Source organism: Lithobates pipiens, unplaced genomic scaffold, assembly GCF_037356315.1.
Source record: "Lithobates pipiens isolate NorthernLeopardFrog02 unplaced genomic scaffold, aLitPip1_a1.2 Scaffold_8, whole genome shotgun sequence".
In the NCBI taxonomy this organism is placed as follows: Eukaryota; Metazoa; Chordata; class Amphibia; order Anura; family Ranidae; genus Lithobates; species Lithobates pipiens.
Window position 1 is genome coordinate 555,714,361 of NW_027507903.1, and position 228,853 is coordinate 555,943,213.

General features: G+C 43.4%; 2 protein-coding genes and 1 pseudogene across 2 annotated transcripts; 1 reads left to right on the forward strand and 2 right to left on the reverse strand.

Annotated features, from left to right (window-relative positions):
• Positions 1-3,200: 3,200 nt before the first annotated feature.
• ADAM9 (ADAM metallopeptidase domain 9) lies at positions 3,201-174,667 on the reverse strand. Its single transcript, XM_077469959.1, has 22 exons — positions 174,244-174,667; positions 118,320-118,414; positions 113,074-113,135; positions 93,502-93,580; positions 73,497-73,573; positions 71,832-72,018; positions 57,829-57,894; positions 51,844-51,915; positions 50,464-50,633; positions 44,960-45,041; positions 43,436-43,572; positions 40,829-41,000; positions 40,642-40,734; positions 39,255-39,450; positions 34,821-34,926; positions 32,900-33,083; positions 30,660-30,740; positions 29,808-29,913; positions 28,570-28,711; positions 16,418-16,706; positions 14,635-14,702; positions 3,201-12,595 (listed from the first exon to the last, which is right to left on the reverse strand). The coding sequence occupies exons 1-22, from the start codon at positions 174,302-174,304 to the stop codon at positions 12,520-12,522; spliced, it is 2,601 nt and encodes an 866-aa protein (XP_077326085.1). The 5' UTR covers positions 174,305-174,667; the 3' UTR covers positions 3,201-12,519.
• LOC143965343 (5S ribosomal RNA) lies at positions 22,164-22,282 on the reverse strand (annotated as a pseudogene).
• A 7,280-nt stretch (positions 174,668-181,947) lies between the features above and the next one.
• TM2D2 (TM2 domain containing 2) lies at positions 181,948-199,501 on the forward strand. The gene is made up of 4 exons (XM_077469960.1): positions 181,948-182,217; positions 187,813-187,900; positions 196,897-197,012; positions 199,080-199,501. The coding sequence occupies exons 1-4, from the start codon at positions 182,039-182,041 to the stop codon at positions 199,291-199,293; spliced, it is 597 nt and encodes a 198-aa protein (XP_077326086.1). The 5' UTR covers positions 181,948-182,038; the 3' UTR covers positions 199,294-199,501.
• The last annotated feature ends 29,352 nt before the right edge of the window (positions 199,502-228,853 follow it).

The following is a 228,853-nucleotide window of genomic DNA, read 5'->3' on the forward strand; positions in this document are numbered from 1 at the left end:
CAAAAATGTAATCGAATATTGAGTTTGTTCCCCCTTTACAGCTAAAATAGCCTTGACCTTTAAAGTCATGGATGTCACTAGACCTCTGAAGGTATGCCGTGCTTATCTGGCACCAAGCCATCATTAACAGATCACTACCTCCGCTGGTTTGCCTTTTTCTCACAGTGCATCCTGGTGGCACCTCTGCCCCAGGTAAACTACTGGCACCCACCCGATGTGTCATCCACATGATGTGGAAAAAAAAAACGTGGTTCATCAGACCAGTCCACCTTCTTCCATGGTTCAGTTCTGATGCTCACATGCCCATTGTAGGTGCTTTTGGTTGTGGACATGGGTCAGCATGGGCACCCCGACTGGTCTATGGCTATGCAGCCCCATGCGCAACAAACTGTAATGCACGGTGTGTTCTGACACAACTTCAGAGACAACATGTTCAGTTGTTTCCTAACATATTCTACCCACTTTCAGATGCCATTGTAACAAGACAATCAATGTTATTCACCTTACCTGTCAGCAATGGTATGGCTGATTGGTGTATGCTAAAGCTTACTAGTCTTTCGGTGTGGCAGCAACCTTTGTTTTCCCATTTTGGGCTTTTTTTTACCATGTGATCCAGCCAGTAACGCACTTCCTGTCCTAGGGCAAGACTACTCAGTCTCTACTGAATCTATGGAAAAACAATATTGTCACCCTAAGACAGGAAGCATGTTAGAACTGCAGAACATCTCCATCACGCTTCTTTTCTTCATAACTTAGGGGGGTCTTATTCTGCCGCCCTCAAAGTAAGCTGGGAAAAATGTTAACTGATAGGTGTAGCATAGTGCACAGGATTTTCAAGCTTATTTAATCCCAAAACAAAAAAAAAATGTATATAATGCAGCTTGGCATACCTTAGATGTGGTGGCTGCATTTGTTTTATTTTTTTTTCCATTTTTACCTGGTGATCCTGCAAAAAGCACACTTCAGCTACATTTAGGCATCGGTAAACTGCAATATAGTACATTGTACATATTGCAGCTTAACAGTCCTTAGAAGTGGTGACTGAATTTGTTTTCTTTTATCAAGCCAAGACCTTTTTTGTATAGAAAACACCAGAAATGCAGTGTCCTTGTCCCAAAAAAGAATGTACGTTTTGGCTTTTGGATTTAGATACTTTTCCAGATCACAAAAGCAGCTCTTGTTAATATTTTTAAGGCAGAGATTTGATGTCACTATGATGTCATGATTAGCAGGAAGGCCTTTGACCGGTATATTTTTATTGCACTATTGTGTCACTGGGCAGTAAAACAAAGGCAAGACACCGATGCAGCCAAAGCTCTCATCACACCTGATTGGCTCCTAGTACTGCCATTCCCTCTCCCAGTCTGTACTGATTTACAGGGGGTTTTGAGAGGCAGACATTAACACAAACTTTGTTACACTATTGGAATAAATAAAAAATAAAATTTTTGTACTCCCCATAAAATCATTTTCTTGAAGTCCACTGAGAGACACAGGAAGTTTAAACCTTTATTTTATACTGCCGCCTATTGGAGGAGCAGACACTAGCAAACAAAAAGATGGCAGCCTTTCAAATCTGAGAAACAGAGGCCTGAAGAGGTGCTCACTGTCCTAGTGGAGTTAGCCTTTACTAGATAAGGGGGGGGGGGGGCCCGCTGCTTAAGCTCATAAGCCTAAACATTGGGCTTTGTCAGCCACCTAGAGAATGTGGAACAAGAAGCAGAGGTGACAAAAAAAGAGATTAGTCTTCTTACAGGAAGCAGCGACTGAAGGATAGACTCACAAAGCCTTAACAGATCAAAACAACTTGTGATGGACAGAGGGACTAAATAATAATGTCCTATTGCTGGAAAGCTGAGACTTTATAAAGTCCTGGGCCTTAATACCACCTTATCCATGTGTAAGATCAAAAAGAGTTTTTGTAGGATAAAGCTGGCAGCTCAGACAGTCAACACAGCTCCCGTGATGGCCACAAGAATTACAATCTAGTGGGTCAGAGTAGAGGGAAGAATATCTCCAATAGGTTCAAATGGGAACTTCTTGAGAACCTAAAGGAAAGACATTTAAATCCCATACAGTTGAAAGGGATTAGACTGGGGGAACCACATGCAAGAGCCCCTGCACAAAAATGTTATTCAGAGAGTGGAGAGCCAACGGTCTATGAAACAGAATAGAAAGGGCAGATCTGTCATTTGATGGTCTCAATAGCCAAGTGTTGTCCCAGACCTGACTGAAAAAAAATGAAGATCCATCTCATGGAGATCCTCCTGAGGTGAAAGCCTGAATTCGAATTCCAAGCAAAGAAGCTGCATTGGTCGAAGCGACAGGCTGATCCACTAGCTTTAGAGTTGTGCGCACTGCATCAATATGGGCCAAAATGCTCTCCTTTAACCTTAGAATGATAGCAGAAAACTGTGACTCCTCAGGATAAAACTCATCAAAGAATCACATGACTCAATCTTACAAAATTCTCAATAGTCAATGGCTCAGCAGCTGCAGGCAAATCGGTCACAGAATAATTGGATAGCGGTCCTGTATCCTCCGCAATCTGAGACCGGGCAAGCGCTAAGGCAATGCCAGCGGTCTGGACCTGAAAACTGCTTTGCAGCTAACCAGAACTAGTCTAGATAGGGACCATGTGGGGCCCAGTGCCTGAGGGTGACTTCCAGGCTCATGCAAGCCCAGTCCAGGAGGTCAGGTGTAGTAGAGTCCAAAAGCCAGGCTAGGGACAACTGCATCGAATAGATGTAAGTCAGTGGGAAATACCAGCAGCAGTGTATGGAAGAATCTCGACTAAGGGTAAAAAAAAAAAAGTTGCTAGAAAAATCACAGGTTAGTCTTTAAAACAGCAGAGAGCTGAAAACCACATTCCTGGGACACTAGCAAAAAACTAAGACATACTGGTAGTATGAGGGATTGTAGCTGTACTACATTTTTTATTTTATTGTTTTGCCAATGTCAAGTCCCCCTGTAAGTACTATTTTAACCGAGATTTAAGACTTCCATGTCCTTCAAGATAAAAGAAGGAAATACATGTTTGTAATGTGTAAACAAGTGCATTTTAAGGCCTTCCTAGAATTCAGCTGTTTTAGTCATGGATCCACTTCATTACTTCTGCTTATGATCCTTTACGGTTTCTCATTTCAGCATTGATGTTACAGACATTTCTCATTACAATATTCAAGAAAACAGTATAGAACTTACTATAAAAACATTCTTTATTGATTACAGTGTCATTTATTTTTTACAGGTTTAATAAAAATCCTTCAATAAATTCAAACAGTACAAAAGAGTTGAAAGCTCAAACAAACATAGCATACATACTGTATGGGAAGGATGCTAAACATTTCCATTATTGAGAAACGAATCAATGGTCTTGGCAGAACTTTGCAGTTTTCTCTTATTGCAATGTACATGTATCTTGGCTCCAATGGAATTATTCGTTAAATAGAGTCACTTGCTAGAAAAATAAAGTAGTGCGTTTGGAAACATTAGTATTCCTACTTTGCTTCATAAGTGCGTGTCTGGAAATCTTCAAGGCTAAATACAACAGAAAAGTGTGTACTGTGTATGTGTTTGTCAGGCAACATGTTGGTCTAAATTTTACATGGAACATTCTAGTACCAAAAGTACTTTAAATGCTCTGGAGACTGACAGCAGATAACACCGGCAAGAGCATTCAGGTCCATGGGGACAGAAACTTAATTAAAAACACTGAAATCTTATTGTCTTTTTACCCGACAGAAAGATTAGTGATCATGGTGCCTATGAGGCAAGCAATATTCTAAAATAGAAATCAGGACTTTTAGTTTTCGGGCAGAGTGGGAAGGGGTTAAAACTTCTGCCATGCTTTTCTGTGTATTCTTTGGGGAGATTTTATCCCACTTCCTGTCTCCATAATCATTGTCCTACTTTACCTCACTACCTTAGCAGAAGTTTTAACCCCTTCCCACTCTGATGATCTATATGATCATTGCCCAACTCTACCACACTTCCTTTCCCCATAATCATTGCCCAACTCTACGACACTTCCTGTCCCCATGATCATTGCCCAACTCTACGACACTTCCTGTCCCCGTGATCATTGCCCAACTCTACCACACTTCCTGTCCCCGTGATCATTGCCCAACTCTACCACACTTCCTGTCCCCGTGATCATTGCCCAACTCTACCACACTTCCTGTCCCCATGATCACTCTTCATCACTAACAAAAAGATGTGCCAGGACGGGAAGTAAGGAGAATCCTGCCTATTTAAAAAACAGTACTAAGGACCTGCCTGAGGTTCTTGCCTTTCTATTTCCACGTTAAAGACCAAATAAAGTGATAAGAATAGATATGCAGTTAGATAGACACTGTACTAAGAGTATTAATTTCCAATTTTGTCTCCATGTACATAGGGTGTTTAAATATGATTGAGCAGTCCAATAGGCACTAAAAATTACCCAATCCAACACATGTAGACCTGGTCAGACATGCCCCACTGCCTTCTATGCCATGTGCTGAGGGGCGTGGCTGTAACTATGCTCTGCCAGTACAGAGCACTGCAGTATGAGGGCAGAAAGCAGCATTTTTACTCAGAGAAAAGGGTATTTTAAAGCATTTCCAAGCAGCAATCAGTAAAAAAACATACCACAGATTAAAAAGTGTGAGACTTCAGTTAGGCTTTAAGACAGGACTGCGTCTGTTGGGCACGAAAAAAAAAGGGATAAAAATATAGTTTCTCCTTCAATATCCAACAACGCATCAAATTCTGTGTTTCACTAGCTATTAGAAGGCACAGCATCACCGTAGCTCCAGTCAATAAAAAGACCCCCCCCCCCCAATCCACGACTGCAGACAGCAAAGAACTAATATGCTTTCACTTTCAGAAATAAGAACTAGTCTGTCTAAAACCGTCCTTCATGTTTAAGCCAACAGAAGATCTTCTGGCGGGACTTGATCATTACCTGTGCACCTGCAACACTTCTGCTGCAAATAATACAAAATCTTACTTTCCTGAAACACGTTCACCTGACAAAGCACTGGGCATTCTTTGTAAAAAATATCCTACAAAGCAGTGTTTTGTGGTATCCCGCAACCACATTCAAAAAAAAGTATCAAACCTTCTGAAACGAAACTATTTCTAAAAAAAATTACTCCAGCATTTGACGTTTACAGCTTTCCATACTCCTGCTCTCTCAGTGCTGCTTCCCTAAAGTTCTAGTCTTCACAGGAAAGGGTTAAAAGAGGACAGTGCAGTCTCAAGCCAGTGTGTAAACTTGGAGAATGGAGGAGCAATGGAGTTCTTTGCCATCCTAAGCTATTGGGTTGTGTTCTTCTATTGATGCCCACAGTCTGCATGCACGGGTGGCTCCATAGGATGCTTCAAGAGAAAGGAGCCACCCTGAAAGAGAAAGCCTGGGGAAGTGGTCATGTCACCAGCTTAAACTGGAACACAGGCAAGGTTTAAAAGATAAAGGAAGCTTTATACTCTTAGGGTTTCATTTCACTTTAACTAGATCTGCTACAATAAATTGACATTCAAGTTTCAGCTGCTATGAAAACTAGAATGTCATGAACCGCCCCGGAACAGAAAAGATTTTTGGACATGTTATTACTGTTGAGATAAAGAATAAATGACATCTTATATGTTTACATTGTATAATTGGCTGTCAGACATTACGCAGCAGTAGATATGACAGCAATTGTGTCCAAGTCAATACATACATTGCAAACGGAAAACTGCAAAAAGCTGTCGGTCATGTTATACATAACTGATTAAAATAAAAACGTAAAAGCAACAATGGTCTTATAATCAAAATCAATTCATTATTTCATTAAACAAAAAATCATCGCATTTCATAATGCTAAAGTTGCGAACAGCCGCATTACTCAGTCAGGTATGTTCTGATTGGTTACGATTTGTCCAAGAAACAAGTGATTGGATTAATGACAAAGGAGTCCATTTATAAAATGTTTTCACATAATAATTACACATTTTAAATTTAGTTTCAAAACGTGCGACTCTTGTGTTAAAACATTTAGGCTCCTTTCACACTGAGGCGCTTTACAGGCGCTATAGCTCTAAAAATAGCGCCTGCATAGTGCCTGTAAAGGGCCTCTCCTCTCACTCCAGTGTGAAAGCACGAGGGCAGCACCGCCGAACGGCCGCAATAGCGCCGCTGCAGCTGGTGGTTTTTACCAATGATTCTTATCTGTGCTTTGCAGGGCGCTAAAATACAGATCTCACAGATGTGTCAGGGTGCCATTCTAAATGAATGGCATCACAATGCAGTGCAGTTCATATATTTCCTTAAAGGCTATGTTCACCTTTAAGTTAAATATAATAAATGCATATATTTTTGCAGGTATAAAATGCACATTATAATTTTTTTTTTTTTACATAGGAGCTTGCAAAGTATTGCATCTGTGATCAGTAGATCGTGGGTGCAATGTCAGGCTCCTGCACACTCTCCCTCTGCCTCTGTACAGGCTTTTAGTTAGAAAGCTGGAGGAAGATTCCATGGACTACGAGCATGCTGATTGGCATACTTGTAATCCATTGAAAACAACAAGCTGGCTGCCGTGGTGGCAGATGGGACTTGTAATTTCTTCATTCACAGATCTCTCCCAGCATCACTACGCCAATTTTATATGTGACAGTGGTTTCCAGGAAGAGGAACCCCTGCCCCCTTTCACAAGGTGGGGGTGAGGTGTACTGAAACATGTTACACACTAAAAGGTGAACTTATCCTTTAATACAAATGAGGGTATCTTCACAATTCATTTATGAATAAATTGCTAGGTAAACTCTTTCTAGGTGAATTTTGTCCTTCAAAACTCCAGCTAGTTTTTAAGGAAAGTGCAATGAAGTCTGTTAACAGACCCTTGTGAAATGGAGATATCTCCTGTACATTCCTGTGCTAGGAAGATGAAGACTCATCAAGGAAAACAGTGGTGGCTCGATGGACACATTGGTTGACTTCATCCTAAGCTTCCGGAAATTGTCACTAATCTATTGGAAAAACAGGTTTGTACTATATTAAGAAACGAGAAGGAATAACCCTGTCCCTGTGCTTGGTAATCCCTATTATTTGCCCCGTGACATCATCACAAGGGCTACAAGAGATCTACGATAGCCAGGAGGAGGGGTCCACAGGGTGCCCTGTATTTTCTGTTAATATAGGGGTGTCCACATAAAAGCCTAATCTCCCCCACAGTCTGTAACCAGAGGGTGTGTCAGTGCAGAGAAAAAACAGGCAGATCTCGGTACTGCTCTCACAGCTCACTTTCCTGCAGGGCTGGACCAACGGAGGCGGGTGGTTCTAAGCTCAGAAGAGCAATAGAGGAAGGCTGGACTAGCGCAGGAGAGCAGTTCTGAGTAGAGCTGTGCAGAGCAGTAAAATGGAATAGTACAGGTGGGTGGTTGTGAGTAAAACGGAGCAATACAGGAAGACTGGACTAGTGCAGGAGGGTGGTTATGAGTTGAGCTGAGCAGTAGATGGGGATGGGCTAATGAAGGTGGGTGGTTCTGAGTTGAATGCAGCAATAGAAAAAGCCAAGACTAGTGGAGCAGCGTGGTTCTGAGTTGAGCTTAAGCAGCAGAGGGGCTGAATTAGTGGAATTGGGTGGTTCTAAGTTGTATGGAGCCATAGAGGAAAGCTGGAATAGTGGTGGATGGTGGATCTGAGTTCTGCTGAGCAGAAAAGGAAGGCTGGACTAGAGATGGAGGTCAGTTCTGCGTTGAGCAGTGCAGAGCAGTAGAGGGGGGCTGGACCAGTAGAATTGTGTGGTTCTAAGTTGTACGGAGCCATAGAGGAAAGCTGGACTAGTTTAGGAGGGCGATTCTGAGTTAGAAGCAGAATAGATAGAGCTAAGCAGAATAGATAGGCTTGACTAGTAGAGGAGGGCAGTTCTAAATCATGCTAAGCAGGAGAGGAAGGCTGGACTAGCAAAGGGGGGCAGTTCTGAGTTGAGCAGTGCAAAGCAGTAAAAGGGGGCTGGACTAGTGAAGGTGGGTGGTTCTGAGTTAAACTAAGTGGAGGAGGGTGGTTCTGATTTGAGCAGTACAAAGCGGGGGGGGGGGGGGGGGGAAACAGGACTAGTGGAGGTGGGTGGTTCTGAGTTGAACGAAGCAGTAGAGGAAGGCTAGACTGGTGGAGGTGGGCTAATGAGAGCTGTGTAGAGCATCAGTGGGAGCTGGACCAGCAAAGATGGGCAGTTCTGAGCAGGTATTGCCAAGGCTAGACTGCCTCTTTCAATACCATGCTCTCCCTAAATCAAGCAGCAACGCATAAAGCAGTGGTTGTGTATACAGGACTATACTCTGTAAGGTTGGCAATGCTGCTTTTGACTTGGGATTGCTGAAAACTGGGGCAAGCAGCAGAGGAAAGCCTCCAGAATCCTAGCATGGGGCTTTAATGGCTGCGTTGGAGGATACATTTGTTTGTGCCTGGAGTTCAGCTTTACATTTTGGATCTGGTTTAGATTTAACCTTAAAATATTTTTTTTTTTTTTTTAAGGAGCATGACCATGTTTTTTTGAGCAACCAAATAGATACTTTTATTTCTAACAAGCACTAGAAAACTACCAGATTAGGTTGCTATGGGCAATATGGCAATGGATCACTAGCTTTTTAGATGGGTCTCAATGTAGGCCCCGAGTACACACAAAACAGTATTTTTTGGGGTTGGCGAAGATTATGCAGATTATCAATTCCTTAATAGGGGAATAGTTCATCACGTGAACAGTAGGGCCAGCTACACCAGAATGGCCGTGTGCGCTATTTGAAAGTGCCGGCACACTTTCAGCACATACAGTGTAATTATTTCCAGCATTGTACATTGATACAGTGTACAACGTCACTGGGACTCACACCATGTAACTACTACATGGAATAGTATGATGGAGCATGATATAACGCACACTGTTACTAGGAACAAAGAGAATGTGTAAAATATAACTGGCCAGTTAGAAGTTATTATTCTATAGCTGGCAGCTAGTTCTGTACTTTTCAGTTGTCCAAGTACAAGGGCATGCTGGGAGTGGTAGTTCTTTATCAGATAGGTGTCTGTACATTGCCTAGCTTCTTGAAGTGCAGTCTCAAAGAGAGTTATTCTTTATATCATTCCTCTGACACCACAAAATGTATTTCATTGATTTTGTACACCCAAAACGTCTAGATACCTGACCTGTACCACGTATTAAAAAAAAAAAAAAAAATCCTCAATTCTCAATAAATCCTAATAAACCTAACGCTAAATTCAATCTTGTATCAATAAATATGTGCCATAGTAAAAGGTAAATATATTTTTTCTATATGTGGGATACCAAAAAATCTTTAGAGTGTAGAGCAAAATACCATTATACTCTGGACACTGTGGTATTTATGTTTACAAGCCACTCATAAAATGCTGGCCATGGTGTGCAGTCTGCAGTATTGCATGGAGTGGTCATTGCAGCCTAATTTGTGATTGGAGGAGAGGCTGGTCACAAACAACGGTTTGCCTTCAGATCAGTGAACTGTCATTTGCACAATGTGGGATACTGCCACCTTGTGGCCAAATTGCACAATGACAGTCATGCTTTTTGGCAGCAGGTCTGCATTCAATACTGTATATAGGATATCATCTCAACACATAATATTATTTAAATTTTACCTCAAAACTGCAGTTATTAGGCCATCAAAACTATGTACCATCAAAACAAATATGATTTCCTCACAACTGAAATTAAAAATAATTTCACAAACGAGAGAGATTCGAGCTGTTAAAGGGTTATGGGTGAATTTCAAACATACATTCTTCAAAAAAAAACAAAATTTTCATTTATGTGCTACTTCAAGTATATTATTGAAGAAAATAAGTCTCATAGAGTGTATAACAGAGCAGAGTAAAATACATCTGAAGTTTAAAATAGAGAAAACTCTGAATTATGTAAAATTTACTACATATTATTCTTACTACATTGTAAAATAATCTGATCAACCACAAGTTCTGAACCTCATTTTGCTTTCAAGAAATTCCACATGTAAAATACTGCAAAAAAAAAAAAAAAAAAAAAAAAGAAGAAGAATTATAGCCACAGTTTTTCAGGCTGAACCTTTTTCTAAAAAAAAAAAAGAAAAAAGAAAAAAGAAAAAAAAGTAGGTTGTAATGGGCAACAGACATATCGCTTATGATGCTTTTTATCCATTGTGCAAGTCCAAGGCCTTGCCAACATTAACAGAAAAAGGACTCTTGGCCTTTCCTTCAGATTGTGGTTCCTCTGATGAAATCATGCCTTCACAGACAGGACAGGAGCCCACCTCAATGGATGACAACCCCCTCCTGCTAAAAACTGCAGAATTTGGTGAAAGAGGAGGGGCCACAGCTAGAAACAAATCATACAATTATGGAAAAGTATAGCTAAATTATAATTATCAAGGAAAAAATAATGTATGTGCTTCCCAATCTCCTACGTATGAGGCCTCGCTCTTATGTTAAAACCCAAAGTCAGCCAATTTAGGATAGATTGGGAAAGAGTTAGAACATGTAAGGTAACTATTTTGCCTGCGGTCGAGCTATGGAGCTTTCCCTTCATTTCCTGGCCCTTCTCAATCAGACAGGAAGCAAGGGGAATCTCTCCAATGAGGAGATAGAAGCAACAAGGACACACCATTCCAGCATAGCCGAGAAGGGTTTCAACCCCAGGCAGGTTTTTGTTCCCGTGTCCCCATTGGAGATATCTTCCCTCACCCCCTGTTTTGGCGTGTGAGGCTACATTCACATCTCTACACTGTTCAAGAATTGCAACTGCAGGGCCTTTTGCCAGGAACACAATCAAAGATGCAGCATGTAGGATTTCTTTTTTGTAAAGGCATCACAGTAAAAGGTCAGAGGACTGAATGTCTTCACAAGGTGTCACCAGGACAAGAATCATGGAGAAATCTTTCCAACTAGAACACAAAACGCAATAAAAACCTGTCAAAGGTTTTAAACTTTCCTTCACTCTATCCAAAACTATAACAAATATCTGGAGTTCAAGTTTACAACACTGCGCAGGCACAGACCTTACATCTCAATGACAAAAGCTGATCTCTATGATCCACATAGGTGTCAATACTTAAGTTTTGCAAAAGTCTGCTTGTTTACTAAGAATTGCTCGTTGTGCTTACTAAAGTCATTGCGGTTTCTGTGTTGGAACACACACAAAGCCTAACGATCTTCATTTTAAATGAGATAAATACATTCTATGTACATCAAGACAAAGGATGTGCAAAGGCTTGTTTTTGTTTTTTGTTTTTCGTGAAAGCAGCAAAATCCTAAGTAGAAAACCACTAGCACGTTGCAGAGGAGGACCCTTGCTTTCTTGATAGACGTGGTCTCTCTGCAGAGATTCAACACACTCCCTGCTGAATAATAGCTAGAGTACTGCAATCAGCAGAGAGCATGAGCTATGCTAAATGCAGAATTATACCTCTGACTGAAAAATGGGTGTGTCGGAACCTCTGCAGAGAGACTAGTGCTTCCACATAGAGAGCAAGGGTCCTGCTCTGCAACATGCTGGCAGGAGATGGGCTTTGCTACTTAGGATGTGGCTGCTATTTAAAGAAAAAAAAACATTCATTTTGATGAACCTAGAACGTGTTCAGAAGATTTAAATTGAAAGTTCAATTAGGCTTTAAGATGAAGTACACACAAACAAGAAATGAGGCTTCCGTTAATACTGAAGTACAAGTCCTCAGAATGGTCAGATTTAACCAGTGTGAGCTCTGTGTTACAAACTGTTTAAAAGAGGAACGGTTCCCCATGTATATCAATCTTGTGCTGCCCGGAAATTCAGTGAAGGAATATATCTTACAGGACAGCTTTTTGCCAAGTACTGGAGAAACAAGAACAATAAAGTCTTCATAAGCCAGACATTCCTTAACATTTGTTAAGGAAAAATCATAAAGAAACATTGTTTACTCAGTGAATGACCTGGTGAAGTATTGATGGAGAAATCTCTCACAGTATAAAAAGGCTCCTCAAAGGTGAATGATTTGGCTCTGAATGCTTTCCAGTGATTGCTCTTGACTAAGCATTGCTAGAATTATAAATCTTTCCCTGTTATGTCCCAAAGAGGGGATTCTTAAGGTTTCGGAGGAATAACAGGAAACAAATGATTATGATTTCAAGTTCCATTAGATCACTCTTGATGTCATAAAATTTCCGTATCATGTATGGTATGGGCAGATTGGTAGTAGAGACCTGCACATGTAAAAAAGCTCCAAGGTTGCCTGCAAGCGTAGATTGTAAATTCTTTTCCATACGTTTGTTCATGAGCATTATTTGCCATTCGTCCTGACTGTGGCATCTTGCTCAGCACTGGCAAGGAGGTCTATGCTGAAGGAAGGGCACCACAAGCTGTGGATATTAAGATCAGTTCATACTTTTTGAAGACATTCTTTGTTATATTTTCTCAGTTGATAACGTCTGTGCCTTTCAGAAACACACGTGTACCTAGTCAGTTTAAAAAGTCACATGATAAAATGCTAACTGGAGTCATAGGACAGGCGTTATACTGGTGGGGCAGGGGGTGGGCGTGCTGGGGTGATGTTAAGTTGAGGTTCTCTTTGAGGTGGTGGTGGGGGCCTGTAAAGATAACAAAAGGAAAAACACATTACCAATTGGATAAAAACATAAACAGAGTTGGAAATATTAAGGCTTACCTGTAGGTCCAAGAAATATCTCCTAAACCTACATGGTTTAGGAGATATTTGCCGAAAGACAGGCACCGCTGTCTACGGTGCATGCGCCATAGACAGCGGCGTGCAGGCGCACTGAGCGCGCCGCTGTCAACGGCGATATGCCGCGAGTGGCAGCTCCCGTGCGCATGTGCGGGAGTGACGTCATCGCGGCTTCGCCGAATGACAGTGGCGGAGCAGCGAGACCCACCAAGAAGATGGACGCTCCGGACTACAGGGGACAGCGGTAACTTCGCTGGCTCGTGTGTCAGGTAAGTGACACATAATGGACTACTATGTGATGCATAGTAGTCCATTATGCTTTACCTTTGCAGGGAATCAAAGAGGAAGTAAACCCATCAGGGTTTACTTCCTCTTTAACTGTACCTTTCTGGGCAATTTGCCTACCTAAATCATTTTTAAGGTGGCATCAATACCGCTTGTCCACCTATAGAAGTCAATAGGAATACAAAAGGCACGTTGATGTAGCATAGAAGCAGGTCTACTGCAGGTCAAATTTACAATGGATTCTGAATGTTCTTTGGGTGGGAGCAGCTAGTTTTCCAATAGGCTACTTATGGTATTCTTAGCACTGGGCTATGGAATGTTAATATAGTAATTATGGATGTGTAGTAGATTTGGTGGACTAGAGCTTTCAAAAGCTGCCAAGCCTCCAACCATCTGACCCAGGGAAAACAATTGGTAGAAAGTCAAGCAATACCTCTACATAAACAAGAGCCACAATAATATTTTTAAAGATTCAGTTGCTCACCATTCAGTTAGCTGTCCATTCCATCTCACAATCAGAATGACCCTCCTGTGCTTAAACAGCCAAACACACTTTCTAATAACCTCATCACATGCCATGTGTACTGCAATCGCAGCCCAACTGATTCGAATTACAAAACTACTGCTTGTCACCTGGACAGATGCTTTAAGGTTTGCCTCTTATTTATTTAGGCTGGTGTTGGACTGGTTGGTTGGCATCTGCAGTGAAATGGTGGCGTCCTGGAGGAAACAAAGAAGGTAAGTTCTCTGTGACTTCCTGGCTGGTACGGATCTGATGGGAGGTTCTATTTCTAACTGTAGAATGGTAAATGGCCTGAGAACTTCTAAAAACACAACATCACAGCGGGGGCCTGCTGAAGGTTTCGCTGGACTTATCCAGCCCCAACAACCTGATAAAGCGCCTGAGGTGGTCACCTCTTCTCTTCAGCTTGGCCAACAAGAGATTAGGTAACTGATGCACAATCCAGCTTAATGCCAGACAGATCAGGAGATAAACAGGTTTATGAAAACACCAAGACCTATGCAAAAACTTCCTGTCTTAACAATTTTGGGAAGAAAAGATTGGTCTGGTTGGATTTGTTTTAGCCATTAGCTATCACTCTGAAGGATCAAGGTAATAGAACTAAGCCTGGACCCATCAGTTGGTCTCCTCACAATACCTTTGCAGGGGGTCTCTGCCAACTCTTGCTAATGTCAGACTACTAACATATTTCATATCAGACAGCAGCTGCCCGTTTCCATCTACCCTGATAAATGCTATGAGAAAACAGCTTTGCCTAGTTGTGAAAAACAAATGGAGAATGTCCATGCTGGTCACATCCAAGCACTAGAATGAGTAGGCAAACATCAGCGGTTTTCCACAGAGTGCAACAATTGTGTGAAACGCGTCAAGGCCATATTTGCCTAATGCTGGTGTGAGCCTACTGATTCTAATAAACCTTCTAAAGTTTGGATATGACCAGCGAAGACCTTCATCTATATTGCCGTTTATATTAGCCTATACTCTTGACCCTTGCATCAGCTATATGACACATGACCACATGAGATCTTACAAAAGCAACATTTTTATATGAATGCATTACCCTATGCAAAATAAAAATGTTACTTATGTCTTACCCCACTTTAATAATAATAAAAAACAACGTTGATCACACTTACCGGGATGGTGTGTGTTGAGGCTGTCTTCCCACATATGTAGGGACAGGATAGTTATTCTGTGGATATGACTACAAAGGAACAAAGCAAACATTTTTATTTAAGATTTATAAAGTTCTAGAGATGTTTCCTTATACATGCAGAGCTGCACTGACAAAACAGATTGGATTATCAGATAGAGCGGTGATGGCGAATCTTGGCACCCCAGATGTTTTGGAACTACATTTCCCATGAGGCTCATGCACTCTGCAGTGTAGTTGAGCATCATGTGAAATGTAGTTCCAAAACATCTGGGGTGCCAAAGTTCGCCATCACTGATAGAGCTTTAAAGCCCAGCTATGGCCAACACTTTGCATTTAGTTTTGCATACAACTGAGAAGGGTTAGAGCATCTGCCAGATATCGGTTACCAAATGAAAACAAAAGGGAAACAGGAATAGCACTATTATTGAACTGACCGTGTTCACTGTTTATCATATAGCAAGCGTAGGACTTTCCCTTTTGTTTTTATATTTTGTGATACCTTGGGGGTATCTGTTCAGATCTGAGCTACTCATTCAGCTTTTTAAAAAACCTTTAGGTACCCATTTTCATCTGTTTCTCTATATGACAGATTTTGTCTTACTTCCTGTCAGTATAGGAGAAGATGGGACATCTCAACAATGGAAAAAAAACAAAAAACACACAGTAAGAAAGGCTAGAATGTCTGTTATCATTCTACTTTAAAAGGTGACAGCCGCTACCCCCCCTGCATGCCTTTACAAGGCGACAACTGCACCCCCATTTCTTGAATGGTAGTCACAGGAAGAGGAAGGATGGACAAATCTCCTTCAAGGACAGAAATAAAAATGAACAGATATTTTAACGGTTTGCTACTCTATCCAAAACTAGAAAGAAAGAAATTAGGATATTTTTTTCTTGACCTTTGTAGAATTTAGAGATGTAATGAGAAAATATGACTGTATCTTTAAGATGTTAAAACAGTTTACAGATCAACTTAAAGTGGTTGTATTGCCTGAAGGTTTTTTACCTTAATGGATTCTCTGCATTAAAGCGTTTGTAAACCTCAGACATGAAATATGACCAAAGAATATCCCTCTATATTGTGTAGTTATCTCAATACAGCACACCAAGATAAAAAAGGTGACAGGGAAGGGACTTCCAGCTGATTGACAACCTCCGCTCTGTTCCTGTGTGAAGGGGGTGTGTCCTTTCCCTCCAATCAGCTGTTAGAGCTCTCCTCACTGAGCTCTGCAAAATATATTGCAACTCCCTTTTCTGCCCACTAAGACAAACTTTATAAACTCTGCACTTTGAACGGATGAGGAGAAGAGAAGACAGCTGATAAACAGGTACAACTTATGTAGGAGGATTTGTTTCAACTCTGTATCACCTGAGGCTAGTCACTTCACTGGGTACATGTAGGGGTTTACAACCACTTTAAGGTTGTAGATCGCTATCATATCTCCTCTCAAGCGGCTTTTCTTCAGCGAGAATAAATTTAGTGTTTGCAGCCATTATTCATAATTGAGGTCCTTCAGTCCCCTTATTAGTTTTGTTGCCCTTCTTTGGGCTTCTAAGGAGGACCTTAGAAGAGGAGGACTGGTGCTGCTCTGTGCAAAACCATTGCTGATTAAGATATGGCAGAACTTTTTTTTGTACTCAGATGCTGACATTCTGAAGGGAATCATCAATTAAGTAAAACAACCCTTTCCCTCAGGCTTATTAACCGAGTCGTAAAGGACTTAAATTAGAAATATCTGTCTCTCTCATATAAGGCCACTTACAGGTTCATGAGTTGGTTGGTGGATGTTTCTGTTGGGTCCCATGGGTGGCACATTTCTTGGAGGGGCGCTAGATGTTTGTCCACCACCTGGAGGAACATGTTGTTGATTCCTTGGGGGCCCAGACATTGGAGGTATCCTTGAAGGTTGTCCATGTGGAGGATTCCTTGTCTGGCCTGTTGGGGGACCATTCCCTCCATTTTTCTGTGGTGGGTTCCTTGGAGGACCAGTAGGAGGATCATTTCTACCAGGAGTCTTCCGTGGTGCTGATCTCTCTCCATCCAGTTTCGCGCTGAAAAAAATAACACCATTTTCAGAATTTGAAGTGCAACTTCAATCAAAACCTTTTTTCGTGTTGGATAGACTGGAGAAGTAACAGAACTTCTGTCCTGATTTGGACCCCATAGCCTCCTCTCATCTCCATTACATTAGGGATGAGGGAATTAGTTGTTTACAGAAGATAACTTGTAAAGATAAACAACGTTAACAATTTCAATTCAAAACAAGTTACAAACACATGGGAAGTTTGGCAAAAGCAACATGCATATTTTTGTACTTTCAGAAAAGTTCTTTGCTTGAAAAAGAAAACTAATGCAAACACCACATCTAGGGACTGGAAAGCTGCAATATAATAGGATGTTTTGTACTGACTATAAATGCCTTTTCTTGGCATCCAATGAGGGACACAGGAAGTTAACAAGTTAACCTTTGGGTTATACTGTCACCTACAGGAGGAACAGACACTAGCAAACAAAAACACTGTAGGCCAGCTAAGGATAACTTCAATCTCCCCCCCCCCCCTCACTACCAGCATGCCTCAGTCCTGTAGAACTGCTTTACTGAGAGCATGATCATAAACACAAAGGGATGGGACCTGTGTCCCTTAATAGTTTCCAAAATAAAGGGATATTACAGTGAATTCAAAGACCTTCTTTTAATTCTGGTCCATTAAGCGACACAGGAAGTCTTTAACCTTTGGGATGTCCGAAAACAGTCAAACTGAGAGGTGGGCAACACAGAAAACGAATGCATACAAGCCAGATTAAAACAGACCTCAGGACTGCCTGAAGGATCTTAGGCCTAAAGATAGAATTAAATGAGGCCTAAATGTTCACTTGGTAAAATTTAGTAGCATGAGAACAGAACAAGCGGCAGCTATGCAAATGTGAGAAACAGTTGAAAGGGTGGAAGATGATCTTTAAGAACACAATCTTGGACGGTGATCTATATCAAATAAATTATGTGCAGTGCTGAACCTATTAATATATAAAGCCCCATACAAAAGGTTTCTCAATAGAGCATTCTTAATTTAAGAGGAATGTAATGAATATACATCCTTCAGCATATATTACATATTACACATTTGCAAAACCATAAATATGTAAGGAGTAAATAAAAAAAAAATGGAGTTACGTACCGGTAACATCCTTTTCCAGGAGTCTTTCAGGACAGCCACCTTTGAGAGACACTGGCTCCTCCCCTCTTAGGAAACACCGCCTTCATTTTCATGATTTAAGCCTCCTCCTCCCTTTGTTCCTCAGTTCTTCCAGAGTACCTCCGGCCAACTGGGGAGACACAAGAACACGTCAAACAAATAAACTTTTAGTCTTACCTGACGGTCTCATGTGATGAGTTCCCGATGATCTGCAAAAAACCTGGGTGGGAACCGGTGCTGTCCTGAAAGACTCCTGGAAAAGGATGTTACCGGTACGTAACTCCATTTTTCCCCAATCGTCTTTCAGGACAGCCACCTTTGAGAGGATAAGCGAGTACCTTGTCTTAGGATGGGACCTACTGCTTGCAGCACCTTGTGACCAAAGGGCTTGGTCTTTGGCTGAGAGAAGATCCAATCTATAGCGCTTCACGAACGTAGAAAACTTGAACCACGTTGCGGCTCTACAGATCTGTTCAGGAGACGCACCAGCCCACTTTGTCTGCGGAGTTGCCGCTGTCCTGGCTGAGTGTGCTTTAATTCTAACTGGAGGCTTTAATACCCCAACCACGCAAGTCTGCCCAATGGCTGACCTTAACCATCTGGTTAGCGTACGTCTAAAGGCTTTGGAACCCTTCCTAGCCCTTGGAAGTAACACTAAAAGTAAATCAGACTTCCTGAACTGACTTTGTGCAACCAAAATAATGAAGGACACATCTTCTAACGTCCAATAAGATGTGTTCCTGTTCTCTCACTGGTTTTGAACGAAAAATAGGCAGCATAATCTCTCGGACTCTCTGAGGATTAGAGACTACCATTAGGTAAAAAGGCCAGAATGGTCTTAAAAACTGAATGGTCTGGAAAGGGAGTGCCCTAACAGAAAGGGTTTCGAGTTTACTCACTTTCCTTGCCGTAGTGATCGTCTCAAAAAGACAGTTTTGAGAGTAATCAACCATAACAAGCCAGATTCCAATTGCTGAAAAGGTTCTTTGTGAGAACCTGTAAAACTAATGAGCGACCCCGACTGGGGAGGGGACGACCAAAGGCTTGGTCTTTACCTACTTAAGGCTCTAAGAACCATACTATACCAAGGTCTGATATTAAATGCCCTTCCAGGAATACGCTAAAAGCGAAAACCTGACTCTTCAATGTTTATGGGGCTAAACCTTTATCTGCCCCTGACTGCAGGAACTCTAGAACGGCTACAAGGCTGTGCACATTGAAGGAGTTCTCTGAGCACCAGCTGTTGAACCGCCTCCATACCTTCAAGAAAATGGTCTGAGTTTCTATTTACCTGCAATTCAGAAGAGTGGCTATTAAACAGTCTGAGACCCCTTTGCCCTTCGGCAATTCCTTCTCAGTAGCCAAGCTGCAAGAATCCACCTGGGGACCGCAGATTGGACCCTGGGAAAGGAGACACTCTTAGACCGGGAAAACCCGGGGGGTTCCACTGACAGGCCCTTCAGAATGGAGAACCACGGCCTCCTGGGCCCAAGAGGTGTGATTAGAAAACAGGTAGTAATCTCCACCTGAAAACTTCCCTGACCCTGCAGGAATCAGAACGGGAGGGGAGAAAGCATAGCACTTAGAGAAACCCTAACTCTGTGCTTTAGTGTGTCTGCTCCCGACCTCCCCTCCTTTGCGTTTTCCCTTGAGAAAAAAAGAGGTCTATCCAAGGAATCCCCCAACTCTGGGTGATCCATTCGAAAAACCTCCTGCTTGAGAACCTGGTTGCTCTGAGGAAATCTAATATCAGAATTTGCTCTCCTTTCAAACAGATCACTGGAAAGACAGGATTTTAATATTCGGCCCATCTGAGGATGGCCTTCGCTAGGACCCATAAGGATCCGCTCCAGGAGTCCCCGTCCTGTCGACGTAAGCCACTGCCAAGGGATTGTTTCCATGACTCTTACATGAAGTCTCCAGAGAACTCTCTGAAAGGTCCTGAGAACCAGATCTACTGTTCTCAACTCCCTCCAATTTGAGGATCTCTTAGATTCCTTCCTCTCCCAGGTACCCTGTACCAAACAGGAGTCTAGGTGTGTACCCCAACCTAAGCCGTTCGTATCGGTTGTAACCACCCTGGATACTGGCAAACTCCATTCTAGGTCTTGTAACAAACGTGCTCCCTTTCCCAAAGGGACCTCTTTACCTGAGTTGGAACCGAAACCAAAAAGTCCCAAGACCCTTGACTGTGGTCCCAAACCTTCAAGATAAATAGTTTGCAGAGGACGGTAACATGACCCCGTCCACTGAACTGCTAGGAGCGTGGCTGTCAGTAAACTCAACCTGCCTGAGTTTTTTGACGGTTGCCCTGGAGAAACAACAGTGCTAGGTCTATCTTCTGGATCTTCTCCAAGGAGGGAAGACCTTTTGTTCTGTTGAGCCCAGCACCTACCCCAGGAAGGTGACCCCCTGGTAAGGAATTTAAGTTGGGTTTCTCTAGGTTCAGAGGCCAACCCAGGCTCACCAACAGGTCTTTTGTTACCTGTGGATCCCAAATAGACTGCGCCAGAGAAGGTACAAACAGGAGAAGATCGTCAAGACACACGATCACCGAGACTCCCCTGAGACGCAGGAATGCCAGAACTTCTACCATCACTTTGGTGAAGATACGAGGAGGAAAGGGATAGCCCAAAAGGGAAGTGTTTTGAACTGAAGGTGTAGCACCCCTACAGAAGTTATCACTGCCAGCCTAAGGAAACGCTGGTGGTTCTCTGCGATGGGAATATGCAGGTATGCATCCTTACTATCCATGCCCTGAAACAGTTTTGGTGGAAGAGGTGCCCTCACCCAGTAACCAAAACCAACGAAAGCCGTCTGTAGGTGACTAAGACACACAGACGCTTCAGGTTCAGGATGAGCCTGAACTTTTTCCAAAGGCTTGTGAACCACAAAAAAGTGAGAATAGGAGCCCTTCCTATCTATCCTGCTGGGACCTGTATTACCACTTCCTGTTCCTCTAACTCCTGAAGAGGAAAGAAGGGCACATTTTGGCAGCTCAGTGACAAGGAGTCTCAAACAGGGGGGAGTTCTGAAAACTCCCAACGGTAACCTCTTCTGATGATCCTCATCACAAACTAATTGGAGGTGATCATCTCCCACTGGGGGAGGAAGGCCCCTTTTTATATATTTCCTCTTAAGGGAAACGGCCTTTATCTTATCAGCCGTGCGATCTCGCACTGCTTCAAGACCTGGCCAAAAACAGCAGGTCTCCAGTAAAAAAGGATTACACAGAGCTTTTGCATTGGACGCCTTGACCCCCTGCCATGTCTTCAGCCTTAAGGCCCTCCAGGCTGAGTTGGTCAGAGCCGAAGATCTTGCATACATTCGCCTGGATTGAATCGAAGCAGCGTATGCCAACTCCTTAAGCAGCGTGGGAAAGGAGGATAGAAAGTCTCCTCTGCCGTCATTGCTTCATGCATTAATCTGGCTAAGCCGACACTTCATATTATGAGCCACCCCTGTGGCCGCTATGGCAGGCTTAGATATTTTCTTAAGAGAAAAAACCCATGCATCCTTCAGAAGTGAGTCCATCATTTCAAACCATAGGGTCTGAAAGTATTCCCATGTCCCCGAGGACAGGTCAGTATGCCTGGACATCTGAAGAAAGGTAGCCTCTAACCTGGGAGATTCTATTCCAGACAAGAGCTTCCTCTTCCGCCCAAGAAAAAAACCTTTGTTTTAATGCACCAGAAAAGAAAGGTTTTCCTTCGGGACCCCGCCATTTCTGATGGCATCGATCAAGACGTCATGAACCGGGAACACCCGCTTCCCCCAGGCCCTAGTACGTCTGATCGTGGGGTGACAATGCCTTCTTTTTCTCTTGTATGCCTAAAGTGGTATGAATAGCTCCCAAGAGCTTATCCACTTCATCCAGGGGGAAGTTTACATCGTGAGGTTCTTTTGGGTTCCCCACCCAAGCCCTCACCATCAGATTCCCCTGGGAGTCTGAGACGGCACTGTCAACTTCTTCCTCAACTTCCTCTCTGGAACCCTCTAGACTCTCCCTTAACCTGCAGGAGGAACATCCATCGGGTTAGGTGGAACACTCTGCTGTGCTGGTGAAAGAGTGCTCTGGAGCTGAGGCCACTGGAACTTTCACAGAAGCCGCCAGACATGCACCGTGTTCTGCTGCCTGTTTCCTGATGGCGCTCAAACAGGGACCTGAACCCTGAACCCTTAGGTTAAAGGTCTGACTGAGCTATCCGGTGCTTCAATACACTCTTAACCAAGTGCCCTGAACCAGGGATTCCCCCAAAGAGGCTCTATATGAAGGACGCTCCCTCCTAGAACCAAGGGGAGATTTGCTCATGTCCCCCATGGCACCTGGTATTCCCAGGCGGTCTCCCATCCAGGTACTAACCAGGCCCGACCCTGCTTAGCATCCGAGATCAGACGAGATCGAGCGCATTCAGGGTGATGTGGCCGTAGGCCTCTGAGACATAGAGATAAAAGAGCAGCATAAAATCCTAAAAAAAGAAACACCAGCACTACTTAAGAGGACCACCGGGAGTGCCCTCCCCTAGGATCAATCTCCATCTGGATCCCAGACGCACTGCCCTTTCCCCCGACCACCTAGGGGGAAAAAACACCAGTGGAGCTACTGGTTGTAAGGTAAGGGAACCCCTCGCCAGGGCTTTTACCTTTGAGTGGCTGGTGCCGTTACTCCTGGAGCTCCTGAAGCCACTGCTTCGGACATTCTCCTGTTGAGGAAGAGTGGTACGAACGTGCCTCCAAAGCTACCTGTGCAACTTAGAAGAGAGGCTGCACCAGCCGAACGCTTGGTCCTCCTTCCGTCCGCGTCCGGAACCGGAAGACGCGGGTTCAACGAAGACGTCCGCCCCCACCAGAACTGACTTTGCCCGTCATCTGGTCCGGCCTCCAGCTCCAAGCCGACTGCAAACACAGGGGGACCTAGGACGTCCTGTTGCAGCGCCCCACTGGGCGAAAACGAATGGATGGACCTCCCTAAAACTTCCTGCTTTCCCCAAGCGAAGATTAGAGTGCGTGTAAAAAAGGTCAGTACAAGAGTTCAGCTCCCCAGCCGACCGGACTGCCTATCCCGTTGAAGCACCCTCCTGCGGGCGAACGAAGGGATGAACCTCTAAAGACTTCCTGCTTTCCCCAAGCGAAGTTTAGAGTGTATGGACAGTACAAAAATTCAGCTCCCCAGCTGAAATTCAGCTTACCAGCTGGCCGGACTGCCGAAAGTAGACCGATAGACGATCGGACTGCCGAGTGGGGCCAGAGCTCCGCTCGGATAGTTTCAGTCTCTCCAACTGATTCAGCTAAGGTTCCTTAGCGGTGTCTCCCCACCGGAGGAAACACCATAACTGAGGAACGAAGGGAGGAGGAGGCTTAAATCATGAAAATGAAGGCGGTGATTCCTAAGAGGGGAGGAGCCAGTGTCTCTCAAAGGTGGCTGTCCTGAAAGACGATTGGGGAAAAAGAACAATATAAAACACATGTAAACTTTAAAATACTATTGAATACCACATTTAAAGTGCATTATGAAGTTCAATTAAGTGTAAATCTTAGTGCTTGATCAATGATAAACTTTTTCATCCAAGCCGTGTAGTATCTAAAAGCAGCCATCAATCATCCACCACAAATATAAATAAAGTGTGCTATAACCAGGATATTCCAGGTGCTTTTTAAATCCCTCCGTGCCCCCTTAGTTGGGACTGACTCACCAAATACAGAGGACCTTTATATCATAAAAGGTCTTACAGCACTTTTCCCAAAGGACAATATACACCTCCTTAGGCAAAATCTGTCCTACTTGAGGGGCTTTAAACATCCAGCAATCCACATTAGTGCATTAAACAGAGAAAAACAGAAGATATACTTCATAGTGTAAATGTTTACCTTTTTAATACATTAAAATAAGTTAAAACATTTACAGTCTTTTGGTGCTATTCCAGAACCAGCGCCTAGTTTTCTGTGCATGCTGATGTCACTTACTTTGTTCAATGTGTTTTATCACAGCAGATGTCATCAGGAGCTGTTCCTGATGAACTGTGTTGTAATGAAATGTGTCTGTGCCTGGACGGTACAAAAAGGCTGGAGTTTTGTCCAGGACCACAATGGATCTTTATTCACCCCTGATGACTGATGTACACCACGGCAATGACATTATACAATTGGAGAATTCACAAATCTGAGACCGGAGAGTCTGCAGTTTCTCCTGTGGAAGAACACTCTGATCTGAGCAGTGTCCAGGACTAAACCTAGATACTGCAAATTATGAGTCTGTTCCAGTGACTGACATTTTGCCCAACACTGCCTGCTCTGACTATTCCCTCAGTAGGTGGTGGTCCAAGTATCCAACAATGGAGCCACTATCGTGTAAGCAGGGATAATACTGGGACCAGTGCCTTGGTGAATACCCAAAGGTGCAAACGAGAGGTCAAAGAACAAGTCCATAAATTGGTTTTACAGGGGCCCCACAACACAGTGTAGGAATCTCTAGTGTGCTGTAGAGATCGGGGTAAGTATCCTTGATGTCTACAAAAGATAGAAAGCCTACCTGGTGAAAGGAAGCCAAAACAGATTCAGTGGATTCCATGTGGAATTTCTGGACCTGGATAAAGATATTTAGAAGTTTGAAATCCAAGATTGGGCAGAAACCACCTTTGGGTTTCGGAATGGTGCATAAAGTTGGAGTAAAACCCCTGAAACCATTCTGCCACTGGAAATGGGGCAATGACACTTTACGCCAGAAGACCCGAGTGGGCTTGATGGAGATCTTCTAATCTTTGTGGTAAGGTTGTAGATGAGAAACGAGAGGGGGTAAAAGAGTGAAACTCTAGTTCTTAGCCTTGGTATAGCACTTTCTGTTCCCAAGCTTCTGAGTTGCCAGTGTCCACAGGGGTTAACAGACATCCCCCACTCTGGAATGTGGGGGTACAACCTTCATGACAAGGGAAGCTTTTAGAAGGATTTGGCAGATTTTGAGTGCCAGACCTTGCAGGTTGATTGGAAACCAAGCTTTGGGGGGAAGGGGGGGTGGGTCTTAACAAGGAGATTTAGAAAATGTCCCTTCTCTTTTTTCACTCCTCCCAAGTCAAAAAGAGCGATAAGACTTTTGCCATCAGCTGCATCCTCGATAATAGTATCAGGAGCTAGTTAAAGAGATGTCCCTCAAAAACCATGCAGTACCCACAAACAACAGTAATGCCTTAGCATGTAATCCAGCATCAGGCGCTGATAGTACATGCACAATGAAAGTTACTGGTGCTCCTCTGGGTGTGAATGCATTGGAGACAGAAGGTATATCAGGGGCCATCAATTAAAGTTGTGGACCGCTATGCTGTGGATTGGTGGCTAACTGTGCTTCATGAACCTCTTATAATGTGGAGGTTAGATTTTGGTAAGGGCTCTGTGTTGGTGGTGAAAATCTCTCACTCAGAGGTGCAACAATCAAGGAATTGGTTTTCTTATGCCGACAGCAGTGGATGGACTCTTTCACTTGGTCATTCATGGACATTTAAATTTTTTTTTGCACGTTATATATTTTTTGGAACTTTAATATTTGTGACACTTTATGCAGTATACTGAAATTGAGGTTATTTGAATTCATATGCATATTTACACTTTATTTACGAATCGATGCCTATATGAATTAGCACACAGTAAACAGCTTATGGTTCTATGAATTGTGTTTGTTGTTTTCTGATCTTTTATATGAATTGAGCACTTTTAACACTTTCTGTGATGATTTCACGGGATAGAGCACATTTTATGTTTTGTAGTTTATTTGTATCCTGTATTCAGATAGAGGAGGTAGCTGCAGTCTTGCCCATAATTTGAACACCAAGCACAAGGTTTTTCTTGTTGCTTTGCAGTACATTATCCTGAGCTGGTCTAAAGATTTTTCGTTTGTCAGTACCCAAGCCTCCAGTAGGTGGCAATATATCCCAAAATGTTTAAGTTTGTCTTTGCACGCAACACCCCCCCCCCCCCCATGAACAAAAAGGAAATTACATTTGTGTTTTATAATACAAAAAAGTGAAGAGTTGATTGAACAATTTTAAGTAAAAATAAATAAACCAGTTGCGCTAAGAGTAATTTCTCTGTAATAGAGAAGAGGTCAACACCTTAGGACACTAGGACTGAAGAAGTGGGTTCAGGTTATAGGGGGACACCCAGGGGGCTTGTCTTCAAAAGCTTTGCCAGTGTGCAATCACCTGAAGGTATGAGCCTATAAACCCATGAAGAAACAAATCTTTGTTCTTAGGTTTATATACTTTAAAGCTTAACTCTGGGATAAGCAAATATTGAGGAAAATTAACAAAGTTGTGGGGAAGCACAAGCTTGCACTACTCTTCTAACCATACAAAACAGAGCAGATGCTGCTTCAATTTAACACAAGGGGTGCAAGCACCTTTGTTAATTAAGAGCGATTAGTACTTCTGCCGTGTCTGTGACAGGCAGCACAGATAAAATGAGAGCTGGAGCTACATGGTCCAATCTCTCTGCCATTACTACAATGAGGAGGGGGGTTGTTAAACCTTCAGGCTCAGTTTGTGTATTGTAATCTGTGCACAAACAGAGAGGGGGATGTGAGCTGTCTATTAACAGCTCACATCCCATACAACAGGTCACACCTGATGTGAATCTGTGGCTTTTTTTATATGTAAAATTAGGCACAGAACTTTGCTAGTTTCACTCAGGAATAGGTCAGTCTACTTAGCTAATGTGGCACATGCCACTCCTGACAGTTTCCTGCACCATTATAACGGTGCAGGAAGCTTAAAGCAGAACCTCATCCTAAAAAGGGAAGTTCCAATTTAGGCCCTCTTTCCCCCTCACCATCTGTTTTTGCCACTTTTTGGAGAGGTGGGGGGGAAGTGGGTACCTTGTTTAGACTTCTGGTGGGATCGCTGTGGGGGGGGAGTTCTCCCCCATCTCCTGCAGCCTTCTGGGAAACATCACAGGTCCCAGAAGGCTGCAGGGCCATTCACAAAGCACAGTGCAGGTTGCCCATGCACAGTGGGCAGCTGGCTGTGAAGCCACCAGCTATCACAGCTGGCTGCCCAAAATAAACACTCTGACAACGGGACTCAAAGTGAAAAAGCAGTTTGGGTGATCACAACGCTGGACCCCTGGATAGGGGAGTGTCCTTGTGTTAAAAGTATTTGTAGCTGCTGACTTATTATTTTTTTTAATAAGGCTGTAGAACCCCTTTAATTCCCAGGATTCTCTAAATACAAGAGGCATGGGTAATCTTAATTAATTTCTGATGTGCTTTGTATATTTTTTCCAGATGTGTGCAGTAATGTAGCTGTTCCTCTGTGCAGGAGTTTCCTGTAATAAAATCGATCATTGCTACTCTCTCTCTCCTGGTGAAGGGCAATTGGTCTTCTATCCACCCCTTTCTCTAGTTCTGTAGGCAGCCTGTAATGAATGGGCCTGTGGAGCCCCTTTCTTTTCTTTGTGCTGTTTATATCCTGTACAGAGAGCAGAACTGTGATGATATCACTGTAACTTTTAGAAGGTAATAATTGTGTTTGTTTGGTGCAAACAAAGTGGATTTACAGTGCCTTGAAAACAAATTCATACCCCTTGCAATTGTCCACATTTTGTCATGTTACAACCAAAAACGTAAATGTATTTTATTAGGAATTTATGTGATGGACCAGCACAACGTGGCACATAATTGTGAAGTGAAAGGAAAATGATAAATGGTTTTCAACATTTTTTACAAATAAATATCTGAAAAGTGTGGCGTGCATTTGTATTCAGCCCTCTTGGTTAGTTCAACAAGCCCCCTTAGTGAACCAACTGCATCATGAAGGCCAAGGAACACACCAGACAGGTCAGGGAAAAAGTTGTGGAGAAGTTTAAAGCAGGGTTAGGTTATAAAAAAAATATCCCAAGCTTTGAACATCTCACAGAGCACTGTTCAATCCATCATCTGAAAAAGGGAAAGAGTATGGCGCAACTGCAAACCTACCAAGACATGGCTGTCCACCTAAACTGACAGGTCGGGCATGGAGAGCATTAATCAGAGAAGCAGCCAAGAGGCCCATGGTAACTCTGGAGGAGGTGCAGAGATCCACAGCTCAGGTGGGAGAATCTGTCCACAGGACAACTATTAGTCCTGCACTTCACAAATCTGGCCTTTATGGAAGAGTGGCTAGAGGAAAGCCATTGTTGAAAGACAACGACCCTAAACATACATCCAGAGCTACAATGGAATGGTTTACATCAAAGCATATTCATGTGTTAGAATGGCCCAGTCAAAGTCCAGACCTAAATCCAATTGAGAATCTGTGGCAAGACTTTAAAATTCCTGTTTACAGATGCTCCCCATCCAATTTGACAGAGCTTGAGCTACTTTGCAAAGAAGAATGGACAAAAATGTCACACTCTAGATGTGCAAAGCTGGTAGAGACATCCCCAAAAAGACTTGCAGCTGTAACTACAGCGAAAGGGGGTTCTACAAAGTATTAAGTAGTAGGGGGGGATTGAATACAAATGCACGCCACATTTTTCACAAATTTATTTGTAAAAAAAATTGAAAAACATTTATCATTTTCCTTTCTGAGGTAGTTCGATAAGGCAGTGCAAAAGTCATGTAATTAGTGCAGTAATGTATCAGAATGAATCGGTTTGCAGAAGTGCTACAGGAAACTAGTATCTGACTGATGCCTTCGTATATTCGTACATAGGTTATTACACTTGTCTAACTGTATTAAGTCAGTATTTTACTTACTCATTCTCCTGAGATCTCTTCTTCCTGCAGAATCTCCGTTTAAGACTATTTCTTCTCAAAAATACAAAGGCTCCCAGCGCCAGAAGTGGGACGATCAGGAAGAAGAAAACCAGCAGGCCATCCCTTAGAGATGTGTCTTTATCTGTGACGAAAACACAAAAGAAGGCACTGTTGGGGACAAGGACTCCACGTGTGGTGAGTGTTCACCATCTATTTCCAGTGCATCACTTTTTAAAGTGCATTTTCATTTTTGCATTTATGTTTAAGACGCCCTACTATATGTCTGTTATGTGTTTCCATCAAACAGCATCCTTCTAGTTGTTTCTTTGGAACAGGTTAATACATAGGTCACTTGCAACGTGTTATGAACAATTTTAAAGTACAATTATAGGGACAAACTGAGTGACAGTTTATTTTAAGCACACAATGTACCACCCAAGCATGGAGGTCTTTAACCCTTTGTTAGGACAGACTGTGCGCAAATCTAATTTATAACAGATAATGAGGTCTGGTAGCACAGTACGGATAGGGTTAAAAGTGGTTCTAAAAGTACAATTTTTTTTTTCCTTGCTGCATTCTATTTGCCGGACTCTGCCCACACAGCCACATCAGTTTCCTGTGAATATATAAACTACAACTACCGTCATCCACTGCAGCAGATGTACTTGTAGTTTACGGCTCTGTTTCCACTATTGCAATCCCAAAGTCGCGTGATTTACAGTGCAACTTTGCAATGCAATGTCATGTGACCGGTGAAAACCATGTGAGAACAAATCGCAAAGTCGGGAATAAAGTAGTGCAAAAACCTTTTTTTGGAGCCGCTGCGACTTGAGTTGCACCAATCAGAAAAAGGACCATTGAAATACATGGGTTTTGACTTGTCATGTGACTTCAGATGTGTCAACTCATGTAACAACTTGCAGTAGTGGAAACCGAGCCTGATTGAACTGCGGTGCAATGATCAGCATGCCTGTAGTTCATTCACGCTGCCTACAGCTCTGCAATGACAGCCAGTATGGAGGTACAGGTAACAGAGCTGCAGGAGCCCGACATTGCACCCATGATCTCCTGATTATAGGTACAATGCTTTCTAGGCTCCTGTTTTAAAAAATAATAAATGTACATTTTTTTCACCTTCAAAAAAGACGTGCATTTATTATTTTTTATTGAAATATGAACTTAGCCTTTACGTTTTCCCATGAGATGGTCCTCAAACAGTAGAGTCAAAATTATCATACCATTATATGTAGGGCCGCTGTCGATACTTCCACCAAAGCCCTTCTTCTTGCAGTCAGGGTAGGCCCAGCCATCATTACAGTGGCAGTTCTTGTTGCTGTTACACACCTGAGAAAAGAAAAACATCCTTTGTTTTATTCAGACAGTTACTGGTAGTTAGTAGGTGGTTCTGTGCATGAGTGGTGGCGATTGCACCCCCTTTGGAGGTTTGGGCTGCTACCTTACTAGTAGGACAGGGCCATCATTTCAGCAAAACAGTGCTTGAATGGGGAGGGAGGAATGCCCCTTGTCCGGAAAGATGCATGCTTTTATACTTTCAAAGATTGTAATCTCATATCATTCTTTTATTCAGAGCAAAGTAACCGATTAAATAGTGTTATTGATAAAAAAAATTGTGTCACTCTTTCATTTTCACTTTCATAAAAGGGCACTGCATCTGGTACACTTTCTGTGGCCATTCTCTTAGTGATATGTAACTAATTTAGATATGACCAATCAGAAACAAGGGACTCAAAATCAATTAAAAAATATTCAACAAAGCAACACATACGATACTGGCTGAAAGCATGAGTTATCAGAAACAATAATTGAATCCATCTGGGTTACAATCTGTTGGCCAACACACATGCAGATATTTGTTTTATTAATCACGAACCGGTACTAAAACTCCAACAAGACCAATCTACTTGTCAGGGTCAACCCCCCCCCCCCCTGCAGTGCGAGAGAATCCCCCACTGCAAGAGTAGTTTTTCATTTTCCCCTTCAGCTTTAACAGAACAGCTAATATCTGTACACTGCAATGGTCTTGAAGGGAATACAGGGTAGGGCGTAGTTTGTGAATACAACATACTTACCCCGTTACCTCCACATTTCTCCTGCACATCACAGTCATACTTCAGTACTGACACATCAACACACTGGAAATTCTGGCAAATCTGAAAAAAAGCAAACAAAAAACAAAGATTAGAGAACCAGATCTGAGGCCTGGTTTACAACAGTGATTTCAGATGCCATTTGAGTTGCACAGAATCACATCACATTGGAAATCACACTCAAGGTGCCCGTTTACATCAATGAGGCAAAGAATGGTGGGATTTTGAGAAAAGGGTCACTCTGTACCACTTTGGTGGTATTCTAGGGCAATTTTGGCCCCAAATGCTTCAATCGGAATGCAGCAAAAATGCATGTACGGTAGAGCTGCACGATTCTGGCCAAAATTAGAATCACAATTTTTTTGCGCAGAATAAAAAGATCACGATTCTCACGGCGTAAAATCTTTCACATTATACAAAAGAAATTGAGCTAACTTTACTGGTTAGTTTTTTTTTTAATTCATTAAAAGTCAAATTTTTTCCCCAAAAATTGCATTTGAACGACTGCTGCGCAAATACAGCATGACATAAAATATTGCAACAACCACCATTTATTCTCTAGGATCTCTACTAAAATAATATATATATATATATATATATATATATATATATATATATATATATATATATATATATATATATATATATATATATATATATATATATATATATAGATATATATAAAAAATGTTTGAGGGTTTGAAGTCATTTTCTAGCAAAAAAAAAAGCAGAACCCACTTTTAGAACTTTTCTCAAAATGATTATTATACCATATAGATAAAGCATTGTAATTTTTTTTTTTGTCTCCTTACCCAAATACTTCTGTTTTGCATCCAGTTTCCGGCTTCTGAGACCCGCAGATATGTCCGTCATATCCGGTGGCGCACTGTCTCTTGGGAGTTTTGTGTCATAATTCCCAGGAGTCAGTGTGGATGGCAGCTGCTCGTGATCACGATATTTCGAAACTGGAAGTGACGTGATGACGACAGTTGCCATCACAACAGTGATGGGCACTTCCAACGACTGAGCCAGTTGTGACTGCAAAGTCAGAAGTTGATGACGCTGTGAGCCAAACACACTGTGCATGTGCAAGAACGGAGGTTGCATGCTGGTCGCTCAGCAGCAATGTATCCCGGAAGATAGTGCTTGTGGCCTTTATATGCCCACAAGCAAAATGGAACACGCCAGGAGACAAAAATAAAAGATATCTTTTGATTGCAAATCGCCAATCGAGCTGCGATAGATCATAAAAACGTGAGTTCTAATTCAAAGATATTAATCTTAAAAATAAAAATAATTTTTTTTATAAAATTGTATACAGTTGGAACTCCGCTTTAACTTGAAACCAACAAATGTCAGAAAAAGGTTTAGTGTTTAAGTGGTTAAACTTCCCTCATTTACACACCAAATTGTATTCCTTTGATCTAAAGGACAAATTGTTACAATGTTTACACTGAAGTTCCGGTTCTGCTAAAAAATGTTGCGATTCTTGGCAGACTGCAGTTTTTTTGTTTTGTTTTATTTTTCCTTTCTTTTGATGGCTGTCGGCTTTAGCAGAGCAGAGAGAATTCTCTGCATAGAAGAATCTGGAAATACTTTGTCAAGATCGCAATGGGGATAACAATTCTTAACGATTAATCATGCAGCTCTAATGTACAGCACCTTCCGGCATCCTAACAGCCAAGGACTCACCTCTGCTGTCAAACGGGTATTCCTGGCTAACAGCAGAGTGTAACAAAGGAGCCTGTCCATGAAAAGAAAAAAAATAATATTCTGTAGGGGTCCACACAATCTATACTAGGTCCTCTAGGTCTGGTATGGATTTTAAGGGGGGACCCCACACCAGAAAAAAGAAAAAGGTGTAGGGTCCCCCCTAAAAATCCATACAAGACCCTTTGAGTCTGGAATGGGTTTGAAGGGGGGCGCATCAACAATGCGTGAGAACATACGGTAATCAGATTGCACTGCATAATTACACTGAAAGCCAGATCAAATTGCAGGAGCACTAGTGTGAACCTAGCCTGAATGTACCCAGTGACTGCTTATATTTACAGAATAGTATTTATAGATATACAGAGAGATCACATCAGAAAAGAGCAGTACCACCGGTCAGGTCACATGTAACCGATATACTAAGAAATAAACAAGGCGTTCACAATCTACAGATTTGAAATAGAGAATTCAATAAACACATAGTGAGCAGATGTTGGTCCACTACTTACTTTGCCATTGTCACATTTGGTGCCCTCATTGACCATAGCAGGATCTGGGACATCGGTGCCCAGCTGGAAATCCACTCCCCAGCATACGGTGCCCTGGATGGTAGACTTGATAACTGCTGGTTCAATACCAAAGACAGGCATGGTGTCTACATTCTCACACTGCAGCTTCCCACACATAGCATTCCTATAGTACAGGTTAGCACAAAGAGTAATGACATACAGTAAGGGTCTGGGAAATATAGGCAGTACCCTTCCCTACAGAAATTTATTGAAGTCAATGCGTTAAAGTGGAACTAAGGGAACAATGACAAATATACTGCAATCTGTCCTGACAGCAGTTTGTTTTTTCTGAGTGCTCTCCTTAACATAGTTGTATTAACTGTCCAGCAGATTGAGTATGTTTCTACTTCCTTTAATAGGTCAAGTTGACCAGCAAAAGTTTCATTAACAGGGGTTGTAAGAAACCTTAAAACACGGATTTTGTGGTCAGAAAATTTTAGATCAAGCTCTCAAACTTTGTGTGTTGGAAATTCAGATGGAAAAAGTCCGATAGAGCCCACACACGATCGGATTTTCCAACAACACGATCCGATCGCACATTTTCCGTCGGAAATTCCGACTGTGTGTACAGGGCATAACAGGGGGGCTTAAAGTCAGCCCTGCAGATTTGTACTTGGCTCATTTGATGCCTGTGGTATCTGTGGTCAGATACTATGCTACCAGCAAGTAAAATCATTGTTTCCTAACCTTCCACAGATAGAACATTGCTCCCGCATGTCATCAATGTAAAGTGTGCCACAGATTCCCCTATCCACAGAAGGGAGGTGGATGGAGCAATCTGCACCGCTCCAGCTGCTGATCGAATTAAAAATTTTCAACATCCCGTTTGACAAAAGTGGAATATTAGATTGACTCCTGTGGAGCGGGAATGGCAATAGATAAATCGAAATTTGGCCAAACCACGCTGAACCAGCCGAATTTCAATCCATCTACAGCCAGCTTAAAGCAGAACGTCATTCTCTCAATCACCATTGACTGTTTTAAGTCCTTATGCTGCTAGCAATAGTAAACAGATAGGAAAGTATATATTTACTGGTTTTAAACTTTCTTTTTCGTCAGTTACTTCCTGGTTTCTCGTGTGGGTTGATGTCATACATCCCAGGATTTGACGAGGGGTTTTCTCAGCTAGGCACAAACTGCTGCCCGCATGCCTGAGCGAAGGGTAGATGGATTCCAGGAAGTAAATGCTCCATGAATCATCTGCCCTTACTCAAGATGACCATGGCCAGAAATGCTAGGGGTGTTTTTCAAAGTGATTTCTCAACAAAATAAAGCATGGAGACATGGATGGATGGGGGAGTTTGCTTTGAATATTAAAAATGAATAAATTGTGCTTTTGGTGCTCAGATGCAGTGTAGTTACACTTTAGGTCTATGATGCATTTTTTCGCAGGCAATCTGGCAATAAATCTCTTACAGGTCAAGGATGTTGTAAAAAAACGCATTTATGAGGGGAACTAACTGTATTGAGGAGGTTCTAGGGGTATTATTATGTAAAACTGAACTTATGCTATGCTTGGATTTTTCACTGGATCTGCAAAACCATAGGGGGAGGTTAGGTACCCTGTAAAAAAATTGTTTACCTAGGGTGGATAAAAATCAATGTAACCTGACAGCTTATTCCTCTAAATGGGAAACCTTCATTTTGTTTGCAAATATTAAAGATTCTAACTACCAGCAAGAATGAGTCCTTACATTTAAAGAGTACCTGTCATTTCAGGTACCTGAACAACAAATGCTCAAATTACTCCAGACAATTGATAAGTATATGCTCAGTGCTACAGTCCACAACCTGTTGTCCTTTACATGTTACATTACAGGCTTTGAAGCAATATTTTTCAGTTCCCAATACAGTTACTTGCCTGGCATCACATGATTTGTACACATTGCCATGTAAACCACAGTTCCCGAATCGGTCCCCTTTGGAGTTTACTTCTCGGAAACAAACAGGAGCAGCTGCCTTTGCCTCTACAAAAAAAAAAAGAAGGAACGATTAAATGAATAAGCCTTTACCATCTTGGCGAAAATCCAAACATATTCTATCAACAGAAACAAAAAATATATGTAGGTAGTAGTGTATTACATGTGCACATACCCACAACTGTCCTCAATAATACTTCAAAATTAAAAATAGGAAGGAAAGCACTCACGTTATCACATCCAAAAGTTTAGGGGGAACAGAGAAGAAGAGAGGATACTTGGTAGGTATGCTTTAGTCGGACTTTAAAGACATATGAAACAATTAGCAAGATATATAAAAATAATGTTTATTATGAACATACAATACATGTATAGAGCAATCAGGGGTTAAAAATATCAAATGAACAGAGTATACAATGAGTCCTTGTGTATTGACACGTTTCACCAATAGGCTTCTTCAGGACACAATCAAGGTATTCAAGGTAACAAAAAAAAAAAAAAGAGAACAAATCTCACTGTCTTGCAGGAGAAAGCCTCATATACAGGTGTCCAAGTAGTATAGATGAAAGACTACCAACAGGAGGGGTTATTTCCTGGTGTTAATATACAGACTATTGGAAATAGCCAAATCTGATAATCAAAAATAGTAACCAAATGGTTCGTAAACAGGGGCAGAGCACTGCCAAACAGAGTGATCCACGGCCGATAGCCACATCATAGGGTACTAGGGAAACAAAGCTGCGTCGATACACAAGGACTCGTATACTCTATCATTTTATATGATTTTTAACCTCCAATTGCTCTATGCATGTATTGTATGTTCATAATAAACATGGTTATTTTCCTATAGCTTGCTAATTGTTTTGTATGCTTTTAAAGTCTGACTAAAGGATACCTACCAAGTATCCTTCTCTTCTCTGTTCCCCAATACTTCAGCCTTGTGCAGCTAAGTGTGTCCAAGGCCCTGTGTGATCATGTTCCGCTGTGTGTGTGTCTATAAAACTTGTACTAAAAAAAAAAAAAGGACTTCTGTGTTAAAGCTCAACTCCAGGGAAAGTAAATGTGCTCCCTTGCAGTGAGACCCTCCCATTACAAGGGTTAAACGTTAATTTACAACTAGCAGAATATAACTTTGACTTAGCCGCTCCTCTGTTGTAAGACCCACAGCCTCTTCTCCCTTAATGTCCCTTCAGCTGCAGGATCTCTGACCTTATCAAGATAAATGCAGGATCCAAAGCCCTGCACTGTAATGCAGGGGAGAAGAGGAGAATGCCAGCTGCTGCAGGAATAGAGGATCAGATAAAACTGCTTTCCCCAAGATCTAAACAAGTATTTAACCTTTGCTATGCGGGGACACTTTTGTTTTCCCTGGAGTTGAACTTTAAAATGTGGTCAGTTGCTGCAATCTGCATTCTTTCTTAATAAAACTTTACTGAGCAATGCCCATGTACACTAAACCTAAAAAACAGTGTACAAATGCATGTATAAACAAAGGTATATATATATATATATATATATATATATATATATATATATATATATATATATATATATATATACACACACATACACACATACACACACACACACACACAGGCCACTTCATTAGATACATCTTGCTAGTACTGGTTTGGACCCCTTTTTGCGATCAAAGCGGTGTTAATTCTTCGTAGCACAGATTCACCAAGGTGTTGGAAACATTCCTCAGAGATTTTGGTCCATATTGACATGATAGCATCACGCAGTTCCTTCAGATTTGTCGGCTGCACATTCAGGATGCGAATGTCCCCTTCCTCCACACCCCAAATGTGCTCTATTGGATGAGATCTGGCGACTGTGGAGACCATTGGAGTACAGTGATCTCATCATCATGTTCAAGAAACCAATGGTGAGATAATTTGAGCTTTGTGACATGGTGCATTATCCTGCTGGAAGGAGCCATCAGAAGATGGGTACACTGTAGTCATAAAGGGATGGACATGGTCAGCAACAATACTCGGGTAGGCCGTGCCTTTAAACGATGCTCAATTGGTACTAAGGGGCCCACAGTGTGGCAAGAAAATATCCTCCACACCATTATACCACCATAACCAGCATGAATCGTTGATACAAGGCAGGAAGAATCTGCTATCGTGTTGTTTAGGCCAAATTATGACCTTACCATCTGAATGTCACAGCTGAAATCGAGACTCATCAGACCAGGCAACGTTTTTCCAATCTCTTATTGTCCAATTTTGGTGAGCCTGTGTGAATTGTAGCCTCAGTCTCCTGTTCTTGGCTGACAGGAATGGCACCCGTTGTGGTCTTCTGCAGCTGTAGCCCATCTGCATCAAGGTTCCATGTGTTGTGCATTCAGAGATGGTATTCTGCATACCTTGGTTGTAACGAGTGGTTATTTGAGTTACTGTTGCCTTTCTATCATCTCAAACCAGTCTGCCCATTCTCCTCTGACCTCAAAGTCACTTAAAACCCCATTCTTCCCAATTCTGATGCTCGGTTTGACTATCTGGAAAGTACTGGCTGTGTGGTACCATGTGACAACAATCGCCCATACTCTTCATATATGTCTGGGCTATGGGATAGAGCGGCAAGACATCCAAGCCCGGCTAAATTTTGCAAAAACACATCTGAAGTCTCCCAAAAGTATGTGGGAAAATGTATCATGAGCTGATGAATGAACTTTTTGGCCATAATTCCAACGATATGTTTGGCGCAAAAAACAACATTACACATCACCAAAATAACACCATACCCTCAGTGAAGCATGGTGGTGGCAGGATCATGTTTTGGGGCCATTTTCTTCAGCTGGAACCGAGGCCTTAGTCAAGGTAGAGGGAATTATGAACAGTTCCAAATACCAGTCAAACCAGACAAACCAGTCAATATTGACATAAAACCTTCAGGCATCTACTAGAAAGCTGAACATGAAGAGGAACTTCATCTTTCAGCATGACAACGACCCAAAGCATACATCCAAATCAACAAAGGAATGGCTTCAGCAGAAGAAGATTAAAGTTTTGCAATGGCCCAGCCAGAGCCCAGACTTAAACCGATTGAAAATCTGTGGGGTGATCTGAAGAGGGCTGTGCACAGGAGATGCCCTCGCAATTTACACAGATTTGGAGGGTTTTTGCAAAGGAGAGTGGGCAAATATTGCCAAGTCAAGATGTGCCATGCTGATAGAGTCATACCCAAAAAGACTGAGTGCTGTTCTAAAATCGAAAGGTGCTTCAACAAAGTATTAGTGTGCACAATTATGCATAACATGTATCTGATTGAATATTTCAATAAAAATTCCTTCTGTAAAAAAAAAAAAAAAAAAAGGGGGGGTGCACAATTATGCAACCATATTTTATTTTTTTATTTTTATTTTCCGCCACCTAAAAGATATCAGTGTGTTGTTCAACCGAGTTGTACAGTTTATAGGTCACAATAAAGGTGGAAAAAGTTCTGAAATTATTTATCTTTGTCTCCTTTTTTTTTTATTACAGAAACCTGACATTTTAACAGGAGTGCGTAGACTTTTTATATCCACTGTGTATATACAGTTGTGCTCATAAGTTTACATACCCTGGCAGAATTTATGATTTCTTGGCCATTTTTCATAGAATATGAATGAGAACACAAACTTTTTTCACTCATAGTTTGTGTCTGGCTGAAGCCATTTATTATCAATCAACTGTGTTTACTTTTTTTAATTTATAATGGCAACAGAAACTACCCAAATGACCCTGATCAAAAGTTTACATACCCCAGTTCTTAATACCGTGTATTGCTCCCTTTAACACTAATGACAGCTTGAAGTCTTCTGTGGTATTAATGAATAAGGCTCTTTATCTTCTCAGATGGTAAAGCTGCCCATTCCTCTTGGCAACAAGCCTCCAGCACTGGATGAAAGATGCAAGGGTCTGTCAGGAGTCCAGAAACTCATTGACCTTTTATACACACACTTATTACAAGCAAACGGATCACAGGTGAGGATAATTACCTTTAATAGCCATTCAAACCCCTTTGTGTCAACTTGTGTGCATGAAAGCAGGCCAAAATCACCAGGGTATATAAACTTTTGATCAGGTAATTTGGGCCATTTCTGTTGCCATTATGATTTAAAAAAAGTAAACACACTTGATTGATAGTAAATAGCTTCAGCCACACAGTAATCATGAGTGAAAGAAAAGTTTTTGTGTTATCATGCATATTCTCTGAAAAATGGCCAAGAAATGATCAAATCTGCCAGGGTATGTAAACTTATGAGCACAACTGTAATTATATATCATTTGAATAACAAGGTTTGACTAAAGTGTGCATACAGACTCAACACAAACAAGACATAGTACTGTATTTGGACATAATTTCTGGCAAGCAGGTCATCTTACTTGGTCCAAAAATTCCTTGGCACTGGCCATCGTAGTATTGGCATATGCCATTGTAGCAGTAGGCTTGGCTGTTCTGGCACAAATTCCCATTCTGAATGAATACGTCAGCCTGGCAGAATGGAGAAGAGCCATTGCAGTATTCTGGAAGATCGCATTCATTGGCCATGGCACGGCACACGGTACCACCGGGAGCAAACTGCACAGCGACACAAAATCAGTGATTAGTTCAGACAAAGAATAAAAAAAAAACAGTAAGATAGTAAAAGATAGAACAAACAAGAGAGTAGTGTTAGCCCACATACACATCAATGTTACTTTAGTCAAAAGCTGGGCATAGATGGATAGAAAGTCCCTGCTAAACCATCCAAATTTCCATCTATCTATGGCCACCCCTGCTCAAGAGAAGTCAATCAGATGATCGACTTCACTCAGACAGGACTGTTCGAAAACGGTCGGCTGCACTGCTGATCAATGTATTCTGACAGTGGAGGAGTCCCGCTGTCAGACTACAATGGCACAGTGGGAAGAATTCATCCATCTTTCTTGAGTGGCTGGGGGAATCTGTTTTTTCTTGATCAGCCCATGTATGGACATATTTACAAGCTATTATGTTTTTGCTATTTTTCATTTTGCCAATCTTCCTCCATGGTAATAAAATAAAGTCTAGGCAAAAAAAAAAAAAAGCAGCATGACACTGCGTGCCCAAAATATCCACAAAATGTTAACTTATATTCAGGTAAATATGAATGATTCATATTTACCAATTACAGCCAGCAGATGGTGAGCTCAAATCCAGAATAACAGCGTTCAGAGCTGGGGAGATCAGATTATACAGAATGCTGATCCCCCATTCTCCTAGCTGAGCTAAACTAGACTCGACCCATCCTATTCAGCTCAACACAGGCTTGTATATATGCAGTGCAAAGATTTCTTATGAGAAAGGTTTGCATACTTTGCAAACTGTTAATACACCCTATAAGAAATGTTTAATCAATATTTTACAGGAAGAATAAAAAAAAAAAAGCACCAAAATGACTATGCCTCCCCGTGTACAGACAGTGCTTTGCCCATTTTAATTCCCCCTCCCAAGCAACATATCCTCATCTTTTATTTCCTCACCCACCCTTGTGTTAGATGGATCAAAGAAAGTGCCCAGTATTTTCCATGTGACAGTATTGGGCCATTTAACAGGCACCAGCAAAGAGTCCCTAGCCCTGTTTAGGTTACCACTTTAGCAGTTCAAGTAGCTTACATGGGGTGGCCTCTCCTGCTACTGTCAACTAAAAGATTCACGTAAACTCAATCTTTCATAAGCTATACATACACAAGCATATATGATACTATACGACACACACACACGCATATAAGATACTTCTAAGTGACTAACCCGGCAGTTTTGGCAGCAGGATCCGTAGGCGCACTGAGCTCCTGAGCGCAGCTTGCAGGTCCCATGCTGGCAGCATGGATCCTTCTCACATTCCTGCCAGAGTATTTACAACAGTTATATTGATAATTGTAATATTTGGGTTATCTAACATTTATATGAAGGATTCCATGCTTATATTCAGTCTGACCTTTTCATTCCCACAGTCGCACTCCTCCCCCGGGTCCACCAGTTTGTTCCCACAGGAGGGCGCACTGTACGACTCGTCTGGACTGGGCACATTCAGGAGGCATCCTCCACCTTTGTTCAGTGTCAGCTTCTCAAAATCATCTTCACTGCAACTGCTGAAATTCTTAGAGCCCCTGCAGAACCAGAAATAATAAGAACTGTCATGAAAATGGACTACAATAAACGTATACAGTATTGTTTACTGAGCAATTCTCAGTGAAACCTTTACAATGCCTAAGATTAACCCCTTAGGGGTAAGTGCATAAGCAAACTGGAGATCACATGGAGCACAAGGTTTTCTTTTACATGCATGGTGTGATGTGTATTCTCTATGAGGATTCTCCTATCAACCTAAGGGCTTTTGGATCACTACACTCCTGTTTATGAACTTTTCATCCTTCGGACTTTTTATTTCACTTAAGTTTAGTGTATATGTTTTATGACACACACTTAATTTTAGAGCGCTGTTAATGCGCGAGTACTGTGCATAGTGTAATTTAGGACTGTATTTGTGCATATTTTCATTATGAAAAATAGGTTACAGGAGCACCAAGTAGTGGATGTGTATGGACAATTAAAAAAATAAAATAAGGATATTGTTTAGTGTCACCTTAATGACAGCCCAGGACAAGACATGACATTTCAATAAAAAAAGTGTTCAATGCAAAAACCCTCAATTACTTATGAATCTCCCATTCTTCTGACATGCATGTAGTAATATGCCCAAACCATTATTTTTTTTATATGCTTTGATATGTTCTGCCATTTCAGTATACAAGAAATCTTAAAACTATAAAAGAATGCTTTGAATGATGCTTGCACATATATATATATATATATATATATATATATATATATATATATATATATATATATATATATATATATATATATATATATATATATATAATTGTGGGTTGGTTTTTCCTTCTCTGTTCTGTAGGCCATTGGACAGGATGCATGACTTATGACTCATAACCAGATGGACTGTTGACTCTTGTAACCTCATGATAAATGTATCTTAGGGGTCATTGATTTGTATAACCATATATTTTATACCAATACATCATTTACTAACCACTCCCCCCTCCCCTCTTTCTATTGGCACGTTGAACCATATATAAGCTGTAACACACCCAATAAGCAAGATGCTGGAAGATATAACAGGTGATGTGTCCCAGGAGGTTGCGGGCGGGGGGGAGGGGGCATACTTCCATAATTTTCACCTGAGTGAGAAAGTGGGAGCGGGTACCTGTCAGGAAAAGGCACCTGCCACCAGAAAAAAATATCTTTTGAAAATGGTAGTAAAGAGAGCAGAGGAGGATGAGCTGAACTTTCACTTTTAAACCAAGTTCTGCTTTAAATAAGTTTTTCTGCCACTAGATGCTGAAGCTCAAGAAACGCTAAGTGGCTGTTCACACCAGCGTGACTTTGAAGCCGACATTCCTGCGCAACTTCCTTGTGGCTTGCATACGACCTCTTTACCAACAGCCAATGCAAGCCGTGATGAAGTTGCCCCAAAGGAGTGCGGGAACTTTTGAGTCGCACCGATTAGAAAAGTTCCATTGCCGTTAAAGTGACTTTGTCCCAAGTAGCCTAAAGTAGTGTGCATGGACACATAGGATAACACTATTTAACTTCCAGGAGCAGAAAAAAATGCTGATAACAGCTTCTAGGAGCTATTGTGTATGGAGCCTAAATGCAATCAGAGTAGATACAGGAATCCGTCCTGATATCAGCTTCTTGGAATCCATTGTATAAAAGGACGGGGGCAGTACCAAATTCCAAAATCCTTCACCGAGGTAAAGATGATGATGCAGAGCCGCTGCTCCAGTTAGTGTAGCGCTATGCAATTGCCGACTTAGCATCCACAGGGTGTAAGTCCAGCTTCACAGCTGTATTAGTTAAGCAAACAAGATCTGAGTCGCTGCACTCTTAAAAACAGCCCAACACAAGGAGGGATATAGAGCAAACAAGGTGGACGTGTTTCACACTACATGGAGAGCTTATTCATAACCACTTTATGAATAAGTGCTCCATAAGGCGTGAAATGCGTCAACTGTGTCTTGCTCTGCTCTCTCCCGCAACAGATTTTATGTCCCAGTAGGCTACAGGACCATTCACAAAGCATCACACAAGCTGCACATGTGCAGTAGAGACCCAGCTGTGGACCCTCAGGAAGTCACAGCCGACTTCCTGTATTTAAGATTGCAGCACCAGAGACCGGCAGTAAGAAGAACCAGCTGCAGGGAGACAATGCTGGATTCCACGCACTTGTAAGTACCTGATATTTTACAGTCATCGGCTGCAGTTTTTTTACAAAAAAATAAAAAATTAATTAAAAAACATGCTGAGAAAGGAGAAAATTACCTCATCAGACTTCTGCTGCTCTTTCACCAGCCAGACACAGGTTGAGGATGGGGAGGTAGCCTAACTATATAACTATATTGCTTAATTACAGCCTTGCTGTACTCTTAGCCGTTTGCCTGGAGTTCAGTTCTAATAGTAATTTTATTTGTAGCAGAGAGCGAAGCTCCGTTAGGATACCATGACAAAACTAAACACTTACGTGGCCCCGGAGTTCATGATACAACCCCCTGGTGTAGGACAGGAACAGCCTCGTCCATTATCATGATTCATTCCCAGGTTGTGTCCCAGTTCATGAGCAACAATAGAAGAAAATGATTGCACATTGTGATGTGAAAACTGTAAAATAATACAGAAGGGAGATAAAATTCATCATTCTACACATATAGACCTGTTTGAGTTCAACCAACTTATAAAAAAAATAAAAAAAAATTCAACTACCAGGATAAATATTCTACAATGTGTACCAATTCGTACAATAATAATAATAATTACATAATATAACAATTGTTAATAACATTAACAATATTCATTTATATTGTGTGCATTTAAAAATACATCTAGCACCTTTTGAAACAGTCTGCAGAGTCAACTAGAACCAGATCATGTGGAATGTGAACTATTTTACATCTCACACCTCTTACAGAAAAGAACCCTTTCTGTACGCAGAGCAAAAATTGCTTTTCCTTCAGTGCCATTGTATTATCAATAGATGTCACATTATTTTTCTCAACTGCACATAATATTTTAGATTTGTATTATTAAATGTCTAATTAAGGAAAATTATTTTCCAGAACTTATCATAGTTGCAGAGGACATACCAGCAAGAAGGAAAAAAAATACTTTAGGTTCTAGACAGTGCGACCATAAATCTTACCACTAAACAGATAACAATAAGTTGCCATTCTTGTACCACGTTTGTGATTTTGTCTTAACTAAATAATAAAAATATTGTAAAAGAAATTTTCCATGTGTGTTGGAAATATCTGCAACATAATATTTAAAATACAATTCCAGGATATCACTACCTAGTCTTATAGCTGCTCCCTCCTGCCTCTGAACACCTACACTATGCCCTCGTAGAAGAAAAACTTTTTTTTGGATGTCCCAGACCGAACATGTGATCGGCTCCCCTCTGTCAGCTATTATCGGCTTCAGGAGAGAGGAGGGAGCCTCAAATATGGATGGGCCATAATAAGCCTATAGGTGGCGCCACCGCTCAGACATTACAGCCGTTGTCGAGTGCTCTTTTTTCCCCTGCAGCCGGTGCTGGCTGACACATGGGAGCCGGATCATGTGACCAAACCTGAAAACGGACTGAGGAAAGGTAAGTTAGTATAAGTTTTAGGAGGGGGAAGGGAGCATTTTTAAGATTAGTTAGTAATACCCTGAAATTCTACTTTAAAGTGTTACTAAACCCACAACAGTAAAATAAGGCTGGGTGGGCTGGATGATGATGTACGTTCTCCAGCCTGGAAAATGATGTAGGCTTGCTACAACTTCCAAATGCACACTTTAGTGTAAGCAATTTCAGTACAAGAGAGGAGCCTGTACAGCAGTGCAAGACTGAAGGGAAGGCTGGAGCTCAGCTTTCATAACTTTGTACTAAGAATAAGTTATTGGCTAAATGTTCATAGCCTGCCCTCAGTTCTTACCCATCTCTATAGTACCATACTTTAACAACCAAAGGAACATTCTTTATATTGTTAAAACACATAGGACATACCACATTAATGCCACCAGCGTGACTCCTGGAACACACGGTGCCTACAAAAGCCATTCCTGCAGTGCCTCCAAATCCCTTCTTCCTGCAACAAAAAGTGTTAAAAATCAGAATATTGCCATTCCAGAGAAATAAAACAGAGCAGTACTTAAAAAAAAAGAAAAAAAAAGAGAAGCTGCCTTTGCCACCACCTGCACTGCACCGTTCATGCGTAATGAGAATTGTAGCTTTAGTGACTGCAACACGTTACATAGTTATATAGTAGGTGAGGTTGAAAAAAGACAAGTTAATCAAGTCCAACCTACGTGTGTGATTATATGTCAGCATTACATTGTATATCTCTGTATTTTGTGGCCGTTCAGGTGCTTATCGAATAGTTTTTTGAAACCACTGATGCTCCCCGCTGAGACCACCACCTGTGGAAGAGAATTCCACATCCTTGCCGCTCTTACAGTAAAAAACCCTCTACGCAGTTTAAGGTTAAACCTCTTTTCTTCTAATTTTAGTGAGTGGCCACGTGTCTTGTTAAACTCCCTTCCGCAAAAAAGTTTTATCCCTATTGTGGGGTCACCAGTAGGGTATTTGTATATTGAAATCATATCCCCTCTCAAGCGTCTCTTCTCCAGAGAGAATAAGTTCAGCGCTCGCAACCTTTCCTCATAACTAATATCCTCCAGACCCTTTATTAGCTTTGTTGCCCTTCTCTCTACTCGTTCCATTTCCAGTACATCCTTCCTGAGGACTGGTGCCCAGAACTGGACAGCATACTCTAGGTGCGGCCGGACCAGAGTATTGTAGATCGGGAGAATTATCGTTTTATCTCTGGAGTTGATCCCCTTCTTAATGCATGCCAATATTCTGTTTGCTTTGTTAGCAACAGCTTGGCATTGCATGCCATTGCTGAGCCTATCATCTACTAGGACCCCCAGGTCCTTTTCCATCCTGAGTTTCACCCAGAGGTTCTCCCCCCAGTGTATTGATTGCATTCATATTTTTTCCACCCAAATACATTATTTTGCATTTTTCTACATTAAACCTCATTTGCCATGTAGTTGCCCACCCCATTAATTTGTTCAGATCTTTTTGCAAGGTTTCTACATTCTGCGGAGATGTTATTGCCGTTTGTCGTTTATGGGGAACTGTGTCAAATGCTTTTGCAAAATCCAGATACACCACGTCTACGGCCTTCCTTTATTTAGATGGCAGCTCACCTCCTCATAGAAGGTTAATAGATGGTTCAGCAAGAACAATTCTTCATGAATCCATGCTGATTACGGCTAATGATACCGTTATCATTACTAAAATCTTGTATATAGTCCCTTATCATCCCCTCCAAGAACTTGCATACTATTGATGTTAGGCTAACTGGTCTAATTCCCAGGGATGTATTTTGGCCCTTATTTAAATATTGGTGCTACATTGGCTTTTTTCCATTCAGCTGGTACCATTCCAGTCAGTAGACTAAGTAAAAATTAGGAACAATGGTCTGGCAAATACCTGAGTTCCCCAAGTACCCTCGGATGCAAGCCCTCTGGTCCCGGTGATTTATTAATGTTAAGTTTCCCAAGTCTATTTCTAATTCTGTCTTCTGTTAGCCATGAGGGTGCATCCTGTGATGTGTGATGAGGACAAACACTGCAGTTTTGGTTACTGAAGCCCTCCCGGTTCCCTCGTGAAGACCGAGACTAAGGCCGCGTACACACGGGCGGATTGTCTGCCCAACTAAATTCGTCAGACAATCAGACAGACAGTCCGTTCAACTTTTGAATGAACGGACTTGACCACACACGATGAACAGACAGTCCGCTGAAAGCTTGCGCGATGACGTGTACAGCACGTACGACGGGACTAGAAATACGACGTCCAATACACTGCAATGCAACCTTCGGCGTGTAAATCCTTTCTGAGCATGCGCCATACTTAGTCCGTCCAACTTGCCTACACACGAGCGGACTGTCCGCTGAAACCAAGTTTGAACGGACAAAATTGCGGAAATTCCGAAAGACTTGGTCCGTCAGACTGTCCGCTGAAAAAGTCCGCTGAAGCCCACACACGAGTGGATTGTCAGCTGAAACACGTTTCAGCGGACTAAGTTGGGCAGACAATCCACCCGTGTGTACGCGGCCTAAGAATAAATTCAATACCTTACTCATCTCCTCATCCTTTGTAACCAGATGTCCTTCCTCATTCATTATGGTGCCAATGTGGTCTTTCCTCCCTTTTTTACTGTTTATATACTTAAAGAACTTTTGGGGATTATTTTTGCTCTCCTCTGCTATGTGTCTTTCGTGTTCTATCTTAGCCACCCTAACTTCACCCTTACATATTTTGTTGCATTCTTTGTAAAAACTGAATGCTGATGATGATCCCTCAGCCTTGTATTTTTTGAAGGCCTTCTCTTTTGCTTTTACATGCATTTTTACATTATAGTTAAGCCATCCAGGACTTTTATTCGCCCTTTTAAATTTATTTCCCAATGGCACTGGCTAATGCCAATATTTAATATGCTCTTAAAGCAAACCCATCTCTCCTCCGTGTTCTTTGTTTCTAAGATTTTATCCCAATTTATATCTTCTAGTAAGGTTCATAGTTTACGGAAGTGTGCTCTTTTGAAATTCAGTGTCTTTTTTATTCCACTTGTGTTTACTATTTGTGCGATTTATACTGAAGCCAATTGACCTGTTATTGCGGTTTCCTAAATTGCCCCGTATTTCCGTATGTGCACTGTTCATTCTCTTTTTCTGTAAATGGCAGTAATGCAGGTTCATTGGGGGAGCATGTAGAGGAAAAAAAATATTTAACTGTACAAATTTGGACATAATTTAGTGAAGAACATCAAGTAGGACTGGGTATAGTCTTAATATAGATTGTTTAGAAGCACTAACTTACTCCCCAGTACTTTTTGCACCACTCCCAAAAAAACCTGTAGATGGCGCTGTTATGTCCTAAAATAGCTTTGTTTGACTTAAATACTTTTTTCACAAATATAAAAACAGTAAGGCCCCTTTCACACTAGGGCGGTTTTCAGGCACTACAGCACTAAAAATAGCACCTGTGTAGCGCCGGAGGGCTTTCACACTGGATCGGTGCACTAGCAGGACGGTGAAAAAAGTCCTGCTAGCTGCATCTTTGGAGCGGTGAAAGGAGCGGTGTATTCACTGCTCCTAAACCGCTCCTACCCATTGAAATCAATGGGGCAGCGCGGCTATACTGCCGGCAAGGCGTCGCTGCAGCGGCACTTTGCGGGCGGTTTTAACCCTTTTTCAGCTGATAGCGGGGGTTAAAACCACCCTGCTAGCAGCTGCAGACCCCCGCTAAAACTACGGTAAAGTGCCACTAAAAATAGCGACGCTTTACCGCCGACGCACGCACCGCCCCAGTGTGAAAGGGGCCTATGGCTGGGTTCACACTTATGTGAATTGGATATGGGTTTCCCCGCAATAAAATTTGCATGAGAGGAGAGTGTGACCGGCTCTCAATGGAGCCGGTTCACACACCTCTGGGGCCACCGAAGAGTGCACTGGAAAAGGGTCCTGTGGTCAGTTTCAGGCAAAAATGTGGTCCTGATTCGTACCTGAAATGGTTAACAGGGTCGCAACTGAACCCACTGCTGGGACACGCGGCCGCAGCAAGCGTGAACCCAGCCTAAAGGGGAAATCTCCCCAGCTGGACAAAAAAGGTTTAATTATTTGAATCACATATCATTGTTTTTCGGGAGCACTATTTATGGCATGATTATACACATAATGCACTCCCATGCATTGTACTCACGTTATGGCATTCTGTTTAAGCATGACAAGTACTGTGTGTACACATGCTGTGCTGACATGCACCGTACATATATTACAGTCTTTGTTTACACATGATGCACTCACATGCATTTTGTGTACGTTATGGCCTCTGTGTACATATAATGCACTCACGTGCATTGTGCGTACATTTGACAGGGGAATTTGGGCTGTCATGCAAGTTCTGTGAGCTAGGACTTAGTATAATGTTAAGTTGTGTTTTTAAAACTTAACTGCCCCTCTATTAACCACTTGACCTTCGGAAGATTTACCCCCTTGCTGACCAGGCCATTTTTTGCTACATGGCACTGCGATACTTTAAATGACAATTGCACGGTCATGAGACATTGTACCCAAATAAAATTGATGTCTTTTTTTCCCCACAAACAGAGCTTTCTTTTGGTGGTATTTGATCACCTCTGTTTTTTTTTGTTTTTTTTTCTGTGCTAAAAACAAAGACCGACAATTATGAAAAAAACTAATATTTTTTACTGTTTGCTATAAAACATATCCAAAAAAAAACTGTAAAGAATGACATTTCTTCATAAAATTTAGGCCAATGTGTATTCTGCTACATATTTTTGGTAAAAAAAAATCCCAAGATGATTATTCTGATGGGTTTGCGCAAAAGTCATAGCGCCCACAACCTATGGAATCTATACTGGGATTTTTTTTATACTAATAATGACGGTGATCTGTGACTTATATCGGGGCTGCCATATTGCGGCAGGCAATCTGACACATTGTGGGAACCAGTAACAATAATATAGTGATCAGTGCTAAAAATATACACCATCACTGTACTAGAGACACTGGCTGGGAAGGGGTTAAACTATCTAGGGTAATCAAAGGGTAAAATGTGTGCCTAACCAGTGTTTTTGTGTGTGCAGTGTGCCGCTTTCACTAAGGGATGTGCTGGATTTTATTCCCTGCTTTGCAAGAAAACAAAGTCCAGCACATCCCTGCTGACAGGATGGAGCTCTACATTGTTTACATATGCAGAGCTCTATCCAGCGTATGTCCTCGTTGATTAGCATGTGGCGGCGGACATCCATTGGCCGGCACCCTCTGATCAGCTTCTGTGATTAATGAGACAGCAGTACAATGATCTTCCCAGTGAATGTCTGTCTGCAAGTCAGATCACTGGAGGAGAGCAGGCCGAGTTTCCAGCATAGCTAGAGAACTGACCAAGCTGTTTTTCCTGCCTAATGTGGTCAGTTTTATTAGGAAAGTAGAAGGACTGGCAGGAACACCAGGGTTTTCACATAGGGAAAGGAAAGGAAGCAATACAAAGAGAACAGGATACTTTTTCATACATGCACATGGTACAGCAGGCACATATCAGGAATATGAAATGTTGGGTTTACATTCTCTTTAAGCAGCATAAGAGAACATTCACATTTAGAAAGTCATAATGAGTGTACAAGGTAAATATAGGGTTTATAGTTTGGGTTACTGTGTCATGTAATGGACTGTGTGAAGAAGGGGTACAAATCACAACACCAACCGGTACACAGCTCTGAATCCTCCTCCTATAGATGGATGTATTGAGCTGTACGCCTGGCGTTCAGTGTAAACACTACTAATGGAATTATTGTCCACTATTGGCCAAGATTTTCTCCTGACCTTCTCGAAGTGCTCATGTACATTCCATTTCAATAGCACTAAATAAAGGAAATCCCTCTGTTTTGCTGATCCAGAAATACAAAGGTTACTTACAGAATAAACTGAGCGCTGTCATGTCTGCGGAGGGGTACAAGATTCTGCTCACGCCAGTTCACAAAACGCCCCAGGACATCTCCAGCCGAGCCTTCAGTACTGATGTGATTCATCCTCATCCAGATGTCCAACCCAACCAGGACAATTCTGATATTCAGCACTTTGTACATCTAAAGAACATTGGAGAAACCTTGGTCATCACCCAGGGGGGACAAGACATATCAGGGCTGAGGATTCATCAGATCTGACACCTTCACTACAAATGACTGCTGCAACTGAACTGGCTTTTCCCTTAAAGCTGAATCTTAGATAAAAATAAAAAAAATAATAATTCTCTACAGTTTTGTAGGGCTAATGAAGAAAGTCCCATAATGTGCAGGCTGTTGGATTCTGTAGAATTCTTCATTGCAAGGCTGCCCTGTCCTCTTCCTGGTGCTGAATGTCCAGTGTGGTAAGGATTAACAGCTTTGGGTCTCCGGGCCCAGCTGCACTAAAGATGAAAGAACTTTTCTCAATGGAGGAGCAGGCAGAAGGGCGTGTCCTCATTGGATCATCTTTAGTGCAGCTGAGGCTGAGCCTGGACGCCCAAAGCTATTAACCCCCGCAGTGCTGGAAGTTTTAGATTAACTTGGGTACAACCAACCTGCCAGATTTTAGGTGGTTATAGCCACTAGCAATAATCACAGTGTTCTCCATGACTTGCCCCCACCCTCCCCCCGCTAGAAGAACACAATTGGGATGGATTCCCCTGTTAACACTGTCTGTGTTGACAGGGAAGTCAAGGGAAAATTGCTCTGTCTACAGCCGGCTTAAAGCCCTGTACACACGGGCAGAATGTCAAGAGAGAAAATACCGGCTGCCATTTAGCCGGTCTGTCCCACATGCTGAAAAACCAGCAGTCGACGACTCCCGATCAATGTCCTCAGCCAATGGGTTGTTTCATCCGCCTGTTAGAACACAACAGCTGAGCGGAGTAGATCGCTGGACTAACCTTGCATGGTTAGTTCACAGCGACCGGAGCGGTCAAAAAAAATAAAAAATAAAATAAAAACTGTAGTGTGTACCGGGCTTAGGACTTTAGAGACAAAATTGGTTAGCCACCACAATGACTTTAATGCCAAGGTAAAATATCAACCACAAAGGGAGAGCATTGTTTTCAGTGGGTTGGCCAACTCAGACTTGCATTGTGAGGAAGCACAGTAAAGCACAACCACTGCATAATGCAAAAAAGAAGGAAGGAGAGCCTGCATATGTATTGAGCAGATATGGCTGGCCCCATGTATACATTTACTTACAAATTATACATTGTACCAGTTTTTTTTTTTCAACATGGCATAGGGAGAAAGGAATACAAAAGTCCCTTACACCTGTTCTACTTACACTGTCAAGATAGTTGGCCAACTGCACCATTTCAGCCCTCACTGCTGAAGCATTCTGTCCCAGCATATCATACTGTAAAAGAAACATACCTAGGTTGCAATAAATAAATACACACACCAAAAAGTGCAATGGACGTTTCACTTTAAATCAGCTAAATACATTCCAGATGCATCAAAACAAAAAGGTGTTTAAAATCTTACAGTTCAATTTCTTTAGAAAGCAGTCCCAGTGTGTGAGTAGAAAAGCCTGTGCCCTGGCAGCATGCTGAAGAGGAGGACCCTTGCTCTCGGGTTTGGAAGTAATAGTCCCTCTGCAGTTCGTCCTACATGCCCCCCTGCTGAGCCTGAGCTAGTGGGACCCAAAGCTGTCAGAATACCCTGATCAGCAGCTGCACTGATTGGCCATTACCCCAAGTCAGCAAGTTTCCCAATTTGTCCATTCGACAGAAGTCGATCAAATGATCTTGAATTCTTTTGAACAGGGATGACCACGCACCAATCAAAATTTGGCCAGTCCCTGCTGAACCAGTCAGATTTCAGCCTGTGTAAACAAAAGGAGGAGAGAGCCCACATCTGCCAGATCTTACAACGGTAATCCGGAGAAGGAACCGGAGGCGATACATGTCTATTTACATGCTGCACAACGTGAGTGTATGGATTGAAGTTTTCATTTTCAGATTTTAATAAATGGTGTCACACTAGGGGGAATGTGCGCTCTCGTCTCCTTTTGTTTACACAGATGCATCCCTACCACCCAGTGGAACATTTGGCTGCAGGGTCCCAGTGATTGATATGCATATTAAAGTGGACTACTAGTACCAGCATGTTGTGGGGGAACTCTAACCAGCACAATCTCTAGGTTTTGTGTTGTTGGGATTTCAGTACATCTATGGCCAGCTTAGCACAGACAATGCTCAGCCTGAAGCACATGTGTACATTTTTGTGGTGGGGCCTGTGAAGAGGACTTGGAGGGGGAGTATTAGCTAATTACAAAGCTGGAAGTGTAAGTGTAAACTGATCACAGCAGAATGACAATATTTGGATAGTCAGCTCCTCGGTGCGGACGCTGTGTGCGCAGATAGCAGGGTGAGGAGTGTGGGCGGAGGTCCTGATTAAGGGTGGAAATGGTCAGGGGAATTCTTAGTAATGAGACAATAACAGATGTGCAGATTACATCACATCAGAGTTCAGATACAGGAACACAAAGACACAGCAAAAACTATTAACCATTAATAACAACCCAAAGCATATGCTCATCTGCACAACCATCAAATACTCTATGTTCCGATATTCAGAATTTGTGCCTAACTCTACTGTTTGGTGATTGCAAAAAGCAGTGCAGCTGTCTTCCGCAGCTCATCAGAAGCTTTTCATCAGATGTTTATTATACGGAAAAAAATAAATGAAAGAACATAGAGGGGAATTTATAAAAACTGGAGCAGACAGAATCTGGAGCAGCAATACATGGCTACCAATCAGCTTCCCTTTATAAAGATTAAAGTGGAACTAAACTCAACAATTTAACAGTTTCAGAACTTTTTCATACCATGTGTGCAGAAAAACTGAAAAAAAAAAAAAAAAAAAAAACACAGAATTTCACTTGCAGACACGAGTTGACATCAGTTTTCAGGCGTGTTTCAGTGAGTTTTCTACACAATGCAGATTTCCGCGCAGAAGAAAATGCCGTACGCGCACGATACCAGTGTTGTGATGTGAATAGGACACATAGAGAACAATTGTTTCCTTTGTGCCCTTCCAGAACACGTGCAGAAAGACTCACACGTCTCTACACATGGTGTGAACGAGGCCTCAAAAAACAGCATGTGCCAGGAATGTAACCATCACATTGGTTGTGCTCTCAACCAAACTGTCAAACCATCAAATGGCTGGTGTCAGAACTGATCACATGTGCAGCACCATGGCGGTTGAAGTTTAAATAGAGACTAATGCTGGCCATACATTATATGAAAAATTGGCCGAAATTCGGTCATTTAGACAGTTTGTTCGTTTTTCAGCCAGTTAATGGGCATTAATCAGTTGGGATTTTTTTGAGGCAAAAAAAAACAAAAAACGAAGGACAAATTAATAAATTGAAAGGTTAATGTGTTTGCCGTCCAAACTGTTTGCACTAGGTATATGTGAAAAAATTAACAAAAAATGGATTTATGTCCACTGAACGAATTATCGGTCATTACATGATGGCACTTTCATTTGCTCTCATGGCCGAAAATGGGATTGAACGATTTTTCGTATAGTGTATGGCCAACATAAGATGGCAGCGTCCTTGGCTGGAAAGGATAGGAGGGTTTAATTTCTCTTTATCTGAACAAGATGAAGACAGAAGCCGATTTGGTGGTTGCTAGGTACAGCTACTCCACATTTTGTCAGCTCCAGCTTTGAAAAATGCCCCCTCATAGTTTGTTCTTCTGGTCAACACTAATTTATGCTCACCAGAGATAAATTTGATTAATAAGCAATGATCTGCGCTGCTTTGAATGAGATTTGCCATTACTTGGAGTGGTTTAACAACCACCACATTATCTGCATTGCATAGAAAAGCACAGAGACCCAGTGATGACATCATCTAGTCCTTTCCTAAACATTAAACCGGTTTTTATTTTGCAAAACTATCTGTCAAGATAATCTGCTAAATTTCAAATAACACTAAACTAGGCCATACTTAAAGGAGTAAATGTGATTTTGGACATGCATGTTCAGATCACTTGCACGTAAATGATTATATCCACAAAGGAGGTGGAGGAGCAATAAGACTTATCCAGCCTTATCCATAAACAAGAGAGACCAGAAAGTATCCGAAAAAACTGATTGCTGCCCGAGAATGACATGAGGAAGGTCTCATCCGAAAGAGTTCAATTGCTTTTGGTTAATTATATTTAATTGAACATGAACTCAAACAATTAAGATTTACCATTGTATATGCAACATCTAGACTTGGTAATTGTGCCTAAGGCCTTGAGCACACTGGACATTTTGCAAACTAAGCATTTTAGCAAGAAAAAAAAAAATAAGCTAGATGCTTGTAAACGCATACAACGCGTTTGGGAATGTCAAGAACGTGGGTGTTAATTTATTTCACTGGTCAGAATAAGTATTTATTCTGTCCAGTGAAATAAATTAACACCCAAGCGCTAAACATGCCTAGCACTTAGATCTACGTACACACGTTTAGGCGCGTGAATCGCTTTTTTCTGCCAAAACTTTGCTGCTCCTGGACGCACTGGATGCATTTTCTTTTTCTGCCTCTAAACACCATTGTGTGCATGGACACAAAGGCTAACATGCAGGGGCATTTAGAGATGGGAAAAAAAAAAACGCACCCCTGGAAGCACGTCCCTAGGAGCGGCATAAAAAACATCCTGTGCATGAGGCCAAAGCAGTATATTGAAAGATTTACCCTACGTTGAATTTCTCCTAAGAAATATCAAGCACTTCATGTGATTAGGCACTAATGTTGTGTAGCCTCATAGCTCTTTATCGGGGGTGCGAGATCTTCTAAGGCCCTGCTGCATCTGACTGCTAGGCTCCCCAGATGTGAGAATTGGTGATGTCACTACTGTGCTGCTCACTGTTCTCCTTGCTGGAAGTGAAGCTGTACCTAAGGACCTGCACCGCAAAGGTCTGCTTTCTTCTGCTCCATTCATTCGGTGGTCCTGTGCTTCCTCCTCCACCCCAGCTGATTCTTCCTCCATCAATCACCAGACCATCAATAATCAGGGGGCAGATCTGACAGGAGAAAGCAAAGCCTTGCCTTTACCAAGATGGCTGCCTCTTCCAGAGACAGCGCACAATAAGGGATGATAGGTCAGTAATACAGAGTCGATGACTGTCTTCATTTTCTGGCACAGTTAAAGTGGTCCTAAAGCCTACTTTTTTTTACCTTAATGCATTCTATGCATTAAGGTAAAAAAACCTATGCCGCAGGATTCCCCCCCCCCCCTCTTATTTTTACCCAAGTCCGATCCAATCCAGTGATGTCACAAGAGCAGCGGCTCCAGCCCCCGTCTTCCTCCTAACTGGGCAGATTAAAAGCAGCAGGAGCTATTGGCTCCCACCACTGTCAATTAAATGCTGTGACAAGGGAGCGGAGGGCAGGGCCGAGTTTCCTGGTCTTTATCAACAGACACAGAGAGGGTAGCTTGGGAGAGAGCGGGCACGGGTGCCCCCATGGAAAGCGGATTCCCATGGGGGCAATTGCAAGCGGATGGCCTGGTGCACCTGTGGGAAACCCCCGAAGAAGAGGATGGGGGCTTCTCTGTGCAAAACCACTGCACAGAGCAGGTAAGTATAACATGTTTGTTATGTTATTAAAAAAATAAAACATTTTTAATCCTCTATAAGAATGATGCATTTTGAAGCACACTGCATGGCTCCAACACACAGTCTGAGATTGTGACATGGGCAGTTGAGATGCGTCATCTGCTGGAATCAGGCCATAGGGTGGATTTGGAAGAGATTTTTACTTCTGTGTTTTTTTAAAGGCTTACACTAAGAATAATATGCAATTATTAATGAAAAATGGCAGTGTCCAGCATATCTCTGATTTACACAAGAATTCTGTTACTTGGCTGCCTTGTACTGGAGCCTAATATGTCAATGCCATGGATTCTGTGACTCCTAGGAACAGTCTTAGGTTTGGGAGATTTGTTCTTGGAAATTGTCATTTTTAACAGATTGTAAATAATGTGTTAAAAAAAAGACCTTAGGTATCCCTAAAAAGAGTCCTATAACATATTACACTATAAAAATAGAAAACTTTATTCAGTCAAAGAATAAATCCTAGCAGACAATATGGATTGAGACTGTACCCTGACAGGTCTGTAGGAGACCTGCATGGCATCAGCAATCTGCTGAAAGCTGGTGCAATGCTTTACAGGCTCCTGCAATAAAAAAATAATATACCGTATGCACTTTTTTTTTTAACTGCATGGGCATTTTTTTTTTTTTTTAAGTGAACATATTACAAGCTGAAGTTTCAAGCTGATTGGCTATCATGCACAGCTGCACCAGATTTTGCGATCTCCAGTTTTAGTAAATTAACCCCAGTGTCTCTAGGTGGAGGTGGCCATCTTGGTAGAGGCAGGGCTTTGCTTTCACCTGTCAGAGCCCTAGTAATGAGACAGAGGCATGACATCACCAAATCTCACTCCACATCTCCCAAATAGGGATAAGCTCAGGAGTGTTCGCATGGACCACGCGCAGAGCCCGCCAGGAAGTCGGCGCAGCGCTGCGCTAATCACAGGCAGTGAGACATTGCCCGATCTCTGCAGCCGCACATCGGGGCAATGTCTCACTGCCTGTGATTAGCGCAGCGCTGCGCCGACTTCAAGGCGGGCTCTGCACGTGGTCCATGCGAACGCGCCTGAGCTCATCCTTACGCCTGAGACTAGCAATCAGAGGCAGCAGTGCCTTAGATCCCACACTGCAGATACCAGGATGTACACCGCTATATTTTTAGGAGGATATCGAGACAAAATAGTACTTTTACAGTGTACTGCTTAGGCATCTTTACTTTTTGAGCATGGGTCCACTTTAAATAATAAAGATCTTTATCGGTTAACTGGTGCTCTGTGAAAATGAAAAGGACTCACCTAAATCAAATACTAAATATGCTATTATCCCAAATAATCCTCATCATTCACATTTCACTTTTGCATTTTTCTCATTTCTTTTGTAGCCGTCTGCCTTTTGGTCACATGACATCTCAGAGTCATAAAGATACTCCCAGAATAGTCCTACCCTGATCGGAAACATTATTTTATGATGTTGGAGATATTTAACCCAATACTTCCAAACATGAACCCTTTATTCAAAGTGATGGGTGCCATGCAGGATAATTTGTGGAATTGCTAACCAGTTAGATTCCTTCTTTCATTTTATAACCAGGATAAATCGTGATCATGTTTGGGGGAAAACGCAACACATTGGCAGACACATGAAACAAGTATGAATGCAAGCCATGACTTACCCTTTCCTTGTCCACCACCAAGAAGAGTTCCACATACCTCGTCTGTGGCAGGATCGCTCTTTTCTTCTAAACACAAGAATATAAAAGATAACTGTACTTTCACAGAAATAAGTTATCTCAGCTGCATAATGTAAAGCAAACTTGACGCAAAAGAAATACGTAATTAGCCACTGGTAATCACTAAGGCCCCTTTCACACTTGTGACTGCAAAGTCGCATGACAAGTCGTTCCCCATGATTTCCAATGATGACCATTCATATATGTGGAAACCAAGAAAAAAAAAATGACTTGGCAGTATGGTACTTTGTGGGTGTTTAATATAATAAAATATATATATGACAAAAAAGTATGAAAAAAATAAATTATTTTATTACAACATGAAAAGGGGGAGACAAAGACAGTGGCGACACTGGAAACGTGTGGAATACGGAACAGACATGTGGATACACTGTACAGAATAAGTGGCGTCTGTTCCTTTTATTATCACCACTGTCTTTGTCTCCCCTTTATCATGTTGTAATAAAATAATACATTTTTTCATACTTTGTTGTCATATATTAATTTTATTATACTAAGCACCCACAAAGTCCCTGTCCGACTTTAATGCGAGTTTAAGTCCATAGACCTCAAGCTTACACAAAGACATTCCATGAAACCGCATCAAAATTGCAACAAAATCACAGTAAAATTGCGCGACTTTTAAGTTACAGCAGTGTGGAAGGGGCCTAACGGAAACTGCTAGCCGCCTGGCTGTCATGACAATCCTCTGCAAGTATCAGGATTTCTAGGAGGACATAGGTCTTACTGCATACTGGCTTTCACACCTCAACCTTTGTGACAGGCGTCTTATTCAGACGGATGCACCAGCGCTGGCAGGTGATGGAAAACCCACAAAAGAGTCACAGACACAAAGCAGAAGAGACGTAAGAGTAAGAGGGCAGAAACACAGACTGACAGAACAGCGCCGACAGGAAAAACAGACAAGAGCCTCAGGATAACAATGTAAAGATCAAATGGTTTACAGAAATCCATGTCTGACATCAGTCCAGTACAAACAAGCAGAGAAGGGAAATTAAACTGAAAAAAAGGCATGGTGGACTGCAGCCATGAGGAAAGATTACCTGAACTGAACCTTTGAGAAGCAGCAATTAAGGGGGGATATGATCACCATGTATAAATAAATAAATGATCTATATGGCAGTGGTCATCAACCCTGTCCTCAGGGCCCACTAACAGGCCAGGTTTCCAAGATATACTGAAATACATCACAGGTGATATCATTAGCTGCTCAGTGATTGATGTATTCTAGTCTGCATCTCCCCAAGGTAATACATAAAACCTGGCCTGTTAGTGGGCCCTGAGTACAGGGTTGATGACCACTGCTATATGGTAGACCTCTTGCCAAGTAGAATTCTAGGTATGGGTATTTTTACATTGGTCCATGTAACTATGCATATACCATACTCATAGGATCCCTCTAGAACAGCCTTTCTCAAACTTTTTACCATGGAGGAACCCCTGAAATGGTTTCTGGGTTTCAGGGGATTGCCACTAACAGTATAAGACCTAAAGCTCATGGTATACTAGTGTGAGCAGTAGGTTGTAGAGAGTTTTTATTAAAAGAGTAAAGAATGAGGTTTACTTAATAATCAATCTGTGGAGTTCCTCCTGATTGAGGTTGACTTAATAATCAACCACTGGGGTTGAATGAGGTTGGCTTAATCTCTGGGGTTACTCCTAAATGGGGTTGGTTTAATCAATCTTTGGGGTTCCTCCTGATTGAGGTTGACTTCATATTCAACCTCCTGAATGAGGTTGACTTAATAATCAATCAAAGGGGTTCCTTCTGAATGAGGTCTATTGATTAGTTAAACTCTGGACTGCCTTCAGGGGTTTCTAGGGTTTCCTTGTGAGTAAAGCTTCTCAAGGATACCCCAGCAGCCTCTGGAGAAACTCCAGGGTTCCATGGAACCCTGGCTGAGAAAGGCTGAAGCTGCAAATCACTGTAATAGACACCACTACTCCAGTGATCATCTCCACTAGAGTCCATGTCCCATGCTGAGCAGCTGCCCTGCTCCCCACAGGGGATCGCTGGCATTAGGCGAATGCTTAGCCTTTTCTCAATGAATGCAAAGCATTCTCTAAATGAATAAAGGTGGATAGGCGGGGTGGTGAGGTCACACTGTTGACTGCTTTCGAAAATCCTACCCCATTGCAAAACTGGACCATGGTTTACAAGAATCGTTTGCCTTTCTCTGGAACAGCTTTGAGTTCAGAGCCCCGTGAAGGCAGTTTTGATTTTTTTTTGGGATTATTCACTTCTATTGGTTGAACTTGAGAGACTTTATTTCAGCCTAATTATGTAACTATATGTGTTTATCTGCAGTAACAATTAGTGCTGGCAACATTATATCTTTCCCAGCAGACATTCACCATTTAATGATCAGCACTTCTGCTCCTGCATTCAGCAGATTACTTGTTAAATATATGTTGAATAATTGATCACATCAAAGCAATACAATTTGCAGAGAAAGCCATTATAGCAAAGTCTACTTCCTGGCAATGCAATGTTCTTCTTTTAGTCTGCCATTCTGTCCTTAAAGGAACTTTCATAAAAAAAAAAAAAAAAAAAAAATAATGAATCCACCCACATCTGACATTTCAATATTTGGTAGATAACTGGAAGTGGATTTAACTACTTTTTTTATCCCCTAAGAACGGACGCAGCAAAGGACCCGAATAAATAAAATAAAAAGGTGTACTGGTAACAGCAGCATGTGCGCAATTCATATAGTGACCATATTGACTATATTATTTCCTAATTTTTATTACACATGATTTTAATGAGTTGTTTCATCTTTCTAAAACTGAGCTTGTAATATTTCCTTCTCCCCGATCCCCTCCCCATGACTTTACCATTGAGATCAATGGTACAACCATTGATCCCTCCACACAAGCAAAGGTGCTGGGTGTAATCCTGGGCTCTGAGATTAAGAAAAAAGGAAAAGAGAGGGAAAGCAAGAAAAAAGGAAGGAGAAAGTGAAAAGGAGGGTTAGGTATTCAGACTATAGATAAAGAGTAGTGAGAAGAAACTGTATAGATGGATATAGACTTGCTTACTTAGTATCAAAAAGTCACCTTTTAACATATATGCTCCACAATGTGCATAATGTCCTATATATATATATTATATTAGCAATCGTGAAATAGTATCTGGAAAATAATATACATATGCGCATAATCTAATAGCAGCAATTATAAATGTGCAAAAATGCAGTACAAAGTGCCAAGTGAATGTGCAAAATATGAAACCACACTAAATATATCAAATAAAAAAAATATAAAAATATAATAGCAGCAAAATAAAACATAGGCTAATATTTTATATAGTGCATTCCATTGTGCAAATACTGCTAGCAGCAAATAAACATGAGTTAATATTCTATCCAGTGCATTCCTTTGTGCAAACACTGCAAGCGGCAAACAAATTAAATAAAGTGCTGGTGCTATAAAATATTCAGTCCATAAAATTAGAATAGACGTGCAAATTCTGCCAGTAAAAGCTTCAGCTATGTTTCAAACTCAGGTGTTAGTGCTGTCATAAATCATGCAAACACAAGAGTGCAGTGATTATTTCTTCCCTCCGTCCAGTAAGTGGGTGGATGTGCCCTTACCTCACGGCTGTGAGGTTACAGCCTTATTAGAATGTAGGTATATATCTCCTAGCGTCCCCAGCTCTGGTATCTTAGGGTAGGTATACCTCACAAGACATAGGAATGGTAATCCATAGTGTAGTAGTTTAATATAAACGAGTTTATTGAATACTAACAGCAGGGTACTCACATTATAGAGCACTCATATACAACGGTGTACACATAAAAACGAACGGTGCGCTCCAGCGTCACTTCCGGTGTCTCTCTCTCTCTCTTTCCGACGCATATTCGTCACCGTCACGTGACTTCATCAGGGAATTATCTTCCCTGATGAAGTCACGTGACGGTGACGAATACGGGGGATTTTAAATCTGTTACCACAATAAGCGATCGATCACCGGTTGTTTGTGAGTAATTTCTTTGGTTTTTTGAATAAAACTCCTTTCTATACATACTACACCATGGATATGCTTCTTCCTTGTCACATATAACGGGGCACGTAACATCAACGGAGGAACGGGGGTCTCCCAGGACAACAGCAGATCAAAGCCAGAGAGCAACACAGTGGCTTATACTGTGGAGGCTGATCCACCCTGGACGGGGTAAAACCTCTGGTGAGAGCAATCACATTATTATTTACTGTGCACTGGGAGCAGCAGTTGCAGATACCTTTTGAAGAGATTCACGGAGGAATTTCACTGTTTATTTTTCACTGTCATTATTCACGTGCTATTTAGGATGTGTCACTCAGCACACTGTTTATAAAAACGTGGGACTTTCACAGATCAACATTTTTAATATTATCAATAGGATTAGACATTGTTTTGATAAAATATTTTTTTTTTCTTCTTCTGAAATTACCCTTTTTATTTGTTTCTGATTTTTATGCTCAAATCTCACTCGGGATTTGCACGGTTGTCACTTGTATTTCCATTACCAGTTTTTGCAATTGTATGTTCACTCATGGTTTATTTTTTACAATAAGGTTTGCACTTACATGGTACTAACACAGGTGCATGTGACTTCTTTCAAAAAACACTAGATATTATTGGTCGTTATAATAGAATTGTTTATGGTTTTTTATCACTTACCAGCACGCTGGAAAATGTATACATTAACTAAATTATAGTTTCTTTTCACAATTTTGATTTTGGTTTTTCACCATTCAATATTTGAATTTAAAGGTATAGCGCCAAGTCTATTTCTCCCCTTATCTTATCAGTATTTCCACCCATACAGGGTGGCAAATTAAATAGAGGCTGCTCATACCAAAAATACACTATCTTGCTCGATAGCGCAACCTTCCTCCATCCTTGCTTTTCATGTTTATTTGCTGCTAGCAGTATTTGCACAATGGAATGCACTATATAAAATATTAGCCTATGTTTTATTTTGCTGCTATTATATTTTTTTATTTGATATATTTAGTGTGGTTTCATATTTTGCACATTCACTTGGCACTTTGTACTGCATTTTTGCACATTTATAATTGCTGCTATTAGATTATGCGCATATGTATATTATTTTCCAGATACTATTTCACGATTGCTAATATAATATATATATATAGGACATTATGCACATTGTGGAGCATATATGTTAAAAGGTGACTTTTTGATACCAAGTAAGGAAGTCTATATCCATCTATACAGTTTCTTCTCACTACTCTTTATCTATAGTCTGAATACCTAACCCTCCTGTTCACTTTCTCTCTCTCTTTTTCCTTTTTTTTTTTTTTTCTTAATCTCTATATATACTGTGCGACACTATTATCTATAATTAGCAAGCTTTTTGGGGTAGGAAAACCCTCTTTCAGTGTACGCAGCAGTTTTTCTATTTCTTTGTTTGGTTGGTTGGCGCAGAGGTATCTTATATACCAATCCTGGGCTCTGACCTCTCCTTCAGCCCCCACATTCAATTGCTGGCTTTATCTTTCCACCTTAACCTTCCGCAACATCTCCCTATTAAGAATGCTGCTGCTAGACTAATGCACCTTACTAGCAATCCAAGACTGCTGCTCCTCTCTGCCAATCTCTTCACTGGCTTCCCCTACCCCAAAATACTGACCACAACATACAAGGCCATCCACATCACCACCCCCCCAGCTACATTACCAACCTCATCTGAAGATATGGCCCAAATCGTCCTCTCATCTCCTCCCATGTCCTCCTGCTCTCTAGCTCCCTTGTTCCCTCTTCCCGTGCTCGCCTTCGGGACTTCTCCAGAGCCTCTCCCATCCTCTGGAACTCCCTGCCCAAGTATGTCCGGTCAGCCCCTACCCTGTCCGGCTTTATGTGATCCCTGAAAACATACTTATTTAGGAAAGCCTATCCCACCTCCACCTAAGAACTATACCCGAGTCACCTCCATCAGATTATCCCCCCGCAGCGATTACCTTTCGTGTCACCTCCCGCTCCCTTTAGATTGTAAGCTCCATGAGCAAGGCCCTCCTAGTCCTTCTCTATAGAATCGTATTGTAATTGTACTGTCCCCCCTCTACATTGTAAAGCGCTGCGCAAACTGTTGGCGTTATATAAATCCTGATTAATAATATTTACATGCAACCCAAGCTGTCCATCAAAATGAGAAGGCCAAAGGTTTGGACAAAGGATACAATTTAGGGTGCATTTACAGCGGTCACCATTTGTCACAACAGTGGTTCTTTTAAACACTTGCTCACCAGCTGCCGCAGTTGTACTATGGCAACATGGCTCGGCTGCGTGAATCTCCGTTATGTTACGTCGCTCCTTCTGGTGGCCACTAGGGGAATGCAGCTCACCCCTGGAGCCAATGCGAGTGCCCGGTGGACTCAATGACCACCGGGCTCCAGTGATCGCTCGTAACATGGCGAGAACCGGGATCTCTGTGTACCGGTTCTCTCAGGGGAGAAGTGACAGATCGTTTGTTCATACAAGGTATAAACAGCGATTTGTCATCTTCCCTAGTCAGTCCTCTCCCCCCCTTCAGTTATAACACACACTAGGGAACACAATTAACCCCTTGATCGCTTCCTAGTGTTAACCTCTTCACTGCCAGTGACATTTTTACAATTAATGCATTTTTATAGCACTGATCGCTGTATTAATGCCAATGGTCCCAAAAATTTTCAAAATGTCGCAGTCACAATAAAAATCGCAGATGACCACCATTACTAGTAAAAAAATAATAATAATAATAATAATAAAAATGCTATAAATCTATCTCCTATTTTGTAGACGCTATAACTTTTGCGCAAACCAATCAATATCTTATTGTGATTTTTATTACCAAAAATATGTAGAAGAATACATATCGGCCTAAATTGAGAAAAAAAAAAGAAGGGGGATATTTTTTATAGCAAAAAGTACAAAATATTGCGTTTTCTTTTTTAAACTGTCGCACTTCTTTCGTTTATAGCACAAAAAATGAAAACCGCAGAGATGATCAAATACCACCAAAAGAAAGCTCTATTTGTGGTAAAAAAAGGACGTCAATTTTGTTTGGGTACACCGTCGCACGGCCGCGCAATTGTCTGTTAAAGCAGAAGTATGAGCAAAAAAATAAATAAAAAATGAAATGCATTATATGATGCAGTTTGTCACTAGAATGAACAAAGCAGTTTCTGTTTTCTGAATCCTCCGTGTAACATATTTTATTACCTGTTGCTGTTGACAATTCTTCTTTTAAATTCCATCTGAATTTCCAATTTAAGGGCAGGTTCACACCACAAAACGCACTCCAGATTAGTTCCAGATGCATTTCTGCATGCACGATTTAAAAAAAAAAATTTTTTTTTTTTTTTGCATTTTACTGTGTTCCAGTACATTCCAGTGCAGGAAAAATGGAGCATGATCTACTTTTTTTTTCCTGGAACTGACTGCACTGGTGTGAATTATGCAATTGGAAACCATATAACCTACCTTTTCTTGCGTTTTTGATGCAGAAAAAATGGAATTACGTACGGTAATGTCCTTTTCCAGGAGTCTTTCAGGACAGCCACCTTTGAGAGACACTGGCTCCTCCCCTCTTAGGAAACACTGCCTTCATTTTCATGATTTAAGCCTCCTCCTCCCTTCGTTCCTCAGTTCTTCCAGAGTACCTCCGGCCAACTGGGGAGACACAAGAACACGTCAAATAAACAAACTTTTAAGTCTTACCTGACGGCCTCATGTAATGAGTTCCCGATGATCTGCAAAAAACTTGGGTGGGAACCGGTGCTGTCCTGAAAGACTCCTGGAAAAGGATGTTACCGGTACGTAATTCCATTTTTCCCCAATCGTCTTTCAGGACAGCCACCTTTGAGAGGATAAGCGAGTACCTTGTCTTAGGGTGGGATCTACTGCTTGCAGCACCTTGTGACCAAAGGGCTTGGTCTTTGGCTGAGAGAAGATCCAATCTATAGCGCTTCACGAATGTAGAAAACTTGAACCACGTTGCGGCTCTACAGATCTGTTCAGGAGACACACCAGCCCACTTTGTCTGCGGAGTTGCCGCTGTCCTGGCTGAGTGTGCTTTAATTCTAACTGGAGGCTTTAATACCCCAACCACGCAAGTCTGCCCAATGGCTGACCTTAACCATCTGGTTAGCGTACGTCTAAAGGCTTTGGAACCCTTCCTAGCCCCTGGAAGTAACACTAAAAGTAAATCAGACTTCCTGAACTGGCTTTGTGTAACCAAAATAATGAAGGACACATCTTCTAACGTCCAATAAGATGTGTTCCTGTTCGCTCACTGGTTCTGAACGAAAAATAGGCAGCATAATCTCTCGGACTCTCTGAGGATTAGAGACTACCATTAGGTAAAAAAGGCCAGAATGGTCTTAAAAACTGAATGGTCTGGAAAGGGAGTGCCTTAACAGAAAGGGTTTCGAGTTTACTCACTTTCCTTGCCGCAGTGATCGCCACAAAAAACACAGTTTTGAGAGTGATCAACCATAACAAGGCAGGTTCCAAATGCTGAAAAAAAGGTTCCTTTGTGAGAACTTGTAAAACTAATGAGCGACCCCGACTGGGAAGGGGGCGACCAAAGGCTTGGTCTTTGCCTACTTAAGGCTCTAAGAACCTTACTATACCAAGGTCTGATATTAGATGCCCTTCCAGGAATACGCTAAAAGCGAAAACCTGACTCTTCAATGTTTATGGGGCTAAACCTTTATCTGCCCCTGACTGCAGGAACTCTAGAACGGCTACGAGGCTGTGCACATTGAAGGAGTTCTCTGAGCACCAGCTGTTGAACCGTCTCCATACCTTCAAGAAAATGGTCTGAGTTTCTATTTACCTGCAATTCAGAAGAGTGGCTATTAAACAGTCTGAGACCTCTTTGCCCTTCAGCAATTCCTTCTCAGTAGCCAAGCTGCAAGAATCCACCTGGGGACCGCAGACTGGACCCTGGGAAAAGGGACACTCCTAGACCGGGAAAACCCAGGGGGGGGGGGGGGTTCCACTGACAGGCCCTTCAGAATGGAGAACCACGGCCTCCTGGGCCCAAGAGGTGTGATTAGAAAATAGGTAGTAATCTCCACCTGAAACTTCCCTGACCCTGCAGGAATCAGAACGGGAGGGGAGAAAGCATAGCACTTAGAGAAACCCTAACTCTGTGCTTTAGTGTGTCTGCTCCCGACCTCCCATCTCCCCTGTTCATGGAACAGGAGATGGCTTCCTTTGCGTTTTCCCTTGAGAAAAAGAGAGGTCTATCCAAGGAATCCCCCAACTCTGGGTGATCCATTCGAAGAACCTCCTGCTTGAGAACCTGGTTGCTCTGAGGAAATCTAATATCAGGATTTGCTCTCCTTCAAAACAGATCACTGAAAAGACAGGATTTTAATATTCGGCCCATCTGAGGATGGCCTTCGCTAGGACCCATAAGGATCCGCTCCAAGAGTCCCCGTCCTGTCGACGCAAGCCACTGCCAAGGGATTGTTTCCATGACTCTTACATGAAGTCTCCAGAGAACTCTCTGAAAGGTCCTGAGAACCAGATCTACTGTTCTCAACTCCCTCCAATTTGAGGATCTCTTAGATTCCTTCCTCTCCCAGGTACCCTGTACCAAACAAGAGTCTAGGTGTGTACCCCAACCTAAGCCGTTCGTATCGGTTGTAACCACCCTGGATACTGGCAAACTCCATTCTTGTAACAAACGTGCTCCCTTTCCCAAAGGGACCTCTTTACCTGAGTTGGAACCAAAGAGTCCCAAGACCCCTGACTGTGGTCCCAAAGCTTCAAGATGAATAGTTTACAGAGGACGGTAACATGACCCCGTCCACTGAACTGCTAGGAGCGTGGCTGTCAGTAAACTCAACCTGCCTAACTGAGTTTTTGACGGTTGCCCTGGAGAAACAACAGTGCTCTGTCTATCTTCTGGATCTTCTCCAAGGAGGGAAGACCTTTGTTCTGTTGAGCCCAGCACCTACCCCAGGAAGGTGACCCCCTGGTAAGGAATTTAAGTTGGGTTTCTCTAGGTTCAGAGGCCAACCCAAGCTCACTAACAGGTCTTTTGTTACCTGTGGATCCCAAATCGACTGCGCCAGAGAAGGTACAAACCGGAGAAGATCGTCAAGACACACGATCACCGAGACTCCCCTGAGACGCAGGAATGCCAGAACTTCTACCATCACTTTGGTGAAGATACGAGGAGGAAAGGGATAGCCCAAAAGGGAAGTGCTTTGAACTGAAGGTGTAGCACCCCTACAGAAGTTATCACTGCCAGCCTAAGGAAACGCTGGTGGTTCTCTGCAATGGGAATATGCAGGTATGCATTCTTACTATCCATGCCCTGAAACAGTTTTGGTGGAAGAGGTGCCCTCACCCAGTGACCAAAACCAACGAAAGCCATCTGTAGGTGACTAAGACACACAGACGCTTCAGGTTCAGGATGAGCCTGAACTTTTTTCCAAAGGCTTGTGAACCACAAAAATGTGAGAATAGGAGCCCTTCCTATATATCCTGCTGGGACCTCTATTACCACTTCCTGTTCCTCTAACTCCTGAAGAGGAAAGAAGGGCACATTTTGGCAGCTCAGTGACAAGGAGTCTCAAACAGGGGGGAGTTCTGAAAACTCCAAACTGTAACCCCTTCTGATGATCCTCATCACAAACTAATTGGAGGTAATCATCTCCCACTGGGGGAGGAAGGCCCCCCTTTTTTTTTTTTTATTTCCTCTTAAGGGAAACGGCCTTTTACTTATCAGCCGTGCGATCTCGCACTGCTTCAAGACCTGGCAAAAAACAGCAGGTTTCCTGTAAAAAAGGATTACACAGAGCTTTTGCCTTGGACGCCTTGACCCCCTGCCATGTCTTCAGCCTTAAGGCCCTCCAGGCTGAGTTGGTCAGAGCCGAAGATCTTGCATACATTCGCCTGGATTGAATCGAAGCCGCGTATGCCGACTCCTTAAGCAGCATCGGAAAGGAGGATAGAAAGTCTCCTCTGCCGTCATTGCTTCATGCATTAATCTGGCTAAGCCCACACTTCATATTATGAGCCACCACTGTGGCCGCTATGGCAGGCTTAGATATTTTCTCAAGAGAAAAAGCCCATGCATCCTTCAGAAGTGAGTCCATCATTTCAAACATAGGGTCTGAAAGTATTCCCATGTCCCCGAGGACAGGTCAGTATGCCTGGACATCTGAAGAAAGGTAGTCTCTAACCTGGGAGATTCTATTCCAGACAAGAGCTTCCTCTTCCGCCCAAGAAAAAAATCTTTGCTTTAATGCAACAGAAAAGAAAGGTTTTCCTTCGGGACCCCGCCATTCCTGACGGCATCGATCAAGACATCATGAACCGGGAACACCCGCTTCCCCCAGGTCCTAGTACATCTGATCGTGGGGTGACAATGCCTTCTTCCTAAAGTGGTATGAATAGCTCTCAAGAGCTTATCCACTTCATCCAGGGGGAAGTTTATATCGAGGGGTTCTTTTGGGTTCCCCACCCAAGCCCTCACCTTTATCAGATTCCCTTGGGAGTCTGAGACGGCACTGTCAACTTCTTCCTCAACTTCCTCTCTGGAACCCTCTAGACTCTCCCTTAACCTGCAGGAGGAACATCCATCGGGTTAGGTGGAACACTCTGCTGTGCTGGTGAAAGAGTGCTCTGGAGCTGAGGCCACTGGAACCTTCACAGAAGCCGCCAGATATGCACCGTGTTCTGCTGCCTGTTTCCTGATGGCGCTCAAACAGGGACCTGAACCCTCTGAGGCCACTGGAACCTTAGGTTAAAGGTCTGACTGAGCTATCCGGTGCTTCAATACACTCTTTACCAAGTGCCTTTGAACCAGGGATTCCCCCAAAGAGGCTCTATATGAAGGACGCTCCCTCCTAGAACCAAGGGGAGACTTGCTCATGTCCTTCAGAGACCTAGAGATAAAAGAGCAGCATAAAATCCTAAAAAAAAGAAACACCAGCACTACTTAAGAGGACCACCGGGAGTGCCCTCCCCTAGGATCAATCTCCATCTGGATCCCAGACGCACTGCCCTTCCCCCCGACCACCTAGGGGGAAAAAACACCAGTGGAGCTACTGGTTGCAAGGTAAGGGAACCCCTCGCCAGGGCTTTTACCTTTGAGTGGCTGGTGCCGTTACTCCTGGAGCTCCTGAAGCCACTGCTTTGGACATTCTCCTGTTGAGGAAGAGTGGTACGAACGTGCCTCCAACAGCTACCTGTGCAACTGTAGAAAGAGAGGCTGCACCAGCCGAACGCTAGGTTCCCCTCCACGTGCCGCGTCCGGAACCGGAAGACGCGGATCCAACGAAGAGGTCCGCCCCCACCGGAATTGACGTCGCCCGCCAACCGGTCCGGCCTCTGGCTCCCAGCCGACTGGATACACAGGGGGGCCTTGGACGTCCTCGTTGCAGCGCCCCACTGGGCGAAACGCAGGGATGAACCTCCCCAAAAACTTCCTGCTTTCCCCAAGCGAAGATTGGAGTGCGTATAGAGAAAAAGGTCAGTCAAAAGTTCAGCTTCCCCAGCCGACCGGACTGCCTGTTCCGTTAAAACACCCGCGGGTGAACGAACGGACGACCCTGTAAAACTTCCTGCTTTCCCCAAGCGAAGTTTAGGGTGTATAGACAGTACGAACGCTTCAGCTCCCCGCTGATCCGACTGTCAAGGGCCGACCGATAGACGGTCGGGTAACCGAGTGGGGCCGGGGCTCCGCTCGGATAGCTTCAGTCTCACCAACCGAATTCAGCTAAGGTTCCTTAGCGATGTCTCCCCACCGGAGGAAACACCATAACTGAGGAACGAAGGGAGGAGGAGGCTTAAATCATGAAAATGAAGGCGGTGTTTCCTAAGAGGGGAGGAGCCAGTGTCTCTCAAAGGTGGCTGTCCTGAAAGACGATTGGGGAAAAAAAATGCACTGGACTGCAGGTGGTGTGAACTGGCTCTAACTCCACTAAATACATTCTAGGTGCATTAAAACAAAAGGTAGGCAAAGTCCTAAACCTACAGCTTGTTTTCTTTGAAAAAGCAGCCACAGCCAAGGTAAGAATACTGGTCCCTTATCAGCATGCTGCAGAGAAGGACCCTTTCTCTGTTGTATGAAAGCAGCAATCTCTCTGCAATGGTCACACATACCCCATTCGGAATAAGTGTTCTCTTTCATCAGCTTGACAGAGTGCGGAGCTATTGGTCTAACTTGGCAGAGATTGTATCAGATCTCTGCAGAGAGACCACTGCTTCTAGATGAGAGGAAGGGTCCTTCTCTGAAGCATATTGGCAGAGGAGAAGCTTCTCTACTCAGGCTGTGGCTCCATTCCAAAGAAAACAAACTGTAAGACTTTGAACTTTTAGTTTTTTTTAATACATCTGGAACGCATTTCCCTGAATTAAACAAACTACAACTGTACTTTAGCCCTGGTTCACACTGGTTTGGCTTTGAATTCGCCCTACTTCAGTGCGGTTTCAAAGCCACAGATCAGTGCGATTTGCACCTCCGGTTTCATTGTGGCTTGCAACTTTCTCAGAAGTCTATGCAGGTCGCGATAGTAGTACAGGAACCTTTTTTAAAGTCGCCGCGACATGAGTTGCGGCAATTTGAACAGTTCCAATGCCGACAATGGGGTGCGATTTTTCATGAGATTTGAAACTGTAAAATTGCATGAAAAATCGCACCACTGTCAACGAGGGCTTAAACAGAGAAAGATAAGGGATCAAGGAAGGGGTGGTATAAATTGGAACAATGTGGAAGTTTCCAGCTACTCAAATAGTTTACAGAAGAAAGCTGAGCGTAGACGGCAGCAGCAGTAAACGGGTTAACTGAATTGTCCTCGTTGAACCTTTTAGAAATCTATTTTAAGGAAAAGTCAAACCCCTTGAATAATAAACTGCACACAATTCCCATTTCATGAGTATCTGAAAAAAGTCATGATCATAGACTTACCCGCAAAAGCTGGGTCATACTTGGCGCATGTGGATGGTCTTCCTCCTGCCCATTGTCAGGACTGGACACCCCGCATGCCATCGGCTCAGTCTTCACATTTTCCATACGATAGATTAGGTGATGAGACTTGGAGGATGACGCCATGGGTTCAATACCATAACTCCCACTCTTCAGGTGCAGCAGGCCTCTGTGACACAATAAAGGATATAAGGTATCTGGACACCAGATGACCATTTGGATTCAAAATATCTGCAACACTCCAACCATGAAACATCTACAGTATAGGCACCAAAATGCACGATGACCAACACCACACACCCATTACCCATGCACAAAGCTAACACACCGGGGTAAGGATCTTAATTGACTTCTTTTTCACTAAGGCAGACCATAGACAGTGCGAATTGAAATTTGCACAATTCCCCCATTAACACAGACAGTGTTGACAGGGGAATCCCACCTGCCGAGCAATCGTCTCCTCCTGGCGAGGGGGCAGGAGCGGGTAGGGGAAGCTGCCCCTGCCATGAGAAGACAGTGATTACCGCTAGTGGCTAAAACAGCCACTTGCAATAATTGCAAGAGAAACCAGCAGGCTGGCTGTACCCAAGTTGATCAATCGATGAACTTGGTACATTCAGCCTGCCTATTAATGGTTCAAATCTCAGCTGGTTCCTGCTTAACTGGCCAAGATTTGAACCGTGTATGGCCAGCCCAAGTCCAGTGAGGTTTTAAAATGATCTCCGAGTTAACCCGGAACTAAACCCCACTTGCCAGAAATGTAACTGTCACATTTGCTAATGCACTATACTGTCAAACAATTGAATGGCTGGAGTCATAACTGATCACATGTGCAGCACCATGGCAGTTGAAGATTAAACAGGCCAAAATGGCAGCTTCCTTGGCTGAAACCAATAGGAGGGTTTAGTTCTGATTTAAAGCAGAAGTATGCTCACTTTTTTTTTTACAAAAACTGACAGACTTTCTATTACAGAAATGCTTCTTCCCTGTCAGTATTTTTGTGCACTGCGCCAGGCACGTGCAGCTCAGTGTACAGTCTTATTATAGGTCTACGCCAGGATGAACTAACTCCAGTGCGCATATGTGGATGTCATTCCAGACCGGCCAATCAAGAAAGCTGAAGACTCTGTACCCAGAAGAGAACCAATTGAAGATGAAGGTGCCAACCATGGAGGAGAGCACAAGCATCGCGGCACTGGAAGGGTGCAGCTCTGGACGCCTGCATGCGTGGGAGTTACATCATCCCAGCCAATCCAGATGGCCAAAGACTCTGTAACCGGAAGAGATGAAGGTGCCAGCCATGGGGTATAACAGACATCACAGAACTGAAATTGGTTGCTTTTCTTGGCAAGTGTATACTTAACGTATACTGTAATATTAAGGCAAAAAGCTCCGGGGGGCTCAAAATTCAGCATTTCCTATGGCTGTTTACTTCTGCTTCAAAGCCTTGTGAATGGAGCCTTAATCCCAATAAGGGGCTCATGCTTAGCCTTGCCTGGCGATGTAATGTAATTCTTAAATATCCCCCAAATATCTTTTTACCCTTGCTAGGAGATACAATTTTTATCACCACAGCTAATAAAATAGCAGCACAGCTTTAGCCAATAAAACCCACAGAAAAAAATAAATAAATAAAAAGATGGCTACCGGAGGCCTGAACAGGTGCTGATCGCTACCCGAGAGTCTGGATCTCCTTCTGCATATCCTTGATAGTGGCACTGGTCCTGAAAAGAACGAAATTAAATTAATATGAAGAAAAATAGAGTTTCAATCAGGGAGAGGGAGTCTGAAAGCAAGCTACTTCCTTTGAGCTCTGGAACACCAGTGCTGTGGGTGTATCCTGTATTAAAGCAGTAGTAAACTCTACTTTATTATTTTTCCCTACAGGTAAGTGTATAATAAAGCCCACCTGTAGGTAAAATGAATATCTTCTAAATGTGCACCATTTCAGAGATAATTGCTTGTTTGATAGCCGGTGACATCACACTGCATACTCATACTGTTCCTTCAGAGCCCAGTGTCACGGCAGTGACATCATTGCGGCTTGGACAAGTGGTCGGAGCCTGTAAACCCGGTAGGAGGACTGGGTGAAGATGGAAGTCTCTGCAGCGCTGACACTGCATCCCTGGAGGGCTTTGTTTCAAGGTAGCCTTTCATAATGTGCCAGTGTGCGATGCATACTAAAACATTATGGCTTTACCTTGCATGAGGAATTACATTTTTTTTCTAAATTTTACTAATGCTTTAAAGTGTTACCAAACCCAGGACCCTGCATTCACTATATCTGGTCTCCCATGGTACACAGAACATGAAAAGCCAATTATTTCAGTAAATATAAACTGCTAAATACCTTTTCTCATCAGCAGCATATAGCAGTCTTATGACTTCTATCAGTGTCTGGTAAAAGTTTGTATGAGGAGTTTTCATTCTGACTGTCTTATGAGGCTGCATGACCCCTGACCCTCTGTTTGGACAGCGTTGATTGCTGTGTGTCGATCACATGCACCCTCCCCCCCAAAAAAATATATATAACTCTCTAGCAATAGACACCAAACTGAGCATGTGTAGGGTGCCCCCTAGGCTCTGTACTATCAGGAGATGGTTTAGGGACAGTGGAAGAAGGGGAGGATCAGAGAAGACAGGATCAAACAGTCTTTTTACACAGTACAAGGGATTAATCCATGGGAGATTGTCAAACGAGCCTAAGCGGCATGCCAATCTGAGGAGTAATGCGGATGGTTCTGAATCAGTTGCTACTAGAGTGCCAGCGAGGGAGTAGAGCTTGCCCAGCTCCTGCAGTCACTAGAGAAAGAAAGGAGGAGAATCCCCGGTGCCGCACATCCACGGGGTTGTGTGATTGTGAAAGAACCTCAGCCTGAGCTCCCACCAGGCCATGCCTCCAACACGGCCCCCCGGAGCTTAGTCATGGGGATTCCCTCCAGAGGATTAACCTCTTAGGTTCCACAGTGAGTAGAACAAGCATGCTTTACTGCATATACAGGCTGATTTTACTGTTGAAAACTCACGTGTTGCATCGCTTCCGAATCGCTTTTCAGGCGCTTCCAAATCGCTTTTCAGGCGCTTCCAAATCGCTGCCCATTCATTCTAATGGGCAAGGCGTTTTGGGAATGATAAATACAGCGCTCCCAAACTGCCCCAAAGATGTTGCTTGCAGGACTTTTAGGAATGTCCCACAAGCACACCGCCCCAGTGTGAAAAGTCACTCTGAAATTAATTGGAGGCACTTTTCAGGCGCTTAGCAGAGGCTATTTCCAGCACTAAAGAGCCTGAAAACAGCCCCCCCAGTGTAAAAGGGGTCTTCGTGTGTATTTGCAAAATGAAGATTTGTATATGCATGAGAAAAAAATACAGCTAAATGTTAAAATACACAAAAGTAACCCACAACCTTTATAGTTTCACTTTAAAAGAGATTTTCAGTTAAAACAGCAGAATATATATATATATATATATATATATATATATATATATATATATATATATATATATATATATATATACATACATACATACATACACATACACACACACACACACACACACACACACACACACACACACACATTAGGGCTGCAACTAACGATTACTTTCGTAATCGATTCGTTGGCCAATTATTGTTTCAATTAATTGGTTAATAACCTTAAAAAAAATAAAAGCGTGGTGTATAATTTAGTTAATATATAATCTTAAAAAAAAAAAAAGCAATTTATTCTTAATTATCTATATGCATTGGTAAATATAAATAACCAACTATATGGTTAGAGAGAAAAATCTCTAATCCACAGAACAGACAGAAGAGATATACTGTATATACTATTAGAGGAGATCTTCCCTCAAAAAAAAAATATATTATTTTAAGAACGTTTGTTCGATTTTCTAATCAAATCAATGTTCATTTTCAACCACAGTGACGGGAAAATTTGGAAATAGAAAACTGCTTGGTGAAAGCAATTTCCAGACAGTGTATGTGGTTTTCATTCAGAAATTACATTCATTTTAAAAACAGAATGTTAAATACAAGTGAAAATTTCAAAACAGCATTCTTTCAGCGAATGTACAAAGATTTTTCGTCTGAAAATTGATGCGTGTGGCCAGCATAAGCCTCGGTATGCAGTTTGCTTTAGATCTGTTTCTGCAGTGCGTTTTGCTGTGCGTTTTGATTTTTGCACGTGTGATTTTGCTGTGATTTGAGTTTTTGAATTTTTTTGGCCAATTTGTTGTTGGGCAGATTAAAAAACAGAAGTTGCTGCAAAACCCATTAAATGCTTTTCTGCAGCTTCTCCATTGAAGTATATTGAACCAAAAAAGCACCGCTTTGCGTTAAAAAAAGTCCCTGACTGTTTCCAAATACATAGCGGCTGAAAAAAGCACAGATGTGAACATGTCCCATAGGAAACCATGTAAATGAACTGTAGTGCGTTTCTGCAAAAAGCACCAAAAAACACATAGATGTGAACCAGATCTAAGACGTTTAGCAACACAATGGGGTTAAAAAAAAACTAAAGGTAGCCTTTTATATTACAACAAAAAGCAGATAATCACTACTGTAAGGGGTTAATTTTTTTTTTTTTAAACTGTAGAACTGTGAAAATGGTATTTACAGTAGCGATTATTTTCTATTTTTGTAATATAAAGGGCTAATTTTCATTTTTTTAACCACCATTATGTTACTGGCCGATTAATCGATTATGAAAATGGTAATCGATTAATTTCATAATTGATTAGTTGTATCAGCCCTAATATATATATATATATATATATATATATATATACACACACACACACACACACATACATATATACCACACACACACACACACACACACACACACACACATATATATAAAATACTCAAACATATGGGAGTGGTTTTACCTGGCAAACAGCTTTAAAGTGCTGCTAAAGTGACCAGCACTTTACCATGGACCATACCCCAAAGGGGTCTTCTTATATAGTGCAGGAAACGTTCGCGAACAAGGGTTTCCCGCACCCCGTTACAGTATAAATGAGCACTTAGTGAATATACAACATCTGACGCAAGAACACAGTTTTGAAGAACAGAATATGAAACTACAGAGAACATTTTGACATTTTAACATCACACTGCTATCGCCGAGTCTGCAATGGAGGATCCTTTTATTTACACCTCTGAAACTTCTCCATAAATGGCATTGATGTGGACACTTTTATGTACAGCAGATTATAAAGCAGACCTTTACTGAATGATGTATTTTAATTACATTATCAGTGACATTTTATCTAAATTAGCGAACAGCTTCTTGTGCAAGTGCTTTTTTGTGTCACTCATCACTTTTACCTGAACGGAGTTATTAAACCAGCGCGCAAAAGATTTACAGCAGCTCCAGACAAACACATTATTTATAGGTTTCTTAATTGCTGTAAAGCTTGAAATGCTCCGTGACTTGGCAGTGCTGCCAGTAATGACAATGCAGTGTACAGGTCGGCAGCCACAATATCACTACATGGAAATCAGACCTGAACACTAGAGGGCGATCTAAGCTTCCAAGGTCCTCACATCTGATAGTCTGGGCTACAGTGATAGAGCAATACTTCTAATCTAAATGGAAATTTTAATAAATACAGAAAGTATTGTACAAGACAAGAGTACATCTAACAAAATAATAAAAATAAATAAATAAATAAATAAATAAAAAAAAAGGTACAATTTAACATATCTTCAGATCAGATTTTTCTCAATCTTCACATTTTGAATAAAATCTGGATTACCTGCACACAGGTGACGTAGTCTGGGGTATACTCTGATCAGCCATAACATGACCCACTGACAGGTGAAGTGAATCATTTTGATTATCTTGTTACAATGACATCTGAAAGTGAGTGGGATATATTAGGCAGCAAGTGAGCATGTTGTCTCTGAAGTGGATGTGTTGAAAGGAGAAAAAAAAACATAACAAAAAAAAAAAAAAAACATAGGCACATGTTAGATTTGAGGGACTTTGACAAGGGCCAAACTGCAATGGCTATACAACAAGGTCAGGGCAAGTCCAAAACTGCAGTTCCTGTGGGATGTTCCCAGTCTGCAGTGGTCAGGGCCTACCAAAAGTGGTCCAAGTAAAGAAAACCAGTGACAAGGCCATGGGTGGCCAAGGATCATTGATGCATGTGGGGAGCCAAGGCTGGCCTGAGTAGGCTGATAATAGACAATAGAAGACCTACTGTAGCTTAAATTGCTACAAAGGTTTCAGAACACACAGTGAATTGCAGTTTGTGGTGTATGGGGCTGTGTAGCCGCAGACTGGTCAGTGGTGCCCATGCTGACCCGTGTGCCAAAAGCACCTACAATGTGTACAAAAGCATCAGAACTGGACCACAGAGGAATGGAAGAGGATGGCCTGGTCTGAAGAATTCAAGAATGGTTTGAGGGACACAACAAGGAGTTCAAAGTGTTGGCTTTGCCTCCAAATTCTCCAGATCTCAGTCCAATTGAACATCCGTGGGATGTGCTACCCTGTTTCCCCTAAAATAAGACCTGCCTGATTGTTGGTGTTGGCTGCAATATAAGCCCTACCACCCAAATAAGCCCTACCCCGTTTCCTCAAAAATAAGCCCTACCCTGAAAAGAAGCCCTACAAGGACTTTAACTAGGGCTTATTTGGGGGGTAGGGCTTTTATTGCAGCTATCACCGACAATCACGCTAGGTCTTATTTTAGGGGAAACAGGGTAGAAAAATAATTCTGATCTATGGAGGACCAACCTTTAAACTTACAGGACTTAAAGGGTCTGCTACTGACAGCTTGGTGCCAGATATCACAGTATGCCTTCAGAGGAGAGGCCTAGTGAAGTCCATGCCTCAAAGGGTTATGGCTGATCAGTGTATGCTCAAGAGTTAGAGGAAGAAACTGCTCTTGGGGTCATGCAATCATTTGGTTCAACCAATACTGGTGTATTCCTTATTTTTTGTTTATTTGTTTTTAGTTGAGAATAGGGTGGGTAAGGGGGTTTGAACCCTCATTAGGCTTTTACTACCAGGGGCTCTGCTAGACATATTTACCCTCACTTACTGTCCCCTCAGTGGCAAAAGTTTTACCAGATTGGAAGTAGTGATGGAAATTCTACAACAGGGCCACAGAATATGAACACTTTTTTTGTTAGTAGTGGGGAAGCCCTGAATTCCATTCAGCTTTTTACTGCTGGGCTCCATTCATACTAGTGTCCAACCTGAGTTTAGAAATGTCCTAAAAACGCATATAAAAATCTATCAGTTGTGCCCTTCAAGTTTACCTGCACATACGCGGGTAAACGCTTTCAGGATATACACTCACCGGTCACTTTATTAGGTACACCTTGCTAGTTCCAGGTTGGACCCCCCTTTTGACTTCAGAACTGCCTCAATTCTTCATGACACAGATTCAACAAGGTGTTGGAAACCTTCCTCAGAGATTTTGGTCCACATTGACATAACATCATGCACTTGCTGCAGATTTGTTGGCTGCACATCCATGATGCAAATCTCCCTTTCCACCACATCCCAAAGGTGCTCCATTGGAGGAGATCTGGTGACTGGAGGCCATTGGAGTACAGTGATCTCATTGTCATGTTCAAGAAACCAGTGGTGAGATGAATTGAGCTTTGTGACGGTGCATTATCCTGCTGGAAGGAGCCATCACTGTCTGCATTTAGATGTTCCTGCTTTAAGGCAGGTTTAGCCGCATTCACATGCATTTAGATTATTTTATAGAGCCTAATCAAATCCTGGAGAGACAGAATTTTATTTTCTTGAAAAAGCAGCTAATCTGACTGCACCTAAATGCAGGTAAATGCACAGTGTGAATGGCACTGTTGAAAAATCATTACACACATTTATATTTGCTTAGAAATATCTTCTAAACGCATACAAACACAGGTTTGAACGTATCAGTGTGAATAAGGCTTAGGAAGTGCACTTTAAAAAACGTATACACCTCAACGCCCAATATTCCATCACTAGATTGAACTGCACACCAGCACACACTACCAGCTCACTCTCCAGTATCCATGTCACCAGTGAGATCTGCACCACAGCTCACTACCAGTATCCATGTCACCAGTGAAGTCTTCATGCCAGACACACACAGCTCACTACCAGTATCCATGTCACCAGTGAAGTCTTCATGCCAGACACACACAGCTCACTACCAGTATCCATGTCACCAGTGAAGTCTTCATGCCAGACACACACAGCTCACTACCAGTATCCATGTCACCAGTGAAGTCTTCATGCCAGACACACACAGCTCACTACCAGTATCCATGTCACCAGTGAAGTCTTCATGCCAGACACACACAGCTCACTACCAGTATCCATGTCACCAGTGAAGTCTTCATGCCAGACACACACAGCTCACTCTCCAGTATTCATGTCACTAGTGAGATCTGCACACCAGCACACACAGCTCACGACCAGTATCCATGTCACCAGTGAAATCTGCACCCTAGCATACACAGCTCACTACCAGTATCCATGTCACCAGTGAAATCTGCACCCTAGCATACACAGCTCACTACCAGTATCCATGTCACCAGTGAAATCTGCACCCTAGCATACACAGCTCACTCTCCAGTATTCATGTCACTAGTGAGATCTGCACCCCAGCACATACAATGCTCACTACCAGTATCCATGTCACCAGGGAGATCTGCACCACAGCACACACAGCTCACTACCAGAATCCATGTCACCAGTGAGATCTGCACCCCAGCACACACAGCTCACTCTCCAGTATCCATGTCACCAGTGAGATCTGCACCCCAGCACACACAGCTCACTCTCCAGTATCCATGTCACCAGTGAGATCTGCGCCACAGCACACATAGCTCACTACCAGTATCTACGTCACCAGTGAGATCTGCACCCCAGCACACACAGCTCACTACCAGTATCCATGTCACCAGTGAAGTCTTCATGCCAGACACACACAGCTCACTCTCCAGTATTCATGTCACCAGTGAGATCTGCACCCCAGCACCCACAGCTCACTACCAGTATCCATGTCACCAGTGAAATCTGCACCCTAGCATACACAGCTCACTACCAGTATCCATGTCACCAGGGAGATCTGCACCACAGCACACACAGCTCACTACCAGTATCCATATCACCAGTGAGATCTGCACCCCAGCACACACAGCTCACTACCAGTATCCATGTCACCAGTGAAGTCTTCACGCCAGACACACACAGCTCACTCTCCAGTATTCATGTCACTAGTGAGATCTGCACACCAGCACATACAATGCTCACTACCAGTATCCATGTCACCAGTGAGATCTGCACCCCAGCACACACAGCTCACTACCAGTATCCATGTCACCAGTGAGATCTGCACCCCAGCACACACAGCTCACTACCAGTATCCATGTCACCAGTGAGATCTGCGCCACAGCACACACAGCTCACTACCAGTATCCATGTCACCAGTGAAATCTGCACCCCAGCACACACAGCTCACTACCAGTATCCATGTCACCAGTGAAATCTGCACCCCAGCACACACAGCTCACTACCAGTATCCATGTCACCAGTGAAATCTTCATGCCAGACACACACAGCTCACTCTCCAGTATTCATGTCACCAGTGAGATCTGCACCCCAGCACCCACAGCTCACTACCAGTATCCATGTCACCAGTGAAATCTGCACCCTAGCATACACAGCTCACTACCAGAATCCATGTCACCAGTGAGGTCTGCACTCCTGGCTCCTGCATTATATGTGGAAGACAAATGAAGTCAAAAGCCCCCCACCGATGTTCAGTTATTCTAATTTAACATAGATGGCCTCTATGCCATTTATTCCAAACTTTCCTGACAATCACTCATTATAGAAAAGGCTTAACCTCCTTAGCGGTAATCCCGAGTCTGGCTCGGGTTGGAATTTTAATTACAATAGCGGTAACCCCGAGCCAGACTCGGGCTTGCACCGCTCGATGCAGGGGAGGACACAGGTAACGTTACTTACCTTGTCCCCTGGATCCAGCGATGTCCCCCGTGCTGTGTGATCGAGCTGTCCTCCGCTCGATTCACAGTGCCGAATGCCGCCGAGCTCCGTTCCCTGCGACGTTACGACGCACGGGAGCGGAGAACGGCGGCAAATTCAAAAATGTAAAAAGACACAAAACACACACAGCACTGTAATCTTATAGATTACCGTGCTGTAGTAAAAAATACACACCCCCTTTGTCCCTAGTGGTTTGTGCAATGCCCTGCATGCACTTTTATATTATAAATACTGTTTTTTACTGCTTGGAATTTGGAGATTGTCCATAGCAACCAAAACATGTCCCTTTTTCATTTTTTTTGGATTTGATTACATTATTGAATAATTTTTATTATTCTTTATTATATTATAAACTTTATCATACCCGGGATGTCCGCTAGACTCTGGTTTGAAGAGATTTCAGAGCGTTATTCCTAAGAATTACAGGACTACAAAATAAAAGCCAGATTTCCATGCAAAATAATTGTACCGCTTTCAGCACCTTATTCCAGACTGAATCATACCGCCAGGGAGGTTAAGGGAAGCTAACAAAAAAATCTTCAACATCACGGAACAAGTCCAGCTGAATGTGGCCAACTACTTCTACTACAAGCAATACCAGAACTTTGATAAATGAGAACCTTCACAGAGAGCTTCCACAAAAGTCTTTGGCAAATGGGAAGAATCCGGTTGTAATATTTGAGGTCAGTTTTAGGACCTGGTGTTACTTACCTTATTACAAGTACCATTTGGCATATCTCAGAGGGAAAATTGAGGAGGAAAGAGGAACAAGTCCCTACAAATATAGGACAACTAGGAGTTATGAAGTTAGGCCATTTATAATGGCCAACTCTCGTGTATTCCATATCATGGCCACCTCCGATGTACAGTACAGAAGGCAATGTTTGAGAGGACTTATCTGAGGAGTATTTACATGATGAAGTTCACTGAAAAGCATGCATTTCTCAAAAGTGCATATTATGTAGAAATAACTATCAAGTACCTACAAGAAAAATGATCAGCAAAAAGTGCTGTAAAGTGATGACCTGTTTGTCAGCTGAAATAAAAGTGCATTTTGCAAGCCTTACATTACATGACCCCAGAAAGAAAATGTGTCAGACAACTGATTGATGATCTATGCAGCAGGAAAACCGTATTCATTACTCAGTCAGATTACTGGAGACTGGCTCATTTCCTAAACATGCAGCCAGCCTCTGACCTCCGCTGTCCTTTTCTCTTATCACCAATTCCTGTGGCTTGACAAAAAAAAAACTCAACAGGACATGGCACAATATAGGCCATGATTATAAAAAAAAAAAAAAGTACAAAGAAATGAAAGAACGAGCACCTTCTAAGCCGATGTTTTCTACTGTTTTTGGAATTCTGATCGCCAAGCTCTGATCAATTTTTCTGGTACAATGATTTTTATTTAAACATAGAATAGAGGACAGTCATAGTATTCCCTCGCAGGGGACATGAGCAATAGACACAATGTAGAATTCCATGAATAAACACAGAAAGGATGTACCCTAGGGTGTAGACTATTAAACAATAACTCTCTGACCAAGGCCGGGGGTCAACGCGGGGTACCTGAGCTCTAGGACTCAGGGGCTGGAGTGGGTGAGGGGAGCGGACCAAAGCTCTGATCAATTTCTTTCCAAGCCATCAATAAAAGTTAAGTGTGGCCTCTTTACATTCGATCAATAAAAGGACACCAGGCCTTCAAGTCAACTAAACAGATCCTTCCTTCATCTATGGGGATCCCTTTCAAATGCCAGAGCTAAATCATCAAAGCATACTTAAAGAGCAGTTTCCATTTGAAACTTTTTTTTTAAAAAGTCAGCAGCTACAAATGCTGCAGCTGCTGACTTTTAATAATTGAACACTTACCTGTCTCAGGGTCCAGCGATGCGGGGGGGGGGGGGTCGACGCTCTGCTCGTCCACCCCTCTGCTTGGCAGCGCCGGCATTGCAACTGTGGGCATCCAGTTGTGGCTTCACAGCCAGGCCCCCACTGTGCGTGCGCGAGCGGCACCGCGCACCTTGAGTGGCCGCGCAGTCATCTGGGACCTGTCACGTGTCCCAGATGACTGACAGGAGGGAGGGGCAGAGCTGAGCCCTTCCTGCACCAAGGGGAAGTGATGTCACCAGCCCAGGCACTGAAGGAGGCAGACTACGAGGGACCCCCTAGCAACAGGCATTTAGAGGCAAGTTAAAAAAAAAAAATTCCAAACTTTTAAATTTTTTTTAGGAACTTTAATCATTTTTTATTTTTTGTGTGTGTGCGCAACTCCACCTTAATTATGCCATTTACTGAGTGTCTACCTCCATCTTTGCACTCACAAGAGGGTAGTGAATAATAGCATTGTTAATGGAGATGAATTAAAATCACATCTTGAACAGTAAAAGGTGGGCCTGTAATTGTGTATATATGTGATTCACCATATACAGTATATCACAAAAGTGAGTACACCCCTCACATCTTTGTAAATATTTTATTATGTTTTTTCATGTGACAACACTGAAGAAATTGCACTTTTCTACAATGTAAAGTAGTAAGTGCACAGCTTATATAACAGTGTAAATTTGCTGTCCCCTCAAAATAACTCAACACACAGCCATTAATGTCTAAACCGCTGGCAACAAAAGTATGTACACCATTGTTCAAATTAGGCCCAATTAGCCATTTTCCCTCCCCGGTGTCATGTGACTCCTTGGTGTTACAAGGCCTCAGGTGTGAATGGGGAGCAGTTGTGTTAAATTTGGTGTCATTGCTCTCACTCTCTCATACTGGTCACTGGAAGTTCAACATGACACCTCATGGCAAAGAACTCTCTGAGGATCTGAAAAAATTAATTGTTGCTCTACATAACGATGGCCTAGGCTATAAGAAGTTTGCCAAGACCTTGAAACTGAGCTGCAGCACAGTAGCTAGGACCATACAGCGGTTTAACAGGACAGGATCCACTCAGAACAGGCCTCGCCATGGTCGACCAAAGAAGTTGAGTGCATGTGAGCAGTGTCATATCCAGAGGTTGTCTTTGGGAAATAGACGTATGAGTGCTGCCAGCATTGCTGCAGAGGTTGAAGGGGTGGGGGGGACAGCCTGTAAGTGCTCAAACCATACACCGCACACTGCATCAAATTGATCTGCATGGCTGTCGTCCCAGAAGGAAGCCTCTTCTAAAGATGTGTATAAAAAGTGAAGTAGCGCTATTTAAACCAATCTAGTAAACAGGTGAATAAATATATGACCAATTACCAACAAGGGATATACGCATCCATGAACAGTGATAAGTAAGCTCAAAGAAATATGAATGATAATCCCACAACACGTGATCTAAATCAATATAAATAAAAATGCAATACATTCTGATGCAAGATTTTTTTTTCCGTTGATGCGAGTTTTTATACTTTGTTTTGTTTACCATTCACCTTGGGTTTTTTATATATATTTTAATTTGTAGGTTTTCGTATATTTATACTATTCTGGGTCCACCATTAGATTAGTGATCCTTTGCTTCCGTCTCATTTGCATAAAGTCTTAAATCTTCAATTATCTGCCTCCAATTATGATTATCTTCGTTATTTAAGCTCACCAAGTTCACTCAGCAGCATTACCCTTGAGAAAGTCACATGTGTTGTGACGCAACGCGTTGAGAGGAGCACTTCCGGCTATGGCTGTGACCGGAAGACCTGTTGTGTTTTTTGCCTTACATGCTGTTTTTTTGTCTGGCCTGTGCCTCCATTTTTTTATGTAAACCATTCTTTTAAATAAATGTGAAAATATAATTTTTAACAATACTACACCATGGAGGAGGACCTTCCTTTTTTCTTTTGTCTGTGAGATTGTGGTGTCTGGAGACATTCCCATTAGGACAAGAGATCCTGGAGATCGGGAACCAGCACAGTGACCCTCTGGACCAGTGATTCTCAACCAGGGTTCCTCCAAAGGTTGCTAGAGGTTCCTTCAGCATTGAGCAATTTCTGCCTCTCAATGGTTCCCACTGACACCATTGATCTTTTTAGCCATCTGTAACAAGGTAATTCTTCCCAATGACCACAAGTGTAACAATCTCTTCCCACTGACCATCACACTATTGTATCGCGAGTTGTAGATTTCACATTTTTTAGCAGGGGTTCCCCCTGAGACTGGAGAACTTTTTCAAGGGTTCCTCTGTGTTGAAAAGGTTGAGAAAGGCTGCTCTGGATGTTTGAGAAGGATCCTGAGCCACAGCCTGAACGGCTTTTGATGCACTACTAGACCCATCTGGAGTCTTTGTGTGAGGTAAGGGTCTGGCACCACTGGGGGAGGATTGTATCAAGCTATATGTGTTTTTTCTACATTCCAAAGTGGACTGCTGAATTTGCCTTTTGATGGACTCCCATACCTGTCACCCCCCCCCCCCCCCCCCCCACACACACTTTTGTCTTGATAGGAAAAGAGTATTATTATTGCAGGACTAATTGGCGACAGAAGTCTGTTTTCTGTTTTCTTTCTATTTGAACTATATGATTACCTTTGTTGGACTTCCACAACAGCTCTTTTCCCCCACACTCCCATTTGTCTTTATAGAAAAAGAGTGATATTGTTGCAAGACTATTTGGAGTCACTACTCTATTTTAATTATTTACTTATGTATTTATTTCTATATATTTTTTCTATTTGATCTTTATGAGCCTCGTTTCTGGATGATATGCCAATTTTTGCACAAGGCACTGCACTTTACTTATAGTGCATTTTTAGAGCATTAGTTCACTATTCATTGGACTATTCATATCATATATATATTTTTTTATTTAATTTTTTTATTTGGATTGTTTATATTCTGTGGATTATATTTTTTTCCAATATTGCACTTTATATTTCATCTACATTGCACCTTATTCAAATAGATTTTTATTTTTTTTCTCACATCAGAATTTATTGCATTTTTATTTATATTGATTTAGATCACGTGTTGTGGGATTATTATTATTTCTTTGAACTCACTAATCACTGTTCATGGATACGTATATCCCTTGTTGATAATTGGTCAGATATTTATTGACCTGTTTACTATATTGGTTTAACTAGTGCTACTTCACTTTTTATACACCGTGTTTATGGGTGTTGGTAACACTTTAGAAGTTTAGCTGCTTTTTATTTCCATTTAGCACTCATAGTCAGCACAGATTGCTTTGTTAGCACATTAGTACACACCTTTTGACTCTTCTAAAGATGATGTACATGAAAGCCCGCAAACAGTTTGCTGAAGACAAGCAGACTAAGGACATGGATTACTGGAACCATGTCCTGTGGTCTTTGAGACCAAAATAAACTTATTTGGTTCAGATGGTGTCAAGCGTATGTGGCGGCAAACAGGTGAGGAGTACAAAGACAAGTGTGTCTTGCCTACACAGTCTAGCATGGTGGTGGGAGTGTCAGGGTCTGGGGCTGCATGAGTGCTGCCGACTCTGGGGAGCTACAGTTCATTGCGGGAACCATGAATGCCAACATGTACTGTGACATACTGAAGCAAAGCATGATCCCCTCCCTTTGGAGACTGGGGCACAGGGCAGTATTCCAACATGATAACAACCCCAAACACAACTCTGTACACACGGTCGGAGATTTCGACAACCAAATCCGTCGGATCTTGTCCGAAACTGTTGCATACACACGGTTGGACTAAGTTGTCGAAAAATCTGATCATTCAGAACGTGATGACGTAATTTCGTTACGATGGGACTACGTTCAGGCTAGTAGCCAATAGCTTTGATGTAGGAATTTGATCTGAGCATGCGTGGCACTTGGTCCGATCAAAATTCTCTACACATGATCGGAGCATGTCCGATCGAACCAGTTGGTCGGGAAATATTTCCAACATGTTGGAAAATTGGGTCCGACGGAATCAGTCCGATGCATACCACACACAGTCGGATTATCCGACAACACGGTCCGATAGGACACATTCCGACGGATTCTCGGACCGTGTGTACAAGGGCTAAGATGACCAATGTTTTGCTATAGAAGCTGAGGGTAAAGGTGATGGACTGGCCAAGCATGTCTCCAGCCACATTGAGCATCTGTGGGGCATCCTCAAATGGAAGGTGGAGGAGTGCAAGGTCTCTAACATCCACCAGCTCTGTGATGTTGTCATGGAGGAGTGGAAGAGGACTCCAGTGGCAACCTGTGAAGCTCTGGTGAACGCCATGTCCAAGAGGGTGAAGGCAAAATAATGGTGGCCACACAAAATATTGACAATTTGGGCACAATTTGGACATTTTCACTTAGGGGTGTACTCACTTTTGTTGCCAGCGGTTTAAACATTAATGGCTGTGTGTTGAGCTATTTTGAGGGTACAGCAAATTTACACTTTTATACAAGCTGTACACTCACTACTTTACATTGTAGCAAAGTGTCATTTCTTCAGTGTTGTCACATGAAAAGATAAATTAAAATATTTACAAAAATGTGAGGGGAGTACTCACTTTTGTGAGATACTGTATAGTTCAAAATAGTGGTGAGCTTTTCTGGGAAAGTGATAGATGTCCAGTGGGTAAAAAACATCAAATGGGTTCCCAGGTACTTTTAAGAAGAGATGGTATCCAAGAAATGGATCCCAAACAACCATGTGACAAATCCAAACCATATGTTTATTTTCTGCTACGTTACAAATAAAGAAACACAGGTAAGTGCACTGAACAACAGTTTCTGGCATCTCCACCCTTCAGGATCACTGTAGAGATGAGCTCAGGTGTATTTGGATGCTCTTCCAAACCCCACTGCATGCGCTAGTCATCTGTGACCATGACATTTCCCACCCCACAGCCACAAGACTAGCGTCACTCGTATAGGTGTGGCTGAGGGGTGGGGAACGCTCCCACTGCAGTATTGGCCCATTACAGGTGACAGCTTCCTGGCAAACTCAACCAATGAGCTTTGAAAGAGCATCCAAAACACATCTGAGCTCATCTCTAGGTCATAGGTTTAACTTGATGATGGGTGGAAAAATTTAAAGACTCTGGCTAATAAATGATTCCCTCTTTAACAGCTTTACCTAAATCGGTTTCTTAATTCTCTGTCAGGTCATCAGATAACTACCTTTTCCAGACATTTTGGCCTGCAGAGTATATTCCTGGCGATTTTGAAGTGGGTTTTCTGGGCCAGTTGCAAGCTTTGTAAGATCACTTTTTTTTTTCAAATCAATCAAGTTTTATACATTTGTTTTCTGGACTGGGCAAGGGGAGAAAAAGGCACAAAAAACACGTGTCTCACTTTTACAGGCACTCCTATTGAAGTCTATGGGGCCAAAAATGCCTGCTTGCTTCCACTCCCTCCAGCAACAATAGATACCCCAGCAGCTATCATCAGTAGACCCTCCATCACACCCCAGTACCCCTTGCCATTGCATACATTCAGTGCTGGAGGTGCCGGAATTGTGTTCCCCCACGTTCCCACTGAAAAAAAGTCCTGGGTTGGTAACCCTGAAACACTACCATTTCTTCAGAGACGTGTGGGGTTCTTTTATAGATTGGTGAATGCTCTGAAAAAACAGCAGTCAGAAGAAATTGCAGCATAAGACAGCTTCTTTATAAAGAATATGTGGCCTCTTAATCATCCCATATTGAGTTCATTCCATATTGGGTGCTCATTGTTCACTAGAAAAACTAAAAAAAGAAAAAAGGGAAGTAAAAGAGGGAAGTTACAGTTCGATTTGGTTTCTGTAATTTCACTGTACATATGCAACTAGATCAACGCAACCACGGAACCCTTGTGTGCGAAACATTTTACAGTAATCTTTCCAAGATCTTTGACCACAGAAGTCAAGTCATAAAAGGTTGAAATCAACATTACATTACACCACTGTTTTTAACATGCAGTAGGTTCACAAAAAAAAAAAAGTTTAAGTAACAAAGCCTTTCTCAAACAGTGTTCAGTGGGACCCTGGGGTTCCTCAAGAGATAGCAGTGCCAGATTGACCTGACTACACTGACTCTCCATGTATGGGGTCACGTCTACACAGACCGCCAATATAAGGGGTCACGTCTACACAGACCGCCAATATAAGGGGTCACGTCTACACAGACCGCCAATATAAGGGGTCCCGTCTACACAGACCGCCAATATAAGGGGTCCCGTCTACACAGACCGCCAAAATAAGGGGTCCCGTCTACACAGACCGCCAAAATAAGGGGTCCCGTCTACACAGACCGCCAATATAAGGGGTCACGTCTACACAGACCGCCAATATAAGGGGTCACGTCTACACAGACCACCAATATAAGGGGTCACCTCTACACAGCCTGCCAATATAAGGGGTCACGTCTACACAGACCGCCAATATAAGGGGTCACGTCTACACAGACCGCCAATATAAGGGGCCACGTCTACACAGACCGCCAATATAGTGAGAATGGGTGTGCGAGATGATCCTTTCTGTACAAGATATATGAGAGAACACAGTGACTTGATCCACATGCTATGGAGGTGCCCTAAATTGCATATCTACTGGAAGGAGGTGCTGGAAACCATTAACCGGGTATTTCAGGTCAAGCTTATTGGACCCCCTAAACTGTGCTTGCTGGGAATTATAGACAATATCCCTGAGGAGGAACCCTCTAGACTAGCAATAGCTAGGGCTCTCTTCCAGGCTAGGAAATTAATCTTGAGACACTGGAAATCAGTAGAACCCCCACGGTAAAGGAGTGGCTGAACCAAATGGGTGATACTATTAGGCTGGAAAAGTACATTTATCAAAACAGGGGGGAGTGTGAAAAAATTTGACAAAATCTGGGCACAATAGACGTTCCTGCATTGGCTCCGGTTGATCTAATTATGGACGGACTACTTCTGTAAAGGGGAGGCACTGTAGGGAGTATGGCACCCGGGATATCCACTCCTCATAGCAGGTCTCGGTTTGAATGGTTTATTGTTGTCCGATCCAAGAGGTGCGATGCTGTACTGAGTAGAAATTATTTGTTCCTACATACCAACGTTTTGAAGGTGTAAGTTTAATATGTACAAGATTTTGTAAACTGTACTGCTTATTTTCCTCTATTGTTCTTTCAATAAAACTCTATTTGATTAAAAAAAAAGCAAAGTAATGCTCAGAGTATGTGGCAATGCCTCAGGTACTTATGCAACCCTGAAAGCTGGTACCAGATTAGGGTGAGAATGAGATTGCTTGATCTGACCAAAGTCTCAGCAGGTGGGCAACAGGAACTGATCACAGACTGGAGTGCCACATAACTATTGCAAGCAGGAGCAGTATCTAGGTGATGTTTCCTCGATGCTGAATGATGGCAGACAGAAAGCGCACATGCCACTATAATTCAGTGATTGGCCCCACAGTGTCCACAAGGGAACACAGTTAATAAATAAAAAAAAAGGACTGACAGGGTTTTCAACAATACCCTACTTTATCCGAAGCTAGAATTTTTTTTTAATTTTAGATATACTAAAAACCTGCAACAGTAAAATCAGCCTGTATCTGCAGTAAAGCATGCTTGTTCTACTCTACTACTGTGGAACCTAAGGGGTTAATCATTTGCATTGTGTAAAAAGGCTATTTGATCCTGACTTCTCTGATCCTCCCTTCTTTTACTGTACCGCAATCCATCTCCTGACAAGTACAAAGCCTTGGGGGCACTCTGCACATGCTCAGTTAGGTGTGTATTGCTAGAGGGTTTTTCTTGATTTTTTCGTTTTTGTGAGGGTACATGTGATTGGCACAGGGCCAATCTGCACTGTCGAGACAGAGGGTCAGGGGCCCTGCAGCCTCATAGGACAGTCAGAGTAGAATGAAAACTCCTACAACAGACACTGATAGAAGTCACAAGGCTGCTATATGCTGCTGATAAGAAAAATAATTTAACACTTTATATTTACAAAAACAATTGGGTTTCCATGTTCTGTGTACTGTGGGAGACAAGATATAATGAATGCAGGGTCCTGGGTTTAGTAACACTTTAACCGGTTCCCGACCTTCGCACACTGATGTATGTTGGCAGAATGGCACAGCTGGGCAAATGGGCGTACCTGTACATCCCTTCGACCATGGAGCTCCCGGCCATCGTGATGCGCGCCAGCTGGGGGCTCCGTGAGTCGGGTTGCGGGTCCTGCGAACTCGATGTCCGCAGGGATACCCGCGATCGTCTCATGGAGAGGAAGAACGGGGAGATGCTAATGTAAACAAGCATCTCCCTGTTCTGCCTAGTGCCAGTGTCACTGATCATAGCTCCCTGTGATCGAGAGCTATGATCAGTAATGTGTCACAGCTAGCCCCCTACAGTTAGAACACATCCCTAGGACACATTTAACCCCTACAGCGCCACCTAGTGTTAACCCCTTCACTGGCAGTCACATTTACACAGTAATCAATGCAATTTTAATCGCACTGATCGCTGTATAAATGTGAGTGGTCCCAAAAAAGCACCAAAATTGTCTGACTTATCCGTCATAATGTCGCAGTCACGAAAAAAAAAAAAAAGAAAGAAAATCGCTGATCGCCGCCATTACTAGTAAAAAAAAAACAAAAAAAAAACAATGAATAAAAATGCCATAAATCTGTTTTGTAGACGCTATAACTTTTGCGCAAACCAATCAATAAAACGCTTATTGCATTTTTTTTTTTACCAAAAATATGTAGAAGAATACATATCGGCCTAAACTGAGGATAAAAAAAAAAAGGTTTTTTTATATATTTTTGGGGGATATTATAGCAAAAAGTAGGGATGCACCGAATGGGTTTTTTGGTGCCGAAACCGATACCGAAAATGAAAAATACACTAGGCCGAAAACCGAAACCGATACCGAAACAGCACCGATACCGAAAAGGACTGTTTTTAAAAAATATTTTTATACAGGAGGTGGTCAGAGACTGCGGACATGGTACAGGAGGTGGTCAGAGACTGGGGACACGGTACAGGAGGTGGTCAGAGACTGGGGACACGGTACAGGAGGTGGTCAGAGACTGGGGACACGGTACAGGAGGTGGTCAGAGACTGGGGACACGGTACAGGAGGTGGTCAGAGACTGGGGACACGGTACAGGAGGTGGTCAGAGACTGGGGACACGGTACAGGAGGTGGTCAGAGACTGGGGCCCCGCCCCCACCAGGCCACGCCCCATTTTCGGCTCCATTATCGGCCGTTTTTCTCTTTCGGCAAATTGCCGAAAAGGGCATTTTCGGCGGCCGAAATTTCGGTGCATCACTAGCAAAAAGCAAAAAATAATGCATTTTTTTTCGAAATTGTCGCTATTTTTCTGTTTATAGCAAAAAATAATACCACCAAAAGAAAGCTCTATTTGTGGGGGAAAAAATACGCCAATTTTGTTTGGGAGCCACGTTGCACGACCACGCAATTGTCGGTTAAAGCGAGGCAGTGCCGAATCGCAAAAAGTGTTCCGGTCTTTGGCCAGCAAAATGGTCCGGGGCTTAAGTGGTTAAGCAACATAACCAAATACCTAAAGTTGATCTCACAGCAATATATAGTGACAAATTACATGTCATGTAGCGCAGAGGTTCAAAAGCTTTCCAATAACATGATCCCACAGTTCTATAAAGTGACAAAGGGCACATAACAAATAGAGACACCATAGGTAAGCTTAAATTTATTACAACACCGAGTTTTCATTAGTAAGCACACATACCTCTTTTTGTAGCGGACTTGCCAATCTTGTTCCATTTTCTGCATATGTATATACCGTGAAATCTTTGGCCAACAAATCTCTGTTAGAACAGGAAATATAATGTAAATAATCAACATAGTATGACAGGTTAAATCTCTAATTCAACATGCAATGTACACATTCCTTCTGCGTAGTCCTGAAACTGCATGTTTCATATTATAATGTAGTTTTTAGTTCTTTTAGAGTTGTGTAGGGTTTGGAATGCTTCACAATCTGTTCACGCAGCACAGCTAGCGCACATACATGTTTTTTGAACCAGAGGAATCCAGTGGCCCCAGTGTCGTCATCTCTAGGATACCTGCCCTGAAAAATGCCATATGGCCATCACTAGGCTGCACAGATATGTGAAGTGGCTGCAGGAGATCAGCATCAGTGGGATGCTACAAGGATAGGGAACAAAAAAAAAAAAAGTTGGAAAGGTACTTATTAACCCCTTCCCACCCAGTTAAGGCATGCTTTTAATTAGTGAAAAAAGGGCTGTGCTCATTAGACAAATAGTAAATATAGTTCATAAGTAAAAGGTCCAAACCAAGTGACCAGACCTGAACCTAGAACCTCTCCCCCCATCTTGTGTCAGTATGCCCCATGTTGGCATGGTGTCAACAGCAGCATTTGCAGTGGCAGAGCGGTGTAGGACTGGCCTTAAGAGGGATTGCTTGGCCAGCTTAAACATGTATTGCAATATAAAACATAAAATTAGTGCAGCACAATCATCTCCTAAAGAGGAGGTCAGCAACCTTTTTCCACTCAAGGGCTGGATTCAATGGGATGTGAATGTGTGGAGGGCGCACTCACCTGCTAATAAATTAAGATAATAATCTGGATCGCTTTACATTACACAGCTCCCGTATCACTGGACCCCTTTACATCACACAGCCCCCCCTACATATTACACAGTGCCCCCCCATGTTAAGCTTTAAAATTGCACACACAATGGAATAGCGACAAACTACTGCACCTAAAATTCTCCATAGGCGACGCTTTCAATTTTTTTACAGGTTACCAGTTTAGAGTTACAGAGGCGGCCTTACGCTGGTGAGACGCATTTTGAACGTTTATCTGCGTTTTTTGACGTTAGAGTGTTTTTACAGTTGAAAACCTCCTCTCAGAACCCACTCATTTTGGGCTTTTTTTTAAAGCCAAAAAACGCCCCAGCCAAAAACTGCTGATAACTGCCTATGTGTGCATTGACACATAGGATAACATGATGGGGAGTTTACCGACTGTAGAAAAAAAATGTCCGAAGCCAAAAACAGCTGCTGTAAAAATGTCCAAAAACGTTGAGTGTGCATGAGGTCTTATTGCTGTCAGAAGGAATGTAAACATCCCTTGTGACAGTAGTAGGCAGCAACATGTACTCTTTATGAAGGGAGCTGGGGTCTATAAAGACCCCAAATCCCTCCTTTGCACTTAAAAGTATTCAAAACACCAAGTTTGGCTGTTTTGAATGCTGTCATTTTTAAACAATGTGGCACCTTTAAGTCTTCGGTAAACCGGAAGTGATGTCAGGTTACTAGATCCTAGACCTGATCTAAGCCGATTCCGACTTCATTCGGGTCTCTGGTCTCCTGGTGGGTTCCCTCCTGCTGTAAGGCATAATAGCCGAGCGTCTTCTTGGACGCATCGGTTGTTATCCCAAGAAAGCTGACCAGATTAAAAAGTCCGGGGACTGGGTGCACGTGAATTCATCATGTGTACTGACGGGCCGGATATTTAGCAGCAGCGGGTCTGGCACAGCCCGCAGGTTGCATACCCCTGTCCTAAAGTATTCATACAATTATTGTGCAACAAAAATCTTGCACAAAAAAAATGCCAAAATGCTAAAAAGTCATATAAGTGAACAAATACATCTACACAAATGTCCCATAAATGTGGAAAAAAAATCAATAGAAAAACCAAAGCAGTTTATTAGTTATTATTTAACACTTAAATCTACACAAATGTCCCAAAAACGTGACAGAATTATTATTATATATATATATATATATATATATATATATATATATATATATAATATATATATATATAAATATATATATAAAAGGGCTGAATAAATCCTTCTATCCAATGTTCTTGCCACCTCTGAGTGTAACGATCAAATAAATCACAAACAGGTGCTCATGCAATCCACCACCAGTGCTCTCTAGCAGCTCACCTCTAGCCAGGACTCATGTTTTACCAGAGAGTGAACGTTCCCCTTTAGATATAAGTGCTCATGCACACGGACGTTTTAAAAAACTGGCTGCAAAGCTAGCTCCGACGCCTGGAAAAATCGGCGTTAAAAGCGCGATTTTTACCGCGTTTTGCATTGGCGGTTTTGCGCGTTTTTTAGCGTTAGTGTTAAGTAGCGTTTTTAAAGAAACACATCTCTTGGCTATAGCACTCAGAAAACAAAGAAAATATGTTGCGCGTTTATGAGCGTTTTCCCGCAATTCGCGTTTTTACAGCTCTAGCTCCACGCCAGGGAACGCACTGGTCCTGGGTTTTTTTTACAGCTTAAAAACGCCTATGCCATTTGCAGCTCAAAAACGCCTAGGTGGGCATGAAGCCATAGACTAACATGGACAGGCCTTTTTAAGCTGCAAAAAACGCTCAAAAAAGCGGCTGTAAAAACGTCCGTGTGCATGAGGCCTTAAACAGAAAACATACCATCTAGTGATCGATAAAAACAGTTATATTGCCAAAAAAAAACTTACAATCTCTCACTCACATAGAAAAGGCACTGTGCCAGCTGGATTCTGCAAAGTCATTAATCCACTGGCTTTCCCCCATCTGGTTGGGAATGGTCATGGGATAGCATCAACTGCTAGCTCCTAACTTCAAATGTGTATTGTCCTCGTGTGGACTTCTTCAGTGGGGTATTTTTTTTGCAATATGTGTGAACTAAAAATCCCTGTTTTTCATTGCATAGTTCTCTGGAGAGGGTGTATAGCAGTGTGCAGAGGGTCCATCCTGAATTTGTAGTGTTAATATGTGGTCACACCCCTTTAGCACCTGATAGTTTAAATGCACGTACAAGCTATTGGGATTTAAGCACAAATATATCTCGTCTCTCAAACCAGTGTGATGACAGCCCACCATCGAAAAGCAGTGCAGAAATATAAAGCTCTTGTGTAAAGTGTAACCACAAATACGTTAAGGTCCTCCCACTCAGAGATCCTCCACCATATATGAATACGCTTACCAAAATGTTTTGACCCTCTTTTTAAGAGATGTCAAAATGCACTTATGTCAAAGGGATCCTCCGCGACACCAGATGACATCCCACACAGGTCTTTAATAGTAACCTCCAAAGCATTCATGTGCAAAAAAAAACAAACAAGGGTACTCCTCAGTGTAAAACCATCATCCGGAAGACGGTATATGTGATGAAATCGGAGGAGCTGACATTCGTGACGTCCAGAAGCGGCCCGTTCGATTCCCGGGATCGGCTTGTACTGTTCAAAAGCTTTAGCCTGTTTATATTTGGGAGTACTTTTGCCATTTTAAATTCGTGATTCTAAGATGCTTTTACACTAATGAGTACCCTTGGTAGACCGTCATCATACGGTTTTGGACTTTTTACTTCATGATCTATATTTATTTTCTATTTGTCTAATGAGCCCAGCACTTATTTCCAGATTTATATCTATTGGTGTGCTAGTAACTATTGATTTATTTCCACCTTTGAGTTCGATTTCTCTTGTTAAAATGCCTTTAACTGGGTCTTTATGCCTGGACTGCTTGATCACATAATCACTGTGATTGACTGTCACAGTAGTCACTTGATCAGAAGCCCATCGTGCCAGCTCTCAATCATTACTGGAGACCAAGATTTGTCTAGGATAGTGGTTCTCAACCTCAGTCCTCAAGTACCCCCAACAGGCCAAGTTTTGGGAAGTTCCTTTAGATAAAATAGCGCTCATCAATACCATGTCATTGATATTGATTTAAAGCAAAGTAAAGGAAATCCTGAAAACATGGCCTGTTGGGGATACTTGAGGACTAAGGTTGAGAAGCACCGATCTATGACAGCTGTGTCATGGTTCTGAAAGCCTGTAGTGAGCTTGCTTTTAACACTGAAACTCAGCCGTCTATGAATACATATGTGTGGCATGTAGGCGTTAAAGGCCATACTGTTTTCTGCTGAACATATGCGCTATATGGGCGGCAATAGGTTAAAGTAGAAAATAGGTAACCGTTTATGACTCACAGAGCTGTAGCTACGAAATGTCAAATTATGTTTCTGCAGGCTTACCAGTGATACATGTGTATTTACAACCCTAATTAGCTTTGCTTAGGTTATCAGAAGATGACTATCTTGAAGCTTAGTTGGTCTACAGATTGTTTACCTGGTGTTAGGATCTTGATGATGCATGCTGTGAGGAACTACATGATATCAGAACAGTCCTATGGCACCATATAAAGGGAGTATGTTGCAGAACAGGAGATAGTTATCGTTAGAGGTTAGAGAAGTGTTTGGGTTCTTTGTTCTTTGGCAAGGTCTAGGAGTTCAGTTAAAGGATAAGTCCACCCTAACACTAAAATTGCAAAATCTACAGACATTCACGATATATGCCTAACCTAACTAACCCTATAAAGAAGAAATCAGTATACATACCTTTTTTGAAGCCGATCCAGTCTGGTCTCCAGCGGTGGAAGCTCTGCAGAGGACACAGCTGACAATTAATGGGAAATGACATCACCCACAGACTTACTATGGGGCTTCTATTGTCGGCTGTGTCCTCTGCACCCTCCTCCACAGCGAAGCTACTTTACATTGTAGCAAAGTAATTTCTTCAGCGTTGTCATATGAAAAAATATAATAAAATATTTACATGTGAGGGGTGTTCTCACCTTTGTGAGATATTGTATATCTGTAGTGTTTTCTTATCTCTATCCAAAGCATAAAGTCCTGTGTGTTTCTGTTGCTCCGTAACCTCTGACAAGTTCTCTGACAACTGAGATAAAACCAGCCTGAAATTTGTGTCGGGTGGGTGCTATAAATAGATTAGCAGGGAGCTATTCTATTCACAGCACATAACTTCCTTTCTTTTGCCTATGTGGAGAGGGGGTGTGTGTCTTTCCTCTAATCAGCTATCACACAGCGTATGCCAAGAGTCCACTCCTAGTGCTGAACAGGAAGAAAAGAATCTCTAACATGATGTTCACTTTATAAAGAATATAGCAAGCTGAAGATTGCAGATATACACGTAAAACCTATGTAGGGAGTTTTGGTTAACCTCTATGTATCATCTGGGGCTGTTCACTTCACAGGGTATAGGAGAGGGTTTACATCCACTTTAAGTGTATGGGGGTAAATAGTTTGTTACCCCAGATCTTCATATCCCTGATATGTGCCATGTACTTGTATAAGAAATTATCCTGTTCTCAACAATGTGAATTTGATGGGGCGTTTTTTTCTGGCTGTAGGAGCATATGCCTGTAAACTCCTGAAAAAGCCACAGTGTGCATGGACACATTGGCTAACATGGAGAGGAGTTAACAAGCAGAAAAAAAATGAGCTCAAAAAGCTCAAAAGCCTGTAGGAGCAGCTTCTTTGAGATGCAGTGTGCATGAGCTTTAAGGCTGGTTTCACACGGGCATGTCCGTAGTCCACATCTGCCTGCTCAGCAGGGGATCTTCCCACTGAGCCGGGGGATGACTGATCCATGTCCGCTCCTCCATGCCGATAACCGATGTTATCCGACTGTCATCTGATGCGTTTTTTTTGGCAGACACAATTAGATCAGATGCCGGGGGGTGTATCGCTATACCATACAAACTGAAAAACTGACCGGTGGACCTGATTAAACAGCCCGTGTGAAACCAGCCTAAAGCAGAGCTTCGGGAGGTTCCAAAAATTACAGTAGGCACTACAAAAACGGAACTTCCACTCAGACCATAGGCGATCCAAGTGGAAGTGGGAGCAGGTACCTGCTAAAACTAGGTACCAGCCCCCCCCCCCCAAAAAAAAAATCCAAATGTGGTGGTGGTGGGTGTGGCTGGGGTTGTGCTATAGAAAAGTGTAACAGGTAGAGCCCAACGTTGCCTTTTTGGAGAGGTTCGACTTTAAGTATAGGGGATACTTTGTAACATCTACTACATTATGCACACTTGTTGTCAGCATTGGAAATCGCACACTGAAAACTAGAAGCCGTGGACATTTTTTTTCCCCTTTAAAAAATGTGTTCAAGTTTTTCAGTGTAGTCATTCTCTGTCACTGAGCTAACACATCTGGTCTCCTGCATAATAAGGGGTCATTCTTTATTTCCATTTCATAACACCGCTGACCGCTATTCCCACTTCCCACCCAACCATAGGTCTGGTAACAACCCCGTGTAGTTGAATTAGGTCACAGCTCGCTGTAGTGGAAGGACTTGGAAGATTCAGGCTCCCACGTCTGACCTGATGGCTTACTTTATTTACTTTCATTTGCAGACCAATACACTCCTAATCTGTGCCGCACCAACCCAACGACAGGCCTACCCACAGTCTTGTCCATTAACCGCTACAATTCTGACTGTAAAATGGGAACTATAGTTTTTTTTTTCCCCCAAGAAGTGCCCCACAGTGAGCAGAATTAAAGGTGCTGACTGCCTAGTCATACCAGCGCTGCATGAACGTATGGTATCACCCATGTAATGAATGTACTATTCTGAAAAGCCAGGAAGAAAAAAAAAAAAAAAAAAAACACGATTGTAATGCCATGGGTAGAACAAAGTTACAGTCCAAGTCATTTCAATCTTGGAGTTCAGCTGTAAGCCCTTCAAATGGTATTAAACCAAAAAGCAAACATACACCAACTTACTGACAGGAGTGCTTACAATGTTCACTTATTTTTATTTTATTTTTTACACATAAAACATGGGGGGGGGGGGGGGGATTTACTAACTACTTAATAAATATTAGTTGCAGTTTGACTCCCATGCTTTAGTGTGTCTAAGACCCTATTCACACCCGAGCGATATAAATCAGGAAAAAAAAGTTTATAGAAGAACAAAACAGAAATACATCCATCCAGATATTATGTGCAGCAATAAATCCAATTTGATTAAATTAAAAGTTACCATCATATTGGGTGTCTTTACTGATACTACATTAACTGATGCCGCATAGCGTTACATCATCAGTGTGCAACTATACTGATCTGTATGTCCTTAACTTTGGTGCATACAGGGGATTAGATAGAAAAGGAAAAAGGGGAAAAACAAACCAACATTCTATACCCAACTATAATAAAAACATCTATTAATATTCTAAATTAGCTACTATGGCTCAGTAGTCAATTCCTAAAATGGGAACCGCTTACCACTCCTTAAGTTACAGTTTTGCCCCAACATCCACCAATTCACATTTGTAGTAGTCTATCCTTCACCAACTGGGATGGATCTAGTCCAGGTATATCAAGTAATGGGTTGCCACAAGGAGTAGAATTTAAGAACATTCCTATGTTGGTAAGTGAGTTTTTCGCGTATCAATGCTCCAGAGCCATGGCAAAGAGCAGGAGTGAAAATGGGCACCCCTGCCATGTGCCCCTAAAAAGCCTAAAGGGTTCCAATATGTCCCCATTAATTTACATTCTTGCTGAAAGAGTGGTATATAGCAGCTGTACCCATCTGAGGAAGGAGGGGTCTACCCCAAATCTTGGCAATACTTCCCATAAATAGGGCCATTCAATGCTTTAGCCGCATCTAAAAGAGAATATGGCCCTTTTCCCGGGGTTGTCAGTAAGTAACGGTAAGTAGTCAGTAAGTTGCAAGTTTAAAAATAGTCTGCATAGGTTTTGTAACATGGATCTCGTCGGTATGAAACCAGACTGGTCTTTATGGATCACTTTTTGGATGCAATTGGCTAACCTATTAGCCAGTACCCTAGAAAGAAGTTTGACATCAAATGTAAGTTGGACTTAATTGAGCGGTATATCACTTGTAGACTTCGGACGGCAAACCATTGGCTCCAGGCACCCATCCATTTTGTGTATGAGCCAAAGCTACGAGGAGTTCATCCTCAGTTAATGGGGCATTGAGCAGGCTTGTGTTCGAAGTTGACAAATGTGGTATAGGGTATCGAAGAAGAAATGGAGGTTAATCAGATGAAGGTTGAACCTTGGATGTATAGACATCCTGAAAAAAATCCTTAAATATGTTCATAATGGTTTGGTTAGCTGTACCCATACATTGGCTAAATCCATAGTTCCTATGTTATGTCTAAAAAAAGGAGGTCAATAGATCTGGGATCAGATAAGGGTCTGGGTAGGAGTGACAACAAGAAAGGGTATAACTTCCATAGCATTTTTCTCCGATCTGCTCCTGCACGTATATATCTATCAAAAGTGGGGAATGGTCCGAGACCTGTCTAGTGGAGTACTGTGAAGAGACTGCCATAGGCAACATGAGTTCATTCCCCATGGCCAAGTCAATCCAGGACAGTCCCCCTATCGAGGCAGATTAACATGAGTACACCTGGGCATCCTCCAAACATCTGTAAGGTCCATCTCCAGGAGAAGGCAGCCAAAAGGTGTAGGCCCCTGTTTTTGTAAACCACCACTGACATGAGCAGAGATTTTGTCTTTCCTGTGGTCTATGTAATTGTTAAAGTCCCCTAGGACCAAAACAGGTATGCCAAGAAAGCGGGTTACATAGTCAGCCAGTATTGTAGGGAGACGGGCCAAAAATGGTGGAGGAATGTACAACCCTGCTAATGTACATTCTGTCCCATAAAGGGAGCACAATATAAATACATAGCGACCATTCGTGTCAGTTTCAACTTCCATGCAGGAAAATTGTGTACCCCTGAGAATCAGGGCACTCACTTCCCTCGAATACACCAGTTATGTTGCGTGGAATTGGTGACAAAACTGTCTTTGGGCAAATAGAGGAGTAGAAGTTGAGGGGGAGATGAGTCTCCTGTAGACAAATCACATTTAAACGCTTGATCGTGCGGAGCACAGACAATCGTTTAACCGGGTTGTTTAAGCCCCGGACATTCCAGGACATTACTCTGGTTAGTTTAGGCATTGCATCCGTATTAGAGTAAAATCAAAAACAGATCTTGTAAGTGGTGTACAGCCCAGTTCCAGGGCAATGGGACAGCATACAGTCAGGTGATTATAACAGCGAGAAGAAACGATCCTAAAGTTCAGTAAACAATTCATTGGAGGTGGGAGTGAAGCATCAAAGTAGAATGTAGGAGCAGCAACAAAAAAAAAAAGAGCCATGATAAAAAAAAAAACTCAAAAAAATAAAAGTACCTGGCCACCAGGGCCATATAACCATGTCATAAGTTGGCTAGGGGGTCTATGCCAGACAATCCTGGGGGCAACAGTGGAAGCGCACTCCAGTGTCATACAACTTCTCAACAGCGAGAACGAAAGCTGTAGCCTTTAAATAAAACTTATGGCAAAAAACAGTGGACTCCGCCTTGACATGATGTCAGTGGACAAGATGAAGCGTATATTCAGCACGAGTATAGTACCTTTCACAATGGGGCAGGACGTCTGTTGCGTGCCTCATGGAGCAATTGTTCTTCCCGGTCCAGCCATTGTGTAGGTGCAAACTGTGTATCAAAGAATTGGACCGAACGCAGCTCCTCGACTCGCAGGCGAGCCGGGTATAAGATAGCATACTTTAATTCCAGATCTCTGAGGCGTAGTTTTTACATCTATGAATTTAGCTCTTTGTTTCTGCAGATCTGCTGAGAATCTGGAAAAAGAAATATCTTGAGATTATCAATCTTTAGAGCTGCAGGTCTGGTTCTGGAGTTGTAAAGGATCGCATCTCTATCCTTATAATTAAGGAGTTTGAACAGGAATGGTCGCAGTGGGGCTCCTGGTTGTGGAGGCCTAGCCAGGACCTTGTGCGTCCTTTCCACTGAAAATATTGGGGAGAAGACCTCTTTGCCGAAGATGGCAATGAGACATTTTTTAATACATTGAACAGGATTCTTGCCTTTCACTCTCTTTTGGGTAGACCCCTATGGCTCTTACATTATTACGTCTCATTCTGTTCTCTAAATCTTATAAACGAGAGGTGTGCTGTGCTGTGAGGCAAGTATTGTAAGTGAGGTCCCATTGCATGGGCGCCATGTCATCCTCTATGGAACTCATTCTCCCCTCTAGAGCTGATGTTCTCTCCCTCAGCTTTTGGGTGTCTTGCCGCAAAAAAGTAATCTCCACTTTGACCCCCTTTATCTCTGTGGTAAGGACAGCTATGGATAGGTTGCAGGTATTCACTGCTGTGAAAATGTCCCGTAGTGTGCGTTCACCCATGGCGGGTGGAGCGGTGGGGTCAGGGGGCCTGGCAAAGATATCCCCTGGAGTACTCACTGTGTCCCAGTCGAATCCTGTGCTGTTATGGTGTCATCTGCTTTGGATAAGCCCCCTGACAATTTTTCCGGATTGCCAGTAGATGCTGTGGGGTCCATGGATAGCAGCATGGAGAACAGCTTTTCAGCTGCCTCTCTGTGTCTGTCCTTAGCAGAACGTTGGGAGTGGGCACCATTTTGCACCATGAGGTCCGCGGACCTGGACGCATTCTGTCGCTTAGTGGATGCCATGAAGCATGCCAGACAAGGATAGTACCATGTTGTGGGGATCTTCAGATAGCCATTGTGCTGTAGCTGGTATGTTGTATAGTGTGTCCTCAGGATAACCGAGTGGAATCTCGGCAGAGAGAACTGAAGGTGTGTCCGGCTACATCTGCTGCCTGGCCATGCCCCCACTTGAGCGATTTTCTGCTTGAAGCTTGTAGCTCAACACTCAACAAGCCAAATCCCATTAATTTCAATGGCCCCGTTCACATCTGAGTGCTTTGTCGCCTGAAGCAAAATGCCTGAAGCTCAAATAAGTACATGAGCTTCTTTTTGGCACATTACAAGCGTTTTTGGCTCCATGGACCTCAATAGAAGTGTTTTACGAGCGTTTTCTGCTCAAATAGCAGCTCTAGAACCTTAATCTCTCCTTCTCCTTCCCAGTACTTTCTATTGGCTAAACAAAAATGCCTGAAGCTGTAAAACGCTTTAAAAAGGCTTGTAAAAAGTTGCAAAAAGCTTAAAATAAGCCAGTAAATCGATACACTCAGTTGTGAATGGAGCCTAAATCTGCTAGTACATCTAACACTCCCCTTCCCCCAGATTAACAATGCTGCTGCTCTCCAAAAGGTGCCCCCTGTGCTCCTTCATCCAGAGTGGGGGTACTCTAACACAGGAGGTGTGTTACTGGCCAGGTGACAACAGAGGAAACAAAAGCCTAAAAAATAAGCTGCAATATATTACATTTTTGGTTTAATACCACTTTCAATATTATCTTGCCTATTATCTCTGCAAGTCCCTGCATGCTAACCAAGAGAGATTCCAGAAAATGACATCATGATGAGCTCCAATGAATGGGTGTTGGGCTGTTACCCTTGAAGTGATATGGTCTAATGGGCTGAGCGGGAGTGGAATGTGAAAGCATTTCTGAAATGACTGAGATTTATTATTATTATTATTATTATATAGGATTTACAACATGGGGAAAACAGTACACTTACAATCCAATACAGGAGGGATCAGAGGGCCCTGCTTGTTAGAGCTTACACTCTAGGAGGGAGGGTCAAGTGAAACAAAAAAGGTAATAACTGTGGGGGGGTGAGCTGATGGAGAAAATTAAAATACAGTTGTTAGGTGTGGTTAGGGTAGGCTACAGTTAGGTGTGGGTAGTCTGAAGAGAAGGGTCTTCAGGGACCGTCTAAAAGCTAATAGAGTAGGAGATAATTGGACAAATTGGGGTAAGGCGTTGCATATGATTGGAGAGGCTCTGCAAAAGTCCTGGAGACGACCATGGGAGGAGGTGACGAGGGAGCTAGAGAAGAGCCGGCAACACTGTAATCCTTGAAGTGTCATTTATTGGTACATCAGTGTGACAAACTGATGCGTTTCGGCAATAGCCTTAGTCGTGGCTGGTTTGAAACATATATGGCAATAAATATTTATATATATATATATACACATACATACATACACATACATACATATACACATACATACATATACACACTCACATACAAACTCCATTGGCCTATCAGGTTAGTGTCACAGAAAATTAACATATTTAATTGATACCACCAATTATTCAAGTGGTTAGTGACTACACCTGTTTTTAGCCAGCATGAGAAGGGGGAGAGGAAAGAAAGGCAATATAAAAAGTTATTTTGTTGAGCCAAGAAGAAGTGTGTAGCAAAAATGCTACATGAAATATTAGGACCTTATTACTCGAAGGGAGAAATGCATTCCTTAGAAGCTGATTTTCCCTCTTTTTTTTTTCTGCCATAAATTGAATTCCTCTTTTTTGATCCTGCCATAAATTGCATCCCTTTTTTCTTTTTTTGACCCTGCCATAAATTTAATCCCTCTTTTTTTGATCCTGCCATAAATTGAATCCCCTTTTCTCTGATCCTGCCATAAATTGAATCCTCTTTTCTCTGATCCTGCCATAAATGAATCCCTTTTTCTCTGATCCTGCCATAAATTGAATCCCTTTTTCTCTGATCCTGCCATAAATTGAATCCTCTTTTCTCTGATCCTGCCATAAATGAATCCCTTTTTCTCTGATCCTGCCATAAATTGAATCCCTTTTTCTCTGATCCTGCCATAAATCGATTCCCTCTTTTTTGATCCTGCCACAAATTGAATCCCTCTTTTTTGATCCTGCCTTATATTGAATCCCTCTTTTTTGATCCTGTCATAAGTTGAATCCCCCCCTTTTTTTCTGCCATTTATCTTGACTTTACTTTTGTTGTTACCATTAAGTATTTTACTTGAACAGAAGTCTGCATTTTCACCTTCTTCTAAGGAATACATTTCTCCCTTCGAGTAATAAAGGTCCTAATATTTCATATAGCATTTTTTCTACACACTTCTTGGCTCAACAAAATACATTTTTATATTGCCTTTCTTTCCTCTCCCCCTTCCCCTGCTGGCTAAAAACACTAACCTCTTGAATAATTGGTGGTATCAATTAAATATGTTAATTTTCTGTGACACTAACCTGATAGGCCAATGGAGTTTGTAGGTATATATATATATATATATATATATATATATATATATATATATATAATATATAATATATACACACACACACACACACATTTTGCCATATCCGTTTCAAACCAGCTACGACTAAGGCTATTGCTGAAACAAGTCGGCTTTATTGTTTTATTGTCACTCTGATGTACCAATAAACGACACTTCAAGGATTACAGTGTTGCCGGCTCTTCTTACTACTGTTGCATCGGAGTGTGTTGGGACACATTGAGCATCGGCACCTGTGAGTGGACCTGTTGTATGGATCGAGTTGTCCCTGCGGAGAGCGCTGTTACCTTTCTTCTTTTCCACAAGGGAGCTGGAGAGCAGAAGGCCTTGAGAGGAACGAAGAGAACGAGTAGGTTGGTATTTAGAGACTAGGCTAGTGATGTAGCTGGGGACCAAGTTGTGGATGGCTTTGTAAGTAGTTAGTATTTTTAATTTAATTCACTGGGTGAGCGGAAGCCAATGGAGGGATTGGCATAGAGGGGTAGCAGACACAGAGCGATAAGTAAGGTGGACGAGTCTTTCCGCAGCATTCATGATGGATTGAAGAGGTGATAGACTATGTAGAGTAGATGTAATCCAATGAGAAGGGAGTTGCAGTAGTCGAGGAGAGAGATGACCAGGGAGTGAATTAAGAGCTTTGCCATGTCATTGGTTAGAAAGGGGCATATTTTGGAGATGTTGCGGAGGCTGAGGCGGCAAGATTTGGACAGCGATTGGATATGGGGCTGAAATGTGAGTTCAGAGTCCAGGACTACACCTTGGACCTTGGCATGCATGGATGGGCTTATAGTTGTGCCATCGATTTTGACAGAAAGATCAGGGGAAGGGGAACGTGGGGGAGGAAGAATTACATTTTCGGTTTTGGATAGACTGAGTTTGAGGAAGTGGTGTGACGTCCAGACTGATATATCGGATAGTAAATTAGTGATAAGCGAGGAGACGGAGGGAGTGAGCTGAGGGGTAGAGAAATAGATTTGGGTGTCACCAGTGTAGAGGTGGTATTGGAAGCCATGGGAGGCTATCAGCTGACCCAGGGAGGAGGTGTAGATTGAAAATAGGAGAGGTCCAAGACCAGATTTTATGGAGGATCACGTGCCGTTTGTGTGCAAACTGTTGGCAATATATCAATTCTGTATAATAAATGTGCGTTTAAATGTTATTCTTCATTAAAAAACAAAACAAAAAAAAAACACACATATACGGCTGTTTAATATAAAAGACATTTAAAGCTGTACTCCATAAAAACCCGCACATGCCCTCAAAGCATTAATTTCTCATTATGTCTACGTTTATGAAATAATTTATCACATTAAAAAATAAAACTTTATTTGAAAATTGTTTTAGTCCTAACAATTAGGAAAGCCTATGGCACTCAGTATCCTGCATAACACAATTAGCAACACCAGCAAAGCATAAGGGCTCTTTCACACGTGCGGACCGCTCAGATCCGCCTGTCAGTTTTTTCAGTGGACCTGACCGGTCACTCCATACAGCTCAATGGAGCGACGGATGTCAGCGGTGACATGTCTACTGACATCCGATCCGTCCCGATCCGATACGCAAAATCCTGACGGATGAAAACCCTATTTTCCATCCATCTGGTGGATTGGATCTGATGAAAAAACAAAAACAAACAGGTGGTCTGTAATCATCCGATCCCCCCATAGAGGAGAGCGGAGATCTGACAGGTCCGTCCATGCACAGTGTGCAGAGACAGACTTGTCATCCACCGGCTTAGCGGGGATCAACGAAGCGATCCCTGCTGAGCAAGTGGATGGCTGGATACGGATCCGCACATGTGAAAAGGGACCTAAGTGTCCCTGAAAATCATTTTAAATGTTGCCATTTGGTCTAAACGACATTACCGACCCATAACTTAATAACAATGGAAAGGTTAGTTGTAGAGAGAAGGGAATGAATGGTTACAAGTATGACTCCTCCTTACTCCCTCCCTACACATCATGATAGACGGTTTCCTAATACTTGCTCCTTACAAAAGGGAAGTTTCATCTGATAAACAAGGGTGCAGCATGCTGGAATCACACAATTCAGAGAAAGGAGCATGAGGAAGACAATTACACAATACTGACAAGTCAGAACCTTACCCTCCCATTTTTCCATACAGCCACTGATAATGATCAGGAAACATGGAGTGCACATTGTGATTGGAAGATGAATAGAATATGCTGTGTGTATATTTTATATATATATATATATATATATATATATATATATATATATATATATATATATATATATATATATATATATATATATATATATACACACACACACACACACACACACACTATATGACCAAAAGCATTGGGACGCCTGCCTTTACACGCACATGAACTTTAATGGTATCCCATTCTTCGTCCGTAGGGTTCAATATTGAATTGGCCCATCCTTTGCAGCTATAACAGCTTCAACTCTTCTGAGAAGGCTGTCCACAAGGTTTAGGAGTGTGTCTATGGGAATGTTTGACCATTCTACTAGAAGCAATTAGTGAAGTCAGGCACTGATGTGGATGAGAAGGCCTGGCTTGCAGTCTCTGCTCCAATTCATCCCAAAGGTGTTGAGGTCAGGACTCTGTGCAAGCCAGTCAAGTTCCTCCACCCAAAATTCGCTCATCCATGTCTTTATGGACCTTGCTTTGTGCTTACCAGTGCATCCAAGGATGAAAAATGTGTGTGCACGGGTGTGCCTCCTCAGCACCAAGGTTGCTGCAGGAGGCACCTGGAGGAAGGAGAAGCTTATAGCGCTGATGGGGAACCACCAAAAGAGGAAATTGACCTTTCTATAGAATATCATTGCACAGAGTAAGCAAGTATTACCTCTTTTTTTTTTTAAAGCAGATAAGTTTTTATTGCAGAACATATATGGTACAAACCAAACATAGATAGAAAATACAGTCGTACAACAGTATTGGTTTTTACGTCTAGAGGAATACTGGAAATACAAAGTACAAATTGACCCGGTTTGTAGACTTCTGAGACATAGGAAATGTCATTAAAACTGAAAAATAAGAAAAAGAAACCAAGAATATAAACAAAAGTGGCATTCTCTCTGAGACCATATTGCAATTTGGGACAGCTATACAAGTACAATGTTATGCACAACGTCCAGCACCCCTCCACCCAGTCCTGCTGGCCCCTCCTCTCACCCCTCATAAATGCCGGGTGAGGGAGAGATATAGAATTAGCCCCATGAAGAGATCAAGATGGTCTAAGTACCTCCATGCACATGCCCCAGGACCCACATTCAGCCCTGTAAAAGTCTGTCCTGTATAAGTTGGTGGGGGGCTAGCCCCGGAACCTCGAGCCATCCCTTCCACATAGCATTAAATTTGTGCGGTGCGTTTCTGTGTTGGTATGTTATTTTTTCCCTGATCAGCATCTGGTTCACTTGGTCCGTCCATTGCTGCCTGGTGGGAACCCTGTGCGTTATCCACAATCGTGCTATTAATTTCCTGGCTACATATAATAACCGAATAATGGCAGTATGAGCCGAAGGCGTTAGCGATTCTTCGTCTAGGGCCCCCAACAGGCAGACCAATGGACACCACGGGATACCAACAGAGAATACAGAAGAGATAGTGTCAAGGATCTCATCCCAATACCTTTTTAGTTTTGGGCACCTCCAGAACATATGCAGGAGATCCCCATGGTCCCGCATACATTTTGGGCAAAGGGGGGATCCCCTAACACCCCCAGCTGTGCAATTTAACTGGCGTCCTATAAACCCTATGCAGTAGATATAGATGGGAGAGTTTATGGGAGGCCGATACCGACACCAACGGAGCGGAGGACAAGCAAAGGTTCCAGGTCTCCACGTCCATAGGCCCCAGGTCCGCCTCCCACTTCTGCCGACATGGGAGATGTGCCGGGTCCTGCACTGCATCAAGAAGCATATCATACCCCCTAGATATCATACCCTTTCGTTCAGTCTGCATGAATATCCCCTGTACTACAGCATGATCCGTCAGGGAAAGCTGCATACTGCGGGCTTGCGCCTGTAGCGCATGTCGTAACTGTAAGTATTTTAAAAAGTCCCTACGCGGTATGCCAAACTCAGCCTGTATTTCCATGAAGGACTTCAGCACCCGGCCACTATACAGCTGCGAGAGGTACCGGAGGCCGCTCCTTCTCCAGTTACCAAATCCCTTGAGCTTAAAAAGCTCGCCATAGTTAGCGTTCCGCCAGATAGGGGTGAGACCAAGGAAGCCACGTATTTGTAGCAGTCGTTTAACATGGGACCATAGGGTATTCAGTAATATAATAGTTGGGGAACTCCTGTCCATATGAGGGAAGCCTGCTTCCAACCTGGACAATGCTGTGTCCGGGGCGACAGTGTCATCAAGTATCCTACGTATCGGGTCCAGGGGATCATCCGACCCCCAACCACCCAAGTGTTGAAGCTGCGAAGCCAAGAGATACAATCTAGCATGTGGTAGTGCCAGCCCCCCCTCGTCCTTTTTATATTGCAGGGTAAGTAAGCTAAGCCTGGCCGTCTTCCTACACCATATTAATTCCCTAAACTGAGAGTCAGTTTTATGGAACCAACATTTCGGAATCCAGGTCGGCGAGTTATGACAAACGTAGAGTAACTGCGGAGCCCATACCATTTTGATGAGATTCACCCTACCCACTACCGATAGCGGTAGTTTACACCAAGTTTTACATTTCTCCCTGAACTTAAGTAATAGCGGTAGAAGATTCAGATTGGCGTAGTTCGTCACCTCGGGGGATACCTGTACCCCCAGGTATTTAAAGGATGCAACCGTCTGTATCATGTTTGCGCATGGGGGTAGAGGTGCCGTTAAAGGGGATAAGGGCAGTAATACAGACTTGTCCCAGTTTATCGTGAAACCGGATAATGTACCAAATAGGTTAATCAAGTGCATAGTTGCTGTTAGGGAACCCTGTGTGTCCCCCAGGTAAATAAGTGTGTCATCCGCGTATAGTGATACCACATCCGTCCCAGTGGGCCTGCAGAATCCAACAATGTCCGGAGCCGACCTCATTCTTGCTGCCAGTGGCTCGAGCGCCATGGCAAAGAGCAGGGGCGACAGAGGGAACCCCTCTCTCGTGCCTCTATACAGCATGAATGGTTCGGAGAGTTCCGCATTAGCTCTAATTCTAGCCATAGGCTTAGCATATAATAGTTGGACCCAGCTAATAAATGTACTGCCCAACCCCATCTTCTCCATCACTTTCCACAGATAAGGCCATTCAACACTATCGAAGGCCTTAGCTGCGTCCAGCGAGAGGACTGCCTGATTACCGGGGTTATCCACAGGGACCTGTAGGTTTAGAAATAAACGGCGAATATTTAGGGCAGCCGAACGTGTGGGAATAAACCCCGATTGATCCCTATAGATCAGTTTATGTATTGCCAGGGACAATCTCGTTGCCAAGACCCGAGCCAATAGTTTAACGTCCGTCGTGAGCAAGGAGATGGGCCTGTATGCGTCTGGTGATGTCGCTACCTTACCCGGTTTTAGGAGTACAATTATGATTGCTTCGTTCATAGAAGCAGGCAGAACCCCTGTCTCTAGGGCGTTGTTAAACACTTTCAAGAGAGTGGGCAGTAGAACCTCAGCGTAACGCTTGTATACCTCGGATGGGAGGCCATCCGCCCCCGGAGCTTTATTATTATGGGAGTGTTAAGTATTACCTCTTTTTAACAAAAAATAAAATAAGCCCTTAGTATCACTTTATTGACTTCAAGTGTATGTCAATGCAAAAAAAAAATAAAAAATTCAGGTTATCACTCCAGTACAGATGCACTGGTAAGCCACGCCCCCATCACAGGAGTTTGACTGAAAGCAGCAGAAGCCTGTGGAGCGGTGCTGGAGGCGGAGAATGTGCTAGTGTCGTGATGCCAGGTAAGTGTTTAGGGATGCTCCAACTGCGAATTGTAGGTTCCATTGAGCAGCAATATCAGATTGCACCAGCAGGAGGTAAAATGTGTGATGTCAGATCACTGTACCCGTAGTTAAGCCTGGTACACAGTAAGTTTTTTCTGGGTAGAACGAAAAAGCACTATTAGCTCTGGTTGGAGCCGCTGTACAAACTATGTGAAGTTAGTAAAAGTGATCTCCCCCGCTTAGCTGTTGTGTGGTGACAGGGGGGTGGCCACCCCTGCGCTCTGATCAGCGCTCTCCACAATTGGCTGAGAGCGATGACCGGGCGTCGTCGACTGCTGGTTTTTCAGCATGCTTGTCCTGTCTGGCCGGCTTCTGTAGGACGGGGCGGCATACACACGGGGCCAAATGTCAGCCTTTTTTTTTTTTTTACGGCCCAAAGTCTCCCGACATTTGGCCCATGTGTATGGGGCTTTAGGGATCGGTGCAAGTCTTCCATGTAACTGTATTGAAGGGTTCCATTGATAAAATAGAAAAAATAAAAACTAGTGTAATAAAGTAAAGTAATGTTAAGAAAGATGGAGCTAGCAAGTAGCAAATGAAAAGAGTACCTGTTCTGCTCGAGGTGCAGTATGTGCTCCTGGCCTTCAGCCTTAATAACATAGGCCAAACCCTGCAAAATATTAAACAGAAGTGATCAAAATAATCCATATTCAATATATCAATGTAAGTTCATCAACTAAACTAGATCATATAAAAGAAAAAAAATGCTGCGCCATCTCCAATACTTTGTCAATGAGTAATAACCAATAGCTATAATCCGGTGATCTATGTGGTTTTAGCAATCAACAAAAATTAAAAAACAAAACAAAAAACATCTACCAAAACACTAAAATAGCAAAAGTTCATTAATCGTGAATGTAATAATCCCATATAACATGTGACAAATAAGAATGCTTTCCAAAATAGAACTGTTCGCTTATTTTTATTAATTAGCAAAATGGAAAGTAAATGAACAGAAGAGAAATCCAGATCAGATCACTAATTTGTTGTGACCACCCTTTGCCTTCAAAATACTGGAATACAGCATTTTTTTCTTTTTTATACAGTATATTCAAGTGATTTTTTTTTACTTTATACTTGCAGCTTTAATGTCAATTTTTTTTTATCCGTTTTGGATAGAGCGAAGAGAAATTATAACCCCTGTCAGTTTTTACTGTTGTCTGTGCCCCCAATTAGGGAGATTCACCGTCACTATTTGTCCCGTTTACCGTTATCACCGAGAGCGAAAGTAAAAGAAAGTCACATATTTTGGGTGTCCCCAAAAAAGTAATCAAGGGGAAATCTTCCAAAGGGGACACTAGTACTGGTAATCTGGGGGTCCCTAAGGGATTCCCTTATATTCCCAAGGATATACTCACTTTTTGTTTGGCTATGGAACAGGAAGTGAAGTGAAATCTCCATAATGGGACACAGATGGCAATTCTGACAGGTGTTAGAACACTCCCTTAAGCCCCGTACACACAGGCAGAATGTCGGGAGACATTTTCTGGTACAAAAAATACCGGCCGACATTCCGCCCATGTGTATGTCGCTCTGTCCAACAGAAGCTGGCTTCTGTTGAACGTGCATGCTGGCAAACCAGCAGCTGACCGACTCCCGATCAGCACTCTCAGCCAATGGCAGAGTGTTCTGGCGGGGGTGGGGTGGCATCCCCCTGTCAGAACACAGCAGCTCAGCGGGGGAGATCGCTGGACTAACCTTGAATTATTAGTACAGCAAATGCCAACCAAAGCCGTCAGTTTTCTTTGCACAAAAAACAAAACAAAACAAAAAAAAACTAAAAAACTGTAGTGTGTACCCAAAAATCGATCCAAAATGAAAAGAAAAGTTTTGCCTATAGTTCTACTTTAATTATTCACAAAGTTGTGGGCAAGATAATCACGTATACAACTAAACTAGATCACCTGCACAAACCACAATCATAAGTTATTACAAACACATACAATGCAAACTAAATACTGAATCAGGAATTCCCCCACCCACAAATTTTCCATTTCTGTACAGCCCCTCCCAAATAGACGTATAACTGCGGCCAAAACTCCATTTTGTTTTTTCCAAAATGAATGGCTTCAAACAGCACGTGAGCTTTACAACAACAGTATAAATGGGTACTAAAGACTTTGGTCAATACTTTAAAGAATAAGTTCACCTTCTGGAGCATGTTACATTTACATTTATATTTAGGGTGCAACATGCTCCAGACCTGCTTAACCACTTCAATACAGGGCACTTTCACCCCCTTCCTTCCCAGCCCAATTTTCAGCTTTCAGCGCTCTAGCGCTTTCAGTGACAATTGCGCGGTCATGCTACACTGTACCCAAATGAAATTGTTATCATTTTGTTCGCACAAATAGAGCTTTATTTTGGTGTTATTTATTCACGACTCCGTTTTTTTTTTTTTGCGATATAAGCGCAAAAAAAGCGGAAATTTGGGAAAAAAACAATATTTTATTTTTTCTATTTGAAAAGAAATCCAATAAAATCAAATTTTGTCATAAATTTAAGCCAAAATGTATTCTGCTACATGTTTTTGGTAAAAAAAATTCCGTTAAGTGTATAATAATTGGTTTGTGTGATCACGGACATATGTACGCAAATGATCATGTACATATGTGTGCAGGTGATCACGTACATATGTGTGCAGATAATCATTGGGACATGTGATTTTAGTGGGACATATGTGGGGGACATGTTTTTATTATTAGGGACATGTGTTTTTATTATTTGGGGACATGTATGTTTTGGGGACATGTGTGTTTTGGGGACATATGTGGGGACTGTGTTTTCACTGTGTGGTGTGTTGTGTGTTTACACTACACTGATGATCAGTGAGTAAAAAGCTGTGAAAAGCAGCCCATACTCACTGATCATCAGCCGGCTGCAGCGTTCTGCTCTCCTCTTCTCAGCGGTGACTTCCGTGTGAGGAGAGGAGAGCCGATTGCCTAGCAACCGGCTGTTTGTTTACATCACATGACGGCCGTGATTGGACACGGCCGTCATGTGATCAGGAGGGCCAATCACAGAGCCCTCCTGCCGATCTGAGATGTGCCGTGTCCGGGTGACACGAGCACATCGGGATCGCGCCGCTGCGCGGGCGCGCGCGCGCGCGATCCCGCTGCTCCTGAATGACGTTCCTGAACGTCCTATCAGGAGCAGGCGGCTCCCACCCGGCCGTATATATACATTGGCCGGGTGGGAAGTGGTTAAAGTGGGAGTAATCTCCCATCTCTGACTTGTAACTATATGTAAGTTTATAATAAGGCTTACCAAAAAGGTAGTGTAAATAATCCCCTAAACGTGCGCTGTTTAGGAGATATTTACTTTATATGCAGCTGATGACATCATTGGTGCATGCAGAGTCCCGTGCCGGTGTCTTGTAAAATAGTGTCCTCCATCAGATAGTGTCCCCTGCGTACTGCGCATGCGCAGCACACAGGAACACACATTCCGAAAATTGCCGAGGATGAACGGCGCCTGCGCCGTGAGTCCAGGTTCTATCCCCACTATCCAAGTGGACATAGAGTTAGAATAAAAAAGAGCCGAGCGGAGCGAGGCCGAGCCCGAAGCGCGGCGAGCGAAGCTCGCCCGCGAGGGGCCCTCTAAAATTCACAACCCTATGTCCGCTTGGATGGTGGGGCTACCACCTCCACTCACGGCGCAGGCGCCGTTCAGCTTCGGAGTTTTTCCGAAGCTTCGTCTGCTCCGTACTGCGCATGCGCAGTACGGAGCGGACACCATTTGATGGGCGGACTATTAGGCAGAACACCGGCGGCTCCCCCTCGAATGTGCGGGAGTGAATTCATCGCGGCTCCGGCCAGTCACACAGCCAGGGTCCACGGACCCGGAAGGAAGACAGGTGAAGATGGAAGTAGCCTCCAGCGGAATGCATTGCTGGAATGCTTCGTTTTCAGGCAAGTTTCACATATTGTGCTAGTATGCGATGCATACTAGCACATTATGCCTTTGCCTTTCAGGTCAAAAAAAATAATTAAATTTACCCAGCGGTTTACTACTGCTTTAATGGGTTAAACATCCTAATAGAAAGAGAAAGCAGAGTGACAGAGATGGTCTCATCACTGTTTACTTCTCCATTCACAGGCTAGGGGTGGGTTCTGGACAAACGGGGCTCAAAGGAAGTGGGTTAAATAATGCTGGCCATAAGACTGCACAAGTCCAGTGGCAAAAGTACATAGTGATTCTTGTTGGGAAAAAAAAAAGTACTATGTGAGAAATTTATGAATTGGAGGTGAAAATTGCAGCAAAAGCTGGTTTTGTTATTCTAGCTTTTAAAGTGGTGGTAACCTCTGTATAAAATAAAAAAAAAAAAAAAACAACCGGGCGGCACAGTGGTGTAGTGGTTAGCACTCTTGCCTAGCAGTAAATAGGGTCGTTGGTTCGAATCCCAACCACAAAGCACTCTTGCCTAGCAGTAAATAGGGTCGTTGGTTCGAATCCCAACCACAAAGCACTCTTGCCTAGCAGTAAATAGGGTCGTTGGTTCGAATCCCAACCACAAAGCACTCTTGCCTTGCAGTAAATAGGGTCGTTGGTTCGAATCCCAACCACAAAGCACTCTTGCCTAGCAGTAAATAGGGTCGCTGGTTCGAATCCCAACCACGACACTACCTGCCTGGAGTTTGCATATTTTTCCTGTGCTTGCGTGGGTTTCCTCCGGGTACTCCGGTTTCCTCCCGCACTCCAAAGACATGCAGGTAGGTTAATTGGCTTCTGTCCCAAATTGACCCTAGTATATTAATGGGAACCTTGGATTGTGGGCTCCTCGAGGGTAGGAACTGATGTGAGTGTGCAATGTACAGGGATAGGGACAATTGTGGACACTCACTCAGGTTGAACTGGATGGACTGGTGTCTTTATTCAACCTTACTAACTATGTAACCTGCAAGGTAAAGGCATAATGAGCTAGAATGCATCGTATACTAGCTCATTATGAAATACTTACCCTAGAGCAGGCTTTCTCAACCTTTTAACCCTAGAAGAACCCCATAAATTATTTTCAAGTCTCGAGGAACCCATACTAAAACCAGTTCATCAGGGGTCATAGAACAATGCCCCTTATACTGGTGGCCAATAGGAAGAATGTTCCCCTTAAAATGGTGCTGAGAATACCACCCTTAAAAGACAGCTAAAAATATATTTTGAGTCATGCTGCTGGCTTTGCCAAGTGATGCTGAACCTTGAACTCTGTAGGCATCAAAAAGGTGGTTCATCAGCCACCGCTCAAGGAAACCCTAGCGACCTCTGGAGGAACCCTGGTTGAGAATGGCTGCCTTAGAGTCTCCCAGAGTTATTTCTGGGTTCGTGGGCTCCGACGCTGTGATTGGCCGGAGCTGCGATTACGTCACTCCCGCGCATGAGCGCAGGTGCCACCGGTCACGGCACAGCTACTGAAGAAACAGCACGAGTGAGCAGTTTCTTCAGTGCACATGTGATGATGTCGGCACATTGCAGATACAGCGAATATCTCCTAAATGGTTCAAGTTTAGGAGATATTCACGGTACCTACAGGTAAGCCCTATTATAGGCGTACCTGTAGGCAAAAGTGATAGCAAAGGGTATACAACCACTTTAACTGGGCTATTCATTTTTATTTAGCTATTTTTGGGCTGGAGTCCTGTTTTAAAGCGTCTTGTTATGCAGACAAGCCAATCAGACTGCAGCGACTTCCTAGTTCAATACCCAGAAGGAAAAGTGTCACCTAAATAGTTTATTTTGTCTGGTTGTAGAAGCAAGGCGTATTAGGTGGAGTTATCATCGAATGAAGAAACAGATTTACCTCTTTGAGAGAACCAGATGCGTCTCTTCTTAGCCGCGTTATTTTCTGGGGTACTATAATTTCATAGGAAGACAAAAACGATGTTGGGTCCACAGCTGTCAAAAGGGAGATAAACATATTTATTACAGTGCTTAGATGGCAAAATGTAAAGGACTCTTTTTTTCTGTAATTAAAATATTTATTTACATATATCCACTTCCAGTCTAGTTTTTTTCTGGCACATTTTGTTTACATGTAACAATCAGTATTTTTTGCTAGAAAATGACTTAGAACCCCCAAACATTATAAAAAAACTTTACAGAGACCCAAGAGAATAAATTGGGTGGGTTCTGCTTTTTTTTTTGTCACACGGTATTTTTACATTTTTATGCAAAAAAACACAATACATAACTCTATTTTTTTGTAAAATATAAAATATGTTATGCAGAGTAAATAGATACCAAACATGCCATGCTTTAAAATTGTACACACCTGTGCAACAGCGACAGACAATGTAAATGTTACTATCCATAGGCAACGCATTAAAGGCCTTTAGAGTCCATTCACACAGGGGCAACTCCTGATCCGACTTCAGGTCGCCCCTAGTCGCCTCAGGTCGGACAACATTTAAAAAGCAATGTAAGTGAATGAGAGCCGTCTTAATGCACACTACTGAAGTCGCTCCGACTTCAGAAAAGGTTCCTGTACTACTTCTATCCGACTTGTAGGCGACCGGTACCCATTGATTTCAATGGAGATCGCCTCCAAGTCAGATCTCCGTCTATACGGAGGCGACTCTGACAGAATTATCAGCTCTCAAGAGGGAACTCCAAATTTCTGAAAAAAAATTTGGCGTGGGTTCCCCCTCCGAGAGCATACCAGGCCCTTAGGTCTGGTATGGATTCCAAGGGGAACCCCCTACGCCGAAAAAACGGCGTGGGGGTCCCCCCCAGATCCACACCAGACCCTTATCCGAGCACGCTACCCGGCCGGCCAGGAAAGGGGGTGGGGACGAGCAGGCGCCCCCCCCCCCTCCTGAGCCGTACCAGGCCGCGTGCCCTCAACATGGGGGGGTGCCTTGGGGGAGGGGGGGCGTGCGCCCCCCCCCACCCCAAAGCACCTTGTCCCCATGTTGATGAGGACAAGGGCCTCTTCCCGACAACCCTGGCCGTTGGTTGTCGGGGTCTGCGGGCGGGGGGCTTATCGGAATCCGCGAGCCCCCTTTAATAAGGGGGCCCCCGGATACCGGCCCCCCACCCTATGTGAATGAGTATGGGGTACAATGTACCCCTACCCATTCACCTGTGAAAAAAAGTACAAAAAAAAAAACACAACACAGGGAAAAAATATTTTATTGCACAGCTCCGGGGGTCTTCCGTCTTCGGGGGTCTTCTCGCCGGACTCCTCCGCTATCTTCTTGTAGCTCTTTTGCTAGCGGAGGAGTCCGGCTTTCTTCCTCGCCGCCGGCCTCTTCTCCCGACTTCGGGGGTCTTGTCCCCCTCTTCGGTTCTTCTGCCGGGCCACCGCGCCTTCTTATAGCTCTTTTACAGGCGGTGGCCCGGTCTTCTGTCGCCGCCGTCGCCGCCTTCCGTTCTTCTCCTTCTTCTTCTCCTGGAGATGTTGACTCGACGAGCTCTCCGGCCGCAATGCCAGGGACGCGCTGAGCTGCCACTTATATAGGGACAATGGGGCGGTGTCACATGGGTTGATGTCACATGGGTTGGTCACATGGGTTGATGTCACATGGTGACCCCGCCCCCTTACCATGTGACATCAACCCATGTGACATCAACCCATGTGACACCGCCCCATTGTCCCTATATAAGTGGCAGCTCAGCGCGTCCCTGGCATTGCGGCCGGAGAGCTCGTCGAGTCAACATCTCCAGGAGAAGAAGAAGAAGGAGAAGAAGAAGGAGAAGAACGGAAGGCGGCGACGGCGGCGACAGAAGACCGGGCCACCGCCTGTAAAAGAGCTATAAGAAGGCGCGGTGGCCCGGCAGAAGAACCGAAGAGGGGGACAAGACCCCCCGAAGTCGGGAGAAGAGGCCGGCGGCTAGGAAGAAAGCCGGACTCCTCCGCTAGCAAAAGAGCTACAAGAAGATAGCGGAGGAGTCCGGCGAGAAGACCCCCGAAGACGGAAGACCCCCGGAGCTGTGCAATAAAATATTTTTTCCCTGTGTTGTGTTTTTTTTTGTACTTTTTTTCACAGGTGAATGGGTAGGGGTACATTGTACCCCATACTCATTCACATAGGGTGGGGGGCCGGTATCCGGGGGCCCCCTTATTAAAGGGGGCTCGCGGATTCCGATAAGCCCCCCGCCCGCAGACCCCGACAACCAACGGCCAGGGTTGTCGGGAAGAGGCCCTTGTCCTCATCAACATGGGGACAAGGTGCTTTGGGGTGGGGGGGCGCACGCCCCCTCTCCCCCAAGGCACCCCCCCATGTTGAGGGCACGCGGCCTGGTACGGCTCAGGAGGGGGGGGGGGGCGCCCGCTCGTCCCCACCCCCTTTCCTGGCCGGCCGGGTAGCGTGCTCAGATAAGGGTCTGGTGTGGATCTGGGGGGGACCCCCACGCCGTTTTTTCGGCGTAGGGGGTTCCCCTTGGAATCCATACCAGACCTAAGGGCCTGGTATGCTCTCGGAGGGGGAACCCACGCCAAATTTTTTTCAGAAATTTGGCGTGGAGTTCCCCCTTGAGCTCATTCTCTGCTTGGCCACGGCAAAAGTCGCCTGGCCTGGGGCGACTTGTAAGTCGTCCCAAGTCAGGTTGAAGTCATCACAAGTCGTGTTGAAGTCGTCCCAAGTCGCGCTGTGATCTTAACTCAAGTCGTGTACAAGTTGCCTCACTCAAGTCGCCTACAAGTCGTGTTGCCCCTGTGTGAATGGACTCTTACAGGTGCTATGATACTTCATGTTTACACACTTGTTGTTTACTCTAAAAGGCCCCTTTCACACTGGGGTGGTTTTCAGGTGCTACAGCGCTAAAAATAGCGCCTGTTTAGCGCCTGAAAAAACGGCCCCTTTCACTCCAGTGTGAAAGCCGAAGGGTTTTCACAATGGAGCGGTGCGCTAGCAGGACGGTGAAAAACGTCCTGCTAGCCGCATCTTTGGAGCAGTGAAGGAGCGGTGTATTCACCGCTCCTAAACTGCTCCTACCCATTGAAATCAATGGGGCAGCGTGGCTATACCATCGGAAAAGGCTATGCGGGCGGTTTTAACGCTTTTTCGGCAGCTACGGTAAAAATAGCAGCGCTTTACTGCCGACGCCCACACCGCCCCAGTGTGAAAGGGGCCTAAATAAGAACTGCAATAATGAAAAAAACAAAAGCCTTTACAAGTTACCACTATAGAATTGCAGAGGAAGTCTGGTGCTAGAATTACTACCAATGATCTGACGTTGGCAATGATACCTCACATGTGTGGATGAACGCTGTTTGCGTGCATTCGTCTTTGCATGGGAGCATGAGGGAAAGGGGGGGGGGGGGTTGGAGCAAGGGAGGGTGTGGTGGTGTGTGGGGCACTTTAATTTTTGTTTTTTTATTGATTCTTTTATTTTATTTTTATTTTTTTACACTGCTGCTTTCATTTTTTTTTATCACTTTTTATCACTTGTATTGCTGTCACAAGGAATGTAAACATCCCTGTGACAGCAATAGGCACATGACAAGTACTCTTCATAGAGAGATCTTGGGTCTACACGACTCCAAATCTCTTCTTTCCCCTTAAAAGCTTTCAAAACACCAAGATCTGCGTTTTCAACTGCTTTTGATTTTCTTAAAAAACGATAAACGGAAGTGATGTCAGGTCAACACTTTCAGGTTACCAAAACGGAGCACCGAAAAAAGCCAATCCTGGTAGCTTGGGTCTCCTGGTGGGACGGGAGAGCCCGAGCAAGCCATGGGAGGACGTCCCCCTCCAGCTGCTTGTAAAAGCAGTCCAGCGACTAGTTAGCCACTAGGATTGCTTTTACAACAGAGTCTTCCACTGGCTCTAAATACATTTTACTGATGATCCCAGAATAACCAACCGAACGCCAGCGACGTATGGTCCAGAAGTGGATATACTGGCTTATAATGATCTGTTTTAAGACAACTACACCCCCCCCCCCCCCCCCACCCCCCATTTTTATTGTCATTGGTGTTCCCATTGAGGAAATCCTTTGTCAGTACAGCAAGTGATGGTAAATTTCTCCAGTACCCACTATAGAGGTAGGGAGGACAGCAAGTGAAAGGAAAACCACTCTAGCAGGGTCACAGACAGAAATAAAGACTTGATAAAAATGTAAATCTTTCCCAGTTTATAAAAAAAAAAAAAAATATGACCTAAGTTGGGCTTTTAGCATATATAAAAGGGCACACACTAATGAAGATCTGCAATCATTATTATAGCATTAAATACATTTTTAAAAAGGTAAGAAGTACTGTAAATTGACCTTGTACAGTGGGAACTTGGATTACGAGCATAATCCGTTCCAGGAGAATGCTTGTAATCCAAAGCACTCGCATATCAAAGCGAGGTTCCCCATAGAAGTCAATGGAAATGAAGATAATTAGTTCCACATTGACTTCTATTGCATGCAATACCGCATGTGGCCAGAGGTGGGGGGGATCCGGAGAGCCTCAGAAATACTCCGGGAACAGAGTATTTCCGAGTGTCTCCAAGTATTTCCAAACTGTTCCGAGTGTCACCGGTATCCCCGCACCTCTGGCCAAATGTGGCACTGCACACTACATTAGCTTGAATTCTGTTAAGGATTTTTTATTTATTTTTTTAAAGTTGCACGTCTTTCAAAACGCGCGTTAACCGCGTTACTCGTAAACCAAGGTTCCACTGTATCAGTTTCTTCCTATCCTTGCACGGAGGGGTTGTAGAGTGAGACTCATAAGCAGCACCAGGAACCAATCAGTGCTTGTGCTGATAAGAAGGGCAGAGCACAATGATAACAGAGATGAGTTCATCACTATGTGGCTTTCCCTTTTCCTGTCCAGTCACAGGCTGGGGCAAATCCAGTTGTAGTGCATAAATGTCAATGGTCAAACGGAGGACATCTAGTGACAGAAAAAGTACTGTGGGGGAAATCTCTTGGGAGAAGGTGAATACAGCAGCTAAAGATGGTTGCATTTTTTTTTTTAATCTTTTAATGGGTTGTTCATTTTTAAAGTGTAAATTCACCTTTTGGATCCAAATCATTTGGTGGAGGGGGGATTATGGTGTGGGGTTGTTTTTCAGTGGTTGGGTTTGGCCCCATAGTTCCAGTAAAGAGAACTCTTAAGGCGTCAGCATACCAAGACATTTTGGACAATTTCATGCTCCCAATTTTGTGGGAATAGTTTGGGGATGGCCTCTTCCTGTTCCAACATGACTGCACACCAGTGCACAAAGCAAGGTCCATAAAGACATGGATGAGTGAGTTTGGGGTGCAGGAACATGACTGGCCTGCACAGAGTCCTGATCTCAACCAGATTGAACACCTTTGGGTTGAATTCGAGCGGAAACTGCGTGCCAGGCCTTCTCGTCCACATCAGTGCCTGACCTCACAAATGCGCTTCTGGAAGAATGGTCAAACATTCCCATAGAAACACTCCTAAACTTTGTGGACGGCCTTCCCAGAGGAGTTGAAGCTGTTATATATGCAAAGGATGGGCCAACTCAATATTGAACCCTATGGACTAAGACTGGGATGTCTGTCATGAGTACCACCTAACACTGTCCCCTTCAACCAAATGGTTATACAATTTGCTTACAATTCAGATATAATGTCTCTTAACAGATTTTAAAATCAAAACAATGCCTGATGAATTGTCATCACTACAATGTGGTCAGCAGCACCTAAAATAGACTGTCCAGCTCCCCCGCCCGGATGGTTCAGTCACATGGGTGTCAGTGTGCTGACAGATGCAATGATGCCGGGAAGCCGCTCACAGCACTTTCTGCTCTGCCGTCTGCACTAGTATGACACCAGAGTCATAAGTTTAAGAGGAAATGTTCAGGATGTGAGTAGTGGGGTCACAGACTGTGACTAGCATTCGAAAGTCGCCCACAGAATTGAGTAGGCAGCCATCCCTAAAGGCACAATGTGACCGTCTTCAGGGCAAGCCAATGGAAAAGAGGGGAGCATTGAGGTGACTTATCTTGCAAAGAATAGCTAACAGCACCGGGGCCCAGGACTTCTCAAAATGTATGAAATCACCACCCTGAATGTAATATCACATTGGGACTTGTCAGTTATAAAGTAAAAAAAAAATAAAAATGATGTTTAGATGTTTTAAAGCAGTAGTAAACAGCTGGGTGTTTTTTTTTCTAACCTGAAAGGTAAAGCCACAATATGCATCACATACTAGCACATTATGTTAAACTTTCCTGAAATCGAAGCCTTTCAGCACCACGCTGTCACCATTGCAGGCGCTTCCATCTTCACCTATATTCCTTCCGGGCTGTGTGACTGGCTGGAGCCGCGAGGACGCATGCACGTGTAAGACGCTGAGCCTGGCCTTCTCGCCCAACATCAGTGCCTGATCTCACAAATGCACTTCTGGAAGAATGGTCAAAAATTCCCATAGACACACTCCTAAACCCTGTGGACAACTTTCCCAGAAGAGTTGAAGCTGTTATAGCCGCAAAGGGTGGGCCAACTCAATATTGAACCCTACAGACTAAGACTGGGATGCCATTAAAGTTTATGTGCATGTAAAAGCAGGTGTCCCAATACTTTTGACAATTATGTGTAAATACTCTTTAGGCCTCATGCACAAAGGGTGTTCACACAGCTCTCCTAAATGTCTTTTCTACTGGCAGCAGCAATTTGGCAGAAAAAAACGCTTGAAACGTGTAAATAATGTATTTTGTCCATTGAAATGAATTAGTGCTCAATTGCTCAACATACCTAACGTTAATGCACATCTACACGCATCAAACTTTTTTTTTCTGAATAAGCGCTGCTCCTGGATCTGCTGGCAGTGGGGGGTTTTTTTCTGCCTATAAATGCATAGACACATAGGCTAATATAATGAGGCATTTAGAGGCTAGACAAAAAAATAAATAAAATACAGCCCTAAGCGAAAATGTTCAAATTGGTCCCAATTAGCCATTTTTCCTTCTCGGTGTCATGTAGGTAGCAGGTGTGTTAAATTTGATGTTATCGCTCTCACTCTCTCATACTGGTCACTGGAAGTTCAACATGGCACCTCATAGCAAAGAACTCTGAGGATCTGAAAAAAGAATTGTTGCTCTACATAAAGATGGTGTAGGTTATAAGAAGATTGCTACAGCAGGGTCTCCAAGACCATAAAGCGGTTTAACGGACAGGACAGGTTCCACTCAGAACAGGCCTCGTCATGGTCGACCAAAGAAGTTGATTGCACGTGCTCAGCGTCATGTCCAGAGGTTGTCTTTTGTAAATAGATGTATGAGTGCTGCCAGCATTGCTGCAGAGGTTGTAGGGGTGGGGGGTCAGCCTGTCAGTGCACAGACCATATACCGCACACTGCATAAAATTTGTCTGCATGGCTGTTGCCCCAGAAGGAAGCCTCTTCTAAAGAAGATGTACAAGAAATCTCGCAAACAGTTTGCTGAAGACAAACAGACTAAGGACATGGATTACTGGAACCATGTCCTGTGGTCTGATGAGAACAAGATAAACGTATTATGGTTCAGATGTTGTCAAGCGTCTGTGGTGGAAACCAGGTGAGGAGTCCAAAGACAAGTGTGTCTTGCCTACAGTCAAGCATGGTGGTGGGAGTGTCATGGTTTGGGGCTGCATGAGTGCTGCCAGCACTGGGGAGCTACAGTTCATTGAGGGAACCATGAATGCCAACATGTACTGTGACATACTGAAGCAGAGCATGATCCCTCTCTTCAGAGACTTGGCTGCAGGGCAGTATTCCAACATGATAACGACCCCAAACACACCTACAAGACAACCACTACCTTGCTATAGAAGCTGAGGGTAAAGGAGATGGACTGGCCAAGCATGTCTCCAGACCTAAACCCTATTGAGCATCTGTGGGGCATCCTCAAAATGGAAGGTGGAGGAGAGCAAGGTCTATAACATCCACCAGCTCTGTGACGTCGTCATGGAGGAATGGAAGAGGACTCCAGGGGCAACCTGTGAAGCTCTGGTGAACTCCATGCCCAAGAGGGTTAAGGCAGTGCTGAAAAATAATGGCGGTCACACAAAATATTGACACTTTGGGCTCAATTTGGAAATGTTTTACTTAGGGGTGTACTCATTTATGTTGCCAGAGGTTTAGACATTAATGGATGTCAAGTTATTTTAAGGGAACAGCAAATTTACACTGTTATACAAGCTGCACACTCACTACTTTACATTGTAGCAATGTGTCATTTCTTTAGTCACATGAAACGATATAATAAAATATTTAAATAAATGTGAGGGGTGTACTCATTTTTGAGAGATACTGTATGTAGTGCCAGTATTTTATTTTATTCATCCTACCAACCAATTTCAGCTCACAAATCTCAGGTGCGTAGTAATCTATTTCAGAAATGAAATCGATCATAACCCATCCATTGGAACACTGGCAGGCTCGCCAAATCAAACACTTCCTCTCCACCATTAGCCTAGGTTCACACTTGTGCAGGTGGTTCTCATTGCAGGTCCGCACCTGTTCCCGCAACCACCTGCACAGCGAAACAAAGGTGATGCGTGCGGGCAACATTAATTCTAATGGCACACACTGGAAATTGCTCCCCCACCAGGAACCGCGCTGCACTTTCAGGTAGAGGCTGCAATTTCTGAAATATTGAAGGGACCTTTTCCCTGCACTTCGCGAGGGATGAATGGGCTGCCATACCCGGGCAACTCACGGCGTCCAGTGCTGCGATAGTGTGAAGCTAGCCTTAAACTTTAAACCGTCACTATAAAGCCATGTTCCCCATTTGAGAACCACTGTGCAGACGTTTAACCCTTGTGACACATGTGGTCTATCTCTTTTAACCTCATTTCTTGTCCGGTCAAGGGTTTGTACAATCTTTTCTCAGTAATGGGGAAATGATCATCTTGGTCTTAATCCAACTGATAAACAAAGGGACCATGTAACTTATTCACACATAAGGCCGCGTACACACGGGCGGACTGTCTGCCCAACTAAGTCCGTCAGACAATCCGACAGACATTCCGTCCTACTTTCGAATGAACGGACTTGACCACACACGATGAACAGACAGTCCGCCGAAAGCTTGCGCGATGACGTGTACAGCACGTACGACGGGACTAGAAATACGACGTCCAATACACTGCAATGCAACCTTTCGCTGTGTAAATCCTTTCTGAGCATGCGCCATACTTAGTCCGTCGAACTAGCCTACTCACGAGCGGACTGTCCGCTGAAACCAAGTTTGGACGGACAATATTACGGAAATTCCGAAAGACTTAGTCCGCCAGACTGTCCGCTGAAAAAGTCCGCTGAAGCCCACACACGAGCGGACTGTCCGCTGAAACAAGTTTCAGCGGACCAAGTCCGTTAGACAGTCCGCCCGTGTGTACGCGGCCTAAGTCAGCTATCTCAATCTCAAACAAAATTTCAGGAAGCTGGATACAAATGCACCCCCCCCCCCCCCCCCAGGAGCCGCTTGGTAATTTTGGGGTCTCCGTTCCGATTCTCGACTCCAAGAACAACTTTAGGCCCTCTGACACACCTGCTTGCATACAAATCACTGCAAGCACGTATAAAGACACCAATATAAAATATCTTTTACCTGGCTGTGGGTTGCCAACAGGAAAATAGACACACATCCATTACAAATGCATGTCATCTATTGATGCCAGTGTAAAATAAATGGCAGTAGAACTTAAATGACCACATAAAGGGTAAATGTAGTCTGCTGGACAGAGCAATAACTATACCAAAAGGACCAAGATCAGGTTCAAAATCACTAATTGAGTTAAAAATGGATATTAGCAAATTAGGAATAAACAAGGTAAATAAACATTATAAAGCAGGATGAGCGATACTACTGCAACTTTGGGTTTAGTGGGGCTTAGGGATGGACTGGGGAAGCAGTCATCAAAGAGGGACGCGTTTCGGAACATCTCATTGGTTCCTTTATCAACCAATGAGATGTTCCGAAACGCGTCCCTCTTTGACGACGGCTTCCTGTTTTGCTTCCTGTTTGTGGTCCACGCTGGTTGCTGCTTATTGTCTCCTGCCGCTGACGTCGATTCCAGGATCCTCGTGTTTTGAGACTGTGATTGCGGGCTGGCCTGTCAGTTCTCTTGGAGCTCCCTGCTGTTTTTCCTGTTGGCATCCCCTGGACCTCCCTGCTACTGGACACACACAGCCTAAAGAACTGGTATATGCCAGTGACCACTGCATTCATGCCGGACCACCTACATGGATATTAATGATATGCTCTGCCAGTCTACATATCTTGTAAGTGTTTTTAACCCTTTTTGGGGGAAATTAAACAGCTTTTAATTCTACACTTAGAGGCGCCTTTTCTTTGTTTTTCTGTTTCCTATTCAGAGATTGCTTCTCTCCATAAGTGCAGCCCTAAGTGTGGAAGATACCCTATTATAGACTTTCTGGTTTATAAAGATATCTGTTTTTGCTTGGTCCTGAAGTTCAGAGCGCCCTTACAAACTGTATCTGGATTATTATGTCATATGATGTCCACCTGGATCTAGATCGTTCCTGTATGGCTGTCCTGGTTCAGCCTATCAGCAAGATGCTGAGAGCCTGAGACGGCTGCTCCCGCCTACTCCACAGCCCAGCGCTCCAGTCAGTGCGGGGAGGTAAAGTAGAGAGCTGGTGACGAAGGATGAGCTCAGGCGCATTTGCAAATCCACGTGCCCACATCCACCAGGAATCTGACACTCCGCAGCGCCAATCGCAGGCAGTGAGACATTTCCGGATCTGTGCAGCCGCGGATCAGGAAATGTCTCACTGCCTGTGATTAGCACTGCGGAGTGTCAGATTTCTGGCGGCCGTGGGCACGTGGAGTTGCAAACACGTCTGACCTCATCCATACTGGCGACTGACAGTGTTTGATCGCCCGGTTCTCAGTCTTAGAGCCGGTGGGATACAGATGCAGCATTGTAGCAGGTAATCTAAAAAAAAAAAACTGATTCCCATACTTCCTATTTACTTTGCATTGATTTCCTTTCACTTTCTGTTTGACTATGGGACAGGAAGTGAAGGAAAATCTCCACAACAGGACACAGATGGTGGGAAAAAATAAAAATCTGACTGGAGTTATAGCCCTCCCTTACTCTTAAATTGAAAAAATAAAAATTTTGCCTGTAGTTCTACTATAGAATCAATGCATTTAGTTCCTCTTTAGTATGATCAGTGTTGGGATTCTATGATGTTTCCTGGCCTGCACATAGCTGTGAACATACGTGGAAACTCCCTGGCAGTATACAAACCTTCCCTTTAGACACAGTAGTCTTTTCATTATGGAGACGGTTGAGTGCCTGGCACTGGTCACCTGCTCCTGAACTTTGCTCCCTCTACGTCCATCTTGGCAAGGTTGCCATAAACACTCAATTTCCCCCCCATGAGACTTTCGGTACTTAGAAGCTTACACCAGCTGCCAACCTGGATTAGTACAGAATTGCTCTGCTAAAAAAACTTCAAACCACACGCCCACGTGACTCAAGAAATCCATGGGCCTCATACAAATCACTCTTTCATACTCTGCGGAGGTAGAGATGTTTATACAAGTCAGTGTGCAGACAGGTCAGGCAGGTGAAAGCCAACTCTGAGTGGACTCCGGCGGGAAAATAAAACAGAGGACACAATACTGCTATGTCCCACACTGGCACCGCCAGCGAAATCTGAAATACAGCCAAGTTTACCAGTCACTTTTTCCCTTCATATGTCACCTAAGCTACCTACGTTGGGAAATATCGGTGGCTGACACTTCTTGTGCTTGGACCTTGTAACAACTAGTAGAGTTCCGTACTGTGCGACTGGAAATACACTATATCAAAAGTATTGGGACACCTGCCTTTACACGCACATGAACTTTAATGCCATCCCAGTCTTAGTCCGTAGGGTTCAATATTGGTTTGGCCCACCCTTTGCAGCTATAACGGCTTCAGCTCTTCTGGGAAGGCTGTCCACAAGGTTTAGGAGTGTGTCTATGGGGATGTTTGACCATTCTCCCAGAAGTGCATTTGTGAGGTCAGGCACTGATGTTGGATGAGAAGACCTGGCTCACAGTTTCCGCTCTAATTCATGCCAAAGGTATCAGGTTGAGGTCAGGCAGCCAAGTTCCTCCACCTCAAACTCGCTCATCAATGTCTTTATGGACCTTGAAGCTGTTATAGCTGCAAAGGGTGGGCCAACTCAATATTGAACCCTACGGACTAAGACTGGGATGCCATTAAAGAGGAAGTAAATGGCCACAATGGGTTTACTTCCTCTTTCATTCCCTGCAAAGGCAAAGCATAATGGACTACTATGCATCGCATAGTAGTCCATTATGTGTCACTTACCTGACACAGGAGCCAGCAAAGTCGCCTGTCTTCGGGCAAACTTCTCCTAAACCGTATAGGTTTAGGAGATATTTCTTGGACCTACAGGTAAACCTTAATCTAGGCTTACCTGTAGGTCAAAGTGTGTTGTAAGGGTTTACAACCACTTTAAAGTTCATGTGAAGGCAGGTGTCCCAATATTTTTGACCATATAGTGTCGTTTTGGCTGACATTACTTAGTACAATGGGTTGGTGAAAGGATCTGGTATGTAAGCTGGTATGTGGCAATACACACATACAATATAAAATCCCAGAGAGGACCTGTTCACAGCAACCCGTGTGTTATGTTCTGTGTTAACACTTCAGCTCCAGAAGATTTTACCCCCTTTCATGACCAGGGCACTATTCATCACTGCGCCACTGGCAATAGCACGGTCATGCAACACTGTACCCAAATGAAATGTATATCATTTTTTTTTCACACAGAGCTTTTGTTTGGTGCTATTTGATCACCACTGGGTTTTTGATTTATTATGCAAGCAAAAAGACCGAAAATTTTGGGGGAAAAACAAAACAAAACAACAAATTTTTATTTTCTGTATAAAACATATTCAAAAACAGCATTTTAAAAATCTAATTTCTTAATAAATTTGGGCTAAAATGTATTCTGCTACATGTCTTTCATAAAAAAAAAAATCCCAATAAGCTTATAATTGGTAATACAGTATATGGTGTATATACTGGCATTTTTGTTCTTTTTTTTATACTAGTAATGGCGGTGATCAGCAACTTATAGTGGGACTGTGATGGTGCGACAGGCAATCTGACACCAAGAACCCTTTCACATTGGCACCACTCCTTTACCATTGTTTTGGCTGCGCTTTTAGGCCACTAGCGTGGCACTTTTACCCCCTGCTAGCGGCCGTAGAAAGGGTTAAATGTGCCGAAAAGCGCCGTTGCTGAAGCTCTTTGCAGGCGGTTCGGCAGCGGTGCCCATGCATTCCAATAGGCAGGGACGATAGAGGAGTGGCGTATACAGCGCTCTTAAACCGCTCCAAGGATGCTGCTTGCAGGACTTTTACCAACATCCTGCAGGCGCACCGCCCCAGAGTGAAAGCACTTGGACTCTCACACTGGGGCTGCAGGGGAGGCGTTTTACAGGCGCTATTTTTAGCCCTTTAGTGCCTGAAAAACACCTCCAGTGTTAAAGGGGTCTAACTGATACTGGGTGGGAACTGACTAAATGACACCGACATCACTAGTAACATTAAAGTGGAGCTCCACGCAAACGGGGAAGCTCCGCCTTGGTTTTTTCCAAGTACCTGTTCCCACTTCCGGCTGAATTTGCCGCAGCAAACTCAGTCAAAGATTTGGCCCCCCGCTCCTTCCCCATCAGCCGGGCCATTCACAGAGCGCAGCGTGCTTCGCGGTAGGTGGCTTGGTCTCCCTTAGACAAGATGGCGGCGGCAGCAGCACCCGAGAGTTGATTAAAAAATCAGCTTGGGTGAGAACACAGCTGGATCTGTGCACAGGTAAGTGTCCTAATATTAAAACTTGTAATTTTTTCTGAAGGAGCCTGGCGCTCTGCTTTAATACAGTGATCAGTAGTAATAACACTGGCTGGGAAGTTAACATCTAGGGGCAATGAAAGGGTTAACCGTGTGCCTAACAAGTCAAAAGTGTGTAAAGTTTTTACTAATCAATATGACTGGTTTGCAAAGAGAAAAAAAAAAAAAAAAAAGACTGCATTGCTGCTCTCCATAAATCCCACAAAGCATGGCCTAGGTTTCTCCAGCGGGGGTAAAAAAATTCCTTCCCGAAATCCCAGGAAGCAATCAAATCAACTATCACCGATGTCATTACTTCTAAATCTTAGTATTCAGTTATATTTTATGCATTTAGGAATGCATACAGCTCTTTTTTAAAACATTCTTTACAGTAAGAGCCACACAGCTTTTACTGTAAAGAAATCTTTCCATTATATGAAGACAGACTGGCTAGTAGACTAAGGCCGCGTACACACGGGCGGACTGTTCGCCCAACTTTGTCCGCTGAACAGTGTTTGGGCGGACAGTCCGCTCGTGTGTGGGCTTTCAGCGGACAGTTTCAGCGGACAGTTTGACGAACAAGGTTTTACGGAATTTCCGAAAAACTGTCCGCTGAAACCTTGTTTCAGCGAACAGTCCGCCCGTGTGTAGGCTTGTTCGTCAAACTAAGTTCCGCGCATGCTCAGAAAGGATTTACACGCCGAAAGTTATAATGCAGTGTATAGGACGTCGTATTTTTCGTCCCGTCGTACGTGCCGTTCACGTCATCGCGCACGGTTTCAGCAAACTGTTCGTTCGTCGTGTGTGGCCATGTCCGTCCATGCTAATTTTGAGCGGACTGTTTGCCGAAACTGTTTGACGAACAAGGTTGGGCGAACAGTCCGCGCGTGTGTACGCGGCCTAAGAAAAAAAAGATAGATAGATCTGACAAGCCAACTGCTGGCTGTCAGAGAATCAATCAAGCAGCTGGGCACCTGCACAATCACTTTGCTCATCATGTATCCCAGGATAGGCATTGGGGGTGCTGCCAGGTAGAGAAGAGGGAGCAGAGCAGACATGCATATGCTCTCCTCCCCTTCTTCTTGCTGACTCGAAAGCAAAGTGTATGATGTCACGTCCAGGTACCCCTGTCACTTTGCACTGCAATAGATTCATTGGAGGGCAGGTGAGGCAAGATGTCATTAAAGAGAACCTATCACCAAATAATCATCACATAGGGGACTTCTTTGTAAAAAAATAAATAAAATGAAAACCCCCCCCCACACACGTACAAAACAAAAAACACACAAGTTGGGGGTACCTACACATGAAAACATTGATTGCAATACACGTTACATGTTGTCATGCACGCTGGAAATGAGAACATTAATTTTAGCACCAAAGCTCCTGCATAGCTCTATATTGATTACCTGTAGGTGCTTTTAGAGTGTCGCCTATGGAAAATACAGGGTACTGAAGCTTGTCGCCATTTTGAAATCTTAAGCCTTAACATGTTTGGTATCGATTTACTTAGCGCAACCTTAATCTTTCATATTTTAGCCAAAAATCGGGTAATTTATTGCGTTTGTGTGCCCTAAAATTAACTTTAAAAAAAAAAAAAAACACTTTAGTTATCCTTTTAACAAAGTCAAATCATGCTTACCTCCTCTGTACAGTTGGTTTTGCACAGAGTGGCTCCAATCCTCCTTTTCTGGGGTCCCCAAGTGGTGGTCCTGGCTCCTCCTCTTCTTGAGTGCCGCTCTCCCTCGGGGCACTCGTGCGGGTGCGCTCCCATGTCCTGCTACTGCATCCATCGAGACAGACAGCAGTACTCGCCCCCGCCCCCTGGCTTCTGCATCAATGGTTGCACTGCTATCAATCTATCCAATCAGGACCTGAGAAACTGGCTGGAGCTGCTGTGCTCATCCCCGTCGCTGGAAAGACCGGGTTCAGGCAAGTAAAAGGGGGGCTCTGGGGGCAGCTGCAGCACAGGAGGTTTTTCACCTTAAAAAGGTTGTAAAGATAAAAGTTTTCACCTTAATGCATTCTATGCATTAAGGTGAAAAAATATCCGACAATACTGCCCCCTCAGCCTCCCCGTTTTATTTACTTGACCCCTTGAAAGTCCCGTGCTCGTCCCCGACATCCTCTTCACGGCTCAGCGGGAGCTCACATAAAAGATGAGAAGTCCTTGCGGGGGGGGGGGGGGGGGAGGGGAGGGGAGCCAAGACAGCCGCCGAGGGACCCCAGAAGATCAGGTTTGGGGCCACTCTGTGCAAAACGAGCTGCACAGTGGAGGTAAATATAACACGTTTGTTATTTAAAAAAAAAAAAAATGACCTTTACAATCCCTTTAATGCATAGAATGAGGGTTTACAACCCCTTTAAGTGTACGATGTGAATGTACAATATATGTGTGTAAAACGATTTATAAACTGACGACGCTATACAAGTACCTGAAATAAATAAATACATTTTTTTACTGACATTTTGCGTTTCCTAGACATTTGCGTTATTACTGCATAACATAAAAAATTGGAACTACAACTGTTTTGTTCTCTAGGATGTCTGCTTTCAGAAATTATATGTTTTTTTTTTTTTTTGCAATCTTCAATGGAAAAATAAAAAATTTTAAACATTGTTTTTTTAATTTAAAAAAGACATAATAACAGGGTTAAAGGATGAATTCCAGGGATGGATATTTTTACATAGTTGCATTGATCCAGCTTGTAACACATGCCTGGAGTTATACTTTAACAGCACATAGTCAAAAGTACTGTAAACTGCCACATGGCCATAACACAGCAATAAAAAAAAAAAAAAACAAAAAAAAAAAAAAAAAAATAACACGTACTGATCATTAGGGCAAGGAGCAAAAAGTTCCTCCATAATGACCCATAAAAATAAAAAAAACGAAGTTTTTCTTTATTTTTATGGACGTGTACAATTCTGTTCTATTGGTACTAAAAGCAGGAAAGAGCAGACAGGCTCTATGCAATGCACTTAGTCAGGGCAAGCAAAGGAAATGATTCACATTATCTTGCTGGCACACTCCTGATCTTTTCAGCTATTTTTACAGAATATAGATATTTGTACTTCCAGGGAAACGCATGAATATGGAGCCATGAAATAGATGGGGATATTTGTCATCATACAGGGGAGAAGGGAAAGGGACATACAATGACCAAATAAACCAGCAGATATATCCATCCCACAACTGCATCCACCTTTGTCTTTTCTTTCTTACATTTTAAAAGGATTAGGGCTCAGTTACTTCTCCGAGGTGCATCCACGCACGCTCTCTCGCAAATTAAAGTGCACTACGTTAAGGCGGGCTATTGAAATAAATGGGCCACTAACACCCCTAAAAGGGGACGCAAATAAGAAGTTGACAGGGGTTCTCAGCTTCGCCTATTTTATCTAAAAGTTAGAAATAACTATATAAAATAGATACAAATATATTATAAATACCTTTTTTCCCCCCACCCATAATTTAAAAGTGATTACATGTCTTCTGTTCTCTGCTGCAGAGAGCTGGGGAGAGGAGAAACAGCAGCACACTGGTCTTCCCAGTGAATGGCTATGCGGGGGGGGGGGGGCACGTGTCAGCACAACTCTGATATTTGTAGGAGGGCAAACCGAGTTCCCAGCACAGCTGAAGAACTGACCTTGGTGTGCGCTCTCCTGCTTAATGTGGTCAGTATTCAACATTAAAGCGGAGGGACTGGCAGGAACACCAGGGATTTCACACAAAGGAAGCTATAGAAAGAACAGGATACTTTCTCAGGTACATGTCAGGAATATGAAATGTTTTTTTTTATTCTGTATTTAAAGTAAATATAAAGGAAACATTTTTATAACAAAAAAAAAATGTAACAAACATGTTATACTTACCTGCTCTGTGCAGTGGTTTTGCACAGAGCAGCCGGATCCTCCTCTTCTCTGGTCCCCCTCCCCCATTCCGAGTGCCCCTATAGCAAGCCACTTGCTGTGTTGGCACTCATGCGTGCTTGCTCCCAAGCCCACTCCCTGCGTCCATAAGACGCAGCCCTGCCCTCCTCTCCCACCGCACTGGCTGCAATTGACAGCAGCGGGAGCCAATGGCTCCTGATGCTGCATCTCAGCCAATCAAGAAGGGAGAGCCTTGGGTCTCGTGCACACGACTGGATCGGGATCAGGATCGGGCAAGTCTTAGGGGGGCTGAGGGGGGAGTTGCACACTGAAGGTTTTTTACCTTCATGCACAGAATGCATGAAGGTTAAAAAAAAAAAACCTTTAGCCTTTACAACCACAAGTTTTCACAACACATAAAAATCAAGTAATTGGGATTGAGAAGAAATAAAAACATAAAAAGGTATAGAGCCACAACAAGAGTAAACAGGGAGGTGCTAATATAAGGCCTCATGTACACTGTAAAGGGACGTTTTAGGAGCAGTTAGGAGGTTTTTTCAGCTGCCCCTGAACTCTCCTCGCTGTTCTCTTATCAGTACATGTACACGGGGTCGTTTATAGTCATTTCTAGGCAGTTGAGTTTAGAGGCTTTTTTTTTGGGAATGCGTTCAGAAGCCGAGTTTAGAGGCTTTTCAACCGCCAAACGCTTCTAAACTTTTTTTTTGTTTTTTTTTTTGTTTAGCTATAAATGAGAATACCTATCCTCCCATAACTTTTCCATAACAATCATCCCATTCAGGTGGTAAATCCTTCTCCGGCCTCCCCGGCTGCTTATTACGGAGAATTCCTGCCTTATCTCTGGCAGCTCACACATGATAATGGCATGCTTTGTGCCAAGGAAGGCGGGCTTCACTTGCATCTCATTTTGTTTTGGCGGCTGTTGACAGACAAGGTCATCCTGATAAAATAAAATCCATTGTTCATGTTTATAAAAAATAAATCCTCCTCCTCTGATAGTGAACACCGCAGGACCCCACCCGGTCTTCACAAAACAACGGCTGATGCTCATATGGTTCAAATTAAATAAGAACTGCAGGCTAGTGAAGACAGTGCAAATGATCCGGTGATCACAGCACTGGGGAGCCCGACAATGAGCTCCGTCCAATCCAAAATCCCAGATATTGCTCTGAGCGGAGGCTTGCAAAAGGAACTGGGTCTACAAAAAAGGAGCGTATATGTAAACCCTAAATCAGTTTTCAATAGTTCTGGAATTATGCCTCGGTTTTCTTATTGGTTTGTTTTGGGAAATTAGTTGCAAAGTTTCTTACCTGTAGATCATGTCAGTAACGGCACTTTCTGTTGCAGGTTGACAATGCTAAGCCACTGCCTCGCAATTGGCAATGGTGTTGTCAGCCTGTTGCACAAGCTCCTTCACTGTTGGGTTGCCTATCAGGTCTGCATATGCTTCTTTGATAGGAACTCTCAACCCATACTGAACCACACTATACCAGGAACGGGCTTTCATATGCCAATCACAGACTCAGATGATCATCTCTTATTACATGTAAGTCCTTGGCACGTCTCACATTCTCACATATTACCTTTAATTGTCCACTATAGGTGGTTCACCATAGCTGACTGTCTTCCAGCCCGTTATACACCAAAGCTTCTCCCTTGTACTCTCACCTCCCCACTATTATTGTTGAACACAGTAAAACCTTGCCCCATTTAGCAGAATGGGTAAACCCTCCACCATGTTTTTCCTATGCCCCAATGGGGAGATTTTCCTTCTCTTCAGGAGATACAATAGGAAGCAAGAGAAAATTTAGGTAAAATCCCCTCTAAGTGTAGTGGCCATAACCCTTTGCAGGGCAGCCTTGACTTATTGGGCTTACCGGTTACCTCCGCTTGGCTTGTTCTTCCACGTCTAGGGGTTCCCAAGGTTGATACCCAACAACTTGGATGCTGACACCAATAAAGTCCTTTTGAAAGGTTTTATTTTGCAGGGGTAACATCCAACAACACAGTCTCGTATGGAAACAAAAGGGCAAGGGTGAAGAACTCAGGCACCTTGAACTGCAGACATAAAGTCTCTAGTACCACCCAGAGAGTAGCCACTCGTAGCTGGGTGCTTCAAGGCTGAACAAATCTCTAGCCAGAGATTATGGCAGTCAGCACTTTGATTCAGAAGTTGTAAAATCTCTGACCTTGAACAAGTTGTAACTGAAAGTGAACAGGAACCTTTTTCCTCAGTACCTGTAACGTTCTCCGTCTCCTTGATAGTGCTGGAAAAAATGTGAATTTGTCAATGTCCTTCCTCAGTAACCAGGCACTTCTCAGGATGCCAGCTTGTTGGCCCTCCTCCGAAGAGTCCTCCCCTGGTCACTTACACGAGCTGTGGTGCCCCTCCAAGCCGAGAGCACACCCGTACACCTTGAATCCTCCCTCAGTTACTGCGCCTCTTATCAGCCGGTTCTGAGACTCAGGAACAGACGGATCCCTACCCCAGACCAGGCAGGTCTATTGGGGGTAACCAACAGAAGCATGTTGCGGGATGTCGAACACCCCATGACCAGGACCCCTCGCGGGGCTACCCCGGTCCAGGAAACAAGAACAGACCACTCGGACCTCACAAACTCCTCTGAACACGTGACTTCAACATCTTAAGTACCCCTGCCCAGACTCCTCAGTGGGGCCCGGCACACCCACCGATTGGTTCTGAGGAAGCCGATAACCAAAACGTCCAACCAGGCCTGGTTCTGGCTTGTCATGTGCACCTCACTGTACACATGACCAAGCAGAACTTCTAACGCAGCCCAGCCAAACTGACGTCAAAGTTAACCTACATAATTAACCCTCAGAACCCCTCTACTGTTCTGAGGCAAAAACTAAATTTACACATGAATGACACTTCCAAAATGTCATCCGCTACATAAAAAATGGTGATCACTGGAACCGATGTCCTCCATTGGAGTTTTCCCCTTCTATTCCACTGACAATTTTGGGATGCCCATATTACTTTCTGTCTCTTGGACAATGGTCAGTAGGGGAAATCTACCAAGCAGGGGGCATGGAAACAATACAAAATTTGGCAGGGGTCCTTAACTTTCCCCACTTAGGCAGTACGCCCAAGTGTGAATGGCAAAATCACACAAACACACATTTCAGATGCCGTTCATTTTAATACCACCTAAAAACACTGCATTTTTTGCCACAGAAAATCACTCAGCAATTGTGGCAAACTGCATTGCATGAAGCATGTCACCCAAAAGAAGCTCCTGAAGTTCTTTTGGGTGGCAAGCTTCACACGATGCAGTTTGCCACAATTGCGGTGCGATTTATCTTGCAACAATCGCAGCAGAACCGGGCTGCTTTTTTAGGTTGAATGGCATCTGAAACGTTGTGCGATTTGTCATTTACACCTGGGCGTTTTGAAATCTCGGCAGAATCACCGCAATTCAAAACATCCAGGTGTGAATGCAGCCCTAGTCCAAAATGTATAAAAAAAAAAAAAGTTTGAGTTTTAGAGCTTTTTCCTTCAGGGAAAAAGGTGCAGGTACTCCCCCCTTTCAAGTCACTCCTAGTCTCTGCCCCTACTCACCTTTGGGCACTGTCTATTGGTTCCACTCCCTACCCACCTCCCAGTACCACTCCTTTTAGAGAATACAGAATTAAGTAAGTATCACTTTGTGGTGCCAAGTAATTTGTATGGAATTTGTTAAAAAGGAGTTCCACCCTCCCGAAAAAAAAAAAAAAAAAAAAAAATGTAAAAAAAGTCAGCAGTTACAAATACTGTGGCTGCTGACTTTTACCATTAGGGTACCTACCTGTCCAGGCATCCAGCAGTGTTCTCACATGAGCAGATTCTTGAATCAGCTCTTGGGTGCTGCTGCCACCATCTTGGCTACGGGAAACGGCAGTGAAGCCTTCCGGTTTCCTACTGCGCCTGTGTGAATCGCGCTGTGCTCAATGGGCCGGCTGCTTGGGGGGGGGGGTGGGGGGAGGCAAACTGAGCAAGAAGTGTGGAAGGATACCTCTCAAAACCAGGTAGCCACCCCCCCCCCCCCCCCCAAAATGTACCAAATGTGGCAGTGGAGGGGGTAGGAGACATTACAGAAAGCTTTTGGGTGGAGCTCCGCTTTAATAACAAGAAAAGCTGTAAATCAGATCCCTTGCAGCCAGCAACAATAGACCTCCCCGGCAACAACAGACACCCCCCCCCCCCCAGCAGCCAGCAACAACAGGCCCTCCAGCACACCCGCCACCCTTGCTATTACATACATTTAGTGCTGAGATGCCAGTACTGCGCAACTTAACATTCCCCCTGAAAAAAGCCCTAGTTTTAGATATATGTGTGTATCTGAGCAAAAAAAAAAAAAAGTACTGAAAATAAATAAATAAATCAGGGTTGAAAACTCTGCCTCTGCTGCACTGCAATCCTAAGCATTGTTGACTATCCTGCCTGAGTTCTCCTCATTGGACTACAAAACACCTTCCTGTCTTCATTTCAGTGACTGTTGGAGGCCCAGGGTTGTCTTTATTATTGATTGGACCCTGGGCAAAACATTTTCTTGGGCCCCCTCTTTCATGCAATTTCGCTCTCCACATGCTCCGATTCATATAATAAACAGCAGCTAGACTCAAAAATCAGTTTACTGAATCAGATCAGGCTAGCGATTGAGATTGGTTGCCAGAGTTTACAGTGTATCATTACCACTCACTGACTGGCTGCTAGAGGTTAGCGCACACATTATGGCTCACTGTCTATTTTCTAGAGGCTACAGCACATACAGCTTCAGCTTGTTGACTGGTTGCTAGAGATTGCCGTACGTCAACACTGCTCACTTATTGATTGTTAGAGGTTACTGGGCATCTACAATCACTCACTAATTGGTTTCTAGAGGTTACTGCACATTATTACTGCTCACTGATTGGTTCCTAGAGGTTACTGCATATCCTTACCGCTCAACGACTGTTCACATGTACCAAAATTCATGTTCTTTTAAGGGTTCCACCTCCAATTTGTTAACCTTTCCAGAACAGGCTGATGTTCGCCTTACTGACTATAGTTGTGGGCAGGACTTTCAAGGATGCTCCTTTACCTCCCCAGTGGGCAGCATTCAGCAGAAGTGATGTTAGATATGACCTCAAGGAGACACAATATACACATGAATGTCGCCCCTATTTACATATCAATGCCGTGGTCCATGACTATTTACATATTAATGCAGGTTAGTTACATGTAAACACAAGGTCTACAGGTGAGTCATCTGTACATGGTAAAAGGGAAGAGCTGGGCAGCAGCAACAGAACTTTACACCGAGATAATAGGACACAGCATGGGACTAAAACTGCAAGGGATAAGGAAATTTAAACTGGGATAGTTGGCAAGTATAAAGGCAGCTTGCTTTGAGCCCCACAACAATAATGGGACCCAGGGCATCTGCCCCTTTTGCCCTGCCTTAAAAATGGTCCTAGGAGGAGCCCTTCAGTTCAGTACAGGAGAGCTCAGGCAGGGCTGAATACTCTGTTGGGATTTCAGTGCCGAAGAGGCAGGGTTGTCAGCTTGCTACAGAAAGTTAGTTTGTTGGATTTCTGGCAGTACAATCTGTGTTTTTCTGTGCTTCCAGCATTCATAAAGAGACAAAAAATACAGGAAATGCACATGTACTGCAGAGTTGTACTGAATATAATAAAATGTACATTTATCGATTTCATTTTTACAAGACAATTTGCAGCTGCACTTTTTTATATGTCTAAAAACAAGATAGCTAACTGTTGGTTACAATTAGCTCAAAAATGAGATCACATAATAACTTTCCTATGAAGTGTAAGGCCGCGTACACATGGGCGGACTGTATGGCCAACTAAGTCCGTCAGACAATCCGACGGACAGTCCGTCCTACTTTCGAATGAACGGACTTGACCACACACGATGAACAAACAGTCCGTCGAAAGCTTGCGCGATGACGTGTACAGCACGTACGACGGGACTAGAAATAGGACGTCCAATACACAGCAATGCAACCTTTCGCCGTGTAAATCCTTTCTGAGCATGCGCCATACTTAGTCCGTCGAACTAGCCTACTCACGAGCGAACTGTCCGCTGAAACCAAAGTTGGACGGACAATATTACGGAAATTCCGAAATACTTAGTCCGCCAGACTGCACACTAAAAAAGTCTGCTGAAGCCCACACACGAGCGGACTGTCCGCTGAAATGTGTTTCGACGGACTAAGTTGGCCAGACAGTCCGCCCGTGTGTATGCGGCTTTAGAAAACTGGGTCTGGCATCCTTCAATCAGCAATCATCCAGCTACTGCATAATTTAAAGGCCTGAGAGAAAGTCCATCAAAAAAAAAAAAGGGAACTGTAGCGCTTTTAAAACTTTTTCGGCCGCTAGCAGGGGTTAAAAGCGATCCGTTAGCAGCCGAAAAGCGCCGCTAAAATGAAGGAAAGGGGCCGCTAAAAATAGCGCCGCTTTACTGCCAACGCCCGCCCCAGTGTGAAAGTGCCCTTAAAGTGGTTGTATACTAATTTTTTTTACTTTTAGCTACAGGAAAGCCTATAGTAAGGCTTACCTGTAGGTAAAAAAAATATCTCCTAAACCTGTACGGTTTAGGAGATATTCCCCTCGGTTTACGCCGCTGACTGCAGCAGCGCATGCGCACAAGGGGATTCTTGGCTGAAAGTCCGGCAGTGGCCGGACCCGGCCGGGATGAAATCTCCCGCGCGCATGCGCGGGAGTCACGATATCGCGGCTCCTGCCACTCACAGCGCCGGAGCCGCGATACCCGGAAGAAACGCTGAGGGAGCATGTCAGCTCCCTCGGCGTGGATCGGGCCAGATGTCGGGGCCTCGTTCTAAGGTAAGTATTTCATAATGAGCTAGTATGCGGTGCATACTAGCTCATTATGCCTTTTGCTTTGCAGGTGGTAAAAAACAAATTTAAAAAAATTAGCGGGTTTACTACCGCTTTAATGTCGGGGGATAGCCTTTACACAGTCCCTTGAGTCTATTATGAATGCTGTTGCTAGACTCATATACCTTACTAACCGATCCGTGACTGCTGCCCCTCTCTGCCAATCTCTTCACTGGCTTCCCCTACCCCACCCTATAAAATTCAGAATACTAACCAAAACATACAAGGCCATCCACAACATCACCCCAAGCTACATCACCAACCTCATCTTCAGATCTCACCCATATCGTCCCCTCCGCTCACCCATATCTTGCTCTCCAACTCCCTTGCTACCTCCTGCCACACTAGCCTCCAGATCTTCTCCAGAACCTCTCCCAGTAGGTCCGGTCAGCTCCTACCTCGTCTGCCTTTAGGCAAAACTAATTTATTCAGGGAAGCTTACCCCACCTCCACATAAAAAGGGGGCCATAGACGAATCGAATACTGGCCAGTTCAGCAGGAACTGGCCAATATTTGAACCATGTATGGGCAGACTGAATGTACCAGAGTTGATCTATCCATCAACTTGGGTACAACCAGCCTGCCGGATTTACATGCAATTATTGCAAGCGGCAGGATGGTTCCCCCATCAACACTGCCAATCGAGCCAATTTCTTTCGCAGGCCAGCCTAAAAACTATACTAGTCACCTCCATCAGATCATCCCCTGCAGCTATTACATTTTGTACCACCTCCCCCTCCCTATAGATTGTAAGCTCCATGGGCAGGGCCCTCCTATTCCTTCTGTATTGAACTGTATTGTAACTGTACTGTAGTCCTTAATATTGTAAAGCGCTGCGCAAACTGTAGATAAACGCACCTTGCATTTTCCATGCAAAGTTCACTGTAACACATTATTATGCAGGATTTACAGAAACCCTTCGATAGGATTGATAGAAAAATTTATTCTCTGTGTAATGTTCTTGTGCATTCCTAAGCTCAAAGTCTGACACCTTCTTCACATTTATCCATAAAGTTTATTTTCATGGAGTGATCCTTTAAGGACAGTCAGTAATATCGCACAAGGGGCATCAGCACATTGTCAACACGTGCTGTATGTCTGTGTCGAGCCCTGGCTCTGATCACAGCCCCCGGCATTTTGGCAGCCCCCTCCTCACAAGTCAAGGAGGCAGCTTCCATATAAAGAGAGAGGTCTTGATTTTTGGGAAGTGTTTTCAATTTCTCATGTCCTGGAAAGAAAAACGATTTATAATATCTGGGCAGCAAACCAAAGTTTTCCCCCGTAGTCACTAAACCACAAAACGAGTCTTGGGAACATGTGAAAACAACTTGTGACGTAGACCTAAAGCAAAGGATGAGCACGCTGGGTGAGAGCGCAGACTGAGCATGGCCATGGTATGTATACCACTTACCGTATTTATCGGTGAATAACACGCGCCAGCATATAACATACACCCCAAGTTTAGGAGAGAATTTTAAGGAAAAAATTTACATTTAAATGCCCATCAATGCAGCCTTTATCAGTGACCATCTGCAGCCTTGTCCATCATTGCACCCTTGTCCGTGTCATTTGCAGCCTTGTCATTTAAAAATGGTGCCGCCAAAATACAGAGCCGGATGTCCTGTGTATTTGGCGGCACTCGGTAGTTCTCGGCTGCTTTCGCCCATTCTCGGCGAATCTTGGTCGCTTTCAGCGGCTCACACGGGACTGCGAGAGCGTCTGAAAGCCGCAGAGAACGTCCGAAAGCTGCCAAGAGGCTCACAATCAGCGGGGATTGGTGAATAACACGAAAGCATGTTATATGCCAATAAATACAGTAAATGGTACTTTTTTTTTTTTTTTTAACGGGTCGGGAAATCATGATTATCAAAAAAAATAAAAAATAAAAATGTTGAATTACCCTCCATCTTAGATTGCAAGCTCTAACGAGCAGGGCCCTCCGATTCCTACTGTATTAAATTGTATTGTAATTGTGCTGTCTGCCCTTATGTTGTAAAGCGATGCGTAAACTGTTGGCGCTATGTAAATCCTGTATAATAATAATAAATAATAACTGTCCCCAGAACATGAATAGAGGGGAAAACATTCCCATAGGGTTGTTTGCTTCAGTGCCAACTGTCTAAGGCTATGTGACTGGCGTTTGGAAGACTGTAAAAACAGTTGGGCTGCGTGTGACCATATAAAGGCCTCTTGAGCCTATAGAGAGAGCCTTGACTGATGGGGTCAGTGGTCACCCAAGTTTGGCTAAAGTTATGGGGGATTGGCTGGGCCTGAGCTCATTAAAAGTATTGGCCCAGGGAATTCTGGGCCTGCTGAAGAACGTGGCTGGAAGAGCTGCACACTCTCCCGCCTTGCCAGCATTAAAAGTTGCTGTAACGGGCTATGCCCTTGATTGGCTATTGAAAGCAAGCTGTCTGTACAGCACTTATGGTAAGGACAGCCACCTTTTGAAATTCAAATACCGTATATACTCGAGTATAGGCCGACCCGAATATAAGCCGAGGCCCCCAATTTACCCCCAAAAAACTGGAAAACTTATTGACTCGTGTATAAGCCGAGGGTGAGACATGGCTGTCCATCCCTGTGTGTCCGTCCATCCCTGTGTGTGTGTCCGTCCATCCATCCCTGTGTGTGTGTCCATCCATCCATCCATCCATCCCTGTGTGTCCGTCCATCCATCCCTGTGTGTGTATCCATCCATCCCTGTGTGTGTGTGTGTGTGTGTGTGTGTGTGTGTGTGTGTGTGTGTATTCATCCATCCATCCATCCCTGTGTGTGTGTGTGTGTGTGTGTGTGTGTGTGTGTGTGTGTGTGTGTATCCATCCATCCATCCATCCATCCCTGTGTGTGTGTGTGTGTGTGTGTGTGTGTGTGTCCGTGCAGCCTTGTGTGTGTGTCCAGCCTACCTGTGTCCCAAGCCTCCGTCCCGAGCCGCCGTCGTCCCGAGCCTCCTCTGTCCCATGCCTCCTCTGTCCCATGCCTTCCGGTGTCCCGTGCCTCCTCTGTCCCGTGCCTCCTCCGCCCCGTGCCTCCTCCGTCCCGTGTCGTGCCGATGGATCGCCGCTCTTCTCGGCGGCCATTCTACGATTCAAAAGCTGCGCCTCCGTCCTCCGCCTGTGATAGGCGGAACACTCAATTTCCCAGCAGCCTGTGTTCCGCCTATCACGGACATCCTCTCATACTCGTCCGTAGTATGAGAATGAACGGATGTCCGTGATAGGCGGAACACTGACTGCTGGGAAATTCAGTGTTCCGCCTATCACAGGCGGAGGCGGAGAAGGAGGCGCGGCTTTTGAATTTTAATGTCCGCCGTCTGTCTGCTCGATACGCTGATCGAGCAGTCAGACAGCGGTGACTCGAGTATAAGCCGAGGGGGCACTTTCAGCCTCAAAAAAGAGGCTGAAAATCTCGGCTTATACTCGAGTATATACGGTAGTTCATGTTAAAGCGTGCTCACAGTACAACTGTGAATGGTACAAAGTGTTCACATGTTGTGTTGGAAATTAAATAATGCTGTGGCCTTGCCCTTTCCAACCTAATGGTTGTAAGAATGTTTTCTTATATAGGATGAGGGCAAGGGTGGGGATTTATCCCATTATGTCTACAGTTGTTTCATGCCTAGGCCCATTGTGCCTCAGCAGTCATGCAGAACCTTGTTTAAAACCACAAGCATTTATTACCAACACTTCATATTCCGGATATGTGCCTGCTGTACCATGTACTTGTATGAGAAAGTATCCTGTTCTCTTTGTATTGCTTCCTTTATGTGAATTCCCTGGTGTTTCTGCTAGTCCTCCTGCTTTCCTAATAAAAACTGACCACACCAAGCAGGAGAGATCACCATAGTCAGTTCTCTAGCTATGCTGGGAACTCAGTGTACTCTCCTCCAATGACTGTCCTGACATGCCTCTGCTGCACAGCCATTCACTGGGAAGATCATTGTGCTGTTGCTTCTCCTCCCCCAGCTATTATGTAGCTGGGAACAGAGGCAATGTGATCATGTAATGAAAAAATAAAAAATAAGGAAAAAAAAAAGATAGATATACCTCTCTCTCATTCATATATATATTATAATGGTTTTGCCTTTGATTTTTTTTTATATTATACTAAATTGGTTGTTTTACAAGGTGATCGTTTAAATAATAGGAACCACACAAATAAATTATTAGTTCAAAACGACCACAGCACTTTATTATTTGTGTAAATTGTAAACCAACCATAAATTATGCAACAAGGTTTTAAATATTAAAAACATGAGATACACCATATAATGACATAATCAAAGTCATACCCATAACTCAGCCAGGCAGCTGGAGTGAACAAAAAAATGATATAAATACTGTCCCCCTTTCGAAGAAAGGGACTAAGACCACATAGAGGAGCCGCAACTATAAATAATGGGAGGATAGAGGAGCCGCAACTACAAATAACGGGGGGATAGAGGAGCTGCAACTACAAATAACGGAGGGATAGAGGAGCCGCAACTACAAATAACGGGGGGATAGAGGAGCTGCAACTACAAATAACGGCATACCTGTACATCCCCTTTAAATTGGCGGGGCTAGCGTGTGCCTGCTGGCGTACAGCGTGACCACGCACGTGGGTCCCACTGACTCAATGTCCGCCGGTGTTCCGCGATTGTGTCATGGAGCCGCAGAACGGGGAGATGTAAACCGGGCATTTCCCAATTCTGCATAGTGACATGACAGGGAACTACTGCTCCCTTTCATCGGGGACAGTGATCGCTGTCATGTCAGTGGTAGCCCACCCCCCCCCCCCCCCCAGTTAGAATCACTCCCTAGGACACACTTAAACCCTTGATCGCCCCCTAGTGTTTAACCCCTTCCCTGCCAGTGTCATTTACACCGTAATCAGTGCATTTTAACAGCACTGATCGCTGTATAAATGACAATGGACCCAAAATAGTGTTAAAAGTGTCCGACATAATGTCGCAGTCACAAAAAAATAAATAAATAAATAAATAAATAAAAAAAAAAACACGCAGCTCTCTTCCATTACTAATAATAAAAAAAATTATAAAAATGCCACAAAACTATACCCCATTTTGTAGATGCTATAACTTTTGTGCAAACCAATACACGCTTATTGTGATTTTTTTTAAATAAAAATATGTAGAAGAATACATATCTGCCTACGCTGAGGAAAAAATTATTTTTGATATATATTTTTGGGGATATTATAGCAAACAGTAAAAAAGATTGCTTTTTTTTCAACATTTTTGCTCTTTTTTTTGTTTATAATGCAAAAAATAATGCAGAAGTACTCAAATATCACCAAAAAAAAAGCTATTTGTGGGGAAAAAAAAAAAAAAAAAAAAAAGGACATCAATTGTTTGGGTGCAACGTCGAACGACCGCGCAATTGTCAGTTAAAGTGACGCAGTGTTGTATCGCAAAAAGTGCTCTGGTCAGGAAGGGGGTAAAATCTTCCGGGGCTGAATCTGTTAAAAGGATTTTTATATTTTACACATTCTATTTTTGTTTTCTATGTTCCTTTTACATGTTTAAAACTAATTTCCATGAAACCAGCTAAAGACAAAAATGAAATACATTTCTAGGATGATTAGTATTGGGGCAAGTCTTCAGGATCTCCCAAATACTGAAAAATCACTTTTGGATGGAATGATCCTTTAATATAATGACGTCACAACACTTTCTTTATGGATTTTACTGCCCATGGTTCCTGGATGACAGGATGATGGCCGCCCTAAGAGGCAAAGGTCATGGGTTCTAGCTGACTGAAAACCATGTTTATGCAAGACTGTGTTTAATTAACTGCAGGGGCTCAGTATATCCAAATACAGGAAGTCACGGAACCCGCAGCAGTCTGCGTCCTGCGTTCCCATGCAGCCACTGACACAGACAGCTATACGTCAATAGGACATTATGGAAGGTTATCCTGCATGCCCTGGACTGTATACAACCACGCCAACGTTCTCATCATATATAAAGCTGCAGTAAACATCTACTCTACTTGGTAGATAAAAAGAAAAAGAATTGCATGAGTAGGCAAAAAGTACTAGATGCGAAGTCCTACTGCGCTCGTACTTTGATACATAGTAGGTGAGGTTGAAAAAAAAAAAGACACAAGTCCAACCTGTGTGTGATTATACGTCAGTACTACATTGTATATCCCTGTACGTTGCAGTCATTTAGGTACTTCTCTAATAGTTTCTTGAAACTATCAATGCCCCCCCCCCCCCCGCGCTGAGACCACCGCCTGTGGAAGGGAATTCCACATCCTTGCCGCTCTTACAGTAAAGAACCCTCTACGTAGTTTAAGGTTAAACCTCTTTTCTTCCAATTTTAATGAGTGGCCACGTGTCTTGTTAAACTCCCTTCTGTGAAAACATTTTATCCCTATTGTGGGGTCACCAGTATGGTAATTTGTATATTGAAATCATATCCCCTCTCAAGCGTCTCTTCTCCAGAGAGAATAAGTTCAGCGCTCGCAACCTTTTTTGATAACGAATATCCTACAGACCCTTTATTAGCTTTGCTGCCCTTCTTTGTACTCGCTCCATTTCCAGTACATCCTTCCTGAGGACTGGTGCCCAGACTTGGATAGCATACTCTAGGTGCAGCCGGACCAGAGTCTAAGTGAGCCCTAATGCATGGGCCTCTGGCATTGAGCTTTGGGCGTAGGGCACAGGTGCACTGTGCAGTGAGTGGCTGACTGCACCGATTAGGGTACAGGGCACTCAAAGTTCAAAAATTCCCAGAACACAAGAAGTCTACAATTTAGGCATTCATCCTTGGGCCCTAAACATTTGTACCTCTAGGTGTATCGTCCTGCCACAGCAGCTCTCAGCCTCTCTGAGTTTGACAGGCTTCCAGCAACTGGGCTGGATGGGGTACCAGTGTCCTCTGCCTGCAGCTAAATGCCAGAGCCTCATGGACCAGGGCTAAAAGCCCAATGTGCCTGGGGCCTTTCCCCTTGTTCTCCCCTAGTGATCACATCAGTAACACAATTTCTAACCATTCCAACAACTAAGCACATAGCTGAAATACATTTGAAACATTTTACCTGATCTGTAATTTTGTTCATCTAACCCTCTTAAAAAGTGAGGTCCCCAACCTACCTCTGCTGTGAAAACCACAGCAGAGGCAGGTTGGGGACCTCCCTTTTTTCTAGGACAGTTAAAAGAGAAGTGTGGCCAAAGCTTGTTTAGGCATACTTCTCTTCTGGGTCACAGGAGTGCACTTATTTCTGCTAAAGCCTGCTGTCGGCTGATGTCACGGAGCCGGTCCAGGCACTGGAAGGATCCCGGCTTTAATGTTGGCATCCACCCAGATGCTCGATTGGCAGCTGACTCAGCCTCTCAGTGCATTGCCACCTCCCACCCCCTCCACAGCCAGTGCTCCAGTGAGCACTGGAGGGGCAAAGCAGAGAGCTACTTCGTCTTAATAGATTTGAATGGGCTGCCTGCTTTCAGCACACCTCCCAGATGGGGATGCAGAAAAAAAAAAAAAAAAAAATGGACCCACTTTGCGGTATATGGGCCTCAAAACAAGGCCATAGACACCTACAATCCCAGCAAGCCATGTCCCTGCCAATGCATCTGCCAAGATAAATGGCAGATGCATTGGCCCATCATACCCCCTACCCTCAGGACCCTGGAAGTGGTGCAAAGGGACTTGAGTTGGTAGCCATAAAAAGAAAGATAAAACTAAAAGTGTATGGGTAGTATGGGTACAAGGCAGTTTTTTTTACACTAAAGTGATAGTAAAGGCTAACCTCATTTTATCTGAAAATAAAAAGGAGGTTGTACTTACCTGTTCAGTGCAAAGATACAGTACAGAATGGTCTCCTATCTTCTCTTTTTCAGTCCCCACTGTCGCTGTCCGCTCCTCCTTCCCCTGGGTTCCCCCATCAGCAAGGTGCTAAGGGGCATGCACCCCTAACGGGCTGGGTGTTCATAGACAGCCACAACCCCCACTCTGTCCTCACAAGATTTGAACTACATGCTGCCTGTGTTGCCTGTGTAAGCAGGAAGAGAGGGCAGCGGTGCTGCAGCCAGGACAGCGCTGGATCAGTGGGAGGGGCCAGGTTAGTATTTAGGGCCAAAGGGGCCAGAACAAGCATGGGTACATTTTTTACCCTAATGCAGGGAGTGCATTAGGGCAAAAAACATATTTTGACTTTAGAACCACTTTAATGCCATCAATGCAGCAAGGTAAAAGTTCATCAGTTGGATTTTTCCTTTAACTGTACATGTGTTGGACTCCGGATTCAGTCACGGGGATGGTGGGGGAGGAGTTTAGACAGCGCTTACATTTCAAACATGCTTCTGAACACAGCTAATTGTGAGTTCCAGAGAAAGTAAGAGCTTTAACCGAAACCGGCCTCTAAGTACAGCAAAGTTTAGTCATCCAACTTCTCCAGACTCCCCCTTCTCCCATTATAAAGCTTGTGTGTTATGTCATGTTTGCTGAATTTAACCTCTTCATATCTGCAGGACTGTCTGGGAGAAGAATCGGTTTCCACCCTAGATACATTTGTTGCTTTTGTACAAAGATATTTTGTGTTATTTTTCAGGATGGAAGAGACATTCACTTGGGCGAAGATTTTAACAAAAAGGCTGTCCAAATTGGCCCGAGTATGTGTGTGTGTATGCGTGCAAGATAGGGACCTTTGATTGTAAGCTCCACGTTGGAAGGGACTGGTGCAAGTGTCAGCTGGTGCGCAAAATTTTTTGAGGGTGGGGGGGGGGGGGCGCAAAAAACGGAAGTTCTGGGGGAAAAAAAACATCAATTGCAGCCTCGCTGTGCCCCATTAAATGCAGCCACTGTGACCCCCCCCACCCACTCACCGCACGTACCCCATCCTGGCGGCGGGTGACGGAGGAAAACCCTACTTTTCCATCCGTCTCAGATCGGGTGATGACAGACTCCACGGTCCATCCTCTGACAGGTCCGTCCCAGCACAGTGTGCAGAGATGGACCTATCTTCTTCCTGCTCAGCGGGGGATCAACATATATAATAATTTATTTTTTATTTTTTTTTAGTAGACAGAATAAAATGGTGGTTGTTGCAATATTTTATGTCACACTGTATTTGCGCAGGGGTCTTTCAAATGCAATTTTATTTTTTTGAAAAAATTACTTTAATGAATAAAAAAAAAATAAAAATAATAATTAACAGTAAAGTTAGCCCATTTTTTGTATAATATGAAAGATTTTATGTCGCCAGAAATGTGATCTTTTTAGCCTAAGCAAAAAAATTGTGATTCTCATTTTGGCCAGAATCGTGCAGCTCTACCTTAGAACAAGGCCTCGACATTGGATCCCGGTCCATGCCGAGGGACCCGACATGTATCTTCCGAGTATCGCGGCTCCGGCGCTGCGAGTGGCTGAAGCTGCAATTCCATCACCCCGCATGTGCGTGGGAGTCTTCTTCTGGGCCATTCATCTGGGCCTTCACACGTATTGCGGTCATCAGGTGGTTAAAATATAACTAACTAAAAAAAGCAAAGCTTCTTTTTTTTTTTTTTTAGGTTTGTATAGAGTACATATGGATTTAAGTTTTTATTGCTGTCTGTGCCCCTATTAGGGAGATTTACTCTCTCTCTATTTGTCCTGTGTACCATTATAATTGAAAGTGAATGTAAAACTCAAATTTTGGGTTGTCCCTAGAACAGCAAATCTTGCAATGGAGGCACTAGTTCTAATGACCTGGGGGGCCCCTAAGGGATTCCCTTTCAGTTGCTGTTTTGACTATGGGACAGGAAGTGAAGGTAAATCTCCCCAGTGGGACACCAATGGCTAAAGAAAAAGCAAAAAAAAATTTTTTTTTTTAACCACTTCCCACCCGGCCAATGCACATATACGGCCGGGTGGGAGCCGTCTACTTCTGATAGGACGTTCAGGAACGTCCTTCAGAAGGAGCGGGATCAAGCGCGCGTGCGTGCCCGCGCAGCGGCGCGATCCCGATGTGCATGTGTCACCCGGACACAGCGCATCCCAGATCGGCAGGAGGGCTCTCTGATTGGCCCTCCTGATCACATGACGGCTGTGTCCAATCACGGCCGTCATGTGATGTAAACAAGCAGCCGGTTGCTAGGCAATCGGCTCCTCCTCTCCTCACACAGAAGTCATCGCTGAGGAGAGGAGAGCAGATTGCTGCAGCCGGCTGATGATCAGTGAGTATGAGCTGTTTTTTACAGCTTTTTACTCACTGATCATCAGTCTAGTCACAGTGTAAACACACAACACACCACACAGTATAAACACAATGTCCCCACATATGTCCCCAAAACACACATGTCCCCAAATAATAAAAACACATGTCCCTAATAATAAAAACATGTCCCCCACATATGTCCCACTAAAATCACATGTCCCAATGATTATCTGCACACATATGTACGTGATCACCTGCACACATATGTACATGATCATTTGCGTACATATGTCCGTGATCACACAAACCAATTATTATACACTTAATGGAATTTTTTTTTACCAAAAACATGTAGCAGAATACATTTTGGCTTAAATTTATGACAAAATTTGATTTTATTGGATTTCTTTTAAAATAGAAAAAAGAAAATAGTTTTTTTTCCAAATTTCCGCTTTTTTGCGCTTATATCGCAAAAAAAAAAAAAATAGAGTTGTGAATAAATACCACCAAAATAAAGATCTATTTGTGCGAACAAAATGATAAAAATTTCATTCGGGTACAGTGTAGCATGACCGCGCAATTGTCACTGAAATCGCGAGAGCGATGAAAGCTGAAAATTGGGCTGGGAAAGAAGGGGGCGAAAGTGCCCTGTATTGAAGTGGTTAAGTGGATAGACTGTTTTATATATTTGAACAGAACAGACAGCCATGATATCCATGGGGAATTGTTGGTTTTATGGAGGTAACTTTTGCTTACAAAATGAAATGCTTTTATTTTCCATACTTAAAACTATTTTTGTTCAAGCCGTGCACGGAAAATGACTTGCACAATAGAATCAATTCACAAGGCCACATGAGCCTTTTTACATGTGAATTTTATTGCATAATCATTTTGGCATAAATTTTTTTTACTATTAATAAATCCCATATTAAAGTGGAATTGTTTTTTTTCTGAACAAAACAAACATTTAAAATGTCTCATGAATTTCTATTTTATTATTTTATATCCACCTTGAATTTATCCCTTTCTCTGCTCTATTCAATAGACATCTCATATCCTGCTTTATGCCAGTTTTGAGCTCAACAACATCATTTTATCAAATAAAAACAACCTTTGGATGAAATAATAACGTCAAACTGTATCCGAGTAGCCTCCCTAAAAGTTCTAAAAGGAGAACAAAACTACTACTTAATTACTACACATAAATATGCAAGTATGGTTCACTAATCATGCTGGAGAGTATGTTGAAAGAGGAGTGCAAGATTTAAAAAAAAAAAAAAAAAAAATGTAACATTTATACTCACCTACATCAGATCAATGCTGCAGCTGTTCCCACTGGCTCCACACCAAGAACTGAGTGATCAAAGACTGCTGATCGCTCAGTTCTCTGGTCCACTCTGAGCACAGAGCAGTGAATCTCAGTCACCGCTCTGAACTATGCCTCTCCTGTAATCACTGCAGTGCCGGACTGTGGAGGGGGCGGGAGCAGCTGACTCAGGCTCTCAGTGGTGCACTAAGAACAGGGCCGTTTTTAAGGCAGGGCAAAAGGGGCAGCTGCCCTGGGCCCTGTCATTGTTGTGGGGCCCAAAGCAGCTGCCTCATTGCTAACTATCCTAGTATAAATTCCTTCGTCCCTTGAGGTTTTAGTCCTGTGCTGTGTCCTGGTATCTCAGTGTGAAGTGCTACTACTAATGCTGCCCAGCTTTGCCATATTGTTGTGTACAGATGACTCACCTGCAGACCCTGTGTTTACATGTAAATTGCGATGGCATTGATATGTAAATAGAGGTGGCGGGCAGCATTGATATGTATAACATGCCCCCCTGAGGTCATATCCATAGTAATCTCTAGCAACCAATCAACAAGCAGAAATCATGGGCTGTAACCTCTAACAACTAATCAGTGAGCCGTAATGTGTGCTGTAAACTCCAGCAACCAGTCAGTGAGCAGTAATGATACACTGTAACCTCTGGCAACCAATCGCAATATCTGTGTGATCTGATTCAGTAAACTGATTTTGAGTCTAGCTGCCATTTATTGTATGTCTCAGAGGAGGTGAAGAGCGAAACCTGCATGGGGGGTCCCCCCAAGAAAGGTTTTGCCTAGGGTCCAATCAATATTAAAGACGGCCCTGACTAAGAGGTTGAGCTAGCTGCCAGTCAGGCATCTGGGCAGAGCCCAACATTATTGTCAGGATCCCTGCAAAGCCTGCATCGGCTCTGCGACATCAGCCAACTGCATACTTTAGCCCGCTTTCAGCTGAATCTGGGTCACAGTAATTCAGAACCAAGTGTAACCCACAGGAGAAGTATGGCCAAAAGAGCTTTGGCCATATTTCTCCTTTAATCAGTACCCACTGGTCATTAAAGAGGAAGTAAACTCTCCCACTCTGATGCTGCTTTTCATTTAGTCCATTATAATAAGTAATTATCAGACTATAGCCACTGTAATGCAGCCCAAATCACATATTACTTACTGTTTAAAGAAACTTTAAAAATCTTGTTTCCAGGGGTTAGGCAACGCCATCTTAAGTATTGTTTTCTGAGTCCCCAGTGGAGTGTATTTCTGCCCTTACATTGAGCACTTCCTGTACTGTTAACCAAGCCTCCTTCTCAATCCAACATTTCTATGGCAACCATGCTTCCCTGTTCATAGCTTACTTGTTTATTTCAGAGTATTTACTTGTGCCGATGTCTAATGTTTGCCTTTGTCAGACTTATCAGCTTCAGCTGATAAGACTGCAGTAATGGCCAAGTTTAGACTGTATGTGAGGTCACATGGTCACGTGGTGTGTAGGAGGAAGCTCTGAGTGATTAGCAGAGTTCAGTGGTGTGCTGTAGGAAGTCCTGATAACAGATAGATAAGCACATAGAGAGTGTGCCGTAAATCAGGGGAGATCTGGGCATGCTCAGTGACTTCATTCTACAGAACAACAAGGATTACAACAATACTAAGCAAGTAAGGAGATATCTACAAGCAGTGTTCATTAGGGCTTTTTATGCTGATTTACATGGGACAAAGTTGTGGGGGAGGGTTTACAACCACTTTAAATTGCAATAGAACTTTGATGAGAAGGAATTCTTGGCTAATAAAGATCAATTCCAGCCAAAGCTTTTTCTTTAGTAGTTGAGACACATTGGGGCTGATGTACCAAAGGAATCCAGAATATTTAAACAAAACAATTGTGAATATTAAATTTGAAATAGCCAATCAAGTGAATAAAAAAAAAGAAAAAAGAAAAATCTTGTTTACTATAATATCCAATCATGTGCAAATTCTTTACACATAATTGATTAAATCAAGTGAAAATTCACACACTTTTCTTGTGAAGATTCTGAACTCATTTACTGTAGTAAACTGACCCAAACAGGAGAGCCAGAACACTTATCCTTATTACCATCTGTGACCCTAAGAGCCCTTAGACACATTGCGGGCTCCGTTGGAGACCACCCGCTCAGTGGGGAATCTGTCCATGGATTCCCCATCCCTCTGTTTTTAGTGGACAGGATCAGATCGGATGTCGGCGGGTGTCAATGGACACATCTATTGACACCTGCTGATCCATAAAAGGAGACTTTTGGTCCAATTGGGTCCGCCTGAAAAAACAGATTGGTCCGCCCCTGTGAAAGGGCCCTAAGGGTCCTGTGAAGACGAAAGAGATAAAACCCTAATCTTTCCCCTATCCAAATAAATAAAGATTACAGTTTTGGCTGCATTTTGAACTTTAAAATAAATCAGGACTCTCATCATACTTATAAATCAGAAAAACTGTTATATGCCACCAAAACAGCCCTGACCCATTGAGGCATGGATACCGCTAGACCTCTGAAGGAATGCTGTGGTATCTGCCCCCGACAACTTTCCTTCTTCCCATAGAGCATCCTGGTGCCATCTCTTCCCCAGATAAGTGACACACACACACACACACACACACACACACACACACACACACACAATGGAAAATAAACGTGATTGATCACATCAGACCATCTCCTTCCCATTACTCCATCATCCAGTTCTGATACTCATGTGCTCACTGTAGCTGTTTTTGGCTGTGGACACGGGTCAGCATGGGCATCCCAATTGGTCTGTGCCATCACAGTCCCATACACAACATACTGCAATGCACTGTGTTCTGACACATTTCTATCAGAACCAGCATTAACCAGCAATTGGAGCTAAAAGTAGCTCTTCTATTGGATCAGACTACACTGAGCAGACTTTGCTCCCCACATGTATCAATCAAGCCTTGGCCATCCATGACCCTGTAGCCAGTTTTCTGCTTTTCCTTCCTTGGGCCACTTTTGAGTCAGTCCTGGCCACTGCAGACTGGGAACATCCCTAAGAACTGCACTGACCCAGTTGTCTAGCCGTTTAATTTGGCCCTTGTCAAAGTTGCTCAAATCCTTACACTTATTTTATTTATTTTTTTAACCACAACAACCTCAGGGAAAACATGTTCACTTGCTGCCTGAGAGCCGGATCACACTGGGACAACTTGTCAGACAACTTAGCCGCCTGACAAATCGCGCCCCCGTTCTGTACTATGGAACCGTTCTAATAGGAGTAGAGGTCGACCGATATATCGGCCGATATTTGGCGTTTTTTAATTAATCGGCATCGGCCGATTGTGCTGTTAAAAAAGGCCGATGCGCGACTTGCAAATGACTTCAGTAATAGAAGTCAGTGCAAGTTGCCTGGAGACTTGAGTGAAGTGACTTGTCTCCTCTCTGGGCAGTCTGCCAAGAAAAGATCAAAAAGATACAATGTTTACACTTGAATGAATGAACTAAATTCTGTGTGTAGAGTTCTCAGTTTAACCATTTAAAGTGGAGGGCCACCCTGAAAACAAAAATTTTTTAAAAATTACAAAAAAATAAAAAAAAAATAAAAAAAAAAAAAATGAAAAAAAAAATTATTTTTTTTTTACTTACCAGAAATGCCTGTTGCTAGGCACATAATCCTAATCTTCCTCTTCCTCCTCCGCGGAGATCTGTCTTCTCTCTTCGTCGCGGCGTCTTCTGGGTAATGGGTCGCGCTGTGTTCTGGGAACTGTGTGTTCCAGAACACAGCGCGTCCCATTCAGAAAGCGCTGCGGGACTCGCGCATGCGCAGTAGGAAACGGGCAGTGAAGCCATAAGGCTCCACTGCCTGTTTCCCTTAGAGGGAATGGCGGCGCCGGGACCCGAGAGCCGAGGGACGGGTCGGCCTCGGGCGGCCGACATCGCGGGCGCCCTGGACAGGTAAGTGTGTTTATTAAGTCAGCAGCTGCAGTGTTTGCAGCTGCTGACTTTTTTTTTTTTTTTTAAACGGCCCTCCTCTTTAACCAGTTGCCGACCGCCGCACGCCGATGTACGTCGGTACAATGGCACGGGCAGGCATAAGGACATACATGTACGTCCCTTGCCTCCCGCGGGTCGGGGGCCCGATCGGGCCCCCGCCCGGTGCCTGCGGCGGTCGGTATTCGTTCGGGAGCGATCCCGGACGAGGGGACGGCCATTCATTCATGGCCACCCCCTCGCGATCGCTCCCGACGAATAGAAATCCCCGGTGACATCACTTCCTCTCCTGTAATGTAAACACAGGAGAGGAAGTGATGTATTCTCTCCTCCGTGTCGGTATTTTTCGTTCCGACACGGAGGAGAGCGGATCAGTAAGTTGCACCAACACTCACACACACAGTAGAACATGCCAGGCACACTCACACCCCCCCTTTACCCCCCGATCACCCCCCCAATTACCCCTGCCCCCCAGTCACAGTGACACCAATGTCATTTTTTTTTTTTTTTTTTTGCATTGGTGTCATTTGTGACTGTAATAACTGTTAGGGCAGTTAGAGTTAGCCCCCTTTAGTTCTAATGTGCCCCGCTAACCCCCCCCAATAAAGGTTTAACCCCGTGATCACCCCCCGTCGCCAGTGTCACTAAGGCTGGGTTCACATTGCAGCGGTTTATGAGAACGAATGTGATTCGCACCGCACTGCAGTGCAAATCACATCCGATCTCTGTGCCATTCGAGTTCAGCCATTCGCCGCACCCGCCGCACCCGCCACACCCGCCGCACCCGCCGCAAATTCGCACGGGACCCTTTTTTTGGCCCGCAGCAGAATCGGATCGCATGGGTGTTCACACCATGCGATCCGAGTTTGCAGATCGCACTGCGATATGCGAACTGATCTGGGGGTGTCAGTAACATTTCACTGACACTCCCAGCAGTTCGCATAGGGCAGTGTGAACTGCCGCCGGGAGGCATGCGATGCGGGAACCCGCCGCGGATTCGCGGCGTTTCCGCATCGCTCCAGTGTGAACCCAGCCTAATAAGCGATCATTTTTCTGATCGCCGTATTAGTGTCACAGGTGACGCTAGTTAGGCAGGTAGGTATTTAGGTTCGCCGCAGCTTTTTATAGCGCCAGGGACCCCCATATACTACCGCATAAAGCCCCCTGATTGCCCCCTAGTTAACCCTTTCACCAGTGATCACCATATAACTGTTACAGGTGACGCTGGTTGGTTAGTTATTTTTTTATAGTTTCAGGGCACCCGCCATTTATTACCTAATAAAGGTTTAACCCCCTGATCACCCGGCGGGTGTCATTTGTGACTAATAACTGTTAGGGCAGTTAGGGTTAGCCCCCTTTAGTTCTAAGGTACCCCCCTAACCCCCCAATAAAGGTTTAACCCCGTGATCACCCCCCGTCGCCAGTGTCACTAAGGCTGGGTTCACATTGCAGCGGTTTATGAGAACGGATGTGATTCGCACCGCACTGCAGTGCAAATCACATCCGATCTCTGTGCGATTCGAGTTCAGCCATTCGCCGCACCCGCCGCAAATTCGCACGGGACCCTTTTTTTGGCCCGCAGCAGAATCGGATCGCATGGGTGTTCACACCATGCGATCCGAGTTTGCAGATCGCACTGCAATATGCGAACTGATCTGGGGGTGTCAGTAACATTTCACTGACACTCCCAGCAGTTCGCATAGGGCAGTGTGAACTGCCGCCGGGAGGCATGCGATGCGGGAACCCGCCGCGCATTCGTGGCGTTCCCGCATCGCTCCAGTGTGAACCCAGCCTAATAAGCGATCGTTTTTCTGATCGCTGTATTAGTGTCACAGGTGACGCTAGTTAGGCAGGTAGGTATTTAGGTTCGCTGCAGCTTTTTATAGCGCCAGGGACCCCCATATACTACCGCATAAAGCCCCCTAATTGCCCCCTAGTTAACCCTTTCACCAGTGATCACCATATAACTGTTACAGGTGACGCTGGTTGGTTAGTTATTTTTTTATAGTTTCAGGGCACCCGCCATTTATTACCTAGTCTCACTAGTGTACCCCTAAATTTAGGGGTGTCTACTTTCCAAAATGGGGTCATTTGGGGGGGGTTTGTGCCATCTTGGCATTTTATGGCCTTCAAAACTGTAACGCCCTTAGAAAGCCTGAAGGCGGTGCTTGGTTTTCGGGGCCCCGTACGCGGCTAGGCTCCCAAAAAGTCCCACATATGTGGTATCCCCATACTCAGGAGAAGCAGCAGAATTTATTTTGGGGTGTCATTTCACATATGCCCATGGCATGCGTGAGCAATATATCATTTAGTGACAACTTTGTGAAAAAAAAAAAAAAAGTTTGTAATTTTCCCGCAACTTGTGGCAAAATATAAAATATTCCATGAACTCAACATGCCTCTCAGCAAATAGCTTGGGGTGTCTACTTTCTAAAATGGGGTCATTTGTGGGGGTTTTGTGCCATCTTGGCATTTTATGGCCTTCAAAACTGTAATAGGTAGTGAGAAGTGAACTCAAAAATTTACGCCCTTAGAAAGCCTGAAGGCGGTGCTTGGTTTTCGGGGCCCCGTACGCGGCTAGGCTCCCAAAAAGTCCCACATATGTGGTATCCCCATACTCAGGAGAAGCAGCAGAATTTATTTTGGGGTGTCATTTCACATACGCCCATAGCATGTGTGAGCAATATATCATTTAGTGACAACTTTGTGTAAAAAAAAAAAAAAATTTTTTGTCATTATTTTTTTTTACCAAAGACATGTGGCTGAATACATTTTGGCCTAAATGTATGACTAAAATTGAGTTTATTGGATTTTTCTAATAACAAAAAGTAGAAAATATCATTTTTTTTCAAAATTTGCGGTCTTTTTACGTTTATATCGCAAAAAATAAAAATCGCAGAGGCAATCAAATACCATCAAAAGAAAGCTCTATTTGTGGGAAGAAAAGGACGCAAATTTTGTTTGGGTACAACATTGCATGACCGCGCAATTACCAGTTAAAGCAGCGCAGTGCCAAAGTGTAAAAAGACCTCTGGTCATTTACCAGCAAAATGGTCCCGTCTGAAAGTGGTTAAAGACTAAATCTTTTTTGACACTTGATGCTTACAAATAAAAATCCTGTATTTTCTGCTAAAAATTCACTTAGAACCCCCAAAACTTATATATATTTTTTTAGCAGAGATTCTAGGGAATAAAATAGCGGTTGTTGCAATATTTTTATGTCATGGTATTTGCGCAGCGGTCTTTCAAACTCAATTTTTTGGGGAAAAAATACACAGATTTTAATAAAAACAAAAACAAAAAAAAAAAAAAACAGTAAAGTTAGCCCATTTTTTTTTCATCCAAAAGTTTTGATTGCCTGTTTTTGCATATATTTGAAATATATATATATATATATATATATATATATATATATATATATATATATATATATATATATATATATATATATATATATATTTCATTCTAAATTATACATACAAGTGAACTGTTTGGATGTTTGTTTTGTTTAATAAATGTAAGAAATTTTCACACTGGAGCGAGCAGGCGTTGACGGTAAAACGCTGCCAGTTTTAGCAGCGCTTTACCGTCATTTTAGCGGGGCACTTATAATCCAGCTAGCGGCCCAGGAAGGGGTTAAATGTGCCCGTGAAGCGCCGCTGCCAAATCACATTGCAGGTGCTTCGGCAGCGGTGCCCATTCATTTCAATGGGCAGGAGTGGTGGAGGAGCGGTATACACCACTCGAAAGATGCTGCTTGCAGGACTTTTTTTTTTAACATCCTGCCAGCGCATCGCTTCAGTGTGAAAGCACTCAGGGCTTCCACACAGACTGCAGGGGAGCCGTTTTGCAGGCACTTTACAGGCGCTATTTTAAAGCGCCTGAAAAACGCTACAGTGGGAAAGATGTCTAATTGTTAGATTTTATGAGATGAAGGGGAAAAAAAAAAAATAATCGGCCTAACATATCGGCCCAAAAAGAAAAAAAAAAAAAGATCGGCATCATATATCGGCCATCGGCTGTGGCGATTTCTAAATATCGGTATCGGCATCGGCCAGAGAAAAACCCATATCGGTCGACCTCTAAATAGGAGCGACTCAAATCGCTCCGACTTAGAAAAAGGTTCCTGTACTACTTTTGGGGCGACTTGCATTGACTTCTATACAGAAGTCGTTTTGCAAGTCGCCGCTGCTGTCATGTGCAGGTCACCTGAGGCAGTCGCGCTGCAAGTCGTGCTGCCTCAGTGTGAACCGGCTCTTATATATTCCACCAAATTTCAGATAAATCAATGTTATTCACGTTACCCGTCAGTGGTCATAGTGTTATGGCAGATTGGTATAACACACACACACCTGTTGTCATAATGAAAAAAGGTTTACTTTTAGCTCTACTTTAATTCACAAAAATGTTAACGCCATATGGCATGTAAGTATACATAAATATTCTAAAGTTAAAACTTTATGATATTAGAAAAGTTTCCAATTGCCATATAAATACAATACAAAGGGTGCGTCACACCAGCAGAACTCAAAAATGCCTGGCAATACAGTTCCTTGAAAAAGTATTCATACCCCTTGAAACTTTCCACATTTTGACATGTTACAAACACAAATATAAATGTATTTTATTGGGATTTTATGTGATAGACCAACACAAAGTGGCACATTATTGTGAAGTGGAAGGAAAATGATAAATGGTTTTCAACATTTTTTTTTTTTACAAATAAATACGTGAAAAGTGTGGCGAGCGTTTATTTAGCCTCTACTGAGTCATTACTTTGTAGAACCCCCTTTCACCGCAATTACAGGTGCAAGTCTTTTTTGGGGATGTCTCTACAGCTTTGCACAGTGGAAGGTGGAAGCAGGTGCAAGTGGAAGGAAAATTATAAATGGCTTTCAATTTTTTTTACAAATAAATATTTGAAAAGTGTGGTGTGTGTAGCAATGACCCCCGAAGGAGCTGCTGGTTTTATTGGGCTTACCATTACCTCCTTGTTTGCTTCTCCATCTAGGGGTACCCGTGGTAGATGGCCCAAAGAAGGTGGAAACTGACACTGAATCTTCTTTTGGGTTATTTATTTGTAACAGAATCAATAAAGGGTAGAGGGTTAGGAGTAAGTTTAAGTACTTTAGACTGCCAAAAATAACAGAACGAAAGTCCTTATAGAAAATCCAGAGAATAAAGACTGTTTCACAGCTGGATTTAACAACCCCCCGATCGACCGCCTCCCACTAGGCCTAGCAGCTGGTAGGGTGTTCAAAGAAGTCTCTGCCACAGACTTGTGATGTACGCTTGAGCGTTACTGAGGGGTGTAGATAAATTTAAAGAGCTAACAAATGGTACCAGGTTCTCTCAGCCAATCCGGCGATACCATGTGTTTTGATCCAGGTTGCGTCCTTCAACTAAGCCTCTAGGCTCTTTCAGAGATGCCAGCCTTGCGCACGGCCTTCTCCTGAAGAGTCCTCCCCTGGGGTTCCTCAGTTGCTGGTCCCCTCCCTTCAGATGAGATGGTTCAAGACCATCCTTGAATCAATAGGTCCCAAAATCCAGTCAGGCCTGCCCCTGCAGTTGTGTCACCTCGGGCCAGCCGGCCCCGAGACTCGGGATGCATGGTTCCGCACCCCAGGCCAGGAGGGCCATGGGGCTGGGTCAGGAGGACCACCAGAACTGAACAGACAAAAAATAAAGCACCCAACCTCACGTGGCTTCGGTACCTTAAATATCACCCCCCAGAATGCACAGAAGGAGAACACTGGGCTGGTTCCGAGAGAACAGTGGCATTCAATACACCTAGCTAGACTGCGTTTCCAATCCTGCCGGCGGCGACAGCGATACCTGCGGCCAAGGAGAACCCAGTGCAACCCAACTAGACTGGTACTGAAACCAGAAATTTAGAGAAATAGCCCCCCCAAAAAATAAAAAATAAAAAATAGCGCCTGCTCGTCAGGAACCAGCACTACACGTGCATTTGTATTCAGCTCACTTTACTCTAATACCCCTAAATAAGATCTAATGGAACTAATTGCCTTCAGAAGTCACCTAATTAGTATATAGAGTCTACCTATGTGCAATTTAAAAAGGGGGTGTACAGGTTTTATTTTTTTAAATAACAAACATGTTATACTTATCTCCTCTGTGCAAGGATTTTGCACAGAGCGGCCTCAATCCTCCTCTTCTGGGGTCCCCCAGCAGCGCTCCTGGCTCCTCCTCCACACCAAGTGCCCACACAGAAAGCCGCTTTCCCGTGTCCTGCTGCTGCGTCTATTGACACAGACATCAGGACTCGGCCCCACCCCCTGGCTCTCATGTCACTGGATTTGATTGACTGCAGCAGGAGCCAATGGATCTTAGAAGAAAACCTGTTAGAGTCTGCAAAAGACTTGAGACTGAGGTGGAGGTTCACCATCCAGCAGGACAACAACCCTAAATATACAGCCAGAGTTACAATGGAATGGTTTAGATCAAAGCATATTCATGCGTTAGAATGGCCAAGTCAAAGTCCAGACCTAAATCCAAGTGAGAATCTGTGGCAAGACTTGAAAATTGCTGTTCACAGACGTTCTCCATCCAATCTGACAGAGCTATTATGGGCAAAATTTCACTGTCTAGATGTGCAAATCTGGTAGAGACATCCCCAAAAAGACTTGCAGCTGTAATTGTAGAGAAAGGGGGTTCTACAAAGTATTGACAGTATTTGTAGCTGCTGACTTTTCAATTTGTTTTTCCGGGCAAAGTTCTTTAAGAGAGTAGTTGAAGGAGGGGTGCTAATATCCTGCAACATCACTTTTTTAAAAGTAGCATACCACTTAGTATCCATCCACATGGGGCAGGGTCTGCTTGCTCAGAGTTGAATCTGTCCACTGATCCCCGCTGAGCATACCGAAGACTGTTGTGTGTCTGCTCTGCTTATGCAGTGCGGACACAGACACAGCCCACTTCCCTCTATGGGTGGCTGGATGTAAACTGACCGCCTGTCCATTTATACCAGACTGCTATAAGATCCGCTAGATGGATGGGGAACGAATCACCATCCGTCTGTTTTTAGCGGGTCAGATTGGATTGGATGTCAGCAGGTATAAACAGACACATGTACGTTTACATCCGCCGCTCCATGGAGAATAACAGAGGGTCCAATTGGGTCTGCCTAAAAAAACTGACAGGTCAACCTGCGTGGAAGGGGCCTTAGAAGCACACAAGTAGTAAGGCATGTTTTACTGAAATATCACTCAATACAAATGTGAAACCCCAAAACTCTGCTGACATCAATCTCATCAGCAATATACTGGTATGTAGTATATAGAGGTGGCAGCATAGATTTGAAAGTATAAGTTCACTTCTTGTTACATGATACACCTATATTCAGGGTGTAACATGTTACAAACGGACGCCCCCCACACCCCCTCGCTTCCAGATCCGACGGCTAGCAGGGATCTTCTCCCCCCCTGCTAGCTGTCACAATTAAAAAAAATAAATAAATAAAAAGTTGCCAAGTGGGGCTACGGGCAAGCCGATACACTGACCGATCTGCAGGAGACTTGCATGGCACCAGCAAACTGCTGATTGCTGGTGCAATGCTTTCCAGGCTCCTGCAACAAAAAAAATAATGCACATTTTTTTTATTTTTTAAAGTGAACTGATCCTTTAACTATTCCCAGTTCGATTTAACAAAACAAAAACAAAAAACACATTCTTAATTACTTCCTTTCACCTGAGAGCTGGAACAAGCTAGGACTAGTTTAATTTTATCTTTCCTAGCATGTTACACCCATGTTCAGGGTGTAACATGTTACGAGTGGTCCGGCACCCGCACCCCCCAACTCAGATAGCTAGAAAAGATCTTCTAGCTAAACTGTCCAAAACACTTCTGTGAATGGAAAACTACAAGTCCCAACAGCCTTTGCAGCTGTCTGCTTGTAACTTTCAATGAACTACCATGGTAGTGTGGAGCGCTGTGGTAGTTGATTGAGTCTTCCTGTCAGATTGTATCTGCTTGCCGGTATGATGTTCTGGCACACAGACACACCGACCAGTCTGCAGCAGACTTGCATGGCACCAGCAATCAGCTTTGGAGGCTCCAGAAACAAAATGGAAAAAAAAAAAAAAAAACACACTTTTTTTTAACCTAAAAAAAATAAATAAAAAGAATTTATTAAATTTATTATTTTTTGTGAAAAGGTGAACTTATCCTTTAAGTCAGCCATACATGGATCAAAATTCATACGTTTCAGCAGGGACCAGCCGAAACTTCAATCCATGTAATGGCAGGCTGGTTGCACAGAAGTGAAGTCGATTGATCTTGCAACCTACATTACATAGGTGATTGACTGTGCGGATTGTTTTTCTATTTAATCAATGTCACTAGAATAGAACTATGGTGGGCAGGTGGAGGCCTGTTTGTTGTGTCTATGTGTTATCGCTTAACCTGCCAGGAAACCAAGCCCGTCTTTATATAAGCACAAAGAGACTATTCAGTTGCTATTGGTTGCTACACCAAAGGGGCCGGCAGACCCCTGCCAGCAAATGGCAAATCCTTAATTGTTAAGCCTTATTCAGAGTGGGGCCTAACCATGTGCCAGCTGTGCCAGGAATCAAGCATTGTGCAGTAGAGGAAGCAGAGATGACTCATAAGTGATGTGTTGGAAGAATATGGAGACTGCAAATATTGATTCCAAATATCTTTTCATTTGTTTAAAGTCAATCATCTGGGCATCCCATGTTTCCTTTCCCCATCCAAGTTAAATCGGCACAATAAAACAAAAACAAGCTGATGGACTGTTCATTGTTCAGGGAAGAGTGACTGGAAGTGAATGCCAGGCTGAGCAGGGTGACAGGTGGAACTACTACACTCAGCGACCCCATGGGAGCACCACTACACTGGTCTCCCACAGTACACAGAACATGAAATGCAATTATTTTAGTAAATATAAACCGCTGAATACCTTTTTCTCATCAGCAGTACATAGCAGTTGTATGGCTTTCATCAGTGTCCGGTTAAAGCTTGTAGGAGGAGTTTTCATTCTACTCTGACTGTCCTTTGAGGCTGCAGGACCCCTGACCCTCTAGAGGTCTGGGCAGTGCTGATTGGCCCTATGCTAATCACATGCACCCACCCAAGGAGCAGGAAAAAAAAACCCTCTAGCAATACACACCAAACTGAGCATGTGTAGAGTGCCCCCAAGGCTCTGTACTATGAGGAGATGGTTTGGGGGAAGGTGGAAGAATGGCAGGATCAGAGAAGACAGGATCAAAACAGCATAGGATGCATTAAGGTGAAAAAACACATAGGTTTACAACCCCTTTAATATTATTAGGAATATATACTCAAATACATTGTTTTTTTTTTAATTAGCATTTGTCAGTTTCCGTAAACCACATCCATCATTGTTGCACATTACAGCCTAATGTAATAACCAGAATACTCAAAAAAACGAGCCCTCTAGGCTGATGACACGTAGCTCATTCACACCAGTCCGTACAATAAAACATCCGAGTGCTGGTGTAGCTTGTGTCGGATGGAGCACTGCATTGATAAAACACCTTTCACTGGTTATTGTTTTACGTTTATTGAAGCGTTACACATTGACACTGCATTTTAATTGTGAGTTATGAAATACTGTGGACGTTGCGGTAAGTTGTGTCCTTGTGCTGCTCAATGGATATGGTAGAAACAACCCCATAAACTGCAGGTGCTAATAGTTGTACAGAGTCGTGAACGCGCGCTGTATTTCACATGATCGCCCTCTATAAAGTCAGGTGATGCTAATGACCGCTTGTCATATGGGGGTCATAAAATAACATGCAATAAAATAACTAAAATAAAGCACATGACACGCCAGGCTGAGTACATATTGATAAGGAGAAGCAGGATACAGTGAGATGTACAGCAAACAAATCACCTATATGAAACATCATAGCACAAAAGGCGCTTGTATGATGGGTGACATTTCTCCAGTTCATTAGCACAGTGATGGCAACTCATTTCTGATTGGCTACTGAACGTTATAGAACGGCATTGATAAAGGCACCATATTAAAACAAAAATCTAGATCGGATCAATCGAAGCAATATAATCATTTTGGTAGGCAAGGCCTTGAGTTCATTTACTAAGGGCTCTTGATCAAGTACACAAAAAAATACCTTGTTTTTAGATTTTTATATGAAAAATAAGTAAATAAAAGGATGGCACTAATTCAACATCTCATAAATCAATGCGAAGAAAAGTCCACAAAACCTTGTAGAAAGTGTTCAATATTGTGAAATAAGTGAAAATGAAAAGTCTGTGCTTCACCAACACTCGTGTAAGAGAGAAAACTCACCAAACAGCAATTTGCTAAATCAACAATTCATAGCTATCATTTATGTGAACAGGCAAACAACATCAGAGAGGGATGGTGCGGGGCTTGTCTGATAGCAGCTGCTAGATCCTGCAATTCTTATGCAGGCAGACGCTCAAAAGAAGCAGAGTAGAATGACATCACAATATAGCCTGTACAAATACGCCAATAATATAGCCTGTACAAATACGCCAATAATATAGCCTGTACAAATACGCCAATAATATAGCCTGTACAAATACGCCAATAATATAGCCTGTACAAATACGCCAATAATATAGCCTGTACAAATACGCCAATAATATAGCCTGTACAAATACGCCAATAATATAGCCTGTACAAATACGCCAATAATATAGCCTGTACAAATACGCCAATAATATAGCCTGAAGTTTGCACTTACATCCGTTGGTGATATAGGCTAGCACTGGCATGTACAGCTCACTAGTAGGCTAAAACACGCCGTTACCCCTACTCTGGGCACGCGTTCCACCACTTAAGAGACAGAAACCAGATAAACCCAAAGTGACATCAGTGCGAAAGCGGCTGCGTGCTTTTTCGCACTGTCACCTCTGGATTAAGATACTTAGATGATGATTGGCTCTGCCTTCAACAGAAAATGCCAACAACAAAGTGATTAAAAAGCCCTCCCCTCCTCATTTGTCGTAAGTAAAGAACCTCCACCAATGTGCAAGAGGGACATTTTTAGGTAAAGATGTAACAAATTTCAAACACCATCACTTATTGAGTATCCAATCACTAAGAGCTTTAGCTGTCATGAATGGCCTTCCATTCATGAACAGCTTGCTTTTGTTTGCGGTTGGCTAAGCTATTCATATGTTACAGGTAAGCCATGTGATTGTTGTGAGCCAATCACAGAAGTAAGCAAGTTGTTCATGAACGGAAAGCCATTCATGACAGGTTGTTTACATTGTCATCAGGTGATCACTATGACCAATCGTAGCGATCAGATCATACCCAGTAACAGTGATCCACTGTGTCTGGTGGGCACAGCGATCACAGGAGGGGCACTCAGCGCGCTCTGAAACCGCAGCAGGTGCAATCAAGTGTATATAGATAAATAATAATATTAATAAAGGATTTTTCTTTCTGCGCTGTAGTGTGATCTCTAAAGCAAGTGGCAGCTTTCACATACAAGCAGTATACTTCGCTCAAATAAACATATATAAAAGAAAATCTGCAGCGCCAGTATTTTCAGTGAATGATAGTGTAAAATATGAAAAAAGTAAAAAGCTAAGCTAAGTATAAAACTCACCAGGAGCCGCAAAGATGCTCTGATAGTGTAGTATTTAATATGAAACTATGTATTGTTAAAAACAAAAATAAAACAACAAACTTCTTACACAAAAAGCCACAGCCCACCCAGAATCGGACAGCGGCATGACGTCAGCACTAGCTGCTCCTCCCCAACAAGTTCGTCCAAGATGATAAGGCGTTATCTTAGAGGTTAAAGTGGATGTAAACCCAATTCATGAAATTTAAGCTGGGCACATCTATCAGAAGTGTATTTGTATCTCTATTCAATGCACTAAGTCCCACAGCTGTCCCCTGCTCAGTTCTGTTATGAGCCTGATAACTTTTGTCAAGCTCTCCGACACAGGAGCCTGAAGCGTGTTGGGGGAGGTTGCTATAAATAGATTAGCACATAGCTAAACTATTCACAGGCTACCCCTGCATGTGTGGGAAGGGGGTGTGTGCCTTTCCCCCCAATCAGCTGTCTCATAGTGTATACCAATAATACACTCCTACAGACAAATCGGGAAGAGAAAATTTTAACAGGACGTGCACTTTCTAAACAGTATATAAAAAGGTGAAGACAACAGATATATGGAAAACCTATGTAGGGAGAGTTGTTTCATCTGAGGCTATTCACTTCACTGGGTATATATGAGGGTTTACATCCAATTTTAGTTAATGCCCTATTGGACGAAACCCATCTGGAAGGAGCTGCTAGAGCTGACGTCAAGCTACTGTCCAATTCCGGATTGGCTTTTTTATGTAAGAACTTTGTTGTTTTATATATGTTTTTAATGATACATGGATTCATATTAAATACTACCCTATCAGACCATCTTTTTGGATCCTGGTGAGCTTTAGTGACTCTAGCCTAATCCCACGAGGAGTATTTCTGATGTGGCTATCGGGTGGGATTTATATACTTGCTGTGGATGTTTGTCATAAAGACACAGGTGTGCATGCTGTTGTAATGGCAGCCATCCCATCTGGTGAGTGTTGATTTCATGGGGAAGTGGCGGCTGACCTCTGAATACTCTCTTAGAAGGATGTTCAATTTCCACATGTGAAGGTATTGGATCTTTTCTTCCAGATTTCCTGCACAAGACTTTATCTTTGAAATTTGGATTATTTTTTTGGGATAATAGCTACATTATTGATGAACACTTGCACAAGTTGCCTTTAGATTTCACACTATCGGTCACTGTAAATACTGGCGCTGCACATATATATATATATATATATATATATATATATATATATATATATACACACACACACACACACACACACACACACACACACACACACACACACAGGAAGTGGTTAATCTCTTTCTGGTTTGCATTTCCTGTTGAGGGCAAAGCCAATCACCTCTCAAGTAGCTGTCCTGGAAGAAGATTCCACTTATGCAGAGCAGACACAGACACTCTCCTCTATGGGTGGTCAGATGTAGACAAACCACCTGTCTGTTTACACCCATCATCAGATCTGATCCTCTAGATCAGTGGTTCACAACTCCTGTCCTCATGACTAGGGTTGAGCTCAGGCGTGTTCGCATGGTCCACGTGCAGAACCCGCCAGGAAGTCAGCGCAGTGCTGCGCTAATCACAGGCAACGAGACATTGGCCGATCTCTGTAGCTGCATATCGGGGCAATGTCTCACCTGTGATGTATTTCAGTTATCTTGCAAACCTGGTCTGTCAGAGGATCCTGAGGACAGGAGTTGAACATCACTGCCCTAGATGGATGGAGAACGGATCCCCCATCTCTCTGTTTTTAGTGGAAAGGATCAGATGTTGGTGGGTGTCAACCTATGGTGACCAACCTGTGTAAGAAGGATGTATAAAATGACCTATTTCCAGGTTGATTGGCTCCAGTCACATGATCCATCCTGTAGGTCAGCCAGTGGTGGCTGCTGGGGATGGATGGGTCACGTCACCATTCAAGGCATTACCAGTCATTGCCTGACCACTCTCTCCTCTCCCCTGCAGCTGACAAACACAGGGGCGATCACATGACCAGACCCAAGCGGGCTGAAAATAGGTAAGTATACATCTTTTACAGGTTAGTCAGTATAGGTTTTAGGAAGAGAGAGGGGACATTTTTTAAGATTAGAAAGGGCTGAAATTCTAAAGCAGAACTAAACTCTCAAATCAAAACCTGCGAGCAATCAGGGTCTTTATTATAGAAAAGACATGCAATGTCTCTTCTACAGTAAAATAAAACGTATCTGCCTGCTCACACTTTCACTTGATAACAGTAAACAGGACCACTAGAGAGGGTCACAGACAGCAATGAAACCTCTCAGGGGTCCTGATCCCTCTCCACTCTATCCAAAATAAAAAATAAAAGTTTGTCTTTAGTTATATACTTTAACCACTTGGCTACTGGGTACTTTTACCCCCTTCCTGTCCAGGCCAGTTTTCAGCTTTCTACGCTGTCACACTTTGAATGACAAATGAGCGGTCATACATTGCTGTACCCAAAGTACATTTTTATCATTTTTTTTAACACATAGAGCTTTCTTTTGGTGGGATTTAATCACCACTGGGATTTTTATTTTTTGCTTAACAAATGAAAAAAAGACCAAAAAGTTTGAAAAAAAAAAAAAAGAAACTTTTTGATAGTGTCTGTTAAAAATTTTTCTAAACAAGTGTTTTTCTCCTTCACCGATGAGGTTGCCCTGATGGGTACCGTTATCAGTGTAGATTTGCCACCTATCGGCTCTCACAGCTGAGAGCGCGTGGGGAGAGAAATGCCGATAACTGGCAAATCCTGTTTACACTGTGATTGGACACACCTGGACACATGGTAAAGAGCCACTATGATTGGCTCCTTGCCCCGATCTGTGATCCGACACAGCAATCACAGATCCGTGCCAATGTGTGCCGCAGGGGACATGTGGGAAGCCTGATCACAGGAGGATATCCATAGATGCCCTCTCGGCAATGTGAGCCCGCGCTGTAACCATCTTTTGGCTATAGCGCGGGCAGGAGGTGGTTAAAAAGTTTATTTCACTTTTACAGAAAAAATGAAAAGATGAACACTCTTCACCCTTCCCACCCCCTTGTCCATGCTGTACTTACATCTGGGGTTGCCAAGCTGTCAGCACCCCTGCAGCCAGGATTTGACATCCTTGTTCTTCCATTTGCAGCTCTTCCGGGGCAGACCAGATCTATTCTCATTGGTCAGCGCCATCACAGTGAATCGCTCTAGTCCGTCCTGGAAGTGCTGCTCAGAGAAGAGCAGGGATTTGAAATCCCTCAACCGCTGGACCAGTTGTAGGGGTACTGACAGTTTGGCAACCCTGAAAGTTAGTAGTGGGGACTGGGGGGTTGGGTAGGTGTACGGAGATAGTTGTCCTTTACATCTTTTCCATACAGTTGAACGAACCCTTTAAAGCGTTAGTAACCCGCATCAATAAAGAAAAAAAATATTTAGGCAACGGGCAGTTTAAGTCATAAAGTGTTAGTATGCATCACATACTAGCACATTACAACAGACTTACCTGTAGACGAACCCTCGGACTTGACCCACGGGGATGTGCTCTCTCTCTCTGGCCGGGGTTCTTGGCTCTTGATTGGATAGATTGATAGCAGTGCAGCCATTGGCTCCCGCTGCTGTCAATCAAAACCAATGACACGGGCGCCGGGGCTGAGTCCTGCATCTATGGACGCCGAATGCTGGACTCAGGAGCGCGCCCGCAAGGTAACCCCCTGGGAGAGCGCTTCTCCTAGGGGGTTATCTGATGTGGGGAGGAGCAACCAGCGCCGCCGTGGGACCCCAGAAGACGAGGTTCGGGGCCACCCTGTGCAAAACAAGCTGCACAGTGGAGGCAAGAATGACGTGTTTGTTATTTAAAGAAAAAAAAAAAAAGAAAAAAAAACCTTTAGTGCCACTTTAAGCCTGGACAATAAAATGTGGAAGCCAATTGGTTATTATGCAGAGCTGCATCAGTTTTAGTAAATTTCCCACCCATGCTACATGCTCTTATGCGGCGCACCTGTACGGTGTAAACACAGCACATAGAGAACCATTGTATTCTGTGCGTTGTGCCTGCATCCATCTATGCAGACCTGGTGTGAGCGAGCCCTCAGTAAATCAATATATGACAGACATAGGAAAAGTAAAATGTAAATAGAAGATCTCACTTACCTCCAGCACACAAGCAGGTGAGGATGAGCAGCAGGGAGGCACTGTAGAGGAGGGCAGACATGGTGCCAGCTGGAGGGGGGTGATCCTGACCGGTGTCTATATACAGAGAGCAGTCCTAGTCCCCGGTGTGATGAGGAGATCCCAGGATCCTCTTCTCATAGTATACTGCTCATCTTGATCCCTACTCTTCTAGCACAGCCTGGTCATGACAACAATGACACCAGAAGCCAAACTGGGGGGACAATGAGAAGTGAGGGAGCCCAGAAGTTCCCAGCAGAATGCAGCACTCCCAGCTTGTTGGTGTTCAGTCCTTGCTCCCCCCTCCCTGCGAGCAGCAGCCTGATGATGATGAGGATGATCCCGCCTCTGCTCTTCCATAGAAGTGCACACACTGCACTCTGCCCAGCTGATCACTCCCTGACCTCAGCGCTACACACCGCGCCTGCGCACACCGGCCACTACGCTCCCCGGCCCCGCCGCTCATTGGACAGGCACGCCTGGCAACAGCGACATCTTGTGTTCAAAAAGCGAACTGCAGTTCATTCAAGTATTACTGGACTACTAGGGCAACTCTTCTTAGAAAGTGCAGATCAGATTACATGACAGTTTGTACAGTTGCAGGCCTCTTGAGCACCCCATCTGTCCTGAACACCAGCAGTGTCAAAAACGAGCCTAAAGCATCGTACACGCAATCAGATTTTCCCCAGACAAAAACCTCGGACTGTTGTCCAAAGGTGTGTACCTGCATTTTGTCTTGCATACAAACTGCAAGGAATTGTTGGGCAACAAACATGAATGTTGTGACGTACTACGTGCTTTTTCAGCTCTTTAGCGCCACCCTTTGGGCTCCTTCTGCTAATTTCGAGTTAGTAGAAGTTTGGTGTTGATTCACGCTTTCATTTCGCCCTTTTCAGTTCATTTCTGAACGGCAACCAGACATGTTGCGGAATCGGAGGAAATAACGTGTTATTTATTATTGGCCTTGGAGTTATTGCTTTGACCCAAGTCCAGTCCAGGAACAGGACGAGGAGGTTTTCTTGGACCAAAAATTGGTTGCTTTATTAACCACTTAAGCCCCGGAGCATTTGGCTGGCGAAAGACCAGAGCACTTTTTGCGATTCGGCACTGCGTAGCTTTAAGGCTGCATTCACACCTGAGCGTTTTATAGCTTGAAGCTTGAAGCTAGAAAACGCTAGAGGGGAAAAAATCTATTATTCTCAATGGAGATGGTTCACATCTCCACTCCATGTCGTCTGAAGCCGGATTCGGGCGCTTTTCTTCTTTTTACATTGGTGACCTTTTGCCCTGCACAAAATTGTGGCAAAACGCCGTAAAAACGCAGCGAAATCGTGGTAAAAAAGCCGCAAAATTGCGGTAAATGCACCTTTAGGCTGGGTTCACATTGCAGCGATGCGGGAACGCTGCGAATCCGCTGCGTTTTCCCGCATCACATGCCTCAAGGCGGCAGTTCACACTGCCCTATGCGAACTGCTGGGAGTGTCAGTGAAACGTTAATGACACCCCCAGATCAGTTCGCATATCGCAGTGCGATCTGCAAACTCGGATAGGAATCGGATCGCATGGTGTGAACACCCATGCGATCCAATTCTGCTGCGGACCGGAAAAAAGGGTCCTGTGCGAGTTTCGGCCGGATGCGATGCGAATTCAGCCATACTATCTGTATGGCTGAACTCGCATCGCACAGAGAATGGATGTGATTTGCACTGCAGTGCGGGTGCAAATCACATCCGATTCTCGTCACCGCTGCAATGTGATCTCAGCCTTACTGACAATTGCACGTCCTTTTTTCCCCACAAATAGAGCTTTCTGTTGGTGGTATTTGATCACCTCTGCGTTTTTTATTTTTTGCGCTATAAACAAAAAAAGAGCATCAATTTTGAAAAAAGCACATTATTTTTTACTTTTTACTTAATTTTACTTAATTTTTTTCCTCAGTTTAGGCCGATACATATTCTTCTACATATTTTTGGTAGAAAAAATAATAAAATCGCAATAAGCGTTTATTAATTGGTTTGCGCAAAAGTTATATCATCTACAAAATATGGGGATAGTTTTATGGCATTTTTATCAATAATTTTTTTTTTTAGTAATGGCAGCGATCAGCGATTTTTATCTTGACTGTGACATTATGGCGGACACATCAGACACTTTTGGTGCACATTTATACAGCGATCAGTGTGACTAAAAATGCACTGATTACTGTGTAAATGTGACTGGCAGTGAAGGGGTTAACCACTAGGTGCCGCTGTAGGGGTTAAGTGTGTCCTAGGGAGTGATTCTAACTGTGGGGGAGGGGGCTGTGTGTTACACTACACTGATCACTGCTCCCGATCACAAGGAGCTGTGATCAGTGACACTGTCACTAGGAAAAACGGGGAAATGCTTGTTTACATTAGCATCTTCCTGTTCTTCCTCTCCCTGACATGATCGTGGGTATCCCCGCAAACTCGATGACCCACAGTTGGACTCACGGAGCTCGTGGCGGGAACGCGTGCGCCGCCGGCAGTGCGCCAGCTATGCAAGCCTCGTGAGATGACGTACAATAACGTGATTTTGTGCAGTGGAGCCAGCCTGGCGTAGTAAAACTGTGACAGCTGGTCCGCAAGTGGTTAATCGTGACTAACTATGTCATATGCCTTTGCTGCTGGAGCTCCAGGAGAATAATCCAGATGATTTTTGCAATTATCTCCAAATGACGACCCCCTGCTTTCACCAACTCTTGGCATTGTTGACACCCTAAATTAAGAAGCAGGACACATGCATGAGGCTTTTATTTTATTTTTTTGGTTGAATAATAATTTGATTTGGTATATTTTCTATATTTTTGGATGCATAGAGAGTTCTATTGGCAGATAGCAGATGCACAATAAAAAAAAAAAAAAAAATATATATATATATATATATATATATATATATATATATATATATATATATATATATATATATATATATATAATAAAAAAATTCTGTAAAATAATACTTGGCTATGTGTTTTACTTCATATGACAGTTTGGGAGTAGGCAGTTATATTTTAAAAAATACAATGTAATATTAACAAGGGACACCAACATAGCTGTAACTTTGATCTTAAAAACTACGGGATAATGGTGTTGTGGTAACAAGCATAATAATATTATTCTTGATCTCACTAGAAAAAAAAAGTCTTTGAAAATTAGTTTGCCATAACTCAATCAGTATCACCAGCAAAGCAGCTTCATTATTATCCCATTAACCACTTGGGATCCACGCTATTGCCAAATGACGGCATTAGCGCGGACCTACTTTTCCGGGACTACGTCTATTGACGTCGTCCCGTGCACGAGCGGCCTGCGTGCCCCCTGAGGGGCACGCGCGGCGCGCTCTGTGATCGGCGAGTCCATGAGACTCGCCTGATCACCGATCCGTGCAAGGGGTCGATCCCGACCCCTTATCACGTGATCAGCTGTCAGCCAATGACAGCTGATCATGTGATAGAACGGAGCTATTATTCCTCCTCGCGCTGACAGCGCGAGGAGAAAAAAAAAGCCGATCACCGGCGGCCGTGATCGGGACATCAGTCCCGATCACGGCCAGCAATACAAGCGACCACCTGCCCCCTGCCAGTGCCCACCTGCCCCCTGCAGTGCCATCCTGAATAAAAGTAAGTGCCCCCCGTCAGTGCCACCCAGCAGTGCCCATAGTGCCCACAGTGCCACCCACAGTGCCACCCACAGTGCCACCCAGCAGTGCCACCCACAGTGCCACCCACAGTGCCCACAATCTGCCTCAAAGGTGCTGCACCCCAGTGCCGCCCATCAGTGCCCAGCAGTGCCGCCCATCAGTGCCCAGCAGTGCCACCTATCAGAGCCACCTATCAGTGCCACCTATCAGTGCCCATCAGTCCCATCTATCAGTGGTACCTATCAGTGCCCATCCGTGCCACCCATCCGTGCCACTTATCCGTGCCACCCATCCGTGCCATCTTATCTGTGCCCATCTTTGCCCATCAGTGCCGCCTTATCTGTGCCCATCGGTGCCGCCTTATCTGTGCCTATTAGTGCCGCCTTAACTATGCCTATCAGTGCCCACCAGTGCAGCCTATCAGTGCCCACCAATGCAGCCTATCAGTGCCCACCAATGCAGCCCATCAGTGCCCACCAATGCAGCCCATCAGTGCCGCCTAATCAGCGCACTTCAATGAAGGAGAAAAATGACCCGTTTGCAAAATTTTATAACAAACTATTAAAACATGATTTTTTTTTTTGCATCTTTTTTTGTTTGTTTAGCAAAAAATAAAACTCCGAGCTGTAACTAAATACCACCAAAAGAAAGCTCTATTTGTGGGAAAAAAATGATAAAAATTTCATTTGGGTACAGTGTTGTATGCCCGCGCAATTGTCATTCAAAGTGCATCAGCGCTGAAAGCTGAAAATTGGTCTGGGACTGAGGGGGGTTTAAGTGCCCAGTAAGCAAGTGGTTAAAGAAGAAGAGAATGTGCGCTGCATTTCCAGATTTCATAATTTGCCACGTCAGGAATGTTAATTCTCCATTACAAATGCTATTTTACAAGACCGACCGCTTCTGGCTCGTCCTTGCTTCTGAGCATGCGTGTTTGTACTTTGGACTTTTGTCTGACGGACTTGTGTACACACGATACGAAAATCCAACAACAGACATTTGTCCAGAGAAAATTTTAAAACCTGCAATCCAACATTTGTCCACGGACAATCCGACAACAATTTAGGAAAAAATCCAAAGAACAACCATGACACTACCTGCCTGGAGTTTGCATGTTCTCCCTGTGCCTGCGTGGGTTTCCTCTGGGTACTCCAGTTTCCTCCCACACTCCAAAGACATGCAGGTAGGTTAATTGGCTTCTGTCCAAAAAATTGGCCCTAGTATATGAATGGGGACCTTGGATTGTGGGCTCCTTGAGGGTAAGGACCAATGTGAGTGTGCAATGTACAGGGATAGGGACAATTGTAGACACCTCACTCAGGTTGAACTGGATGGACTGGTGTCTTTATTCAACCTTACTAACTATATAACTATGTAACTATGTAACGTTGTATAGTCTGTATTCAGCTTTAGGGTCCGTACACACAATACGGAAATCGGATGGAAAAATTAGTCTGAGAAACAATCTGCCAATTTTCGGATCGTTAGTACAGAGCTTTTGATGGCCGATTTCGCTTTTTGTCAGACAAAAGCTGGATGCACAGACTATAAAATATTTGTCAGATGTGAACTCAACGTCCCGATTTTCGTTTCATTAGTCCCTTCTTCATACGAAAAAATTATATGAGCAAGATTGCGCATGCTCAGAAACTAAAGAATACATACAAAACTATTCAACACATTACATCACTTCTGATGTATTCTGTCATACAAGAATTTTTGTATGGTGAGTAACCTCTTCACTTTCGACATGAGAGTAGAATGCAACAAAAAACAGACAAACGGTTGACCAAAATCTAAGCGTGTGTACAATGCTTTAAGCAGGGATTTTGTAAATGCTTTGGATGTTAATTGATTTCATTGGTCAGAATAAAAATTTATTCTGCCCATTGAAATAGATTAACACTCCCGTGTACCGCGCCTATCATTAAAGCGGAGATCCGCCACTCCCACGACAAAATGAAAAGTCAGCAGCTACAAATACTGTCGACTTTTAATATCAGGACACTACCTGTCTAGGTAACCCACAATGTCACATAGCCGATTTTTCAATAAGCTCTCGGGTGCTGCTGCAGCCATTCGTGGTAAGGGAAATCGGCAGTAAGCCTTTCGGCTTCACAGATGCTTCCCTTGCGCAAAGTGAGCTGCGCTTTCTAACTGGCTCAGGGGCGGAGGAAGGAGGAGGGGAGCCGGAACTTCTGAGGTCCATAAAGACATGCACGAGCGAGTTTGGGGTAGAAGAACTTGACTGACCTGCACAGAGTCCTGATCTCAACCTGATAGAACACCTTTGGAATGAATTCGAACGGAGACTGTGAGCCAGGCCTTCTCATGCAACATCAGTGCCTGACCTCACAAATGCGCATCTGGAAGAACGGTCAAACATTCCCATAGACACACTCCTAAACCTTGTAGACGGCCTTCCCAGAAGAGTTGAAGCTGTTTTATAGATGCAAAGGTTGGGCCAACTCAATATTGAACCCTACGGTCTAATGCCCCGTACACACGATCCGAAAATCGGACAAAGGATCGTCCAACTATTTTCACTTACTAGTCGCAAGTAGAAATTGCTGCTAGGAGTGCTTCAGTGGTCCCAGCATGTTTTTTTATAAGTAGCTGATAGTAAAAAATAAAAATAAAAATACCATAGTTTGTAGACATGATAACATTTGTGTAAACAAACAAACAATATACGCTTATTGGGATATTTTTTACCAAAAATATGTAGCAGAATACACATTGGTCTAAACCGATGAAGAAATTATATTTTTTTATTGGATGTGTTTTATAACAGAAAGTAAAAAAATATTGTTTTTTTTTTTTCCAAATTGTTGGTCATTCTTTGTTTATAGCGCAAATATAAAAACCTCAGAGGTGATCAAATACCACCAAAAGAAATCTCTATTTGTGGGAAATAGGACATACATTTTATTTGGGTACAGCATCGCACGACCGCACATTTGTCAGTTAAAGTAACGCAGTGCCGTATCGCAAAAAATGGCCTGGTCATGAAGGGGGTAAATCTTCCAGAGGTCAAGAGGGTGACTCCTGAAATCATCCCCCGCAGCATTATAATGTTTCCTGATTCCTGTCACTAGACAGTCTGAAGGTAAATTTAGTCACAATAAAATGATAAAGATATAGAAAAGGAATCTATATACGGAATACTATAATTCTATTCCCACCATTTGTATATATCATTAAAATACCATTTAAAATGGAAGTAAACCCTTCCAAACAACTTTGACCTACAGGTAAGCCTAGATTAAGGCTTACCTGTAGGTCCAAGTAATATCTCCTAAACCTATATGGTTTAGGAGATATTTGCCCGAAAATGGGCACCGCTGTCTACGGCGCATGCGCCGTAGACAGCGGCGCGCATGCGCACTAAATGCGGCAAGTCCAAGAATGGATTTGCCAAATTTGTCGACTCCCGTGCGCATGCGCGGGAGTGACGTCATCGCGGCCTCGCCGTATGACAGCGGCGGAGCTGCGAGGCGTGACTCCCGTGCGCATGCGCGGGAGTGACGTCATCGCGGCTTCGCCGCTGTCATTGGTCGGAGCTGCGAGACGCCACCAGCAAGATGGACGCGGCGGACTACAGGGATCAGCGGCGACTTCGCTGGCTCCTGTGTCAGGTAAGTGACACATAATGAGCTACTATGCGATGCATAGTAGTCCATTATGCTTTACCTTTGCAGGGAAAAAAAGAGGAAGTAAACCCATCAGGGTTTACTTCCTCTTTAAAAAACCGTAACCACAGACAGCTATGTGAATTGAATGTTGTTTATAACTGCACATCACACTCTATTGGCTGGTTAGAGGATTGCTACAATTTGTTGTGAAAACCCGTAGAGATCTAATAGATATTTGAGTGTGGTTCTTTGTAGTACTGAGTGCGGCCATTTTCTCGGAGACCGTAATTACATTGTTGCAGATGTATTCAAAGCAGCAAAAATGTCTCCTGTAGCGGAGACTATACATTCACGGAAACAAGGGCTTGCGTGTGATTGCGGAAAATCGCAAGAGAAACGTAATTTGCTGCGCTGTGATTGGCTGGGTGAAATCCTGGCGGAAGAAGCCGCGTAGTACAGGTGGAAAGTGCTGCGGCAGGAAGATGGGGTGGCCTGTGCCACCGATGACTTACATATTACTGGGAGGACAGGGCTTGCTCCTCACCTTCTCCCTCATCGCCTCCCAGAACCAGACCAGCCCTGCCCCCACCACAGAGCCCAGCACCGCCCCTGTACCGGAGCTCAGAGACCCCCAGGGGCCCCTCATCTTCTGCGAGTACTTGTGAGTATCCGGGGTGACAACTGTGTGTGTGTGTGTGTGTGTGTGTGTGTGTGTGTGTGTGTGTGTGTGGGGCAGTGTGTGATCCTGAGGGGTGACAACACTGCGGGTGGGGGGGCAGTGTGTGTGATCCTGGGGGGGGTGACAAATCTTTGTGGGGGGCGGGCAGTGTGTGATCCTGAGGGGTGACAACTCTGTGTGGGGGGGGGGGGGGGGGCAGTGTGTGATCCTGAGGGGTGACAACTCTGTGTGGGGGGGGGCAGTGTGTGAGATCCTGAGGGGTGACAACTCTGTGTGGGGGGGGGGGGCAGTGTGTGATCCTGAGGGGTGACAACTCTGTGTGGGGGGGCAGTGTGTGAGATCCTGAGGGGTGACAACTCTGTGTGGGGGGGGGGGGCAGTGTGTGAGATCCTGAGGGGTGACAACTCTGTGTGTGGGGGGGGGGCAGTGTGTGAGATCCTGAGGGGTGACAACTCTGTGTGGGGGGGGGGGGGCAGTGTGTGAGATCCTGAGGGGTGACAACTCTGTGTGGGGGGGGGGGGGGCAGTGTGTGAGATCCTGAGGGGTGACAACTCTGTGTGGGGGGGGGGGGCAGTGTGTGATCCTGAGGGGTGACAACTCTGTGGGGGGGGCAGTGTGTGAGATCCTGAGGGGTGACAACTCTGTGTGGGGGGGGGGGGGCAGTGTGTGAGATCCTGAGGGGTGACAACTCTGTGTGTGGGGGGGGGGGCAGTGTGTGAGATCCTGAGGGGTGACAACTCTGTGTGGGGGGGGGGGCAGTGTGTGAGATCCTGAGGGGTGACAACTCTGTGGGGGGGGCAGTGTGTGATCCTGAGGGGTGACAACTCTGTGGGGGGGGCAGTGTGTGATCCTGAGGGGTGACAACTCTGTGGGGGGGGGGCAGTGTGTGAGATCCTGAGGGGTGACAACTCTGTGGGGGGGGGGGCAGTGTGTGAGATCCTGAGGGGTAACAACTCTGTGGGGGGGGGGGCAGTGTGTGAGATCCTGAGGGGTGACAACTCTGTGGGGGGGGGGCAGTGTGTGATCCTGAGGGGTGACAACTCTGTGGGGGGGGGGCAGTGTGTGATCCTGAGGGGTGACAACTCTGTGGGGGGGGGGGGGGGCAGTGTGTGATCCTGAGGGGTGACAACTCTGTGGGGGGGGGGGCAGTGTGTGATCCTGAGGGGTGACAACTCTGTGGGGGGGGGGGGCAGTGTGTGATCCTGAGGGGTGACAACTCTGTGGGGGGGGGGGGGGGGGGCAGTGTGTGAGATCCTGAGGGGTGACAACTCTGTGTGGGGGGGGGGCAGTGTGTGATCCTGAGGGGTGACAACTCTGTGTGGGGGGGAAGTGTGTGATCCTGAGGGGTGACAACTTTGTGTGGGGGGGGGCAGTGTGTGATCCTGAGGGGTGACGGCAGTGTGTGATCCTGAGGGGTGACAACTTTGTGTGGGGGGGGGAAGTGTGTGATCCTGAGGGGTGACAACTTTGTGTGGGGGGGGGGCAGTGTGTGATCCTGAGGGGTGACAACTTTGTGTGGGGGGGGGGGGCAGTGTGTGATCCTGAGGGGTGACAACTTTGTGTGGGGGGGGGGGCAGTGTGTGATCCTGAGGGGTGACAACTTTGTGTGGGGGGGGGGGGCAGTGTGTGATCCTGAGGGGTGACAACTTTGTGTGGGGGGGGGGCAGTGTGTGATCCTGAGGGGTGACAACTCTGTGTGGGGGGGGGGCAGTGTGTGATCCTGAGGGGTGACAACTCTGTGTGGGGGGGGGGGCAGTGTGTGATCCTAAGGGGTGACAACTCTGTGTGGGGGGGGGGGGGGGGCAGTGTGTGATCCTAAGGGGTGATAACTCTCTGTGGGGGTAGTGTGTGATCCTGACCCCCTCTCTGCCAGTACTGGGTCACCTCCCTCTGATTGGTCAGAGAGGGCTTTACATGGGACCAGCATTGGATGGGATGAAGTATAGGGGCTCATTCACATCAGGGTGCGTTGCAGTGGTTCCTCAAGGGCACTCTCACACTGGGGGGGGCGTCAGGCGATAAAACAGCGCTAACAGGGCTCTGGTAAGTAATTTTGGAGGTGCTGGGTGGCTGCCACACACACAATTTTTTTATCTTCATGCATAGAATGCATGAAAATAAAAAATAATTCTGCCTTTACAACTCCTTTAAATCTCCTTTCTTCCCCATTCTGATGCTCACTTTGAACTTCAGCAAGCGGTCTTCACCATGTCTAGATTCCTAAATGCATTGAGTTGCTGTAATGTGATTGGCTGAATAGCAATTTGTGTTACCAAGCAATCGAACAGGTGTTCCTAATAAAGTGGTCGGTGAGTGTGTAGTGTTATGGCACGCCAAAAGCCGTGCGTTGGCAGACACCAGATCACAAGGTTCCATGTGGTTTGGTGTTCTGCGTTTTTATAAGTCGTGCATACACTACTACTACTCAGCAGTCCAGTGCATTTTGCATCCCATTGACATGTACGTGATCCCCGTGTAAACCGATCCTTAGAGTTGTTTTGTGCATCACCTTAGTGCAGCCCATTCTACACAACAGACCAAAGATCATGCATGCTGCATTTGCAGCACTGCAACATGTGGTAGTCTGTTGTTGCGTGTCGCGATGCAAGTGTGTTGGAGAGCCAATCACAGGCACTGTGACTATTCCCGAACTCTGCATCTGCTGACTGTAGATGCAGAGATTGGGGAAATGTCACAGTGCCTGTGATTGACGCTGTCCGCTTCCTTGCGAGCTCGGGCACATCGACTTCTGAACACGCCCCGGCTCACCCTGACAATGAGTGTGGCGCTCGGGATTGTCAGGCTAAAGAAGGTAGATATATTCACAGCAAAAAAACATAACGCGCTCGAGCTTGGGGGCCACAGATGGATATATATGTAAATTCCAAGTGGAGGCCACATCAAACTGCAACACGGTTCCCTGCAGTCAGTGAGAGGCACTGGTGGATTAGGCTGGCTGAAGGAAAGATTATTATTTAAAAAAAAAAACAAACACTCAAGCTCATCTTTACCCGGAGAGGTGCTTGGGGATTGGTCAGAGGCTAAAGAAGAATATAATAATAATAATATATATATATATATTGTCATCAATATTACAAAATATATAGTATTCCAGTTGCAATAAACTTTGCATAAAATATTAAATTTGCATTTAATTTTAATGGTTCAAAAAAAGTCAGGCAAAATGTTCGGCCCTCACGTATGTTCACTTCATGAAATCTCGCCCTCTTAGAAAAAAAGTTTGGACACCCCGGTTGTAGACGCTATAACTTTCACGCAAACTAGTATACACTTACTGGGATTTAGTTAGTTTATTTTTTTTTTTTTTTTTTTTTTTTTTTTTTAACAAAGATATGTAGCGGAATACATTTTGGTCTAAATTTATGAAGAAATTCACTTTATTTATTTTTATTGTATGTTTTATAGTAGAAAGTAAAATTTGTGTTTTTTTTTTTTTTTTTTTTTTTTTTTGTTTTTTTTCCGTTTTTATTTGATAAAAAATAAAAACCCAGTGGTGATCAAATACCACCAAAAGAAAGCTCTATATAGTGTGTATTGTGTATTTTTTATTGTGTATAAAAAATTATATAAGTTTCATTTGGGTACAGCATTGCATGACTGCGCAATTTTCAGTTAAAGTAGTACAGTGCTGAATAGCAAAAAAGTGGCCTGGAGGGGTTAAAGTCATTTCCCAACAAAATAATGCATGGAGACGTGGATGGATGGGATGAGTTTGCTTTGGATATTTTTATATTTTTATATATTTTTTTTTTTTTTCAAAAAATTTTTATTCAAATTTTTATCAAACGGTTACAAACATTGGTTACATATTGTGAGATAAGTCACTTTTGTAGTATAGAAATACAATTGGCTGTCATAGTTATAGTGAAAATGAAAAACTGTTGGAATATTTCGATGAGAAATCGAAGAGAATGAAGCGAGACACAATATAATAAGATCAGATAAACTAAAGTCAAATAAAGGAAAAATGAAATAAAATAAAATAAAATAGATTCTGTTGCAAATGTACAGAAGCCAAAGAAAGATACAAACGGTTATTCCCTCCTAATGTGAGGGTAGATATCACTGGATCAAGTAGCATAGATAGATTACAAAAGAAATCAGTACCTCAAAATGCATCAGTATTTAAGGAAAGAGCATAACATTAAGATTATAGTCTATACATCATTGAGTCTAATGTGCATAAGATCATCTCCAGACACCCCTACTGGGATCTGACTGTGACCGGCGACGGAATCGGTTAGGGATTCCTATAAGAGTGATTAACAACACCCAACTGTCAATGACAGCACGTTATGTTTAAGTAAAAAATTATACAGAACAGCTGTCCTCTGGAAGGGAGGAAAGAGAAAAGAGGGGGGGGGGAGGAGATTCGAAAGAACCAAGGAGTTACGGGAGAGGCGAAGTGTGGTGCACATGAGGGGGAATGTGAGTTAGAGTAGGTTGGGTTAGTCCTGCTAGCCCAGAAGATCTAAAGTGTTTCCATACAGCCCAAGTTTGCCCATAAATGTTCGGGGTATCTTTGGCCTGATGGATGAGTTCTTCCATTTCCGAAATTTTGTCTACCCTTTTTGTCCAATCAGCTATGGTAGGGGGAATAGTAGATCTCCAAAGCACCGGGATGCATAAGTTAGCTGCATTAATGAGGTGGATGGTCAGGGATTTAGTGTATTTCCGGGTTATATTAGGGCCATAATGTAGTAGGAATTGGGCGGGAGTAAAATCAGGGGAATAGGTGGTAATTTGAGAGATCAATCTGTGTATTTCCTTCCAAAACACTTGCAGTATGGGGCATTCTCACCATATATGAAGCAGAGTGCCCAACGCATTATTGCATCTCCAGCATGTCGGGGGAACCGCTGTGGCGAATTTGTGGATCTTGTCAGGGGTTCTATACCATTTAGCATAAATTTTGTATCTGTTTTCCTGAATTGAGACGTTCACAGACCCCTTGTGTAGATTATGATAAATCAGTTCCCAGGCCGCCGGTGAGAGATCTAGGTGCAAATCCGATTCCCATTGTTGCACCATTTTGTCCGATTTGATCTCGTGTGAGGAGAAAAGGAGCGAGTAGACCGTGGATATTGCTTTGGATATTATACATAAATTGCGTTTTCAGTGTGTTGTGTTCAGATACAATTTAAGTTCCACTTTAAGACTTGACCATACATGGTCAATTTTTTTTCATTCAGTTAGCAGACTAAACCAAATAAACAAACAAACACATTCCCCCATCCACACACACATGAGGTGGTGGATCAATTTCCTCACCCCATCTCACTGCTGGGAGGTTATATTCTGACAACAGGACCCAGCGATGTCAGAATACAGTGATCAGCGTCTGGAGCTGATTGGCTGCAGCCACTGGTTGAAACTTTTCCAACGCGTCCCCTTGACAGCAGTCAATCAGCTAATCGATTTCTGTATAATGGGGGGAGCCACACACTGATGGAGATTGAACCTGCAATACATTTCGTGCAGCTCCTTGTATCTCAGACAAATTTGCACTTCTTTGTACTTACTTTTTATTTTATTTTTTTTTTTTCCCCCTCTCAGACCAGAAGAGTTCATCCAATGTGAGGATCCGATGGATCATACAGGAAACGTGACCATGCAGCAAGAGATTGGCTATGGCTGTGCCAGGGTAAATGTTGGAGTACCTGCTATTGTTTATGGATTTGTTTCTTTATAATTTCACACTTCTGTGGTTAAGGGCTCACGCAGGTTAGTATACAATAGGCTGCGTTCAGGTTGGTAATGTGTACAGATCTGAAAGCACAGCAGTATTGTATGCTGTGGGCCCAGTCATACAGAACCTTTTCAGTGTGCAACATTTTGCTGTCATCCAAAATGTTATGTCCACAGTCCGATTTTGGTTGTATTTTACACTGTATGCATGTTAACTATTGTGCAAGTGTTTAATTGTGTACAACTTAAGTGTATTGTTACACCAAATTTTTATTTTGTTTTCTATGTGTATGTTCACATTTTTGTACCTGGTTGATCCCGCCAGTCACCTTTTTTTTTTTTTTTTTTTTTTTTTCTTTACTGACCACACAAAGCACAGAAGGCCATTTAGAGGTACACAGGACAACTCCGTTCTGCCTCTGACCCCCTCCGAGTCCCAGCCTGCCGGCCTCTGGCCCCCTCTCTATCCCAGCAAGAAATTGTAAACTTATTTAAAAATTTAGCTTTTGTTTTTTTACTTTTATTTTGTAAAAATGCGTTTACACTTCACTAATGCATGCAGCCAAAGAATTTGACAGTGTCTCTTTACTGGACTTTTATAAGTTTTATCTTCCGAAAGAAAATCTCCCACTCTTCACAATCAAGCCTTATTCAGGTCATCCGTTTTCAGCAACACCTATATTTGTGAGCAACTATTTTCAAGGATGGAACACACAAAGGGCAAAGTTAGAACCAAAATATCTGATGAGCACCTTGAGAATTCATTGAGAGTTGCTGCTACATCCATTTAGTTTATCAAAAACAGTGTAAGATATCGCACTAGTTTTATGTTGCCCCCTCTTACGTTTAAAATAAAATTAAAAAATTATAAAAAAAAAATGAAGTTTTATTTCTCAGCTACATTATTTATATCAGTGTTCGTTAACTTGTGATCTGCCCGACTTTTTCTGCTCATCAACTATGCTTATTGTTGGTGTATTTTATGTCCTCTTCTTCCAGTATGGCCCAGGAAGGTCAAAAGGTTGTAAAAAGAAATTCAATCCGGATGGCTGCACTCCAACAATAAATTCTTTATTGGTTAAAAACCATACAGCAAGAGATGGCATCAACAACTAACATGTTTCACACCATAACTCCGGGTGCTGACTCTATAGGCAAAAGACAAAGATTTATATACACATGCCAATACAAATTAATAGAGTGAATGAGGTGGGCTCAATTGATTAATAGAAAAATCTGTAAATTAGTGGATACTCATTACACATGGCAACTCGGCTCTGATTAAATCAACATTACGTTTGCCGAGACCCATATCTCACACAATGTTACCATTTTGATGCGATTTTAAACAATGGAGACCAAATCTCGACTAAAGCGTGTACATTTGATGGTTTTTATATAGTTGCTGATGACTTGTCTATACCTCTAAAAACTTGGATAGGAAGTTAAAACATCAAAAGATAAAAAGCAAAGAACAAAAAAAAGGAACACATGCATTAACAGATGTATGAAGTTTCATTATTGCTGAAGGAAAAAGTATGCTTATGAGAACATCTGCAAAAATTGGCATCAAGGCCAAAAGATTAAATACATGACTATCATTGAATGGAGTATTCCATATATCAAACTTTTATTTTGTTGTGTTAAGGCTTAGAGAAAATCCTTCCAGCAAAAAAAGATATAGAACACTTATTAGCATATATAAAAAATAAATATATAAACACATATGTGTGAGCTGGTGGTGCTGCAGACCCTGGAGCATTTATATCCTCATCAGGTTTTTTAGCAGCCAAAAAATAATTCAAGGATTTTTAATTAAAATTCTTTATTGTATCAAAAAGCAATTTGACAGTTATGATAGTTGTAAAAAATTGTATGCTCTGGCATTCACTTGAAAATGACAAAACCACCAATCAAGATGAAATTACATGTTGTATGAGATTTTAATAAAATTCCATTTTATTGCAAAAGAATAATATCCCCCCCCCCCCCCTGCGTTTTGACCCTTCTAATTGTGGTCTTCTTCAAGGGGTTATTTTATTCTATGCAGAGAGAGGGAAATATTTTACATTTTAATAATCATTTGATTTATTTGCCTGTGTATCTAATCACACAAACAAAAATATGTATATGTACCAATCAAGATGATAGAAGAGAGAAAAACATGTCCTATAGCCAGAGATTTCTTTTAAAAGCAGCTCATTCCATCAATCTTAAAACCATTGGTGTGTCATCTCCACCTCCTATGACATGGACCCTGCCCTCAAGGAACTTACAAGAGACCATTTGTTTGGACCCCGGAGGAGGAGATAAGCGGACAGGCACCCGTAGTATATCATAGTAAACTTATTTTAATTTATTGAATCCAATACAAAATAATAGATTTTTAAGTATTAGATTAAATATTTGAATAATTAATTGTATTGATATATAGATTATATTTTTTTACTTATGGTTTATGGCAATAACGGAGATCCATATAAGTGCCATGTGACTAAAAATGTGAAGGTGATTAATTACATTGATCAAAAATGTAATTAGATTGAATTTAATGTGGCGTGAATTGAATAAAAGTAATGAGGTGAATGTGCTATGTTGTATATAATTAATAAAAACTGATAATTATAAGTGCCTTAAGCAATGTGAACACGCATATATGACACGCAGTTGATGTGATAGAATAACAATGCAGATAAAGGAGCATAAATGGCTTCCAAAAGTCTGTATCTATATTATTGAAGTGAAAGTATTCTATAAAGGTTATTTAACCACTTCCCACCCGGCCAATGCACATATACGGCCGGGTGGGAGCCTTCTACTTCTGATAGGACGTTCAGGAACGTCCTTCAGAAGGAGCGGGATCACGCGCGTGCCCGCGCAGTGGCGTGATCCCCATGCGCCCGTATCAAACGGACACGGCGCATCTCAGATTGGCAGGAGGGCTCTGTGATTGGCCCTCCTATTAACATGACGGCCGTGTCCAATCACGGCCGTCATGTGATGTAAACAAACAGCCGGTTGCTAGGCAATCGGCTCCTCCTCTCACACAGAAGTCATCGCTGAGGAGAGGAGAGCAGATCGCTGCAGCCGGCTGATGATCAGTGAGTATGAGCTGTTTTTTACAGCTTTTTACTCACTGATCACCAGTCTAGTGTAAACACACAACACACCACACAGTATAAACACAATGTCCCCAAAACACACATGTCCCCAAATAATAAAAACACATGTCCCCCACATATGTCCCACTAAAATCACATGTCCCAATGATTATCTGCACACATATGTACGTGATCACCTGCACACATATGTACATGATCATTTGCGCACATGTCCGTGATCAAACAAACCAATTATTATACACTTAACAGATTTTTTTTTACCAAAAACATGTAGCAGAATAAATTTTGTCTTAAATTTATGACAAAATTAGATTTTATTGGATTTCTTTTAAAATAGAAAAAATAAAATATTGTTTTTTTTTCCAAATTTCTGCTTTTTTTGCGCTTATATCGCAAAAAATAAAAACCGTAGTCGTTCATAAATACCACCAAAATAAAGCTCTATTTGTGCGAACAAAATGATAAAAATTTCATTTGGGTACAGTGTAGCATGACCGCGCAATTGTCACTGAAAGCGCTAGAGAGATGAAAGCTGAAAATTGGGCTGGGAAGGAAGGGGGCGAAAGTGCCCTGTATTGAAGTGGTTAAAGAGATTCAAAGTAGTATTGCACTCCCCATCCCAAGACTTACTTGTTAGCAGAGTTGTCCGTGTGTCTGTGTGTCAGCAGCTTACTGGGAATCACTACAGGATCTGCGAGAGCTGTTAGCATATACTGTATATACTTCCTTAATAGTTTAATTATGTACAGGTGCCTGTTAACAGTCCCGCTTCCAAACCCACCTGAATGTCCCTGACCACCATCATGGCAGTCTCCTCATGGTCTCCTCTGTGTTTCGGAAGGCATTGCCCCGGAAATCTCTGTCACTTCTTTTGCAAACGTCTGACATCACATGCACGCGCCGTCACAACAGCGCATGCGTGCCATCCGGCCGTGATCATGGGATGCCACCGGCACGACAATACTCCCTCTTTTGGCGCTAATGAATTTAGCACCAATAGTGAGTAAATGAGTGGGAGAAAACAAACACCTCTCCCTTCCCGTGTCGGGAAGTTAAGAGCGACAGGATACCACTGATGGATGTGGGGAGGACACTGGATTGGAATGCTGACAAGAACTGCAAAAAAGAGAACATGATTATAAAAAACATAAAGATAAATATATCATTCATTGTTTCATATTTTAAACCGTACATAGTTGCAAGATAAATACAGAGAAAAATGTATTACTTGATACTCTGCATTTAAAACATATTTTTGCATCTATTTTAAGGTGTACCCGAAACCAGGCTGAATTTTCTATTTTGCCTTGAAATAATAATTAAAATACTTTGAAAAGAGAAATACATTATCTCATTTAATCAGCTTTGCTAGACACAAATCTTTTTTAGGAAAGGGGCAAAGGTTATAAATACATTTAAGCCAGGAAAGGTGGTGGCCTGTAATTTAAAAATCCAGAGTTGCTCGTGTTGGAGAAACACTTTATTCCAGTCTTCACCTCGATCAGAAATATGTGTTCTGTCGAGGGCAGCAAAGGTAACTTTTGGCATTTGGTAATGATGGTGTAAGACTACATGTCTAACTACAGGTAGGTGTCTATTTCCAATTTCCAATATGTGGAAATATGTGGCCCAGGTACTCGACAAGATCCTCATGTAGGCAGAGGTATTGCTCCCCCCCCCCCCCCCCCAGGTACAGATTAGCTTAGGATGGGGCACAGCATGTCAAGCATGTTAAGAATATAGTCCAATCTTTTAGAATGAACTCATTTAGAGCCCCATCATGTCTTGATCCCTGTTGTAGGACTTTCTGTATAGCTGCCAGGCTGCATGAATGGAGCTATACAGGGCTTCAACATCAATTGTGACGTGAAGAGTATCCTTTGGAATGGTGATTTCATTGATTATTTGTAAAAAATGTATAGTATCCTTAAAGGAAGGCAGAGAAACGACCTAGAGCTATAAAGAAGAATCAATAACTCTACTCAAGTTCTCTGTCATACCTCCGTTGCTGTAGATAATTGGTCTACTTGTAAGTGAGGTTGAATTTTGGGTAAACTATAGAAGGTAGGCACCCCCCCGGGGGTGCTTAGTCCTAATAAATTCAAAAAGGTCTTTACATATGGTCCCATTTTCATAGGTGTGATCCACCATCCCATAAAAGTCTTGATTGTAGTTATTTATGAATGTAATAGAAATGGTGCAGTACCAAATAGTGTTAGGCAGAATTTTCTTGCACATCAGGATATAGGGCTTGTTGTCCATTAGGACAACAATGCCTCCCTTATCTGATGGCTTATTTGTAATAAATTCATTATTGCATAATTATTGTAAGGCTTGGTTTTCTTCCAAGGACAGATAAGAGTGTTCTTCCTAATGGATAGCTTACAAATATTTTTGATTGTCTGCTTTAGAAAGATGGCGACACTTGGATTCATGTTTTGGAGATGGAAATTTCATGGACGGTTTTTTAAATAAACTTGTAGGATTTTGTGTTGATTTATTTACTTCCTCAAAAAGTTTATCAAGGTCTAACTTGATTTCAACATTCTAGTTTAAATAGTTGCATAAGGGGAAACACATTTGTATGTATATATATGAAAGAAGAAAAGGGCATAAAAGGTGTATTTTTCATGGATTCTGTGTAGACGCGTGTGTGTGTGTATATATGCTGCCCCAGGTCGCTAATTCTAGACGCAAATGCGACCTGGCGCCCGGGTTTTGTCGAGCCCTGCACTAACCCCCTCGTTGGCACATTTTAATGTAGTTCCTTTGTTTAAATACTTGGGGGGGTTAATATGTCTTAACTCTCCTAGAGATTTCATCTAAGATAATATTCTCCCTTTACTTTCTAAATTTCAAAAGCAATATAACGTGTGGGGCAAGTTACCTCTTTTTTGTTGTGGGAGAATTAATTTGCTTAACATGATTTTGTTGCTGCATTTTCTCCTATATGGAGACCCCTGAGGATGTTTGCAAGAGTTAATACTAAATTTAGGCACCTGATCTGGAGGAATAAGTCATCGGGGATAAAGTTAGAATTTTTACAGTATCCTATTGATGCAGGAGGTTTATCTGTCTCCAATCCATGGATCTACTTCTTAGCAGCCCAGTTACAACAGCGGGGTGGAACACTGAAATGTCGCCCTACATCTTCCTACAGCCTATGCTAATTTATGAGTCAAAGTTGCCAACCTTTATTTTTTTTTATTTTTTTTTTTGTGCAACATATGGATTGTAACGAAAAAAAATAAAATACTTTGGGATTTCCTCATTTTACAAAATTTGCCCCCATTTGGGATAAACCCCTTTTTTACTGAAATATGTACGCTGGAACAACTCTGATTGTTGCCCTTTAAAATCTTTTGCACAATTTGCAGCAGACTTTGAGATTAATCCTAAGTGTTTTTATCAATATCTCCAGCTTGGCTTATTCTAGCTAAGCCTAATTTTGGAATTTTTTATTTTTTTTTTCCTCCACGCCTCTCATTAACACTATAGTTAATGTGTTATCAACTAAGACTGGCCATACGCGGTTTGAATCTCGGCCAGTTAAGCAGGACACTAACTGTTGGATTTGAAAAGTTAGTGGGCAGGCTGAATGTCCCATGTTGATCGCTCAACTTGGGTACAACCAGTCTGCTGGATTCCCTTTGTGATTATTGTTAGTGGCTTCTATAGAATAATCACTGATTCCCCTGTCAGCATTGTCTGTGTGCAATCCATTCTAATTTCTTTGGGTTGCAGGAAAGAAATGCGCACCGTGTATGGCCGGCCTTAGGAATGGGTTTTGGACACCTACCGTGGATTATTAAATCATTTCCTTTTGTTACAAAGTTCTCGATGCTAGAGAGAGAGAGCTTGGAGGATATTCTACAATGCCTTCAAAGTGTTTCCTTATCTCCCTCTCATAGACCTTAAAAAGTATTTATTTTACATAGCGTTTATAGAACTCCGGAATTGTTATTTAACGTTGGTCTGAATGATGACCCTTGCTTCGTTAGATGTGGATAAGGATCTGGGTCCCTTATTCTTCTACTTCCCAAATTGAGAAGATATTGGGCTGAGGTCATGGGGACTCTTAACTGCCTTTTTTTTAGGTTAACTTGTCGGTTGACCCTCTTACCTGTTTAACCACTTCCCACCCGGCCAATGCATATATACGGCCGGGTGGGAGCCATCTACTCCTGATAGGACGTTCAGGAACGTCCTTCAGAAGTAGCGGGATCGCGCGCGTGCCTGCGCAGCGGCGCGATCCCGATGTGCTCGTGTCACCCGGACACGGCGCATCTCGGATCGGCAGGAGGGCTCTGTGATTGGCCCTCCTGATCACATGACGGCCGTGTCCAATCACGGCCGTCATGTGATGTAAACAAACAGCCGGTTGCTAGGAAATTGGCTCTCCTCTCCTCACACGGAAGTCATCGCTGAGGAGAGGAGAGCAGAACGCTGCAGCCGGCTGATGATCAGTGAGTATGGGCTGTTTTTTACAGCTTTTTACTCACTGATCATCAGTCTAGTGTCAACACACAACACACCACACAGTACAAACACAGTCCCCACACATGTCCCCAAAACATACATGTCCCCAAATAATAAAAACATGTCCCCCACATATGTCCCACTAAAATCACATGTCCCAATGATTATCTGCACACACATGTACGTGATCACCTGCACACATATGTACATGATCATTTGCGTACATATGTCCCTAATCACACAAACCAATTATTATACACTTAACGGAATTTTTTTTACCAAAAACATGTAGCGGAATACATTTTGGCTTAAATTTATGACAAAATTTGATTTTATTGGATTTCTTTTCAAATTCAAATAGAAAAAAGAAAATATTGTTTTTTTTCCAAATTTCCGCTTTTTTTGCGCTTATATCGCAAAAAATAAAAAACGAAGTCGTGAATAAATACCACCAAAATAAAGCTCTATTCGTGCGAACAAAATGATAACAATTTCATTTGGGTACAGTGTAGCATGACCGCGCAATTGTCACTGAAAGCGCTAGAGAGATGAAAGCTGAAAATTGGTCTGGGAAGGAAGGGGGCGAAAGTGCCCTGTATTGAAGTGGTTAAAGATAAACCCACACGACCAAGTAATGGATCAGAATCTATTTAAAGCTTTCAGACTAATTGGACCTCCTCGACCTCCCTTCTCTTTCTGAATGGATAACAGAGTTTAACAAATATATTCTCTTTAAAAACATGCTATCTTAGGAACTCTGTGGAAGTTTGATACAATATGAACAAAGTGGATATTGCATGTATCCTAATTTTATCACTCTACTATGATGATTGCGCTAACTCCACCCTCTTTCGGAGGATTTTTTCCCCCTTGTTGTGTTTTGTTTTGTTTTTGTGTTGTGTTGTTTGTTTGTTCTGCCCTGCAAGACAGGTAGTTATTTTGTTTTTGTATTTTTTTTTTTTGTCTGTATAATGGAAAAATGTTTATGAATAAAATCCTGAATTAATAAATAATAAAAAAAAAAAAGATATACCTGCCAAATTGTCAATATGTGGCACACCCTCTTTTTCAAAATCTTTTCAGCCAGCCATTGCTCCTCCCCTTTTTAATCTTTGAAGGGAATCTCTGGTGTACAGGCACAAATGGCCATGATGTAAAGATATTGAAGAAAAGGCTTTACAGTTCTGGGGTAGGCTGTATGGTGCACATAACTGAGCCCCCCGAGGTTTAAGCAGATCTATCCTCTTAGGGCAATGGTTACTGAAAAAGGGGGGAGCGGGATGTCTCATTCTTGTATTTAGCATGTTATTTTATTGTATTACTTGAGAATAACTTGTTGCTTTATTTTCAGTTTGGAGGACAGGCATATGATGACGTGGAGCATACAAAAGTCATGTGCCATGCTCTAGGTGATATTGAATGCGCTGGACCTCGCTTTTTTCAACGTGGGAATAAACCGTGTATCAAGTATGTATTAACAGATCTTTTGTGTACTCTTTTTGCTAGAAGCTTTAACCCTTTCGCTGACAGACATTTTTGCACACATTTAAAAATATTTATATTAGGCCTGAAGATTAGTTAAAAAAATAAAATAAAATATATATATATATATATATATATACATACATACATACATACATACATACATACATACATACATACATACATACATACATATTTTTCTTTTATTATTCACGCTTTTATATAGCGCCAACAGTTTACCCAACGATTTACAATGTATAGGGGGGACAGTACAATTGCAGTATGGTTCAATACAGAGGGGACAGGAGGGCCCTGCCCGTAGAGCTTACATTCTAAAGGGAGGGGATAGTGGTACAAAAGGTAAAAGATGTGAGGAATGATTTGATGGAGGGTGGCTCGGACACAGTTGGTGTGGGATAGGCTTCCCTGAATAAGTGTGTTTTCAGGGATCTCCTAAAGGTGGACAGGTTAGGGGGTGATCGGATATACCAGGACAGGGAATTCCAGAGGATGGGAGAGGCTTTGGAGAAGTCCTGAAGGCGAGCATGGGAGGAGGTAACAAGGGAGCTAGAGAGCAGGAGGTCCTGGGATGAGCGGAGGGGACGATTTGGGCGATATCTTCAGATGAGGTTGGTGATGTAGCTGGGGGTGATGTTGTGGATGGCCTTGTATGTTGTGGTTAGCATTTTGAATTTCATACGGTGGGGTAGGGGAAGTCAGTGAAGGGATTGACAGAGAGGGGCAGCAGTCATGGATATTTTTTTATCTTTTTATAAAATGTCACAAGATATTGGTGCAGCTGTTTATCAAACCCATATTTTGAGCTAAAGAAAAACTATAGTCTGTTTTAGTGCACACAAGCCATATATATTATCCATTTTTTTGATGGATGAGGTTGTGTTGAGTAAATTGATTTAAAACATGTCAAGCCTTAAAATTGCGTGTGCCTGTGAAATGGTGACAAACTACAGTATCCAAAATTGTCTTTTACAGGTCATGGGTTTAAAGTTAACAGTGATTGATGGTCATAGAATTATTGCTCTTACTCTGATATGCATGGTGACAAATGAATAGCGCACTTGTCATTCTTATACATTTGCACATCCAATGCATGCATTTATGCTCTTGTGTAACCCCTAATGACTCCCCTGTACTCCATTGAACCTAATTAAGCAAAAATCCTCTTTGATTAAATTTTTCCACCACAACTGCTGGGAAATGACTGCTCTGAACCCGGTAATGATGAAATGTTCTTCTAGCTTCATTTACTGGAGCCACAATTGGCGAAAGGTTTAACCGTAAAAGGTAGTTGCAGTTATTCTTTAAAACAGAACTTCAGCTTTAAAATATTGAATGTGCCTTTTAAAAATAAAGCTATGCTAAAATACCTGCCTTTAATCCAGAGCTGTCACCAATCTTTTGGGTCTGGCCAGCATCATTCAACCCACTTTCTCTGAACCTAAGCTTTCATGGACCTGCCCACTGAGTGTGTGTCACCCCACCAACTGTTAACGTTGCGGGCTCCCTGGACAGTAAGTGTCCTTATTAAAAGTCAGTGTTTTTAGCTCCTGACTTTAAAAAAATATTGCCTAATGACCCTGCACTCTTTCCCATACAGGTTAAAGCAATGGGGTAATTAAACATTCTCTCACATCCCCACAGCTTATACACGCCTACCCTTCACCCCTTATTGCTCCCTTCAGTCATCAGGAGTGAGGAAAGAAAGCTATGGGAGCTTCAAACAGACTTTCCAATGCTTAAAGTGTAACTTCATTCTCTTAATCCTCCCAGGACCTCCTGTGTTTTTTTTTTTTTTTTTTCTTCCCCCTTTCCAAGTCCAAGCTCTGCTGTACACGGACATTAAGAGACTTAAACATAGTCAAATACAAATACTTGCTGTGCTTGCACTGAAAAAAATCTATTTCCTGATACATTCATTTATGTCCTTTTTATATCTGCTTGGAGTTTAGCTTTGTTTTCACAAATCTCAAACTGACAAGAAGCTGTACTATGAGGTCATGGTTCTCAACCCTTTGATTTGTCTCTGCACAGGTACACCGGCCACTATTTTATTACCACGTTGCTGTACTCCTTCTTTTTGGGCTGCTTTGGAGTAGATCGCTTCTGCCTGGGACACACGGGCACCGCTGTGGGCAAGCTCCTCACTCTGGGAGGTCTGGGAATCTGGTGGTTTGTGGATCTTATATTGCTCATTACAGGAGGACTCATGCCTAGTGACAACAGCAACTGGTGCACAATATACTGATATATAGACCACCCATTGGGGACGCTGCAATCTGTATCAGACTTCCAGCTGCAGACTCCACACTCCCCTGAATTTCATGTGGCAACACCATGGCACAAAGACAACACTGGTTTACACAGCTGTGCTTATATGTAAGATACAATGATGTAAATATGTTATACAGCAATGTTTAATGTTACACTGTAATAAATGTAATTTAAGATGGGAATGTTTGCAGTTTGTGCCTATTCATTTACCAGAACACTGGAGGGATATAAGGGTGGCCATGCAAGGCCTGGTATTTACCAGCAATTGTTTTTCAGGCCATGTAGAGATTAAGTGATAAAGCTTCAGGGTTTTTCCAACCGGAAACAACACAAAACTGAAATAAGGGTCTCCTTTTAATGTCTGCATGAGAACAAGCCCATTCAAGTGTTTGAAAGTGCTAAAATAACACATTGAAATGTAAGTAGAAGTGGGTCCTGAGTTGGTTTCAGCATTCTGGAATATTTCACACTGAGGGATTGAGGGGGATGGAAGGAATGCTGCTAAATGGGTCACTGAATAAATTCCTTGCAACAGAGGTTCCTTTTTTTTTTTTTTTTTTTTTTTTTTTTTTTTTTAAATACTACAAAGTATTAAAATATATGTATTATTTTAAAACATCATAATTTAAGTTGTACGTTTTTCATTTAAGCCTATCTCCAGACAAAAAAAATATTTTTCCATGCAATGCGGCTATGTCTGCACTGCACAGATGAGCTGCTTGTTTTTATCTAGGGGAGTGGAGAAAGGAGATTCACTTACCTAATCCTCCCAGCATAAGACTTGTCCAGCGGTCCCACGCTCCAGCAGTCTTGAGTTGTGGCATGTTGCTGATGCCATCAAGCCCAAAGCAAGCTCCATAGACCAGGAACAGTCCACTGCTGGACCATTGAAGAGGGCCGTTTTCCAGTGGAACGAAGGATCGGGTGACTATAAACTTTCTCTTCACACCTAGACAAAACAAGCAGCTGACCCTTGCAGTGTGGGCACAGCCCCATTGCATGGGAAAACGTTTTTGCCTGGAGGTTTTAACCATTTGACCCCCAGGCCTTTTCTTGAACTTTTTTGTTTACATGTGACAATCGGTGCTAGAAAAATTCTCAGAACCCCCAAACATTATATATTCTTTAAAGCAGAGGCCCTAGAGAATAAATTGGTGGGTGTTGCAATTTTTCATGTCACACGGTATTTTGCGCAGGGGTTTTTCAAATGCAATTTTTTTGGAAAAAAAATACACTTTTTTTATTTTAATGCAAAAAACACAATATATAACCGAATTGTTTAGTAAAATATAAAAGATGATGTTACCGGAAGTGATGTAGTCATCACTTCCATTCCCTATATCATAGAGTTGAACAAAGTGGTTCTGGTCTTCGTTTGTCAATATGATCAGCTGGCGGAAGCGCCGGCTGGTTGATCGGGTGTCCCAGTGGAATGGGGCAGCCTGATGAAGGCGGTAGAAGGGGGGACGTCCCCTCCCACTGCTTGTAAAAGCAAGGGAGAAAGATTCCCCCAAAGTGGGGTTTTTAGGCAGCAAAGTAAAAAAAAATTGTCAATATTGTATGAAAAAGTTGTTTGAGTTGTTTATTGTGGTACCAAGGGGCATACATTACACATTATGCCCTTTGGTACTACTAATAAACAACTCCTTTTTTATTTTTTTTTATTTTTTTAAATTAGTAGTACCAAAGGGCATAATGTGTAATGTATGCCTCTTGGTACCACAATAAACAACTTTTTTTCATACAATATTGACTAATTTTTTTTACTTTGCTGCCTAAAAACCCCACTTTGGGGGAATCTTTCTCCCCTTTTTTTTTTTGTATTTTTGGGGTGAGCAGCATTCTTCTATCTCCCTTTTGTGTCTTTTCTTTGCTGCTTGTAAAAGCAATCCAGCAGCAAGTAAGCTTATAAGATTGCTTTTGCAAGAGAGCTTGACCATTGGCTCTAAAAAAAAAAATGGTACCAGGATGATGCCTGCAGTTGCAGGCATCATCCTGGTATAATCTAATCATTAGAAGTCCAGCTATGTACTAGAATGTGGCTTGTCAAGCAGTGGTTAAAGAATAATTTGAGGTTTTCACCAATGTAACTATGTATATACAATATCTGGCCAATGCCCCTGGAGGCTGTAAATCAAAAAAGTAGACAGTGCTGCTCTGCTGATCTCCACTAGCTTCAGGTCCCGTGCTGGCTGGCTTACTGCATTCTGAACACGAGATCAGTTGCTCGGCACAAGCACCATTCCAGGTTTGAAAGCAAAGCGTTTCCTGATTGGACAAGATTAGAGAGGCGGGGAGCTGCTCAGCATTAGACATGGAAGCAAGTGGAGATCACTGGAATAGCAGTGTCTACCTCAGTGGTTTTAAAGGACATTGACCAGATATTGTTTATATATAGTTGCACTGGTCCAAGCTAGACCATTGTAACTATGTATAAAATATCCATGCCTGGAATTTGTCTTTTAATTGGTTGCTGACCGCCAGCAGTCAAATGACGGCCAGGCGGCGCACCTATTGTGGCGGGAGGCCGTCATATGCCATTGGCCGGCTGTTTACCCACGTGATCGGCTGTGATCCTTTCACAGCCGATCATTAAAATGTAAACAAACCGCGGTAACGAGATGTTACCGGGTTCTCCTCCTCACACATCGATCGTGTGTGAGGAGGAGATTGCGGTAACATCTCGTTACCGCCTACAGTACACATCAAGCACACTGATTTGCCCCCCCCCCCCCCCCCCAATAGAGAGGACCTGTCACCACCCCTCATAGTACCTGTCAATCACAGTCCATCAGGGTACCCGAGTACCTGTCACGGTCCATCAGGGTACCCGAGTACCTGTCACGGTCCATCAGGGTACCCGAGTACCTGTCACGGTCCATCAGGGTACCCGAGTACCTGTCACGGTCCATCAGGGTACCCGAGTACCTGTCACGGTCCATCAGGGTACCCGAGTACCTGTCACGGTCCATCAGGGTACCCGAGTACCTGTCACGGTCCATCAGCGTACCTGTCACGGTCCATCAGCGTACCTGTCACGGTCCATCAGAGTACCCGAGTACCTGTCACGGTCCATCAGAGTACCCGAGTACCTGTCACGGTCCATCAGGGTACCCGAGTACCTGTCACGGTCCATCAGGGTACCCGAGTACCTGTCACGGTCCATCAGGGTACCCGAGTACCTGTCACGGTCCATCAGCGTACCTGTCACGGTCCATCAGCGTACCTGTCACGGTCCATCAGAGTACCCGAGTACCTGTCACGGTCCATCAGAGTACCCGAGTACCTGTCACGGTCCATCAGAGTACCCGAGTACCTGTCACGGTCCATCAGAGTACCCGAGTACCTGTCACGGTCCATCAGAGTACCCGAGTACCTGTCACGGTCCATCAGAGTACCCGAGTACCTGTCACAGTTCATATGAATACCTGTCACCGCCCTTCAGAGTACCCAAATACCAGTCACCAAGCCATCGGAGTACCCGTCACCAGGCCATCAGAGTACCCGAGTACCTATTTGCAGCCCATGTCTCATAGAATATACGTTGGGGTGTTTGCTTTCCAAAATGGGGTCATTTTGTGGGTAATTTCACTGTCCTGGTGGTCCAGGACCTTCAAAAGTGTGATAAGTAGGAATGAAATGAGATGTGTCATTTATGCTCCTAGAACACCTGAACGTACTACTTCAATGTTCGGCCTCTCTATGTGGCCAGGCTGTGAAAAGCCATACTCGGGAGGAGTAGCAGAATGTGTTTTGGGTTGTAATTTTTGCTATATACATGCTATGTGTTAGAAATATCTTATAAATTGAAAATTTTGTGTAAAAAAAAAAAAAATGCGTTTTAATTTTTTTCCACATATTCCAAAAACTGGAAAAAAATGAACCGTTCAAAACATTCATTATGCCTCACAGATTATACATTGGGGTGTTTGCTTTCCAAAATGGGGTAATTTTGTGGGCAATTCCATTGTCCTGGTACTCCAGGGCCTTCAAAAGTGTAATAGGTGGTTGAGAAATGAGATGCGTCATTTTTGCTCGTAGAACGTCTGAAGGTACTACATCAATGTTGGTGCTCTGTATGTGGCCAGGCTGTGTAAAAGTCTCACACATGTGGTATCGCCGTACTCGGGAAGAGTAGCAGAATGTATTTTGGGGTTTAATTTGTTGTATGCATATGCTGTGTGTGAGAAATAACCTGATATAATGACAATTTTAGTAAAAAAAATATAATAATAAAAAAAAAATCTTCATTTGCAAAGAATTGTGGGAAAAAATGACAACTTAAAAAAACTCACCATGCTACTTACTTAATACCTTGGAATGTCTACTTTGTAAAAAGGGGTCATTTGGGGGGTATTTGTACTTTCCTGACTTGTTAGTGTCTCAAGAAATGAGATACACCTGATGTACTGAAGGTCTGATCAGATGTGATCAATTTTCAGCGATTGGCACCATAGTTTGTAGACTCTATAACTTTCACAAAGACCAAATAATATATACTAATGTGGGTTATTTTTTCCAAAGATATGTAGCAGTATAAATTTTGGCCAAAATGTATGAAGAAAAATTACTAATTAGCAAAAATTTATGACAGAAACAAAGAAAAAGGCATTTTTTTCACAAAATTTACGTTTTATTTTATTTATAGCACAAAAAAAATAACCCACTAGTGATTAAATACCACTAAAAGAAAGCTCTATTTGTGTGGAAAAAAGGACGCAAGTTTCATATGGGTACAGTGTTGCATGACTGAGTAATTGTCATTCAAACTGTGAGAGCGCTGAAAGCTGAAAATTGGTCTGGTCAGGAAGGGGGTGTAAGTGCCCTGTATTGAGGTGGTTAATGTAGGATCTTACTACCAGCAAGATCCAATGCTAAACAATATGGTGATATTTAATACTTTTGTTGCTCAACTGCAACAAGTCAGACCAGGACATTTTGTGTTTCCAGATAAGTCTGTGAGGGTGCAAAAAACACTTTTGAATGCTTTCCCAGCCATCTCAAACTGACATTGTTGACACAGGCCCTTAAAATGCACAGTAGTGTGAAGTAGTGTGTGCAACTGTTCCAGTTCTTGATTGAAATCTGTTCAGTGGAGGATAGTTCATGCAGGTCATATATTTTTACTTGACGTGAATAAGATGATTTTTAAAGGGTAAGCATTCACAGTACTCTGCCACTGCCTGCCAAGCTTTCCATACAAAAGATTCTACCCAGAGATGTGCTGTTTGTGTTACTCATCATTTATCATTGTGCAGAAGATATTGTAGTCTATGGAGAGAAGCAATGTAATGAAGGACAGCCCATAGTCTGTCAGCTTGTTCACACACTTCAGAAAAATAGATTATACTTGTGTATAAAAAGCCCATTTGAAATTAAATTCTGCCTTTATATACAGCTCAATCGTGAATTTGCATTGTCAGATAAAATCACAAACTAAAAATAATTATATTCACTCAATAAGCCTAACATGTTTTCCATTATTGATATTATCTTTCCTCTTCCTGTTCCCTGGAGCTATACTTAGAACTGTATGCCAGTTAAATATGTTCTTTCTCTAATGGGTGATAAACATCTTCAAATCGTCTTTTTTTTTTTTTAAGAAAGGATCCCCAGGTACCCTTTTGGATGTAGATGCTTCTAGCTCTAACACCACTGACTGGCCCTGTACTGAAAGCCAGGGTTGGGTCCTGAGCATCAGGTATATTTCCCCACTATTGGGTTTGTGGTCCCTTTTTAACCACTTGAGATCCGCGTTATAGTCAAATGACGGCTACAGCGCGGATCTCGATTGCCGGGACTACGTCTATTGACGTCGTCCCCTTTAATGTCTCCCCGCGCGCTCCCGGGAGCGCGCATCGGGGAAAATCTGTGTTCGCCGTGTCCCCTGGACACAGCCAATCACAGATCGCTGTAAACGGCCAATCACAGCGGCCGTTTACATCGCCGCCTCCAATGGGTGATGATCTCAAATGTAAACAAATGAGATCATCTCCCATTGCCGAATCTGTCTCCTCACACAGAGACAGCGTGTGAGGAGAGAGATTCTGTGAGTTGAGATAAGAAGTGTTATTAGTGCCATCTCTGCCCGCCAGTGCCCATCTGTACCCCACCAGTGCCCATCTCTACCCCGCCAGTGCCCATCTCTACCCCACCTGTGCCCACCTGTACCATCTGTGCACCATCTGTGCAACGTCAGTGCCAATCAGTGCCCATCTGTACCAATCGGTGCCCATCTGTACCATCTGTGCCACCTCAGCAGTGCCCATCTGTGCCGCCTCAGCAGTGCCCATCTGTGCCACCTCAGTGTCCATCTGTGCCGCCTCAGCAGTGCCCATCTGTGCACATCAATAAATCTGCACATCTGTGCAATAAATCAGTGCACATCTGTGCCGACCCATCAGTGCCCATCTGTGTCACCTCAGCAGTGCCCATCTGTGTCGCCTCAGCAGTGCCCATCTGTGCCCATCTGCCGCCTCAGTGCACATCTGTGCAATAAATCTGCACATCTGTGCAATAAATCAGTGCACATCTGTGCCGACCCATCAGTGCCCATTTGTGCCGCCTCAACAGCGCCCATCTGTGCCACCTAAACAGTGCACATCTGTACAATCAGTGCACATCTGTGCCGACTCATCAGTGCACATCTGTGCCGACTCATCAGTGCCCATCTGTACCACCTCTGTGCTGCTTCAACAGTACACATCTGTGCCACCTCATCAGTGCACATCAGTGCAGGCTTAACACCAGCAACCATGTCTAAATGAGTCTTTTTCCACTGAGGAGGCATACAAAATTCTTTCCACGGCCGACGAGAGCAACGGGGAGCTCTCCTCTTCAGATTCTCTTTCAGATTCGGATTCTGAAGCCGACATAAATTATGAGCCAGTCCTCAGCAGTGAAACACTGACTGAATCCGAGGAGGAAGATATCCGGCCCATCAAACAAAGGTGTTCTAGTGAGGCAGTGACGTCCACCAGCACCGCAGTGCCCCGGCAAGAAAGGCCAAGTACCAGTGGTGTGTCATCTCAGCCCCAAAGGGTTAGGAGCCATGCCGGCCTTCCCTTTGCCCTTCAGAACCCCTTGTGGCTTCCTCCTAATTCTGGAGAGGCCAATGTTCCCCCTTTCACTCCCCAGCCAGGAGTCCAGGTGGACACGGAGAATTTTACCCCAATAGATTTTTTTAATTTATTTTTTACGGATGATATGTTGTCGTCAATTGTGGCCCAGTGCATCCTGTATGCACAACAATTTATTTTGAAAAATCCGACATCTTATTATGCCCGTCCCTACGAATGGAGAGACCTAACGGTGGAGGAGTTCAAGGTTTTTTTAGGCCTCACATTTAACATGGGATTCAACAAAAAAAATCAATTGCGTACCTATTGGTCAACCCACCCCCTCCACCACACACCGCTCTTCTCCGCGGTAATGCCCAGAACCAGGTATCAGATGATCATGAGGTTCTTACATTTCAGCGACAATACCCAGTGCCTTCCACGAAATGACCCAAATTACGACAGGCTTTACAAAATTCGACCAATACTTCATTATTTTTCACAAACATTCCCCAAATTATTTACCCCGGACCAACACATATGTGTGGATGAGTCCCTTATTAAATTTAGTGGTAGGCTTAAAACGAAGCAATTTATGCCCAGCAAAACGGCCCGCTATGGGGTGAAGATCTACAAATTATGCGACCGAGCCACAGGGTACACATATTCATTCATAGTGTACGAAGGGAAGGACACCCAGCTGCAGCCCCCTAATTGGCCGAACTACTTGGGATCCAGCGGAAAAGTTGTTTGGGACCTCATATACCCCCTATTGGATAAAGGCTACCACCTCTATGTAGACAACTTCTACACATCTCTGCTCCTGTTCCACAACCTTCACCGGAAGAAGACGCCAGCATGTGGCACCGTAAAAATTAATCGGAAGGGCTTTCCTCAAAGTCTTGTGAATCAGAAGCTGCGAAAAGGAGAAACCGCAAGTCTGAGAAACAAGGAGGTTCTGGCAGTGAAGTGGAGCGACAGAAGGGATGTGTATATATCCACAATGATACGTGAAATCCCCAGAAGGAATGGCCCCGTAAAAAAAACAAAATGCATTTATGAATACAATTTGTTCATGGGGGGAGTCGACTTCAACGACCAAATGATGGAACCATATCTTGCCACAAGACGGACATACCATTGGTACAAAAAAGTAGCAATTTATTTTTTTCAATTGGCCATTTACAATTCCTATGTCATTTACCGCAACTCCACCCAAAACCTCAAACGTTTCTTTGGCTACCAGGAGGAAGTTTTCACTGCCCTTATTTTCCCAAACGGCCCACCAGAAAATATCCGATCAGACGTTATTAGTCGACTCTCCGAGCGCCACTTTCCCGATAAAATCCCTCCCAAACCAACAGGCCAAAGACGTCAAAAAAGATGTAAGGTGTGTACCAGAGTCAGAAGAGACACATCTTATTATTGTGCACAATGTCCTTCCCAACCAGGCCTCTGCATAGGCGACTGTTTTCGGCGTTACCATACTTCAATAAATTATTAGTGAAGTATGGTAAACATAATCCTCAGTTCCTGCCTTCATACACCTTCACGCCCCTTATGCCACTGCCTGCTCTGTAACTGACCCTGGCTTGTTATTTGACCACTCTTATGCCTGCCGATTCTGTACATACCTCTGCCTGATCTGGAACTGACCCTGGACTGTTATTCGACCATGCTTCTGCCTAACGATTCTGTACATACCTCTGCCTGATCTGGAACTGCCCTTGGACTGTTTGACCACGATATTTGCCTGCCTCTTGGACTGATCTTGTATTCTGCAACTGGACTAGTGGGATTCAACACGGGGTCTCACATATGTGAGGGGCTCCAGTATAGTTTTTCTGGATGAAGAAAACAATTTTCTTTGTTTTCTTATTCCTAGGTTAGGGTCTGGAGACTCGGAGGCTTCAAAGAGATTTGGGAGGGAGAAGCCTCTACCCCTATCCCCATTCTGTCCTGAACGAGGCTCTACTTCTGTCTGCTGCCTGTAGGACTTACTGCCGTCATGCCGCACTGACCACACCACATGGACCTGCCTACTACCAGGACCAATATTTTTGGCACTGCTGACAATATCTCTGCACTGACCCTGGACTGTATATGGGCAGTATCCCTGCCTGCTGCCTGAAAAATTGTGTTCGCTGTTGCTGACCAAGTCCCTACCTGCTGCATGGACCAGTGATATCCTGTGGACAACTGCACTTCTAAAACCACAGGTAATCTTTTCTTTACCCTTTGCCTAGCATAATGTATTTGGGGGTGTAATTCTTGGTATGTCCAGGCTATGTGTCCCTGGAACGCGGACGGTGTTACTTGCATGTTGCGCCTCTGTATGTGGCCAGGCTGTGTAAACGTCTCACACATGTGGTATTGCCATACTCAGGAGGAGTAGTAGAATGTATTTTGGGGTGTTATTTTTGCTATGTAAATGCTATGCGTTGGAAATATCTTATAAACGGACAACTTTGTGTAAAAAGAAAATGCTTTTTAATTTTTTTCCACATTTTCCAAAAACTTCTGGAAAAAAATGAACCATTGAGAAGACTCATTATGCCTCATAGATTATACGTTGGGGTGTTAGCTTTCCAAAATGGGATCATTTTCTGGACGTTTCCATTGCCCTGGTGTTCCAGGGCCTTCAAAACTGTAATAGGTGGTTGAGAAATGAAATGTGTAATTTATGCTCCTAGAATGCCTGAAGGTGCTACTTCAAAATTAGGCCTCTGTATGTGGTCAGGCTGTGTAAAAGTCTCACACATGTGGCATCGTTATACTCAGGAGGAGTAGAAGAATGTATTTTGGGGTGCCATTTTTGCTATTTAAATGCTATGTGTTGGAAATATCTTATAAACGGACAACTTTGTGTAAAAAAAAAATGCGTTTTCATTTTTTCCCACATTTTCCAAAAACTTCTGGAAAAAAATGAACCATTGAAAAGACTCATTATGCCTCATAGATTATACGTTGGGGTGTTAGCTTTCCAAAATGGGGTCATTTTCTGGACGTTTCCATTGCCCTGGTGTTCCAGGGCCTTTAAAACTGTAATAGGTGGTTGAGAAATTAAATGTGTTATTTATGCTCCTAGAATGCCTGAAGGTGCTACTTCAAAATTAGGCCTCTGTATGTGGTCAGGCTGTGTAAAAGTCTCACACATGTGGTATCGTTATACTCAGGAGGAGTAGGAGTATGTATTTTGGGGTGTTATTTGTGGTATGCACATTCCGTGTGGGAGAAATAAGCTATTACAATGAAAATTTTGTGAAAAAAAAAAATCTTAATTTTGCAAAGAATTGTGGGAAAAAAATGACAACTTAAAATAACTCACCATGCCTCTTACTAAATACATTGGAATGTCTACTTTCCAAAAAGGGGTCATTTGGGGGGCATTTGTACTTTCCTGGCTTGTTAGGGTCTCAAGAATGGAGATAGGCCTTAGTACATCAGATGTGATCTTTTTTTGCAAATCTTTATGATTTGCACCATAGCTTGTAGACTCTATAAATTTCACACAGATCATATAATATGCAATAATTTGGGTTATTTTTACCAAAGATGTGTAGTACAGGGCTCGACAAAACCCGGGCGCCAGGTCGCATTGGCGACTAGAATTAGCGACCTGGCGCCTGGGGCAGCACAGCTGGGGGTATCCTGTCTCCGTGGACCCCCCCAGCGTGATTGCATCGGGCCGCGCCGCCGGCGGCCGGTAATTGAGCCCCCGGCTTTGAGGCCTTCTGTGATCCTATTCCCTTCTGTGATCCTATTCCTTCTGGAATCTGGCGCCCTCTTGTGGTGGCCGTTGGAATTACAACCAGCAATGCTAATGGAGATATCTCCTTCCATTTACTTAGAACACCTAAACACATTATATATATATATATATATATATATATATATATATATAGATATATACACACACACACATATACACAATATATATATATATATATATATATATACATATATATATACATATATATATATGTATATACACACACACACTTTTTTTTTTATTATTCTAACACCCTAGAGAGTAAAATGGTGGTCGTTGCAATAATGTCTGTCACACCATATTTGCACAGCGGACTTACAAGCGCACTATTTATTTAATAAAAAAAAATAAGACAACAGTAAAGTCAGCCCAATTTTTTTTTATACTGTGAAAGATAATGTTACGCCGAGTAAATTGATACCCAACATGTCATGCTTCAAAATTGCGCCCGCTCATGGAATGGCGACAAACTTTTACCCTTTAAAATCTCCATAGGCGACGTTTAAAAAAATTCTACAGGTTGCACGTTTTGAGTTACAGAGAAGGTCTGGGGCTAGAATTATTGCTCTTACTCTACCGATCGCAGCGATACCTCACATGTGTGGTTTGAACATTGCTTTCATATATGTGTTCGCTTCTGCACGCAAGCTTGGCGGGACAGGGCGCATTTAAAAAAAAAAATTATTTTTTCTTTATTTTAACTTTTATTTTTACTTTTTTCACTGTTCTTTTAAAAAAAAAAAAAAAAATGTGTGTCACTTTTATTCCTATTACAAGGAATGTAAAAATCCCTTGTAATAGAAAAAAGCATGACAGGTCCTCTTATATATAAGATCTGGGGTCAGAGAGACCTAACATCTCATATTTACACTAAAATGCAATTTAAAAAAAAATCGTCATTTGAAAAAAATAAAACAAATAAAATGTCCCTCTCTAAGAGCTATGGGCAATGACTTGGAGACAGGTGGGGCGGCTATTTTCCTCTCACTCGTCTCCATGTCAGGCCAGGGACAGGTCCAGATCGCCGTCACAGACCTGGCTCCTAACTTTTTTAGCTGGCTCCTAGATTCCAAGCAAATTTGTCAACCCCTGGTGTAGTAGTATAAATTGGGGCCAAAATTTATGAAGAAAAATTGCTAATTTGCTAAATTTTATCACAGAAACGAAGAAAAATTCTTTTTTTTTCAAAAATTTCTTTTTTCATTTATAGCACAGAAAATAAAAAACCGAGAGGTGATCAAATACCACCAAAAGAAAGCTCTATTGCAGGGGTGTCCAAACTTTTTTCAAAGAGGGCCAGATTCGATGAAGTGAACATGTGTGAGGGCCGACCATTTTGCCTGACATTCTTTGAACCATTAAAATTCGGTCATTCGAGCACTCATACCTGGCCCAACAAAAATTCTCGTGCCTTTGTCGCGCTCGTTTGCCTGACACACAGACGAATGCTCTGTTCTTTGGGGGTACCGTTAAGTCTTAATGGTACCCCACACATTGGAAACATGGGGTGCTTTTGGTGCAGCGCAATTAAAAAAAAAAAAAAAGCTCTGGGACTTCTTTCCCTGCATTTTTGTGGGTATGGAAGCCCATTGAAATGCATGGGCTGCCCTACACACAGCATGCAGCCATGCAGATGTGAACCAAGGGCTTATTGGAGGGGCAGTAAAACTACATGGTTAAGCTGTTTTTACCACCCCCAACTTCTCCCCCTTTAGCTGCAGAGGGAGCAGCTGGGGGTGTACACATGCTGTGGCTGCAGCTGGAGGTATGCTCAGGGTGAATGGGCCTGCACTGCAACTACCCCGCAACTGTGTAGACTGCACAGTTGCGGTATAGTGATGCTACATTTACGGGCTTAAAACAGGTGGTGAGGAGGCAACATAATGCCTCTTTACCACCTTTCAAATGCCTCTGAAAAGCGATCTGTATATGGATTGCTTTTCAGAGGAGCAGCAATCCTGGCTGCTATCACACACACAAGCACCACAAAAGCAGTTCTGATGGTACAAGAATGGGGGGGGGGGGGTCTGGATTAAAAGTAACACACATGCATACACATACACACAGACATACACACATACAGACACATGCATACACATACAGACACATGCATATACTTACATACATACAGACACATGCACACACACACATACAGACACATGCACACACATACAGACATACACGCACATACAGACATACATACACACACACACACACATACATGCACACAGATACATACAGACACACATGCTGCACACACATACAAACACACATACATGCACACACATACAGACAGACATACACGCACATACAAATAGACACACATGCACATACGCATACATACAGACATACATGGACACACACACACATGCAATCATACATGCACAGACACACACACACATGCACATACAGACACACATACACACACACACACACATACATACATACATACAGACAGACATGCACACACACACACATATAGACACACATGCACACACATACATACAGACATGCACACACATGCACAGACACACATACATACAGACACACATACATACAGACACACATACATACAGACACACATGCACACACACACATACATACATACATACATACATACAGACACACATGCACACACATGCATACAGACAGACATGCACACACATACATACATACAGACATGCACACACATACATACATACAGACATGCACACACATACAGACAGACATGCACACATATACATACAGACACACATGCACACATACAGACACACATGTACACACATACATACATACAGACACACATGCACACACACACACACACATACACATAAATAAAGCCTTTTTAAAACGAATCTAGCTTGTAGTACAGTACCTTTCCATTCCATTTCCTCATTCAGCCGGGTACTGCACTGTAGGGGGAAGCAGAGAGCACAGCACACTCCTCTGCACTTTACTTTCACTTTTGAAGCCGACGGAGCTTCACACAGTGCCGGGGATCGGCTCATTTGACAGCCCTGATCCCGCAGCACACCAGGCGGGCCGTTCAAAACCGGACTGCGGGCCGCGATTGGCCCGCGGGCCGGACTTTGGACATGCCTGCTCTATTGGTATGAAGAAAAGGACAAAAAAATCATTTGGTTACAGTGTTGCATGACTGAGTAATTGTCATTCAAAGTGTGAGAGCACTGAAAGCTGAAAATTGGTCTGGGCATGAGGGGGGTTTAAGTGCCCAGTAAGCAAGTGGTTAAGTGGAATGATTTGAAGGTATGTTGAGTACTCAGGGGTTCTCACTAATGCAGGGTGAGGGGTTTCTGGGTAGTCCGGCTAGAGAGGCGAGGACCGATTTTTCAGTACTCACTGGATTGCTATCTTTATTAGGGACTTTGGTGCTAAATGGGTTAACCCAGATGTCTCAGCATCCAGAAAAGGAAGAGCAAACCATCTGCACCCAGCAGTGAGAGAGTTAGTTGGACACACCTGAATGAGCAGGGTGAACAGAGCTTGGGCTGGAGCCATGGTTGCTAACACTGAAATCCTCCTGTTTGGGATCCCTGGAGCAGATGGGAAACCCATAAAAACCCTGTGTGGGACCGATATGGTGGCATCGTACCATTATCTTGTTTTGTGCCATTGAATAATAAACTGTTTTGTGTTTTTTGCTGAAGCACACCTTTTTGTTTTGGACCGTTTTTCATATGCCAATAAAGACTCACTTTTTACAAGTGGTTGGCGGTGATTCTGGACTGCCATACGATAAGTGGTACTTGGATGCAGTCGCAATCCAGCCATAAAAGCTGCTTGAGGTGAAGATTTGACATTTTTAAAGGGCTGTGCCTCTTTTTGTTTCCACAGGCGCTACAAACTGGTCAAAGCGGTATGGAGGAACCTATAAAAACTCTGGGGCAGAGCACACAGGCGCAGTAGGCAGCCTTTGCGTAAGCCAACCACTGCTATGAAGAAGCTCGGGGTTACCAGTACATCCTTGTGGTACTCAATTATGTCATCAGGTATCCGGAGGTAATTCCTCCTCGAAAGAAATTACAAGGGAATTGTTTAAAGGCTACATTCACCTTTACAGAAAAAAAAAAAATTAAAAGCCAAGCACAAGCAGCACACAGTGATATATAGCTGTATCCAGTTGGTAATTGTGACACACTAAACAGGATGGCTCAGGAAAAGTCCTGAATCTGGACTATAGTCTAACTCCTATATGACAGTCAAATGTTCATCCATGGGGAGAGATTTTTTTTATTTTTTTTTCTTGAGAATAACAAAAAAAAATGGATATTTACATATCGCAAGATACTATGCAATAACAGGAACAACAAAGAGCTTCTCTCCACAAATATTAATCATTAAGCAGTTGTGCAGAAATGAGGAATGACCACTTCAAGCGATGTTGGAATGTCAGGTGATCAATTAGCAGAGCAATGCCTAAAACTGATATGTATTTATTTTCCAAAAAGGCCACTCAACTGGGGACCATGGAGCAAGAAAAAGCAATGCAGGACCAAAAAATGGATACTGCTCTTATGTGTAGACAAAGACAAGTCCAATGGGAGAGCGTTGAAAAAGAGAGATAAAGTGGGAGAATAGCGAAAAAGGGAACGGGGGGGGGGGGAGAAAAAAATAAATAAAGGGGGAGGAAGAGGCAATCTCTGTTCCGGAGGCTCGCTATGAGTATATTCACACGCTGTACTAGATAAATAACATGCATTCAATAATCATGGTACACACTTGACAGGGAGACTCTCCCCCATAGCTGCCCAGCAGTACTGTGATGAAATGTTCAGCTATGACACTGCGTTCCCCAATGCTTGTGGCTAGTCAAGACGGGTGTAAATGAACAGAACAGACCAAATTGAGGGAGGATGTGCGAGTAATACTTTGCCGGTGGTGTGTCCAGCCAAGACTGGGAAGGGGGATGGGGGTTTGTAAAGAACAGCCCAAAAAGAGGACTTGATAAAGAGGCATTTCCTTATGAATGTCTACTTTAAGATCAGTAAATGTTGTAATGCCTATGTGTCACCACTGGAGGCTGTATTGAGCACTCACCGCCTCATCCTGAGAGAACACGCTGTGTCAGGATGCTGAGATGCTTCTTCCTAAAGCCAGACAGCAGGTTGGGGATCTTCTCCCCACATATCACCCCTCTGTGCTGACAGTTTACCCCCTCTTCATTGGGAAGAAGCGCTCTAAGCTTTCTTTGAATAAAAAAACAAAGACAGGAGAAAATGGGCGCGAATAGCGCGCCACTTGGTGGCTTGCAGACCCCCAACCCCCCCCCCCCCCCCCCCCCCCGAGCACCATGCTGCTTCTTCCTGTAGGTCCCTTTAGTCCCATACACACTATCTGATTTTCTGTTGACTTTTTCCTTCAGATTTACCAAAACCATATAATGCAAGGGCCTGCCTGATTGCACACACATTGAAACTCCTAAGATTTCACCTCATATTATATGGTTTTGGTAAATCTGAAGGGAAAACTCAGCAGAAAATCTGATAGTGTGTATGGGGCTTTAGCGGCGTCGTCATTATCCAATGCCAAACATGAGGTGGCAAGGTTTTAAAAACACCATTTGTGTTACTTTAGGCTGTGGAGGGACAAAAGAGCAAAAAGAGCATTTCCTTTGACACATTTTTACTACTGCGTCAGGCTGGGCATTAATAGCAGCAACTGTGCTGGAGTAGTAGCTGGTAGTGCCTCTGCTTTGTGCATCAGGCTATGAGCGGAAGGGGGACAAGGAACGGAACACCTCAAAGTGTTCTAGAGGTTCTGTTGTTTCACAACAACCTAGATCAATATCTAAAAAGATGGCATCCTCCTCTAAGCCTGATGTGGCCGGTCAGAGTGAGCCATCAGGGGGGACTGGTGTTGCAGCAGCTCTGGACACTACAGCCCATATATATATATATATATATATATATATATCACTGACGAGGTTTTTTCTTCTATCATTGCAAGTTTGGAACAAAAGATTGATGCTTTAGTCACTTTCCAGAGTGGGACTAAGCGTAGCAGATCCCCATCCATTGCTCAGGACCCTCATGCTGAGGAACAAGGTGCGAGAGATCATGAAATTCTCTCAAAAGATCAGGAAGAGGATGATGACTCCTCTTCCAAAGATCCTAATATGGAAGGATTGGCCTCACAGGAGAGACTGTTGGTACACTGCCTCACTAAATTGGTCCGCTTGACTTTTTTGCTGCCTGTAACGTAGTCAGTCAATGAGCCCACCTCTGGTTTGGGATCACTAAAGCTTCCCCAATCTGTTGATACCTTTCCTATCCATTCATGGCTAAAGACGCTTATGTATTCTGAGTGGGAGCACCCAGATAAACAGTTTTTGCCTCCTAAAAAGTTTTCTATACTTTATCCTATGGAGGAAGAATTCTATAAGAAATGGGGGAATCCAGCAATTGACGCTGCTATATCCTCTGTGAACAAGAACCTGAGTTGTCCTGTAGACAGTGCAAAAATGTTGAAGAATCCAACAGATAAGAAGTTGGAATTTCTCTTTAAGAACCACATTTCTCTTTCAGGTTCAGTAGTTCAGCCGACATCAGCGGTGATTGGAGTTTCTCAGCCCGTAAAGAACTGGGTTGTAGAGGTACTCAAAATAATTCCTGATCAGCAGGCCCAACAGTTGGTCGGTATATCAGAAGCATTGTGTTTCACAGTAGATGCTATGAAAGATTCTATTCTCCAAGCCTCACGACTTATGCTAGGGCTGGTGCATGTGCGTTGAATCCCGTGGTTGAAAAATTGGTCAGCCGAAGCGCCATGTAAAAAGCTCTTGGCCAGTTTCCCATTTCATGGTGAACTGTTATTTGGAGATGATCTGAATAAGTATATGCAAATAATTTCTAATGGGAAAAGTTCTCTTTTACCAGTGAAGAAGTTTAAGCGTTTTTCCTTTAAACGTGCATCTTCTCCAGTGCTAGGGGCATCTGCCCCCAGGCAGTCTCGATGGCCTCCACCGTCAGGTTCAAGAGTAAAACCTCAGGGGCAGTCCCAGGGCCAAAAGAGGACCTGAGGCAGGAAACCTACAAAGCAGAATACTAAAGCCTCCTTATGAAGGGACTCCCCTGCTCGCTCGAGTGGGGGGAAGGCTTCTACACTTTTCAAAGATCTGGCAGGAACAATGTCAGGACAGATGGATGGCTTCCTCAATTTCTCTAGGTTACAAGCTAGAATTCCGAGAATTCCTGTCCCCTCGTTTTCTAAGATCAAATGTTCCCAGAGACCCAGGGAAAAGGAAGTCTCTCTCTCTGGCTCTGGATCATGTCTTGTCTCAAAAAGTGATATCAGAGGCCCACAGAAGAGCAGGGATCAGGGTTTTATTCAAACCTCTTCACGGTGCCAAAACCAAACGGGGAGGTCAGACCCATTTTAGAGCTCAAGGATCTAAACCGGCACTTGAATATCGGCTCTTTTCACGTGGAATCAATCCGATTGGTTTTCTCAACCCTACAAGGAGGAGAATTTTTGGCATCCATCAACATCAAGGATTCCTACCTCCATGTGCCAGCTTTCCCCGCTTATCATAAATTTCTGCACTTCGAGGTAGAAAATCGTCAGTTTGTAGCTCTGCCTTTTGGTCTAGCTACTGTACCTTGAATATTCACAAAGATCCTGGCCCCTCCTTTAGCCAGGTTAAGGGCTCAGGGTATAACAATTCTAGCCTACTTAGACGTGCTGCTCTTAGTAGATCAGTCAATTACCTGCCTAAACCAAAGTTTAGTGTCAGCCCTGAATTTCCTGGAATTCCTAGGCTGGATTCTCAACCTAGAGATATCCTCCTTAAAATCATCAAGGAGATTGCAGTACTTTGGGCTGATCATAGATACAGTTCATAAGAGGGTATTCTTACCCCAGGAAAGGATCAGTTCCATAAGGGAACTGATTCAGCTTGTCAAAACAAAGAAAATCCTTCTTTCTTTTCATACATCAGGGGACATAGAGCCATAGTAGTTACTATATGGTTTATAGGCCACCTTCAGGTGATGGACACTGGCATGCTCTAAATTAAAAAGTGCACTCCCTATATAACCCCTTCCACTGGTGGGAGCACCTCAGTTTTTTCGCTAGTGTCTAAGCTGTTGGTCACGAGTAAAGATGTGCTGTGCAGAGCTCCACTGGAGAAATCCTTGCTGGGGCTGGCTATGCAGACGGATCCATTCAGAGTGTCTAATCTTGGCCGTATTGAATGGTATCCGGGCCTCGTATCCGAAGAAACTAGGTTTTTGCCTGTGAATGCTCTCCTTTGGGAAGCCGGACCCTGGGATGCAGTACTTTTTGGTATTAAGGCCATAAAGTTTTTACTGCCAGGGTGCTGGTGCAGGCCCAGGATTGTGGGTTTTCCTTTTTGGATCCCCAACTCCTGAAGGTTTAATGGAGCCCACCGTGAAGGGTGAAGATTGGTTCTGTTGGTTTACCACAGAAAACCCTGCGGCGAGAAAAGTTAAGTGGAGTTTTCTAAGAAATTTAAAAGAATGTTCTGATGAAATGTCTCCTTTTAAATTTAGTAAATGCTGTCATGCCTATGTGTCACCACTGGGGGCTGTATTGAGTACTTGCATCTCGTGCTTCTCAGAACCACGTTGTATTTTGAAGCAGGTGCTTCTCTGGCCGAACGACAGACCTCCGGTAAGTCTGGGGGGTTCTCTCTCCCCACAGACGCCCCCCTATGCCGAAATTTCTTCCCCCTCTTCTTTGGGGAAGGAAGCACTGTATTTTTGTAAAAAAAAAAAAAGAAAAACGCCGCAAACGGCACACCTCTCGCGGCTTAAGGACCCCCCCCATTTCTCCTTCCTCCCAGGGATCCCACAGGATCGAGAGCCCCCACTGTTCACACGGGAAAGCGGCTCTTTTTGAAAGGGAGGGCCGTAGGTGATGCGGGGGGGGGGGGGGGGGCAGGGTTTAACGTGACATTGGAATCCTCTGATGTCCAGCGCGGGAGGGTTTGTTTCCAAAAATACCTCCATCTGTATTTTGTGTAACTATGGAGGGACATGAGCAAAAGTGGCATTTAAGATTTGGTGACGCAGGTTTTTTCTCCCTCTGACACATTTACTGCTGCATCAGGCTGAGCCTTAATAGTGGTGTTGAAGTTGAACTATTGCTCAAGCAGTGCATGAGATGTCTTCTGATGGTACCTCTGCTTTGTGCATCAGGCTAAGGTCAGAAGGGGGGGTTAAAACACCCCCAGAAATAGAGCCAAGAATTTTCCTCCGGGCCGTAGCCTTTCCATTTGACAAGGAACTGTGTGGTTGTTCCTAAGTCTACAGTCCAACACTTTTCTTCATTACCTTTGACGAGAATTGGAGGAGGAATTTCAGAAACACTGTCTGGAAAGGGATTTGGCACCGTTGGTTTCAATAAAGAAACATGGAATACTGGATTTGTCTTCAGACTCTTGGGTAACACAAGTTCAAATGCTACCGCAATAATCTTCCTTTTGACAGGAAAGGGGCTCAAAAATTTGCTGTAGACAACCAGACCTTGTCCCCCGGGTCCAGTTTCAGGTTGTCTCTTTTCTTTCTGTCAAATCACTTTTTATCACTTGCCTGGGTCTTAGAGGTTGTATCCTGTAATAATTGATTATTAGTACTGAGGAAGTTTAATTGTTCTTGTACAGCAGGTACGGGAGATTCAACAGATAATTCCAGCAAAAAAAGAGTGGTGATACCCGTAATTACCAAAAAAAGGGGATTGCTTGGTTGCTGAGTGGATGGAATTGTATGAGAATTCTGCAAGTGGGAGGAGAGAGAGACAATCATCCTGAGCAAAGGAGGAAAACACCATAAGTACTGTTCGAGGGTTTGGTTGGTTCTTTCAGTCTGTCCATTTGTTTGTGGGTTGTAAGCTGAGGAGAGGCGTAGTTCAATCTTCAGTGCTTCACATAAGGCTCTCCAAAATCTAGAGGTGAATTGTACCCCTCGGTCGGAGATAATGCTATCAGGAATACCATGTAGTTCAGCTGCTAGTGGGGGCGCATATAACCCAGCTAGCGGCCGAGGAAGAGGTTAAATGCGCCCGTGAAGCGCATTGCATGCGCTTCGGCAGTGGCGCCCATTCATATCAATGGGCAGGAGTGGTGGAGGAGCGGTATACACCACTCCAAACGTGCTGCTTGCAGGACTTTTTTAAACATCCTGCCAGCGCATCGCCTCAGTGTGAAAGCACTCGGGCTTTCACACAGACTGCAGGGGAGCCGTTTTGCAGGCACTTTACAGGCGCTATTTTTAGCCCAAAAGCGCCTGAAAAACGCCCCAGTGGGAAAGGTGTCTGTTAGATTTTAAGAGATGAAGGGGAAAAAAAAATAAAAAATCGGCATCATATATCGGCCATCGGTCACCGTTATGTCTAAATATCGGCATCGGCCAGAGAAAAACCCATATCAGTCGACCTCTAATCATGTTCCATGGTTTCTTGGGTACGGGGAGAGGTGGTAGCCTCCTTCGAGGCAGTACCATATGCCCAGTTCCACACCAGAGTCCTGCAGAAGGAGATCTTGACAAAATGGGACAAATCTCCATTGCCCATTGTCCCTGGATTGGCAGATCCAGGTGAGCCAGCCAGTCAGGGACTCCCTGATCTGATGGTTGAGGCCCCCAGTGATTCAGTCTGGAAAATCGTTCCTTCCTCTGAAATGGACGGTGATCACTACGGACGCCAGTCTATCCGGCTGGGGTGGAGTGATGGGGATTCAGTCGGCTCAGGGCTAGACATGTGCAAAAGGAAAAAATTTGTTTAGTTTCGTTTCGTTTTAATTCGTTAATTCATTAATTTCGTTTAGTTATATTCGTTAACTTCCTTAAATTCGTTTTCGGATTTAGTTTTCTACCGAATTCGAAAAATCGGCCACATTCGAAAATATTTCAACCAAATTCGAAAATATTTCTACCAAATTCGAAATGATTTCAACATGATTCGACATTATTTCAACCATATTCGAAAATATTTTGTGACCCGACTTTAGGGCCATGTATCTCGGGGGAAGTATGTGAGCGACCTCCCGAGCAGCGGCTGAGCTTCTTGTTCCCCCTTGGTGATTTATGTACGCCATGTGTGGAGACACAGCCTGATCGCTCTCAATTCGAGCAGATTGAGCTGCAACTTGGATTCTTCCATCGACCAGAGAAATTTGGCCGAATTTTGCATCTTTCGGACATTCGGATGCATCCGAATGTCCGAATAAAAAAATAACAAATTACAACGAATACGAAAGAAATATAACGAATGAATTCAAATGAATTCGACATGATTCGAAATTATTTCAACTGCATTCGAAATTATTTCAACTGCATTCGACATTATTTCAACCACATTTGAAAATAGTTACCCGACTTTAGGGCCATGTATCTCGGGGTCACTTGGTGCTAGACACTTCAAATTTGGATATGTTGTAGTGCTATTATTGTGTTTGCATACCAAATTTGGGGTTTCTAGCTATAAGTGACCCCGAGATATGTGGCCCCAAAATCGGGTTGCAAAATGTTATTCTCTGCTCTAATAACTGATAACATTTTGCGACCCGATTTTGGAGCCACATATCTCGGGGTCACTTATAGCTAGAAACCCCAAATTTGGTATGCAAACACAATAATACTAGCACTACATTTTTTGAAGTGTCTAGCACCAAGTGACCCCGAGATACATGGCCCTAAATTCGGGTCACAAAATATTTTCGAATGTGGTTGAAATAATGTCGAATGCAGTTGAAATAATTTCGAATGCAGTTGAAATAATTTCGAATGCAGTTGAAATAATTTCGAATCATGTCGAATTCATTCGAATTCATTCGTTATATTTCTTTCGTATTCGTTGTAATTTGTTATGTTTTTTATTCGGACATTCGGATGCATCCGAATGTCTGAAAGATGCAAAATTCGGCCGAATTTCGATTCGTTTGCACAAGCCTATACACAATGGTTGATCAGCACTGATGGCCTACATTGCACAGGTTAATATAGGGCTCCCTGATAGGGCCTGGGGTGGAGCCATGCTTAGAGGAGAGCTAATAAAAACCCCCAGGTGGAAGTGGCTGACCTCTTAGTCTGAAGACATGGGGGATAAGCAAACACAGGAAGATCACTGCATAACCATGACAGTAGCTAGTTATTTTTTTAGGTTCACCGCCAGGTTTTTATAGCGCTAGGTACCCCGATATACTACCCAATAACGGTTTTAACCCCCTGATTGCCCCTAGTTAACCCTTTCACCCCCTTTTGCCAGTGTCACTAAGCGATAATTTTTCTGATCGCTGCATTAGTGTCACTGGTGCCGCTAAGTAGCTAGTTATTTTTTTAGGTTCACCACCAGGTTTTTATAGTGCTAGGTACCCCGATATACTACCCAATAATGGTTTTAACCCCCTGATTGCCCCTAGTTAACCCTTTCACCCCCTTTTGCCAGTGTCACTAAGCGATCATTTTTCTGATCGCTGCATTAGTGTCACTAGTGCTGCTAGGTAGCTAGTTATTTTTTTAGGTTCACCGCCAGATTTTTATAGCGCTAGGTACCCCGATATACTACCCAATAACGGTTTTAACCCCCTGATTGCCCCTAATTAACCCTTTCACCCCCTTTTGCCAGTGTCACTAAGCGATCATTTTTCTGATCGCTGCATTAGTGTCACTGGTGCCGCTAAGTAGCTAGTTATTTTTTAGGTTCACCGCCAGGTTTTTATAGCGCTAGGTACCCCCATATACTACCCAATAATGGTTTTAACTCCCCGATTGCCCCTAGTTAACCCTTTCACCAGCGATCACCGTATAAGTGCCACTGATGACGCTGGTTAGCCAGTTAGTTATTTAGGTTCCCCGTCAGGTTTTTATATAGCGCCAGGGACCCCCATTCACTACCTAATAAAGATTTTAACCCCCTGATTGCCCCTAGTTAACCCTTTCACCAGTGATCACCGTATAAGTGTTACGAGTGACTCTGGTTAGTTTGCTTTTTATAGCATCAGGGCACCCACCATTTATTACCCAATAAAGGTTTAACCCCCTGATCACCCAGCGGGTGATATCAATTAGGTTTTAGGGTCAGGGTCTGCGTCGCCCCAGGCAGCGACTTTAGGGCCATGTATCTCGGGGTCACTTGGTGCTAGAAACTCCATATTTGGATATGTTGTAGTGCTAGTACTATTGTGTTTGCATACCGAACTTGGGGTTTCTAGCTATAAGTGACCCCGAGATACGTGGCCCCAAATTCGGGTCGCAAAATGTCATTCTCTGCTCTAATAACTAATAACATTTTGAGACCCGATTTTGGGGCCACATATCTCGGGGTCACTTATAGCTAGAAACCCCAAATTTGGTATGCAAACACAATAATACTAGCACTACAACATGTCCAAATTTGAAGTGCCTAGCACCAAGTGACCCCAAGATACATGGCCCTAAAGTCGGGTCACAAAATATTTTCGAATGTGGTTGAAATACTGTCGAATGCAGTTGAAATAATTTCGAATGCAGTTGAAATAATTTCGAATCATGTCAAATTCATTCGAATTCATTCGTTATATTTCTTTTGTATTCGTTATTTTTTTATTCGGACATTCGAATGCATCCGAATGTCCGAAAGATGCAAAATTCGGCCAAATTTCGATTCTTTACGAAACGAATTGCACAAGCCTACTCAGGGCCTCTGGTCGACGGAAGAATCCAAGTTGCAGCTCAATCTGCTTGAATTGAGAGCGATCAGGATGTGTCTCCACACATGGCGTACATAAATCACCAAGGGGGAACAAGAAGCTCAGCCGCTGCTCGGGAGGTCGCTCACATACTTCGGTGGGCAGAGCTACATGTTCCAGCCCTGTCGGCCATTTACATCCCGGGGGTGGAAAATTGGCAGGCGGACTATCTGAGCCATCAGATGCTAGACCCAGGAGGGCATTGCATCCGGAGATATTCAGGCTTCTGTGTCTGAAGTGGGGCACACCAGATGTGGATCTATTGGTCTCCCAATCTTTCACCCTGCTTTACCATCACTGGCTTTAACGGCATGGCTATTGAGAGCCAGGTGCTGAGGAACCGGGTCTGTCGGACTCAGTGATTCCAACTATGCTGAGGGCGCGGAAATCTTCTTCACGGAAGATATACCATCGTACCTGGAAGGCCTACATCTCCATGTGTGAGGAGAATGGGTGGCATCCGCGCTCCTTTTCTATATCCAGGATATTGCTGTTTCTTCAGCAAGGAATAGACCAGAAATTGGCGCTTAGCACCATTAAGGGGCAAATTTCAGCCTTGGCTGTCTTTTTTCAGCAACCCCTGGCGTCTCACTCATTAGTGAGTACTTTTGTTCAGGGGGTACGACATGTAGTCCCTCCGGTGCATCCTCCGTTACCCCCATTGGATTTGAGTCTGGTGTTGTCGGCGCTTCAGAAGCCACCATTTGAAAATATCAGGGAAATTCCCCTGTTGACCCTTTCACAGAAGGTGGTTTTTCTAGTGGCCATTACATCAGCCAGGAGGGTTTCGGAATTTGTGGCCTTGTCCTGCAAGTCGCCTTATCTGGTCATCCACAGGGATAAGGTGGTGTTGCGTCTGCAACCGTCCTTTCTACCGAAAGTGGTTTCGGCTTTTCATATCAATGAGGACATTATATTACCATCGTTGTGTCCTAAGCCGAAGCACCCCAAGAAGGTGGCCCTTCACGCTCTCGATGCGGTTAGAGCTCTGAAGGTGTACTTGTCTACCACAGCTCCCTTTCGGAAGTCAGACTCACTGTTTGTTTCGATGGCTGGTCCTAAGAAAGGCAATGGCGGTCTCGTCGGCCACCATTTCCAGGTGGATCAGACAGATTGTAGTCCAAGTCTAAGCCTTGAAGGGGCAGGTGCCCCCCTTTCCAGTCACGCCCCACTCTACAAGAGCAATTTGAACGTCTTGGGCCTTCCGACACCAAGCATCTGTCGCTCAGGTGTGTAAGGCAGCGACCTGGTCGTCTGTCCATACATTTACCAAGTTCTACAAGGTAGACGTCAGTGCGTCGGCTGATGCCTGTTTTGGCCGCAACGTTTTTCAGGCGGCCGTGTAGTTGCAATTGAATTTTTTCCTGGTTTTTCGATAAAAATGCAGTACTGTTATGTTAAAGCAGGATTCCACTCTTTTTTTATTTTTTTCTTACCTGTCTCACTGGTGGGCGAGTGCTACCTTCGATTGGCATCCACGTCCGGCGTTTATTTGACCCCCGGCGCGATGAATCTTTTCCTCAGGATGACTTATAAAAACCTGCTCTGGCATTTTCCATTTTAACTGTGGGCGTCTGAAGCCCACAGGCATTTACTTCCTGGTATATGATGACGTCTGGCTCCCAGCATGCTCCGCTCCATCTTGCAAATGCTCAGTGAGAGCAGTGACAAGGAAGGAAAAACTTTCATTGTCCCCCATGGATTCTTGGGAAATTTCCCAGGGACCATTGCGAGGACGATAGCCACGCCTACTCCCACGGGAGGACAACCCGGAAGTCAGCTGAAACATCAGAAATAAAAGGTAAGTAAATAATTTTTTTTTTTTCAGGGTTCGTTTAGGTAAGTATGCTATCTGTTGATTTTAATAACATGAACTTTCATTTTTAGGTACCAAACCACTTTAATGCACTGTTGCATTAGGCCGCGTACACACGCGGGGACTGTTCGCTCAAATTTGTCCGCTGAACAGTGTTTCGGCGGACAGTCCGCTCGTGTGTGGGCTTTCAGCGGACAGTTTCAGCGGACAGTCTGACGAACAAAGTTTTTCGGAAATTCCGAAAAACTGTCCGCTGAAACTTGGTTTGAGCGGACAGTCCGCCCGTGTGTAGGCTTGTTCGTCAAACTAAGTCTCGCGCATGCTCAGAAAGAATTTACACGCCGAAGGTTGCATTGCAGTGTATAGGACGTCGTTTTCTAGTCCCGTCGTACGTGCCGTTCACGTCATCGCGCACGGTTTCAGCAGACTGTTCGTTCGTCGTGTGTGGGCAAGTCCGTCCATGCTAATTTTGAGCGGACTGTCCGCTGAAACTGTTTGACGGACAAAGTTGAGCGAACAGTCCCCGCGTGTGTACGCGGCCTTACTTCTGCAATGTTGCGGTCTTGGGGATCACTCCTGTTGAGGATACCCGGTTATATAGTGGTGTTTTTCCACACACTGCTGTTTTTTTGTGGGTTTAGTTTCACTAGTTCCCACTTGCCATGGTGGATGAGGTTTTTATGCTGTTTTTGCTTGGGGACGTCCCATTTAGTTACAGAGAGGAGCTGTGTTGGTCGGTGAATATAAGAGAAAATAGGATTTTTTGTACTCACCGTAAAATCCTTTTCTCTTTAATTCACTGGGTGACACAGCACCCGCCCCTCCTTTTTCTCTTTACGTTATACTGCTTTTTGACGTACTGCTCAGCTTTCGGCTAATTGCCAGCTCTCTTCTCTTTCCACAGTTACCAGCTGTTCCCGATGATGCTCGTCTGACCTGCCTATTTAAAGCCTTCCTGCTTACTTTTTCATTTGCCTTCGCGTCGGTCACATCACAGGGAACCATCTCCCGCTGTTTGTTTCAAGACTGACTTGCTGACATCCCACCTGGCTTCTTATCCTGCTTGCGGTTGCTCTCCTAGGATCCCTGACTTCCGGTGTCCTATCATATATGGTCCCCCATCGGATTGTGTCCGCTGTGTACTGCGCATGCGCAGTACACAGCACACACAGATTCCGAAAATAGCCGAAGATGAATGGCGCCTGCGCCGTGAGTCCAGGTTCTATGCCCACCATCCAAGTGGACATAGAGTCTGAATAAAAAAGAGCCGAGCGCAGCGAGGCCGAGCCCGAAGCGTGGCGAGCGAAGCTCGTCCGTGAGGGGCCCTCTAATTTTCCCAACCCCATGTCCGCTTGGATGGTGGGGCTACCACCTCCACTCACGGCGCAGGCGCCGTTCATCTTCAGAGATTTTCCGGGCGGACACTATATGATGGCAGGACACTATCTGCCAGAACACCGGCCTGGCTGATTACCCGATCTGGTTTATGAACTTTGGACTGGCTGACTACCCGATCTGGCTACAGGACTCTGGCTATGCTTGACTACGCTCTTTTCTATTTACCTTTTTATTTTTAATAAACAAGTGTGATTTGATTGTACTTCTGTCTCAGTCTGTTTCATGGTTTCTGACACGTACTGAGTTCTGCTAGAGCAGGCTGTGGGGTTGTAGCCTAGGGAACGCCCCCTGGGCCTAGTGCCTAGTTATCTCCAGTGATAGTGCTGACAACCCATTTTGTTACAGAGAGGAGCTGTGTAGGTCAGTGAATTACAGAGAAAAGGATTTTACGGTGAGTACAAAAATCCTATTTTTTGGATGTGGCACTATATTAACGAGGATACACTCGCCAATCTTATTTCTACCAGAAGAGAACGGAGAAGATTCTGGGGGCAGTAAAAGAGATTCAAACAAGCTTGCAGGTTACTATTTGGTCGGCTATGTCAGCGTTAGGTCTCCTAACATCCTCTATCCCAGCCATTCAATGAGCTTGCCTCCACTCAAGGGAGCTACAGCAGATAACTCTGCAGAATTGGAAGCACAGAGAACCCTTAGAGAAACGGATCACAATCCCTTTACGGATGAGGAGGAAATCAAATCTGAACAAGGGCTTACTTTGTGTGTTCGCTCTCTCGAGAAGGCTAATGACTGATGCAAGTTCCTGGGGGTGAGGAGCACATCTGGAAGGTCATTTTGCCCAGCGGGCCTGGTCAAGTCTGGAAGCAAGGAGATCATCCAATTGGAGGGATCTGAGGGCAATTCTGATAGGGCTCCTGTATTTCCATGAGAAGATCAGGGGCCAGCATGTTCAGATCTTGTGTGACAATGCTATGGCAGTCACCTATGTTGCAAAGCAGGGAGTTACCAGAACCAGGGTTCTTCTGACTTTAGCTCGGCAAATCCTGTTTTGGGCGGGGGAGAATCTGACATCCCTGTCAGCCCTGCATCTGAAAAACAGTTTTAATTGGGTGGCATATTTTCTTAGCAAGAATAAAATTTGGAGCTTAAATTTGGAAGTTTTTCAGATGATTGTGAACAAGTGGAGCATTCGGCAGATCGATCTGTTTGGGACTCGCTCAAATGCAAAAGTTCCTGTTTACTTTTCCCTAAACAGAGAGGATCGGGGCAAGGGGTCTAGATGCTATGGCCCAGCCTTGGGACTTGATTTTGTGTTATGCTTTTCCCCCCTTTCAGTTAATACCACTGGTCCTCAAAGTTTCAGGAAGAGTCCACAAACCTAATATTTGTAGCCCCCTATTGGCCCAAAGAGATATGGTTCTCAACACTTCTGAATTTGGCGACAGAACCTCACTGGAAGTTACCTCTGAAGTTTCCTTTTTTGTTCCTGTTTTGGCTATGGGACAGAAAGTGAAGGTAAATCTCCGTAGTGCAGTGATGGCAAACCTTGGCGGCCCAGATACTTTGAAACTGCATTTCCCATGATGCTCATGTACTCTGCAGTGTAGTTGAGTGTCATGGGAAATGTAGTTCCAAAACATCTGGGATGCCAAGGTTCGTCATCACAGAAGGCAAAAAAAAACGGACCTTTATTATAACCCTCCCTTACTTTAAATGATTAGAAATAGGCAAAGGGTACCCCCAACAGTTGAGGAGTGGAAGGTATTGGTTAACCATGCTCCCACACTTACGAGCCATCCCCAAAAATGTGATGCAATCTGGTCCATG

What these genes read in the sequence shown, in the direction of transcription:
- TM2D2 (XM_077469960.1), top strand. Translation starts at nt 182,039, where the DNA reads ATGGGGTGGCCTGTGCCACCGATGACTTACATATTACTGGGAGGACAG. An exon ending in CTCATCTTCTGCGAGTACTT is followed by an intron (nt 182,218 to 187,812) that starts GTGAGTATCCGG and finishes TCCCCCTCTCAG; the next exon opens with ACCAGAAGAGTTCATCCAAT. An exon ending in TTGGCTATGGCTGTGCCAGG is followed by an intron (nt 187,901 to 196,896) that starts GTAAATGTTGGA and finishes CTTTATTTTCAG; the next exon opens with TTTGGAGGACAGGCATATGA.
- ADAM9 (XM_077469959.1), bottom strand. Translation starts at nt 174,304, where the DNA reads ATGTCTGCCCTCCTCTACAGTGCCTCCCTGCTGCTCATCCTCACCTGC. An exon ending in AGCACCTGTTCAGGCCTCCG is followed by an intron (nt 72,019 to 73,496) that starts GTAGCCATCTTT and finishes ATTGTGTCACAG; the next exon opens with AGGCCTGCTGCACCTGAAGA. An exon ending in CCAAATGTGACAATGGCAAA is followed by an intron (nt 30,741 to 32,899) that starts GTAAGTAGTGGA and finishes GCTTTTTTTCAG; the next exon opens with ATTTGCCAGAATTTCCAGTG.